The 288,358-nt window shown below is 38.2% G+C and overlaps 1 protein-coding gene, 1 long non-coding RNA gene and 1 pseudogene across 3 annotated transcripts in view; 2 read left to right on the forward strand and 1 right to left on the reverse strand.

The window, feature by feature from the left end:
• Positions 1 to 1,006: 1,006 nt before the first annotated feature.
• On the reverse strand, positions 1,007 to 206,241 carry LOC148759052 (uncharacterized). Its single transcript, XR_016021352.1, has 4 exons — positions 205,665 to 206,241; positions 200,339 to 200,402; positions 197,211 to 197,258; positions 1,007 to 1,184 (listed from the first exon to the last, which is right to left on the reverse strand). It is a non-coding gene; the product is annotated as an uncharacterized LOC148759052 (long non-coding RNA).
• On the forward strand, positions 176,341 to 176,433 carry LOC141570307 (small nucleolar RNA U13; annotated as a pseudogene).
• A 79,759-nt stretch (positions 206,242 to 286,000) lies between the features above and the next one.
• LOC141568697 (protein O-mannosyl-transferase TMTC1-like) overlaps positions 286,001 to 288,358 on the forward strand; it is an 11,608-nt gene continuing 9,250 nt past the window's right edge. Inside the window, exons 1-2 of one of the 2 annotated variants that reach the window (XM_074319315.2) lie at positions 286,001 to 286,157; positions 286,692 to 286,859. In XM_074319315.2, the coding sequence (XP_074175416.2) occupies positions 286,150 to 286,157; positions 286,692 to 286,859 (176 nt within the window). In that variant the 5' untranslated portion in view covers positions 286,001 to 286,149. The remainder of the gene's footprint in view (positions 286,158 to 286,691; positions 286,860 to 288,358) is intronic. The other variant, XR_012491924.2, reaches the window with a different exon arrangement.

The following is a 288,358-nucleotide window of genomic DNA, read 5'->3' on the forward strand; positions in this document are numbered from 1 at the left end:
CCTCATCTCCTACTTCTTTACCCCTTGTTCCTTCCACTCCAGCCACATGGCCTCCCTGCTCTTTCTTAAATAAGCTAAGTATTCTCCTGCTTAGGGCCTTTACACTGGTTGTTCACTCCACCCGGAATACTCTTTTGTCAGTTGTCTGAATAGCTTGTTTTTTCTTCAAATATGACTTAAATGTCATTTTCTTGATGGGCTTCCCTGCCTGCTCTGATTAAAATTGCAAACTGTTTACCTTCATCAGTAAACGGGATCAAATACATGGTGATGGAAGGAGAACTGACTCTAGGTGGTGAACACACAATGTGATATATAGATGATATAGTACAGAATTGTACACCCGAAATCTATGTAACTTTACTAACACTGTCACCCCAATAAACTTTAATTTAAAAAAGAAAGAAAGAAAGAAAGAAAGAAAGAAAGAAAGAAAGAAAGAAAGAAAGAAAGAAAGAAAGAAAGAAAGAAAGAAGCAACTGAGTGTATGCCATTGAGGATGTTTACTCTGTAGACACTTCTTGAAAGTCACTTCTATGACTTTCAAATATTCTACCCTTCCCTAATAAAAGCTGATAATTCTGCCCGCCCAAAAAAAATTGCAAACTGCCCCACTCAATGGCATTTACTATTCACTTTTATATGTTTTAGTGTTCTCTAAAGCACTTATTACCATGTAATATACAAATATTATATTTCTTCACATCTAAGAAACCATCAATTACAAGAAACACTATAATTTTATGTACCATTAGAAATTACTTAAATTAAAAATTGCTGCCAACAAAACTGACCCACTGCTGTCTTACTGCTTCAAAAGTATTTTACACTCACAGGAAAATATATTTTAGATTTATCTAGTTATTGCTTTTTATTATATATCACTATTGTGTAAACCCAAGAAAAAAATATTAGCAAAATAAATTGTTTAAGATATTCCTAAAATTTCATCACATTCAGAGTTCAACTGTTCTGGATCATGTGACTCAGACTCACTCACCCACAAGGTGTTCTCCACTCACCATATTTTGTGCCCTTGGGAACTTTGGTGATGCAGCATTTCTCAAGAGTGCTCTGCTGGTGTCTCTAGGATTTGGTCCCAAACTGCTGACTTTACAAGTTTTGATGCATATGAAGAGGGAATAACAGCTACATCTTGATTGACACTGGACCAACAACAGCAACTGGAAGACACAAACAAATCTCTGAGGTGTTAAAATGTGCAAAAATATTTGTCTTCAAATAAATCAGTTATGATATTTTAGTTATTTGTTCATTGCCTGTATCCTTGTACAGAGAAGGCAGGCTAGAAAAAGGCAGGATTTTTGTTTGTTTTTTTCCCTGCAGTAGCCCCAGGGCCTAGTACGATCCCTGGTACATAGTCGTCCGTTTGTTCTACTGTACTAATAACCATTAAATTAGAATAATGGATTGTGCTTTCTAAGCGCTGCATGACCTCTGTGAGATTATGTTGAGTGAATAAATCTTCCCTGTCCCGTTACTCCTTTTTAAAACTGGAAATAAGTTAGGACTCTTTCTTTAGACCTGTAGGGGGTTCTGATTCTGAATGAGACATCTTCCATTTATTCATTTTATAATTTCTAACAAGAGTTGGCAAAGTTGTAATAAAACTAATGGATGAATGGAGTGCACTCTGAAATTGTACACCTTTGATAACATTCTATCGGAAAACACACCATTGCTTAAATAAGGGGATCAAAACATTTATAAATAGAAACTGTTGTTTATCAGCTCTGGGAAAAAGGAGAATATTGCTCAGATGAATCACTGCAAATTTTTTTGTATCAGAATGAATCAAACCAAACTGACTGGGTGTGATGTCCCGATTTTATTTTATTGCCAAACTAACACCTTCTCAAATGGCACCAATCCTACGAAGAAGATAGACGATTTCTAGCCTGATTCTTTTACTTGCTGCCTTTAATACCTTGATACATTCAATCAGCATTTATTGAGAACCCACAGGTGCATGAGGCATAAGAAATTATGGAGTAGAGGAAACAGCATAGATAAAACCAGTGTGCCTGAGGGAAGATCATTCCAAATGCCTCATTTAAATGCCTATATACCAAGACCAGCCCCTTTGGCAAATGGTAGGTGGGACCTAATCTAGTGTGTAAAAAGCTTAATTCTGAATGTAAAATGCAAACATTTTCACTTTCTAGTGTAATTATGCAATAATTATGGTAACTTCATTTTATTTTTTTAAACTAAATTAAGCTTTAAAAAATTGTTTTGCCAATTGTATCATTGTTTTTAACTGATTTGCGCAGTCCACCTTTAATTTGAAACCATATTCTATTGATTTTTGTTGTATCCATGAGCAGATTTAAGAGAGTGGACTTCTAAAGGAATAGAAGCAGTTTGCTTATTTCTCTCTAAGATGCTACCCTCCACACTTCTTGTCATCTGAAATAGTTAAATTAATAATAATAAAAAAGGAACCCTGTGGCTGCTCTATCATGTTCATCATGTACAAAAGTCTTTGATACTTTTACCCTCCAGTTTCTTTTCATTTTTAAAAAGGGTGAGATGCATGAGGAATGGAAGACGAAGTCAATTACATGTTTATGCCCTTCAGGAAAATAGAAATTATCTATTTCTTGGCTGTGTTCTGTAGCTACTGAGAAAAGAAACAGAATTGAAGACTCAGAAATCAGCAAGTATGATAAATACTTAGAGGGTGTGCGCAGGGTGTGCTAAACATTGGAGCAGAGGGTGGAGTGGGGGAGAAGGAGAGTCTATCTATCTATCTATCTATCTATCTATCTATCTATCTATCTAATCTATCTATATCTTGAAGATATATACATATATATCTTTGCATATACTTCAGCACTTTACCATTAAATTCCCAGTGTCGGTACCATTTTCCAATCCCTGCATATCCAATATGATAAGTGTAAGTGATTATATAGCATAGCATTATAATCACTTATATATTATGCCTGATTTTAGAGCCAAATATACAGAACTTTGGAAACTATTTTTTTTTAGAAATTTTGACATTGTTCCTGGCCTCCTAATGGTGTGTTTATAATTTTCACCATAACATCTTTGATTCCACACTTACTTCCCTCTCTTAATTTTTTTCCTTGTTTTATATCTAAAGTGCAAATATTCAGAATGTATCAGATTATGAAACTTTCTATCTCCAAAGGTATAAGTAAGTGTTTAATGAGTTTGAGTCTGATTGTCTGTTTTTAATACAAACTAAGCTTTCAAATAGTGGAGCAGGTTGAAGAATGGAAGTACCCAAAGATACGTTAGAAGTATAAAGGGAAACAGATGATGATGGACTATGAAGTCTTACCCAAAATAGTATAAATAGTCTTCATAATGTCATGATGTCTCATAGATACATTTCTTTCTATAGACGAGAGTGAACATAATAAGAGTTAGAGACCCATCTAAAGTTTCACAGAGTAACAATAAATATGTGCCAGTAAAAACACTCTATTAAGATTCTGGGGACAAGAAAGCTGCCTTCCACTGACCTGGGTTGGTAAGGGAATCTGAAGGTGGTTGCAAGGTTGGAGGTGAGGATGGTGACTTCTCTACTCACCCACAGTGTACGCAGGGACAGGGCAGAATCTGGCAGTGGCCTAACTCACTACTCTTACTCTTAACTCACTATTCTTATTTAAATAACTTTTGTACATTCTTCCTTAATAAATGAAGCTCTGTCTGGTGATTTTTTTTTCTATTTTTACAAAATTTAAACGAGAGGAAGTTGAGCAAAAGTACATTCTTTTGCATAATGACTCCAATGTCTTTCCTCATGATTTGATGGGTTGTTTTGTTTTGTTAAGTAGGCAAATAGTTTAAAGTCCAACATTTAAAATTTGCTGGAAGAGTGTCCTGAATTAAATACTTCCTCTTGGGACCACATTCACAAGCTTAAGAAGACGCGTAGTGGGAAAATAGAGCCATTATAAAGAATTGCACTTTAGAGCATTTTTCCATTTATTCAGTAAAGCACAATCCATTATTTTAATTTAGTGGTTCTCTGCATGGCAGAAAATAATTAGTGGTGTCACCAAATAACTATCACAAAGTGACAGCTCAATAAAAGACTTGGGGAATCAAAATCCTAGTTATTATTTTAAACGAATAGTCCTGTTCTTATATTTAAATCCATAGCCTGTTTGAAAACCAGACATTTATGAAAATTAGTTCTCAAGTTGAATATAAACATGAGATGTTGCAAATAGAACCCAATGGCAGGAAGGCATGTCCAGACTTCCAAATACTCTTGAAAGATTCTGAGGAAAAGTTTTGCAGTAATGTAAGTCCTCCATGCACATTAAACTCATCTATTGAGACACTGTCTTTGCTCTACATTTGTAAACATTTGCAATTATCAAATTCATCACCTGTGGTAGTAAAGCAGACCCACTTGGTAAACAACAAACACATCTACTACTACAAATGAGAGCTAATGCATGAGCTAATGCGTGCATATGTTTCAAAAAAGAATCATCCATTGTTCCAAATAGGGCTTTAAGGCTATATAAATGTAACGTATACATTTGATCATGCCTTTTCACTTAGAAAAGGACAGTCTCTGAGATCAAATGTCTACCAGATGTAAACCTGACTCTAAGCAATTGAGTTCATGTCATAGCCATTTTTAAGCACAACAGTTTGAAAAAATGCAAGTTACACCATTCTAGGAAAAGTCAGTTCTCATTTACTCTTCATACTCAGTCTCTCACAGAATCTTAGAAACATGAGGAAACTTGAAGATGATCTATTTCTTTCTCATGTTTGATACTGACTTTTTCATCTCTCGTGCTCCTACGTGGGCAATTTTTATCCCTTTATTAATAGCTCAAGGTTGGTCCGTCTTTATGTTTCAAAGTGTAGGACAGTTTACATGACGTTAAGGACACAACTTCAAGCAATACCAGCGACCCATTCCATAGTTTTCACATAGGTGCAGTGAAAGATGAGAACACTCCTATCTCACTTATGCAAGTGAAAATCGCACTCGTCATTTATAGAATAACTTACTGGTTTTTTGTTCAGTTTCTCTAATGATCTTTGTCACACGTCCTTTTTTCCAAAGAAAATAATCTGTCCCATTATATTTCTGATATTGACACCTCTGTATTTCTGTCAGATTTCTACATTTCCACAAATTACTGACAAAAATGTTGAAACTTTCAGAATTTCACAGGATATTTTCAAACAATGCTACAGCTTGTCAACACTGAATAAGAGTCCTTAAAGAAGGTCATTTCTAAAGGAAAATAAACTGCAGTGCTAGAGGCAGAATCATACCAGGAAATCATGCAACTTGGACTTTTGCTTATTACAGACTTATATCCTAGGAAATGGGTATGGAGTCGGAGGGACGAGAAGGCTGTTTTCCAAAAATTCGGTTTTAGGAAGCAGAGTCTTACAGGTTGACTGGAGCACGAGCCCCTGATATGATTCCTGCACCTTGGGGATTTTGATATTTGCAGATCGTGAGAACCATCTCCTCAGTTCCCACCCCCACTTCTCCTTCCCCGAGATCACAGCTCAGTGGCAGGTAATACATTCACCTCGGAGCACCAGCTCCACTGTACCAGCCCAGACCTGTTCTGAACTGCACGAACCTGCTTTCCTGTATGGACACTGAGGAGCAGGGAAGGACAATCAACTCTGGCGTCTTTCCCCACCATGCACCAGTTGCATGATGTTGTGTAAGTACCGTAACTTCTCTGAGCTTCTATAAAACGGAAATAAGAACGCTTAGTTTACACAAGGGGTGTGAGAGAGCAAGCAGACAGGCCACAACATTCAACAATGTGCTTGTTTTATGGTAGGTCTTCAATAGCTTCTAGGTGCCCTTCTTCAATTAAATGGTACCAGCCTGTTCTTTAAGCTTGGCAGGTATAACAAATTGCTCACCAGAACCACAAAAAGAAGAAAATGCTCCTGCCTTGTGTCATCTCAAATTTGGGTTTAGAAACAGAGAATAGTAATTCATCTGGGGACACCCATCTAGGAGCCAAAGTAGCAGTATTTTTTTTCCCCTGCATCAGTTAGCATTGTTGATTGCAAACAAAAAAACCCAATTTTTTCTACTTTCAGTAGAAAAGGAATTTAGTAGGAAGACTCGAGATTCGCTCACAGAATTGAAAGGAAGGTGGGAAACAAGGCTTGAGAAATGTCAGGAAGTAAGAGAGCTAGGTAGCAGGAACCAGCATTGAAATTGCATCAATGCCCCTGGTGACAGACACCCTTACCCCTGCTGCCATCAAACATCATTGCCACAGAGCACTTGATGCTGCAGCGCTTCATATGGCCTGCTCTAGATTCTGCTGCTGCCATGAATAATTTCTAATAAGTCTTGAATTTTTCATACATCCCTTGCTATTCAGATTTCTTGGTTGTCAAAATGGCAAATATCAACTACATCCCCTCAGTGGCTTTCACAGCAAAAATTAGCCCGGTTTTGAAATACCGGTTTTAAGGAGGTCTCTGGATAAAGAGAAAACTGCAGTCACTGCTGTTTGCTTTAGAGAGGCAAGTCACCTATTTAAATAATCAGCTCTATTAGATTTCTCCAAGTAGAACAACCACTTCTCTCCCCCTGCCTGATCCCAAGTTCAGACAGGCTGGACTTGGAAAGAATCACCCTTTTTAAATGAGTAGTGCTTCTCAAGTTTGGGTAGGTGGCAGAGAACCTGAAAGTCAAATCCCTGAATAGATAAAATACTGTAGGGTTAGGCACAATATATGTTTAGTTCAAAACAGTAGCTCCAGCGTCTACATAGTGCTGAGCAAAGAGCACAGACTCAAAGAATATTTGTTGAAGAATATACAAAACTTGAAACATAACAGAATATTTTGCATGAGATACTATTGTGTTGTCATGTACCACGCAGGCATTTTGGCCAATGAGAGGCAGCATATAAGATGGTGGTTCCATAACGGAATTGAAAAATTTCTTCTGCTTAGTGACTTCACAGTGCGATGCATTACTCACGTGTTTGTGGGGATGCTGGTGTAAACAAACCTACTGCCCTCCCAGTCATATAAAACTAAAGTAATACAATTATGTATGGTACATAGTGGATAATGATAATAAATGACTATGTTACTGCTTTATTTACTATACTAGTTTATTTACTACTACGGTGTTCATTATATTCTACTTTTTATCATTATTTTAGAGTGTACTCTACTTATAAAAGTTTGGTGTAACACAGTATGCCATGACATGTCAGCAGCAGCCTCATACATCTTGTGTTTACTGTGTCTCTTGATTGCACCATTGTCTCTTGTGCCTGATCTAATCTCATGTTGATTTGTACAGTAACATGCCGTACAAGCTTGTAGTGTGGGAGCAATAGCCTAGGTGTGTAGTAGGCTATAGCATCTAGGTTTGTGTAAGTGCACTTTATGATGTTTGTACAAGGAAATTGCCTAAAGACACATTGCTCAGAATGTAGCCCCTTCATTAAGCAGCACATGACTGTATACGGTTGTAAAAGGTACATTAAGCAAGTACAACTCATGGTAGATATTAAAAATGCAATTTTATCTTCCAATGTCTCTTTAACATGTTTATCCCTTTCCATTGGATAAAATCTCTGGCAGTCTCACTGACTATCCTGGTCATTCTTAAGTAATCGTAAATCACTTTAAACTCTAAGTTGCAAAACATGGACTTGACTCAGAAATGAGAACATCTGGTCCAATATACTACTTGGTACTTCAGACTTTATTTAAAGGCAAGACATCCCATCTCAGCAAGGCCTGTAATGCAGCAGCCAAGGAAAGGATTCCCACTGGTGAGGAGAAATATGTGGGTGGAATCATGAAAGAGCAGTAGGAAAAGAGGGCCACCTTCAGTTAGGGCTGGTTTAGGATATCTCCTAATCTGTGTAGAAAACTTAGATAGAAAAAGGAGGCTCGTACCCTTTTCAAGTGTGGGCATACTTGAAAATGTGTGAGTACTCTATTTAATGGTTTCTGCTTTCAGACAGGATGCACTGCTTCTTAATGATGACTGGTTTTAAGGTCAACTACAGCCCAACGAAAAGGCTGGACAACGGGGGAGTGGCCTGGGGAACCCAACCAATAAGAAGTCTAACATTTGGGCTTTTTTCCCTCACTTTGAAAATATGTTGCTAGTGAACTCTGTTTTTCAAAAATAACTTCTTATTTAACTAGTGAAATAAAAGGCCCTGCTCCTACCAAAGTAGACAATGCCCTCAAGTAGGAATGAACACGTCTTGCTACCATACGTCAGTGCTGAATATGGAAAAAAATCGACTGAATATGAGCAAATGGAAAACAATTTCCTAAGATGGTTTCCACTAGCTTTCTGGTCTCTATTACAGAAAGAGTCTCGAATTTCTCATGATTCTAGGAGGGTTAGTACAGAAACCGCAGAAATACCTATGGGAATAACAAAGGAAACTTTGTATTGAATCAGGTGCTTATTCCATCACGTTTTCTTCAAATATATTTTTACAAATATGAAACATTTCCCATTGAACTATTAATTGTGATCATTGATAATTCCTATAAAAAAGGATGTGTCCGATTCAAAGACTAATAGTCAAGAATAAGAATCATTACCACATAAAATCCAAAGAGAAATGGAGGGTATTACCTCCAGTAATACAAGTTCCTTGAAAGAGCCTTGTGGGGACAGAGTCCCAGAGAGCAGTTTCCAGGCTCTCAGCCTCACATGGAAAGGTGCTGGCTCCATTACTAGATGGCCATCAGCTGTAATCAGATGGTCATCCGCTGTGGCTGGGTGGCCATTAGCTGTAACCAGTTAGCCATTGGCCACTGATATAAATGCTGTGGTTATGCTAGGGGATGGTTGGTTGGTTGGTTGGTTGGTTGGTTGGTTGGTTGGTTGGTTGGCAGAGAAGCCGACAGCAGATTGTGGATCGTGTGGCTCTTGCTCCCTGTGTCTCCAACCCAGCTGCCAGTGAGACTATAGTGGTAAGACTCCCCTATCTATGGCTCCATTAGTGTTCCTTTTTGGCCTCACCATATCCTGCATTCTGGTGCGAGAAGCAGGACCAGAGTCCCCGCATGACAACCCTTAAGGAAAAATATTCAACAATACTCTCTTGATCATAAGGTCACCTTACTTCAAAATGGAAACCTGCTACAATCTGTCCTCAGATTACTTTCCAAACCAATTCCATTTTATTCTTTTATAAGAACCCATCCTTGACTGACGTAAGTAGCACCTGAGGTATATTTTTTAAAATATACATTTTCAGGCCACACCCAAGACCTAAAAGTTTCCTAGGTGATTCCAATGTTTACAGTCTACCATTTTGTAATATGCATTCCTTAATCCCACGTCCATATTTAAACTTGCTCTTTTCCCCATGTTCTAGAATATTCTTCCTTTTGCTCTCTGCCTTTAATGTGTGTCTAACAAGACCAGAGTAAGCCTGGTTTGTTTCCTAATCTTGTCCCAATCAACCAAACCATAAAAATCTCTCTCAGTTTTTGACTCTTATAATACATACTTTAGTACTCGTTTGACCTTTATGTACAATACTATACTAAGCTTTCTCTTTTTTTAAACTCTTTTTTTTCTTAGTCTTTCTCCTCCACCTCCTCCCCTCCTTTAATTTCTCCACCCCCTCCTCCTTTTTAATAAACAAAATATATGATACAATGAGGATTCCTGTGTAACCACTTTGTTTATGTTTTACATGTATCTTTTCTTCAGTTTTGAGTTACTGCTTTAGATTAGGGGTTAGATTCTCTCTTATCTCTCATATCTTCCATGGTCTACTACACAGAGTGAGTCCTCAATAAATATGTGTTGAAAACATTTCATAGTGAGAACTTTTTGTGAGATACAATTGAGACAGCAGAAAAGAAAGCCTCTAACATGAATGACACAGCCCAAAAGAAACAAACAGAAGGATCATGGAAGAAATAGTTCAGGGACACAAAAGGCTTTAAAACATCTCTCATGTTCTTAGCAAGATAGGAATAGATATTACATCCATGAAATAAGAGGAGAGACTATAAACAGATCATCTAACAACAAAGAAAACTTTGGATTTTAAAAATATACTAGCAAAAATTGAAAATTCAATCTAATAAGTAAAATATAAATTTAAGGAAAATCTCCCAGAAATGACTACAACAACAACATGAAAATAGACACTTGAAATACATATATTAAAATATAAAACATACTGGTGAATGTAAGTACAGTCAAATTCAGAATTTGACTTCAATACTGCACTATGGTGGTGTGCTAATCACTTAATTCTAGTATAAAGGTAAAAGGATGGAATTATTAAAAATAACTATAGCTACAACCATTGGTGAATGTATATCCCATATAAAAAGATGTAAATTAAGCAATCAAGCAAGCAAAAAGAAATAAAAGGCATTCAAATTGTAAAGAAAGAATTAAAATTGTGTTTGTTTGCAGATGATATGATTTTATATGTAGAAAACCCTAAAGACTCGACTAAACAAACTGTTAGAACTAATAAACAAAGCATGTAAAGTATCAAGATACAAAATTAACGCCAAAAAAAAATCATTTGTATTTCTATATACTGGCAATGAACTACCAGAAAAAGAAATAGAGAAAACAACCCAGCATACAATGGCATCAAAAACTTAGGAATAAAATACTTAGGAATAAATTTGACCAACAAGATATATATATTGAAAAGTATAGTATATGTTAAAAGAAATTGAAGAAAACACAAATAAATAGAAAGACAGCCATGTTTATGGATTAGAAGAGTTAATATTGTTAAAATGTCCATACTACCCAAAACCATCTATAGGTTCAATGCAATACCTATCAAAATTCCAATGGCATTTTTCACACAAATAGAAAACACAGTCTTAAAATGTGTATGAAAACATAAACGACCCTGAATGGTGAAAGCAATCTTAAGAAAGAACAAAGCCAGAGGTATCACACATCCTGATTTTAAACTATTTTATACAGCTATAGTAATCAAATCAGCATAGTAGTGGCATTGAAAACAGATACATAAAGCAATGAAACAGAATCAAGAACGCAGACATAAACCCACACACATATGATAAACTAATACTTGACAAGGGAGCCAAGAATACTCAAAGGGGAAATGATATTTTCTTCAATCAGTGGTCTTAGGAAAACTGGATATACACATGCAACGGTATGAAACCGGACCCCTACTTTATACCACTCACAAAATTTAATTTGCAATGAACTAAGGCCTTAAATGTAAGACCTGAAGCTGTAAAACCTGTAGAAGAAAACACAGGGAAAAAGCTCCTTGACATTGGTGTTCAAATTGTTCCATAATTGGCCAGTAACAGCCCCTTCAGAGTGGACCCTTTATACTTAGGACATCTCCCATCGATTTATTGAATATATATATATTTTATTTTCGTGTATAACAAAATGTTCCAGTCCTATCTTATACCTACGCTTCTCCAGTCTGGAATCAACCACTTTTACAAGGTGCCCTGAGAATAAATGGTGTTAAGAAATTAAGATCAGAGAAAACCATTGTTGAATTTGGTGATGATGAAAACTTCCAAGGAAACATTTCTAATAATGAGTTGGAATGAGAGTAAAATTTTATAGGAATAAAAAATGAGCAGGTGATTTTCCCCAAGTGACTGGTAAAGGCAATAAGAGCTATTAGTTCCAAAGAGAAAATTATATTGGGAAGGAATTTTCCAACAAGGCTTATGGAGAAGGAATTTAAGCTACACCTACAGAACTGGAAGAATTTTAGATCAGTGCCTCTTAGGCAGTATAGGTTATTATCGGGTGTCACTGTTCCCAGCCCTCATGGGGTTCATTCTAGTCTCCCCCATTCTCATATTTGTAACTCTCTTCCCCAACAGTGAAGAAGGTATACTCTCTGTTGTCGAGGTGTAGTGTTTGATATAAATCCAAAAGATTTTTCCTATTAAGTTTTTTAGATGTTTTATATCTTATTTTTTTTATCTACCTGACAAATGATTTTTTCAAGTGTCTTATTATTAGTGCATATATTCTGTATCTTTTCCTGTATCTCCAGTCAACATCTGCAATACTACTATAATTTAGCCCAGCAGTGGATGGTATTACATACCGCTTAACCAACTTTACATGAAGCATTTGTCTCACGTATTCTTAACTAAAGGAATCATAGCTTTGCATGCTTTGCAAGTTTACCTCACCAACCAAAAGTAAGATCAAAATGAACAAAGTCCATTTATTCTCTCTATCCACTCTAAATGCATATTAATGAACAACAATAATTTACTTCTCTGTCTTTTGGAACAATGAAGTAGACAATATTAACTAATTGTCAAAATAACTAATATTTCTCCCTGAAGACAAAAATTCTCCACATATTTTTTAAATTATTCACGTAAGGTATATAACAAAAAATGATATAAAATCTAGTTAACCTCCTATTCATACAGTAAGACAATCACTTAATTTTTCTGATTCTTTTAAATTTTTATCCATATGTAATTTTTTAAAAAAAAGATAAATGTAATATTCTTTACTTTTCAATTAAAAACATTTCCCCACTTTACCATATGGGCATTTAAGGTCATAATTTTGTAGTAGGCAAACAACAAATAGTCTAGACAATTTCCTTATTGTTAGGTCTTTTCACTGCTGTGAACAATTTGCAATGAGCATCTTCAAATATAAAACTCAGAAAAATAATTATCATATAATACTAAAGTTCCCAGAAGAAACTAATATAGGTATTATAGTTTAACTGTACTAGAAATTAAGAAAGAATACAGTTATTGAGCAAAAAATCCAACTCATGAAGTTATAAGAACAATATAATTAACTCAAAGAAATGAAAAATGAAGATGAGAACAGAAATTCATAAAGTAGAAAAAGTTATACAATAGGATCAAACTAAAAGTTAGTTTTTTGAATCAAGATTAATGAAGACTAATGTCCTCTGCCTAAATAATTTAAAAAATGCTCAGAAAGCCCAAAGAAACAATATCAGGAATGAAATCAGAGATATAACTCTAGGCATAGCTTACAGTATAATATTTTTGTTGTAGAATTATATTATTTTTTCCTCCAAAATAACCATATATTTAAGGAGAAACATTTATGGTTTTAAAAACACTTTTGAAACCTTAGAGGAGAAACAATATTCAAGTAATATTTGTAATACACCTAAAATGAGTTTAAACATTTCCATAAAGAATTAGTAGTACCAAGCTGTTTGATATTTCCTTAGGGACAAAGACATCCATTTATGACTTTGGAGTTTCCTATTGGTATATAGGGATAATGGAAAAGCTTGTATTACGGTGGAATTTAGTTTACTTCTTAATAGGGCTCTAATAACATACTCCTGGCTCAATCGATATTATCCCTTTTCCCCACATCATCCTGAGGGTTCTACAGAGATTGTAGCTACTCTGCTTCTAGTTCTGGAGAACTGCACGCACCTCCTCTTGATAGCATTCTCCAAATGACTTACCCTTGGAGGATTTGCCATTTTTGAAATATCTTACTCCATAAAGAGCAGAGGCTCTGCCACCATAACCCTCTAAGCTTTTGCATTTTTTGACATAAATAACTGAGAAATGGAATTACATCTCCCATTTGCAAGTACAGAGCAATGTGGGATGGTAACCCTGAAGCATAAATCAGGCTGAAAGATTTCCCCGCTCCCTCCTTTATCTTTTCTTGCATTTTATATATTCTGCCATAGAAATGTAAACATCTCAGCACCGGGGCTATGGGCACATGTTCCAAAATATACCACCCTGAACTAAGAATGAGAAGAAATCCTCACTGGTTTGCCCCTGCTGATCTCAGAAATAGTTTTCCCATCACTTTGTTCTGTCCCAGAGGCACCAGCTGTGTCTCCTGGGATTACATACGAGCGCTGCTATGTCGGACCCCTTTCTTGAATTTCCTGTAATTGGGTGTTTTTTTTCCCCCTAGGTTTTCCAGTTGGGCAAGATTTTCCTTTAGTAATTTGCTATCTGAAACCGGTGGTAAGATTTTCTCATAACGATCCCTTACAGACACCCAGTCCCCTTGTGGGAGAAAAGGAAGAGAACAGTTATATTCTGATTCATCAGACTGCTGTCATGATGGAATGGGGAAAACTAAGAAAACACTGCCTGCATGAGTTATGTTATCCTTGCCAGTTCATGCCTTGAAGAATTCGCTGTTAGCGTTAAGTACCTGACCAGCTGGAGAATGTGAAGGAAAAGAGTTATTCCACAAGGTTAAACAGCAGAAGAACAGATTTTTCAATTCTGCCTACGAAAGGTACGAGGACATCAGTTGAACCTTCTGGAAGTAACAGCTGGGCTATCATTTTATAGTGTTCTCCTTAACTAGAGGCTTGGCTAAAGATTCATATGATTGGAAGGAGAGGGGAAGAGACAGAAGGAGAAGGAAGAGGGTGCAAAGGAGGAGCAAGGGAGGAAAGGAAGAAGGAGAAAAAAATAGTTTTTGAAATTGCAAGAGTGATTGTGAGAGTCTAAGTGTATTATACCTACTGAGTGGAATTATACTAATCTATAACTTAAAATATGTACATATAAATAACTTTACAAAGTATAGTTTACGTTAAAATGTCAGATTTTTTAAATGAAAATAATGGACAGCAATAATCGTATCAGATTTGCCCAGGCCCTAAGATGGGTGGCAGCACGCGCCTACTGGACATTTAATGTGGGAGGGAAGATATAATGCTCTAGCCCCACCTGGCCACCTCCTGACCTGCTAAGCACATTGTCGCCACCCTCTATTGGCCCCACTTGTTTTGTTTAATACCCTCTAACTAGCATCCTCAGATCTGCTAGTTAGGCCCAATCTAGGATCAAGCCTGATCCTAGGTCATTTTCAATCAGTTCCTAATTTTCTCCAGGCCTTTTCCTGCTATATATCCATTTTCTCCCTTATCTGGTTCTCCCTCTTCTCAGATCCATTTCCTGCAAAGCCTCAAAGCTACCGTGTTTCCCCACAAATAAGACCTAGCCGGACCATCAGCACTAATGCTTCTTTTGGAGCAAAAATTAAAATTAATATAAGACCCGGTATTATATTATATTATATTATATTATATTATATTATATTATATTATATTATACCCAGTCTTATAGTAAAATAAGACTGGGTCTTATATTAATTTTTGCTCCAAAAGATGCATTAGAGCTGATGGCCCGGCTAGGTCTTATTTTCAGGGAAACATGGTAACATCTTTTAGTTTTATGCCAAAGGCTGTGAGTTCTCTCCATTCTAGTCTCTGTTTAAAGCTCACATACAGATGAGAAAAGTTTGCTCCCTATATTTCAATTAAGATAGACTCTCTTAGAGTGAAAGCACTTTGTGCAACTCAGGTTTGTTGTGTCCAGAGGAGGGACTACATGTAAAGGGCCAAAACAGAGCCTGCCTCACAGTGAGCACTCAGTTTTCTGCCGCCACGATTGGTGCCGCTATTACCACCCAGGCTTTGTGTAAAAGTGTCTGTTCTTTATAGCATCACTTGTCAAGAAGGCAAAAAGCAGAGTGGGAATGAAGGAACAAAAGAACAAAGAACTGCCCCTCATGCTTGAGTGCAACGCCCAGGCTTTCCACATGCCTAAGCAAATTTAAAAATCGTTTTCATTATTAATATTGACTCTGACGTGGAGGATGAACAAAATCCTGAATAAGTGAGAACTTGGGACTGCGACATTTTGTTATGTTTTTTTCCAACCCAAACACTGGTCTTACAAGTACCTCTGATATTTATTAAGGTTCACACACACAGGCAATCAACTGAGAGTTTTCAAAACGTGTTTCTAATAACAACTGATCATCAAATTGTGTTTCCAAGAAGTTTCCCTGAATTAAAGGGTCCAGTCTGGGGCCTTGGAAAATCCTTCTCTGGTCACCCCAGGATTTTCTCTTCTAACTTTGCACTCGAAACCCACGCCCAAAGGGACAATACTTAGTTCCCCAAATTTCCCTTTCATTTCCCCGCCTCTCGCCCCAATGCCCTAACAGAAATCATTAAAAATAGGTTCAGAACCTTTGATCTAGTATCATTATTCCCTATATTCTAAGGAATTAAATTGCACTTTCTAGGTAATATTGTTCCTGTGATAGGATAGTTTTGTAAAGAAAACAGTTGATGGTATGGCCAGGTTGATGTTACCATTCATTCATGGAGAGTGTTCCTTTTTTGATCCAGCTTTAACCCCATTCCCAACTGTAAAAACACTTCCTTTTATTACCAAATATTTTGAACCAGAGACATTTATGCTCCCTATTCCCCTCACCTCACCTCCCAGAGAGGCATTCCATCTTGCACCCTTACCCTTTTCCAGTTTCCGGGAAGCAGCGAGCCTCAGGACTAGGGCAAGACAGCCTGTGGCACCAGGTACCCAGCAGTGGACCTTTAGGTCAAGTAAGAATAAGTCCCATCCAGTAATGGCATCAAAAGGGCCACATAAGAGGCAATGTACCTGGCCTGCAGGTTTACTATCATTAAGACCTGGGTTTAAGTCATCATGTCTGATGAAGGTTCTGCTCATGAGGCCCGTTGAGTTATGTTCTCTATTTGATCAGGGTCTGCCAGTTACAGGGCGACACACACATCACCCTCTTACCCCCAGCCCCATAGGTCACCTTTCTGGTCTGGGTATTTTATTGTGTGGTGTTGTACTGGAGACCCTGCTCGCTGCACCATGTGTCATGCGGGGCGGCCTGCAGGGTCTCTGCTCCCGCTCCCCATACAAGAACGCAGGATATGGTGAGGCCAAAAAGGAACACCCACGGAGCCATAGATGGGGGAGTCATACCACTATGTTCTCTCTGGCGGCACTATACTCTCACTGGAGGCTGGATCCACACTGTCCGCAAACCGCCATCCACACTTGCCAGCCCAGCCGCCATCTTCTCGCTAGCCCCCATTCTTCCTCCTCTCTCTAGCGTAGCCACAGCAGTTATATTAGTGGCCAATGGCTCACTGGTTACAGCTGACGGCCAACTAGCCACAGCTGATGGCCATGCAATCACAGTTGATGGCCATTTACTACCTGAGCCAGCACCTGTCTATGTGAGGCCGAGAGCCTGGAAACTACTTTCTGGGGCTCTGCCCCCACATGTGGTATTCTTTAGAGTGGTCCAGTTTCCACACAATAATAAGCCCTGTTAGCCAGGGAGTCCCAGGTTTATCACAGCTACGAAAGGAGGCGGGCATTCTAATCTCTGCCCTGCCATTTAATCTGTTTACATTTTCTGGGTAAGAACGGAAGAGCACAGAGGCCGATAGGGATGAAGTCTGAGAATAGCTCAGCTGAACCAGAGTGGTCCTGCTCAAAGTTTTCCAAAGGTCTCCAACTCATCTGGTTTAAAAGCCACAGATCCTACAGTTGCCTTCAGGACCCTACATGATCTGTCCCCTATGATCTCTGACTTACTTCCTACCACTTCCTCTGCCTTAGCCATGTAGCCCTTTGCTGAAAGGCAGGGCCTTGGCACTGGCTGTTACTTTCGTCTGGAAAGCTCTTCTCCTAGAGTGCCTCATGGCTTGCTCCCTCACGGCCTTTGGGTCTTGACTCAAATGTACTTTTCACTCAGGCCCTCCCTGACCACCCTAATTTATCACTGCAACCTCTACCGCCAGCACTGCCCCTCCCCCTTCTTTGTGTCTCTCTGCAGCATTTATTTACGCATCTCTGTATGTCTGTCTGTGTGTAATTATATATGGATGGATGGGTCCTCCTCTATTGAATAAAAGCCCCCTGAGGTCAAGATTTTGTTCACTGCTGTATTCTCAGTATCTTGAAGAGTACCTGACACTTAGGATACCTTTCAGAAATATCAGTTGGATAAATAGATGAATAAATGAATTATGGTGAATCTTGGCTTTTATTAGGTATAAGCAATATGGTTCCCCTATTTTTAGTTCTCTTGGACACTGGAATTCATCAAAGGTAGCTTTTACTATTGAACAAAACAAGCCTGTTTACCTGGAAGAACAAGTGTTCTCTACATAAGAAATAGGAAATTAATATTTGAAGTAACACTTTGGTCAACACTTAATTCAGGCTGTGAAGAAAAAGCTACACTAAGCTCTAACATATGGGCCATACCAATATTTGTGGGCTGGATGAATCTTGGCTGTCCTGTGTGATGTAGGATGTATAGCAGCACCTCTGACCTCTACACACTAGCCTCTAGTAGCATTCCCAGATTGTGACAACCAAAAATGTATCCAAACACTGCAAAATGTTCTTGGGGGACAAAATTCCCTTAGTTGAGAACCATTGCTATAAAAGAACTTTACTTCAATAAAACAGATCTTAACTGATGTTAAATAATACCTCCCATAAGTACATATAATTCCCTTTAGGAGCAGTAAAATCACAGTACTCAATTTACACAGACACATTAAAAACAAAACAAGACAAGGGAGTCATGATAGTCAGTATCTAGTTAACAAATGGCAAAACACAAGCTGCACTAAACTCACTTTTTCGAAATCTCTTTTTTGTTTTAAAGTAATTCAAGAAGATAATAACCTATTGCTCTCAATTATTTGAGAGAAAAAAGATGTGAGGAAAAGAAGCTGGAAAACTCACTTGATGTACAAATTATTTGTTTCTTATACCCTGATGTGTTGGAGTCCACCTATGTTAATCCAGGTCTGTGCTTGCTCTTGATTTATGCATATTTCCATGACTTCTTCATAGCTCTAAATAAATTTTTAAAAACCTAAATATCTTCATGTCACAAAACTAGATCCTTACAGGATTGTGGAACGCACTCTCTTTACACACAAGAATTTAAATGATGGATGCAATAATCATCATCATGGAACCAGTCCCTACTAGTTCACAAAATAACCCATTTTCTTCCTATTATTTTCTGAAGTCCCATGCACAGTGTAAGGTACTGGTTTCAAAGTGGAGGAAACTGAAATGTGTAATTTCCCTGCAGAGTTAACCTTGTAGATGAAAAGAGGTTGAAGATGCCTACAGGGAATCCAGATGATTTCTATTATAGTGCATCATTTCCCACTGGATTTGACCTGTATGAAAACTGTGGTTTTCAGCTGTTTTCATTATAAACAGAGTTTGTAATAAAAATTTCTTATTACCATAGAATCTTAGAGCAGTTGCCTAACCCTGCTCAGCATTCACGGCAGTCATGGCTTTTGCAATATCACTGACATAGTTATCCAGTCTATGGCACAAATATCTCCATGTCTGGATGCTCATTGCTCCTTAGGAATCCTATCTCACTGGCAGAGTTTTAATTTCTAGGACATCTTTATGTTAAGCCAAAATTTGCGCTTAGTCAAGAGCAACACATGATGAAATTTTCCTGCCATGTGAAAGGTCTTCAATTGTTTGAAATTCCTTATCATTTCCTCTTAAATTTGTTATGTTTCTCTAAAGAACAAATATTGTATTGAATGCACTATCTGTAAGGATTTTATTTAAACATTTTGTTTGAGTTACAGTAAAGAAATTCTCCCTGGCAATTTTCATTTTTTAAAATAGTCTCAGGTGTACAAAACAATGTAATAGTTAGACATTTACACCCCTCACAAAGTGATAATCCCCCGCAATCTACTACCCCTCTGACATCATATACGATTGTTACAATTCCACTGACTCTATTCCCTATGCTGTACTCCACATCCCGTGTGTGTGTGTGTGTGTGTGTGTGTGTGTGTGTGTGTGTGTGTGTGTGTGTATATAGTTGACATTCAGTATTATTCAACTTCAGTTTCAGGTGTACAGTGCAATGATCAGGCATCTACACAATCTATGAAAAGATCCTCCTAATAAGTCTAGTGCCCATCTGGCCCCCTATATAATCTTTACAACATTATTGATTATATTCCCCAAATTTTATTTCATATTCCTGTGGCTATATTATGACTACTAATTTGCGTTTTCTAATCCCTTTATCTTCTCCCCTATCCCCACTCCTCTCCCATCTAGGAACCATCAGTTTGCAATTTTCAGTTTTAATTGCATGATCAACCATAAATATGCAAACTCAGATTAAAGTCAAAGACTAATAATTGCTGTCAATTGACTTATAAATTTTAAAATTAGTAAACACTTTAATATCCTTTATTATTTTAATTATCAAAATGCAACTGAACAGATGCATTAAATTAACAAAATTAAGTATCCTCTTGTTTTAGTTTCATATAAAACACTCAAATGAGAAAATAGTTACTCTTAAAAGTAACTATTAAAATAGATCGTGGAGTGTGTTTCTTTGGACTAATATTGAACAGGGGTAGAAGTAGAGCATAGTAAGTAAATTCCTGGATTGAAATCTTGGCTATGCCAGTTACTGTGTGACCTTGAACAAGTTACTTATCTATTAATTGATTCATCTCTAAGATGGGGGTAACAGTAGTACCTATCTCATAAGACTGTTGTGAAGATTTAATTAATCATGTAAAAGTCTTAGAATAATGCTCAATACACTTTATTATTATTAGTCTAATGTTCTAATCTTTATATATCTGTCCTTTATATAATGATCATTAATTGTTTCAAAGCAATGTATTATGCAGTTAGCAATGTGTGTGTGTGTGTGTGTGTGTGTGTGTGTGTGTGTGTGTGTGTGTTCGTGTATAAAATTATGCTGTTAGAGAAGATAACATGAGCGGGCAGGTGTTAAAAAAATTTTTCAGGTAAGAAATATTCAGATAATTTCTGTTTCAAGTCTGTCATGGTTTTCTGTGTTAAGGATTCAGTTCAAATTCATTTCTCCAAATGTCTGTGTACTTGCTTTTTAATCATATTTTTAAAGTAACTCAGTACTTAATTTTATGTACAATTTTGTGATTTGGAATTTTACCTTGCCTATAATATAATTAATTGTGTGTTCTTGTGCCTTCAGTAAATCCACTAGTTGCTTTACCAGAAAAAGGGAAAAGGTATGGTGTTTTATAATATCTGTATTTATTTGCAAATGTCATATTAATGTGCAAACTGTATATAAATTTTATTTCAATGTTGTATATGTTGAATGCCAAGCTACAAGATGTAAGACACAATGATGTAAACATAGAAAGAGGCTGGCCCTCTCCTCAAGGAACTTTCAGCTCTGTTTAAGGATTGATTATTCATATTATATTAGGTTATTATATTGCACACACACACACACACACACACACACACACGGAGAGACAGAGACAAAGACCAGTCCTGTTTAGAATACACACACACACACACACACACACACACACACACAGATATTATATACCTATAATTTATATTTAAACGTATAATTTATAATTGTTCTATTTTATTAATGTTGTTGTTAATCCCTTACTGTGTCTAATTTATAAATTAATTTTATGAATGTATAGGAAAAAACAGTATATATAGGGCTCAGTACCATTTCAAGCATCCACTGGGGAAGTCTTAGATATATACCCTGCGGATAAAGGGAGACCACTGTAACTCATGCTTTTTAATTAAAAATTGGCTAAGCGTGTCAAGTCATGACCCAGAACCACAGTGCTGAATGATTTCACATGCTTTAAGAAGAGCACACTTGAAAGAAAAAAAAAAAATCATTGTGTATTTAATGAGAAAAAAGGCATGGAACTGAGATAAAAAAGCAGTTTTGGTGTCTATGATTTTGGTGAATGGATCTAATACCGGTGTTAAATCAATATTTATAAAATAGGTATACTATTGATATTTCAGTCCCAGGTTTGAGGCTCAATATTGCTCATTGTACTCATTTTCCCAGCTTTATTCTCTGCAGTCTTCTACTCACCAGTGCCAAAATTCCCTGTGTGCTGCAACTTTCCAGGTAAATCTGCAAAGCTTCCTCATACTGCAGTGCTACAATACAGCCACAGCAAAGAAGATACCATCATTTTACATACCATCTGCACCACACTAAATTTTAAGAATCAATGCTTTTCTTTCAAAACGTACATTTCTAAATGCTGTCAGAAATAGGGAAGAATTTCCTTAGACTGACACAGTGCTTTAACACGATGTTTGAGTTCATGTCAATAAAAGAGGAAAAGTGAAATGGTTATGTCACTGTCCTCTGGACATAAGAATGCCTCCCTCTACTGAGTGACTAATATGGAACCAGGAGCCATTACTGTTAACAGGGATACACCTGTCTGCTAATGCACAGCGTTTGGTCTACTCCATTTTAAAAATGGCTAGTTTTTGTTAGGCGTGTAAAAAACAATGGGTTTATACAAAATATAGAAAACCGGATTCCAGTTTGAGCTTCACTGACACCATGCTGTCATCAGCGAGCTAGTCAGTCATCCATTAGGACAGTATTTATAGGGTTTTATTATTCTTTGTGAGGAAGAGAGACAATGAATGCCACCTAAAATTTTGAACTTTGTTAATACTTAAAGAGCCGGTCTCTTTCATCTAGCTAAGCTGTTAATGGACAATGGTAATCTCTTCAGGCATACTGTTTCAGAATGCAAGTTTGACTGGCAGGTGACAAGAAACAAATCTAAGTACAGATATACAAGCAGCAGGTGAAGGATGTGGGAACTTCACAAATATACAAACACAAAGACAAAGAGAAAGAACATTGTTCGCAAGACAAATAGAGCAGTTAGGGGGCTGCTTTGGGGGTTTGTTGTGTGTTTATTAGTGAAGTAGAAGAAGGCTAAGCCAGTCACCCTCTTGAATTCTCTTCTGGATTTTGCTAGTTTTGTTAATTTTTTAATGTGTGTAACTCTTATTATGTTGCTAACAGGTCAGTCAACAGGAATATAAACAATTTTAAATGCAAAGTAAACAGGCTGGTGAATATTAAATAAGTCCAAAGTATAAATTTATATTCTTGAAAACAAGACAGTTTCAAATTTACCAGAAAATAAAAACCCCTTGTGTGCATTTAAGGTTGGAGAGATAATTAAAATAGAATTTTACTGCAGGGCAGACAGTCTACTGGGCAATGAGAATGATGTGATGTTTTTGCATTAAACCTAAATTTTTTTCCATTTCATTATTTATAAGTATTCATTATATATCAAGAGTATATGTGGTTCTACTTATATTATAAAAATGATAGGGTCCTTTCCCAAATAGTGTTGCTTTTAATTAACTGCAGTAAGAGAATTTGATAGAGTGCCTACTATATAGCAGTCTATCAAATATAATGTATAGGTAATGTGGTTATAGAATGTATGTTATATTAAATAAGGAAAGAAACAATACTGGTGGCTTCTATCTTCTTTAGAAAGCTAATGTGTACCCTTAGCCTATGTCTAGATTTAGATAAAGTTTCTGCATAGATGCAGAGGAATACTTCCTCATGGTAGACTTAGAAAACCTTATATAAATGACACAAGAAGAAGTCTACCATTCAATAAATCATCAATACTACTTTCTGCAGCCTAGGGAGTTTTTCTTAGAGACACGCATATAAGAACTGGGCAGATTTTACCGAGCTGAATTTGGAGAGCTGGAGAAATCACAGTCCCAAGGTACAATATGGATGTCGACATTTTGAACTCCCTGCCAAGCTCAGGGAATTTTATTCCTGGTGCATTATTGGACTGCCATTTGTTTGATAGAGAGATGTGATCAGCATTATCTAATCTCAACAGAGTAGCTATCTCAACAGAATAGCTTCTCTTTAAACTCCCGAGCCAGTGTCAACTAAGAAACTCCTTAGTTTTGTGAATCAGAGCTCTCCAGACAACTCTTTATTCCAGCCTAATTCATTTCTTCATCTTCCTTAAATTACTTCTTTAAAAAGAATAACAAAGAAATTCATGAGAGATTTTAAAAAATTAACACTAATCTTCACTGAGGGAGAGGTAGAGATGGAGGGTAAAATGGGAAAATAACTAATATTTACTAAATATCTCCCTATACACCAGGCACCATAACTCACTCTTTTAAATATCTGGATGCATTGATGTCACTATTACACATGCAAAATACCTACAATTCATATCCATGTTTATTTACTTCAAATTTAGTTAGTAAAACCCTTGGGTGACTTCTGGTTTAAGCCAGAAGGTGTAGAAAGCTGGAAAGAACATCACTCCTTACAATGGGAAAAAGCTGGACAAACTGCAAATAAATTATTTGAGCCTGTCAAATAACCGGTTGCAGGGCAAACAACCAAGCTTAGAGATGGATGCTTGCAAGGAGAAACAAGACCTGAGCGTTTGATTTTCTGGGGCAGACACTATCAAATGCCATGTAAATGAGCAAAATGATTAAACCAAAGATGTTAACAAACTACTAAAGGCCAACTGCGGGCTAGCTGGGAGAATGTAAAGTCCCTGAGAATGACACACAAGGAGGGGAGTTGTCCTGTGTCTTTGCTGGATTTCTTGCTCTAGGGTGACCAAATGTCCTGTTCCAGGAGGGGACCCTGGGATGTAGGATTTTCAGTTTTATAACCAGGACAAGGTGGTGACCTCACTAGGATTTCACAAGAAAGATGGAGAAACCTGAGAAAGCTTCTGTATGCTGCTGCCCAGGGAGGTGAAAAGCAGCCATTGCCCATATGTGCCCTGACCAACTGGGAGAAGGGAAAGAAGGAACCTTCCAACTCCTCCTTCTTCAAGACGCATCTCCCCTTTCTCCCACACACTAATCCCAGCATTGTGCAAAGAATAAATATGTGCTTTATAAAAAAACTCCATGGACACTTTAGATCTCATAAACACCCTTATAAATAAACTCAGAGGAAGTGTTTTTCCTGAAAGGATTAAAATCAATTTTCTCACAAAGTAACTTCCTAAAACGGAAAATAATAGTAAACAATAATGCAATTACTCTCTGACCCGAATTAATTTTACTTCCCTGACTTTTTTGCAGTTCTCAAGTAGTCAAAGAGCTGTTTTTCATCTAAAACTTCTTCTTCCTAAACTAAGTTACTCAACTAGGTTTCAACCAGAAATGCAAATTCTGAAGTCCAAAATTTTCACAAAGGAATTTAAATTAGCACACATATCCCAATCAAACAATGACACGTTTAGCAGTCTTAGGACTCTGATTCCCTGGCAAATGTCCTGGGTATTTGTCTTTCTTTTCACTCATGACTTTGAATTTCAAGGAATTAAGATTCTACTTTTAAAAATATGAAGAGAAATCACTGTAGGAGGAAAATACATGACATGTAATATATTTAAAATCAATTTATTATTTTTATTGTATTGTTCACTGTAGAGGCAGTGCATTTCCCCTAAAGAATAGTGTTGTCAGTGTATTGAAGCTTAATTTCTGACAGCTCCTCTTCCATTTAATTTACCAACTTAGAAGTTCCTTAACTCATCCTGGCCATTCTTGGTTTCTACAGACATTGTGAGTACAGGAGGAAAAGAAGATAAAATATTTACAAGTCACCTTTAATTAAAAATGCATGTGACATGGAGAATGGTTCTGACAGTAATACTGTCTGTCTACTGAACTGGTGTCCTGTATCCAATGAGGCACATCTCTTTCAACTTTGTCTTCAGTGACATCACACTGGCAGCATGAAAATAGCCACAGTGGGAGTTGTTACACCCTGGAAATTGGCAAATGCTACACCCAGAAATATTAACATGTAAACATTGTTTAATGGGTAATCTCTAATAACATATGCTTCCTACCTAGAAGGGTAGGGGTGGTATTTCAAAGTCATGAAGGAGCTATAGAGAGGGTGATGGACTTGGGGTGCCACTACTGGAAGGTTGTTCTAGTGATGAACCACTTTCTGGAAGTATTTTTCACCCTCACTAAAGATGAGTCATGAATGATCTCCTATAAACCTTTTCTTTTTCTAAAACATTATACCTCTGCTAAATTAAGGACTGTAGTGGGTTCATTGTGGCTCTTCGAAAGATGTATGCACATCCAAATCCCTGGAATCTTTGAATGTGTCTTTATAGGAAAAGGGGTCTTTGTAGATGTAATTGGTTAAGGAATTTGGGATGAGATCATCCTGGATGACCTGGGTAAACCCTAAATCCAATGACAAGTATCCTTATAAGAAACAGAAGAAAAGAAAACACAGAGAAGTTCATGTGAAGTTGGAGGCAGAGATTGGAGCCATGTGGCCAAAAGCCAAGAAAGGCATCGAGCCAGCAGAAGCTAGAAGAGGCAAGGAAGGATTCTCTCCCAGAGTCTCCAGTGGAAGTATGATCCAGCCGACACTTCATTTCTGACTCTGAACTCCAGAACTATGTGAGAATAAATTTCAGTTGTTCTAAGCCACCTGTTTGTAGTAATTTGTTGTGGCAGCCACAGGAAATGAGGACAAAGACCCACATGAATTAAGATTTATTCTGATCATTTCTTTAAGACACATACTATCAAGACCCACTAATTCAAAAGATACAACAGACATACATCTTCTTTCATCCTCTACTTTGCACATATTTCCTCTACAAAATAGCTCTGACACTCATCTGTCGTCAATATGGGCATTTCATCAGCAACTCACTTTCAGTTATCTGCTCTCTAGTTCATCTTTTACATACGGTTGAAATCAATGAATCATTTCCATTCTCCACCCCACTCCCAACCCTACCCCTAGCAAGTGTTGGTTCTTTTCTAATCTGAGGTTTTCTCAGCAGCTAACAGGGTGTGATCAATATCAAAGTGTGACAATTGAAGCAAGAGACAAATAACACTTTAAAGAGGAAATGCCAAGCATTATTAAATAAAAGCTAATGAAAAAGTGTGATATGAGTCAGCAGCCACAGGATAGCAGTAATGTCAGGAGACTATGAAAAGGGAATACAACAAAAATCAATTTCTATATTTTGCGTACAGTTGCAGCTTCCTGCTTCTCCAGACTTATCTCATGGCATTTCCACCCTCATTCTTTCTACTTCTAGGCTCAGTAAGTGTTTGTACTCCTGAGTACCTTCAGCTAAAAACAAATTTACATTGACTTGGTGAGTCACATAATGCTATGAGTGGCTATGAAATACCTCTTCCCTTTTGACCCGGGAATCTGTCTTAAGATGATTATCCCAAATCCATTTTTAAGAAGTCATATGCATGAACATATTCACTTTCTCACATACACACACAATAGAAAGGAATCTAAACAATCAACAACAGGGCAATTATTAAATAATCTCTAATATATGAATTTGATAACTACTAAGCACCCACAATGGTATTTACGAAGATTATGTAGTATCATAAAAGACACATGCATTATTTTATATAATGACAAGTGACTAGAACAAAATATACATTTGTGAAAAAATTAATATGTACATATGCATATATATAGAGAGAATATTAGTTTCATATTGCACTGAGACTAACACAAATTTGACAGTTTAAAACAGCACTCAGCTATTATCTCATAGTTCTATATTATTATCTATAGGTCACAAGTCTGGGGCTCAACTGGGTTTTCTGGGGTCTCATGAGGTCAAAGTCAATATGTTGTCTGTGTAGGTTCTTATTTGAGGATATGTGGAGAAATTTGCTTACAAGCTCATTCAGGTTGTTGCCAGAATTCAGTTCCTTGCATTTCTAGGATGGATGTGCCCATTGCCTTGCTCTCTGCACACCATCCACATTCCTTCTCATGTGGCCCTTCCATCTCCAAACCAGCGATAATGCATGGGGAATCCTCATGTTTCAAATCTCTAACTTACCTTCTGCCTTCCTGTTCTGCCTTTTGAAGGTTTCGTGTGATTAGATAAGGCTCAACCAGATAATTTCTGTATTTTATGGTCAACTGACTTGGGACTTTCATTAAATCTGCAAAATCCCTTCACATTAGCATCATCTAGATTTGTGTTTGACTGAATAACCAGGTGATGGGAATCTTAACAGGGCCATTTTAAGATTTTCTCTTTCTTTCTCTTTCTTTCTCTTTCCTTCTTTCCTTCTTTCCTTCTTTCCTTCTTTCTTTCTTTCTTTCTTCTCTCCCTCTCCATCTCCCTCCCGCCCTTTCTATCTATCTGTCTGTCTGTCTGTCTGTCTATCTATCATCAAACTATCTCATCTCTCTGTGATGGTTAATTTTGTGTCAACTTGACTGGCCTAGGGATGTCTAGATAGCTGGTTAAACATTATTTCTTGATGTGTCTGTGAGGGTGTTTCTGGAAGAGATTAGCATTTGACTTAGTGGACTGAGTAAAAGCAGATGGCCCTCCCCAATGTGGGTTAGTATCATCCAGTCCATTGAGGGTCTGTAGGGAACAAAGAGGTGGAGGAAGGTTGGATTTGTTCTCTCTATCCTTGACTACTTGAGACAAGTCATCTATCTCCCCCTGACCCCAGTGCTCCTGGTTCTCAGGTCTTCAGAACTAGACTGGAATTTACACCATTGGCTCTCTAGCCTTCAGGACTTCCAATTATACCACTAACTTCCTTGAGTCTCCAGGTTGCATAAGGCACATTGTGGGAGTCTCAGCTTCCATAATATTGTGAACCAATACTTTATAATAAATCTATCTGTGTATGTAGATAGATAGATAGATAGATAGATAGATAGATAGATAGATAGATAGATAGATGTAACCCCCATATAACATGGCACTTCTATAACATGGTTTCACTCTAACACGGTTCGAGAATTGGAGAAAACCCTTGTATAACATGGCATCCTAGAACACGGTTTCACTCTAACATGATTTGAGAATTAGAGAAATACCCGAACAACACGAAGCATAATAAGAGCTTTTAAGAGCAAAAAATATTTCATTTGTAATTAGGGAAATCCCCAAACAACACAGAACGTAATAAAAGCTTAGTCGTGATGACGAAGGAAACATTATTTAATACATATTAATATGTTATACTTTTGGTAAAAATTGCTTTAATAAAGATATTTCTCTTAATTATAAAAATATGATAGTATGTTTTTTTTAATTTTTGGAACCTAACCCCCTTTTTCGTACTAGTTCTTTGTTTCTTATAACATGGATTCGCATAACACAGCAGTTTTTAGGAACCTAACAACCATGTTATACAGGGGTTACCTGTATATAGATAGATAGATAGATCTACCTATATCTCTCTCTCTATTATATATATACACACACAGATATATATACATATCTGTGTGTATGTATATATATATATATATATATATATATATATATATATATATATTACATATATAATATAAATATATATAAATATATATCCTATTGGTTTTGTTTCTCTGGATAACTTTTATCTATCTATTTACTTATCTATCTATCTATCTATCTATCTATCTATCTATCTATCATCTATCTATTTTTCTATCATCTCCCTACAAAGGAAAGAAGGACTCCCCATGCAAAATTTGATTCACATAGGATTAATGATGCTATACATGCATATATTCTATAGGAAAGACACTAAAATAATAAATTTTATATATGTATATTTTGGTTGGTAGGAGGGTTATTTATTCATTTTCTATCTTTTTTTTTTCCAAATATTTCATTACATTTTCATGTTACTTCAGTAAATGAAAACTTGATCTGATTTTATCTCATCCTTTCTTAAAACCTTGCCTCTTCCCAGTGTCGCCATCAAAGACATCAGTGTCTGTGCATCTTCTCAGTCTTCTAGGTGTTTTGTACTAGGGTCCTTAGTTTTCTATTTCTCTTATTCCTCTTTTTTCTCACATTCAAGCTGTCCCCAGTGCAGCCAGATCTTCTTTTATGATGGATTCAATCCATCTCAACACTCTGCCCAACTCTAAGCTTTCAGCGACTTTCATCAGAATGTATTTAACAGACACCACATACTCTCAATATTTCCACAGGAGTATTCTTTCTCACATGTTACTTCAAAATTCCCTCCTCAAAACATATCTTTGCTTTTTATTTTTTACTAATTCAAATTTGGACTTCACTGTGTCTTACTACCCCCCTTTATAGAATCATTCTTCAACATCTTATCTTACTTTAAAAATATCCCCATTTCAAATTATCTTCTGTGGCCAAGCAAGCTTTGCTGGGTTCACCTACATGCTCTGTACCCATCCATCTGTCTGACTTCTCCTTCTTGGTCAAAGCTATCAATTTAATGACACTTTACTACAGATCTTCTTGGTACTTAGTTCCATGGCATTTCTAAATATATTAGCAAGGGTCAATGGGAGAAAGTATATCAGTATGTAGCTATTTTGTAAGATATTTTATAAGATAGCATGATCATTAAAAATATTATGGTTGATAGAAACGGTCCCAAAATGCCTAAAACTAATGTTTTTCCAATTTTTAAAGAACTGGAAGGTTGTGTTCTAGAAACAACAGATTAGTAAACATAATATCAGTCATTGGCAAAATACTAGAAGGGATTATGACACTCATGGGTTATTTTTCTGTCACTAAAGATAGGAAATATGATCAGTAGAAAAAAGAATGTCATTCTAAACTAATCATATTTTTTCAGCTTTATTAAGGTATAATTGAAAGAATTAACCATAACTTTGACAGATTTCATTAGCCTTGATCAGGGGAATGCTTTCAGCAAGATACCCGACCAAGAATATCATATTGTTGTAGATGAGACTGAGAACTGTGAGCTGGATAATAATAAAGTAGGTAAATTGATAGCTTGTAGAAGAACTGCATTCAAACCTTGATTAAGGTAGAGGTCAACTTGAAGAGAAGGTCCTACAGACAAGCCACAAGTTTTAACATCAGTTCTGCTCTCGCTAACACATTTATCAGTGATTTAAATTCATTTATATTCAGAAGGCCTTTTTACCAAATTTGTCCATTAAAATAACTGGAAACATTTTTTTAAAACAACGAGTAGCAGAAAAAAAATCAAGAAGTTCCAGGAAACCAAAATTACAGGCTGATATGAAGAAGATAAAACTAAATAGAGACAAATACGGATCCTTTCACTGATTTATTTCACCATGGGTAAGACATAACTAATGTTCACATTAAAAAGCAACAATAAGAACAGAGGTTTATGTTGATTACATTTCCAATCTGAGCCATAAAGTCATGTGAATATAAAAAATATGTATTACTTCGGGGTGCATTATAGATATATGGGATCAGCCCTGTGCCAGGCAAGTAAATATTCTCTCCTTACCCTGAACTTACTGAACTACAGTTCCAAAAGCCATTTCAGATTCTGGATGCCATGTTTTAATGGGGGAAATAGATCATCGGAAGACTAAGCAAAACAATGTTAACGGAAGATAACTGTATGAAAAACCTAGCAATTGAGGGGCATGTTGAAAACAATGGAGGGTTTGGCTTAGAAAAGACATTATTAGACAAGGAATGTGGGAGCCATGGTAGTATACTTAACAGGATCTCAGGTCAGGGCCCATCAATCAGGTGCAAATTACAAAGAGTTTGATTTCAGCTCAGTGTAGGAAGACTTTTCTAAACATTTGATTATTCCCCAAATAAAAAGTGTCTTCTTGTGTAAGAGTAAGATGCCTCTTCCTGGAAGTTTTCTGGCAAATGCAGGATAATTCCCTTTGCAGTGTGTATTGTATATAGGGATCCCTGCATCGGATTGAGAAAAGGGAGGTAACAGCTAGTGTGTGCTGTTGCTTAGAATCCTTTTTCCTCCTCATAATTGGACATACACATCCACAATAAGTGTGGGCCGTGCATGTGGAAAAGACATTGTCTCTGAAAAATGACAGGTTCTTTGACAGAGGGTTTCACAAGTTGTGACGAACTGAAGGTTTGCAGACAATGATTTCATACAGTGGGTGCCTGAAAGACGGGGATGATAAACAAAGGGAATTTGTTCACTGTTAAAGAATGTTAAGTCAAGTGGGTTTTTTGTTATCTGATTCTCTGTATTTTGCATGCTGTTGTTATTACAGAATTTAAAACAGATGATGAGATTGTGAAGGACAGAGAGGGGTGGACCATCCTGAGTAATGCCCACCAGTACCCTGCCTTTTGGATGCCAAAATCAACTGCACTAAAAGCTGAAGAAAGAACCTTTCAAACTTTCAATTTATTTCTCAGGTCGCATAGCATTTTAGAATTACATTTAATGTAAGAAAGATTGGCAAAGGATGTGACCTTTGGATATAGGACAAGATCATGGTTTTACTGATATTTCACTGTTCGTTAAAATGGTCCACAACCTCAAATACGTGAAATGCAATCACTTCACACCAATTTACCGTTGAGGTTCATTCAGATTATATCTATCATATTATTGATTCAAAAATATAGTATCAGTCATTTCTTAAACATAACTGAAGAAAAAATATTTGTTATCTTTTTTAAACCTCCATCTTCTATAAAAATTGTCAAAAATAAGGATGAATGTGAAGACCAGCAGAAAGAGACTCAAATCAACTTTGAGGTCATTAAACAACTAACTCCAACACTTAAAAATAGCAAATTTTCATGAATGTGGAGTTGATCAATTTAGAACCTGCAATCATTTCAAGGCTGAGTGTTCAATTAGGACTTCAGAGTGTTATTAAAATATAAATGCTAATATTTGCGTTGGGTTAACAGTACCAATTACAATGGAGACTTACATTATTCATTATAATATTGGTTAGTAGTTTGTTGATATTGAAGGCAATAGTGCTAGACACGCATAAAATTTTGGAACTAGAAAGTAAAGATCATTTAGAATATTTCTTAGCCTTTAGATTTGGATACTGAGACCCAGAGAGGTTCAGACTCTGCCAAAGCCCATGTAGCGGGTTACTTTCTGGGGAGTTCCGGAACCCAGAATTCCCAGTTCATGTCAAATGGCATTTATATCTCACAGCAGGTTAAATGAAACCCAAAATTAATTAACTCAAGAGATACTGTAATGAGTACCTTATTTATACAGTGAACTACAGTAAGCTCTTGCGGGAGAAGGGGTACGCCAAAAAGTTAGCACTTTTCTTAAAGAAATCGACAGTCTCAGTTCAAGAGACAAGCCTGAAGACCTGAAAATCAACACAGAGCTTAAATCATGGTTCAAGACAGCAATATAGAAAATAAAAGTACACGACTAGTGTGTTTCTTGATGTGTGTACAATACATGTTACAGAAATACTAAAGGTGGGGAGGTGTAAGCATGGTCTTGGGAGGAAGTGGAAGTTGAACTGGATCTTGGGGAATGAATGGGATTTAAAGAGAGAAAACAGGGAAGATGATAGGAGGATGGAACTGATGAGTAAATATAAATTACATTCATATCTGTAAAGTACTCCATCCAAAACAATGACTGTGTTATCATTTGTATTAAGTGAGATATTATCCCTAAGAGTGATTTTGATTTACCAAGAGTAAGTACGTGTTTAATATCTATCCTGATTGAGTTCAGAGGGAACAAATCAGCCAAGTAGGAACTATTAATTCAGTGCTTTATTTTTTACCCTTATGTCCTTTCTTTTCACAATGTAATTGAAGCAGCATGTAAAAATATATACAAAAATCCCTGATACCAAAACCTGGTAAGGACAACACAAAAAAAGAAAACTACAGACCAATATCTCTGATGAATACAGATGCAAAAATCCTAAACAAAATTCTAAAATATCGAATGCAACAATACATTAAAAAGATTATTCATCACGACCAAGTGGGGTTCATCCCAGGGGCACAAGGATAGCTCAACATATGCAAATCCATCAATGTGATACATCATATAAACAAAATACAGGACAAAAAAATCATATGATTATATCAATTGATGCAGAAAAAGCGTTTGACAAGCTATAACATCTATTTATGATTAAAACACTTAATAAAATCGGTATAGAAGGAAAACACCTTAACATAATAAAGGCCATATATGACAAACCCTCAGCTAATATCATAATTAATGGTGAAAAACTGATGCCCTTTGCTCTACGTTCAGGAACACGACAGGGATGTCCCCTATCACCTCTGCTTTTCAACATAGTATTAGAAGTCCTTGCCAGAGCAATCAGGCAAGAGAAAGAAAGAAAAGGCATCCAAATTGGGAATGAAGAAGTTAAACTGTCACTCTTTGCAGATGACATGATGCTATATATAGAAAACCCTAAAGACCCCACCAAAAAGTTATTAGAAACAATAAACGAACACAGTAAAGTTGCTGGCTACAAAATCAACGTACAAAAGTCCATTGCATTCCTATATACTAACAATGAAATCTCAGAAAAAGAAATTGAAAAAAAAAATTCCTTTTGCAATTGCAACAAAAAGAATAAAATACCTAGGAATAAACTTAACCAAGGATGTGAAAGACCTATATGCTGAAAACTATAAGACATTTTTAAAAGAAATTGGAGAAGACACAAAGAAATGGAAAGACATTCCGTGCTCATGGATTGGAAGAATCAACATAGTTAAATTGGCCATATTACCCAAAGCAATATACAGATTTAATGCAATCCTCATCAAAATCCCTATGGCATTTTTTAAAGAAATAGAACAAAACATCATCAGATTTGTTTGGAACCACAAAAGACCCCGAATAGCCAAAGCAATCTTAAGAAATAGAACAATGCTGGAGGTATCACACTCCCTGACTTTAGCTTGTACTACAGGGCCACAATAATCAAAATAGCATGGTATTGGCAGAAAAACAGAGACATAGACCAATGGAATAGAATTGAGAACCCAGAAATAAACCCACATAAATACGGACAGATAATTTTTGACAAAGAAGCAAAAAACATACAATGGAGAAAAGACAGCCTCTTCAATAAATGGTGCTGGGAGAACTGGAAAGCCATGTGCAAAAGAATGAAACCAGACTGCTATCTGTCACCATGTACCAAAATTATTTCAAAATGGATCAAAGACTTAAGCATAAGACCTAAAACAATAAACTGCATAGAAGAAAACATAGGTACTAAACATATGGACCTTGGGTTCAAAGAGCATTTTATGAGTTTGACTCCAAAGGCAATGGAAGTAAAAGCAAAATAAACGAATGGGACTATATGAAACTTAAAAGCTTCTGCACAGCAAAAGAAACCATCGACAAGATAAAGAGGCCACCAACTGAATGGGAGAAGATTTTTGCAAATAGTGCCTCCGATAAGGGGCTAATATCCAGAATATACAAGGAACTCAAGCAACTCAACAACAAAAAAACAAACAACCCAATTGAAAAATGGGCAGAGGACTTGAAGAGACATTTCTCCAAAGAGGATATACAAATGGCAAATAGACATATGAAAAAATACTCAACATCACTAATCATCAGAGAAATGCAAATAAAAACCACAATGAGATATCACCTCACCCCAGTTAGAATGGCTATCATCAACAAGACAAATAGTAACAAGTGTTGGAGAGGCTGTGGAGAAAAAAAGAACCCTCATACACTATTAGTGGGAATGCAGATTGGTGCAGCCGCTATAGAAGGCAGTGTGGAGGTTCCTCAAAAAATTACAAATAGAATTACCATATGACCCATCAATCCCTCTCCCAAAAAATCTGAAAACGTTTATCCATAAAGACAATTGCACTCCAATGTTCATTGCAGCTTTGTTTACAGTGGCCAAGACATGGAAACAACCAAAATGTCCTTCGATAGATGAATGGATAAAGAAGTTGTGGTATATATACACAATGGAATACTATCCGGCAGTAACAAAAAACGAAATAGGACCATTTGTGACAACATGGATGGATCTTGAGATTATAATGCTAAGGGAAATAAGTCAGACAGAAAAAGTAGAAAACTATATGATTTCACTGATATGTGGTATATAAACCGAAAACAACAAAAGAACAAGATAAACAACTGGAAGAACAAAAACTCATAGACATAGACAGTAGTTTAGAGGTTACCAGAGGGTAAGGGAAGAGGAGGGAGCGGGGCTCTAGAAGAGGATAAATGGGGCCTAATATACGGTGATGGAAAGAAAACTGACTCTGGGTGGTGAACACACAATGTGAGATATAGATAATGTATTACAGAATTGTACTCCTGAAATCTATGTAACTTTACTAACAATTGTCACCCCAATAAACTTTAATTTAAAGAAAAAATATATATACACAAAAATCATATAAAATAAATTCCTGAGGGAAAATAATTAACCCAGGAGTAAAGAGGAAGACTAGCCAACAGAGAAGCAATGTATACAAGACTGAATGACTGTTCAGCAGAGGCACAGATCTGACTAGCAAAGATATGCATCCATTAGTTAAAAGCAAATCTGTAATTCCAAAAAGGAATGTGGCTCATGTTTGTATAAAGAAGTTACCTGATTATGTACAGGGGGTGGTCTTGACTCTATCTCCAAATCCATAGTTATAAAGAATAATTTTGTATGGCTGTTCTTATAATGTCCCTTAGTGTAGGACAAGTACTTTATGCTCACACATAATCTGCTAAAAGCCAGTCTGTGAGGGGCCTCAAATGGTGTGCCCAGCATGCCCCAGCTCTCTGATGATCTGAACATATTTGTACCAGAGTAAAATTTCAAATACATACAAGAATAGATGGACTACATATGCTTCAGTTTAGACTCATTAAAGCATTCTACAGATTTTATTGAGCACTTATTATGTGACAGTCACTGGGCCGTTAGCGGTGAATACTATGCTACTGAGGGAATACAAATAATAATAAATACATGAACAAATTAGATTTGTGCCATGTCATGAATGCTGTGGAAAAATCTAAACGAGGGGGAAGTGGCAGAGAATATGAGGGGTGGGCATTGCTATAGTAGAAAGAGTCCACATGAAGTGCCTTTCTAATATAATAGACATGACTGAGATGAGAAAGGAAGCTATAGAGATATCTGGGAGAAAAGCAGGCATAAGAAACATGGCAAAAACCCTAAAATAGCAGAAAGACCAAAGGTGACCTCTTCATAAACTTTGTATCTCAGAACGGCGCTTTGATGAGAACTTGGGAGAAGACAGTTCCAAGGTTATAGTCTCTGATGAGAACTTGCAACGAAAATATGCTCAATTCCAAGTTCAAGAATATTCCATATTCTTGATAGTTAGCTAGTGGAGGGCAGAGTGTGGGTCTTCTTTTTGACAAAGACAGAGGGAGGGTTAGGTGTCCCTAGAACACTGATCGATGGAGCCAGTACCTTCTTAAGTAAGAAGTCTGTGTCCACTTGAAAACATGGACAAATGTGCTGGGGGGAGCGCCCGATAACATATACTATAGAGCAGGGCCAACAGGATTTTAGTTAAAATATGAAAAAATAAAAAACCCTAATGCTTTAGAATCACAGAGTCCAAGACAAATCTCCTAAAATATCCAAAGACTGTCTCAGTTTCGCTTCCTGCTGAATCTTCCAGAATTAACTGACCACAAATTGCAGCCCTAGGTTACTGATCTGCAGGATAGAATAATTTACTGGATATGAGTTGGTTGAATGTTGTAGGCCTCTGTCAACAAAACTGTTGAGTTTTATTTTAAAGATATTCTAGCAAAAAAATAAAATAAAATAAATAATAGAGGACCTGTTGTCTGTTTTGGACACTTCTAGGTATTAATAAACTCTGTAATTATATCACAGAAGATGAATTCATATTTTTTATTTCAATAACAAGGGGCACATATCCAGGACATTACAAAACAGTATTAAATCATTTAGATATTAATAAAAAAGAAAGAGGATGGGCAAATTACCAGGTATGACAATTAAGTTCGCAAACTCATCCTAGAAAAAGTGCTACATACCTCATTGCTGAATATCACTATGGTCATCTTCAAAGTGGGAAGCTGTGCACTGACACCAGTGCCTAGTCCACCCTTAAAAGCAATTTTGGAACTCTTTTTCTGGAATGGCCATCAGAGCTGTCGTCATATTAACCTTGGTGTCCTGAATGTCATCAAAATACCTTCCTTTCAATATTTCCTTTATCTTCTGGTAAATAAATAAGTCAATGGGGGCCAGATCAGGTAAGTAGGGAGGGTGTTCCAATACAGTTATTTGTTTACTGGCTAAAAATTCCCTCACAGACAGTGCCGTGTGAGCTGGTGTATTGTCGTGATACAAGAGCCATGAATTGTTGGCGAAAAGTTCAGGTTGTCTAACTTTTACATGCAGCCTTTTTAGCACTTCCAAATAGTAAATTTGGTGAACTGTTTGTCTGGTTGGTACAAATTCATAATGAATAATCCCTTTGATATCAAAAAAGGTCAGCAACATCGTTGCAACAAGTTCGCAAACTTAATTGTCAGACCTTATATATCTTTGTTTTATACCATTAAAAATATTCTTTCTGAACAAGCCATCTTCACAACTTGTCCTTGATCATCCAAAAGGTATTAAGATGCAGATTCTGTAAGATTATCAGTAATTGGATACATTTGAGTTGTGACATAACCAATTTCTACACAAAGCCTGAAGAAACATTAATAAAATTTGCAAACAACCTTGTACTGTTCATGAAATAATTTTTCCTCAAGGTGACAGAGAATATATCAATTTAATGGATTATCTTGGCCTAAACCCTACCTATCCTGGAGTAGTGAATTTGTATGTATTAAAAAAAAATAGTCATGGAGATTAGATGTCAATTATGAGCTTACAAGTGAAAATCATTCTATGAAACTTTGTACAATCTTAACTTATATATTTGACAATGAGTAAAAAAATATTTGTGTAAAATTAAACAGAAACAATTGCTTGCTCAGCCAAAAAGGAAGCAAAGCTTGAATACTCATCTTCCAATTCTGGACCATATTTAAAAGAGCCTTTCAATAAGATGATAGTATCTTCTTTGTTCTCCTGAGATAACAGCACGGAAAGAAAGAATGTCTTTAAAAAAACAGTCTAAATACTTTGATTCGATTTCAATATCTAATTTCTTCTAGCAAAGATTAAGAGATTTACTCTGGATTTTTACTGAAAGTTGATTAAACCAGGCTTTCACAAGGTGCCAATAGATTCTATGTCTCTGAACCCTCACCAGAAGTGCTATACAGATTTAAGTGGAGCTGCAGGTAATTCTCCGGGTTTTCTATATGCATTCCAGCTATGCTGCTTGGGAGTTTTGCTCAGTACTTTAAAAGTTGTTCACAAGACCTTCCTTTGACCTTCAGCAGAACATCGTTGAGGGCAATACTGGTGGCTAGGAGCCAGAGTCACAGTGATCTAGATGGTGACTTGGGCTTTCCAGGGACTGACCACACCCCTGCAGGTTGAACCATCTGCCTGGGACAGGCCTGGCCATATAGCAAAAGTAGGTGATTTTATACACAATTTATGTTGAAGGATATCAAAGATCAGCGATCCTAACGCTGCATTTTCACTGGAAGGAGCTGGTTCCATCTCCCACTGCCGGCTTAGAGGAGCCTGGAAGTTACCCGAGGCCTCAAAGTTACCCCCCAGTAAAGAGTCTTTCTTGTTGGCGCCACAGGAGCCATTGTCCAGCTATGAATGTCGTTCCAGGCATCGATCGCTCTACTACTAACTGAACAGAGCAAACCCTACCTGAGCACCTGCTCAGTGCCAGGCACTGTCTGTGGCACCAGCGGGGATGGGAAGTGGAGCCCTCTGAACTACAAAGAGCAGGTAACCTGTGCTGCCATTCAGAGTCCGCAAGCATTTCCTGAGCAATGGCTATGTATGGCACACGGTCCTTCATTTTTATAGTGACTTCTTCACTAATTCTCACAAAGATCCCATGAAGTGGGTATTATTGTCCTATTATCATTAGAGCCGTTTTCCTCATGAGACAGTTTGGATTCAGAGAAGCTAAGTGATTCATCTGTGGTCACATAACCAGCCTTCAGACTCCAGGTTCAGTGCCTTCCATCACCCCATATCTGCTTATTCTGCACCTCTGCTGAGAAAGCCCCCTCTTCCTCTAATGACTTTGATGCCCCAAGTGTGACCCATGGCCCTGATCTCAGCATCACCTGGGAGCTTGTTAGAAATACAGAGTCTCAGACCGACTGAATCAGACCCTGCATTTTAACAAGCCTCCCCACCCTGACAGTCTGTCTGCACCCTGAGATTTCAGCAGAACTGCTGCCCAAATCATCAAAGGCAGCTGACAGCAGCTCCTGCTACAGGACCCTCTGGCTCCAGTCTGCAGGATGAAGTTCTGTGGAGGGAAAACTAATTTTGAGTCTGTAAGTTTTAGCTCTTAGGTGCCAGAAACAGCTTATCACAAGGCGGTTTCACCTAGAAGGCAGTTTCCTAGCACAGACATTGCAAAATATATAGTTACCACAGAGACCTTACATTCAATGATTCAGTTTAGCAAACATTTATCATTGTCTGTTATTTGCCAGGCAGTGAGGGAGGTGCAGAGCTGAGTGATTTCCCACGGGAGGTGGCTGTCCACGCTGCTCCTGGCTCACTGTGATTCAGCCAACTCCTAGTTTTAAAATTGCATGTTTATAACAAAATTACATCTGCAGCTTTCTTAATGCTGCTTTCTTATTGATTCATTCAGTCAACAAACACTTAAAGAGGATGTGCAATGCATTGTAGAAGTAAGTCCATTATGTTTACACATACTCAGCTTTAACACTAAAATATCCCCTGAAGTAACTCTTCAGTGAGCACAGATTTTTTAAATCAATTTTTGTTGCTATTTTTAAATCATTGGTAAATTTATCACGGATTTTATGGCTAATAAAGTTTTTCCAGTTTAAGGAGTTTAAAACATTTTGCCAATTTTTTTTCCTTGGAAATCTGTCCCAAGGAGGAGTAGACTTAGGAAACAAAGGCTGAAAATTCCTAGGCTTTATTGTCTCCATAATAATATAACTTGTATGCTTTTCAAAATCAACAGGAAAAAAAAGATAGCAATTTAATAATAAAGATTTAATAACATTTAATTTATTTGATTTTATCCCAAGACTGATCTTTTATATAATGATTCTATTAGAGTACATGGCACTAAACACAATTAATTTTAATATTTCAGGTTCCCCTTTCACATTCACTTGCCAAGTTTATAAGAGGTAATTATTTTTTAAATCAAATGTATTGAGGTAATTGAAATACAGTTAAGGAAAACTCAGTGCACAGTTCAAACAGTTCTGATAAATATGTATGTTACCCATGTAACTACCTCAATCATTTGCATCTCTCCAGAAAGTTCCCTATTTATTGACCATATTCTTTCTGTTTCATGGAATGTTTTGAAGTAGGTACTATTACTCACACTCTAAATAAAATAGGAAGTGTTTTGGTGGCCATAGCATTTGCCTCAAAAAATAGTCACCCAGCTATTTTTTGAGTAAGAATGCTGGGATTTGAAACTAGGCATGCCTGACTCCAATTCCTTAGCCACATTTGGGCACTAACTCCCCAAATATTTCACAGTTTTCATTTGCAACATCACCTCTGGCCAGTTCCACAGGCAAGCCACACTCAGCATTCCTCTTCCTCCATTTACTCTCTTATGTAGTTAGGCACTGACTGACTGGTCTGTGGTCCTTGCTAGGTTATAAGCTCTGACAAGGGTGAGATCCATATCATATTAATTTCTTCTACCTCCTTGACCCCAGTGGCTACTCCAGTGATCTCAGTGGCAATTCAATAAATACAGTGTTATAATTTTGTATATTTCTAGTTTGTTTGTTTTTTGTAAATTCTCCCTATGTAAGTTTTCCTGTTTCTAAATAATATTGAGAAACATTTTAATTGCTCTTATCAAGTGTCTGGATTGGTGCAGCATTGCAAATCATAGAGACGTGTTCCTAAAGAAAACAGAATAATCCCAAGGTTCACGTGGAATAATAAGAAAATAACAATTAGAATCTCCAGTTATTGAGCGTTTACTACCTAACAGGTTCTGCTAAGTAATTTATTTGTCTATCCCTACTTAATGTCAGAAGCACAGTCTCTAAAATCAGACACCTTGGGTTCAAATCCTGCCTCTACTTCTTATTAGCTATGTTTCTTGGGAAAATTATTTTATATCCATGTGTTTCAGTGTCTTCATCTTTTCAATGGGATAATAACAGTGCCTATACAATTCATGAGAATTAAAAAATTGAAAATGTTTAGAAAAGTACCTGGGACACACAGGCAAATTTTTTTTCTTATTATTCTAATTAATGTTTTTAAATAACAAATTAAAACCTAGACCTCCCTTTTCTTACTTAATTATAAAATCCAGGAGAATATTGTGGTTCATACCCCACAGAAAATTTAAGTAAGACTTCAGAATATTTTTTTCCCTGAACACTCTTGACAGAATCACAATATCACATCCATGTATAAAATACCCTCCTGAATCATAGAACAGCACTCAATGTAAAATAATTCCATGAACAGAGTCATAAACTTGAGTCAAAATGCTCATGGAAGCATTATTTATAATGTTTCCAAAGGTAGAAACAACCCAAATATCTGGTATACTCATACACTGGAATAAAATTTGGTAATAAAAAGAAATGAAGTATCAGTATACAAACTACAGTATGGATGAACACTGAAAAATAATACTAAGTGAATGAAAATTGACACAAAATGCCACATATTGTGAGATTATATTAATGTGAAATGTCCAGAATGGGCAAATCTATAGAAAGACAAAGTGCATGAGTGGTTGCCTAGGGCTAGGAAGGCCGGGGATTGATGGAGGGTGATAGCTAAAGGGTATGGAGTTTCATCCTGGGGTAATGAAAGTATTCTAACATAGATTGTGGTTATAGTTGCACACCTTGGTGAACATACTAAAATTACTGACTTTCATACCTTAAATGGATGAAGTGTATGGCATGTAAATCATATTTCAAAATTGTTATAAAACCTCCCAGAAATACAAGAAAATAAAAAGTTTGAAAGTAAAGGAATAGAAAAGTATACATCTTATTAGCATGAACCAAAAGAAAGGTGACATAGCTATACAATATCAAATGAGACAAAGTAGATTTTAAAGGAAGATGTGTTGCTAGAGATAAAGAGGGACATTTAAGTATGATAAAGGTTATCAATCTACCTGACGATGTCACAATTTTAATCTGTATACAACCAGTAATACAGCTTCAAAATAGAAAAAGCTAATAAAGTGAAAGGAGAAATAGATACTCCATAACAAAATGAGACTTTTATATACTTCTCTTAATAGTTGGTAGAACAAGCTTACACAAAAACAATCAGGAAGAATATAAATAGAATAACACAAACAAATTTGTCAAACTGACATTATAGAATATTGTTTCCAAACATAGTGGAAAATACTATTTTCAAGTATACAATAGAACATTTACCAAAACTATCCATATGACAGGCTACAATGCAAGCATCAACAATTTTTTTAAATTGACATATTTAGAGTATTTTTTCTGATCACAATAGAGTTAAGATAGATATCATTAGCAGAATGAAAACTGGAAATCTCCAACTGATTGAAGAGTAAGTATACACATCTGAATTTCACTAATGGCTCAAATAAGAATCATATCAGGAATTAGCAAAATTTTGAAGTAACTGAAAATGAAGATATGACATATTAAAAATGTTAAGGCTATGTTAAAGAAGTGTTTAGAGGGAATTTTAGCTTTAAACCCATATATTAGAAGACTGAAAATGGAAGACTTTAATTTTCATCTCAAGAGAATGAAAAAGGTACAGCAAATCAAACCCAAAGAAAGAAGGAAATAATAAAAATTCCCGAATCCTAGAAACATCATGTGTATTAAAAAAAGAATAAATGTAAAATGTTTGGCTCAGCGTCTGAAACATAGTTAAGATGTAATAAGCATTAGTTAGTTATTTTTATTATTAGCACAGGGACAAGGAAAACAGGCAGATCCATCCCATTTCTCTTAAGGGGCAACATTTGCATTTGACAGTATCTGTCTTCATTGTAATAGAATCCTCCTTTTTGGTGGATACCAGTGAGTGAAATTTCTGCCAGAAATTACAGATAGGTATGGGGCTGGAGAGTGGGGAAGGAAGCAGTGGAGCTAATATTTACTGCATCATCTCATGTGCCACACAGCCAGACACTCTACTAAGCACACTGCCTGTGTCCACTTATTCCACCCTTATAGGAATCTGGACAAGTAGAGATTATTGCACACATTTCACAGATCCAGCCACTGAGGCTCATGGAGCTGCAGCATCTAACCCAAATCTACAGCTGGTGAAGGCAGAACTGGGATTTTGACAGCACTCAGTTTGAGCCTAAAACCAGGGACATGCATTCAACTGCATCACCAAAGTGGTCCTTTATCTATGGGTTAAATCAATCCTGGCTAAATCAGGCTAATCTCAGCTGCCTTCTCCTCCAGATCCCAACCTGGGACCACTGTTTCCATGCTTTCCCATCAAATCACAGAAGGGCTTAGCATAAATGTTTGCATGTGCTTTGAAGTGATGCTGGTTGAGTACACTCCTGTCTCCCAGCCCACCTTCATACTCTTGTGGTGCAGAACTGATTCCTTACATGCAAGAGCAAGGCCATTGTGGGGCAAGCATCCTGCTGGCAGTGTTCAGGACAGAGATCTCACTGAGCTGATGATAAAGACATCAAGAGCCATTCAAAGGAGTGAAGGCAGAGGAGACTCAGAAAGAACATTTCCGCAGAACCTACTCTGTGCCAGCCCCTACATGAGGTCTTTATGTGAACTGTGTCTCCATCCCTGCTGCTCTGTGATTAGACAGTCTCAGAACTTTCCATTATTCACTTCCTCAGTTTTCAGCTGGGGAGAGAGGTGTTCATGACAACCAAAGCTTGGAAGCCACTGTTCCTTTGTTGAAGGTTCCCTCTCCCTGTGTGAAGACACAGGCAGATGCCATATCTGGGTCTCTATCAAACTGGCTATCACCTTTTGTCTGCCCCACCCTAGTGAGTCCCTGAGACCCTGCCCCACCCAACTTTCCAGCACACCCAAGCCACTTCCAGTGGCTTTTCCATACAAGCATCCTGTCTTGGCTCATGCTGTGGAATTTCATAAAATCTCTCAATAGTTCACAAAACCCAAACAAGGAGCATCTGGCTTTAGCATGTCCTGTACCTATGACTGAGTAGCGCTCAGCCCATCACTAGTAACAGCTGGCCTTGGTGCACAGATTGGCCTCTTGAGGTGCCTCCAAGCCCAGGGGGTGGTGGCCCTCTGTGGGTTGCTTTGTGGCTCATATTCAGTGGTGCTGGGCAGGACACAGGTGAGGGTTAAACTTGGCCTGCAATGGGGCCTCTTCCAAGAAGCTTCAGGGCTGGCACCCCCAGTGGCCAGCCTTGCACCATGCCAGAACATCACCCAGCTGCCTCCAAGGATGATACACCAAAAGGGTAGACTGGGCAGGCAGCAGAGCCCTGATAAAGTGAACCCTGATCTGAAGGGTCAGCCTTGCACCACAGTTCCTCCACTAAAGTCACAGCCAGTCCTCACAACCCATCAGCCTGAGGATCAATTCCTCCTATTGACATGCATACAGCAATCAAGTCTCAACTACTATAGGATGGCAGACACAACCCACACAATGGACACACCTGGAGGACCTGGCTTTGGTGACCAGGGAGACTGTGCCACTGTGCCACAGTACACCTACTACATAAGACCATTCTACAAAGACCAGGAGGAATAGCAGCCCTACCTAATACATAGAAACAAACACAAGGAGGCAGCCAAAATGGGGAGACAAAGAAACATGTCCCAAATAAAAGACAGAACAAAGCTCCAGAAAAAGAACTAAACAAAATGGAGACAAGCAATCTATCAGATGCAGAGTTCCAACCACTGGTTATAAGAATGCTCAATGATCTCAGGGAGAATTTCAACAAAGAGATAGGAAACATAAAAATGTATATATATATATATATATATATATATATATATATATATATATATATATATTTAAGTCAGAAATAAAGAATATAATAACAGAAATGAAGAATACATTAAAGGGAATCAACAGTAGATTAGATGAAGCAAAGGATCAAATTAGCAATTTAGAAGATAAGGTAGCAGAAAACACCCAATCATAACAGCAAAATGAGAAAAGAATCCAAAAAAATTGAGGAGAGTTTAAGGGGCCTCTAAGACAACAAGAAGCATAATAACATTTGCATTATAAGGGTACCAGAAGAAGAGAGAAAGCAAGGAATTGAAAACCTATTTGAAGACATAATGACTGAAAACTTACCTAACCTGGTGAAGGAAATAGATATACAAGCCGAGGAAGCACAGAGAGTCCCAAACAAGATGAATCCAAAGAGGCCGACACCAAGATACATCATAATTAAAACACCAAAGGTTAAAGACACAGAAATAATTTAAAAGCAGAAAGAGAAAAGCAATTAGTTACCTACAAGGAAGCCCCTAAAGACTGTCTGCTGATTTCTCAATAGAAACCATGCAGGGCAGAAGGGATTGGCAGGAAATATTTAAAGTGATGAAAAGCAAGGACCTACAACCAAGATTACTCCACCCAGCAAAGATATTTAGAATCAAAGGACAGAGATAAAGAGCTTCCCAGACAAGAAAAAGCTAAAGGAGTTCATCACCACCAAACCAGTATTACAAGGAATGTTAGAAGGACTTCTTTAAGTCAGAAAAAACATATATGAATAATAAAATGTCAATAACTACATATCTAGCAACAATTATTTTAAATGTAAATGGATTAAATGCTCCAATCAAAAGACTGGAGGAAGGCTGAATGGATAAGAAAACGAAACCTTTGCATATGTTGCCTACAAGAGACTCACTTCAGATGGAAAGAGAGATAAAGACTGAAAGTAGAGAGATGGGAAAAAAAAGGATATTTTATGAAAACGGAAACAAACAAAAGTAGCTGTTAGCAATACTTATACCAGACAAAATAAACTTTAAAACAATGGTTATAAGAAGAGACAAAGAAGGACCCAGTAATGCCACTTCTGGGTATTTATCCGAAGAAACCCAAAACACTATTTTGAGGGGATATGTACACCCATATATTCATTGCAGCATTGTTTACAATAGTCAGGATGTGGAGGCACCCTGGGTGTCTGTCAATAAATAAATGGATAAAGAGGATGTGACACACACACACACACACACATATATATGGAATACAATGGAATGTTGCTCGGCATGGAAGGGAATGGGTTCTCACCCTCTGCGGTGGCATGGATGGGCCTGGAGGGTACTGTGCTGAGCGGAGTATGTCAGAGAAAGACAGATGCAATGGGATTTCACTTGTATGTGGAATCTAAAGAACAAAATAAACAAACAAACAAAACAGAAACAAACTCATAGATACAAAAAACATTTTGATGGTTGCCAGATAGGAGGAGGCTTGGGGGTGAGTAAAAAATGTGAAAGGATTCAGAAGTACAAATTGGTTGCTACAAAGTAGTTGTGGGATGTAGCATAAGGAATATAGTCAACAATATTGCGATAACTATGTATGGTGTCAGATGAGTACTAGACTTATCAGGGTAATAGATGGGAGCGGGGTTGGGAGCAAGGTGAAAAAGGTGAAGGGATTAAGAAGTACAAATTGGTAGTTACAAAATAGTCAAGGGGATATAAAGTAAAGCATTGAGAATATAATCAATAATACGGTAATAACTATGTACAGTGCCAGATGGGTACTAGACTAGTCAGGTGGATCACTTCTCAAATTATATAAATGTCTAACCACTATGCTGTACACCTGAAAATATAAAATAACACTGAATGTAAATAAAGGGTAAAAAAATAAAGACAAGCAAAGCTTGACCACTCACACCACACCACATGGGCACCCCAGCTGCCTCCCATTTTTGCCGCAGTGACCTGAATCTGATGTTGCAAACCCACTGTGGAGGGAGGGCAGGTGGTCTACTCTCTTAATGCAAACTGTAGTGAGTGTGGTTTTGGGGTTGAAGAATACATTCATTTTTCACCACCACATAATATGAATCTGTCCTCCAGATGGCTTCTGTAAAAAGTCAAGCAGAAAAACTAGGGTGTATGCCAGTAAACCAGATGCTATATTTCCATCACATTGCCCAGACAAGCACTCAGTGAGCATGAACCTGAAGGTCTGGCCCCGGGTGGATGGAACTGCCTCCAGTAGCTTGTTCAATAGGATTGCAGTGGGACAAGGGTCCACTTCACGGTCCATAGTTGGGTACTCAGACAGCGGGCCTCTTACTCCCTATGCAACAGCCGTATCTCCCACCAGGTCCCCAGGAAAGATCCTGCTGGGTCATTGGTTAGATCCCTGAATGAGCAGGGCTGGCCCTGGACCATGGCGGAAAGGTGCTGGAAACGAGGCCCACAGCTATTTCAAGGCCCACAGCCAAGATTGAACGGATCTCTTTGCTCTGAGACATGAATGGATGTGTCTCTCACCCTGTCCCTGGGCAGGCTGGACTGCTCCCTTACAGTGGCTTGAGGAACTCAAGACAAGTATAGGGTCATTTTAGGGTCTGCTGAGGCACAAACAAGAGCATTTCTCGCCAGGTCCCTGTGCTGGTAGGACTGTGACTGGGAGCAGTTCCAGCTGAATTAAGGGCCCTTTCAGGATTTCCAGAGGCACAAACAGGATTTTTACAGTCTTCAGCTGGAAAGGGCTAAGATGATTATAGGAACCTTTCAGAATCACTGGGGGCATAGGCAAGGTTGTCTCCTGCTGGGTCCCTGGACGGGTAAGGCTGTTTGCAGATTGCAACTGGGAGGGGTCTGGTGCCAAGTCTGGGGCCCTTTCAGGATCTCCAAGGGTGCAGACATAAGTAAGTCCTGCTGGGTCCCTGCGTCAACAGGCCCGCCCCCTTCAGGGTGTGTATGGGTGCAGCTGGGAGTGTGTTCTGCGGAGTCCCTGTGCCAGCAGGACTGCAGCATGGACTGCACTGGGAGGGGCTGGAGCCCAGTTACAGGGCCCTTTCAGCATCTACAGTCAGATCTAGTTTGGTGGGCTTACCTCCAGGGGCTCCCAGACCACAGCCAAGACGGGCTGGAGCTGAATCACAGGCCGCTTAAGGACCCCAAGCCAGGACTGAGATCTGTGCGCCTATTGCCTGAGGTATGTGTGAGTGTGACTCCTGCTGGGTCCCTTGGTGTGTGGTGTTGCTGACAGGACCAAGCCAAACAGGGCTGCAGCCAAGTCCTCAGGGACACAGAGGTGTCTATTTCTGTAGCTGGGATCACAGTTGGCAACTCAGCCACCTGGATGTGGTCCTGCTTTTTCAAAGCTGCTCCCCTTTGTCTTGGGCTCCATCAGGGTTTCACAGTCCCTGTCTGGGTTCCAGAGCTCCCAAAAGGCACTTTTGTCCATGGATGGATGCCAAATGGTTGTTGCCAAAGAGGGATACAAGTGCAGGATCTCAGAGCAAAGAGATCTAGGTTTAATTCCCAGGTCTTCTTCCTGGGACCTCAGTGCATAGTTTCCTCATTTATAAAACAGAGTCAGGACAGTGTCTGCCTTGTAGAGGCACCCAAATCTAATCCAAGTTGCTCACATCAAAAGAGCTAACTCTGGTTCTTGAACATTAAATTTCAAATTTTAGAAAAAAGGACACTAATTTTAAAGACAATAATTTAATTTTAATTTTAATAAGGAAAAAAAATAATATACCATTGTAAGACGAAGAGACAAAACAAATCAAGTCAAAATCAAATTTAAAGTACTGTTTTCTGCTCCCAGTCTTTGACTCACTGCTACTGAGAAGTATCACTATCTCAAGGAAAGTGGAAATAGAGCACGGAGTTATCAAAATGTGGATTCATCTGCTATTTTCTGGGTCCCCACTCTGTACTCAGAAATACTGGATCAGGGGAATGGAGACTAAATTTAATATCTCCTTCAGACAGACAAAGTTAGCAGAGTGCTTTTCTCCAATGAGGAAAACAAAAATCATGACATTTGAACATAAACCATTTTTAGATTCAAGCTCTATACGGGCAGTATGGATAATGGAAAGTGAACAGAATAGGAGTCCAAGGGCAATCATTCAATCCTGGGACTGCCACAGCCTAGGCCAAGGTCGCATGAGATCTTTGAAACTTGGTTTCCCCATCTGTAAAATGGGAATGGTGATGATAAAAATATTTATGGCTAAGTTACCTAAGTTACGGTAAAAATTAAATGAGAAAAAGCACATGAAATAACTGTCAAGTTGAAAGTATTATACAGATGTTAGCTATTATAATTTTTCTAAACTACTGGATTGAATTATCTGCACTGAAATATAGCCATACTGCTTGTAAACAACAGACTGTAAGCCAGGTGACACTGCAGGTCCTGTCATCAGGTAGTTGTGTGACCTATAAGTAGCTTCACCTCTCAGGGCCTCAGTCTCTCTTCATTGTGATCTACTTTGCACACTCATTATGAGGTTGTCATGAAATAAAGAAGAGACAACATTTTGAACACTACAGAGCACTATACAAATGCAAGACACAGTCATTAGCTGAGATATTCAGCAATAGCTGACTTTACTGAAATGGGATGAGAGAAAAGAATTCCCATGTTAGTTTTTCTTGAACATTTTTTTATTGTGAAAAGGAACCATTTCCATCCTTCAAAATATTTTTTTTTTCTTAAATTGAACTCATATGTACTCATTCAAGAAAACAGTACTGGCAATTTATGTGAATCAGAAAGGGAAGATTATAGTATTGATCTCTTGCTTAGGTCTTGGGAAAATGAAATTTAAAACAATCTCTGCCATCATTCTTGTGCGGAGCCACATTTAACACAATGTTATAATATAACTGCAGGGTATCTTTCATAAAAATGAAATGTTGTGTTGTAGTCAGACCATTAAAGCTGGCTTTCTTGAAAAGAATTAGGCAAGAAAAAAATACACATCTACATGATACTTGGGAGCAATTTTTCATTGTATTATATGATCCCAGAACCCAAAAAAGTATAAGAAGATATGTTTTCAGCCTTTCTGTTACTTGGGCTTTAAGTGGAACAATACTGAGAAACAGCAATAACTTTAAAAAATGAGTCCTTAGAACTACACATGAAGAAACAAGTGGCCATAAAATCTAACCGTAGTAGAATAAAATAATAAGCATCATATAATCCTGTATTCTAAATAAACAGTCTAATAACTGCATTCATTTGTCTTTCATCTTTTGATTTCCCTTTATTTTCTTAAAGAGCTTCTTGGTACTGCAATGGCAGTTCTGCCTCAGTATGTACATTTTCAATCATCCTCAGTGTTCATCCTTCTCAATTAAATAGCACCTGGCATTCAAATTAAATGTTAAAAAATTGTTTACTGATTTATATTTTTTAAACCTTCTTTAATAGTCCAATAACAGCATTCATTTTTTGTGTTGTGTATCCCCTTCATTTTATTCCATCAGGAGATCTAAGGCCATTTTTGAACATACAATTTACTTCACACCCATGATGAAAGTTACCACCATACACCATATTAACATCATTCCATAAACAATCAGCAGCAATTCTTCCACTTAATGGGAATAAAGAAAAACACAAATTCATCCCCCCCTTGTCTCTCTCTCTCTCTCACACACACACACACATGCACACATACATACATACACATACACAGGCATAAAAGCACGACTATCTCTGTGAATATCACCCCAAGGTTCAGGGTGTAAACCGACAGGAGCATTATACTGCAGTTACCCAGGCAATTATGTCAGTTCTGTTATGGAAAGGCTAAAGAACACAGAAACCCATTATCTTTAAGGGCCATCTGGAGAGACCACTTGAGAAAGCATTAATGAAAGACAGAACTGAAGGCAACCATGTCAATCACCGTATGTCCAGCTGTGAAACCATGACTTTACAAAAAGGAATGAGGTAAGATTATGTCTGCTTAGAATAACCAGATTTTTAGAATAATTATTCATTCTGATGGTACAAAAACATTTATAAACAAAAAATAAAAACTTGTCTTATTGCTTCATTAAAATTAGTTTAGTAAACTTCCTTCAAATTTTAAAAGAAAACCCTGCAAAATATTTTTATTTTTATTTCTGAAGATTTAAACTCAAAATATTTTTAGAGAAAAATTTATAGTTAATTTTAGAAACAGGACATTCCAATAGCATGATGTATGATGACTGAATTTCTGATGAGTTATTTTAATTCAGTTAAAAACATCATCAAAACAAATACAAAATACAAGGGGCCAGGGCAAATACTGTAAGATGTACAAACATGAATAAGCCTAGTGTTTGCCCTACAGAAGTTTAAATACAGAAACTTTTACTTTATTATTATTTTATTATTTCATCTCATTATTTGTGTAAATTCCCAACTTCTCAAAAGATATATACAAACATATCATTACTTTTATTCAAATATATATATATATATATATATATATGTATATATATATATTTTTTTTTTTATTTAATATTTCTATTTTTTGTTGTTTTCATTCTGACTACTTTGGAAATGAAACAGCATACTGCCACTAGCATCACTAATAACATCACCCATATGGCTAAGGTTTATATTAATAAATACCACAAGTTTCACCCAATTCTAATCCAGTCTTCAGTGACCTAATTGCATTACCAACTCATAACATGGCAGTAAGTAAGAACCAAAGACGATCTATAAGAGCAAAGGAATTCCATGTATAATTTATAACTGTTCTACTTTATTACTAGTTATTGTTGTTAATCCCTTACTGTGCCTAGTTTATAAACTAAATTTTATGAGCGTATAGGAAAAAACAGTATATATAGGGCTCAGTACTACCTAAGGTTTCAAGCATCCACTGGGCGGGGAGGGGGGTTAGATATATACCCTGCAGATAAAGGGAGACCACTGTAACGCATGCTTTTTAATTAAAAATTAGCTAAGTGTATCAAATCATGACCCAGAACCACAGTGCTGAATGATTTCACATGCTTTAAGAAGAGCACACTTGAAAGAAAAAAAAAAATCATTGCATATTAAATGAGAAGAAAGGGCATGGAACTGAGATACAAAAGCAATTTAGGTTGTCTATGATTTTGGTGAATGGATCTAATACTGGTGTTACATCAATAAAGAAATCAATGTATTTTTGCTTAACCCATCATTTCCTAAGTTTATTTGTCCAGGGAACTCCCTGCTCCCACTTCATCCATTTAAGAACAGCAGTGGACATCCCTTAAAACTAGTATTTTCAGGAAGACACATGAAAAAATGCTTTGCTGACTGACAAGGGAAAGACTTAATTTGGGTGGATATTACATCCTGCCAAAGCTTTAAAACTCTAATTATTCTGCCCTAGGTAGAAACTGTGTGGCGTGATAACTAAAACAGTGTTTAAATTACAATGTCCTTGACCTTCCCCTTCTTAAAGATATTTCCAAGATTTGAAATGGCCCAGTTATGCTGTGGGTCTAACTGGAGACCCTCTGGTAATACATCTTTTTCTCTACTGTCCCTATGGTTGTTCAGGGCACTTGCATGGGGATATAACCTGAACAAGCGAAAACATTAAGCCATTTGATTGTACAAAAAGTTCTAAATTAGCCATAGTTTGCTTGGGGTTTTTTTGTCCTCAGATAGTCCACTATCAAAATCAAACTCTGGTAAAATTTCCCTCAGTAAGAAAACCATTGATGCAGAGTATTAAAATAAATAGCCACCTAATAATGCATGATTTGGAGCTACTAGGGAAAAGCTACCATCATTAAATAAATTTAGCTCACTTGGGGTTAAAATTACTTTCAAGTTCTTGCATAAAAATCCCCCTCACCTCAGGCGCTGAGTTTCTGGCCCAGTGGGGCCGCTGTCCACCTGCTCTTACAGTGCTCTCTATTTGCACAAGATATTGGAAATTCCCTGGGTAAAGGATTTACATTACAGAGAAAGAAAAATGTACAAAATTTCCGCCCAAAGGGTTCTTTCTCTTGTTTTCCTTTTGTGTTTTATTTCATTTCCCTCTTTTTCTGCCATTAGACTATGCCTGGCATGATATATTTTTTAGCATCAAAATACTGGCAAAATACTATTAAAACTATTTAAGCAATGCACAATTATCTGGAAACAAAACAAACACAACACAGAAACCAGTCTAATATTCACAATGTTTAGAAGCAAATGCAAAGGAAGACTGGCTGTATGGACACCAGTAAGCCAGCTTTGCACCCGCTAAGGAAGCGAGAGTCAGCTTACTTACTTAACTCAAAACTATAAAGAAGCCAGTCAGTACCTGTATGTGACTTAGCTATTTTTGCAATATTTAAAGTAGACATATTTGGCATTTAATAGTTTCTCTCCATCTTTATCGCCCAAGGTACTAGAAATAAGCCTATGGGGCTGGCTTTTAATGTAGAAAAGCCAAGATAATGCCCAAGTAATAAAAACAGGATCAGGGCTTGTCCAGTCTCTGGACAAGTAAATACCAAGCTTGCTCCCCTGTATTGCCCCATCTAAGGAGATCAATTATATGGGGCTGAGGTAGCTTCTATTGAAAGGCCAGTGAGACAACTTGCATTAGTTTAAAAGGCCCACACAAGAGCTTAGGAAGCTGCTGTGAGAGACATATGAGAGGCAGCTGGACAACAAAACCACACTGAGCCTCGGAATACCCCACTGCTTCTCTCTGGGCATCTTTAATTGGCAGACAGTTCAAGGGCCTTCTTATTCCCCCAACCACACTGTAGGCAGTAACCTGGGGATACCAAATTCCAGGTGCTATCTCTGAGAGGCACCTAGCATATATCATTGCTATGGCTACAGCATAAAATAGTCTTGTGCTAACCCACTCAGGCCTTGCCCTAGAACAGGGGTGTCCAAACTTTTTTCAACGGTTTTCACCGAGGGCAATATGCAGTAAAATACACAAACAGCCAGGCCATTCACTCGAGGTGAAGTACGATTGCCTCACCTGGTTTATTTAAGTAAACTAAATATATTTTTGGAATTTGCTGTGGGCCAATTAACAATGGATTGCGGGCCGCAGTTTGGACACCCCTGCCCTAGAAACTGTCCTGGACAGCTGTGTCTAAGAATTATTTTGCTGCATCTTGGAAGTGATGATAAGAGCACATCACAGCCAGGACTGTAATTTTAAAGTTTCTTTGATCTATCTATCTACCTATGTATCTATCTATCCATCCATCTAAGCTAAATTCTCTGCCCACTGACAGATTTAAGGAATGTCCATGACACGGTCAGAGCAATTCCCACGCTGGTTGTTTCCTTGATGACTTGCCGCAATAGAAAGAACGCCTGAGACCTTTTCCTCCCTCCATCACAGAAGAAGTAATTTTGCGAAGCCTGATCCTATCCTTAGGAGAAAAGAACTAATAAAAACTGTGAGCAGAGAAGTCCTTTCACATATCCTCTTCACAAAGACTGTTTGCAGTGCAGAATCACGATGTTGATAAGGAGAGGAATTCAGGATGGCCAAAATCAAAGCACAGACTTTGCTTTAATAGGCCCAAACTGTCAGAGTGTAGAATTGCTAGTATTTATAGCAACTTACTAATTCTATTACCAAGCATAACCCTCCAAGTAAATAATGTGCAGAGATTTTTTTTCTGTTCCTGGTAATGGTAAATGTCTGAAAGCAACAGCCTCTCTTACCAGGTAACTAATTAGGTAAAAATTCCTTGGGGTTCACCTAATTACATGCAAATACTGCACTAGTGATGAAACAAAGCTCATTTTCATTAAAGCATTCTTCAATAACCACATTAGGAAAACTATCACATTTTATTTTGATTTTCTAAATCAAATACTCTCTTAAAACATATAGATAGATAGATAGATAGATAGATAGATAGATAGATAGATAGATAGATAGATATGGAGATATATATATATATATATATATATCGTGTTTCCCCAGAAATAAGGCCAGGTCTTGTATTAATTTTTGCTCCAAAAGACACATTAGGGCTTATGATCAAGGGATGTCATCCTGAAAAATTATGCTAGGGCTTATTTTCCAATTAGGTCTTATTTTCAGGGAAACACGGTATATAAATATATACACAAATATACATATACATACATATATATATATATGTATGTATATATATATATACCTTTTTTTTTTTTTAACCGCAGAAACAGTACACACTTAGTGTATGTCCCGTTTAAACTAATTTGGGGCTTGAGGTCCCCAATCGGTCAAGTAGGAGTATTTTCTTTTGGGAAGATGGATAATTCAAAAACTGTCTGTCTGAATAAATGTAAGCACATTAATTTTGACTTCTACAGGTGTGTTATACAAAAATCCTGTGGATGATTATTCCCCACCTATCTCACAAAACACAGTCCCATTGATATAACTTGACAAAACTTGACTGAACTAGAGAAGAATGGTGGTTTTCAGGTCCTCTATGGAAGACCAGCAGGAATAGAACCTGGATGTGCCGTCTCACAGTCTTACTCAGCATTTGTATTGGTTATGAGGACTCTTACTATTGCTTTTTAATTTCTTTTTTCTGTGAATTGAATTTTTAAAAATCAGTGTTTCAAGTAGTTCCGAGATGGGAAAAAAAGATTTTTCTTTTAAAAGACAAAAATAAATACAGAAATATAGCTTGATGTGCTGAAGGGAAAAGAAAGAAATTAGTTGTCACGGAAATAATCTCTACTACACTAAAAATTATAATTAAAATATTAGAAAACAAATATTTAATAAATATAACAACTATCTAATCATTTAAGGGGTTCTTAGTTTCTATGTACCGCATTTCCCAGAAAATAAGACCTAGCCAGACAATCAGCTTTAATGCGTCTTTTGGAGCAAAAATTAATATAAGAATCAGTATTATATTATAATATAATATTTATTATATTATGTTTATTATATTATATTTATTATATTATATTGTATTGTTATGTTATGTTATGTTATGTTATACCCAGTCTTACAATATAGTAAAATAAGACCGGGTCTTATATTAATTTTTGCTCCAAAAGACGCATTAGAACTGATTGTCCGGCTAGGTCTTATTTTCGGGGAAACACGGTAACAGCATTTCCTTAAATGCAACTATTAAAATGGGTAGGCATGAACATCATTGCCCCTTTTTCCTTAAGCCAGTATATCTGTGACATGTGAATAGGACGGTGTTTGGGAAGGAGGATGTGCCTAAGGGGAAAATGGAAGGCAGGAACAAAACAAGACAAAACAAAAAAAGTAGGTCCAATTAACTAGGTTAGTAAAACTGATACTTGATATTTGCATTACATTTTGTAGTTTTTAAAGTATTTTCCATCAATTAGATTATGTAATCTTTACAATTCTTTAGAGTAAAATTATTATTGTGCCTACTTTACAATTCAGGAAGCCACAGCTGGAAGAAATTAAGTAAACAATGGATTATTAAATATATATATAAATAATTGTTACTTCATTTGCATTATTAGGAACTGATGTGCTTAAAAGAAAATGCAAGTCTACAGCATAAAATAGCCTTGTGCTAACCCACTCAGGCCTTGCTCTAGAAACTCTCCTGGACAGCTGTGTCTAAGAATTATTTCTTAGTGTCTCCTGTCAATCTATGAGTTTTCAAAACAGACAATTCAGTTAAACTTAGGACAGCCCACTAAGGAAATGGCAAATATGTAGTTACTAATTAAATATTCCATTGGGATAATTACTTCATTTTGTTTCATTGGCCAATTTAGTCAGCTTTCAGGGACCAGTTTTCAAAGACAGAATTCAAATAAACTCGATTTTCAGGAAACTGAGCTACTGAGATTTCTTTTTTTAAATAAAAAGTTTGTTTCCTATTATACAAAATGAATGTTACATTTTGAAAAGTATGGTATTATAGAAAGCTGATTTAAAACAGATGACACTCAGAAAGTATGTAAAACTTACCTTCCTAAGTTTTATAGAACAACATCAATTAAAATATAACATGCATTCGGCTCTACTATTCTTAACTTCAACCAAAGGTCCACAGGCTGAAGTCTAGAAAGCAATAAAATGGGACTATGATCCAGATGTAAAACAAAGATTATTGATGATATTTATATGACTAAATTTTTTTTTAAGATTTTTATTGGGGAAGGGGAACAGGACTTTATTGGGGAACAGTGTGTACTTCCAGGACTTTTTATCCAAGTCAAGTTGTTGTCCTTCCAGTCTTAGTTGTGGAGGGCGCAGCTCAGCTCCAGGTCCAGTTGCCATTGCTAGTTGCAGGGGGCACAGACCACCATCCCTTGTGGGAGTTGAACCGGCAACCTTGTGGTTGACAGGACTTGCTCCAACCAACTGAGCCATCCGTGAGCTAAGCAGCAGCTCAGCTCAAGGTGCCGTGTTCAATTTTAGTTGCAGGGGGCACTGCCCACCATCCCTTGCGGGAGTCCCTTGTGGTTTAGAGCCCACTGGCCCATGTGGGAATCGAACCGGCAGCCTTCAGAGTTAGGAGCATGGAACTCTAACTGCCTGAGCCATCGGGCCGGCCCTATATGATTAAATTTTAATTGTATAGTTAATTTCAGTCATTCCTTTTAGATTTCTTAATACTCTGTTCAAAATTCAATGATTTTGGCCAATTTTTATTGTTTCAGTCATTTTCTTACTGTGGCATGTATATTTATTTGCAATTCCTTTCTGAATGTATATATTATTATTGTCTAATTGTCATTTTCACACATTAATTTATTGAAGTTAACTATGCTTAAAGTAAAATAGGTATTTTCTATTTCATGTTTTAAAATAATCAAAAGGAAAATATAACTGGAAATTAATAAACCTGACTTTCATAGAACTAAAAAATACCCAAAGAAAATATCTCACCTATGTTAGTCTCTGCCACTCATTAAGTGCCTAGATCTTTCCTCATTCTTGGGAAGCATTTGGTCTGTGGTCTTGACCTGAACTTAGTTCCTGTCATAACATTTGAATTATCGTGTCAATAAACTGCCATTGATGAAAGTAGCTCATCCTACGGGCCTGCTTGGAATTGTTGTAAACAATTGTTGTAAACAATTTGGAATTGTTGTAAACAATTCAGATAGTCACTTTTCTACTCTGATTGTATTGCTTCTGGTCCATAATGGATAGACCTGAAAAAACTACAAGGTGATTTAGGAAAATGTGACATACAGGGTATGATAAAAAAAAATACAGTGAATGTTTAAACAAAAAAATGTGTTACAGTAAAAGACACATTGCCATTAATCTGCCTCAAACTATTCCCCCTTGCTTTGAACACACTTATCCCATCATTCTTGCCACTTCGGAAGCAGTTCTGTAAGTCCTCTTTACTGAATGTCTTTAGGTGCGCTGTCATGGCTGCCTCAATAATCTGAATCGATTAAAAATGTCTACCTTTCACGGTCATTTTAACTTTGGGGAAGAGCCAGAAGTCACACAGATCCAGATCCAGTGAATAAGATGGATGAGGACACATTGTAATGTTTTATTTGACAGAAATTGCCATACCAGAAGTGATGTGTGACCCGGAGCATTGTTATGATGGAGGATGAAGTAAAGACACTCACGAAAGACGACTTCCAGAACTGCTTCAGAAAGTGGCGAGAATGATGGATAACTGTGTTCAAAGCAAGTGGGTGTGGGGTGGCCAGATGGCTCCGTTGGTTAGAGCATGAGCTCTGAACAACAGGGTTGCCGGTTCGATTCCCACATGAGCCAGTGAGCTGCTCCCTCTGCAACTAGAGTGAACACAATGAGCTGCTGCTGAGCTTCCGGTGGGCGGCCAGATGGCTCAGTTGGTTAGAGCACGAGCTCTCAACAACAAATTTGCCAGTTTAATTCCCCCCATGAGATGGTGGGCTGTACCGCCTGCAACTAAGATTGAAAATAGCGACTGGACTTGGAACTGAGCTGCGTCCTCCACAACAAGATTGAAGGACAATGACTTGTAGCTGATAGGCCCTGGAGAAACACATTATTCCCCAATAGTCCCCAATAAAAAAATTAAAAAATTAAAAAAAAAAAGTGAGGGGGAGTATTTTGAGCGGGATTACTGGCAATGTGTCTTTTACTGTAATAAATGTTTTTAATTTAAACATTCACTGTATATTTTGATCACACCTTATATTTTTAAATGAGTGGTCTATTATATAACCTGACCTCACACAAAAAGGACAGATAACTTCTAAGAATGATCTAGAAAGACTCTGCCCTGTTTATTTTCCAAGATAATTTGCAGTAAGACCATTGCTGCCTATTTCCTTGGGAAATGAGTCTTGGTAAATAACTGAATTGGCTGATAGCAGAGAGGTTCATCCTGTAAGTACTAGTAAGTAGAGATTTTATTGAATGAAATTCATTCTAAACTGCACTGTTACACTCCTCTGCTCTTTTAAAAAGATGATGGTAACCATAATTTAACCTTTTCTTGGTGGCTTGGTGTGAGCATAATGAGCCTCAGTTTTTGTGACAGGATGATGGAAAACTACTTTGATGAAATGGAAGGAGAACTGGTTTTGGATTCAGAAGGCTTAAGCGACTTTTCTGACTACGACACTTTCTAGCTATATGATTTTGGATTTATGTCTGTGTTTTAGTCTCTTTGCCTGAAAAATAAGGCCAACAACCATCTCCTTGGGCTGCTATGTAAACAAATAAAATGATTTGTGTAAAACCACCCACTACTACACATTTACAATATGTGGTTATATTTAAACATTTAAAGGTGATTGTCTCCATTCTGACCTTATCCTGTGGGGGGAAAGACCCTTGGCTTTGTTACCTAGAGATTCAGCAGAGCCTGTGCAGTGGTGTCACCTAGAGAGGCAGTGGACCCCTGGACAATGGTGCCCAGCCGGTGCCACAGCCAAACAAACCCATGCCAGGCTGAAGCACCCGGCTCTGCTTCTCTCCTGTCCTTTTTTCATCTTCTCCCAAACCATTTTCTTCCCTGTTGCCAACAGCCTTCTACTTGCTCCCATCAGTCAAGATATCATCCATTATTTCCCCAGTGACACTTGAGACAACTTTCTCTTACACAGAGTGCTTTTATGTGTGAAGGATGCGTGACTACCTCTCTCTATTTCAAGACTGTGAGAAAGTGTGTGTGAAGAGCTCACTCCAAAGTCTGTCAGTCTTTCAGAGCAGATGATCTTACAGATGTCTGAGCAGTTTTTCCTGAAGCCCCTCTGAAGTGCCAATATCAAGTGGAATTCCAGGCATGCTCCATTTAAAAGTCTACATCTAAAGTAATAATAATAGTCAAAGTTCTGGGAGGTGCCTGTGTGACAGATCAACATGCTCATGGAATCCCTGTTGCTAGAATATTTCATAGTATGAATAGCATTCCAGTTGGTGGACAGCCTCAGGGAAGAGACTGCAATGGCAGGAAAAGCGTGTACTGAGTCAATTACTGTCCTTTCAGGAGAATGGGGAAGGGGTACATATTCTGCATTCCCTCTCCAGGAATTTGGACAGGACACAGCTTTCATTTAAAGAGCCACATTACGCCTGCTGTGAGTGTAACCATATATGAACTTCATTTCTCTAGCATGCATTCTGCTTTAATCCAAGCAAGCTTTGTTTACCCTGATAGAACTGCAACCCACTTGCATTCTTCCCTGAGATGCTCCTACCTGTGCTTATACTGTATGCCCACTCCTTTTAATCATTAAACCCTTAGGATATTAGGTTTTGATAAACACCAAATTCATTTAAGGATAAAGCTTCAGATCTATCAATCATAATTAAGAAACAATAACCAGACCTCAAACTAGAATAAGGTTTTAATCAAAGGTAACACCTTGGCCTCAGTTATGATTCAGCTCTAGACACAAGAAAGCAGAACGGCCCCACCAACCGCATCCCCTGGGAACCAGAAAGAACAACACTATGACTGCCACCAGGATCTGAAGCCAGGATCAACTGCTTCCTGCCTTAGCCCTAACCAATCAGGAGAGCCCAGGACCCCAGCTCCCATAGTAACCATGATTAATGATTTTTCCCTTATATAATCTAGACACTAGAGGCCATCAGGGAGCCAGGTTTTAGAGAGCATTAGCTCACCTGTGTCTCTGGGCTGGGTGCCAACTCCTTAAATAAACTCTTACTTTCTTTGCTACAAACGCCTGCTCGTGTTTTCTTTTGGTTTGATGCATGCAGGCAAGCAGACTTTGAGTCTGCAGTAACATGAGGAACTCCAAATAGTCGGGTTAGGGTATAGCCACTTATAGTCCTCACTGAAACCTTGAGTTCTGGAAATTTCTTTCATAGAAAAGAGAGAGAGACAGAGAGACAGAGAGAATCAGCCAAAAAGTCTCTGTGCATCCATATACCTTTATTAGGGACATGAAAATTATAATATCTTGGAATATTCTAGGATTATGACATTTTCAATCACCAAATGTTACCCTGTATGAGAAACTAGAGTGTTAGAACATAGAAGAACATGCAGTTTCTCCTTATTTTTCTTACTCTTTAGAGAACTTGATTCACTGTCAGACACATATTGGCAAAAACTATACCAAAGTAGGCTAGTTCTATTAAGTGTTAGAATCTGTTAAAACAATAAATTCTCTGGAAAACTGACAGATTTTATTTTTTTTGCAGTCACATTCACTTTCTTCAATGCTCTGTGTGAATTCGAAATATCAAAACCACCCTTCCCGAAGTTAATGTGCCCAAATTAACCATATAAATCTTTGTCGTCTCAAGAAACACACCAAAAATCAGGATCTCTTGAGATCCACTCACAGAGAACATGGTCTGGGTCAACACTTCTCAAAAGAGAGTGTTTAAGAATCTCTTAGAAAGTTTGTTGAAATGTCCAGGGAGCCCATTCTCAGAGCTTGTCAAGCGGTGGATCTTGGGTGGCACCTAAGGACCTGAATTCTTAAAAAGAGGTGATTTCACTATTCTGTGAGCTCTGATTTTGATTCAGTGTCTTGGGCTGTATCAAACTCCAATGACCAAAATTAGCAAATACAATCACAGATGACTTTCCAGAGGCTGGGCATTATTAAGGTAATATATGCTAATAATTAACTTATTCAGCAACAATTTAATGCCTTCATTGGTTTCTGGTGAAGATCCACAATTTTTTTTCTTAAAGTACCAGCCTTCTGATTTTCAATAAAGTAGTTGGGATCTACACAACTGGATAGTTTTAATGAGGGACCTAGTTATCTTTGATTCCCCAAGTTTTCCCATTATAGAGACCACTGCCCACCCAGAGTACCAACGTTAGCCCAAAGATTCCCAACCCAAGGCAATCTGTCTCCATTAGAAGCATCTAGAATTGGGGGAGGGCATTTCTGGTTGTTACAGTAATTGGGGGCACCCCTGGAATAGAGTGGGCAGGAGAGAGAAGTGCTAAACATCCTGCAATGCACAGGACAGTCCCACCAAATAAAGGTGTTCCACCCAAAATGCCAACAAGTCTGCCACTGAGAAACTCTGCTTATCATTACAGAGTTGTCCTCTACCATAAAGACCTTGTTCTCCTTATGCATTCATGTGTATTCAGTCTTTCTTTCGACAAAGAATTATTAAGCACCTACAAAGTGGCAGTAGACATTGCAGACCAGTGAGCAGAGTGTGCAGATAGATGTGAGGGCTTTGACTTTCAATCTGGACACGGTGGGGCCAGTCCTAGGCTCTGAGCAGAAGAGATTCATGAACCAAGGATTCATGAATCCTGAGGCTTCCCAGGTGAGAATTGATGGGGCAGAGACGAAAGTGCAGGCAGGGAGATCAACAGAAGTTATGCAGGGATCCAGGCTAGAGATAATGGTGGCATTGATAGGAACGGGGTGAGAGAGCAGTTGAGTACAGAGATGTGGTTGAATTCAGGTTATAGTTAATAGCTAACACTATACAAAGTATACCAGTGCCAGCAACTTTCCTGAGACATGAACTAACCCATTCTCATAATAACTCTGAGATAGGTACCACTGCTAACCCCATTAAAAAAAAAAATTTAAAGAATACTCTTCCCCAACTATCATATTGACTCATATAATAAAATATCAGTTAAACTATTTTTGAAGTGCAAGAGCAGTCTAAGACCAAAAGAAAAATAAAACCCTTTTTGAATAAAAAATAGTGTGCTTTGATTTTGAAATTTAGTTTATAACTCTAACCACTACAAACTAAAACTCTAATACATTTTTTAAATTAAGAATTTAATTTCTTTAATTTAATGGACATCCATTTGTTATTTTGCCAGACTTAATTAACACAACACATATAATGAATATATAATTTTATTAACAAGAAGGGACAAATTATTTCAAGTTTCCAACTGTGATATAAAAAAGATATTTGGGGGGCTCTATAAGAAAGTCTTCAAATAGTATAACACCCCAGCAGAGAAACCTCTCTGCTTATTAAACCAGGGTAACAAATGGGACTGGTATTTTAATTCTTCCAGAAATACACAGCAGCTGGTATCCAAGGCCACCTGTAGCCATGAGAGAGCTATTTTAAACATTCTTTCAAGTAAAAAATGTAAAGAAGCATGGGAGTGTTTTTGTACTATTCAATTAATTCTAATTTTATTTTATTTTTAATTTTATTGACTACACTTTTCATTTGGAATTCTAATAAAATAACCTTATTAAATTATATCAGAAGATATCACTGAACAGTAGGTTAATTTATAACTGAGATTAGATTTTTCAGGATTTCATTACAATACAAACAATAGGGTGTCTCTTCAATATCCATTCATTTGTGATTCTGTTTACTCAACCTACATTTATCAGAGTCAAACAGAATTTTGATACAGGAGAAATGACACAGTAATATATTAGTGGACACCATTCTCATGACGAGTCTACGTTATGTATTATGTGAATTTTAATCGGAGCCATTTGACTCCTTTACTTGCCCATGTGCTAGCAAATTAAAAATTGAGTGAAGATTCCTTTTCTATAGGAGCATGAAAAGCATATTCTTTCCTTTTCGTTTACCAATAGAAAGTGAAGGATTTCAAACTCTTTGAGCAGTTTTCTTTCGGTTCGTATTTTCTATTCAAAAAACCAGTAACAGATACAACAGTAACTGACCAGACATTTCCAAAAGTCCTATAACTGTGTACGTACATTTGAGTTTCCTTCAAGACATGGCAATCTATCTGGTGGTTGTCCAAAACAGCAGGAAGAAAATAAATCTTATTGGATTTATACATTTTTTTACTGAAAACAATACTTTTGCAGAAGAAAATGGCCTCCACTGAGGAGCACAGCCTTTTGATCATGTTGGAATCCTGCACACAACTGAGAACCAAGCCCTGGGCACATCAGCCAACCTTAGACCACTGGGTACATCAGGGCATTATGGAAGTGGAGTTTGCAAAAGGGCATGTAGGTAAACAGTGTTCACTGGAACAGAGGTAATTTTCTGGTAACAGCCCTGAGAACTTCCAAATCACCAGGCAAAAGAGAATTTTAGTTTATATTCCTAGATGCAGGGTTTTGATGACCAGCCCATGTTAATTAGCCAATAATTGAGTCATGTAGGGAATTTGAGTAATAGTGAAATTCACAGTTGGTACTAGTTTACTTAAGATAGGTATGTTTCAGCCATAGTAGAAACTCTTTAAAACAATGTCTACTTTATCATGTCACCAGATTAACAGACAGTCCCCTATTTCCTCTGTAAAACGTATCAGGGGATACCTACAACCTAATAAATATTCTCTAGTAAGCCTGTGCCCTTGTGCTTCCAATATACTGAATTGCACAACTGCTAAGGGTCAGCTGAGTTTATTCCCAAATTTATCCTGGTTCTACTTTTTAATCAAACTTGCATAAAGTACCTATAAATGATTTAAAAAACCAAATGCAAAAAGGACTAATTATTATTTTTATGGAAACTATGTAAGTGATGTGGAAAGATAATGTCTTGATGAGGAAACTGCTCAAATAATTGTTAGTGAATAAGGTACAGGTGAGATAATGTAAGAAACTGGAAGAAAATATAAAAACCTCAGATTCTCTTAACATTTTGACATGCAACTGTGTTTCTGTTTTCATTCCACGTCAAAGCTATCAACATGGATAATCATTGGTTATCACTGTTGCTGGGTTTATACAAGAAAGATGAAGTGCAGTTTCAGTCAGTGGACTCTTACTCAAACAAAAGCCCTTGGTCTGATGTTAAAATATTGGTGAATGAATGCACATTTGCTCATTTCATGGTAAAATAAAATGTGTACGATTATAATTTGTTTTATTATTCCCCATTTTTAACTGACTTTTCAAATTAATCTGCCGTCTATTAGCCATGTACCCATTCACTGAGAGGAATTCTGTTCTTTATTCATGCAGGTTCAGTGTGTTTCTTCTGTGGTTTTACTGGACAAGTATTTGAAATTCTTGTGCAGGAATTGTTAACTGATATTGGATGGTGACTGAAGGGGGAGAATACATATAACTTATTATTTGCATCCATTGTAATGGAACAATAGAAACTTTCCCTAGGATAACTGGGATTATTGTTACAAAATGGGTCCAAATGAGTCACTCCTCCCTGATTTCATACCCTTGGTTACTACCCTTCTCAATTTCTCGGATTGACAGAATATGGCAAAAGTGATGCTGTGCAATTACTAGGCTTTGGCCTGAAGAAGTCTCAGATCTTTTGCTTTTGCTCTCTTGCAACCATGAGATGCCAGGCAAGGAAGCCCAAGCCAGCCTCCTCACGGATTACAAGTCATGTAAAGAGAGACCCTGGAAGGTGGAAGACTACTTTGAAGTAAGAGAAGCCAAACCAGCACCCGTTTGTTCCAACCCTTGTAGATGAGGTACAGAATACATGAATAAGTCCATTTTGGATGCTCCAGAACCAGTCACCACACCAGCTGACTGCAAACACATGAGTTTACCCAACTGATACCACATGGAGCTGAGACAAGCTGCCTAGCTTGAGCCCAGTTTGTTTGCAGAATTTCGAGCAAATAAATGTTATTTTTGGCCACTAATTATGGGGGCTAGTTTGTTACCCAATGATAAGCACCTGTCACAAAACTGAGTAGTCACAAAGCTTTAGAAAACTATGGCAGATGCTCCAGTGATTCTCTGATGTCTAAAAATATATCATCATGTGCTTTAATGCACCAGTGATAGTAAAAATAAGAAAATTGCCTCACACAAGAAAAGTTATAACTCATGTTTGATGAAGTTTTAAGAAAAGGCTTCTGACATTTTTCTTTGATTCAGGTTTTAAATTAAATTCATAACCTTAGAAGCAGCATTTTCCAGGGGCAATTTTGTTCATGCTGCAGAAATAAAATATGCTATGCTCAAAAGGAGAAAGGACAGTGGTAATTCTACAAAATTTTAAAAATTAAATAAAAGGTTGAAGGGGCTGAACAGTCATATAGTCTACAAATACCAATTTAATATTGTGCTAACCTGAAAAATATAAGCCAGACAAAACAGATTGGTTGTTATAGAAAAACATAAACTTGGTGACAAATGTAACTATTGTCTTTGGATCAATGTGTTCTAACAGACCATTGTTACAATCGAAGTCTGATACTATCACCTTATCCACGCATTTTTCCCAATTATTCTCCTCCCTACTGTGTCTGCATGGAGACCAGCAGAAACACTGCACTTAGAGTGGGAATGGGACAAATAGGAGAGAAGGAATCCCTGCCTCAGGGACTTCTACAAAATTAAAGCAAAACCAATCTTTCAAGCATTTGTGTAAATAATCATTAAAATGATGAACTGTCCTTGTCTTTTCTCCTTTTTCTCTAGTGCACATTAAAAAGTGACAATTTATTTCGAAAATGACCAACACCATTTGAATATTTACAACAGGGAGCTCCACACAAATATGGTAATATTTTTAAAGCAAAAAGTGTTTTCAGCCTGGCATGAGAAGATAAAATATTTCAGAAATCACTATGCAGTGTATTTGTAGCTTTTTTTTTATTTCTCAAGAGATATGTTTCTTCCAGAAGCACACACAGCTGATAAAACATAATTCATTTTTACAATTTCACCAGAGAGAAGCTGAAAGTACCCAACCAGGTTCAATAATCCTATAAAATTAACTGCCAGTGATTTTTGCTCATTTTATATCCTTGCTCTGAGCTTTGCTTTAAGGACTGCCTTATATTATTATTATTATTATTATTATTATTATTATTATTATTATTATTATTTTGGTTGAACCTGACAAAAAATTAGACTTTAAATAAAAAGAAATGACTAAAACATTTCTTCCTATTCTATAGTTTTCAGATAAACTTAGTGTTCTTTTTCTTCACTCTAGAATACCATCTAAAATGTCAGCATTACCAAATTTGTGTCCTTTCACTTTAAAATGACATTTTCTAATAGCTAAAATAGTGAGACATTCATTCATTAGAGGCATTGATTTATGAGCAGGTGAGTCACCAGAAGACGTTAAATAGATGAGTGAGACCAGTTGTATAGCATTTTAGGAAGACAGCTCTAACAGCAGATGGAAATGGATTTGGAGGAAGCAAGACTGGAAGTCGTATCAGGGCTTGTTTTAGTAACCTAGGAAAGAGAACGCACACAATCACAACACTGCTGCTAGAAAATATTACCGCAACCTTCGTGGCTTAAACCAACACAAATTTATTATCTTACAATTCTGGGGGTCTGAAATTCAAAATGGGTTTCACTGGGCTATCAAGGAGTCAGCATGGCTTCGTGCCTTTCTGGGGGCTGAAGGGAAAAATCTGTTCCCTGGCCTTTTCCAGCCTCTAGAGGTTAATGCATTCCTTGTCTCATGGCACTCTTCCCCCATCTGGAAAGCCAGCGATGGCTGGTCAACTCTTTCTCATAATGTCATCTCTCTGGTTCTGAATCTCCTGTCTCCCTCTTCCCCATTTAAGAACCACTGCAATTACATTGGCCCACATGGGTAATCAAGGAGAATCTCTTTATTTTCAGGCCAGCTAATCAGCAATCTTAACGTCTTTAGCCTTAATTGTCCCTTGCCGTATAACGTGACATATTCACAAATTGGGAATTAGGGGGTTGGCATCTTTGTGGGTCATGATCCTGCCTTTCACAGTGGGTACTGAAAGAAGTGGAAGGATTCAGGAGGTATCCAGAAGCAGAAGCAGCCACACTTGATAATTAACAATTCTTTAGTGAACAACCCTGCATGCTCAGTACTTTCAGTTTGTTCCTCTCTTATTTCCTTCAATCACTGATAGCCTTGCATTGTTTGGAGAAAAAAAAAAAAATCTATGTGGCTGAGAAAAAAACCAAATCATTTACAATAGAGGTCAGATCAAAAGTGGCTCAAGGGAAAAACCTGAGTAAATGGCCAAGATTTTCTTCTAGAAATAGTTCCGAGATCTCCAACACACCAACCAAGGAGTGATTTCTCTGCTTTACACACAGCCCTGATGATTTTGCTCCGGAAAATTTTCAGGGAAGCATTATCACTTACCTTGAACAGCTCTTTAGAAAAAACCTCAGTAATTACCCATAAAACATCTAGTTTTAAACAATACAACTTCCTGGTGATAGTGCCAAGATAAATTACCGCATTTCCTCAACTCTAAAAATGCACATTTCCCCACATTATGTTCTGAAATCAGGATGGATATAGACATTTAATGTAGGTTTATTGGGTTTCTTTTTTTCTTTTCAAAAGCCATTACTGCTGATGAAATCTTACAATTAACGGTATATGGTAATTGTGTAATGTCCTTCTAAAAAACTAACGAGTAGTTCTACTATACTGGGTTATTAGTTATATAACGGTTTCTACCAACACTGAATATAATTATTTTAGAGTACAGTAGTCCCCCCTCACTTGCGGGACCTATGTTACAAGACCCCCGTGGATGTCTGAAACCATGGAGAGTACCAAACCCTACATATATTACGTTTTTTCCTATACATACATATCTATGATAATGTTTAATTTACAAATTAGGCCCAGCAAGAGATTAACAATAACTAATAATAAAATAGAACAATCATAAAAGTATACTGTAATAAAAGTTATGGGAATGGCTTTGGGGCCATTACTAAGTAAAATCAGGGTGACTTGAACACAAGCACTGGGATACCGTGACAGTCTACCTGGTAACCGAGGCAGCTACTAAGTGACTGACAGGCAGGAAGTGTACGCAGTGTAGATGTGCTGCATGAAGGGGTGATTCATGATCTGGGCGGGACTAAGTGGGACAGCGAGATATTTCATCACACTACTCACAACTGCACACCATTTAAAACTTAGGAATTGCTTATCATGGGATTTTCCATCTAATATTTTTGGACCGCAGTTGACTGCAGGTAACTGAAACCCTGGAAAACAAAACCATTGAAAAATGGGGACTACTATAATTGATCTATAGATTACAATAGTCTGCATAATGGCCCACAAAAATATCAGGTCCCATCCATAGAACCTGTGAATATTATTTTATGTGGCAAAAGTCTTTGCAGATGTGATTAAGTGAAAGGTTTTGAGACAGGAAGATTATTCTGGATAATCAGGGTGGGCACCAAATGCAATCCCATGTACGCTTAGAAGAGGGAGGTTTGACATACACAGAGGAGAAGGTGATGTGAAGACAGAGAAGAGAGGGATTTGAAGGTACGAACCTTGATGATCAGAGTGATATAGCCCTTAGCCAAGGAAGGCCAGCAGCCACCAGGGATTGAAAGAGGCAAGAAACATGTTCTCTCCTGGAGCCAGTGCGGTCCTGCTGACACTTTGATTCAGCCCATTAATACTGATTTCAAACTTCTAGTCTACAGAACTATGAGAGAATAAATTTCTGTTGTTTCAAGCCACCAAGTTTTGGGGTAATTTGTTACAGCAGCCACAGGAAACTAACACAACAGTTTTTCTGGCAGTAACTATGCAGCAAGACCAGTGGTTTATTCAGGACCATCCTATCCCTATCTTATGACAATAAAACAATTCCATGGCAGGCCTAGGAGAATGATTTTCTGTTCAATCTTAATAAAGCAAACTAGTCCTTTTTCTTGAATGCGTTAGAGATTACAGTGAACTTTAAGGTTGTCTCTCTGGCACATATCCCACTGTTCCCCATGATGGAATAGGCATATAATTTGGCAGGAAAATGGACCCCCATCCCCAACTCTAGGGTAGGCTCTGCTTTATGTAGCCATGTTAAAAACCCATTTCTCTAATCACAGTGATTGTCTTACTAAGACAGACAACGTTGATAAGCAAATGGCATTCCCTTTGCCACAGACAGTAGAATAGACCTAAATCAGACCAATGAACTGTGAGGAGGTGTTTGAGAAAGATGGTTCCTCACCTTTCTGGGAAAGAAATGAGAAGGCAAGTCTTTTCCCACTGAATATAAACAAGGAAGAAGCTAACAACGTGGTAGGCAGAGTAGAATGATGCAAAGATAGAGATTCTGGATGACAACATTGATATACCAAATTCTTTATTGAGCATGAATTATGTTCAAGATGTTTTGTGCACTTTATATGATTAATTTATTTAATCCTTCTAATAATCCTCTGAGGCATATTACCAGTCTTGAATCCTGTTACATAAGGCAACAAACTTTTTCTATTATTTGAATCAGTTTGAGCTTTTCGTCACCGACAATTACATACATTCACACTCATATAGCTAGACACCTTTATCTAGGTAGATATAGAGAGGTACCTATTGCCACGTAAAACCACCAAACACTAAAATCACACCTGGCAGCAGTAGTAGGAAAACTGCCTGACTTCCTGCAACCACCAGCCTGACCAGTACCCAGCTGTGAATCAGCCCAGCTTCCTACTTTCTCCTGGGTTGTCAAACACTGTTGGTAAAAACTATGTAATTGAATAATAAGAAATTCCATACCCCATGGTGTCCAATTTCATTTTGGACATCAGTGCTGCTCAAATATTCCTTCGCTTGCTACTTATCAACTATCTTTTGACACAATAATTCCTAATGCGTATTGCTTACTTCTTGAGTCCAAACCCACTTCATTTTCCAGCTCTCAGCAGAAGACCTTGTTTATCCTGTCATTGAGATGGGGGACATCACCTGTGAATGATCTCAACTACTCCACCGTGGGTTACAGCTGGATTCAGCTGCACCAAGTCCTCCAGCTTGAGATTAATTCCCATGGTTGTTTATTGGTCCAACCTCCAGGCATCCTGCTGGGACTTGGGCACTTAACAAAGGAAAACTGAGCTCGTTAATACCCACTTGCCCTCATCAAATCTTACTTTTCTCCCTGTATTCCATATTATTGTCCTAACTGGAACATGAAGAAAATGAAAGTGGGGGTGGATGGGTGTAGGAGGCAAAGCATTGATACAGCTGAATCAGAATTGTCTTGCAGAACTCAGAAAGACAAGGGGATTGTTCTGATATCTTCAACTGGTTAGGACAGTGGGGTTAAATGCAGGCAAGGACACTCACAGAGCCAGGTCAACTCCCTCACTGAAATCGCACATAATAGGAAACATTATGGGTGGATTTAGAGGTCTATAATCTTGTACATGCATAGAAACACTTCTGAGCACAATATAGGAAACTGCTTTAGAGCTGTTCTGAGATAAATAAATAAATAATAACAGATGATTCTGAGAGTGTCAAGAAACAACAAGAAGGCAGGCATCACATATTTTTTTACAGTCCACTAACTTGGCAATCTCCTTTATATTCTTCCCTCCCCCTGAGCCCCAAGCACTGGTCACCTTCCCCCAGAATCATCACCCAACCAGTGGTCCTCCTCTGAATCTACTGGAGATGTAGTTCCAATAGCCCTGTGGTAGATGGTAGTACCTTCCCTCATCTTCATCGGATGAAATCCTACTCATCTTTCAAAGCCCAATCCAAACATTATTTCCTCTGTGAATACTCACTGACCTCTCTTCTCTGCTTGTCCTAGCAGAGATGATTGATTAGCCTGGTCTCTGGAGTGTTCATCCTCCCAGTATATCTTTGCATAAATAGTCATGTATTGGCCGGTGACCCTTTTTCAACTTTGTGCTCTATGGGATGGGAGAACAGAGACATGATACCTTCTTCAGCTTTATAGTCTCTTTTCTCAACAGTGCTGTTGATGCTACAAAGGTGTCACACATGCCTGTCTAAAGAAACTGCACAAGTGCTGCAAATCCTTATTGTGATCCCTTCAGGTCAGTCCTGAAATGACCTGGGAGAAGAGCGTGAGACAGTGTCGTAAATTGGCTCATCTCTACTGTAGACCAGGAGTGCACTGACTGGCTGAGACACACATGAAAAGGACATAGAGATGATTACTTTTCAAAGGGATATAAAACACCTGGATGGTGTAATATCTGAATATTTCAGTACCAGTAAATTCCTCACTGCATTAGAGTTTGTCATCCATACAGAAATTGATGGTTCTGAACTTATCACCCTCTTGTTGCCAAACTAGCAAATATAAAACTGGCTCTGCACTTTTATCCAAAGCTTGTCTGGATAAAGCTTTGCATGCCATAGCACAGATTGCATTGTTTGTATACTGTTGATAAGTTTTACTTGAAAGGTTCAATATTGCTTCCTTTTATTATCACTCTCATGTGCCAGGCACTGTGCTCAGCGCTTGTATGAGGCAGGCATCATTATCTCTTGAGTTGCAGGTAAGGAAAGAGAGAGGCTTAATGACTTATTCAAGGTCACCATCTAGCAAAGGAGAGACCAGAATTTGAACCTCCATATGATGGACTTCAAAAGCCCATGCACTTAACTACTAAGTAGAACATAATGCCCTCTAATCAGGTGCAGGAAGCACAGCCACCCAAATGCCACCAGAGATTTCTGCTAACAGAAGGGGAATATGAAGCCTTTCTCAAGTGAAGGAACCCGTCTTCTCCACGCCTTTCTCAAGTCATGCAGAACCAAGTGTTCCATTGTTGTCTTATTTCCTCGAAAATTTTTCATCAAGAAAGATACCAAGATGTGGGGACAAAAGTAGAAGGCTAACGATTTTTCTCTCTGCTTCTCCATACTGAAGTCATCTACCTAGGGACGCTTTGAAGGAAAAACAGGGGGGAGTGTTGGTCATTTACAGCTGCTTCAGCCTGTCAGCCTTTTCCTGGGGATTAGCCTTAGAACTGTACTTCCCAGGATATCCTTCCCCACATCCTTTGCATTGTCTTCAGGGCTCTAGTGTCACCTCCATGAAGCTCTTCCCTTCAGTTCCATAGCTTCCTGTCCTTATTGCAGTTAGAGTTCCTACACACTGTACCCAAATCTCTGGGTTGTCTCCCTCAATAATAAACTGGGAACTCTGTCTTCTTCCCTCTTCTATTTCTGGCATCATCAAAGTGCCTGGCACTTTAATAGGTGCTCAACAAATAATCTTTGCTCAATAAACAAATGATTCTTCAGTTTCAGCTATCAGTTTTACACATAACTATCATCAGTTCTGAGAAACTAAGCATCAGAACTCGTAGGTCTAATTTTATGTGATGGGGAGGATGGTGATGAGGGAAGATGCAGGACACAAACTGCTATTAAGGTAAGGATCAGGGAGGGGCATCAGGTGGGATTTGGGTAGAGATGGGGCTGGGTTGGTGCAGGGAATGAAGTGTTCTGATCATCACTTGCCGTGATGAGAAGGAGGCAGCAGGGAAAGGGGCAGAGTAACAGAAAGGGAGAAGAAAATGCTAGAAACAAATTGATAAATTCTCAGTGTTGCCTTAGGCCAATCTTGGAGCCCTTCCTCGGGTTTTATAAACTGATGAGAAAAGGAAAGAGTTTTTTGTGGGGTTTTTTTGTTTTGTGTGTTTTTTTTTTTAATCAGGGACTCCCATTTGGCCTAGTTATGTTGTTTGGGAACTTTGCACTTTTCAAGGATTTTATTAAATTGAATAATTAATAAAGGTACCAGTAATATGTTAACAACATTTCACAGGAGAATTCAGTGAACACACACACAGAAACATAAACATGCATACATATACAATCAGAAATGATGAAATATATTTGCTAATAGATGCAAAGTGATTGGTACCATATAGTGCAGGAAAACATGTTTGAGGATATATTTTCCATAGGGTGGAAATCAATTGTATCTCCATTAAGATAAAAATCCCTTTGCATTTTTTATGTCAAAGATCATGTGCATTACCATCAGTTTTCTACAACTTCTGTGCATGCAAAGTTATAAAATAGTCTAATCAATGCAAGGACTATCAATGCTCTCCACAGCTATAGAATCAGATAATCCTGGAGGATCCACTGGACAAGATATTGACCTGCCACTGAAAGGATAGCCAGCAAATTTTTTGGCCCACATACAAGTCTTGGATAATTTTCCTGACAAAATGAGTTTAAAATGAAAAGGATTATAAAAAACTAGTCAGCTTATGAGACTATAGTTTTTAGGCTTTTTATAATAAGCTGAAGACAGTAGCACGTCACACGTGCAATGTATTATTCTAAGTACTTTTTATGGATTGCTTATCTTCCTGAATCGCCATAACTCTCTGAACCATATATAATCATTTCAAAATTACAGATTGAAGACTGAGCACAAAGAGGCTGAGTTATCTGACTGAGGCCACCCTGCTGCTAAGTGGCAGAGCTGGAGTTCCAACCTGAGGAGTTTGGTTCTACAGTCTCTTCCCAGGCCTGGACTGAGGTAGTGACAGTGGGTAAACATAAAAGCAGATGATTTTGAGAGCTACTGAGGAGGAAACAGCTTGGAACTGCTGTTGATTAGAAGGGGGGTGGGGTGCAGGGAAGAGGAGATAAAGTGAAGAGGGCAGCCAGGGGGGAAGAATAGGCGATAAAATAGAGGAAAGAATTGAGGATGTTTTATTTCATGTTTATCTGATATTCTGAAGATTGGAAGAAAAGTTTATCAAATGATATTGTTATGGTGTTATTTTACTCCAAACCGGGGAAAGGTAGTATAAACTATAACTGTCCCTTGCTGGAGATGGCAGTCATCACTGTTTCCAGGAGATAACACTGTTCCTGTTCATGGAAATTAGACTATCATTACAAATATCTTGTATTTACATTGGGACTAGATTAGGTTGGAAAATGTCTCCCTCTCCCAAATTAAAAGTGGTGAGGTTCAACATCTTTTAGCTTTTGAATCAGATGTGGATTCAAACCTTAGTTTCTCCTTCTACTTGCTTTGTTAATTTGGACATATCAGCTTCCTTCATTGATTAAACACTATGAATAAGTTATTGAATACAATGCTGTCATGCAGTAAGCAGCCCCATAAATGGCCTCTATCATTAGCATTACCCAAGTTGATGAAATGCCAGTGCTGTGTTCTTGTGGTCGTCAGAGTGCTTGCTAGTGGGGACACATCACTCAAAAGGCTGAGGGGAGCTGGTATCTGTCTCCTGAAAAGCCTCAGATAGTAGGTTCTCTTTTGTGCAAAGAAGCTCATTGGAAAAGATTGGAACTTGACCAAAATTTGGATTTTCTCCAACACAAAGGCCTACGCTAAGGTATCCTGCAAGAGTGCTTCTAGTACAGAACCATCTGAGAAGCAAAATCAGTGAGCTATCTTTGGGCTATTGGCATTGGCATCATCTGTGGAGGGTTTGAGCACCAACCCTTACTTCATGAAATAAACTGCTATTTGCCAAAGATTCGGTCCCTCAGGCTTGAGCTGGTAACTTTATTCAGGTAAGAACATACCATGGACAGAACCATCTTAAAGTTTCTTATGAAAGCACCAAGAGTTAAAGGATGAAAAGAGAAATTAAGAAGAGGCTAAGAGGAAGTTGAATATCAGTGCACCTGTGTTTACCAAATGTGACCTTGGTACTGGATAGTCTGAAGGACCGAAGCCACAAGAGTCTGTGAGAACAGCGCCAGAGGGGGTCCTACAGGATAATGGAGACTGACCTGAACCCACAGCAAAGGGCTGGCTCAGCCATCTTGGAGGATCTGCTCATTTCAGCCCATATCCCACTGCTTCCCCCACTGCCTTCCTACAGACTCCATCTATAAACTCTCGACAGTTATTTCCTGCCTCTTATAACAAATAAAGCTGGCATCTGACAAGGCAGGCGTGACGGAAGGAGCTGGGTTCCCACCCATTTCAGAGAAATGGCTGCATGCCACACATGGCAGAAGACAATGATGACGACAATCACACCAATAATGGTGGCTAGTTGTTTGAGTTCTCAGTACTAGGTTTCCGCCGCTGCCTTAACACAGTCTCACCCCCACATGTGTGGGGTCCAGGGCAGGAATACAAATAGAGGCATATTCCCTTTGTTTACATATTTAGAAATTATGAATCAAGCTAAACACAAACAAAATTCATCTGTTCTTCTATTTGACAAATGTTCCTTCCTAACAACCCGGGAGCCATGAATTTGAGAAGTTAGCACTCTCAGACTCCCTGAGTAGGGATGTGGAAACCCAGGAAAAGGCAGCCTCACCTCCCCCCCTTCTCTTCCCACTAACTGTGTGACTCTGCAAAGGGCCACAGGTATGCATGTGTGAACATCCCAGACCACAAATCCAAGCTCCCCCCACAACCCAGCTAATGGCCTCTCCCCACCCCAGCCTCAGGAAGGGAGATGTTCACACCAACAGGGGTCAGCTTCGGGTGGAAAGATGTAGAAAAGAAGCCTGCAAAGGTCCTGCAACTGGACTCGGGGACCTTTAAGGAGGAATCTGGAGTTCCTGAACCCAGAGCGTGTTCTAGAAGGGATAGCACAAGCTAAGAGAACAGAAGAGGAGGTGGGAGGGGCTGGTGAACACTTACTTCCGTGCCACCCCTCCATTCTTCCAATTCCTTGCTTTGTTGGAAAGAAGCCTGCTATAGGAGGGCGAGCGTGGAGTCCTCTGAAGTTCAGTGCCCAGGATGGGAATCTCATGCCTGGGTCTGAGGTATACTGGGTTTAAATACATCACCTAATTCAACATTTTAACTGTTCCCCAAATCTCATGAAGTCGTTGCTATCACACTGCTCGTTACAGATGCGGAAACTGGAACTTACAGGCCTCAGTTACTTGCCCACTTGTAATGGAATGCAGTCAAGGCAGTCCTGCCTCTAGAGCCTGCCCCTCATGAGGCCATAACCCAAGATATCTGTAGAAAATACATCTAAGGTAATTATTTCCAAAGCAATGAAATGAGATATGGTTTAAAGAAATCATAATTCATCTAAAATAATCTCTACTCAGGTTTGAAAATGTCTTGACAAGTGTCACATCGCTTAAAATCCTAACACAAATATTACAGAGATTAAGATGCTTCTCCAATACAGACGATCTTTCAATGTCTGGTTTAATGCAGACCTCATCAATCTAAGGCATAGAGAGAAGCCCTCTCTCTCCATCTCTAAGAGTGGGGCAAGGTCTCGTTTTGAAAATGAAAATTCAAGTGAATAAGACACTGTTTTTCTGGCCTCCAGGAAGATGAAATCAGAGTTCAGCTGGTCCTGGTTGTGAGGAAAACTCTGGGCTCAGACCAAAGATCTTTACACAGATCACAGAGGAGTCAGTACCAACCACGGACACACAAAGACCAAAAGACAAACACTGGTTGCCAAATGTTTGCTTTTGCTACATACTAAGATAGGTTTAAAGATGCATTTTCAAAGCATGTGCAAGAAACCCCCCTTCAGCCTCCGGGAATGGAGCTTCTCCCTGGCATGGAAAGGTGATCATTCACTGGCAGGTTAGCGGGATATCTAATATCGAACATGATTTTATTAACAGACTGTTCAGAATTCCGCACTTAAGCAAAGATACTGTGCTTCTCTCACTTATACCTTTATAGTGCATGTCCGAAGGAGATTCATCAACACAGGCATATTAGCACTATTGGACTGTTCAAGTTAGAATAAAACAAGTTTTCTAGCTAAGCTTTAAAACGTGCCATTTTAGAATTCTGTGAACTTTTAATTTTTGTGTGAATTATACAAATGGACTTTCATTAATCATCCCCAGGACGATGAAAGAAAAATATTTCCATTCTAAATTTACATAAACAACTTTCTGATTTGGGGTCTAGCGTTTTATGGGTTTTATAGTTTTGCTGTGGCTTCACTTTTTGATTTAATTACATGCTGCTAGAAGATCCTCTTTCCTAGTACAGAGAAATTCTACCTTTTTGCATGTTAATAAGTTTACAATCTGCTGAGAGTCACTAAAAATAGCACAAGGTTTTAAGACAGATACAGTTTTACCATTTTATTATTTTTTAAAAAATCACATTATGAACTGTTACAGATTAAAGGAGACTAAAGAAATTCTACAAATGCATGCAATATTTGATGCTATACCAGATCCTGCACTATGCTATAAAGGACATTATTGGGTCAACTCACAAAACTGGAGTGCAGCTCGCATGTTAATTTATCATGTGTGTGTGTGTGTGTGTAGAGATAAGAGATAGAGAGAGAGAGAGAGAGAGAGAGAGAGAGAGAGATGATAGATGGATGGATAGATAGATAGATAGATAGATAGATAGATAGATAGATAGATAGATAGATAGATAGGACAAATGATAAAGAAAATAAAGTGCTAAGTGTTAGCAAGGGGTGAATCTGGGTAAGGGGCGTATGAGTTTTCTTTCTACTATTCTGATTTTAGCAACTTTTTTATAAGTTGGGAGATCATTACCTAATAAAAGGTTTTTTCAAATGGTATGTTACATATATCCAGTGAAAATATCCTTTAGGAATCAAGGGGAAATCAAGACATTCTCAGATGAGGAAAAACTAAGAGAATTTCTTACTAGCAGACCTAACCTAAAGAATTACTAAAAGAAGTTCCCTAAACAGAAAGGAAATGATAGAAGGAAACTTGGAACATCAAGAAGATAGAAAGAACCCAGTAAGCAAAAATATGGGTAAATAAATAATGGACTTTCCTTTTTCTCTTGAGTTTTCTAAATTGTTTGACAGTTGAAGCAAAAATTATAACACTGTCTGATCTGATTCCAAATATATGTAACCTTAAGACTATGGCTTATCACCATCCATGCAGGAGAAAGCAGAGGGAAGCAGTGAGGATTCTGACAAACTTGAAAACAGAAATAAAATAAAAAAATAATTTCGGATATGTAGACTAAATTAAAAGGAATGTATAGCAAATGGATTCAGGACCAGGAAATAATGACTAGAAGTCTTTTATAATTAGCCACACACAGGCATACACAGATACAGAGGGTGCTGTAGTGAACCTCAGAACTATGAAAAATGCATTTTGAGTTATTTACCGGTGTTCTTAGTAAAACATTTTTTTGGCAAGCCCAGGTTCCTTTTCCTGTCCCTTTAATGAACAGCACTGCGAGATGTCAATCAAAGCATCAAGCTAAAGGCATCTACTTGATTCCTGGGCTCTCCTGTTCTTGTGACCTGGCCCCTTTTAAAATCCGGAACAACCTGAATCAAATTGGCATATTCAATCTTCTCCAGTCCCCACCAACTGTGCCTTATACAGAGAGACTTCAGCTGTCTACCTCAACACTCTGGTCAACCTTGCAAGCAGTGCTCTCACCTCGAACCTCTGCTTAGATATTAGGGTTCAGCTACATTCCCAAGTCCCACCTCAAGGCTTCATATGGCTAGGCAAACATCTCACGTTCTCATGGGCCACAACCTTGCTTGGTAAGCCACCTACACTATGGCCCTTTGAGGAGCAGAGTCTGGCATTACTGTTGTCACCTCCCCTCAGTGCCCGGGGCCCCGTCTCCTGCTGACACACCTTCCTTGTGTTGTTGTTGGCCCGTGAACTTCTAAGCATCACCTGTGCCTGCCGCTCATGCGGACACCCCTGTCCTCACAGTGGAGACCGCACACCAATGTTTCCTGACCATTTCCTAGGGGTCGCTGCCAGGACCTTCAGAGAGCCTGTCTTCATGGCACATGCTCTCTTTTCTCCCTTTTCTGCCTCACCCCAGGAAGCAACCGATTCTACATCCATCCTTTCCCTTCAGGGTCCATTCTGCTGAGTCTAACCAAACATAGGCAGACATGCTCCAATAAATGGGGAAAAAAGAAACATATCAAAGTTTAAGGGGATCCCCCTACTACACACACACACACACACACACACACACACACACACCACACACACACACACACACACACACACACACATTCTGCAGTAGTACTTTGGATCACAAACACACACACATCGAACATTGGAGATGGAAGAGGCCTTAGAAATTATGCAGAATAGCAGTTCTCAGAATCTCTGATTTTTCCAAGTGACTAGAATACAGAAGAAAAGGGGGATGAAGAGGGAAAATTTGGTTTGCCTTAAAAGAGACATCTGCTTTCACAATTATTTAATAAGAGAAAGAGCATGTTAATAATAATATAGGATAAACAAACACAGAGTTTAAAAATGACATAGATTAGCTTTATAAAAAATATTATATTATCTTTTTCTTCTTTGTGTGTGTATGTGTGTGTTTTGTTTTGTTTTACTTGGTCTCATAGTGATCGCAACTCTTTTGAAGGCCTACAGTGTTACTCTAACCAGTATTTGGTTATTGTACTGTTCAGTAGTGGCCCAGTCACAGAGAAGGGCCACGTCTCTGGTTTTAGAGATGAGAAAATGATTCATTTACCCAATTACTAAGACTCAATGGCAGACTGTGGCATGCTGATTTCCAGTTCAATGTTCTTTTTACTGTATTTGCTAAACTAAGTTTCTGATCATGTTAAATGATTTCTCTGTGGCTGCTAATATTGGCAACAACTATGTTTAACCTCAATTAACCATCTCTTTCCTCCAGAGACTCTGAACAATCTGAGGTTCACATTCATAGATGTCTCACCAGAAAGGGTCTCATATATCAGATAACAATAGTAATGTGACCTCAATGGTAACATACTTTTGTGTTTCAAGAAATAAACACTGCAACATTGTTTTAGTAGAGAGTATTATCTGGCAAAATTTTGTTTTTAAAATTGATTGTCATGATTTGAAAATTTTACTGAAAATTGAAAATAACAGAGTACACTCTGCAAATTTTTCCATGTCTCACATGTGCACAAGCTTAGGGACGGAGCAGTCAAACAGCATCTCTGTGTAATCTTAGAGCTATTTTTAATTTTCCTCTTTTTCCCTAACATTATCCGATTTCTACTGCCATATTCTGTGTTATTTTTTATTGCATCTATCCCAAGATATTAATTCAGTTTTTCTCATTCCAGTCTATTTTTCCATATGCTTCTCATTCATGTGTTCCTGAAGTGAAAAAATCACCCTTAATCTGGCATGTGAGTGAATATCTGATCACATTCCACAACTCTATTTTGAGAGCTCTCAACTATTTCTGCTTCATTAATCCTAAGAAATTTTAGACATTTGATCCATTATAATGTGGGAATTATAAAAGACCAAAAAAAATAATAAATGTATATAAGTTTCTCTTAGGAAAAGAATAGGAGATCAAACGTTTTAGAAAGAATAATTCAAGCCACAAAGACTCTTGCTTGTTCTAAAGGGCACCGATAATCCCTGCTATTTCTTCTGCCTTTTTTCTTCACAAACTATTTTCCCAGTTCCAGAAACTCTAGATGAAAAAACTTAGTTTGTTCACTTGCAAATCTTTGCCACACAAAACCAATTTCAGATTTTGATCACAAATATCAAATTTTGTGATCAAATATTTTGGAAATATCAAATTCTTGGAAATATCAAATTTTGATCACTTAACAGAATTGAAAGAACTGAAATATTTTAGTAAGTTCTATCACTTTAACTATTAGGCAGAATTATAGTTTAGAAGTTATGAACTTTGGCATTAAGCAACAATTAGCATTGCAATTCTGCTAAAGAGCTTTGTGACTGGGCAAGTTACTTTCCCATTCAAAGCCACACTTTTCTATATTACCTACCTGCTAGAGCTGATAGTGACAATAATAATTACAAATACTTAACATGTATTGAACATTTACTCTTTCAGACATTGCATTAAGTATTTTACATGGTTATCTCATTTAATCCTCAAAGGTCAATGCAGTGACACTTGAGGTCATCATAACTATTGGGAAATTGGAATTCGAATCCAGAACCTGCGACTGCAGGTGCCATGCTGAAAAGACCCCTTAAAATGAGTATGCATGAGGCAATGAATATGACGTGCATAGCATTATATCTGATGTTATAAGAGCTCAATAAAAGTTTATTAATTTTGTTAATATCAAATGAATGTTTTAATTAATATAAAACATAATAGATATAATAAACTTTTAAGGGATTTTATAGCTCATTGAGTGTTTCAGGTAAGCACCGACATTCTGATAGCCAACAGATTTCTTGAAGACAGGCACTGGGTGCCATATGCTTTTGTTGCTGAGATTCCAGTACTAAGCATCCACTTCGGAGTAGGTGGTCTGTAAATACCAGTTGCATTAAAAGGTGTTCAGAATGGTCATGAATATTGAATCTATCACAATAATCAAACTCCCAAAGAATAAAGACCTTGGCAGTAGCAACTGGCCTAGAATAAAGGTTCCTGCTTTCTTTTGCCTGTCTGAAACATGGGTATGGATCTCATTATTGGCAAGGCTTCATAAGACTGTTATTTCAGACCTATTCAAAATGCAAAAAACTTTGTCCTATTTTTGCCCTGATCAAATAGTATTTATTAAGTAACCATATGCTTCTCAAAGTGTAACAAAGTCATATTACACAAACTGAGGTCTGACTGCTGCCTTAATCAAGTCCAAACAAGACACTGAAATGTCTCGAGAGAGCTTAAATAATTGGCTGATAGGAAATAAAAGGTTTTGAAGTACATATCAAAGTAATTTATATGTTTTGATCACTTCTAATTACTAGTTCAACATCAGAATAAAAAATTATTATTTACTCATATTATTTTGTTTTATTATACTCCCTTCCAGTAAATGTCATTCTTATACATCATTCAAAAAGTAAGTAATCATAGAGATTGTTTAGTCATATGCCTCTATTCTATCAATGAAGTACACACAAGTCTTGCTTCTGGTCGTACAACTAATTAGTGGCAGAACCAAGACTTTATCTCCTGAGTCAGGGATTTCCCAGGCATCTGAAAAGAAACCCGGCCTCAGGATGGTGCTGGTTGAATAGGACAAAAGACAAGCTTCAGAACAGTTCAAACGTCCAAAAACTAAGTGGCATATGGAATCACAAATATCTCAATACTGTTAAAATTTTAAAACCTTATATTTCTCAAGGCCAAATTCTTATGAGATTTGCCTTATCTTTAGTTTTTTTTAAAGGAATAGATTAATTAAAACTAAGCCAATTACTCAAACACAATTAATTAACGGTGTTTTGCAAATCAACACATTTCTAGCAACTACAGTTGATCCCTGAACAACATGGGCTTGAACTGTGTGGGTCCACTTACATACGGATTATATTCAACAAATATGTACAGTACTATAAATGTATTTTCTCTTCCTATGAGTTTCTTACTAACATTTTCTTTTCTCTAGCTTACTTAATTGTAAGAATACAGTATATATGACTGATAACATACAAAGTACCTGTTAATCCCCTGTTTATGCAATCAGTAAGGCTTCTGGTCAACAGTAGGCTATTAGTAGTTAGGTTTGGGGGAGTCAAAAATTTATACATGGATATTCAACTGCATTGGGGGTAGGTCCCCTAACCATCACATTGTTCAAGGGTCAACTGTACTTTACACTCCAGGAATCATAGGTATTTGGTCAAAGACTTTGTGCTAGCTAAACTGTTGCTGCTAAGAACCTATGTGTATTAATTCAACATTTCTAATTTCCTGTAAATCTTTCAACTGTATACATTAAACTGTTAAAAACTAACATGGATAGTCCTGAATTCAACCTTGTACAACAGTTTGTGGAGTTATTTTTAAATAAAAACCACATTGGATCTAATTGTTATACACACAAAAGTTTTTCTCGCTGGACAAATAGATGCTGGTGATGAAAGCCAGGCCTCATTTAAAAAGAAACCAAATACAATAATTACTTAGGCATGTAAAGGACTCTCTCCGTCACCACAAAACCCACCCTGAAGAAGAGTTTGCTGGCTGGAATGAACAGGAAAACCAGGAATAACAAGTTAATTAAAATTTCTTTATGCTCCAGCGTAGCGGATTGAATTTTCTAAAAATGGCCACAGCAATATTTCTGGTCCACATGTTCCTTCTTGAATTTGAGCAGGGCTTTGTGGCTGTGGGAATGAATGGAATGTGACAGAAGTGAGTCTGCATAATTTCTTAGACTAGGCCATAGAGGAGATAGGGATTTCTCTGGACTCCCGTTCTCAGGATGCTTACCTTGGATCCCAGCCATAGGTTGGGAGGACACACTGGCCACAGGAAGAAGTCACCCATGGGTAATTGGTTGACAACTCCAGCTAGGTTCTCAACTGACAGCCATCGTTTTCTGCCTGACATATGAGTGAAGGAGTCTTCACATAATTCAATCCTTGCCTTTGAGCTGCCCTAGCTGACACCAAATGGAGCAGAGATGAGCTAGCCCCACTGAGCCCAGTCCAAATTGCAGATTCTTGAGCAAAATAAATGTCATTGTAAGCCTCTGCTTTTGTGGTCTGCTACTCCACAATCGATAACCAGAACATCCAGTTTTGGAAAGGCACAATCATGCAGTACAAACGAATTTTCATTCACTTCTTTTCTATTGGTTTTTAACCGTCTCTCTCATTTTCAAATTCTCATGGAAGTAATGTATCGATTAGAACAGAGCAAACATTTTGAACAGTGTGCTGAATTTAACAGAGAAACCCCAGAAGCGAGAACTTGGTACATCAACACATTCACAAGCTGTACCTCTGACACACAATTGTCATCCAGAAACATCTGGTATTTGATGGGCTGGGCCCAAGCAAAACCCTAATCAGCGGAGACTGCCTTCTTGGCTTCCTGCCCCTTTCAGTATCCCTGCTGCTCAGGCACCCAGCCCTCTCCAGCAGGAAAGCAGCTGGAAAACTCGGTCACACTAAGGTACCAACGCAAGTTTAAGTTGTGGTCTCGGAAACGAGATGAATGATGGGAGGACAGGGACCAAGAGAAGCAAAGCTGGGTATAAAGGGAATTAATGGTGGTGTTTTAGGTGCCCAGGTGAGAGATTAGTTGAGCTACAGAGTTTTCTTGGCACCTTTCAAATTACACCCATAGCTAGGAGCATTCTAGGCAGAAGATACAGGAAGTACAAGGACAGGAAGATGTAAAATGCCACAGTGTATGTACAAGCCATTTCATATTTCTTGGGTGTAAAGTGGCAAGGGAGGAATGGCAGGAAATCAATCGAGACATGTAGGCAGGAGACAGACAGTGACGATCTCGTATGTCCTGCGGTGAAGTGCACCGTCACCTAGTAGCCAGTGGGAAGCTACCAAAGAGTCCCACGTCCACGTGAGGAAAAGGCCCGGATCAGGCATCAGCAGACTTGGAATCAAGTTGTGGCTCTTCCTGTGTTAGGCACCTGACAAGGCTCAGGGCTCAGTGGGGCCATGAAAGCAAAGATTTTCCAGCTCTGAAAGTCGGAGTTATGTGACCCCAAGACACGAGGCCATCACAAGGTGAGAAAGATGGAGATCCCGCAGGTTGAGCTGTGAGCTGGGGAGGCACCCTCTCTCCTTCCGGGGCACTGGCCTGAAGAGGCAAGGAGTAGGTCTCTGCTTTTCTTTATTTGTAATATATTCAATTAAAGAACATGACAAAACACCCACACTTCATGGGGTTAATTTTGAAACAATACTATTTCCCAATGCATCTTTAACTTCAAATTAAACTGTTTATAACATTATTACCCCCTCCCCTGCAATCAGCTAAGTTGGATTTAAAATATTTAAGATGATATTTCTTTAAATTTCAGATGCATCTGCCAAGCAGAAAGTTGGAAAATTAGGCAAAAATATGTCACTGAGCTATGTCTGAATTTCCAAAGACAAGAAAGACTGGGAGATGAGCCCAGTTTTGAAACTGGAGATCAAAAATTGGCTAAACATTTTTATAGTTTATTTGACAAAACTGTCTAAAAAAATTATAGCTTATTTTAGCCAAATAAATTCAGATGAAACTCAAACACAATGTGAGGAACTAGAAAGAAGGCATTTGTGGTATTTTCCAAAGGAAATATGGTGCGTTCATTTCTGGGAAAAGAGGCCAATGGAAAGGTACATATTTCTAATTACAAAAGGAACGGAAGAGACATGAGAATTAAAATAGCTAATGATACAGCTACCAATGACACACAGTATTTCTGGCTCGGATTAACTATGTGACTTAAGAATTTTCTATACTTAGATCTGTCGCATATGTGTAAAAAAAAAATGTGACAATTGCAGACCTATCCTACCTCATGACAAACCTGTGGGGAAAAAATTGGTGGAATATTAATAAATTTCTTGCAACAGATATTACTGAGCATAAATTTCATTTTCTGGTTTGGGCAGGTCTTCCTGAGCTGCAAAGAGGTAAATATCTTTTCTCAACACTCCAGTTCGAGTCTCCAAGGTGACTGAGTATCAGCCCAGAGTGCTGCATTAAGTGCCATAGGCACAGCCGCACATCTGGTGAAGCAGCTAACGAAGAACAGTCACCTTTCTCAGTGCTATCAATTATCACAGAACAACTCCAGCCTGGGGTTTAAGTGTAACTTGGAAGCAGAGCAGGGGAAGCACACACACACACCCATATGTTTACACATACTCCTATACACGTACACAGAGACACACACACAGAGATATATTCACACAATCCTACACACACACGCGCAGACAAGACAGACAGACAGACACACACACACACACACAACCCACCCACACATGTATATGAGGAGAGATACATACATACATGCACACGCCCACACATATACACTAAGATACACACAGATACATACACACATGCTCCCCCACATTCATAGACAAGACAGACACACAGTCAGACATACACATACATGTATACACACACACACACACAGGGATACACACACAGATGCACACACCCCACATACAGTTACGAAAGGAGACAGACACGCACAAATCCACATATTCACCCACACTCCACACTCTCTCCAGACACACATTGTGGGCAGCAGTGTGGGGGTGAGTGTGTGTGAGAGAAAGGAGCTCCCCTGCACACACAATGCAGACTCCACCCACTGCAAGTTGTGGCCTTCCCATGGAGACAGAACAGGCCTCATGATATTAATTATTATTATCATTTCTAATATAATGTGTTCTAACTCTAAACAGGATCCTGATGTGTTTGGGGTGTGTGGGTGTTTCTCAGAGTTCTACATATAGCAGTTATATTTCAATCCTAAATATACATTTGGCAACCCTAAGCCCTAGCTGTCTGCATTCAATTTTTCAATCTTCAGGGAAGCTGATGACAGTTCAGCTTCCCCCCTTCAGCCCTGGATTAAGACACTTGCCAATCTGACAACTGACACAGCTGCATCTCTGCTTATTCAGACTCCCTGCTGCATTCGCATCGAATGCCACATATCCTGAAAATTCATAATGTTTCCCACCAACAATTATTAGACACAGCCATCTAGAAAAGGCGGCCCAACAGGTATAAGGCTGCCTCAGGAAACAGCCAAGTCTGCAATTAGGGGTCCCAGCTTCTCCCTGGGGTTTCCTGTCCTTCCTGCCTGTCTTTCTAAAGATACTGCTTCTTTCCTCTGTGTTTTCAGTTACAATCCAGAAAGTTTAACGGGAGATAAAGATCTAAATGTACAGTCATTTTCTATCAGAGGGTTTGTGTTTTTATGCCCTTCGTAAGACAGCTGGTGGCTTTGAGTAAACAGATCACGGGCATTTCAGATTTCCCAGTCATCCTCTAAGATTTGATGTCTCTTCTCCCAGAAACTTTCCTTGACTACCGCACACACATTTCTCTCCCTATTATCCAGGTTAGATGCCCCTCTCCTGAGTACTTCCAACACCCTGTACAAATTTCTATCATTGCTCTCAATTGTTTTGTATGTGCTTATGTGGCTATTTCTCCATTACACTGCAGATTCCTTACAGGTACACACAATATATTCAAATTTGTCATCTCAGCACATACAAAATAGGTACTCAATAAAAATGAGGTGTTAGGGAAAATTTGCAATTAGGGTTGCACCTTCATCACTGGGCTTTTCAGGTACTCTTGTGGCTTTATGTGAATTAGCACTAAGGTCATCTGTCTCTGATAACCCACTGACGTGCAGTAGATGTCACAAAGTTGAGGTGGCAGTTCTCAGGTCTTGAGCCCACAAGAGTGTCTCATTATGGTGGGATAAAATTGACACAAACAGGAGTTATTTTGGTTAGAATTCAATGTTTGTGTTCATTAGGATACAATGTTTGAACTTTTAAAATTGTATTCATTGCTCCTGGTATTATTTGTCTGATGACCATAATCATAATAGTTTTATTGCTTGGGGGAATCAACATGTTTCAGAAACATTTATGTTTTCATTATTAAAGAAGAATTTTTAAATATAGAATGTTAAGTATTTTTAACCAACTGAAATCCACCAGATATCCTCTGATTGCGCAATTCTTCTTTGACTTTTCTGAGAAATATGTTCAGAATCCCAGTTACATTATATGGGGGGCTGCCGTCAGATAGGGTATTTGCTAGTTAAATGCTTCCCGTGTATGAATCTTGCAGCATGGTAACCTAAATTTTGCCAGGTATAAACAAATGCTCCTTTCCTCCTCATAGCAATGTGATGGAGGAATTATGATCCCCACTCAAAATGGGTCTGTATCTTAGACCTTTGGGTTTCTCACAAATAATTTTATTAGGTTGGTGCCAAAGTAATTGCAGTTTAAAAGGTTAAAAATAATAGCAAAAACTGCAATTACTTTGGCGCCAACCTAATCATCACAAATGTTACGCCAGAAAAGATGAAGACTCTGCAGGTCTGACAACAACAAAATTCAGGAGCTGTCATACGCTTTAAGAAATTTTGATAGCCCAATGCCTTTGCTGTTGACTACAGAACATGAAACGGGGAGTTTCTGATACAGTAAATCAGAGGGCCTGGTTTATGTGACATATCATAGAACTTGGAATCGAAGAAAATCCTTGTACATGTTACTACTACCAGTGGTGAAGCTAATTACGACGACAATTAGCCTGTTTTTTTTTGTTTTTTGTTTTTTTTGTTTTACAGATTTAACAAATTACCAATTTTACAATTTGGCCTTTTCAAAGGCCAAATTTCTTTGGCAAGAGGGACTACCACATACAATAATTATCAGGGAGCTGAAGGCAGAGGAAAATGCAGACTGTTCATACACTGATACTTTACATTCCTGGTTTTTGAGTTCTGAACGTGATCTGTGGTTTTGTTTTGGTTCTCATCGGTAGTCTTAAATTTCTCACATACTAGGTTATGAGTTTCAAACTCCTTATTTCCTCATAAAATTTAGGATCAATGCATTTTATTGTGTGTAAATTATATTTCAACTAAAACAGAATTCCTTTTCTCTCAAGAACAAAAAATTACTTTTCTAAGTTAAGTGGTGGGATACTGCAGCTCTAAGATTTTTTTTTACTATAAACACAAATGAACAAGTTCAAAGCTCTATTTGGAAATGTGAGATACATTCTGCTTATATGTTTTCAAATGTTCGAAGGGAAACCTGTCAAAGCCCTTTTAAAAATCACTTCTCTAGAAGGCACAAGAGGGGAAAAGGACAGGCCCTATCTAGCAGGGGAGCTCCATTTAGGGTTTGAGTTCAGCAATTGCTAGAGAGGAGGTGGATTTTAGTGAATTACAAACATTAATAAATATTTTTACAATTGGAAAGAAATCATTACATGGTTTTATGGAGATCTGGGGCGTATCCAATAGCATAAACTTTCTTTATCATCTATGGTTATGACCAGAAATGGGAAAGTAGAAAACTGTGTGTGTGTGTGTGTGTGTGTGTGTATTACAAGTAAAGTAGAAGAAGGAGATGGAGGGAAGGGGTTGGCCTAGATGACCCATAAGATCCCTTCTAAATCACAAATTCTATGTGTACTACGAGAGGTAGACATGTCAAAGGAAAAAAATAAAAACAAAACACCTAATAAGTTGCAAGTGGTGGAGACTAGGAGAAAAATGATCATCTCTCCAGTCTTTACTATGTGCCAGATGAGCCCTCATAGTTACTCTACCCAGCAAATACAATTATTCATATGTTAAAGATGAATAAATTACAGCTCAAAGAGATTTAATAACTTAGCTAAGTTCATTCAAACAGCGAGAGGCAAGGAATATAACATTTGCTTATAGGACTCTGTCTTGGCTCAAATGAAGTGGTACATAAGGCCAGGTTTCAATCTGACATTTGGCTGACTCCAAAGCTTGTTCTCTTTCCACAGCTCATCTGGCTTCGGACCCCAAAGCCTTTCTCAAGTATGGGGAGCAATTCCCACCTGTCTACCGCTTGGCTGTTACGCAGCCAAAATACACTCTGCTAGCAGATGAGGGACAGCGATATGAGGCTTCCCGGTAAGACTGCCACGGCGTTTGAGGACTATTTCTACCCTGTGGGTCTCTAACATGGGGCATCACTGCTTCATTTCGCCTGCTGAATGCAGACACAGATCTATAACCTAGGGAGACGCAACTCTATAATATGAGATCCTTTCCAATTCGTAGGTTCCATTATTTTATATGGACCACCTGCTTATGGCTAGAACCCAGCATCTGGAAGAATAGACACATGATGTTAACTAGCCACAATATTTCACCTTACGAATAAAAAATTATATGCTAATATCCTTCTCTCCCTGTTTATTTTCACATACATATTCAAATGTTCTGTTGAAATTGCCCTTCTCAGTAAGAAAAGCCAGAGAAGGCTGGAGAACATCTACATTCCTAGACAGAGGGCCCATGAACAAATAGCACAGCTGGAAATCAGCCGGATGGGACAGGGATCTTCTTAAAGCCCTGTCCAGTCATCCTCTCCTTGTCATCACAACCACAATGTTTCTCTTTAACACACATTTCTTTACTTCATAAAATTTTCTATTAATTTTCCAGTAATGTAATCTTATCATGACTTCTCAACCTTGTAACGTATTTGCTACAGGAAATTACTTTTTTCACTCAAGTAATATAACATTTGCTATAGGACTCTGTCTTTGCTCAAATGAAGTGGTACATAAACTCACAAGCCTTGTGTTAATTATTCTAGCATATAGAACATTCATTCATTTAATTAGTCACTCAACAAATATTTTCCAAACATCTGGTCTGTTCCAGTCCCTGTCCTGGCACCTGGGTTAGAGCAGTGAATAAAGTCAAGTCCATGAACTTGAGATGCTAGTGGAGAGCTAGACAACAAGCAAATCAGTACACACAAACTAAAATGTTAGGTAGTTGGAAGTGCTATAGAGAAATATTCAAGGTAAGGCTTTGCAGGGTGAAGGGGGGTATTATTTTAGACAGTAGTTGGGAATGACTTCTTTGAGAAGGGCATTTGAGTATATACCCAAATTGAAATGTGGAAACAATCTACACAACTCTCTGAAGGAAGAGCATTCCAGGTAGAGGGAACAACAACTGCAAAGGCCTGAAGCCTTTAGGAGGATGGCTTTCTGGCCGACTCTCTCCTGTGACTATAGAAAATAAAATTGTCTATTTGAGCACTGACCCAAAGTCAACATGAAGCCTCATTTTTCCCACAGTAGACATATGGATTTTCAGCCCCACTATCAGGACATTCAGTGCCGGATATTCATTCAGGTGGGCAGAATTGGAAAACCTAAGCAGTGGAATTGCTCTAAGAGAGATGTGTTCATATGGCAGAACCAAAGCCAGCTGAGTAAACTAAGGGCCAAGCAAGAGATTGGGTGAAGTACTAGGACCCTCATCAGACCCAACTGGCTTCAGGGAAGGCTAGGACTTGGGGATGAGCACTAGACAGGACATCCTGTGAGAACTAAGGTAGAAAGATCAAAAGTAAGTAAAACGCCATTCCCATGCTCAGAGCCAATCCAGAGCTGAGAGGGAAGAAGAAGGCATGTAACAATTCAAGGGCTGCTCGGAGGCCCGGGCCTGGCACCTAGTTCACCACACTTGGATCCTGGTTGGAGATCAGTGTGGCTCAGGTAAGGTGTGGGCCATGGAATCCTAGGTCCAGAACACAGACACTTGCAAATGGAGTCATCAGTGAAGTCAGCTTTGATGAAATTGGAGAAAACAGGTAGAGAAAATGAGAAGGTAGTTACCATACATCTGTGTAAATTAGATGCATGCATTAATAGTTTTGTTCCTATGGAAACGCATGTCATATATGCCTGGACAAGGAGCCTTCTATCGTTGCTCAGTATAGCTTTAGGAAAATATTCATCCTCCCAAATCTTCTGAGTCATCCTCACTCAAGGAATACTTTTCATGCGTCTGTCATTAAATTGTGACACATAGAAAACGGTGCCTTCATTCTATAATCTTATAAAAATAAGCAGAAAGAAAGAGCCAACAATTTCAGTTTCACTTATTTAGCAAAGATCCAAATACTTTAGAGCAACATCCTAAAGGCAGATGAGAATTCACCAGGCTTTATCAAACAAACTTGCAGAGAAATTCTTGGCTTATTTCGAGACCACGTTATATGAAAGGAATGGTGAATCTAATAAGCATCTATCTTAGCAGCTAAAAAAGATGTGAGAGATTTATTTGTATAACAGAGCTTTGGGGGGAGCAACTATTAATAGTGTCATTGATTCCTGTTATCAATCAATGTATTCATCCAAAAGCAAAATATCTTCTAAAATGAAATATAGTGCATCCTCTTTGGACAAGAGCCACTTTCCTACGTCCAAGTTCATGGTGATAAAGCATGATGGATTATTTAGCTTTTTAAGAAGCGGTTAAAAAGCTATTTTTAGAGAAAACTCACGTAATTGAATCATCCCCTTTCTCCATTTTTATGTGTACATTCAAGCACCTACATTCCATAACTTAAAAGGGAAATGTTAATGGGCTAATAAAACGTAGTAAGAGTCCTGTGTGTTAAAATTGTTCAAATATCTGTATTTTTCTGAATTCAAACACTCATACACTTATATTCAATGTTTCATGGTATGGAAAATGCATTCTTAAAAGGACTGTTTTTCATCAACTGGCATCAACCTACATCTCTTAAGTGTATATAAAGGAGAGAAAGCTTTGCGTGGTTCATATGAAGCTTAAAATTACATTAAACATAAGTGAAAAATCAACACATTAATTACTAATTAAGAGTTATTTCTTTCCTGCAAAATCCCTGTTAGTACTTTAAGAGTTTTAGATGGCGGCAAAAAGGTGAAGCTGTTTTTCCAACAATTCTTGGCATTCAGTTATTCCTACATGAAGACATTATCATAGTGAGGACCTAAATCTGTGGGAGGCACAAGACTAGAGTTGCTGACCAAAGTCACTCAAATCAAAACAGATTGTAGCCAACTGGAATGGAGAAAAAATCCCAGTATTCCTCCCAGTGGATTGCTTTTTAATATTGAATTCCAAAGTCCTCCTGTTGTGAACTAAGCATGGCCATCTCAAAACAATCAAAGCCTTTGTAAAAGCCTCCAGCAATAAGAACCAGATGGGTTGTGATGATGAAAGCAAGTCTTAGACAAAATTCTACTGGAATGCAAACATTTATGAGCAAGAAGATACAAAGACTCTACACCACCTGCTCTTGGAAACTCAGAAAGTCCCCCCTCTGTCTTCCAGCTCTTATGATAACCTTGCAAGACAAATTCACTCTGAGGAGGTTGACCAGTACTCTGAGGCAGGACCGTCTTACCTTCTATCTAGGAGAGCAAATAGTCTGTTTTGCAGGGGCACATAACCAAACAGAGCTCAGGTCTAGCTCCAGAAAGCTTTGGGCTTGCCAGAGTTGGACCGTTTTCTCGTAAGAAAAATAGTGCCTGTACAATCTTTCTGGTCAGCCACTTGGTTTTACCACTACTTATTTCAACAATATAAGATTATTTTTTTAACAACTCTCATGCTGAACAACATACCCCTGGTATGGATTTTGACAACAATATTGGAAGTGCTTGTGTAAACTCTGTGATGGTTAGTTTTATGTGTCAATTTGGCTAGGCAATGGTGTCCAGTTGTTTGATTAAACACCAGTCTAGATATTGCTATCAAGTTATTTTTTTAGATATAGTTAATATTTACAATCAGTAGACTTCAAGTAAAGGAGCTAACCCTCCATAATGTGGATGAGCCTCTTTATTTCTTGGAGGCCTTAACCAAGAAAACTAAGGTTTCCTGAGGACAAAGTAATTCTTCCTCAAGACTCCAACATAGAAAGCCTGCCTATTTGAGTTTCCAGTCTGCCTTACAAATTTCAAACTTTCCAGCCCCCATGATCACATGAGCCAATTCCTAAAAACGTAAATCTCTCTCATAAGAGAGGGTAACAACAAAAATGTATACATATTTTAAGAAAGGAAAAAACTACGAAAATTGTAATACTCAATATATACTGATAACAAAAGATGAATACAAGTCAAGTTTGACTTGTGCAATTTCAAGAGGTGCTCAAAGTGGTTACCATCAGCATCCAGACACTTCTGATTACGGCGAACTACTGCTTGAGCGACGTTGACCAAAGTGTCCACTTGTATACATTTTTTGGCAACCCCAGTATATATCTACAGGTACAAGAAAATGCTGACTAACATCAATTCCTAACAGCACAGACTCCTGATTTGGGTATTTCACACACTAACTAACCATTTTTAGAGAGTACATTAAAGTTCACTTAATCTCACACACATTCAACACAATGTTAAATTACCATCCAGACAATGTATCAGCTCATTCTATGGATCCCTTACTTCATTGTCCCTTCTATTTATTTATTTTTTGCCTCATTTCAAATTAACAGCTAAGCAGATGTAGAAATAACCTCCTCCTCTACCTATTTCCATTTATGTTTATGTAGCTTCCGAAAGATTCACTCAAGAACTTGAGAACTTACTACTGTAAAAATAAGTATGCGAAGAGTTATGTAAGGTGATACTTTTGCTCTCCATGGGTAAACTGTTGTGTAATGTAGTGGTGAGTAAGCTATTCTATGTAAAATTATCGTCCCCAAATTATACTAATCTCATGAATGGCCCTTGTACTTACCTCTAATCTGATTAGGAGCCTTCAGAATTTCACTCATCAGTGCAGCAAAAACTAACATGCACATTTATAATTATAGCCTCTGCCACTACTGTTAGTACCAAAAACATGTTTGGAAACCAGAATGAGGATTAAATTTCTATGAATCTGTTTCTGGTTCTGAGCACTCACTGTTGTCACTCCACTGTGGCTCACTGGAAAATGTCTAAAATTATAAAATAAATGATTCCAAGGAATCTATATTTAGGTGGTTTTTAAAAAGAGATATCTCTTTTGAGATCTTTGTTGTTGTTTTTAAAAGTAGCAATGTGACAAGTGAGAAATTTTTTCAACATTGCACGAAAGTCCACTTAATTTATCTACCACTTTCAAATATCTGGGTCAATATACTCATATCTCCAAAAAAGTCACACAGACTACTAATCCTTACAAATGCCTCTAAAAATGAGCTATATTGTCAAATAAAGTTTATAAATACACTGTACTTTACAAGCCCCTACCTTGACCATAAAGCAAAGGTCCACAGAGCCCTTTCAGTGAAGAAGTCCCTTTAACTTTATGAAACCTAGTATGTCTGAAATGCATTCGATAACAGAATCTTTATTTTGAGTAACTTCCCTTAACAGTCTATAAAATGCTAGAACATACTTTTAAAATGTTGACATAAACTATTCCAGACAGAATGAGGTTAAAAAGAAGTTTCCACATTAGGACATTCTACACCATCCCTCAAGAATTCATCTCAGTGTCTGGCAAAAAGAAAATCTTTCTGTACCTGAGATAAACCCTTCATGCTACATTCTAAACATGTCCTACTGTTGTGTACTCAGTGGAGAAGAACAACTGGTTACCATTTCCCATGTAAGAAATCATCATTTCTTTAGAGACCTTTATTAGGATATCTATCTACCTTCTATTCCACAACAAGAATAAGTACGATGATTAAATTCTTTCTTAGATATTCCTTTTCCATTAAGTTTTAACTATCTTTGTGGTTTTACTTGAAATCATCCCCTTTTCCCATTACCTTTTTAAGTTAGAAAGGCCATAAATTTAGCTATTCTAGGTTGTGAAGGACGCTAGATGCTCTGTTAAGGAATATAAACTTAATGGAGAACAGAGACCATGGCAATTTCTTGGCAGGGGAGTGATATGTTTAGATCATATTCATAGTAGAGTGAGTGGAATGGAAGTAAGGCAAGCCAGTCTTCTCAAGGCAGCTATTAGGTCTTTATCTATCTTTATTTGTCACACTCAGCATATCTACTATGCCACTCACTCCCATAAAAGCTATTCTGTTTCACTTGAATACTTTGCCAGATTTATAGTAACTGTTCATTTCCATCAAGGATTCCAAGTGAGGACCTCATATAGTTCAGTACATACAACTACCATGTTTCCCCAAAAATAAGACCTAGCCAGACCATCAGCTCTAATGCATTTTTTGGAGCAAAAATTAATATAAGACCCGGTATTGTATTATATTATATTGTATTATATTATATTATATTATAAAGACCAAGTCTTATATTATAGTAAAATAAGACCAGGTCTCATATTAATTTTTGCTCCAAAAGACGCATTAGAGCTGATGGTCCAGCTAGGTCTTATTTTCAGGGAAACACGGTATATGCATAGCTGCTAACTGTGACTAATCATGCTACTCAGACACCTGATCTCTGCCTGTGAGAGACACAGAGAGCACAAAAGGCAGATGGATGATGACGGGAAATAGTGGACAAAACCCTTCCACTTGACTTCTTTTATGTGAGTCCTCTTGAAAACTTTCTCATGCTCATCAATTGTCCTAGGAATAAAGGGCCAATGATCATTCATTCTTCCAAACAATATGCATCCCATACCAAAGAAATGCCAGTTTCTATTCCAGATTTTTCTGGGATACAGAAATGGGCAAAACATAGAAAAATTCCATGCCAACAGTCTAGTTCGGAAAACAGGTTGTCAGAGATACAGGTAATAAGCAATAAGTTAATGAGTAAATTATGTATCATGTTAGAAGGTGATAAGTTAGAAGGCTATAAAAATAAAGATGGGATAAATAGAGATTATCTGGAGTGTGTCGTGGGCAAGGATGAGTTGCAAATAAACATGATGGTCAACCTGCTCAACATCATAAATTATAATGGCAATTAAAGTTAAAATCACAATGAGATACCACTTCATCCCTGCTAGATTGTCTAAAATAAAAATGACCGAGAAGAGCATATATTGGTTAGGAAACTAGAACTCTCATATATTACGGTGGAAATGTAAAAGGGATCAACCATTTAAAAAAACTCTCAGGCATGTGTGTGTTTTCATGCATGTATGTGATGAGAGAGATGTTTGTCTGGTAATCTCTGTGTGTCTTTCAGGTGTCTGATCTCTTTGGTGAGGAAATTATTGGAAGGATGTGTTATGGATGATCATAGAGGCTAATCAAGAGTAAGGCTAAAAACAGATATGAAGGCAGATCCCTGAGATAAATGCAGACACCTACCTCGAGTATATGCATTAGCCCCACCCCCCTCCCACATATCCATTTCTCCCGTTATCACTAGTGATAACCTTCATTGATCAGGCTGCAGGTTTATCCCAATATAGACCTGAAACTTTGTCCTGTTTCCAGGTCTATGTTTCCAGAGCTATTACTTATGATTTGTGCTGGTTATAAGGGGAATGATATGAGAGAATATGGATGGATGGATGGATGGATGGATGGATGGATGGATGGATGGATTAGGACAGCTGGCCACCTATACTGGAAGAAAAAAAGCCTTCAAATCATCCTTCCAAAGGGGGCTCCACTGCCTTATACTGTAAGCAAAGGACATATCATTGTTTTGGTCCTTATTTAGGCAAGTCACATTTTTTCTCATACCCCCAACACCACCCAAATTTCTCCACTTACCAGTAGGCCACATGATTATAAAATACATAATAAAAACCCCAAACCTCAAGACCCCCTGTGAGAATGTACTGAGAAACCAATACCAAATAAATTACTCATATATAAAATTCAGTGATGTTTCTTCTTGTTATGCAGGGAAACCTCATTAAAAGACCTGGAAATAGAAAACTACAAAAAAATAGATCCAATGACATTAATTCTGCCAGTCAAAATTAGACCAGCTATTTTCCTGATTTATGTCACTATTTATTGCAAACCAACATGCTTAGCTCAGCTTAAATCTGCAAGAGTCATAAAGGCAAACCTACTGCATTTTCAGACTATGGTCCTCCTGAGGTATGGCATTAACTATTCAAAGAAGAAAATGGAATTATCCACCTTCATAGTTTTAATTCTCTTTATCTTTACTGTAGGAACATTCCAATGGGGTGATTGTTCTAATCATAATGGTCAACAACAAATTAGTTTATTTTAAAATATACTGCTAACAGAGAACTCAATCCAATACTAAATTCTCTAATCATTGTTTGCATGATATATATATATATATATATATATATATATATATATATATATATATATATGTTCAAATTCAATCTTAGTGCTTATAGAATGGATACGAGGGAAAGGCACAGAATGAGCCAAGTTCTAAATGTATATTTTCATTGTGATTCCCTTTAAGGGGCACAATTCTAAGAGATGTAACCTGAGCTCTTTGGCAATAAATAAGAAGCAACCTTAAGATCTTAAATTTCTAATGCTATGAAAAAAACAAGTTTGAAACAAACCCTATATTCAATCTGCAATTATTCTAGAGAAAAGCTAACATATCTTAGCTCTTCTACCTGATTCCAGAGAGTGTCTTATAAAATTTAAATATCTACTCTTTGGGTCACCTATCTATGCTAACCCTCTAACTAGTTTATGGGAAGTTTAAAAAAAAAAAAAAGAGAAGACTTGATCTGCATCTTTCTGTATACTCCTGTATCTCTCTGACATCATTTAGTACCAACCACTCCTGACCCACTCTACTGCAGCCCGTTGCCTCCCTGTTGCTCCTGAGTATGTCAGCCATGCTCCCCTTTCCTTAGGGCACTGGCTCCTACTTTCCCTCTGCCTGAAAAGCTATTCCCTTAAATGTCTAAGTGGCTCACTCCCACACTTTCTGCTGAACTTCTGCCATGTGTCATCCGACTGAGAACTCTGCCTTGAAGTCCACACAACATTTACCAACACTTAATTCTGATACACACATACAATTTTGTTTATTAATTATTCCCCTCAACTATCATCTAAGTCCACAAGGCCAGGACCTTTGTTCTGTTCACTGCTCTAATCCCAGCAACTAGACAAGTACCTAGCCTGTACTAGGCACTCGAGAAATATTAAGTGAATGGAGAAACACTAGAAAGAGTAGTTGCCCTCCCTTTACTGTTCAAGGTGGATTTGGTATTTTGAGAATGAAAGAAATATTTTGCCTGTTCATCTAGATTCTGTGTATGTCCTTTCTCATCCAATAAAAGATGTTCTTTCTGGTAATAGACTTCCCACTGTCCCAAAATTTAAGAACATAGAAATTATAAGATATATTTGACCCATCATTACTAAATACAGTGAGCATGTTACTGAAAATATTTCTAGTTCAACATAGTTACGCTTATTTTGCTGACATTTTGCATGCATCTCATTTACTGTTCTTTTTTAAAATAGAAGAATGTCCAGAGAAGCATGACCTCTGTTTTCTGTAAGTTCACCCCCTACTGGGTGATAAACAGAGCCAGCGTTCTTAAGATCGTTGTCTTAGTAACTAATCACTGCACATAAAACATAGAATTAACAATTTAGGCAGGAAACAACCTGCCTCAAGAGGTTATTAAATAGCAGGAAAATCTGACTTTTAGGCCTGATTTCCATCTCCCTTCCAGTGCATAAACAGACAAAAAGGAGAGGGGTCAGGCCACAGAAACATGCGATGAAAGCCCCATCTCTCTTTCCATCCTCTCAAAGAACAAAATGTACAGAGTATAAATTGACCCCAAAGATTGCCTGAGGCATCAATTAATGTTTGCAAAGTATTTTCAGGATGAAATCCACCTTAGAAGGGTTACATTTTACTATCTCAATAACTGGAATGCTATTTTTTTCATGCTGCGTTAGAAATTCCTTATAAAAGATTCTACCAAAAGAAAAGACTTGACAGCCTTCCAAAGGGGGAATTTCCATTCATTCATCATGTTAACAAACATGTCCCAGGGAAAGCTAGCACTAGCTTTGTGTGGGGCTACTGCCATCGTGAAGGTCCATATTTAATACACTTGAACTGAGATGACACTTGTGGGGACTCAGCCCTCTCCTTAGCTCGTTGGGAGGGAGTCAAGAACACAGACAAAATAATACTGAAGTTAATACGGTCATGATCGTTTAACCCCTGATAAAGCCTTTTAAAATATGGGTCACATACCAGTAAGAATTTAAAAAGAAACAGAAGTTTTATAGTTAGGAAAATAGATTCAGTTTAGACCCAGATTCCTAGGGAATATGTTACTGAGTTGCTATGGACTGAGTTGTGTCCCCTCATATGTTGAAGCCCTAACTCTCAATGTCAGTGTATTTGAATTAAGATTAAATCAGGTCAGAAGGGTGGGGCCCTAATCCGATAGGATTGGTATCCTTACAAGAAGAGGAAGGGAAACCAGAGCGCTCTCTCCACGTGCACAGAGGAACGGCCATGAGAGGACACAGTGAGAAGCGAGCTGTCTACAAGTCAGAGAAAGATGTCTCACCAGACACCAACTTTCACAGCACCTTGATCTTGGACTTCCAGACTCCAGAAAATAAATTTCTGTTGCTTAAGTCACCCAGTCTGTGGTATTCTGTCATGGGAGCCCAAGCAGACTAATACACGAGTATAGACATTATCTTTTAAACAGAGAGTTTATTTGCATTTTGAAAAAAACCTCTCTGAAGGTTGCTAAGCAATGAAAACTCCCAAAGCCATCACCAGAAGAAAGGTGACTGAATTCCACGCGTCCTTCATGGTCTCTCTCAGAGGAATACTGACCGCCTGTCTACAGTATCACAGGAGGGTGGTGGGTGTGAAAAGGAGCACAGTGGAAGGCCAGGAGTTAAAAATACGATAAAGTGTAACTGAAGCACAACTTACAATCACCTCATTTGTATTAAATATTTAATAAGGTAAAGGAGGATAGAATTCACTAAATTGATTCATTAAGTTAATCATAAAATTCATCATATTTTAATACATCACTGATTCTTTGCCGCTGCATTTGTATGGACTAGTTGCTAAGTTAGGTGCTGACGATTCAATGGTGTGCAAAAAGAAGACGCAGGGCTTTTTTAAATGTGTTAAATAATATACATACAAACAAAGATGTTACAAAGATAATTGTCATGAAGACAAAAGTGCTATAAGAGCATACCCTGGGTTCCTGCCTTGATCATATCAGGCTTTCCTAAGAAAGAGATGTTTGAGTTGAGCAATCGAAGACCATTCTAAGTAGAAGTGAGTGAATTCTGGGGTGAATTCTGGGGTGGGTGGAATACAGAAAGCCCTGTGTGAGATGAGACTGAAGAGTCAGACAGGAGCAGATCATGCAATGACCAGATAATTCAAGAAATACAAGAACTAGACCAAGATGGTGAATAAAAAAAATTGGGAATACAATCAGCAAAATCCAGACTGTTGGACAATCTACACGAATAAATGACCAGTTTCTCCAACAAATATAATGCAAGAAAAAAATAGGGAAGGGAAACCTACAATTAAAAGGGATTTAAGTCTCATATTGACCAATTACAATATGTGGTTCTTGTTTAGATCCTGATTTATAAAATATACTATATATGTACTATAAAATATACAATACGAAATATTCTATAAAAAAAAACTGTAGAGACAGAACAGAGGCTTTGAGTTGGATATTTGATGAAGGAAATGCATAGTCTCAGTTTTTTTAGGTGCAGTAATGATATTCAAGTTATTTCTTAAAAGGAATCATAATTCAGAGATCATGCTAAAATATTTACATGTGAAATGATTTGAATCTCTGGAATTTGCTTCACAATAATTCGGTGTAGGGGAAAGGAGAAAGTAGGCAGGAACAGAGATGAAACAAGACTTGCCATGAGTTGATGACTCCTAAAATTGAGTATTGGATACTCAGAGGTTTACTATGCTGCTCTCTCTTCCTGGCACACATTTGAAACTACCCATAGGAAAGAGAAAAATAAAAAATTTACAGGAAAAGCACTGCAAGTGCACTGGGAATAATCAGGACTATGTATTTATCCAAACCGAGGTTTTATTTCCATCTATGTATATTGTGCTCAGAAAATTTCAGACACCACCTACATTCAGTGCATTTGGAGTCAGGTCAATGCTGCTAATAAACTTTTTCAATACTATCTGAAATATTGACACAGCATTGGGAAATTTTGCAAATTTAAGCAGAAAAAATCCATTTGGAAACACTCCAAAAGTGAATTACATTTTAGGGGTCTATTGGAGTTAGCTATAATCAGTAACTCAAGTATTTTATTTTTTTAACTCATTGACTATGAATTACATTTCAAACTAACCATCTTATTTACTTCTGCTAAAATTTCAGAAACTAAGTGATCAGCTTACAAATTTCTGCTCTGTTCAGTCTCTTTTTTTAAAGCAAAAGCAATTTTCTACCATAAATGTTGCTAATGGGAGGGCAGCCATTAAAATACCTTGCCAACACAATAGAATATACAGCAAAAATAAGCCAGGAATTAAGCTTTAACAATTTAGTCATGCATTTCAGTTGGTTAATCAGGAGAGAGTAAAGGAACTCATAACGAAAATACATGAACAGAAAAGGGAAGATGAGACTGGCACAATTGGAATCCATCAACTGGCACTTAATTAAATTGTGTGGCCTTTTATATTCAAATTGTCATTTTAATCAAGAAAATGTTTTTAAATTTCCAGAATGCATTAAGTCAAAACGATAATCAGAGCTTTGTTCTTTGGTCTTTGAGAAACATTTTCAGGGAAGAAATAACAGGAGCCCAAAATATTTCCTCAGCATGGAAATATGTCTGTGATAGGTACGTATAAAAATTTAAAAAATGAAACACAAGCAGCAATTGTTTGTCCTATGTCAGAATGTTATTAAAGCCAAAGGATCTCTGATTCTTTAAGTTAAAAAACCCTTTTTTTTCTATAAAGACACATTAGATTTGTCTGTTTCATAGATCTTGCCTCCTTCTTAGGGAATAACATTGTTTGACTTTGTCAAGGACACCAGGCTTAATATCAGACATCTTTACAACTACCGGGTGGTACCTCACCCTGCCCTGCTCCTTCTGCTCTACTCACCAGGTGTTGGAGATCTGACCTGCCTGGCAAGGCTATCCCCTATATTTGCCCTCAACATTCTCAAGTTAGCACTGATGCTTCAAAGGGCCTCTAGGTCTTATCTAGCACCAGCTGCAATAGGTCTATGCAAGCAGCCTCTGTCTCTATTCTTGAACATCTTTGTTCTTGAACATTACTATCTCCAGAACCAACCAAAGACAGTCACTATTAGCACTTCTCTTTGCAAGTAGAACCACAGCTCCCACTGAAATTTGATAGATGGACAGAACCTGCGCTTCATCTGCTCATGCTTGTGCCCCAGTGGTAATAACCACACGTACATATACGCTCACATTACATGGTTAAATGGTTTTTGCGTCACCCACACCAAGTGTCAATGAAGTTCAAAACATGAGAGCATCATGGAGGAAAATTGGAAGCTTGTCCATTTTCTAGGCAGAATTTAGATAGCTGAAATGGTGGAAAAGCGCTGGTTGGGTCCAGAAGGAAACACTGAATAAAAAAGGCTTCATAGCGACGTGATTAAGAAGTACAGATTGGTAGTTACAAAATAGTCGTGGGGATGTAAAATACAGCTTAGGGAATATAGTCAATAAGATTGTAATAATTATGTATGGTGACAGATGGGTATAAGATTTATTGGGGGAATCACTTCATAAACTATATAAATGTCTAACCACTATGCTGTACACCTGAAACTAATATAATATTGAATGTCAACTGTAATTGAATTTTTTTTAATTTAAGAAATAAATTATAAAGGCTTCATATTATTAACAAATGTGATTCTTTCTGAGAATAGTAAAAATACAGTTCAAACTGTGTGGTATATAGTAACAATAATTATGAAATCAGGTTGCAGAGAGTGCCATTTGTGGCGAGCTGTGGAGAGCCTTAATTTCCAGGTGGTACAATAAAACTCATTTTTGCAGTTTTCTCTGGAGAAGACTTTGAACAGAAGAGAAGAAACCTGACAAAACCAATTAGATAGAAAAGTCGATCTGGTGTGAAACTCATTCATAGAGCACAAAATAATGACAGTCTGAACAGGGGGAGACAGTAGTAACAAAAAAGAAAGGAAGAGGAGAAAAGCTGCTTCAAAGAAACAAAACCAAACCAGGATTCTGATACTGACCTACAAGAAAGGGAAGGGAATAGTCGAGCTGGCTCCTGTTTCTGGCTCAGGTCGCTGGACACTGGTCGTGCACAGTCAGAGCAGAGTGCATGGCAAGGGAATTCAAGCTGTGGGGGGAGACAAGAAGTGTGTTTCCTGGCAACCGGAGCTCAGGATTATGGAAAGGAGGCAGCTGCATTCCCCCAGGATGTTGCAGGGGGAATATTTGCTTGAGACAGTTGGGCCTAGGCTAGATGAGGGTCCGCCCGAACTCTTGTATTTCCAGCCAAGTAGATGGTGTGTTCAGAGTTAGAGAAGTTGTTTTTCCTGATTATCTCAGGAGTTTGAGTCCCTTCAAGAGCCAGAGACATGGGTTCTCCTGCTGACTAATTATTACCTTCAGGCTCTAAAATCTGTCAAATGTGGATAATCAAATCACAATTTCAGATGAGTAAGGATTCCCCCTTCTTGCAAACAATGAGATTTAATTTCAATCCTGTCTCACTGTGAGTTTCCCATTAGCTTCACTGTGGTTTTCTTCATGCCGGCTGGCATCCCCTACACCCATCCAACCCCATTCACCGACATCATTACATATTGCTCAGTGATCAACACTGTTATGTTCAATTCTACTTTGAGAAGGAAAAACCAAAGTAGCACTTTATGTATTTGGAAATTTTTATTCTGATAACGTCGATCCAAAAGTTAAACTGGGAAAATCTTGGTACTCAAATTTAATCTCCTGGTTACTTTATAAGGGTCATACGGCAATATTGTTATTGCAACAGTGTCACCTGGAGAGGGGCTGACCATCATAGCTCAAGTTTAAGTGGAGTCATGGCAGATTCCAGTAACTACTAAGCGAGCATCAAGATCAAGGGCACAGACCATGGTGCACAGACCACTGCTGGAAGCAAATGATGAAAGTGTGTAATAAAGGAGGCTCATTTAAGGAAAGTGGTATAAAACAGTTTGTACTGATTTGGAACAAGGCTGAAACCCCTGGTCACTGTCTAGCAGGAGGAAATCAGAGACAAATCCACAGTCAGTTGGATTTAACTTGTTCCCCCAGGGGGGCAGGCACAAAAGAGTCTCTGGAACCCATGGGAGCAAAGTAGGAGGTCCAGACAAGAAGTTTGGCTCTCCCATGAGGGTATTGCAGGGTTTCAACTCACCAGGAGCCCGGAAGCATGTTGCTTTAGTTACTGGGAATAGAGAAGGCAAGACTATTTCAACTGAGACACCAGTAGACTTTCTGATGGGCCTCCCATTGAGTTCAAGATCTTCTGGCTCATAGAGCACAAAGATCCATTCAAACTAGTCCATGTAAAGATGAGGTAGCTGTAAGCATAGAGGAATCTCACAGAAGCCAAGAACAGGAAATAATAGCAACTCCAGGCATCTTGGAAATCAGACTGGGCAGCACCCTATCTCTGCACCACGGGCCTCCTTCACAGCCACTCTGCTTTGTGCTCTTGATTCTCCTCCTCTCTGCTCATGGGCTTCTCATGCTTGTTCTAAATGGAGGCTAGAAAGTGGTCATCTGCGCTTCCCCCAGCCTCTCCTTTTCTCTTGTCTTCATGCATCTGTCACTACAGTCTTCACAGCTCACCCTCAGGTTTCAAACAACTGAAAGTAGCACTTAATCAGCTCACCACTTCTTCTGGAATCAAGACTCACAGGTTGCTGAACTCTAATTGCTCCTGGTCCTTCAAAGCCCAGCATGGGTGTCACTGCCTCTGACAAACATTCCCTGTCACAGTCCCCTCAACAAGGCCAGGCAGGAGGCAGGTGTCCCTCCTATGAGCTCCGACAGCTCCAGGGTTTACACACTGCCCTGTAACTGTCCGTCAATGTCTGTCTTCCCACTAAAACAGAAGCAGAAGCTCCTAGGGGACAGAGACAATTTCTTGTGTATAGTTATTTCCCTGGCACCCAGCTTTTTAAATAAATGCACATGAACTCAATGGGTTTTAATAAATCAATCCTCTATTTAAAAAACGCCGACAAATATGGAAATACTTTAATTCTGTCCTTTTTGCTCTTGCTGGGGACACCTTATAAACTACATCTCCATAAAAGCAACTGCTGTCCTTCCAGTTGTTGCGACATCTAGCTTAGGACATACGCTGAAGAAGGGCTTCTTTTGCATAGCCCCTTAGGACCAAATGGAATCAACCAGTGAGACATGAATGAGAATGCAGTCCCCTTTCCAGGATACAGAAATGTCAATAAATAAAGTTATGCAAGATTCTTATTTCTTTTGCATTGAACAATAACGCAGTTTACATGCGGAGTTTTCTTACCCTGGATAAGTCTAAAATGGACTCAAAATGCCATTAAGACTTTGAATTTTCTAATATGTCATTAATATAGTTATCATATTAACAGAGACAGATTCATAGGGGTTTATTTTAAAAAGTAAGTTTCTACGCCTAAGACTGCCAGCAACAAATTCTAAACCAGATACCTGCAAAAAAGCAAGTGAGCCTTTCTGCAAAATATATACCGTGTTTCCCCGAACATAAGACCGGGTCTTATATGAAGGTTTGCTCCAAAAGACGCATTAGGGCTTATGTTCAGGATATGTCATCCTGAAAAATCATGCTGGGGCTTATTTTCTAGTTAGATCTTATTTTTGGGGAAACACGGTACTTGGTTCATTTCTTAACCTATAGTCTAGTTCTGCTCTTTAAAGCATTCAATATACAGATGGTGCCAAAAAAATTATACACATTTTAAGAAAGGAAAAAACTATATTAAAATTGTAATACTCAATATATACCGATAACAAAAGATGAATACGAGTCATATATATACATTTTTTTGGCACCCCGGTATTTATTTTAAACCAATATATTTTCTTTCTCTCATTTTTTTCTCAGTTCACTAAACAAACATGTACAGATTGCATACTCTGCACCAGGTGCCTGTTTCCAGACCTCCAGACAAGAATTTTGTTTATCTATTAATGAGCACATTAGCACTCACATTAACAAAACCACATGTGGGTACAATGCTTTCTGGTTTGTGAAGCACTTTATATCACCCACAAAACCCCTTCCATCTTACAGGGGAGGAAACAGCCTAAAGAGGTTATTGTGACTCTCCCAAGGTCAGTCCAAGTATACAGCAGAGTCTCACATGACATTATTTTTTCTGGCTCCTAATCCAATTTACTGCATCACATGGCCTCTCCTTCCCTCTTCTTTACTAATGTGGAGAATGGACAGGGGGATATGTTGTGTCAAATATTGCTTCTGTGGAAGCACCTGCCTGACACCCAGACTGTTTGTTCAGCAGTGCAGCCCAGGTGAACTTGAACTTCCACGTGACTAAATCAGGGATGACATGAGCTTACAATGAGAGTATAATCTCCTCTAACAGCACAGCCAATAGATGATTACGAGGTGTGATCAAGAAACATGATGAATATTTAAATTTAAAAATATTTGTTATAGGGCCGGCCCGGTGGCTCAGGCGGTTAGAGCTCCATGCTCCTAACTCCAAAGGCTGCCGGTTCGATTCCCACATGGGCCAGTGGGCTCTCAACCACAAGGTTGCCAGTTCAACTCCTCGAGTCCCGCAAGGGATGGTGGGTTCTGCCCCCTGCAACTAAGGTTGAACACGGCACCTTGAGCTGAGCTGCCGCTGAGCTCCAGATGGCTCAGTTGGTTGGAGTGTGTCCTCTCAACCACAAGGTTGCCGGTTCGACTCCCGCAAGGGATGGTGGACTGTGCCCCCTGCAACTAGCAACGGCAACTGGACCTGGAGCTGAGCTGCGCCCTCCACAACTAACACTGAAAGGACAACAACTTGAAGCTAAACGGCACCCTCCACAACTAAGATTGAAAGGACAACAACTTGACTTGGAAAAAAGAAGTCCTGGAAGTACACACTGTTCCCCAATAAAGTCCTGTTCCCCTTCCCCAATAAAATCTTTTTTAAAAAAAAATTGTTACAGTAAAAGACATGTTGCCATTAATTCCCCTCAAAATACTCCCCCTCGCTTCAAACACACTCATCCCATCGTTCTTGCCACTTTCTGAAGCAGTTCTGGAAGGCCTCTTCTGGGAGGGTCTTTAGTTGCGCTATTGTAGCTGCCTCGATGTCCTGAATCGATTCAAAACGTTTACCTTTCATGGTCATTTTGACTTTGGGGAAGAGCCAGAAGTCACATGGTGCCAGATCCAGTGAATGAGCTGGATGAGGACACACTGTAATGTTTCGTTTTGGTTTTTTATTAGTTTCAGGTGTACAAAACAATGTACTAGTCAACTATAATTTAATATATATATATGGTCACAGGATGTAGAGTACAGCATAGGGAATAGAGTCAATCGAATTGTAATGTAATGTTTTTATTTGACAGAAATTGCCGTATACCAGAAGCGATGTGTGACATGGAGCGTTGTCATGATGGAGGATGAAGTAAAGACACTCACGAAAGTGGACTTCCAGAACTGCTTCAGAAAGTGGCAAGAACAGTGGGACAGGTCTGTTCAAAGCAAGGGGGAGTGTTTTGAGGGGAATTGATGGCAATGTGTCTTTTACTGTAATCATTTTTTTTATTTAAACATTCAGTGTACTGTTTGATCACACCTCGTACACTGCTGGAAACTTTTGTTAGAGCATCACACAGCTAGAGATGAAATTGTAAATTAAAAGCTTTACACAGTGTTCATTAGCACCTGACATTTTTGTTATATAGTCCTTCTAAAAAAAAGAGAGAGAGATTATTTCCTTAACTTTTATCAATTTCTCAGCAACTGAAGATTTTAATGGAAATAGAATATGAAGGATTATGTAGTTTCCTACACGAAGTAAAAAAACCAATTGTTAGACTGGAACAGTGTTTCCAGTTGCTGAGCCTTTATCCAGAGGCAAATTGTGTCACCTCTCACAACTCCCTCCTCAGACACCATCCCCAGAGTCAACAGAAGTTACTCTGCTCTCCTCTTCACCCAGCCTCATGCTATTTCCTTTCATTCCTAGGGTTCAAGATTTTAAAAAAAGGCAATTAAATAATTCAGTCAACCATTGTGTTATTTGAGTTTTGAAAACCAAACCAGTAAACTAGATGATCTCTTTTAAACCCACCCATCTGTTATTCTAGGAAAATATCACTAACTATGTGAATAGAGAACAGCACTTATACCTCAGAGCATGTGGTTGCACATGAGGATCCCAAAAGGGGTGACCCTCAAAAATCCCAGAAACACTTGGATGCCTTGGTAAATATACTGATTCCCAGGCCCAAGCCCTGGCACTCTGAATTAGAATTTTGGGCAGGGAAGCCTAGAAATCTGTATTTTTAAATGCCTTCTTGGCTAATTCTGACATTCACTCTGGTTTGGGAAGAATTACATAAACCAGTGGTTCTCAGAGTGTGGTCTCTGGATCAGCAGCATCTCCTAGGAACAGTTTAGAAATAAAAATTCTCAGATACTGCCCCAGAGCTACTGCATCAGAGACTCTGAGGGTGGGGCCCCAGAAATCTGTGTTTCATCGTCTCCTGGGTGGTTTTGATGCTCAGTGAAGTGTGAGAACCAATGACTTAAACAAAGGAATCGTTACATGTTAATCCAAAAAAATAATAATAATACTATGACCCTCCTGTGTTAAGTCTCTGGGCTGCTTCAGGAAAAAGAATCAGTTCATTTTACACTATATTATTTTTAAAATCTATGTGATTTCAAACATGTATTGAGAATTCACTACGTGTTAAGCACTCTTTTGGAGGCTTCTGAGGATAAAGGTATTAGATAGAATTCCTAGACTCAAGGAGCTTACAGTCTTTTTCTATAAAGAGCTAGAGAGTAAGTGCTATAGGCATTGTGGTCCACACAGCCTCTCTGACCAGTCAGTTCTGCCATTGTAAAAGCATCCAGAGACTACATACAAATGAATGAGCTTGGCTACATTCCAACAAAACTTCATTTATAGACACTGACATTTGGATTTCACATAGTTTTCACTTGCCATGAAATATTACCCATCCCTAGAGTTTTTTCCCATTATTTAAAAAATGTAAAAACAATTTGAGGGACCTCACAAAACAGGTGGGAGCCAGATTTGTCCTGCAGGGAGTGGTACACTCTAAAATAAAACCAGTAAAGCAGTAACAAACAAAATCTGAGGATTTTGAGTCTCTCTGATGTTATCAATAGAAATTGAAAAGTCAGGAGAAAGAACTTTTCTGGAAAGAAAAATGTTGAATCCTGTCTTAAGTAAAGAGCCTTTTCTGTCATGTCCTATCCTTTTGTTTTTTATAAGTAGCACATGTCTTTTCTTGCATTTCTGTATAGCAGAAACAAATCTATCCACTTAAGTAAATCTATCTCATCTTCTCTTGTATACCACATCTCATGAAAATAACATGATGCTGACAGGGCCTGTCTTTATGTTCTTTCCCTATGGGCTCAATTTTATCCATTCATGTAGATATGAAAGCCAAGATTTTTTATTATAAAGGCATACCATCTTCAATCAAGTATACACAGTTTTGCTTCTTTCCTGCAAGTAGTAGGAGGTAGAGACTGGAGAGAGTTTGGACATTTAGTCTGCCTTGCACACTGCCAGCTTGTATTGTTTACTGCAGGTTCCAATCCTTTGGAGAATCATAATTAATTCATGCTTTTTGGTTTGTTTGAATCTCAGATTTCCACAATTAAGTGCTAAGTATCCAGTTTCTAAAGATTAATGTTCACAGACATATAAATGACACTGTTCTGACAGAACAAGTTACATATGATTCTATGATACCAGTTCCCAAATTCAAGTCCACTGAGTGTACTAAATCCAGAATGTCTCGGCACAGCACCCAGAGTTGAAATTTTTATCTTGCTCCCCTAGCATCCTTGATGCCCAGCCAGGTTTGCGAACCACTCCCTCCACTACAGCTGCTAGAAAATGACCCAGACAGCCCTACGTGGCTCTGACCAGAGCATGCTACTCGATGGGCATCCTCAGGAAGTAGCATAGCATCTGGTGCTGGGTCATGGAGGAAATATTTTCAGATGGAACACAAATTCTAAGTTATTCATCACAACAAAAGTAGAAATGAAACCTAAACCTCCCACCACTCAGAATGAGCTGAGCAAAACACAAGTTGGCATATTAGAGAACATCAAAATCAGAGGGAGACAGAGGCTGCACAGTGCACTGTGTCTGTCTAACTGGCCTTTACAGCTGGCTGACCCACCCACTTCCCAAGCTCCTTCCAGCTCAGAAAGTCAACCCAAGAACCCTGAAACTTATTCTAGACAATCATCCCATCCCTCAACCCTATCTTCCACCTTTGTCCATTCTCATACATCTTTGTTCTCGTCTTTCTAGTTCAGGATTTCTGATTCCATACTCACCCTCCATAACTGGCTGCACCTTCTTCCACTCTCAAGAGTCCCCAAATCAACATCCATCCTGGGTTTTTGTCCCTCAGTCTCACTGCATTGTGTTTGCCTCTACTCATTTCCTTTCTCCTCCTCCTCCTCTTCCTCCTCTTCTTCCTCCTTCTTTGTGTGTGTGTGTGTGTGTGTGTGTGTGTGAGAGAGAGAGAGAGAGAGAGAGAGACAGAGAGAGAGACAGAGAGAGAGAGACAGAGAGAGAGACAGAGAGAGAGAGAGAGAAAGAGAGAGAGAGAGAGAGAAAACTTCTGTTTTAGGACCTGCCCCTACAGAAATTCCTGCTGGGATACGAGGTGTACAGGACTTTGGACAGAGGAGAGCTAAATTTTCTTAATTAGGAAAAACAGTGACTCACTAGCTAATTATTGAAGAACTACATGCAAGGTATAGAGAAATCTCTGGGAGTAATAAAAATATGTTGTTACGGGAAAGCAGCTTCAGCTCTCAGAGTTTCCAGGTGGGAGAACTCTGTAGGACACATTGGTCAGCATTCATTTTACAAGACCGGCATCATCCTGATACCAAAATCTGCTATGGATACTACAAGAAAAGGAAACTAGAAGCCAATATCACATGAATATAGATGAAACAAATCTTCAACAAAATACCAGCTAAGTGAATTCAACAGCATATCGAAAGGACCACATGCCATGATCAAATGGGATTTATCTCTAGGAGGCAAGGATGATTCAACATACATAGATTAGGAAGAGTGATACACCACATTAACAGAATGAAGGAAAATATTCAAATGACCATCTTACTAGATACAGGAAAAAAAAACATTTGACAAAATTCAGCATATTTTCATGATAAAGAAAAGCTCTCAACAAATTAGACGTAGAAGGAATGTACCTCAACATAATAAAGACCATATATGACACGCCCACAGCTAACATCATTCAACAATCCACTTCTGGATATTTATCTGAAGGAAATGAAATCGGCATCTTAAAGATATATCTGCCCTCCCATGTTCATTGTAAGATTATTCACAATAACCAAGACATGGTAACAACCTAAGTGTCCATCAAGGGATAAATGGATTTTAAAAGGTGCATACACAAATATAGCTATATATACAATGGAATAGCACTCAGCCATAAAATAGTAGGAAATCACGCCATGTACAATAACGAATAATCCTGAAGGACACTATGCTAAGAGAAATAAACCAGACAAAGTCAAATACTGTATAATCTAACTTACATGTGGAATCTAAAAAAAAAGTCAGATTCATAGAAACAGAGACTAGAATGGGGATTACCAGGGGCGAGGCAGTGGGTGAAATGAGATGTTGGTCAAAGGATACAAACTTCCAGTTTTAAGATGAGTAAATTCCGGAATCTAATGTACAGCATGGTGACTGTAATTAATATTGTATTGTATACTTGAAATTTGCTAAGAAAGATTTTAAGTGTTTGTAACACACACACACACACAGACACACACACACACACAATCATAACTATGTGAGGTGATGAATGTGTTAATTAGCTTGACTGTGGTAATCATGTCACAATGTATATGTATATCAAATCATCACACTGTACACTTTAAGTAGAGACAATTTTATTTATCAATTATACCTTAATATAGCTGTGGGGAAAAAGCATTTTCTGTAGGCCTCGTCTGGGTTCAACACTGTACCATCTGCTGGAAATACAAAGGAAGGCACGGTCCCAGTCCTCAAGCATCTCACAACAAAGTGGAGAAGAGCCATTAGCAAATAAACAATAATATTGTCTAGTGTAAAAAGATTAAAAGTATAGGGTGTTGGGGCATCAGACATAACAAACACTGGGGATAAAAAAGTTCAGGCAAGACATCCTAGAAGCAATGTAGAAGCAGCAGGAACCAAAGATAAAGGAAAGAGAATTCCAGGAAAAGAAGGAAACTTGTGAAAGTGATTTGAGCCACATGGAACTTGGTATATTCGGGGAACTGAGAGTAATTTAGGATGGACAGTGCCTAATGTTAAAGAGAAAAGGCAAAGGGAGATGTCAAGAGATGAGGCCAAAAAGATCAGCAAGGGCCAGATCACAATCATACGCCATGCCAAGTCTTCAAGCTAAAGTTTACAGGAAACCACACTGTTTTTAGGTAATTATAAAGATCAAGGGCCAGCCGTGTGGAGAACGGATCAGAAGACATGCAAAACGGAGGCAGGGAGACCAGTTAGGAGGCTACTTGCAGGTCGAGATACAACGAGAGCCTTAACCAAGGTGGTGGCAGGAGGCACGGAGATAAAAGGTCAAATTCTGGAGAAACTAAATGAGCAAAACAATAGGTCCCGGTGACTGCTTGACTGTGAAAGGTGAAGGAGAAGCAGTAGACAAAATGATTGCCAGGTGTTTGGGCCTGAACAAGTAGTAAGATGATTGAACCCTGGGGAACCTCTAGGGGCAGGAGTATGTTGTTTGGAGCCTGCACTCACTCTTTATGGGTTGCTAAGGCATAAGCTGCCTTTCACTTTCCTTCCAATCAAAACACAATGACTCTTTTATCCTCTGACTTTTCATTACAGTTTTCTACACAATGTAAAAGTAGACACCTTGACAATTCAACGTTACACCATTCAGTGGATCGGCACACTTTATTCAATACAAGTTGAAAATGTTATTGATCAAACGCAGAGAAGTGCCAATGGCCTGCAAGGGGTCACTTGAGATTAAATAGAAATGTGAAAGATTAAAGGGTTCTTTTCACTAGCATATCTTGATTAACGATCCCTAATTGGTAATGGTCCCCTGTGTGATTTGACAGAACAGCTGATCAAAATTAAGAAGTCAAGTTCCAAAAGACATCCAAACTTTTGGGAACATAAACTATTCCTCAGTCATGATGTTAGCTCTTTGTAGGTAGGGCTTATCCTGGTTATCTTCAGAGTATCCCACTCATAAGCAATTTGGTAAATTACCAGCTCAGCATGACTTCAGGGGGTCAGAAAGACCCTGCTGGTTTAACATTATCTCTTACTAGACTAAGAATATTTTCTTGTTAGTTGAAAGTCCTAGCATTAATTTAGAAATTAGTGGAATTCAAGCTTTACAGTCAGAATACATAAATTCAAGGGCTAGCCATCCTGGGTGACTAAGAGGAAGTCACTGAACCTCTCTGAGACCAAGTTTATTCCTTGGTAAATTTAGAAACCATTTGCCCATCCTACTTATCAGCCAAGGGTTTTGTAAGGTTGCAAACAGGTAATGGTTGGAAAACCACTCTGTAATTGTATAGTATTTCATTGTTGACAAGTTTTTATAAGTAGTATTGCCATTATGTTTATTTCAATCCTTTCACCCTTTCAGTTAAATTATATGGTGGAAGGGATTATTCTAGAAGCTACTATATAAATGCATCTGAGATGAATATGAAGGAAAGATTAATAGCGGCGGCATTCTCTGCCTTCTTACATTAACATACTGCAATGTGTTTTTCCCCTGTTCAGTTAAAGCAAAAGAAAGAATCTTCTCATAAAGACTGACAAACAAATGACAGGGTACTTCCTCCTATCTAGATTCAGAAAAAGAGATAACCCCCAAGCGAAGAAAACTCAGAGAGAAACTCACAAGAAATGTTTGAAACAGAAAAACTCAGTAGTGATAGTAAACCTAAAGAAGCTACACATAGAACAAAAATAAGATTTTGAAAAGTCGGGTTTTAGTAATAGGGCAACTACTGAAAGGACAGGAAGCTAGAAAAAGCATCCATCACCTGTAAACTGCTTTATGTGATTGTAGAGCAATTTATTCTCAGTACTTTGAAAGAAGAGAGAATCATTACCAAAACAAGGTAAAAGATACCATTAAAAGTTGTGCGAAATTTATAAATCCTGTAAAAGAAGTCAAGCATCAGAGGAGACCATTAGGAGCAGAACTGACATCCAGAATGAAGAACTTATGATAATAAAAACAGACTAATAGAAAAAGTAGAAGCAGAGCTAAGTTACACAGACAATGACAAAGAGAAATCTACAGAACCAGGGAATCAACCACGGATATTCAATATGAGAATAATCAGTATGCCAAAGGACATAAAATGCAAGCAAAGCAGAAACCTTACCTAGGGAATAAATTAAAGATAATTTTATGGGCTGTCAAGATATCAAATTCTAATACAGGTATCTTGAGGAATATGAAAAGCCAGTTGGGAACAATCTTCACTGAAATATACCTGGTACATACTTGTCACATTTTAAAAGTTTGAAACACATGAACAAAAGAATATGAAGTCTTGAGAAGAAAAAAGTGAAAAAGGATGAAGATGTGATTAATGGGATATTTTGATTTCACTCTGTGAGTTGTATAGTCTGAATTCAACCACTTGCATAGACTCACATGAGAAGCTGTGGCTCAAATTTCCATCAGAGCCCTCTGCTAAGAAATATTATTACTTTTGTAATGTGTATATGTCTGTATTCTTGGGAGTTGAACACAAGCCTGGTATATTAATTTTGCCATGAGATCCAACAAAGAAAGGGGAAATATTTTTTTTCCAGGCCACCACATGGGAAGAAGCCACAACACAACTCCTTTGACAGCTAACATGGTACAGAATGGAGAGCCCTGAGTCGGGATCAAAGGAGCACAGGGCAAGCACTTCCTTGATGACAAAACATATGATAGAAATACTTGTTTGGTTAGTTGAGAACAGCTGGTGTGGCAGATTACAATTGTTTTCATCCATCTGTCTTTTTTGACTATGCATCTTAGTTTTATGGAGACTCAAGGAACAGGATCCACGTTACCATAGAGACGCCCTGATGCTCAGATTTGAGGCACAAGGCAGGCTCCAAGGGAAATCAACCCAAAGCTAGGGGGAAAGGAAGCATTATAAAAGAACAAAATCTAGCAGATAATTTTTCTCTTTGAAGACAAAAGATAGCTTCTTCTTTTTTTTTTTTTTTTTTTTTTTTGGTGCCAATTTTAAATAGATTTCTAAGACATTGCATTTTTCACTTTACAATACAGTGCTTATAAAGTGCATCATTATTTCCTTTCCCTGTGCACATAGTCCATATTCCAGTATTAAGAACGTCCAGTTATTTACGATATAGCAGCTCAACTTGAAAACGGCCATAAAATTTGCTACAAATTTGTGTCCTTCCATATTTTGTGTGGAACAATGCTAAATCTATGCTCAAGGTTGACTTAATCAACCTCTTTGATGGTGGACTCAGAAAAGGCACCACCAGAAGGAAGAGCCCCACCACTGGGGAAGCCCCCAGGCATCCTTCCTGGCATGCATCCTGCACTCTGGTACAGCTTGGTAATGATGGGGTTGCAGACTTTTCCCACCTTTTCCTGCTGATATTCAAATTCTTCCTTCTCTCAGTCAGGTTCTTAATAAGCAAGTTGAGGATTTCATTGCACTTGTCAAGAATCTTCTGTTTGTCCTCATCATTGATCTTGCCTTGAAAATTTTTTATCTTCAATAGTGGCTTTCATGTTGAATGCATAGAATTCAAGTGGATTCTTGGAAGACACCTTGTCACACTGCTTCTCATTTTCAGATTTGTACTTCACATCTTCCTGGACCATGCGCTCAATGTCTTCCTTGCACTTCCTTGTCTTAAGTGATGGTGGTCTTGTTCTCTTTTCCTGTACTCTTACCCACATCAGAGACACGGAGGATGCCATCTGGCATCAATATCAAAAGTGGATTCAATCTGAGGAACACGACAAGGGGAGGGAGGTGTGCCTGTGGGCAGACTTGCCTAGCTGGTTGTCATCCTGGGTCATGGCCCACTCACCTTCATAAACCTGAATAAGCGACCAGGCTGGTGGTCAAAGTAGGTCATGAACATCTGTGTCTCCTTGGTAGGGATGGTAGTATTGCTCTTGATGAAGACAATCATGACTCCACCAGCAGTTTCAATGCCAAGGGAAATAGGAGGGACACCCAACAACGGCAAATCTTGAAACTTTTCAGATTTGTCTCCAGATAGGATGGCTGACAGGACAGCTGCACCATAAGCAACAGCCTCTTCAGGGTTGATGCCTTTATTCAACTCTTTTCCTTTGAAGAAGTCCTGTAAGAGTTTCTGAATCTTAAGGGTATAACCACGCACAAGGACAATATCATGGACATGGGACTTGTTGAGCTTGGCATCCCAAAGGGCTTTGTCAATAGGGTCAAGGGTGCCACAGAAAAGATCACCATTCAATTCTTCAAAATGGGTGATAGAGGTACAGGAGACGATTCCTTTATAGAGCCAGTCAATCTCAATATTGGCCTGGTGCTGGGAAAAAAAAAGAGTATGTTTAGCATGTTCACAAGCAGTATGGAGGAGACGGACAGCTTTCTTGTTCTCACTGATGTCCTTGTTATGCTTGCTCTTGAACTCTGCAAGAAAATGGTGGACCACACTGTTGCCAAAGTCTTCTCTACCTACCTTATTTTCCTGAAAATATGACCCAGCTGGTCAATCAGCTCTAATGCATCTTTTGGAGCAAAAATTAATATAAGACCCAGTATTATATTATATAATATTATAATTATAAAGACCAGTCTTATAGTAAAATAAGACCGGGTCTTATATTAATTTTTGCTCCAAAATACGTACTAGAGCTGATGGTCCAGCTAGGTCTTATTTTCAGGGAAACACAGTAGGTAGATGTACCCAGCTGTAGATTTAACCTCAAAGATTCCATCTTCAATTGTGAGAACTGACACATCAAAAGTGCCACCTCCCAAATCAGAGCTCAGCACATTTCTTTCCGCTCCAACCTTTTTGTCTAAGTCATAAACAACAGCCGCAGCAGTTGTTTCATTGATGATTCTAAGCACATGGAGACCAGCAATAGTTCCAGCACCTTTGGGAATCTGAGAGTCATTGCAGTAAGTAGGTACTGTGACAACAGCACTGGTTAACAGTCTTCCCAAGGTAGGCTTCAGCCATTTCCTTCATCTTTGTCAAAACCATAGATGATACTTCCTCTGAATAGAAATTTTTGTCTCTCTCTTGTATTCTACTTGGACCTTGGGCCTGCCAGCATCATTCATCACCATGAAGGGCCAATGCCTCATATTGGATTGAACAACAGCATCATCAAATCTACACCCAATCAGATGTTTGGCATCAAAAACTGTGCTGGTGGGATTCATCACAACTTGATTCTTTGTGGCATCACTGATCAATCGTTTGGTATCAGTAAAGGTGACATAACTTGGGGTGGTTCTGTTTCCCTCATCATTGGAAATTATTTCCACTTTTTTGTGCTGGAAGACACCCACACGAGACTAGGTGGTGCCAAGAAGAATGCCAACTGCAGGTCCCTTAGACATGGTCGCTTGAGTGTAGGCACAGCTTGCAAAGAAGAGAGATCCTGGTAGCTGCCCCCATGTTCAATGGGAGAAAAGATGGCTTTTTAAAGTGACAAAAAAAAAAAGTCTCAAAAAATTATCTGTGAAAATTATTATCAGTGAAGTTGCACAGCTAAAAATACTCCAACAAGGAGAAATGAAGATTTAAAAACAATGAAAGATAACTATTAAGGACTGGTAAATTGCAAGATTAATGAAAGTAATGGTGACAAATACTATGTAAAAGAATTAGACCACATTTTGAGAAGCAGAAAATAGAAATATTTTGTAAAGTGTGCCAGACTATGCTAAATAGGAAAGACAGCTCAGACATTGGATTTCATATCACCCTTAAAGGGTATTTAATATTAACTTATTTAATTGAAATGTATATTAAAAGTAATAAAAACAACTGGATCAAAAAGTGTTGTTCAAAATTGGTAGATAATCTTGTCAATGGGAGATAAAAGTCTAAAATCAGCTACAGAAATGGCATAATAAAATGGAATAAAAGGAGGCAACAATAAAGAAAAGCTTACAGGACAAAGGAAGTGGTAGAAAGTTATCAACTAAAATATATAAGGAAAAAGAACTAAACTCCAAAATAAAGCATAGGACACTGACTGGCATAAAGTCAAAATCCAACAATATGATACCTGTAAGAGACAGACTTAAAACTAAAATACAAGTGAGCACAAACTAAGGGATAATTTAAAGTCTGTCATGTCTGTGCAATTGAAAAAGAAAAAAAAATGGAGGTTTCTACTATGACAAAAATTAGGATGGATTAACAAGGTTATTATTATATTAAACAAATTTACAGGTAAAGTTGTATTAAACAAGAAAATGTCTCATAATATTGCAAGTATATGTTCTAAACAAAATAGTAACAATAATATTCTGAACAAAAATGGATTTTAAATGGCAAATGCAATTTTACCTGAAAGCCTTATCAGTTTACAATGTCAGGTTTAGTTGATAGGAAATTAAGAATAAAAATACAGTTTTAAAAACTGTATCAAATAATAAATGGCATAAAATAACTCTGTAATAGTAAAATCTGATGACAAGACAGAATAACTATTTTATGTTAAGTCCATATAGATTATTTTTAGAATTGCTTAAATAAGAGGAACATAATTAATAAATATTAGAAATGTAGAAAACTTATATATCCTATACTTTTACCTTGTAATGTGACAAATAACAAAAGCAGACTAAAACTGCTCAACTATGTGAAGATTTTTAAATTATCCCTTAATGCCTATGTCATGGAGAAAATTCATATTATAATAACATATTATTTAAAGGATATATGTATACATTTAATTTTTTAAATTATTTATATAGAGAATAATAAACATTGCTTACTATGAAATATAATATTATCATAGTATAGTAAATGCTGAGGAGATATAAAGAGTTTAATACTCATTAAGTTCTTATTTTTTTCCTATAGAGCTTCTTCCATTTATCAAAAATCACAGAGAATACAGCGCTTTAAATCAAATTCCAGATAAGGCAAATTTCTTTCCTGGGAGTGTGAGTGTGAGAGTGTGTGTGTGTGTGTGTGTGTGTGTGTGTATGTTTCATAAGGAGGAGATTTATCAAGGCCTTAGAGACCAAAAATATCATAAATATAGTAATAAGTAACAGTAAAAAAAATCTCCTATATGAAACACTCTAGACTAGTTACAGTGCTCAGCTCTTTTCATTTTTCATCTCATTAACCTCCAACTCTCCATCATCTATACTGCTTTTTACTCTCAGCTTCCACCAAGTCACAGGTGATACAAATTGGCCTATCAAATAGAGTAAGAGCTGGCATAACACTGCTGGGAGCTTTTGTTAAAGATCTAATTTATAAACAAATTTTGATGACAAAATAGAAAACATTTCAATCATTCTAAAGCAGCTAAGGCAGAAATTAAAAAAAACTATTACCACTGGCTGGTTTTAAGATAAAAGGGAAACAATTTGAAGTATGAACATTTTATTAAACATGACATCATATTATTTATATTAGACACCACATTTTTATAAATGGTTTCAGTGGCATATAAATTAAGAAGATGTTGATATTCATTAATATTTCACTTTCTCAACTCTGCTCTAGTCTCACTTTCAAATAACTGCCTCTTGCTCTCCATATGCTGTTTAGAATTGATTTTAGAGATTTTGAAAGAACATAAAAGAGAGTTTATTGAATGCCTCCAAATACATTTTTCATGAGTATTGATACATGGTGACAATCAATAAATATCCTCCAAAAACCTCCCTCATAAATAAAACTATTGAGTTCCTATTTTTAAAATGTAGACCTCAAAGTGAGGTTAAATGTAAGAGAAAGCACCCTAAAATAAATTAATCTAGCGTTATTTATACAGCTTCCCATATAAATACCATATGGCATTATACCATATAATAGAATGTTTAAATAGCCCCTTAACCAAATCAATAATGCCATCAATTTCTGTGAAAGCCTATCATTGAATCAGACTCATTGATCAACATTACCCCTTGTCATAATACTTCTAGAGCTATTGTGGACTAATGATGACATAATGAAATTAGACATTTCCAGGCATTTCTATACTAAGTTGTAACACTGAGGTGTCTCATTTATCCATGATAATTTTTCCTAAACAAGTTGATGAAAACAAAAATAAATTGACAAAAATGAAAAAAATCGCTTTGTGAAAACAGCTATTCATTTCTACTTGCTACTCTAACTTCTCCATGCCTTATGACTGTTCTTGCCTCAAAGCACAAAACCAAAATATAACACTGTAGAATTACTACAACCTATCCAACAAACACCTAGATGAGGTTTCAAAACCATTATTTCTGCTGACCTTGCAAAAATGTAAGGCAAGAATGAAACTGGATTATCCTGCTCTGAAGAGTGGCATGAACCTTTCTGTTATCCACAGGCAGAAATACCACAGCAAACACAGTCACTCCAGGGAAGAAAGAGAAGGAGAAGGAGAAAGAGGAGGAGGGGGAGGGGGAGGGGGGAGGGGGGAGGAGAGGGGGAGGGGGAGGGGGAGGGGGAGGAGAGGGGGAGGGGAGGGGGAGGGGGAGGGGAGGGGGAAGGGGAAGGGGAAGGGGAAGGGGAAGGGGAAGGGGAAGGGGAAGGGGAAGGGGAAGGGGAATGGGAGGAGACGGAGAAGAAGAAGAAAGGTGAGTAAATAACCACTTAGTAGAGTGATACTCCTTTCTGGACATCTCAAGACACTTTACAAACACTTGTGATGGTGAGCGTTTCATCCTAATGATAAACTGAGTAGGAAGCGTGGGAGCAGCTGGGTGAAAGAAGAGTAAGTAATGAAGGGGGTGAGGCAAGGGCAAAGCTGAGTTACTGCACCCTTCCTGTCATTGAGCTACATGCTTTACAGTGTATTTTATCCTCATAACACTCTAGGACAGAGTTATCATTGCCAACACGCCCACCCCCCTCCCCACCAATCCCTTTTTACAGGCAGGCTGACGCTTAGAGAAGTTAAGTAATCTGTCCAGGGTCACACAGCTAGTAAATTACAAGAGCAAGTCTTTAAAATCCAAAGCTCAAGGTCTGAAACATTCTGCTCACGCAGCCTTCTGCGAGTTATTTTTAATGTGATTCATAATATTGTTGTTTCTTGCATGAAAACAGTTGGAACAATGCCAATTCTGGAATGTCCTGAGACAAAATACTAGCGAAGGTTTATTTCAACAGACCCCAAGGAAAAAGTTTTCTTTTTGTCATGTCATTGACCCGTGGGACCCTGTGGCTACCTTGAACAAGAGGAGTGCAGAGGCTCAGATGACACTGCCACCGTGATACACTTTGTTCACAGGCAAGACTGGGCATTCTTCTCATCTCAGTCAGGACCAACTGCATTGTCCCTGGTGAACTCACTGCACATTTTTCATTTGAGTGAAAGATAAAGAACTAGATTTTGAAGGAGTCTTGACTGGATCTTTAAAGTAACCATTACGGATTTATTTGTGTAAGTGGCCCACATCAAAAAAAACCATATAGCATTAGTCTAATGTATCTCATCTGTGTAATAGTAAATATGCAATAATTTAACATCATTTCAATTTCACACTTACACCAGGTCCTCTATTAGGGTGGATCAAGGTAATTTGCAAATTTTCAGACTAAATTTAAATTCTTAAAGACATTTCAGTGGTAGTACCAACTGCAAAACTGGTATGAAATGTACCCTTCAAAGAATATGATTTCACTGAAGATAGTAAAGAGAGAAACCTGATAATGTAAACAAAAATAATGAATTGAAAGAAAATAGTTAATTGGGCTTTTGAGAAGTGAATTATTCAAAGAACAGATGGATTGAAATTTGACAACTTTCAGCATAGTCACACACACGCACAATTCCCAAGTCACACACACACACACACACACACACACACACAACACACAAACAAAGACCTCTTTTAGGGCAGGCAGTGGCATCTTAATTCTATGCAAGATGTTGTATTCTCTAAACACATGTTCCTGCCTCTTTTTAAAAAGCTGATATCCATTTCATCCCAATTTTAGGATAATCCTCTTCTCCCACAAATATGTTTTAATGTTGGGTAAATAATCACATTATATTAGTCGCTAACATTACAAATAAGCATGACAAAAAGCAACATCACACAAGGCTGACCTCCTAAACTGGCTGATTAGGAGACTTCAACAAGACAAAAGAATGTCTAGGTTTGTGGGACTGTTTATTGATTCAGCAACTTGAATTGCTGAATTCAAGTTCAGCAATATGGGCAAATATCCATTGCTATTAGATCATCTTATTAGACCATGTTGTTAGATTCCAATGCAGATTTATTAAATACCCAGGTCATGTGTCTGAGTCAAACTAAAGTAAACACAGTCCTTATCAGACAGTCGAAAAGTGTACATGTTCTTACATAACTATTATCAAAACAGTGGGTTAAAAAAAAACATGGTCTCATGGGAACAGAAATGTCTATTGCTGCTTTTAGCCATATACCTGAAACAAGAAGGAAAAAATTTCCCTCAAAACAATACTAAGAAACTGCTGCGTATGTAACATTCTTCTTTCAAAATAATATGATCTAGTCTTGAAAAATGTTTCATTCAACCACATTCATTGCAAATAAAGGTAAAGGACTGTGGGTTAACCCTCGAGCTGGATCCCAGCCGTGGAAGGCTCCTCACTCCCTCCCGTCCTTGGAATGTACACTCTGCCCACCGTCCCCACAGTGGGAGCTGTTCCAAGGACGTAGCCATGAGAGAGTAAGGTGTGAAGAGCATCTGCACTGAATGTGCAACCAAACCCGCGTAAAGCCTCTATACAATCTTTTAAGATTCTTGCAGGCAGGTGAGGAGATCTAATCATCTTGCAAGCAAGCCTCATATGTAAGTTATCTTGCTTATTAAACCTGCCATCTACCAATCTGGAGTGGCCTGCATCTTTCGTTGATCTCTCCCTGCTCTTTGTGTACCAGGTCATTTTGTAAACCAACAAGGACCAAAGCTAAGAACATGGCCTCTGGAGCCAGACCACCTTTATTTCAATCCCCCAGCTCTGCTGCTTACTATCTGGGAGATGCTGGGCAGATTCCTTAACCTCTAAATCTCTGTATTTTTCTCAGTTATAAAATGGGAACAATAATATTATCTATTACATAGTTGTATTCTGAAGAATGTTATTTTATGTTATTGAATACTTACCAAACAGACCTATTTTTTGTACTAAAAAACAACAACGGATACCACAGTTAGGTGAAGTGATGTGATCTCCCCCAAAGTCCCAAAGTTAATAAGCATCAAAGGTGAACTCAGTGGCCACCTGTTTTATATCACGTGTCATTTTCTCTATGATTTCTCAGGACATTTTTAAATTATGTGATTGTTTACTTTCTTTTCAGTGTCAAATTATGCATAAATTCACTTGCTATATGTAGAGGTAATCACCACTACTTGGTTACCAGAATATAATCTTCCAGAGGGGCAGAAAGTGTATATGGACCCTGAGTTAGCCACAGTGCACTTGCTCATAAAGAGGGGGAGCTCGGTTCATTTTCAATACGTGTGCTGGCTGGCTGAACTGGCAGGAGGCTGAGCTTCACAGTTTTAAGTTGTGATTGTTTACTTTCTATTCAATGTCAAATTTTGCATAAATTCTTTGGTTATATCCAGAGGTATTTACTTTGTGCAAACCATATGCAAATTAACTACATGTTAAAGGGCTGAGAGGACACAAAACGGGTTGCAACCATTTCCCTCAACCATACTCTCCACACACTTTTACTTTTGCCCTGCCTGTTTACTCTTTTTTTTTTAACTCTTTACTCTTTTTATCCAATTTTTCCTCAGATGATTTCTCCCCAACTTTCTCAAAATTTTGCACTGGAATATGAGCTCTCTGGGAAAATCTATAAGGCCTGACTACATTATAGAGTAAATAAGTAGCTCCAAAAGAAACTTCGCTTTTGATACTTAGAAAAGATATATGGCCTTATACAGAGGATACCAAAAAAAAATGTACACACATTTTAAGAACAGAAAAAACTGTATTAAAATTGTAATACTCAATATATACCGATAACATGTCATGTGTATACATTTTTTTGGCACTCCTGGTATATTTTATAACAGTTAAATGTACCCAAGTGGCACAAAGAGGAAATGACCAGCTCACTCAGATCATGTCTTCTTTCCCCATGCTTCCTCCCTTTCTCTCCTGTTACCAAGTCTCCTGTTACCTACAATATCTACCATACCACCATATCTAGTAGAAGTGGCACATGACTAGAAAACTGACTGTCCAAGTATTTAGGGAATAGAGAAAATGAGAAGAACCTGGAAAACACTAAACTGAGTCCCTTTCAGCAAGCCCAGAATTCACACCCAAGCACCATATTTATTATTTATCTCCCTCCTTCTCTGTCAGCTCCTACCAGTGGGCTTGACAAGGAGAAAGCCCAGAGATACTGTCAGCTGTCCCAAAACTGGGGCAGTTCCTGTCCTAAGATGGGCTTACAAAAGTCCACCACCCTTGAAACTATAAGTAACATTTTGCACATATTTACATTAATGCATTTTTCTGAGGTAAAAAAAATCTTTGATTTTCAATCTCAGCATGATCTGTGATCCCAAATTGCTAAAGCCGTGAAACGCATCCTTCTCTTCTTAGCCCTAGCTCCCTAACTGGTATTGTTTTCAGCTTAATCATACCAAGACCAAATTCTGGATGCTTCCACAACTTGTTTACGGGATCAAAATAAACAGTGGTGGGAAGAGAAAGAGAACAACAGTGTGGTGGGGATAGGTGTTCGGGAGGGCTGGAGGGGAATGGAAAAGTGCTCCTCAAGGCTCATTTTCTCAGCTTCTTCTTTTCTTTATCTTAACATAGTGGATGAAATTAGAAGTGGTTCCCCTTTTCTGAAACAACAAACTTCAAGTTTTGGGATTTCTTTTAAAAGGTGATATTAAGGTAAATGTCTCACATTCTTGTTCCCTGAAAGTGTGCTAGGGTTGTTATTTTGACAAGTTTTATTTATGATGATTTACGGTGCTCTCCCTTGTTTGGTGATTCTTCCTCTATGAAAAATTCCTTGTCCGCAAGTGAATCTAAAGGGGTGAAGTAATTTATTCTTAATTAAAAGTTAGTGTCCCATAGCAATGAAGGACTAGGATAATCAGTGACTGAAGAAATGACCTCTGTGTCAAGGCTTCTATTTCTTTTTGTCAACCCATAATAAAAGAGAAAATAAGGGAACAATGATCTGCCCTTTTCCCCATTCTAGATCAGAGGCTGAATTCATAAATTCATACAGAGAACACTCCAAGTGTTGAGCTCCCTAAATCTCTTCCCTCTACCCCTCACTGATAGAAAATTGGCCTGTGGGATTTTCCTCGTCAGTCCATTATATATGGTCTGCAGTAAGTTAATACAACTTAACAACAAAACCAAAAACAATAATGGAAAATGATTTGTATGTATTAGACACTGTTATAAGTGATTTAAATATATTAACTCATGTAATATAAGTATAGGGGGCAAATCCCCACTTAATATATGAGAAGAACAAAGGACTAGAAATAATACTTAATTATATTAAATGTTCTCAGCCACTTAATTCAATCATGAGATAAAGAATCAGAATGTGCCGTGTAAACATGAGACACTATTCAAATGTCATTACTTTTCCATTTCAATCAAATTTTCCAAGGTTAGCTGCGACAAAGACAGCCAACAATGAAAACACTTCAAATTTTCTGAGCATTCACACCCACCTTTTCAGTTGATCAGGTCCAAAACCTCAGAGCGATAAGCTGCTGTTTCTCTAACTTCACCCTTCGTAGTTAACCAGTCTCCCTATCCTGTTGATTCTACCTTCACTAAGACTCTTCAGTCTGCACTCCCTTTTCTATTTGCTCTGGAAATCCCTTTTAGGTCCCTGTTATCTCTCCAGTTGATTACCTCAAAGGTACCCCCAATGGTCACCCCATCTTCCATCTTTTCCCTCAATGCCATTCACTCCAAGGAGAGTTCCCTTCTTAGAAAACAGATCTAACCTTAGGCCCTGTACTCAATACCTTCAGTAGCGCTCACTGCAATCAGAGGTAGCATCTTGGGCAAGTCTTTTGTCTACGTCAAAGTATTTGAGAACCTGTTCTAATTCCACTACTTACTAATTCTGTGGTTTTGAACATATTCTTTAATCTCTTTGAAACTAAACTTCAAAGAGACATTTACCATATAATGAGATAATAGGCTATTTGCCTGACCTAACTAATAGACTATAAAGATTTTTTTTTAATGTGTGAGAAGGCTCCTTAAAAACTATGAAATTCATTTCAAATATGGAGCTCCTACTAAAGTCCAAATTTCTTGACCTGGCATTCAAAGCCTCCAAAATCTGACCATGATCTGCATATCCAGACAATCTTCCACTAGAGACACACTCAAATCCCCCTGAATGCTCTCTGGGTCCTCCTTCTCTGTATTTTGCAACCTCTATCAGAGATCTGTTCATTCTTTAAGACCAAAATAAAGCCTCACCTTCTCAAGAGAATGCCCACTAGGACTCCCTTCCCTAGACGTTCAGATCACCATTTTGTGAATTCTTGCTATGTGTCTGACATTGTGCCAATGAACGTAGGTATCTATGAATATAATCCTCCATGCCTATATCCTCACAGTGGCCCTTAGAGGTCGACGTTAGTATCTCCATTCATAAATGAAGAAACTGAGTCTGTAGAACATTCAATACCTTGGCCAAGGTTACACAAAATGTAAATAGCAGAGCTTGGCTTGGCCAGGTCTGTCTTCTTTGGGAGCTTCTGCACTCAACTCTGTATACACTCATCCTTGGTTTCTATATAATAGCCCTTAACAGAATCAGCCTGGTAGTGGTCAAAAATGCATCTCTCTATCCCTCTTACAAGTTTGTGAGCTCCTGGGTAAAGACTTATTCTTTCTTATTCATTTGTACCACCAAATGGCCACCATATCCCTTTCATATAGCAAGATGATCAACAAATATTTACTGAGCTAAAATGAACTTACATAATCTCTATTGCTCCTCCAATTAGAACTTTCTCTCCCCATCTTTGCTCTCTCTCTCAGTCTTTCTCACTCTCTTGTTCTTTTTTCCTTTTCTTACCATTCAGTGCTAAACCAGGGTGAAAAGTAAGATGCTCACAGTTTGGGATATGGACAGAAAGATGGAAGAGAAGAACCACTTAGAAAGTGTTTCTCCATCTTAACTTCTGGTGCTTTAAATGAAAATATTCTATTAGAGTCTCAAGCCCTTCACAGAACTTATAAACACTTAATAATTTTTGCCTAAATACTGGCTCTGGTGACCAGCATCTCATTGCAAAAACTTGTTACTATTTTATATTTGAAAAGAGTTTTATATAAAATTTCTTCTAAAACATTCATCATACTAATATTCCTTGTTCTTTTAGGCAGTAAAGGAGAAGAAAAACTCATATCTTCAAGAAAGAATTTTAATTCAAAGTTGTTAGAATAGAAATTCAAAAATCTTAATGTTTTTTAAACAAAGATTTCTCAGCTGACCAAAGTAACAATGACACAGCTTGCATTAGGAACAATTACAGTTCAACAAAAATAACAGAGAATTGAAGTGTCTATGGGTTCTCTCTGGAATGCTCTCCCTTGAACAAATGACGTGCTTCATCTAAACCTTAATAACCAATGGCATTCTACAGAGGAGCAGAACAACCTTTGATGTCTCCTTTGATATTCAAAGGCAGATTCTGAAGGAAAGAAGCTGTCCACCCAGTCAAAGGATGCACTCATAAATGTTTCCACTGCACCAAAGCTCAAATTAACCTTCAATATCCGGTTCCACGGCTACAATAAATTTTTCCTCCTAAAACATTAAACTCTTATCCCAGCATAATACTTACAAAGAAATATTGTGTGCAAGAAAAGTGTTTCCTGTTATCATTCTAGGAAATGTAGAATAGGACATATAAGAGGCATGCAGGAATATAATTTCAGTTCTTTAAACCAATTTGAAAATCGCTGAAGAGATGAGAGTCAAAACTCTAGTATGCAAAGTTCTAGTAGAATTCGAAGGGACCATATGAGTTCTGTAGTTTTACAGATAAGAAAAATGAAGTCAGAGATATCAATTGACCTACATGAAGTCATACAGTCATTGTCAAAGTGTCAAAGGTAAACTGGGGTTCAGGTTCTTTATGCTTATTTCAGTGTTATTCTCAATATACTATACAATTAATTTAATCAAAGATCCCAGAGTAATCATTTCTATTTCCTCTACAGTTAATAGCTTTAATCACTTTTGGTGCTTTCAACCACTACTGTCATTAACAGTCTCAGGGAAATTTCAATCCAATAACAAAATCTGAAATTTCGTGTATTTGATATGGTCCCTGCACAAAGCTCATTACATGCTTTATCTTATCTACTCCTACAACAGACATCTGAGTCTGAACTCTTCCCTGTCTTACAGATGAGGCTGAGAGAGGTTCGTATCCAGGAGCCTAGAGCTAGTAAGTGGTAGAGGTAAGACCCAAGCCCAAATCCAAAGCCATTAACTTATCTATACCCTGTAAGGGTAAAATAAAAGTTCATTTACCCAGCATGTAAAACAATAATGTCTTTTTATTCACTGGTATAATAAGGGTAAAATAAAAGTTCATTTACCCAGCATGTAAAACAATAATGTCTTTTTATTCACTGGTATGTTTCCGTGTCTATAATAAAACGCTTATTCGTTTTTATTTAAAAAAAAAAACACAATCTCACTCATGTATCTTCGATGTCTCCTTAAGTTAGAATGGTCCCTGGCACATAGTCAGTACAAAATAAATTTGCCAAAAATGAATGAACTTAGGCAGTGTGCAGTCCTGCAGGGACTTCTACAAAATATTTAAAAAGATAAATGTACACATTGGATACTGTGAGGTAAAACAGAACCCTGCATAGCACACGCTGATTCAGAAATGTTAAGTGGGAAACAACTGAGAGAGCGTACACACAGCTGAGAGTACAAACCCTAGACCAGCCAGCTGCCCTGGAGTTTCTGAGATGGACAGTAGACCAGCCCCATGGATTCAAATCTGTGTTCCACGCTGATGCTAACACATGAAGGATGATGAAGAATGCATGAGGTAACTGAAGAGAACTTAGAGGGGAAGCATATACAAAAACTTAGGGTTGAAAGAAAGTAAGGCATGTGGGGAGGAACTCAAGCAAATTCAATATGGTGGGAATATCAATTACTAGCATAGCAGTGAGAGGCGAGGCTGGAGACAGAGGGAAGGCTCAGAAGAAACTGGTCTTTTGAGGCCTATTAAGGAGGTTGACCTCTTTCTGAGGGCAGTGGATAGCCAGGAAAGGGCTTTAAGTAGAGAGATGACATAATCAGATTTTGAGCATAGCAGCATCTGCAGCATATAACATTGGTACACTACCACTCAGGCGTCCATGGCAGAAAGAATCGGCATGGGTAAAGGTGGTGAGGTGAAGCTCAAGGAGCAGAGGGCAACATCAGTGATGGAAGCAAGAATAAGAGGTGGAAACAGTACTTTGGGAAAACATCTGAGATATAATCAGAGAAACTTCTAGAAATATTGGGGAGGCTCTAGCGATAGGAAGTAGAGCCTCCCTTTATTGTGGAAAAAAACATGTTAGATGTACAAAGCAATAGGATTTAGGTGCTAAGTATTTTCTCAATGCATTTTAATTTTCTGCTAATTGGTCATTAATTTGTTATGTATGAGAATTCTCTATTACCTGAACAATTAGTTTGCCAGAATATTAACCACTCACATAAACATACACATTACATATTTATACATCATTTCATAGATTACATAGGGCTTTTGCATCTGTTCTTATTTAATCCTTGAACAATCCTTATGAAGTTGGCAGGACAGCAAGCATCTATATTACAGGTGAGGCAAAGTGGCCAGAGTCAGTGAAAAATGAACCAAAATTTGAGCCTTTGAAGTTCAATGTTCTTTTAGTTGCATGATTATAACTGTAGCAATTTAGTGTGTTTTTTCTTCTGTCTCCATCTGTCCAAACTTGTTGCACACAAACTCCAAGGAAGCCATGCAAATAAAATCACTGCTACTTACATCACATATTCATGCAGGTACGTTAATAAACTTAGCACGAAGAAGATTAAAATCATCCAGTTCTGCTGTAATCATATTTTCTGAACCTCTAATTGGAATACCGGGGCCAGTAAATTTTAGAACAGTTAAGCTAAAGAAACAGAATATTAGACATTTGGACTATCTTGGAAAATTGGGGCTATACTATCTTACAATAAAAATAATTATAATAAATAACATTTATTGAATGCATATATTGTATGAGAGACTTCTCCAAGTGATTTACTTGCATTCATACATTAATCCTCAGTGTAACTCAATGATGTGAGTACTATTATTACCTATATTTTACAGAGGGGAAACTGAGGCTCTGAGTAGTCAATAACCTGCCCAAGGTCCCATAGTTACTAAGTGACTAAGTAGAGTCAGCTTTAAGCAGAGGTCATGCTGAACCAGAACCTGTGTTTTTAACTACTGATGCTCTGCTACGTCTCACATTGGCATCAGCAAAATCTGTTTTCACATTCCCAGGAGATTACTTGAACTTCAAATATTATTCCCAGAAATACAAATACATCCATGGTATATGTTAGAAAGAATGATAACTCAAGATAACAGGATATTGCTGCTCAGTTTGGGAAACCAACAGAAAACCAACTATAAATTCATCACTATGAAAACGATGAACAATTTGGACATCAATATTCTATTTGAAAAGCGAATTTTGGGCTGTTATTATCTGCCCAGCCCTATGGTGGACCTAGCAGTAATGCAAAAGATAGAAAACATGTCTGTACATCTCTGACCACAAGGAACATCCAGACAAGCCTGAAAGAAATGCACACATTGAATATTTGGATAACAATAGCTAAAATTTACTGAATGCACACTGGGGCCAGGCACTGTTCTAAATATGCATAGTAACTCTTTAAATCCTCACAAAAATCCTAGGAATTATTATCATTATCCCCATTTTAGAGAAGAGAAAATTGAGGCACAAAGAGAGGAACTAACTCACCCAGGGTCACCTGTTCAGTAACTAGCAGAAGTGAGATGAACCTGTGCAGACTGGTTCCTGAGCCCACCCTCTCAATGCTAGCTCTCTTTATCTCAATTTTGTGCTTGCAGTTGGGTGAATTATTTAGGCGGGGCCAGATCTACAATCCCAGATTGCTCAGCTTTCTGACAGAAGGAAGATGCAGCCTCACTTAAGCCTTAAACCCAAACTCAACTTCACCAGTGCAGCTCTGAAGAGAGGGTTCTGAACAAGAGACATTCAATTGCATTCTGCTGTCCAGCCTGCTATTATTCTTTGTGTTTACCTTCAGTTGCCAAGAATTCTACCAGGAGGAAGAGTAAGCAGAAGGGCAAAGAAGGGTCCACCTTCCTATGGTTCCTCCTCTGGATACCTCAACCCCAGAAACAATCCAAACGTTCATCAGGAGGTGGACACATAAACAAATTGTACAGTATTTCCAAACTCAACAATAAAAGAAAAGAACGAGTAATACAACATGGATGAACCTCCAAGTAATTATTCTGAACACAAAAAGCCAGACATGAGGAGTATACGCCATTTGATTCCTCCTATTTGAAATACTTGAAAAGACAAATCTCATCTATACAGAAAGCAGGTCAGTGGTTGCCAGGCTGCAAGTGGAAGGGGGATTGACGAGGAAGGGACACAACGAACTTTGTGGGGTGATGGAAATGCAAGGAATTCTTTTGGAATTGATAAAAATGTTCTATATATTAATTTTGGTAGTGATTACATGGTGTATATAAATTTGTCAACACTCATGGGAAGGTACACTTAAGATGAGTGCATTTTTACGTGGGATTCTGGACAGGCTCTCAGACCAGAAAAAGGATATTAGTGAGAGCAGTTGCAAGTTTTGAATGAGATCTGTAGATTGGTTAATAACACGCATCAATGCTAATTTCCTAGTTAGCATGATTTTTTTCAATGTTTCCATAAGTCGAAAATAATTTGAAAATGAAGAGTTAAAAAAAAAAGTAAAGACCACGAGTTTCTTGAGCTGAGTTCACACAGCGGCCAAGGAAGGCATTTTGCAGCCTCAGCTACCCGCAGACTACAGACCCTCCTCAATAGATCACCTCACAGTTGTGGCCAAAGCCTTTCAGCAGAGTAGGTGGTACTAATAAAACACAGCACAATCAAAGGGTGTAAATAACATTGATATAAGAGAAAAGAAATCTTTTCTTAGTCCAGACAAAACTCATCCAAAGAACAGGTCACGTCCCCTACTTCCACTTTCAGTGTGGCTTTATAATTAAGGTACGGAGATTTGACTATCATTGCAGATGGGGCTAGAAAATGGGGATTAAGTCATTTTCTGCAGAGTCTTGCCAAACACCTTTAAAATTTATTTTTCCTACAAAAAGTAAAAACACCACAAAACATCAGGCAGTGAAGGCCAGTGACCCCTGAGAGATGGAAACAATTGCCCATTTACTGGCCTGGAGAGAGTTTCCAGGCCACAGTGCAGAGAGGGAAGCATGATGGAGCCCTGAGGTCTCCCAGACTGGACTTGAGCTGGGAGTCTCAGCAGGTCACGGTGGCCAGAGATCAAAGAGCATGGAGAGGAGAGAGCTGCCTGAACAAAGAGCTCTGAAGATCTTCAGTTGGAACTCCGATTATTTTTACCTTGAGGACAAAGGTCTGTGTTATGTTAAAAACAGCCTGTAGGTTTTTTAAAGGGCTTCACTTCTAGAATATTTGATGTGTATGTGATTTGATTTTTTATTTTGAACTTTCACTCACATGGAAAGCTAACTCCCTAGGGGAAAGCCGTAAATAAGATTTTGAGTAGAAATAAGAACCACATTGTCCGTAGCACTGAGTATTCAAGACATATATACAAACGTTATTCATGTCAGGATTTTAAAATTTGATTAACATGTCTTTCAGTATTGTAGAAGAAATGTATACATCATAATCATGGTTTATATAAAAATGAATTAAATGCATCTTTTTGCGATGTAATTTTTGAACCTCCTATTTTCTCCACAGACCTGGGAATCTCTATTTAAGACACAGAAAGGAAGTTCAAGTCGGAAAGTTGCTAAAGACACTAGAAATTCCAGTTTGTCCTATTATACACTATGTTTACATACATGCTTTTAATTTAATATTTTTAATCAAATCAACCAAAGTATACAATATTTCCAATGTAAAAATCAGAAATCAATCAAAAATAGTCCAGTTGCAATGATCCATATTTGTCACACATCCTTAGTCTGACTGCAGAGCCCCAGCCACCTTCCGGGCTCCTTCGGTGGGTTGGGTGTGGGAGTGAATAGCAGTGCCATGGCCACACAGCCAGAGGGGAGACACTAAAATACAACCACATAGACAAAAATAAACAAAGAAACACGAAATGTATCACCAAAACTCCTTTCTGTTCTTATCAAAAATAGGTTTCTGTTTGTTCTTTTCTCTTATTCAGACATTGTCTTTAGGTTCCTGTATTACTGAGGCTGCAAATAATAGTAGTGATTATATACTGACGACCCCATGTAATCTTCACTCTCACCAGACAGAAACTGTAAGGGTAAAATTTGGTAAGTCAATAATGTAATTAGCTAGTTTGCAGTTTGACTCACCACCTAGCTCTCTATCTAGCCACTTGTAGTTAGACTTAGTTTGCAGTTAGATCTACCTTGATATTCAGCTATTTCTTCTTTGTTTCTCCCCTCAATGATTAACTAAAGAACTCGGTTTTATTCCCTTTCTCCAGGCTACCAATACCTCGTTAATACATTTAATCAACAAAATCCTAACCTGAGAAGAGCAACTTCTTAATCTTCAGGAGCCCAGACACTGGAATACATGTAAAGCCCCAAGGTTCGCTGTCTAGTCTGAATCCAGAGTCCAGACACAACATTATCTTAAAACAGACCAGACCCCAGGAAGCCATGTCAACACTGGGACCCGCCTGACCGACTCCCCTTTCCTTTGTTCTTCTTGCGCACCTATAAAACCTTCTTCTGACCCGTCTAGGGACAGGGAGGTAGTCTCAGGACAGGAGTCCACCTTCCTCCCAGAGTGCCAGCATTCTGAACAAACCTGCTTTTCTTTCCACCAACCATGTCTCTTGATTTTTAACTTTTTCAAGTGGCAGGCAGACGGACCTTAGCATGGTATCAAAACGACTGTATTATCATCTTCATTTTCCAAAACGGAGAATGGAGGCAGTCACAGCCCAAAGTCACACAGCAAGCAAATGGCAGACCTGGCATGTTCCTTGGGCCCAGTTGACCCCGCAAGCCCAAGCCTTTATCCATGGCACAGATCTACCTCCGTCAGGCCCCTAACTAGTAACTGCAAACTGGTCCAGCCTACTCACTGACTGAGCTTCCTGATGGCAGTTATTGTTCTGAGTCTTTTTTTTTTTTAATTAAAGTTTATTGGCGTGACAATTGTTAGTAAAGTTACATAGGTTTCAGGTGCACAATTCTGTATTACATCATCTATAAATCCCATTGTGTGTTCACCACCCAGAGTCAGTTCTCCTTCCATCACCATATATTTGATACCCCTTACCCTCATCTCCCACCCCCACCCTGCCCCTTACCCTCTGGTAACCACTAAACTATTGTCTGTGTCTATGAGATTTTGTTTCTCATTTGTTTGTCTAGTTCTTTTGTTGTTTTTGGTTCATATACCACATACCAGTGAAATCATACGATTCTCTTTTTCTGTCTGACTTATTTCGCTTAGCATTATATTCTCAAGATCCATCCATGTTGTCGCAAATGGTCCTATTTCATCTTTTCTTACCGCCGAATAGTATTCCATTGTGTATATATACCACAACTTCTTTATCCATTCATCTATCGAAGGACATTTTGGTTGTTTCCATGTCTCAGCCACCATAAATAAAGGTGCAATGAACATTGGAGCACAATTGTCTTTATGGATAAACATTTTCAGATATTTTGGGTAGATACCCAGGAGAGGGATTGCTGGGTCATATGGCAATTCTATTCGTATTTTTTTGAGGAACCTCCACACTGCCTTCCATAACGGCTGCACCAGTCTGCATTCCCACCAACAGTGTCTGAGGGTTCCTTTTTCTCCACAGCCTCTCCAACACTTGTTACTATTTGTCTTGTTGATGACAGCCATTCTGACTGGCGTGAGGTGATATCTCATTGTGGTTTTTATTTGCATTTCTCTGATGATTAGTGATGTTGAGCATTTTTTCATAAGTCTATTTGCCATTTGTATGTCCTCTTTGGAGAAATGTCTCTTCAGGTCCTCTGCCCATTTTTCAATTGGGCTGTTTGTTTTTCTGTTGTTGAGTTGCATGAGTTCCTTGTATATTTTGGATATTAGCCCCTTATCGGAGGCACTGTTTGCATATTGTTCTAATTCTTAAAAGGCTTTCATCAGGACTCATTTTAGCTCTGTGACTCCGAGGAAGCTCCTGAACCTTCTGGGAAACATTCTGGGCCTCCGTTACCTGAGTGATCTCTAATGCTTTCTCTCATTCTAAACTCAAAACAAACAAACAAAAAAAGTCTGTTAATCTCCTCTTTCCTGGAAGGAAAGGGACAATTGTCCTAAAAATTAAAATGTTAATTTGACTTTCAACACTCTCCTTGTTAAGTCAGCTTTGATACTGAGATCAGAACACTACAGCACAGTAGGGTGAGGGTGCCCAGCTGAGGGGACAAATAGGGGCAGAAACACAACACATGCGCTAGAGCAGGAGATTGCATCTGTCCTGGGAGAGGGGAGCCTTTGTACTGAGGCTGCAAAGGCGCCCTGCACACCCCAAATCGTGGGCTCTGTGCCCACACATAGTTCAAACGTACACACAGGGGGCCTGACTCTGCTATTATTTAACACTTAGCTACTAGACAGCTTCATATTACTAATGACCTTCACAGGCACTTGTTTAATTTAATGTTTCCATTTTATTTGCGGCCAATTTTATTTTCTCACTGATGTACTACCATGCTACTGCTGTATTTCCAATCACCAAACCATGTGTAAATTAATGTTCAAATAAAGAAGGCCCTTTACTTATTGTAGGTATATAGAACAGTGAGTGCCTTATTCATCTGTATTTCCCCTGCTGTGCCAACACAGGGCTTGCACGATGAGCAGTGAAATCATCTGACTGAATTTATGAAATAAACATTCCTTTCATATCCTATCTTTTAAAAATCTAGTATCATGGTCATGTTTAAAGTTGTTATTTTTAAAGATATACTTTTTGGCTTGAACCTGAACTTGTGTCCAAATCAAATGTCTCTGAAATTTTCCACCATAAAGTTGTAGCTTCTAGAGGTTTACACGAGTCTAAATTGCCACCATGCAGCAAGTGGGTACAATGCAAAAGAATAATGCAAGAAAGACTACTGAAAAAAGCAAATAAACAAAATGAAAAAAACACACTTCCTTCATTTTGCCCTGAACAAGTCTATGGGATCCAAAACCCATCAATATCTAAGAAAATGTATCAAAAGCAAATGTTTCTCTAGTGAAAAATAAATATTAACTGGTTTCAGATCATTCATTCTGAGAACAAGAGAACTAGAATTTTCTCAACCACACTTTATAGCCAATATAACATATTTTTGTACTTTGATTTTATTAAAATAACAAGAAGAAAAGGAAATAAAATAATAAGAAGAGATGGGAGGAACGTGAGTTTAATGACTTCTAAGACTATTTGGAATAAACTAGAATGTATAACTTAATGGGTTTTAAAGATTTTATTCAGTGAACCAAAAAGCTGCTTGGTTACTTACAGTGGAAATTCATATTTTAAGAGCTAAACTAAAATGTAACATATACCATGGACTAAAAGTATTCTGCCATTAATCTTTAATTACACCATGTTTTCCTATGTTGGGCACTGTGCTATCTTTCATATTAATCCTATTTCAATAGACAAAATTGAAATCATAAAATTTGCATATATATCATGCTTTTCTACTATTTGAATCACTTTACTGAATATAATTTACATGAAATTAAATGCATACATTTTAGGCATACACTTAGATACATTTTGACAGGTGTACATTTTTGTGTCTCTTGAAAGTTTCCTTGTGCTCCTATGCAGCAATTCCCATCACCCCTTCCATGAAGCAACCACAGCTCTGCTTTTTGTCACTATAGGTTAGGTTTGACTGTTCTAGAAATTCATATAGCATATGCTCTTTTGGTGACTGGCTTCTTTCACTCAGCCTTTTGTTTCTAAGATGAATCCATGTTGTTGCATGTATCCGTAATTCATAGCTTTGTATTCCTGAGTATTCTATGGTGGGATATGCCACAGTTTATCTATACATTGAATGTTGATGGACACTTGGGTTGTCTCCACTTTAAGTATAATGAATAAATCTTCCATAAATGTTCATACACAAGTCTTTTAGTGGACATATGTTTTAATTTCTCTTGGTGTAAATACCCAAGGAGTGGCATTGCTGGATCTTATGCTAAGTGTGTTTAACTTCATTCACAACTACCAACTATTTTTCAAATAGTTGTACTATTTTACACTTTGCCAGAAATGTATGATGGTTACAGTTGCCTCACATACTCATACATGGTATTTTGAGTCTTTAATTTTGACCATTCTGACGGGCGAATTGTACTCTCATTGTGGTTAAGAGTGCTTCCAGAATCGCTTCTTCATATCCCCACATTTCAGTGAAAAGCCAAAATGTAGATAGAAGTAATTAAATCATCAAATTCAAATAAACATGTCACAATCTTGCCAGAGTATGAACAGATCGTCATTGTCATGGATATATGCGTATCTCTATTACAGATCCTTGGAGCATAACTTCTATTTGTAAAGTCAAGAGGGAAATGGGGAAGGAGAGGGTTAAAATCTCATTGATGGAACCAACCCTACACCCTCCAGCTGTGAACAATTAAGCTTGTCAGTATTATCTTCAGGAAAATCCTGCTGCTTTATTAGAACTCATAGGCAACAGAATTTTGACTTTTTGATAGCTGGAGTTATAAATCTACCATCAAGACTGGAGAAGACAAGCTAAGTTTATGTCCACAAATAGAATCTTTAACTATGGGCCCCACAAGATGTTCAACCTAGGAATGTCCTGTTTGTTCAAAGGTAGGAATGGGAGGAGACGGAGGAACTGGATCTGAACTCAGAGATTCTTTTCTTTTAACCAAATTTTACAGTAAGGCAGGTAAAAGATCTGTGTATTTCTCTGGTGTGTCAACCAAAGAATCTGTGTTCATGTGAAACTCTTCTATTTACATGTCTAGACAAAATTTTATTGCTTTCATTGAACTTTATAAATTGTGTTTTTACACATTCTTTTATAGGAAAATGAGTACTTCAATTCTTGGAACAGAACACAGTGAAGATGAAAGAAACAAATTGAATTTCAGTGTGTCTTATTAATAAAATAAAATCCTATGTAAGAAAGCAAAAAATGTTCTATTAAACCATGAAATATTTTCAACTTTCTTTGAATGCCACTTTTTTAAAGTTTAAATAAATATAGCTTCTCATTACATATAAGTCTAACAAAACTGCATATAATTAAAACCAAACTTTCGTTTTCAAAATTAATTCCTTTTCAAAAGTTACAAAGTCCCTAGTTGTATTAATTAATCTTTGGTGTGCAAGACCAAAAATCTTTTAAACTGGTATAACATTCAACCGGAAATATTTAAAGCTCCGCAGTTGGTAGTCAAGATACCATTCTTACAAAGTTCTGTTTGGAGAGATTATCTTGAATATCTGATGGTCTTTTTCTGGTCTCCCTATATCCAAACTTGCTCTGCCACATTTCTAGTCTGCTATTATCTCTCATAATACTGTCAGAAAGATCTTTCTAAAACATAAATCATATTCATGGCTTCCTTCCTTAATATCATCAGCATTTCCCATAGAATTCAGAATAAAATTCAAATGCCGTACTATGGCATACACGATCCTTAATGATTTGGTTCTAACCTCAGACGTCTCCCTACATATAAAGATGCAGGCTCTCCATGAGGGCACAAACTCCATCCATGCCATTTTTTATTTCTATGTCCCAACACCTAACAAATGTTTCTAAATAGGTACATGGATAAGTGAATAGATGAATGAATGATTTTACGTCTTTCAGACCTTCATTCATTTTGGTGCTCTCATGAGAAAGAGTTCATACGACATTTATGAAGATGATTACATACTTATGCATGGGTTCATGGGAAGTCTGGTGTATTTGCATGTTTTGATAATATTTTGGATAAGAGCAATGGCTTCAGGTTAATTGTTTGATTTCTCACAGGGCTCAATACACAATAAGTCCTGAAAAAATGTTGAACACAATTGAATGTTGCTCATGTGCTCTACATATCCTCTTCCTATGCTTTCTAGAAATAAAATCAATTTACTGAGGCTGCTTTCATGTGGCATTGCCACAGAGCAAGGGAGAATTATGGCATGAAACACATAACTGAGTTTTTGGTGCCCAAACACTGCCACCGGCTTTCAGAGAAAGGTACATCTGGTGATCAGGAAGAGCTTCATGGAGAGGCTGAAACCTGATCTGACACCTGCAGGAAGGAGAAGGTTTAAATGGGGAGGGAGGTGTGCATTTCCCAAAGGGCAAGAGCTCAAGCAGCCAGGCACATAAAAGGCAGAGACAAGAGCAAAAGTAATACACTCCCATACTATCCCCGCCACTATTCCCTTTATGTTGAGACATTAGTATAATAGGATTACATATTCCTTCTGCCCAACAGTTCCACTTTAATTTTATCACCATTTTGAACTCATTAAAAATATACTCTGGCTCCTCACTGAGCCACAAAGCTAATGAGGAAGCACCATTTGCATCAGAATTTAGTCTGAAGTAATTACTTTTAGCTACATTTGGCTTCTTCACTGAAATGTGGGGACGTGAAGAAGCGATTCTGGAAGTACTTTAACAGGGTTTAGAACAGATGCTTTCATCTGGAACATTGACTCCAGGAATCATCAACCACTTGGGAATGGTCACCCAGAAAAACAATTATTTCTGCTCAGAATGAATGACTAGAATCAGATTCCTAGTTCCCAGGATTTTATTGTTGACACTGCTGATGACACTCTCTAAGGGTATATTTGGTAAATTTTAGTTTCTGTGCTATGGTTTCTCACTCTACAAAGCTCCCCTACTCCCTCTTCTTTTTTAATTAGATGGAGGATTTTCTGTTGTTATTCTTGTTGTTTTGTTTCTAAATTGTGTGTGTGTGTGTGAAAGAGAGAGAGAGAGAGAGAGAGAGAGAGAGAGAGAGAGAGAGAGAGAGAGAGAGAGAGAAATGAAGCCTATAGATCAGGCTTTATTTATGATGTGTGATGTGGGGAAAGGATCAATGATGAGAGAAAATAAACTGCTAACAGAAAATGGAACTTTCTTATTTGTGGGAGTTGTGCAGGAAGGTGTCAGAATTCCTGTCCTTGAGGAGATGAAACAGTTATATCTGGGGGTTGTCTTGGGTCTCATGAAGCAGACATGCTGCGGAGTTTGGGAGAAAACAATTACTGGGTAAAAGGCTGAATGACCCCAAATAGACACAAGTGAATGGCTGGGGTTATGCTGCTATATCTTGGTTTTAGAGCTACACATATGCAGGCCACCCAACCCAAAGGCTCCTCTCCCATGATGGACATAGTAGTGATGCTACTTCCTTGGCTTGGATTCTGCCCCAGCCAGCCTCATTGTCAACCTCAAGAGGTTCACGAGACACAAAGATGATGCTTGGCTCATGGCTATTCTGTCTCCTTCTAGAACAGGGCTTGTTTAGCTGCTAGTATGCATTCCTTTCAGTATCTCACACTGTGCTCCCACACAAGTCTAATCTCTTCTGCTCTCCACCCTGAGGCACCCTGCGCTCCAACTGAATCATTCAGAGCCTTGCTTCTGCTCTCAGTGCTGCCCTGTCTCCTTTTTGAACATCCTTTCCCCAATCACAAATTTTCAGTAGTCCCCTAGAATTTTTCTCACCATACTTTTACATATATGACATAATGTACAGTCGGGGTATATTAGAACTTTTCCATCAGAGCTACCGCGTACCCAAAATAGCAGGTGCTCTGAAAAACGTTGATATGTTAAATAAATCCCAAAGAAAAGATGCTTTCCCTAAAAATAAAAACCTATAAGAATCCAAACACAAATTTAGAATATGTGTTCGTAAACCTTGATTTTGGGGAAATGCAAAAAAAGGAGAAGTGGCCTGTAAATAAGACAGAGCCAAGATGTTTGGAACATTTGCAAATCAAACCAATATCTCAAAGAGGAACAAAGGCAAAACAAAATATTATCTTAATTTTCTTTTGAGTAAAATGAACTATTTTATTTATCTTATAAACATGAGAATAAAAGAAAGTGCTATTTCTGTACCTGCTTCCAGACTACTTTTTTCTAGTAGGATAAAAATCAGCAAGAAAGGATATAGAACAAGCATAGAATAGCAAAATGAAGAAGAGAAGAAATCATTGTTTTTGTTTCTTTTTACAATATAACAAAAAGTCTAAGTTTCAAATTCAGAGAACTATCTCAGCGTTTAGGAATGCTACTGAAAAGCATTCATTTTACAGAGTGATTTTAAAATCAGGCTATGGAGCCAAACTGCTTGATACAAATGAATCTCAATCCCTTTGGAAGTGAGTGCCCTTGGTCTATGCATTTAACCTTTCAGAGACTGTCTCTTCTGCTGTAACATGGGGGAGATAATAATAATAAACACAATAGCAATAATGATGGCCTCATAGGGCTGTGTAAATATATAATCCACGTAAAATGTTTACAACAATTCTTGGCACATTTTAAAAATGCAGGAAAGAAAGTAGAAAAGACAGGCAAAACAGGGAGAAGAAATCAGAGAAACCCACCACCACCACCGCCACCATCACCACCCTGGCTGAGCTTGTTTATTCATTTGCTGCTGTTCTTTCAGAATCAATGCCCAGGTGGTAGTGGAGCCAATCATGACCAAATAACATTTTTTCCAGAATTATGTCTGCTTTAAGAATGTTGCTTTAAAACCAAAATATACCTTTATGTCTCCATTTTTAAAACAATTATTTTGATAGCTTAACTCAGTTTATTGACTCTGACCTTAAGACAGGTTTATGTCATACATAAACGTACATAAAAAAAATCCTCCTGCCTCACCATCATATGAAAATATGTGAAGAAAATTATGCACAGAAAGGCACTCACAGCATGAGGCAAAGTATCTTGAATAAGCATTAAATGGTTAATTTGCTAAGAGACGGCCCAACATTAGGATAGAATCAGCCCAAAGGAGATTTTTCTGACAACTTTGTACTAAATGAAACAGGCCCCTCACGGGTCTGCTGTGCACAAACATACTTTTTCCCTCCTCAGAGAAGCACGCAGAGTTTATAGTTGATTGCTGTTCCCACCGATGCTACTGAACAGCATTCTTTAATCAAGCAGCTGTCACACTGCTAACCGGCTTCCTGTCTGAGCTACTCCAAACGCAGCCACACCATCTTGCCAGGGTCTGCAAAAAGTCATTGGGCCTGTTAGGACACAGCAGATCCCTTCTAAATCATTTGGTTAGTCTGCGGGCTGCTCTTTCTCTGCAGCCATTGGAACCACATGTTGAGAAACAAAATGGTGCTGATGTCCAATGTAGGCCATCAATCTGGACTTCACATGTCCTTGGCAGAACCTACCTGAATGCTTAGAAGACCATTTTCAAAGTAGGAAGTACAAAAATTAAATATTTTACAGGGTAAGAAGGGAAAGTACTTACAGAGGAACTAGTTTTTTGGGGGGAGAATAAAAGAGCTTTCAAAGTAAACAGATTTCCATCTGTTTTTTAGTTCAAAAGGTTGCTTTTCTATGCCCTCAAATGTATTGAAATGTTTTTGCGTTATTCTGCAACTTCTAATACCAAAAAACTAAATGCATTGGCTAGGTTTTTTTATTTGGTTTTTTTTTTGTTGTTTTTCTTTTTGCTTTTTACTCAAACTTTAAATGACACATGACAGTATATTTCCAGCATGGCTATTATGAGGGAGGTTAATAGAGTAGTGAGAGCATACATGGGAAATACTCAGGGGTGTGGGTCCAGAGTCAGGGGATGAAAGAAAAATAGCTTTCTCAACTTGCAAGCACTTGGAAAAATGCTCCCAAAGCCACTTTATAAAGCTGTTCTGTATCTGCTTGCTCATTTCAGACCCTTTTCGTAAGGCTCCACCACTCTCAAAGGTATTAAAGCTTTCCCTGAAAAAAAAACAAGAAAAAAAAAAAAACACTACATGGAAGAGAACCCTAAAAATGAATGCCATTTTCAGACCATTCATTTTTACAACAGCGAGAAAACACACTAAGAGTATCACCATACTGTGCAGAAAGACAAATACTGTATGATCTCACTTACATGTGGAAACTGAAAATGTTGCTCTTATAGAAACAGAGTAGAATGGGCTGTGGGGGGGAGGGGAACGAGGGGGAGAGAAGTTGGTCAAAGGGTACAAACTTCCAGCTACAAGATGAACAAGTTCTGGAATCTAAAATACAGCATGATAACTACAGTTAGGAATACTATGTTATATACTTGAAATCTGCTAAGAGTAGATCTTAAGTGTTATCACCACAAAAAAGAAAAATGGTAGTTATGTGAGGTGATGGATGTGTTAATTAGCTTGATTGCAGTAACCATTTCACAATGGATATGTGTATCAAATCATCATGTTGTACATATCTTAAATATATAGAGTTTTAGTTGTCAATTATACCTCAATAAAGCTGGGGGGAAAAGCATTAGAAGGTGGGTGAAAGTTATGTGGGAACATTCTCTAATATCATTGCAACTTTACTGTAAATCTACATTATTCAAAAAAATTTTTTTTAATTTAAGACCATGAAACAGAAATACACTATATGAACATAACTTTAACAGAAAAATAAGAATCTTCCTTTTAAGGCAATAATGCTAACTTTTTACTATATTTTACATTTTTCTGTAACGTGATATTGTTTCTATCAGTAAATTTAAAAAGCCCAAATATGCACACACAAGAGAGTATTGTTTTGTGAAAGAAACCACTTTTTATGTAAAATATCTGAAGAAGTTAACCAACCCCTAAAGACAAAACTCAGCCCACCGTATGTGCTCAGCCATAGTAATAATCATTTTCTTCCCAAATTCATTTTCTCCTGTCTTCTAACATGCCACTCTGAATACCCATATCCAACAGGGACAAGAACGGAGAACTTGAGTTGGCGGATGATGGGCAACCGACAGAAAAGCGGACCCAAGAGCTGGCTCTTTAAACGGAGGTGCTGGTCCCCAAGCCACAGTCTTTCCACAGGTTTTGTTTCCTTCGATTTGCCTGCGAAGGCCAGCAGCTCACGTGCTACACTGCTGTCTTTCCCAATAGCTCTTTCTACCACTTTATAGAGGGAAGGCAAACCTCTCCCGCTCCCAGAATATCACAAAGGTACATGGTCCTGGATGGTAAAAAACCTGCTGAGGCACCAAACAGAGGTGTAATCTGAAAATTGGTGGTGTGGTTACAAAGGAAAGTGACTTTGGAAAGACAGAGAGGAAAAAGCTTTTCAAGTCAGGTGGTCTCCAAATCCCTGTTTTCAGTAAAAATCAAACCAAGTCATCCAGTAAAGGATCATTGAAAAATATATGATGAAAAAAAGGGTGATTTTTTTGGCATGTAACTCGAATTGAGTAATTTTGTTATACATTAAGAAAAAAGGCCCTTTAATTCCCATCAATTCATTTATGTAAAAAAAAAAGTTTCTCTCTGTAATGTTAACAGTGAAAAATAAGGATAACACTGATGCTTAATAATATATTTCTCATACATTTCAATAAAATTTTACTTTCTGTGTGTAAGCATCAATATAAAAATAGTAACAAATGCATATATGGTACTTACTATGGAACCTAAGGTGCTATAGAGTTTTAACTCATTAAACTCCGTTAAGATCCCTGTGAGCTAGGTATTATTTTTACCCCATTTTACAGTTGAGGCAATGGAAACACCAAGAGGTTAAGACACTTTCCAAGGCTATACAGCCAGGCAGAGCTGGGTTTTGAATCTAGGCAGTCTGACTCCAGAGCCAGAGTTCTTAACCATATTCTGTGTTGTCTCAATGCATTTAAAATAAATATATTTAGGTTGTTTGCATCATAACCAAATCCAGAAACATTTTAAATATTTAGAGCCTTATAAACATAATTTAAAATTTGAAAATGTATATATAAATTTTTATTGCAGAGAAACATGACTGAGTAGTTAATGAAAGTCATTCAATTTTAAAAGTATTATGTTAGGATAAAATATTGTAACAGAAGTGCAATCAAAATACAAATTCAAGGAGGAAAAAGGGAAACATAATTTGAATTTTTAAAGGAAAAGAGTCTTTGTATATATTTTTAAAGAATTTTATAGTGAATATCCATAAACTCACCACATAGACTCTCCATTCACATTTTATTATACTAGTTTTATCACAAATACATCCATCTATTCACCATACATTCACCCAATTTTTTAAACCTTTTTTAGTTATAATTCACATACCATAAAATTTGCCCACCTAAATGGACAATATGAGGTCTGACAATTAAGTTTGCGAACTCATCCTAGAAAAAGTGCTACATACCTCATTGCTGAATATCACTACGGTCACGTTTGAAGCACTCCCCTTGGGAAGCTATGCACCAACACCAGCGCCTAGTCCACCCTTCAAAGCAATTTTGGAACTCTTTTTCTGGAATGGCCATCAGAGCTGTCATTGTATTACTCTTGATGTCCTGAATGTCATCAAAATGTCTTCCTTTCAATACTTTATCTTTGGGTAAAGAAAGAAGTCATTGGGGGACAGATCAGGTGAATACAGAGGGTGTTCCAATATACTCACTTCCTGGCTATAAACTCCGACACAGACAGTGCCGTGTGAGCTGGTGAATTGTTGTGATGCAAGAGCTCCTTCGGGACCATTTTTGCACACACCTTTCTCATGCCAAGATTTTCAGTTAAGATTTTCCTAACTGTTTCTCTATTGATGTTTGATTGGTCTGCTATGCTTCTCACAGTCAGCCAACAATCTTGATGCACAATTCCACGAATTTTTACAATGTTTTCGTCAGCTCTGCTCCCTACCAGCCACCCTGACCTCTCTTCATCTGTGACATGGTCTCTCTCCTCAGAAAAACATTTAATCCATTTGTACATTGCCATTTTCTTCATGGCATTATCCCCATAAACTTGGACTAACATGTCCCTGATTTTACTTCCACTGTTGCCAAGTTTAACAATAAATTTAATGTTTGTTCGTTGCTGTAATTCAAGTTCAGACATTCTTGCAATGGCACACAAAAACATGCAACAATAATGAACACCACTCAGCAAGACACTGTCACACATCAACATGAGCACAACTGTGAGACACTGATATACCAAGGTTATGAAATCTTACCAAGCCATTTGTACAGTGCCGCCAGTGTAAGCGAATGGTAGCAAGTTCGCAAACTTAATTGTCAGATCTTATATGAGGAGTTTTATTAAATTTTATAATTCTGAAACTATTTTCACAATCCAGTTTTATAATACTTCATCACTTCTAAAAGTTTCCATATGCAGTCTGCAATCAATCCTCAGTTTCACCTCCAGTCCCTGGCCACCATTGACCCGCTTTCTATCTCTATAGTTTTTCCTTTCCTAGAAATTTCACATAAATTTGAACCATCTATTATGTGTCTTTCGTGGCTGGTTTCTTTCACTTTGCATATTGTTTTGAGTCTCATCGTGTTGTTGCATGCCCAGTAGTTCATTCATTTTCATTGCTGAGTAGTACTCCATGGTGTAGATATCCCATACTCTGTGTATCCATTCACTAGCTGATGGAATTTGGTTTGTTTCCAGTTTTTGACTGGGAACAATGGATAATGTTGCTATAAACACTTATGTGCAAGTCTTATGTAGACATATGGTTCCATTTCTCTTCAGTAGATACCTAGAAGTTGAATTGCTGGGTACAATGAGAAGTGTGTATTTGTCTTAAGAAAGTGTATGCCTATTTTCCAAAGTGACTATAGCAATTCACTTTCCTACAAGCAAAGCAGGCGAGTTTCTCCACATCCTCTTCAACATTTGATATTGACAGACTTTTTAATTTTAGCCACTCTAATGTGTAGTAAGTATCTCATTATGGTTCTAATTTGCACTTCCCTAATGACTAATAATGCTAAGCATCTTTTCATGTGCTTATTAGCCAATCATATTCTTTCCTTGGTCGAATATAATCTTTGGCTCATTTTTAATGGACTTTTCTGGGCTCTTCTTAGAGAGTTTTAAGAGTTCTCTACATATTTTGAAGTCCTTTCCCAGATAAATATTTGCAAAAATTTTCTGCCAGTCTTTGGCTTGTCTTCAATTTTCTTAACCATTAATGGTTTCATTTTCTTAAACTGAAAAAGGTTTTTAATTCCAATAAAGTCCAATTTATCAAATTTTCTTTCATGTGTCATGCTTTTGATATTATATCTAAGAAATCTTTGCCTATTCAAGGTCACAAAGATTTTCTCTTATGTTCCTTGTACAAGATTTATAGTTTGAGCTGTTATATTTTGGATCATGATCCACTGTGAGTTAATTTTATATATGGGGTAAGACACAGAAGTATCTCAATTCTTTTGGAAGGAGGGGTAGAGATATGATTATCCAATTGTCTCACAACATTTGTTGAAAAAGCTTTCCTTCCCTAATTGAAATCACTTGGCACCTTTGTCACAAATCAATTCACAATAAATGTGTAGTGTTTTTTTATTTGTTTGTTGTTTTTTCTGGACTCTCTAGTCTGTTCCTTGATCTCTACATCTGTCAGTATACCAGTAATACACTGTCTTAATTACTACAATGTTTAAATCAGGTATGCTTTAAACAGTTTTCCTATATGCATCTGGGTGTGGATCTCTGTTCTGTTTTGTGTTTTCTTAATTTGGGGCTCATTGGATCTGTAGATTAATGCTTTTCATGAAATTTGAGAAGCATTCGACCATTTTTTTCCCCTTTCTTCTCTCTCCTCTCCTTCTGGAATTCCCATAAAACATATATTAACAGACAGGATAGTTTTTAATAGGTCCATGAGGTTCCATTCATTTCCTTCAATCTTTTTTTCTCATCATGTTTGAACAATTACTATTGATCTGTCTTCAAGTTCACTGATTCTTTCCTTTTTCCATCTCAAATCTGTTACTGACACTATCTAGGGAGTATATCACTTTAGGGATTTGTTTGTTTGTTTTTTAACTCCAGAACTTCCTTTTGGCTCCTTTTACAGCTTCTTTTTCCCTGATACTATTACCTATTTGTTGAGTTGTTGTTTATTTTAATTCTTAGAACATAGTTTTCTTGAATTCTTAGAACATATTTATAAGTGCTACTTTGAAGTTTTTGTTTGATAAATCCGTCATTTGAGCCCTCTCACTGTTATATTCTTTCTCTTCCTGAACATGAGTGACACTTAACTTTTTTTTTTGGCATGTCTCCTAAATCTTTGTTGAAAATTGAACATTTTAGGTAATACATTGTAGAAATTAGGAGCTCGATTTTATTTTTCTGAGAGTTTTGTTGTTGTAACTTGACTGGGTTTAAACTGCCTCCCCTAAAGTATGTAGCCTGTGATGTCTCTGTTCAATTTTTCATTCTTATCTTCATTTTTTGGCTTGATTTCCTGGGGGTTTCTCCTGGGTCTGCATATCTTAGAAATTAGCTAATGATTTGGGCAGACATCACCCAACCACCATGAGCTATACACCTTCCATCTTCCCTGAGTCAATCTGTGTGTGGTTTGGGAAGCACATTCAAAATTATTCTCAGTTAGAGCCAGTTCTTAGGTCTGTCTTGACTTTTACTGTTTGCCTGTGTGTGGTTTTCCAGATTAAACTGGTAAGCATGCAGAGCTTATCTCAACCTTTCTGACACCCTCATTTGCAGAATCTCACTGCTGTATTTCTGGATGATCCATAGCTCACCTCAAACAAGCACGTGACATTGGACTATCAAAGTTTCCACTGAGTTTATAAGTGTTAGTTGATAAAACAGTGATTTTACTTCCCACCCCAAATTGCTTGTCCTCTCTAACAGCAAAGCTGTTTGCTTGCTTGTTTTGCATCCATCTCTACTCTGGTAAGCTAGCAAAACTATAGCTGGGAGGTGGTTGGGAGCAGTCTGAGGCAAGAAGGCTACAGATATCCTGATGTTATTACCTGAATCTCTCGAAGTATTTCAGTAATAAATGCTTCTCAATTTTTCAGTCTTTCTTTATTCAGTTTGCACAGACTTGAAGTAGTTGTTTTTCACAAATTTGTGCAGTTTTATACTTGGTGTTTATAGAGAGGGCTCTTCAAATTCTTTACCTTGCCATAACTGGAAATCCCTCTTGTTCATGTATTTTTAAGATGGATGTTGATGGATAATAATTAACTCCAGTATTTATATTCTATTGGGTATATTTAAAAGTAAGATAAAACAGTTTTGTTTTAAATCATCAACATTTACAGTATATAGGAAACGACATACTTGGTAAATGCTTAACATGATTAAAAATTTAAGATACCAACTTAAAAATGTGTTAGGGCATGTGTAGTTTGTAAAAATTTAGTAGATTCATAAACCAGAAGTTTAAAAGTTTAAACTCCCAGTCCTATAGGACAAGAATACTTCAAGATCCAACTTCTAGGCCTAGAGACTTGCCCTATAATAATTTGAAATATACCACTTCTGAATTGAATCAAGGGTGCTGACACTGCCTCAAATGGCTCAGTTTTTGTAAAAATGACTCTGTTCTATATCCCATTACATCCTGCTTAAGTTTAACCACATGCAAGTACTAAGTATATTTAACAATTTTAAGGGTTAAAATTAGGCTAGCAATTGCATCCTTTAGTTTTGATGCTTTGTATTAGGTATAAAACTGTTTTTATATGTATCATGCAATGCCCACTTAGAAAGTAGCAAAAACAGTCATTTAGCAATTATTCTGAAATTCTCAAAATTTTATGACGTTAGCTCCTCCAAATATGCATTTTATTATAATCTAACAGACCAATAATTGCACTGCAGTTAGGTTAGTTGCCTCTTCAGCTTTCAAGAGATTTATGATAAAATAATGACAGGCACTTACCAAAAATAAATACTCTACAAAACACTGCAGGTCACTGGTAATGAATTAAACCTCTCAAAATAAACGTTATTGTACTAGTTACTGTGTACGAGATACGTAAAAACTATTAAAACAAGTAGAGGGCAATAATTTAAAAGCAAACAAAAACAATAAGCAGCTAAGAAGGGCAAATATATCTCACAAAGGAATGAATTTCTCCTTTCTACATCCCAGTATAAGTCATGACACGGTCTCCGTAGTTTCCTCTATGGAAGGAAATGGTAGTTGAAGGACGGGGGACAAGACAAGGACTCATTCTTCCCTTATGACTTTTTCAGACATTTAGAAGTTGCTCCTAATTCTACGTGCATGTATTATCTATTCCAAAAAATAAACTAATTAAACCATAAACAGTGGAAAATATCTTCTACCTATTACGTAAGGCATGTTTCTTGTTAACTCCGCTATTACATTGCTAATGAAATTACCCAGTTGTTCTTCAAATACACATCAGGAAATCAAGTATAAGGCAAATACGAGATAACTAATTGGAGTCAGCAAAACCAAAGACAATTAAGGATGGTGAGAAAAAAAGGGATAAGCTTTAGGGTAGAGACAGTAAGTACAGTATGAATTAAAGAACGGAGAATGTGGAATTCAGGAGGAAATCTGGGTGTTTATTAACTGTTTAGTTTCTGTTTTTAGCATATATGGAGGACTGACTAGAAAAATTTGGTGGTTCATAGCTAAAAAAATGCAACTTAATTCTCTGTGGTACCATTTTTCCCCAAATGATGATCTTGCAAGAGAAGCAGGTATAGAGGTTAAGAACACTGGCTCTGAAGTTCAAATTAAGGTCTCTGACGCTTATTATTAAGTGACCTGGACTACAGTATTTAACTCTCCTCACCTCCATTTTCCATATCAGGAAAATAGGCTAATGACCAAAACTACCTAACATGGTGTTTGCAAGAATCAGTAAGGTAGCACACATCAAATGCAAAACAGCCTTGGCACACAATAAGCAGTCAATAGATGTCAGCTGTCATTGTTAAGTGTCGACAACAGTACAGTGTTAATATGAATCCCATGGCTTAATAACCAGTGATACAATTTGTCACCGTGCAAAAATGCTTCTGCTGCTCTATTATTATTTTTATGTATTGGATTAGACTTGACAAATATGAGTTAATTGATAGGATTAAAAGTTGATAACTTTTAGAATGTTTATGACATGCTGCTCAGGGAAGAGGCAACCATGCTGCCATGGTGACTATGTACATCTTCAGATGCTCAAATCAGAAAGACAGAAAACAAACATGCATGGTGTCTTAATGAAAAAAAATTTACAGTTCAAGATGATTGAAAACTCAATGGGAAAGCCACCTCATTCCAAAAAATGAAAAGTTTCACTGTGAAAAAGTCACTTACTCTGCAATGCATAGACATCCTGACATCACAATGACGCTTTCACTGAGTGGTGAACAATGAGTTCAGAAATACAGAATGCTTTAAAAAGAGGCAGCACAGAGGGAATCCTGAAATACCTTGTGAACAGCCAGAGCATACAAGTGGGATTGATTTCCAGACACTCAGCTTGCTGAGTCACTAAAATGGAACTGTTGCTTAAGACATGTATGCCTGGTTCAAGAGCCATTGACTTCTGCCACTTCAAAACAGTACAAGCTGCAGCCTATATTGGCTCTGCAGTTGTAGAAAAATGAATATCTTCATGAAATGAAGCCTCCTAAAATTGATCAATAAATTCAATATGATTAATCTAAAATCTTATCAATTTGGAACAGTTACTATCCAAGAATAGCTAAGAAGCCATAGGAAAAAAAAATAACAATAGTTGACAGTAGCTATTGTATCAAACACCAAGAATTATTATAAGGCTATAAAAATACTAGACATGGCTGTTTACTTGGAAATGAACAATCAAAAACTCTCTACGTAATCTATATATAACAACTATACCTCTGTCAAGTTCTAAGCATTGTCATTTCTCACTTTAAGTCATAAGATCACCACGTAATAAAAGCAGAATTGAAAGACAATTAGTGAATAATCTTGTTTGTAAAACACTGCATCCAGATAAATGCCAGTAAAATTATTAATTGAATGCTCTATGAAGATAAGATGTTACAGTATTAAATTTTCGTCGTTTTTAAAAAGATATTTATTTGATCTCTTTCACAATAGCTTATTATGTGAAAATATATTCCATTTTCCATGTATAACATTTCAAAGTCATCGGAACTACACTAAAATTGATTTGGGCAGGGCTTCTAAAACATACATGGGTCCGAATTTTTTAAACGAAATATTCAAATTCAAAATGCAAGCACGTATATACACATGCAAGTAGTATTTCAAGGAAGGTAATCTGAATCTAAATAACAGGTTATCTGGCCTCTTCCTTTTTTGTAAGACTCAAGCCTTCGTACTCGTATACACAAGGCCACTACCTAGATCCAGGATTTCATGGTCTGACTGACTTACAAGTATGGGCCATAAAAGAAGAGAAAAAATGATCAACTGTATTCTCTTTCACCTAACACTGCTCCAGAAAACAGTGCAGTCTCTGGGGACACCATCTTACCCCACAAGCCTGGGGGCGCTGCTGCCTGCACTATGGGGTTACGAGGCTGAAAATATAGGCTATAGAATATGGGAGAGGAGATCTGGGAGGGAGAAGCAGCCTGTCTTGTGAAATCACCCACAGATTTCTGCCCTAATCTCTGCCTGTTCAATAGATGTTTTGGGTATTTTTATTATTATTTGAAAGCAATTAACATGAAAGCTGCTTTCCGAGACATGAGGGATATTTAAATATATTATTTACTCTGTTAGTAACAAGGACTCCACCATTTTTCTAATCTTAAGAAAAATCCCAAAGAAGTGCTTCCAAGAGTTTTATAGCTCTCTTAGATCTATTACAACTCAAGTGGGAATGGAGCGTTTAGCTAAGACAGACATATACAGACAAACTGTTATTCTTCAAGGGTTTTTGGAACCATCACCCCTCTCTTACCACACCTATCACAAGATTTATACCAATTTCTGATACTCTATACCTTTTACCCTATAACAATCCTAAAAATCCCATCCCTGGTTAAGTACTGGGGAAAATCATTGACTATCAATGGCACATAATAAAAACATCCCTAACCGTAGGTCAGGAATAATTAGGAAGCCAACTCATTCAATTCTTCCCATATAGAAATAATTCTAAAGATCGAAAGATTTGTTTCCACTTGGAAATTAAATATATGCTTAAAAGATTACCCCGTCCAAACACCTCCATGACTTGTAATTAGCCCTGGATGTAGTTAAGAGACAGCGGATTACATACACAGAGCAGGACAGCAAACACCCCTCTCCACAACATCCAGGAGGCAATGCTGAGCACAGCAGGGGAATAACACTGCTGCTCTGGCCTGGCTGGGCTGAGAGCATCATCAGATGCAATTAAATTTCACACAATGTCAAAATGCAGCATGAAAACCATAACACATAAGGTTACTACAGAACCTCTGCATCTGGAGAAGTTCTTTGCATAATTTATGGAGCGTGTGCTCTAGCACCGCATGATCAAAGCAAAAGGAAGGAAAAGAAGAAAGGCTCACTGTTGTGGTCCCAGACCGATCATCTGAAACACAAACCCGTGATTGGTATAGTGAATGTAGAACTGGGGATTACAGTAAAACGGGGCCCCAAATCACAGGTATAATGCTTGGAGACTTAGGGAACCGTAACAATGACACTGTCTTTGAAGCTTAAGTTATAAGAGGATTTACCATTTTCTATTCATAGGTCCTCACACTATCACAAAAGCAAAAGAAGCTTGAAAATAATGTTTTAAGCACAGCACTGGCTGGCCACAATGAGAGTTAAATATCTTCTGCGTATCTAATAGTAGGAAACCTTTTAAAAGAAAAAAGAGCCTTATTAAGATGCTTGAGGCTTCATTACAGGAATATTACACTTTGGGGGTGAAGTTACAGGGCACAATATAAATGACACAATGTGGTACCTTGAATATCAGGCTCCATTTTTGAGATCCAGCTCCTAATTAGCTGTGACAGAGAATGAGACTCCATGAGGCAAAAAGGAGCAGCGCCAGATGCTGGGAGACTTCTCAGATTTGGAAGGAGACAGCTGATGACAGAGCAGCCCGTCCTTCCAGAAACTCAAACGTTGTCATTTGAACTCAACCTCTGGGGATAAGGAGGACGCTGCTCTCTAGAGCCTCTGAGACAGTCCTGAGCCGGAGAACTGCACCAATGACAGCTGGAAGGAGCCTCCCACATCTGAAATCAGGGGGTACAAGGTTTCCCACGCTTGGCTGGGCCTTAAAGATCACCTGACCTGTTCATTTCACACATCAGGAAAGGGGAGAGTAAAGAGACTAATTGACTGAGCTCCCAGAGTCTTGGCCTCCACTTTTCTAACTCCAGGTCCTCGATCCCTCTCTACAGAAAGCAGAGCATCAGCATTTGGTAGGAATGCAGACTTTCAGGCCCCATCTCAAGCCAACTGAACCAGGATCTATTTTTAAACAAGAACCCCAGAAGATTCCCACCCACATTAAAGTTTGCAAAGCCTGGCTCTACACCACCCTGTTGAACTCTTCCAGCCAGCAAAGCAGATCTAGAGACAAACTTCCTGGGTTCCAATCTCCACTCCTTCACTTACAAGACAAGCAAATTCCCTAAATTCTTTGTCTCAATTTCTTCTGCAAAATCATCACAATACTTACCTCATAGGATTCTTGTGAGGAGTAAAAAATGAGTATATGGAAAGTGCTCAGCATGACGCCTGGCATGAAAGTAAATTCTAGATAAGTCTGAGAAATTATTATTTTAATATGATTCTTATTTATGATGATTTGACAAGGAAAACATCAGAAAAGTTAGGAACTATCAACTTCAAGCAGATGCCTCTGCTTAAAAATATTTTGCAAGGCTTTTAAGGCTTAATGCTATGACTCCCTGGTGTCTTCAAAGAACAAAGCAACTTCCAGGCTCAGTATAAAAGGACTACTTAGTGTCTTGTCTCTGCTTCCTACGCCAGTCTCATTTTTTGTCACAATGCTCAGAGTTCTGAATAACCAACTAAACAGGCCAACTAAGCATGCTTAGGATACCCACAAAGCAAGGCACATGCCCACCCTACCCCACAAAACATCAGAAAGCTACAGCTCTATGAAACTATTGCAATTTTGCTATCAGAAAACATAGAGGGGTGGCCGGTTGGCTAAGTTGGTTAGAGCATGGTACTCTTAACAACAAAGTTGCCGGTTCGATCCCCACGTGGGTCACATGAGCTGCGCCCTCCACAACTAGACTGAAATAACTACTTGACTTGGAACTGATGGATCCTGAAAAACACACTGAAAGAAAAGAAAACGAAAACAGAGAAAGAAGCTATCTTAATTTTAGCATAGAGGTAAATTTTGGGTTATTTCAAAATGTAGAATCTTTCTCTGATTTGTATGCATGTTATTTCCTTTCCTTGCCTGATTATACAAGCTAAGAAAGAGTAAAATTTAGTTTTGATTACAGACACAGGAGCACATTTATAGCCCCTAGTAGACTTAGATAACTTTAACCATTGTGAACTACTTATAACTTTTCCAATGCATCAGTCTCTCCATTCTATGCATTTTTACATGCTGCACTATTAGCCTCAAATGTCCTTTCTCAACTTTAACCAGTGTTAATAGCCTCCAGCTAAAAACCACCAGAAACACACCTGTGGTGGAACATGTTGAGTTTACTACTCATTGAAGAGAAGGATAGACATAGACCTTGGGGCATTACGGGGTGTCAGTCAGACAGTTTAGAAAGAACCTACTATAGGATTAGGGCTAGCGTTAAGTGGATATGAACAGGAAGGAAGACCTTTGCTCAGCATTGGGTGCTATGATTGAGTTTCCCAATAAATCTCATCAAGAAGGTAGAAGAAATGGAGCAAAGCTAAATCTATAATTTGTAAAGAAGGAGCAAGCACTCATATTATCCAGGATGAAGGAATATTTGGCCATTTTTGTGATTGGACAATGTTCACTCTTTCGTCTATGTTCAGACATGGTTTCAGAATGCTTCTGTTTTGACTTGATCCATCTGAGCACAGACCCATCAACATTTTCTGATGTTGACATTCTATGACATTGTTTATGTTCAACAGAATACCTCGGCCTGCCTGTGAGTGCCAGGCCAAGTCCTAGCTGTCAGCAGCTAGTTTTCTTACCAGGAAAACTCTTCACCATTCAAAATCCGGGAATGTCTCCTGCAAACCCCCCCCCAACCTCTCTCCCTCTAAGTTAGGTATCTGCCCTCAGTGCTCAAGCTGCAAACAGTATGTACCATTTCTGGAGCAAGTGTCACGCCAGGCTGTCTATGATGTTTATTCCTCATTCTCCCTACCAGATTGGGAGCTCTTGCTAGCAGGATATTCTGTCTGTATTTGCTGAATGTCTCCTGTGTCCCCTGAGATCTTTTTTCCACCTTTCTCTAAAAGCTGCCCTGGCACTCACTGGGATGAAAGGATATATTTATACTTTGTAGGAAACCTTTCCATTTTTCTATAATACGAGTGCTTTCAATAACACCTATCCTTCTCAAACTATTCCAAAAAATTCAACAGGAGGGAAGGCTGTCATGCTTATTTTATGAGGTTACCATTACTTTGATTCCAAAACCAGAAAAAGACTTTACAAAAAAAGAAAATTGTAGGCCAATATCTCTGATGAACATAGATGCAAAAATCCTCAACAAAATATTAGCAAACCGAGTTCAGGAATACATTAAAAAGATCATACACCATGACCAATTGAGATTTATTACTGAGATACAAGTTTGTTTCAAAACCACAAGTCAATTAATGTGATACACCACATAAACAAAATGAAGAATTAAAATCATATGATTATATCAATAGATGCAGAAAAAGTGTTTGACAAAATCTAGCATCCATTCAGGATAAAAACTCACAGCAAAGTGGGAATAGAGGAATAAAACATCAACATAAAAAAGGCCATATATTACAAACCCACAGCTAGCATCATGCTCAATGATGAAAAGCTAAAAGCACTTTTCTTAAGATCAGGAATAAGACAAGGATGTCCACTTTTATCACTTTTATTCAGTATAGTAATGGAAGTCCTAGCAATCATATAAGAAAAGGAAATAAAATCAGTCTAAATTAGAAAGAAAGAAGTAAAACTATTATTATTTGAGGACAAGACACCGTATAGAGAGAACCCTAAAGATTTCACACAAAAAACTATTAAAACTGATAAATGAATTCAGTAAAGTAGCAAGATACAAAATTAATATTCAGAAATCAGTTGCATTCTTATACAACAAACTATCAAAAACAGAAATTAAGAAAACAATCCCATTTATAATTACATCAAAAGATAAAATAAAATGCCTAGGAATAAATTTAACCAAGGAGGGAAAAGACCAGGACTCAGAAGATACTGAAGAAGATACAAATAAATGGAAGCATAAACCATGCTCATGGATAGGAGGAATTAACATCATTAAAATGTCCATACTACCCAAAGCAATCTACAGATTCAAGGCACTCTCTATCAAAATACCAATGGCATTTTTCACAGAACTAGAACAAATAATCTTAAATGTTATATGGAGCCACAAAAGACCCAGAATAACCACAGCAATCCTAAGAAAAAAGAACAGAGTTGGAGGTATCACAATACCTGATATAAAACTATACTACATGGCTATGGTAATCAAAACAGCATGGCACTGGCTAAAAACAGACACATAGATCAATGGAACAGAATAGAGAGTCCAGAGATAAACCCATGCCATATGGTCAATCAATCTATGATAAAGGAGGCAAGAAGATACATGGGGCAAAGACAATCTCTTCAATAAATGGTGTTAGGGAAACTAAACAGATACATGCAAAAAAATGAAACTAGATCACCTTCTTACACCATATACAAGAATAAATTCAAAATGGACTAAAGATTTAAATGTAAGAGCCCAAGCCATAAAAGTCTTAGAAGAAATGGTAGGCAGTAAACTCTCTGACACTGCTTTAGTAATATTTTTTCTGTTATATCCCCTCAGGCAAAAGAAACAAAAGAAAAAAAATAAACAAATGGGACTACATCAAACTAACAACGTTTCGCACAGAAAGGAAAACTCAATTTATTGAATGGGAGAGGATATTCACCAATGATATATCCATTAAGGGATTAATATCCAAAATTTAAAAAGAACTTATACAACTTAACACCAAAAAAAAACAAAAAAAACAAACAATCTATTTTAAAAATGGGCAGAGGACCTGAATAAACATTTCTCCAAAAAGGACATACAGATGACCATTAGACATACGAAAAGATGCTCCATGTCACTAATCATCAGAGACATGCAAATTAACAACAATGAGATGCCACCTCACACCTGTCAGGGTGTCTGTCATTAATAAATCAAAAAACAACAAGTGTTGATGAGGATGTGGAAAAAAGGGAACCTTCGTGCACTGTTGATGGGATTGCACATTGGTGCAGCCCCTATGCAAAACATCATGGAGATTCCACAAAAAATAAAAATAGAACTACTTTATGAGCCAACAATTCCATTTCTGGGTATTTATCTGAAGAAATCCAAAATACCAATTCAAAAAGATATGTGTACCCCATGTTCATTGCAGCATTATTTACAATAGCCAAATATGAAAGCAAACTAAATGCCCATCAATAGATGATTGGATAAATAAGATGTGATACATATATGCAATAAAATATTACTTATTCTTATCTAATAAATTAAAAGGCACTGAAAGCATTTAATCTGAGTGAGATTTTTTAAATAAACACTGAAAGGAGGTTTTAGGAGCTTGCCTATCAGATCCAATGATCACATGTAATTCAACCCACCATCTTCTCAAGAATTATCCCACACCCAAAGTGCTAAGGTGGCTGTTTCAAAATGCATTTTGTAGACAACATCTACATTTATTCATGTAAGAGGCAGATGGATTACACTAAACATATTATTAGTAACATATACCACTTACAATTCTGTGCTTGAATGCCTTGCAAAACCATCTTCCACATCTGTCTACAATTTCAACAAAATAATAATACCTATACCTAGAGACGAGGACATGCTATCATCTCATATCTTCCACTTAACCTTTAAAATAAAGTCAGATTTACTGCAAGCAAGCTGAGAATCTACATTTAGAGCCATCTCTGAGAAAGATCATTGGAGGGTGACAGCATTGCCATCTGCAACAGAGGATGGCGGGTATTAGCACAGGGGTGATTTAATTATTACTAGATGCCAACAGAGGTTTTACCTGGTTGTTCTCCAGCTGTTCCATATTAAAATAAATTGCATACATTTAAAAGAGCCGGTAAACAGGTTAATAATGACTTGTATGCTCTCGTATGTTAATAGACAACTTTGTAAGAATTATTTGGGGTGTAAATAAGGGAGGAACCACACTGAGAAATTCTACTTAATATTGATCCAAAAAGGGGAAATAGTATCTTTGAGAATGCTATTTTTTAATTCCTTATTTTATGCAAGATAATGTAACAATAATACAAAATATTCTACATTCTGTCCTCTAAAAATATCTGAAAACAATATGAGAAGATGTCTTAAAAACAAGAAAGTCATTGTATATTAGATCTCAGATTCTCTTACAAATATTATCTGTTAATATATATTAAATAGGAATAGATTCTACATATTCCTAGGGAAGGTTTGAAGAAAGAAGTGAGGAGTGAAGTAAAACTAATCACAAAAATCTGTTTTGTGCAATATTCTGTCAGTGAACTATAGTTTCAACTAAAATATTTAATTCAGCAAGTACAGAAATGGGTTGAATAGCAGACTTAATGTCTAGCAAAACAGATATATATATATATATATATATATAAATATAAAACACATACACATACACAACGTAAAACATGATAAAATATCAGAGAATAAAATTAAGTTCTTAAAAGATTTTAAACTAGAAACTATTTAAACCTACATGACTACAGAAATTGCTTGCTCCTTCTGTATTCAAATACTATAAGATTACACAACAAAAAATTCTAAATTGAATACCAGTTTTACTTCTAAATCATCTTTCATTTATGTGAATGAAATCAGGTAGTTAAATAATATGAGGTGTAAGAAGTTCTGTTTAGTCTGAAGGCTACAAAAAAGACACATAAGAGAAATGAAATGCTGCTTCATAGCTATTTATTTTAGGTATAGATTTTTTTTTTTTTCCTGTCACACTGAGCTGCTGTATTTTGTTACACATTCAAGGATTTGGGGCACACGGTTGACTAGTCTTCTAATCTGGTGGGTAAACACCAACACAACCCATCCAACATGACCCAACATGTTCCATCCATTTTTTTCCCTTTTTGTTATAGTTTTCCCTTGGCTATAACATTTTACATTCATTCACTTTCTTTTCATTGGAATAATCAAGATGATGAAGGCTCTTTATTCTAAAATCCATACACTATGACATGTGCTATAATTTTATAATAGATTTGTTTTCTTTCATGTTTTAAAATTATCTCTCTTAATGAGTATATTATTTTCCTGAAATTACTGCACTTGATCTTAGCCAAAAGGCCGAGAAGCGATGAAATTACTGAATTAATTGATATTTATTAAGTTAGACAATGTGCAAAGTAAGGATTTCTGGGAGTTAAGAAAAAGGAGGCATGGACCCCACTGCCTTGGTAACCTATTTGAAAAGAAAAGGCACGATGCACAAAAGGCTAAGAGTATAAACTAGCAAATGATAAGTTCTGAATAAGTAAATCTATAATAAGTGCTATGGGCCTTCAGAAAAGTTGCAACTGAACTCAGCAGGGCTTTTAAGAAAAAAGATCAAATGGATTGCTTCATGCCTAAATAAATTATGGGGGAGACTGCATGGAGATGGATGACCATACTGGAAAACCATGGCAGTCAGAAAACACAAGGTAAATTCATAGCAGTGAGGAGACAGATTTCCTGAGAGCAATGTACTTCCAAAGGGCAGTGGCTGGTGAGGCAGCAATGTGGGCACACAGCCAGTCAGCTACAGCTGCAGTACAGGGGTATTAAGTCAGAGACTCCGAGACCAGGCTGATATCCTCTCCTGTTCTGGTCCTGCCACCTACCTACCCCATTTCCTCATTTGCAAAACGGAGATGAGAATAGTAACTACCTTAGAGAATTCCTGTTAGTGTTAAAAGGGAAATCTCTTTTCACAGTGTCGAGCAGATATCAAAGGATCAAAGAAGTATGAGTTCCTATTATCAGCCACACTGTGGGGTTTGGGTCTTGTGTCATCATTATAAGGGTGTTGGTGTAGAGTGACATGATAAAGCATTCTATTACAACCAAGGGTCTTCAGAACCAAGCCTCTTGCCTCTGTACTCAGTTTTCAGTCCCCAAGAACACTCCACATCTGCTCTTTCACATGCCAAGCATCACAGTACAATTAACATGGACTTGGATCAAGAAAGACCTAGATTCAAATAGAGACTGTGTGTTAGTCTTAACAAGTTACTTTCTCTGAGCTCAGTTTTCTCACACACAAAAAAAGGTAAATACTAAAAGCAATTTGCAGACGTTGTTATAAGTCTTAAGTGAGATAATTACAGCAAATCACCATACCAAAAGACCCCTGGACACACAGTGACACACTATGAGGGTGACAATACAAGCGAACATTTTCAAAGCCCCACTTCCTGCCCAGCACTGGGCATGATCTAGTTTAATCATCCTAACAACACTATGAGAGAGATGTTGTTATTAGTCTCATTTTACATATTAGGAGGTTTAGAAAGGTTAAATAACTTGCCAAGTCACAGATGGAGTGGGTGGCAGAGCTGTGTCTGAACTAGGTAGTCTGACCTCAGAGACACATCACCCTCCCTTTCCCACCTTCTCAGAACCCTAAGAGAGTAATTATAGTCAATGGCAGCTCCCCCAGGCTCCCAGGGCCTCCCTGCCCTCATTGACTCATCTGTGAGAATGCCTTCAGTTGTGTTCTCTAAGAAGTCGTTACTTATTACCCTGTGTTTTATCCTTAAACGTCAGATGCTCACAGCCATTGCTAGTGCATAGAGAAATCGCAAGGGTCAGCTAAGGTCTCATGGTTTCACCCATCACGTCTTTTCCTTCCAGAGGACCACATTTTGGTCAAAATTACCATCTTCTGAATACAGTGAGCCTTCTCCCTCTCCTAGCTGCAACCTGCCAAATGTACAACCAGGCTGGCCTTGTGCCTCAGCGTAGGCCGGGACGGCTCCTGGGCCACTCACTGCTCTACTCAAGTCTTCAGTCCTTGTCAGCCTTCCCCTCGGTTTCTCTGCCAGCAGTGATTTTTCTGAACTCAATGACACCTGCTTTTCTTCACCTGCTTCAAATTGCCCTGCTCCCTGGATCGTTTATCTTGAGGAGCTTCCCATTTCTTTACTTTAACAACACAAGGCCTTGTTTTAATGTCATTTTCTACAGAACATTAATGTAGCTGAAACTGTTGGTTTACATTTCTTTAAAGACCTACATCCAGCACTTTACTAGGGAAAATAAATATAACTTACTACTAAGACTAGGGCTCCAGTCTTTGTAACTTTTTATAGTACAATGATCAACCAGTCTCTTAAGTATATGATGCATCTTAAAATATATGTTGAAACATCTGGTGCCTTACCAAGCAGCCAATGGTATCTCCTTAAACTATGATTCACTCCTTTCTGTATGTGTTGACATGCTGTCTCTTCACTCTTTCACCTGCCTCATGTACTGTGGGAGAGAGCAGTGTGAAACCCATACGGATGGTGTATTTCTTCACAAACACCCACTGGAGTCGGCCAAAATCTAATACGACCACATGCCTTTGCTGACCTAAGGAAGGGGTGGCCTGATCTGACTTTGGATATGGTTGCAGGAAACACAGCGTATTTTTCGTATGAATGAACCCCTAACTTCTATCTAGGACGTCAATGTTGCTTAAATTCCCCTTCCAGTTTAAGTCCTTTTTCAGGGCTGCCTCAGTAAGCATATGGGTGACCTACATCCATACACGGCAAGATCACAAGTTATTTTGAGAGTTCTACGAACCAAACAGAATAAAAACCTAATTATTTTGAATTGAACGATGGAAATAGCTGAAGCATCCATCTTTTGGAATGTGCCACATTCCCCATGCTATTCATGCTGGACTGCCATTATCCATTTTTTGGGAAATTCAATTTTATTTAACTTTATTTTACTCCAATTTCAGCAGTTGGTAATCTGCATTTCTATTTTGACCTGTTTTGCTTTTTACAACTGACACAGTTGTAAGAACTATTTCCAGCATTCACAGATCCTCTTGCCTCAAGGCAATTAGTGGTTAACAACCACCTTAAGCCAGACTGTGATTATGGAGATTGCCTGGGACCTCTGGGGTTATTTTGGTTCTGTGTAAACATTGTCAGAACATAATTCGATGGATGTCTTTGTGAGAACTTTGCTTCTCGACAGTATTTGGCTTCTGTTGTCAGCATTAGCCTATTCCAGGCTGGCTAAAAATACATAAACAGTTAAAATAACCAACTGTATCACAACTGTGTTCTCATCAAATGCAGAATCGGGCTGAGCCTGAGCTAGGTGGGCAGTGTGGTAAAGCTCATGACAGAAGAGAGAGCTACCCCTACTCAGCAGGATGGACCCTCCACCCCCACACCCAAATAGCCCTCAGTGTCAGCCAAGGCTTTAACATAAAAATCCTCCCCACTTGTGAAGTTATTATATAAGACTTCCTGCCATAGCTAATGTTCTTGTTACATATGGTAAGTGAGTGAATTGGTTAAAAGTGGGACTAGAGAGCCAGGCTGCGAGGTCTGATTTCCAGCTTCACCGCACACCTGCTGCGTGATCCTGGGCAAGAGCAAGTTGCTTCTGCTTACTTATGCCTCCACTTTTTCACCTGTAAAATTCAGATAATAATAGTACCAACCGCATAGGATTGTTGTGAGGTTTAAATCAGTATGAAAGCATTGAGAACAGTGCCTGCACATAGCAAAGACTCAGTAAATGTTAGTGTGATGGTTGTTTTATGTGCCAACTTGGCTTATCAAGTTTAAACAATGAAATCACCAAAAAGAACAAAAATACGAAAAATGTGTCGCTAAAGAGACTGTGAAAGAGACTCTCTTGTACAGTATGAGAGCTGAAACAAGAAGGCAGGGCATGGCCTTGTTCAGCCTCAGCTGGGAAAATGCACAGCAGACAATTCCAATTGTTTGCTGCTCTGTGCATGTTCATGAATGACCACAAAAGCACCACAAATACTGACTAGGGGGTCACGAAAATTTTAGCAAGTAGGTGAATTAACAAATATGGAATCCAAAAATGAGGATCAATTATACGTATACGTATATGTATACACATATCCTAAATTAGATAGATGATATAGGTAGATACAGATACAGATGTAGATATAGATAATGATAACCTACTGGTTTTGTTTCTCGGGTAGAACCCTGACTATCAGAGCCAGTATATTAATTATTCTGGATATGTCTAAAATATCTGAGGTATTTTTTATGGAATTCAGAATTGTATCTGATTAGTAGGCATTAAATATAAATAAATGTTTGTACAATTGAACTGATAGAAAAGACTGCATTTGATAAAAATATTCTGGCACAAAATGTGAGAAGAATGAAGGAAAGTTAACCCATTCACAACTTGGGTGCCCGCTTCCTAAGGCAAGGTGTGTCACTAGGAGCCACCACCATTGGCTTGAGTGGGTTTCCAGGCCAACATGAGCAGGAGAACAGTATGCACCCACCCAGACTGCATGTCCGCTGTGAAGCACGTACTGTCTCAGTTAATACAAGAAAAGCAAACCATCTAAAAGGGAGCCAGTATCGTAGAACATCACAAATCAACATAACTGAAAAGTAAAGCAATGCACATTAAATGACAAAGTAGAAGGAAATACATCACACTTTAGAAGGGGAAAGATTTTGAGGTAAGTGGAGTTAAGGGAGGGGTCTCATAAAGGTCTGAATCTCAGGATCATTTAAAGGAAAAGCACAGTGACTTGCAATAAAGGAATGACCATTCTAAAGAGAACAACAACAACAACAAAAGAACAGACTATGGTAGTTTGTCAGGAAAAAAAACATTTAAATGGTTTCTCTACAATATAGATCCAGGTTTAACAACAAATCTGGCAATAAAAAATTGAGATCCAGAGCTGTAGAGAATAACTCTGCAAATGAAAAAACCTTAGCAAACAGCATAAAGTACATGCGTTTTTGTTAACACAAGATGCCTTAAACCTGTAGTCTCCCCACAAAGGCATAATTATCTAGAGCTGAAATTGTAACATTTTTAAAATGTGGGCAAATTTGCCTAAATACCAAGAGCAATAAAGAGAATTCTTACGACAGAACACATAAAATGGACAGATGTTTGATGTGAAGAAGCCAATATCTGTCTTACAGAGGAAAAGATGTCTTTGGGGTTGTTTTCTCTGGATTAGAATACACCAAAGAATTGTCCTCAAATGTAATAGTCCCCAGATAATTTTTTTCCCTTATGATAACATAAATAGTCCAAGGGTAATTCAATCTAAGTGATACCAAGAAGGGTACCTTCGTGAGCGACCAGTTAACAACTCTTCATTTTGTCATTCAGCAAACATTTTTTTAAGCCTTTTAATATGAGCCAGGCACCATTCCAAGAACTGGGAATACAGTAGTGAACAGGAAACTTGAGTCCTCTACATTTATGGAGCTTACATTCTACTGAGGAGTACAAACACCAAAGAAATCAAGCAGCAAGAAACAGCAGGTGGTGTTAAGTGTTGTGCAGAATAGAAAACAGGGTGATGAGCCAGGCAATGAGCTGGAGCTGCTGTATAAAGGATGATCAGAAGCGGCCTCGCTGAGGTGGCTGGACGCTAAGCTGAGACTGAATGACAAGAAAGAACCGAGCCGACCAAGACCCAGGGGAAGAGCATTTCAAAGCAAACGCCTGCACCAAAGGCCCTGCGTTGGGATGTGCTTGGCGTGCTCCAAGATCATAAGGCAAGCAAGTATGGATGGAATGTTATAAGCGAGAAGCAGTGGTAGCACATGGGGTTGGAAAGGTGTGTGGATGGCGTTCACAGACAGCCTTTGAGGCAGAGTGAGGAAGAAGGATTTCATCTTAAGTGGAATGGAAATGGGTAGAGGAATTGAAGTGTGGTTAAGACATAATATTCGTCTTAAAGATCACGCTGATTGATGAGGGAATAATGGATTACAGAAATGGAAAGGCCAATGAGGTGTTTTTGATTTAGGTGAGATGAGAAATTATGATAGCTTGGATTAGGAGAGTGGCAACAGAGGTGGAGCAAAGTAAATAAATCGGGGATATGGTTTGAAGGTATTGTGAAGAATTCCATCAGGAAAAGGGAAAATTCACGGTTATTCTCAGGTTTCTGGTTTGAGTGACTGGAGAGATGCTGATGCCATTTACTGAGATGAGGAAGCTTGGAAAATACTTGAGAAAAAAGTTTGAGACACCTATGAGATATCTCACTGAAAATGTCAAGCAGGCATTTGAATGTATGGATCTAGCGTTTAGGGGTAGAGATAAACTTGAGTGTTAACAGCTTCTATATGATATATAAAACCATTAGACTAGATGAGAATAGTAAGGGAAAGAGGATAGATACAGAAGCAAATAAGCCTCTCTTCGGAGACCAGGGGAATGCCAATATTAGCAGTCAGGTTGATGTGCTGTGGTAACCAGCCCCTCATGACCCTCGTCTCCTGGTATCCATGCCCTTGAGTAGTATCTCTACCTCCACCCCACAGTGAATTAGGGCTAGCATGTGTCACCAGTAGAATACTGTAGAAGTAATGGTGTATGGCTTCCAACCCTTGGTCATACAAGGAATTGCAGCCTCTGCCCAGCTCTCTTGGTCTGCTCACTCAAAGGGAAGCCAGTAGCCACGCTGTGAAGACAGTCAAGCAGCACCACGAAGAAGCCATATGAGTGAGCCAACCCACATTAAGCCTTTAGATGACTGCAGACTCGGCTGCATCTGACTGTAACCCTGTGAGACCCCAAGCCACTCCCCAATTCCTGACCCACAGAAATTGAGAAAAATAATTTTAAAATATAGTTGTTTTATGCTAATAAATTTTGAGGTGATTTGTTAATAGCAAAATTATTACAGGTATGGATAATGGAACAAGGAAAGGAGATCATGGGAGAAAAGCCAACGTATTAGGAAGATAGCCAGGAAAACTGAGGCAGTAGAGGAAGAGCATATAGGTTTGAAGAGACAAAAGATGTGAAACAGTCATTTTGAAGTATAGGAAAGAGTACAGACTAGAAAGCTCAGTAGGATTGAGGAGTAGCACTGAGACTCCATTTGAAATTTACAAATCTGTAAGTTATGTTTTTCTTCTCCATGAATATTTCGCTGCTTGGATTCTAGCAGAATAGGTAGAAAATACGGGTTGAGTTGTGGTTTTTCCAAGTGACTATGAAGAAGGGAGAGAGAAAGAGGGGACTTAGTGTTGCATGACAGGGACTATGAAGATGGACCATAAACTTTAACATGCGTAAGAAAGATAATGATGACGTGGAGGGTAACTAAGAATGAAAGAAAGTAGGATCTGAAGCTTGGAGACCTTGGTGGGATGGAAGAAATGCTAGAGAAGCATCAGAGGAAGTGAGCTGGAAAGGAACGAGGCAACAGTTAGACATTAGTTTGCTTGACAAAGAGATTTTAGCTACACTACAGTTGTTGATGGAGCTAAGCATAAGGAAATGATAATTACTTTAAAAAATAATATCTCACATTTATTAAGCATGTATTATGTGTCAGACATCATTTTAAGAACCTTTCATTTATTATCGTTTCTCCTCCTAACAATCTTTGTTTTACAGACCAGGACACTGAAGCACAGAAATTACAGGGCATGGCCAAAGTCATGCAGCTACCAAGTAGTAAGTAACACTGGAAGTCAAAGCCACGCAGTCTGACTCCACAGCGCACTTTCTTAACCGTTTGCCACATGACTAAATGAGTGGGCACCCAACGACTGCAACAGAAACAGCTATTGTGGGGTGCTTCCCTTTTTTGAAGGATGACGGAGGACAGGCAATAAGATGCAAGTATGGGATGCCTGGTCCTTATATACTCTCTGAGGTGTGTTACTGGAGAGAATAAAATATGGCTTCTACTCAACAGGACTGCAGTGTCCTCAGGGGAAATTTCTATTTCACTCAGTCAAAGTAGGGGGAGAGAATGCAGATATAGAGGAGCTAAAGAGTTCTTGGGTGCACATTGGAAGCATTTGGGAAGGTGTGAAGAGGTCAGATTAGGGTACATTCAGAATCAGAATCAGAATATGAGTGTTGACACATAACCTGGGAGGTTTGGGCTCCTGGTAGCAATGAAGGCAAAAGGGAATGAAATGCGTGAAATGAATGGGTCCTGTCATTCTATTCAAACCCAAGGGCCTGGGGCCACTGGGCAATTCTTCTCACTTGCAATTCCTAGTGGCAGGGTGGCCCAGGGATGAGCGAAGGCCATCTAGGGATCAGATGTTGGGGGCCATGACAAAATAATATCTAGGAATTTCTACTTTGCATGAAGATGCTGAGAGGGGTTAGAAGTTTAGGGACAAGCTTAAGACTTCTGAGACTCTTATAACCTCAGTGTCACCTGGGAAACAACTTCCTACTCTGAGCCAATTATTAAAAGTTCAGGGCTGCACCAGCATACATCTCTTTGGCTAATCTGAGATCCAAAGAAACTTGGTCACATAGTACCTTAAATATTTAGGAGACCAAGAAAGGGTAAAACCTGGGGAATACTGAAGTGTATTTTGTTTCACTTCCAATCCATCGTCTACGAGCGAACTGATTGTATGGTCTGATTAACCACAGGTTGCCGTAGTTTCCTGGATAATTTAGAAAAGATAGGCAAGGTCTCAGAAGAGCTGCCTGTGACTGGAAGTCTATATACCAAACTCACCATAGTTGTGGCCCTGAGAAGACAAAAAAGAATAGAATTTTTTTCAATGTAGTTAAGGGAGATATCAGATATAACTACAAAGCTTCATTTCCTGGAGGGTCTGGAAGAATTCCAAATGTTTACAATTTTCTTTCTGGGGCAGTAAGAATACAGGTGCTTGTGTTACTTTTTTCTATATACTTTTTTCTAATTTTTTTAACTTTCCAGAAAAAAAGCAAACAGGAAAAACAGCCTATGAAGGAATTACTCGAAAATATACTTGAATAAGAAATAGTATGGTCTAGATAAGGAATTGAAATGTATAAACATAAAAATTAAAATTACAGGAAATTTCATTTCAAACAGGAGACATATTAGACCACTTTTTTTTCCAAGAAACTAATGAGTTGCTAGTGCATGACCGTGACCAATTACAGTGAAACATTGCTTTAGCATGCCTTCAGTGAACGCCTGCACAGACATGCATTCACTTTGAAAACTTTTGGCCAAAAGCCCATAAAAGTAATTATGACCTTGCCATATATATATATATATATCTCCATCCCCCAGAAATATTACGCATAAAGTTATTTCACTGAGGAACAGAACAATGCAACAAAAGAACCCATCAGTTATAATAATCAGGGCCTACGTTTCATTCTATCAGCAAGCTGGCTGTCACTTTAAAGCCCTTCAAAAATATATTAAAGAGCTGCTTAGAGATGGAGTGTGACACATTCCATATTTTACTTCAAGGTGAATAAGGTCTTTCTGAGAAATGCAGAGCCCAATGTCCTACACAGTGAAATCCCACTTATCTCCAGCATGATGATGCTATAGATAAGCATAGAATAAATTATCAGTGCCCAACATGTGTAAAGCCATTTGGGACCCACAAGATGAACAGGAAAATGATTAGAACAATGCCCTCCATGTCTATGAATGTTTCCAGCTGTCTAAGAAGACACTGTGGGGACTCACCCTGTAGAACTTGGGGCAGCTCACAGAGTGGAAGCAGACAGACTTGGGTTCAAATTCTGGATCATCACTTTCCAGTTATGCGACACTGTGCAAATAGTATAACCTCTTTGAGCCTTGCCTTTCCTATGTATAAGTGGGGCAAAAACTACTTCACAGGGATACGGGGACAGCTAAATGTATTGATTTCCTGGTTTGTAGTAGGCACTCCGTATTTCCCTTTTTCTTTCCTAGTGGCAGAGAGGTAATAAAAAATTAATCTAAAACTCCCAAGAAAAAGAAAAATAGTTTCAGAGATGCATTAAACAGGAAAAGTCTCCGATCTACTCTAACCTCCCATTCCCAACTTCAGAAAAACTGGTCATTTCTATGAGGATTATAATATAAGAACAACAACATTGATGATTGTCTACTGAATGCTTTAAGTTGTGGCAAATCTTACACTAAACTATTTCTATACTGAATCCTGTTTAAATCTTACGACTACCTCATGAGGTTGTATTACCATTATTCCCATTTTTGGAGTGAGAAAATAACCTAAATTAATACTATTACTAGTCAATAAAGCTGAGACTTGATCCCAGAACTTCTGATTCCAGAGGCTAGCTATGTACCTAAGCACTAGGCTATGTTACTCCATCATTGTTAAAGATAAAGAACATTCTAGAACCATTTTTCAGGGGGGAAAAAAAAAAAGAAACCAGTACAGCCCTTCATTATGCATTTTCCTGATGTGAAACGAAACTGTTTCTTATAGTCAAGCCCTATTTCTGAGAGCCTTGATACTACATACACTGTCATACGATCTCGATCAAAGTGAATTCTTGACAATAGCTGCAGTCTGATACTGAGCTGAATCACTACATCACTTAAGAAAACACAGTCAACATTAAGTTACAAAGCTTCCTAATGAACAAGCCAGAAAAATGTATTTATCTTACATTGATTTGTTTTCTTTGCCAAGTAAATAAGCGATCACCTGCTCTAGTGGAAAGTTTACCAGCTGCCTAAATGCAACAAGCTCGAGTGAAATTCCAATCCAAACAACATAATTAGTTGAACTTTATATATCAACAAGGTATACAAGAATAATCCAGATGAAAGTGTTTATTTAATAAATGGCCTAATTTTCACTGGCAGATCCCTAATAAAATACATTCTCTGTTCTTTTAGCTTATTCGTCAAGGGAATTCAGATGGACCTTTATCAACATAAACTAGCTGTCATTTTATTATGATAATAACATTAACAAAATTGGACAGAAAAACTTTGAAAATGAGGCTATAAATGTTTAATGTGTTTGTAATAACAGCAAAAAAAGACATTACTCTCAGTGTATTCATTTTAATTCCAATTATCAATTTTGTGGGGACATATTTCTCCTCTTCCAACCAAGGTCTCGAATCTCCCTGGCCAGTAGCTAGCTCTCAGTTTACCCAACTATATTGAATTGTAAGTGTTCAGAAATTATGAAATTAATTAGAAGCTAGAAATTAAATTATAAACTTAGCATATTGGATAAATAATAAGAAAGTTCCCATTAGGTTTTATGTTCTTTAGAGAAAAATCTAATTTTTTAGAAGGTCAAATCAATTAAGAGGTATGAATAAATGGCAAAGTTTCTCCATCCTGTGGGATAAGATCACATCCCAAAAGCTCCTAATACCATTTTTTAAATATTAAAATTCATTCAAGCTACATAAAGACACAAAGAAAATTTTATTTAAGAGATAATCAATGTCGAGCTTTCACAGATATGCAGGATTCAATTATGGCAAAAATCAGAACTACTGCTTTGTCATTCTCAACAATTGTCATTGCTAGTTAATTGTTAAAAAATAACAACAGCAGGTGGCTTGAATAGTTTTAACCTTCACATTTAAATATGTTCCTTCTGGCTTTTCATCATTTTGTGCCACACAGGAATCTAAATCAAAGATGGCCATGCCACCACATTTGTTGCCAGAGACAAGAGTACCCTTGGTATCTGCCTCAGCTCCCTCCATGACAGGGTTCCTGCCTACCTCCTCAGCCCTCCACTGTAGGTCCTGAACTGTTTCCTGTTTCTTTCTCTCTCTCTCTCTCTCTCTCTCTCTCTCTCTCTCTCTCTCTCTCTCTCTCTCTCTCTCTCTCTGTCACACACACACACACACACACACACACACACACTTGCAGCTGCATACCTCTAACATCGCTCTTGCTTCACTTTCTGCCTAGAAGACTTTCCTGCCTTTCCTCAGATCATTGTCTAGTAGGAGTTAGCTCCAGCTAAACGTCCCAAGTTAGGTAAGATGTTCCAGCCTGTGGTCCTGTAGCACCTTGTGCATACATCTATCATTGCACTTTTTATTTACATGACTTTCCCACTAGAGTATAACCAGACATCTAACTCAGGCTGGGTCAATCAGTCTCTTTTATGAGAACCTGGAATCAGGACACAATAATTCTAGTTCATCTTTTTTCAAGACAAGTAGAGACCATGAAAAGCTGAGATGGAGGCAACTCTGCACTGAGCAACCTAGGGAAAGTCACTCTTTGAAGAGAGGGGGCAAAGGAAGACGACATAGACAAAAAAACAAAAGGGAATCCACAAACCCTGAAGAGGTGGAAAATAAATCAGTTTGACTTCCATTTCTTGTGACCAGAAACCTGGATCACATATGCAATCTTGGACTTTGTGAGATTCTCATATATCCTTCCAATAGAGTCTCCATTTTTGCTTAATCAATTTTGAAAGTGTTACTGTTTCTACCACCCACATGATCCCTAAGACACTTATATACAATAAATGATGAATATATGTCTGTTATCTAAATGAACCTTTTAATGTATTAGGTCAGAACAAGTATACCCTCCTAGCCCCAAACATGAAACAGAACCTCCAATTTTGCATCCACCATTGAAGGAATAGCAATTTTTAAAAGATGAAAAATGGCAGTACAGTTTTGTAAGATGTTAAGAGATAGAAGGACCTTAGAAGTTATTAAAAAAAAACAAAAAAAAAACTTTAACCTCCTCCAACTGCCACCATTTTGAAGATGAGAACATAAAGACCTGGAGAGGTGAAATAACTGGCCAAAGGTCATGTAAGAAGTGAGACTCACACTACAGCCCCAGTTTCCTATCAGACAAGCCATTTCTCCTCTCCTACCCAACATACTTTCTTATACCTTTGACTCAAGCACAACCAGGGAAACATCAATGCTGTGACATGAGCTTTCAGAAGAGCAAAATCAAACAGTGGCTTTATATCCTGCAGATTTTTTGGAAGTAGCAATGAGGATTAATGACAAGAGTTCAGGTCTTTAAGACGTTCTGTTCTTAGTCTTCAACATGATAACACCTTAAAGAAGGACCAGCAAGACTCTCCATCGCACCTGTAAATTAGGTGATTTGATGAAGAATCATCGGAGATGTAAAAGACAATCTCTCATTTTCTTTTCATAAAAATCAAGATTACAGTTATCAAATTACATAAGCAACCATTTTAACCATTAATATATGTTTCTTATATTTGAAGTACATATCATAATAATAATAATTCCTTCCAGTTGGTCACAAATGAAAATTACTTACAGCTAAATGAAAAGTATAAGAGAAAAATCTATGAAAAGGACAATTATCAATTACATAAAGCTCTATCAATCAATAATTAAAATTCATTGATTATTCACGAGGTTCAGAGGGATGCCAGCCCTTAACTTCAACATAAGCATTATCTTTTCACCCACCCAATCTGGATGGTTGAATTGTTTTATTTCCTTTTCAAATTGTGATAAATTAGTTGCCTCTCCATCTATTAGAAATCCAGATTTATGATCCTTTTGTAGTTCATAAGTGTGATAATTGAGTGTTCATGCTTTTGCTTGAGATGTGCCTTGTTACGACATCGGCACATTACCTGTGTGACGTAAAAAAAAAAAAAGAAATCCAGATTTATGTTCTTTAGATACTTCATCAATAATTGGAGGTTAAATCTTTAAAGGCAAATCTATAATGTTAGTCTCCTCAAAGAGACTGCTGCTTAAAATTATTTCAAATTGATATGCATTTTCTAGTTTATATGTAAATAATGATGACCATGAATTTCATAATACAAACAATATTAATAATTGTAAAGTCTACATACAAAAATATAGCTTCTTATGTGAAAATAAAGTTTATCTATCTAAAAATTAGTAAACTATGTCTTTATTTCTTGCATTTCAACATAATGATTTGTTTATTTAACTAATGCTATTTTATTTTCATGTTCTAAAAATGTCCAAAGGTTATTTTTTTAACTGTTAGTCACAGAAAAACAAAGAATAAGCATAAGCAGTTCTTTTCAATCAATTTATAATGAGGATGGCATTCATCAATTAAATAAATACACCCTTCTGTTAGGAATGAGTGTTAACCCAGGCATTCTATGAGCCTTCTAAACACTGATGACTGTACATTATCCCATAATACTTTTTCTTTTCTATTTCTTTATACTCTGTTTTTGTTTCCTTTCAAATGCTATACGCTCACAGAAAGAAACCAAATAACATATCATTAACATGTCAAATCCAGACATTTTCCTTAACGAACCTGATAGAGAATGAGGGAACATTGCAGCAAAACTGTGGTTCTCAACAATATTTCCTCAATGTTGATTTAGCATAACATAAACATATGGAAATCCTAGCACCACTACTTATTAGCTGCCTCTGTGTGTTGGATTGTTTTAAGTCTTTTCATGTGTTGTCTCATTTATTCCTCATAACAACCTATGGGTACTAGTATTTTTGTCATTGTACATATGAGGAACCTGAAGCACAAAGAGTTGAAGAAATTCGCCCAAGATCATGTACCTGACAAACAGTGGAGCAGAATAAGTACCCAGGCATTCTTGAATCCATGCTCTTAACCACTCGGTATACTGCACACTTCATATCCTTTTGTAATAGTAATTTTTTAACATATGTAAAACAATTAGCATAGTTCCTACCCTTTAGTAAATACTCAGTTGAGGGTAATGACAGTGGTCCCTATAATGGTTATTGGGCTGATAATCATGATCATGGATCACAATGCTTGTTACCAAATTTTTAAATATTTATTATGTTCTTAGTTATTTTTATATCTACAACCGCAAGTTTTTCCTGCTGAAAAAATAATCCTCTAAACTTCATGGTTTCTTTTTTTATTGTTACTAATGTTTCAATTGTGCATTTCTAGCATTCTGTCACAAGCCTTCTACAAAACATTGGTGTTCAAAACATGTGACATATAATTGTCAGGGAAACACACACACACACACACACACACACACACACATACACATTAGATTTTTTAACCAAGTAATTTGGGATCACAAGGATTTGCTGCCTGATCTAAAATTATGTTCTCATGAAAAATCTATAGCTACATCATCTGACTTTTTACAATATAAACTGAGATTGTTTTTATTATGATCATAACCTTTCAGCAGGCTAGGAAAAGGAAGGAGGGGAGTGTGAAGAAAGACAGGGAGAGAAAGAAAAGAGCTAATTTGTATTTTCCAAAAAACTGGAGAGATATTTTGATGATCTTGAAATCACAGCTCTAAACCAAAGATAGAGAATTTCACATGGTGACTGCCTGATGAGAAAGCTTGAGACCTGGGATATTCTACAAAGAAGTGACAGTGACTTAATTACCTATTGACCAGGAAATGCCTATATTCTGATAGCATCTCTTTCCATATATGATCCTGGGCATTTATGAGAAAGTAGATGCATAAATTTGATTAGTTTCGACTGAAAAAGGAAAGAATTTATCTTCCATTGACAGAAACTGACATGCTGATCAAAAATTGCCAAGCACCAAAAGAACAAGACAAACAAATGAGAAACAGAAACTCATAGACACAGACAATAGTTTAGTGGTTACCAGAGGGTAAGGGGGGTGGGGGATGGGAGATGAGGGTAAGGGGGATCAAATATATGGTGATGGAAGGAGAACTGACTCTGGGTGGTGAATACACAATGGGATTTATAGATGATGTAATACAGAATTGTACACCTGAAATCTATGTAATTTTACTAACAATTGTCACCCAAAAAAATTTAAAAAGTAAGTTAAAAAAAATAATAGAAAAAAATTAAAAAAATAATAAATAAAAAATTGCCAAGCACCAGTACCCAATTAACATTAAGCAAAATGAACCAAGACAAAAGTAACTAGAAGCTCTACCAAATGCTACCTATAAATTAAAGAAATTTTGCCTCCTTAGCACATGATTTATTTGGAAGAAGCTTTTAGTGCTAATTTCTGAATGAAGCCAAGAAGCATTTTATTGAAATGAACCATTTTAGTGTTGTCAGTTTAAGTACCAACAAAGTTTCCAATAAGCTCTCAAATGAACACATTAATGTAGTTCTTGTTATATTCCATATTTTGAGGACTCGGTTAGAAGATATATATATATATATATATATATATATATATATATATATATATATATATATATATATATATATATAAATATGATATGATATAATACATTATAATATTTATAATATATTTAATATATACAATCCATTATGATATAAAGGAATTTGAGAGTCTAGCTTAGGTAAATAAACCAACCCAAAGAACAAGAGGCAGAATTCTAGAAAACCTTCTTCCCTAATGACAATCCCCAAAGGAAGGTGGCTCATAATTCAGAAAACTAGCAATATCATTTTAATAAAGTTTCTTTAATAAATTTCCCAATGGCGCCCACCATTTCTGTTTCTCTTATGATAAAATGAGGTTATCTGGGCATGTCCCCAGTACGTATTTCCTTCCCTGCCTAAGGACATTTGCCTGGTCATCATTATCATCCAACTACCTCTCCAATGCCTTACCATGAACTAAGACTGTCTTTACCTCAGGGTCCTCTGTATTGACAAAATCTAAGGATAGTTATTTTAAAAATAAAAATATTTTGTAAATATAAAATCTTTTTATGCAATTGGATAAAGACTGAAAAATGTCATAGAGGTATCTGAATTATTAAATTCAAATCATAGGATACATCATGAAGTTTTTTAAGTCTAAATTATTTTAAAGCAAGCGGGTTACACAGAACTCTAAATGCTAACAAGCTCCTCTGAGAAGAAATGGCACAAACTTCCATTTTTGACATAGTATAAGAGCTCACCGATTATAAAAGTAAGAAAAAAATTGGCGAAATTTTAACAAATTCTTAAATGGTAAGCAGAAACTAGCCTGTCAGTTTAGATGTCTGGAAGGCCCAGATTTAAGGTGAGTATGTGCTCATTAACCAGTTTTTATCCAGGGGCCTCTATTGGGTGCTCACAAGATAAGAAAGAGATGGTACCTGGCATAACCCCCCTCAGTGGAACACAGGCACTAAACCCCATCTCATGTGAAGCAAAATCCAGAAAATATGGGGAGTACGGTAGGACACCTTTTGCCCCTGCTCTTAGATAAAGGTACACTGCAGGGGAACCAAAGGCAATCTGCAGCTGAGGGAGGGATAGGACAGCTGCCTAAGCCCAGGCCACTAAAGGCGATACAAACCAGAGGCCTACTATCACTGGAGAGGACAGATCACATGTCCCCACTCATTCTTCAAAACCCCTCCCAGATACATATAAGGCAAAATCTGGCTGTGATATGATGGGGGAGGGGAAGGAAACAGGGAGGGGGGCGTTGTAGTGAGGACAGAGATCTGAAACACTAAGAAAGCTCCACTCCCAAAATGTAGGTGAATGAGGCCCTCCTAAAACTGAGGCTAGATCAGGAGAACCAAGGAAGCCCACCAGCCTTCACCACGACCCTTTACCAAATAGCAGCAACCTGCAGCTTGAGAAGAACAAGAACATGGGGAAATATCCATTTGCAGGTCACGTATGCAGGACCAGCTGATAGCTGAGAGTAGAACAAGAACCCTAAAAAAAAGCCCTACTGTAATGCAGGCCTCATGATAAGCACAAAGTGTCAGCAGCCCTCCATTCAGAGGAATTTGAAGACAGGTGCACTGAAGGTAACTATAGCAACAACAAATCCAGTCCACAACTGATAACTACTCAGGGCCTGACAGAAGAAGCAGTGCACCAATTTCAGGTGTAAATAGTATTTACCTCCATCTCTTCTGCTTCTCTTAAAAAAATCCAGTATTCAATGAAAAATTATGACATATAAAAAAGGAAAATAACAAAAGATACATTATTAAGTAATAAAGCAGTCAACAAAACCAAACCCAGAAATGACTCAGATGTTAGAACTGTCAGATAGACAGGTACATTGAAATAATTATGATTAATGTGTTAAAGGATTTAGTGAGAAAACTGGACAACATGCATTAACAAATGGGAAATTCCAGCAGAGAGATGGAAACTATAAAAAAGAATCAAGTACATATTCTATAATATATAAATGCATATATATGTATGTATATGATGGAGAACTCTTTCCACTGGTTCTTCAACATAGTAGACACAGCAGAGCAAAGAATCAATGAATTTGGAAATAGGCCAATAGATATTATCCAAACTTAATCATAAAGAGAGAGTGAGGAAAATAAAGACCAGATCATCCAAGAGACGTAGGACAATATCTCATAGTCTGATACACATGTACTTGGAGTACCAGAAGGATAAAAGAGAACAGGAGAGAAAAAGTATTAGAAGAAATAATTTTCAAATTAGCAAAAGACAACAAACAACAAATACGAAAAGTTCAGAGAGCGCAAATAGTATAAATACTAAGAAAACCCCACTTGGCACAACTGCTGACATCCAGAGATAAAGGAAAAATCTTGACAGTAGCCAGAGAAAAAGAAACATTCTTACAGAGGCACAGAGATAGAAAGCAAAACAGATTTCTCATCAGAAATTAGGCAAGCAGAAGACAATGGAGTCACAACTTTAAAGAAGTGGGGGAAAAAAATTGGTCATCAGAATTCTGTATCCAGTGAAAATACCTTTCAAAAATGAGGGTGAAATGAAGATTTTTCCAGACGAACAAAAGCTGAGAGAATTAATCACCAACAGACTTGCACATCAAGATATGTTAAAGGAAGTTCTTCAGGCAGAAGAAATCTGATATCAGATAAAAATAAAGAAATAAAAATCATAGGAAAAGGAAAAATGTGGGTAAATATGACAGACATTTTTCTTAATTTTAATCTCTTTAAAAGACAATTTCTGAAGTAAAAATACTTAAAAGGCATTGTACGTTTCGTAAAATAGGTTGAAGGAAAATATATGAGAACAGTAGCTTGAAGGACAAGACAGAGGAAATGAAAGTATACTATGGTAAAATTCTTGCACAATACAGGAAGTACTGTAATATTACTTGAAAGTGCACTGTCATAAGTTAAAGATGTGTATTGAAAACCATAGAACAACCAAAGTAATTAAAGATTCATAATTAATAAACTAATAGGAGACATAAAACAGAATCATCAAAGCAGTCAAAAAGATGATGATAAAAGAGAGACAAAGGAACCAAGAACAAATGAGACACAGAAAAGAACTCAAACTAGATAGAAATTGCAGATTTAAATATAAACATATCTGTAATTACATTAATGGTATGAACGCTTCAAATAAAGGCAAAGATTATTCAACTATATGAAGAAAAGCAAAACCTGATTATATACTTTTTAAAGGAAACTGACTTTAAATATAAAAACATTGATAAAAAGGATGGAGAAAATATACCATGCAAATATTAATAAAGAAAAGCTGGTATGACTATATTAAAACAGACTGCTTGGATGTCTGAACAAGGAATAATTACTGTTGATTAAAAGGGGCATTCCATAATGATAAAGGGGTTTACTCATTAAGAAGACATAAAATCCTACATGTATATGGAGTTAATTACAGAGTTCAAATATACAAATGAAAAATGATATAACAGATTTATTAGTTGGTTTGGTTTGTACCAGTAACAAATGCTGCAGCAACGTTACTGTTCCCTTAGTGCACATCACCACCTTCCTGCTTCACCAAATTAACTGATAATGGTCTTGATGTAGCCATCATAAGGTCTATAACTAAAGACTAGAATATTTTTCTCTCCCAAGAAAATAAAAACTTACATAGCAACATAGGTCCTAACATATCTTTAAATAAAGAAATTTCATATGAAAATGAATGGATGTAGGAAGTAGGAAGAAACCGGTAGTGACACATTAAGAAGTTGCGAGGGAAAAAATCTTTTTTAAAAATCTGCAATTAGATCCCTTTTCATGTCATTTCTTGTGCTCTGAATTAAGAACATTTACTTATTAATTAGACTTAAACTTTTATCGAGACACTTTAAAGTAGAGATTAAGCAAACATGACTCCACACACATCACTTCAACTGGTGGCAATATGTTGTATACACTCATTATTTAACTTCACACCTTGTTCATTCCATTATTTTGTTTTTGACAGGGAGCAGCTGAATAAAGTCAAGAACTTCTCATCTGAATTCAGTCAACAAGGAAAGGTGTTTAAAATGCAGAAAGGGGGAATAACAGGTGAACAACAGTCTTGCAGAAGAAAATGTTACTATTTATTAACAATACACGATGTAGTCACAGATTTCTTTTTTCTGTCACTTACAAATCTTACTACCCTAGCCACCAAGTTGTCTCTCAAACCAGTATAATGCTGCTAATAATGATCTGAAATGTATACAGCCTCTCAGAGCATCATATATATGGAATAAAACTAACACTTCACCGAAGGAGATTAAATAATACGAGCATAATTTATACAGTGTTTTCTACTTTGGGGGAAAAGAACAAAGCACAAGGTCTATAAAAACAAAATATTGAAATGATCGTTAAAAGTCTGGTTACTGCCCTGAATGGACTGAATGTTTGTGTCCCCCCACCAAAAAAAAAAAAAAAAATTGACATGTTGAAGCCTAAATCCCCAATGTGATGGCATTTGGAGGTGGGGACTTTCAGAGGTAGTTAGGTTATGAGAGTGGATCCCTAATGAATGGGATCAGTGCCCTTAGAGAGGGCTAAAGAGATGAGAATTTCCCCTTCCTGCCATGTGAGGACACAGCGAGAAGATGGCCACCTATGAACCTGGAAGTGGGCCCACTCTAGACATCAAATCTGCCAACACGTTGATCTTGGACTTCCAGCCTCCAGAACTGTAAGAAATAAATTCCTGTTGTTTATAAGCCACCCACTTTATGGTATTTTGTTATAGCAGCCTGAACAGACCGAGATAGTTACTCATTCCAACAGTACCAGTCGAAATATTTATATGCCTTCCTATAGCCCCTAATTTGATATACTTTATAATTTCACTTTAGTGCCAAATGTAAAACTGAATCCAATCCTGTCTCAGTAACTTGATTTACATGCTTTTGTGCAAGGTAATTAAAATAAAGAGTTTAAGATTCACTGAGCAGAAATCTAACCAACGTTTCATCCACAAAAGGTAGAAAATAAGCCAATTTTAAGTAAACCATCATGGTCATCAACCAGCTAAGTTCCACAAGGGCAGGATTTTGTTTCATTGACCACCACAACCCCCTAAAAACCTGGAATGATGCCTGACATGTAACAGACACTCAATAAATATTGTTAAATTAATTAGGGAATATGAAAGACCCTGCAGCACAGGCTACTGGAGAGAAGAAAATAAATACCCATGAGTTCACTGAACCAAGAAATGTCTTAATGCTTATTGTGTGGTTGTAATCAAAATATGAAACACACACTCACACATGTATCGGGAATAAGAAAAAGAAAAATAAGACTTCCTATAAAAATCCCTGAGCTTTCTAATGTTCAGGGGGAAAGTTGTGTGCATTAATTTCACATATTGTTCGGGTGGGGAAAGAGTATTTAAATACAAAGCATTTCTCATTTTACAAGTAGCAATTCAGGAAGAAGATAGTAGTAAATGAACTTCTTTTTATCCAGAGCTGTGTATACCCACAGTCCAGAATTTCCAATACAATAAATTCTACTCTCAAGCCAATCACCACAAAGAAAATAAAATTAGGGAACTAAGTAAATAAAATGAGATGGTGACATCTGTTTATTTACCAGATAGAGTATTAGTCAGATTTGTGTCAGCCTCAGAATAAGCAGCTCAATATAATTTCACCCTAGGGTTTTACTCAGAAACAGCGCTCACAAATAAGCTAAACAACCACAGCAACAAAAACAAAAAAACAAAAACAAAACAAAACAAAAAAAAACTTATACAACCTCATTTCTTCATTCCAAAAAAGTATCTCAAAATCTTAGATCCACCATTTCTCATAACCCATTCATGCTTTCCTCTGCACTGAATTGTGTCCCCTCAAAATCATATGTTGATGCCCTAACCCCTATTGTGACAGTATTTGATGGTGGGACCATTGGGAGGTAATTAGACTTAGATGAATGATGAGCATGGAGCCCTCATGATGGGATTAGTGCCAGAAAGATTATTCTCGTGCACATGCTCTCTCTCTCTGCCATGTAAAGACACAGTGAGAAGGTGGCTGTCTGCAAGCCAGGCACACAGCCCTCACTGGGGAACTGACTCAGCTGGCACCTTGATGTTGGGCTTCCCAGCCTCCAGAACTGTGAGAAATAAATTCCTATGTGTAAAGCCCTTAGTCTGTGGTATTCTGTTACAGCAGCCCAGGATGAGGAAGACATGTTTACAGGGAAATGATAGGATGATACTAAACGCAGATAACAGTGTATTAGTTTAGATATGCATTGTCTCAGTTAATCCCCCCAACCTCTCCTGAGGAAGGTATGATTGTCACTGTCATTTTACACATGAGGAAAGTGAGGCTCACAGAGATTTAACCAATTGCCAGGAAGCACTGGAATCATGATCTAAATCAGGAAAAATAAAAATTCCAAAAATAACTTTAATACTTTGACAGTATACACAAAGCTATGACCACTTTCTCTTCAAAACAAGAAAGTTGCCCTCCATACTCACAAACGTGACAACTTGTAAATGTCTACCCCAGTTTCAACAGTGCTGTGTAAAGCAGTCCAGTTATCTCAGTCTCCAAAACTGTTGGTTTGTGATTAAACATGAAAATAACCTCAAAAGCCTACCACCTGACTCCTCCCTATGCTAACTCCTTGCCAGAACTCCAAACGCCAACCTGCCTACAGCATGGCCTAACAGTAAAAGTGCAGGTTCTGGACACAAACCCATGCTACCACTTACTCTCTTTGGAACCTCAGGGATTTCACCTCTCTGACCCTCAGTCACCTCACATGTCAGTAGAGAATTATAATATCTATCCCAAATGGGTATTGTGATGGTTACATGAGAAAATACACCTAAGAGCCTAGCACACACTTGGCACTTGGGAGACTGTCTCACATGTTTCTTCCCCTCCTCTTTTTCATCCTCTTCCCCCAGACCCTGCTCATCCTGCCCATCCCCTCCTCTAGGACCTCATTCCCTCCTGGTCCAGCATTTTTCACCAGTCCTCCCTAGGGTTTTATTTTGTTTTTTTCCCCTGCGACTATAACCATCCTCAGGAATCCCTTATCCATTAAATTTAAAACAAATATAAAACCTGACACGGCTCCAGCTAAAATCCTTTCTCCCCATATCTTCATTGGGAAATGTACTGAAAGTATTCTACACTCAGTTCCAACACTGCCTCACCACTCGCTCATTCATTTCACAACTATTTGAGCCGCTACCATTTGCCAGGCACTGGGATACAACTGTGAGCAAAAAAGATATACATGGTCCCGGCTAACACCGTGCTCACCAACGTTTGTTCCTTGTTAATGATTAGTGCCTGTGCTCCTCTACTGGAAGGGAAGCTTCACAGGGCTAAAGACTTTGTCGTCATTAGTCCTCAGGACATCCCTGCTCCCTGGAATAGCCCAGGCACATGGGAGATGCTTCATAAGTATTTGTTGAATGAATAGCTGATGGGATAAAAGAATGAATGGATAGAAACAAAGGAGAGAATAACTAAGAACAAAGACCCTAAAAAGAGGGGGTTTTCTGGGATTGCACAGAAGACATACTTGAAGTGATAAAGTATTAACACTATAAATAGAACTTGCATATTTACTAAAATTCTTACTTATCCATTAGAAGCAGCCTCACTTAGCGAGCACCTGTGCTCCTAAATCTATGCCAATCTTCGTAGCTGGATCAAAGAAGAAAACAATAAAATTACAAAGGCTTTGGAAAGTCACATGCTCTAAATACATTTTTTGTTGTTGTTCTTTTTTTTTTACCTCTTCACAAACTTTTCTTAGTAGAGTCTCCTGGGCTTCTTCCCACACTTGTGCTGTAATAAATATTTTTCTAACACAAAGACCAAGGAGAGACAGGGCAGGAGGATGGTAGAGAGCTCTCGTCCCCCGGGAAGCCGAGGGCACCTGTTTTCTGATGCCCAGAGCGCTTCCACCAGGAAAGCAACAAAATGTTTGCTCTTCTTAAATGAGGTTTCACAGACCCACACCTCACCTCCCCGTTTCTAAATGAGAATAGACAGCTGGGCTTCTGCCGGCTCCTCTTTCCCCTCTTCTACTACTCCTTTCTAATCTAATGTAGGAGAGGGAGGGAGGGCGGGAGGACTGCCAAGGCACTTCCCTTCTTTGGTCGTCACATTCTGTACTAGGTGATGCTGAACATCAAAACTCACACATACCTCATCATGGCCACCACAGTTCAAGGATGCATGGGAAATCCACTGCTCTTGGGTTCTTGGCAGCCACCCCAAGCTCCTATATGAGGGAACCACTGCTGCAGTTTCCTGGAGGGGGTACCCTGGCAGAAAGGGAGGATGGGGGCTCCCATCCTGCTGTGGGCTGCACTGATGCATGACTCTGAGCCCATGATTGCTCATGGAATTGAGAGGAAACAAAATCAAACAGAATGACAAGGCTTGCAACAAGAAACAGCAGTGCCCTGGGTCTGGCCACCCACCCCTTGCTTGAGTCCTGCTTCCTAAAAGCAAACGTTTTCACATCTTTTCATTCCTCTACCTTGTTTTCCAATATTTACCTTCATGTTTTGAAATTGCACAAGTACACTACTAGTGCCTTATTTTTCCATTATCAGCATTATCACATTGACTTCTTACTATGGAAACTAGGATTTTGCCAGCTTACATCATCTTGACTAACCTTCACTCATGCACACATGTACACACATACAAACACACACTTCCCTTCCCCTTTATCCTCCAAAGACTGCTCTCTCACAATACTCGGTTAAATCCGTTTACACATTTCATTATTATGGCCATGTAAATACTGTTCATTGTGGAATCCCAGTTTACTACAATTACATTTTCTTTCTTGAGCCACACTGGGATACAATTTTGTGCCTATCAGATTATCAAATTAAATATCTGACATCACCAAGTAGTGGTGAGAAGGTAGCACAAAGGGAATTGTCACACAATGTTGCTGTAAGTATGAATAGCTATATTCAAGCTGTGTGACCCTCAGGAGGGTACCTTCTGTGCCTTTGCTTTCTCCTGTGCGAAACGAGGATAACAGGCTAATTGTGAGCATTCGATGACTTCATACCTGTAATGGTACAGCACAGCCTGGTACATGGCCAGCGTTCGAGAAATATTAACCGTTTTGGGCCAGGTCTCCCTGTTATAGGATCTCATTCTGCACAGTTCCTTTATAGAAATTATCACAAACATAATCAAGTATTCATGTAATACTTATGTGATGTCTGTCCCTTCACCAGATTAAAAGCTCTTCAAGGACAAGAACCATAATTATTAGGTTGGTGCAAAAGTAATTGCGGTTTTTGTTATTACTTTTAACCTTTTAAACCGCAATTACCTTTTGCATCAACCTAATATTTTGTTCTGAGCTATACCTTTAACGCGAGCAGAGTGCTGTGCACAAATACATGTTGAGCGAATAATAGGTGAAGGGAGAATGAGTGAGTGAATACCCCCACTAATACAGAGATGCTGCGTGTAAGGGTTAAAAGTTTCTTTTAAAGTACAGAACTGGGAACTCTGAGCTATGAGGCCCCTAAGCTGTACGTCAGCTGTGTAATTCCTTCCACAGACTTGGTAGAGTGTTATGGAGGTAAAGGGTGGTTCATGGAATGGAAGGATGAATTGTCCCCTTTGAAAAAAGAAGCCTGGCTCTATAGACATGGGATGAAAAAGAGTAAGAAGTGCAGGTGACAGTTGGCTGGGGAGTTGCAAGACCCAAAGAGACACTAATTCACAGATAAAATTAAGACAGCTCTGGACGAGAGGGTATTTGCAGTTAGTTGTCATATCCATTTGCTGTCTGAAGCAAAAGAGAAGGAAGTTAGAAAGCTTTTGAGTGCTTTGAGTTTGAGAAGAGAGGAAAGCAAAGGAGATCCTTTGCTTGGTCTCTGATAAGTAAAGCTGGCCTGCCCATTTCCACATGACATTACATTACAATTATTCTATCGGTTAAGGGAACAAAAACAAAAAACAAAGAGAAAAAAGAAAACCTAATATGAGCCCTAGGGAGGTCCTCAGGCTCATGGCATTTGGGTACTGGGGCATTTGGCACAAAATCCATGCTGGAGATGAGCATGAGTTACAGTGAAAATTTGGCTCTTTGCCGTTTGCAAGCGGCTGGGATTTACAGAGAGCCAACAGAGCAGCAGGCTCCATTAAATGATCTCCAATTATCAACTTCACAGGCAGGAAGGTGATTAAAATTTAATGACATATCCCAGCTTGTTGACATTCAATGGAGCTGCTGTCATCTACCTTTCAAGGAGAATAAAGAAGTGGGAAATGTTGGGGAAAAAAAAAAAGGAATATTTTTAAAGTAAAATTCTTCATCTGACAAAGTCGGAGAATAAGTCAACCATGAAAAAATATATATACCCAAAGTGATTTTGCCTTGTAATTACTGATTTAGAGTCAGCCTTTCTAATGGTTGCTATTTTTGGGTTTAATAGGGAAAGAAATTTTCAATATATATTCAACTTCTAATATGCTTAGTCAAGACATTCTTATCAATACTCTACTCATTAAAACACCTTTAAACACTTTTTTTTAGTTAAATGGGCTACTAAATAAAGTTGTGCCATAGTTTGAATATGATATACGACAATGAAGTTAATAAACTGAGCCTCTGCAGTATTGTAATAGGCAACACCCAAAAGTATTTGGGGCCGTTTTCTCCAGCCGCGTCACTGAAGGAGGCAAACAGGCTCCAAGGTCAGCATCCCTTATTGGACATCACCTATTTAGATGCATTAGTCACAGCTGAAGTACCTGCCAAGGGGCTCCACAGTGGGAAGGTGTAAGGGGTTTTACGAAAGCCCTAACAACAATACATGTCAGACTCTAGAGAAGAACAAGGACATGTGGCATAAAGAGCTAGAAGCAGAGGATGTGTATGTAGCAAAATTTCGTTGGTGATCCTAAGCTATAAATTACATCAACATGATTATGACATGTGACCAAAACAGGAGCTTTCCCTATGTGATCAAAACACGCAGGCTACAAGAGAGATCTTTGAAAGTGTTGATTACTCTTACTCTTCATGCCAAGTTATCATAGCGACAGATCTCAGGGCAGTATCTACCTCCTGGGAGCCAGCACCCATCAGTCTGCATAGTCCTGGGACACGCGTCCTGGCCTGGCCCCTGTGGTCCCAGATTGCTGCCCCAGTCAATGGGATATCTCTGTTTTTCTCTTTCCCATCCTCAGTCTCTCTCTTCCTCCCTACGTCTGCCAAAGGATATGCAAAGAATCCCATTGATTAGCTATAACTGCTGTCTGGGCACTTCAGACTCCTTGTGCCAAGGGACCAGCAGACAAGAAGAAGAGTCACCATTCTAAGCAGGAGTAATTGCCCTTGATCATAAAGAAGAGGTAGGGCTGCTGCTGCACAATAGAAACAGAGCGGAATACATTTGGAGTCCAGGTAACCCACCAGAGTGCTTTTGGAGCTCCCTTGCCCAATGTTTCATTGTAATTGGACAAGCGTAGCTTAGAACCACATTGTGATCAGGGCTCAGATTCCTGGGTAATAGGGGTCTGAGTCCTGCAACCACGTCAACCACTAAGACGGGCAGAGATGCCAGCTGAATGTAAGAGGAATCTAGAATGGGTACTGAGGAGGGACAGGAGTGGCAACTGCGGCCCTGAGACCAGCTCCAACAGTGAGGCTATACTTTCATCTCATTCATCTTCCAAGTTTCCCTCAGAAAGAGGTCCACTGGAATCCTGAAATAGTCAATCCCAGAATTCACAGGAAAAATTGGATTCAAGGATCATGAGGAGTGGACGACCCAAATCTCCCTCCAGGAAAGAACTCACCTAATGCTCATAAGAGTGCTGCTGGCAAACTGTTCAGTGATTGCCTTAGAGACAGAGTGCTGCCTTGCCCAAGGTCGTGTCCCCTCCCAGAGTGATCCGCATCCAATGACTGATTAATGGCCTGGCCATCGCAACCTAATACAGGACAACTCTTAAAGGGCCATTCTAGCTAGAGAGCTCTCCATGGGGTCATGGGGCCTGTGTCACATGCCAATAATTCCTTCTGCCCAATCCTGCTTCCTCCTACTCCCTATATTAATATTAAGGACACTCCTTATAATCATCCTGCACACTAAATTCTATCCCAGAGTTTGTGTCCCAGAAACCAACCAGCAGCAATCATCTCACCTCATTGTCTTCAGCTCTAAAACGGGGGAAACGCCTGCCCTGTTCAGTTCATAGGGAAAAAAGTCAAATGACATCATCTATATTTTTAAAACCATAAAGAATCATACAATTACAATGCTCTAATTACTATTGTTATTATCTAAATAAGCATGTCCCCAATTCTTCCATTCCCTATCTTTTTTCTAGTATGATCCAGTTTTAGATAATGCTAAAATTTGAAAGCTAAAATATTAGCTGGTTCTAGCTCAAGGGTGGATTTGCTACACTGAAAGGCAAAAAGGGGTTTGGGTATAAACGCAAATCTTTCTCCTTCACAAATTAAACAGCTACCTAGTACCAGCACTTATTTTTCTTTTTTGCAATTATGGACTTCTATATGTCGCCTATGCATTGCTAGGGCAGCAGAAAGAAAATATCCTTTATCTACCTTCACTGATTTTAAAAGTAAATAAAACAAAATATTAACCAAAACAAAACCATTGGCTTCGAGCAAACTGCTCTTTGCCGTCAATGTGCTCAGTCAATGAAGCAGGAGTGGTTACCACCTGTTCTCTCCCTGGGGCTGAGCAAACAGTCCAGCTCGGCCCTATTAATTAACTTATGGGCAGGAAACCAGCGTCAAACAGGCTAGCATCTTCCCACTGTGGTCTAGTGGTCTAAAAACGTAGTTTACTGGTTTGCAAATGGGTCCAGCTGCCTAAATCCCTTGCGGTTGTTCTGGATAGAGGAGGCAGGAAACTTCCAAGCTAGCTACTCACAAAATACCCAGTGACCTCGTCGATCACGTACAAAGATGAATCAACCTACTCTTCCCATTTGATTTGGCTCTCATTTGTTTCACTCCCAAGATCACAGACATTCCCCAAATTTAAGCAGTTTAAAATAAGCTGAGAATAGAGACTTAAACACAATTTAGCTATCTGTGGGGCCACTTGATATTAAAACTACCCCCAAAAACTTGCTCATCAATATTTTCCATCCCTGCATCACAGACAAACCAAAGGCATCTGTGATGACAAACTCTAGACATTACCCTCTCTCAGCTGCACATTACGGGTTTAGCAGCCTACAGTGAAGAACAGCAGCCAGTGGGAAGATGTTACTGAAACAGTTCACCAGTACCCAGAACAGAGCTTAGATCACAGTAAGGGTGCATTTAAGAATTTTCCACTCAAGATGAACGGTCCAGACTCCATCCACTGAGGCTCAGACGTTCTCTAAAATCCTGGACACTTAGTGACATGAAATTTTTGGTCGGTACTTCATTAACTAGTCTTGAAAAAGTTAGAATCGGGTACAAATAACTTTTGGGTAAGTAATGTTAACATTTGAGGTCACAAGTTTTTAAACTGTGTTCTGTAGAAACTTTACAGTCTTCAAGTGTGCTCCAGATATTCCACACATTTTTAAGAAAGTATTTTCAATTTAAAAAACGGTGATAAGAAAACAACAAAGGTACGCAAATGTATCATAAACCAAAGGAGACCGTCAACACTTACAAACTTATGTGTTGCCAGGTCGGCAGAATTCTCCATGCCTCCTCTGAGTAAATCCAAACTTTTGCACATGTGTCATTAATTTAGTGGCTATATTTTGCCTAAATCTTTTTAAGATTCAGACCTGCCAATATAAGCTCATGGAAAACTGTACAAGCAAGTGCAAACAACACACAGGAGTTCAGCTCAAATACATACGACACAAGGCTTAGTGATACCTTCCACTGTTATAAGTAACTGTCATTATAATAAGTTTTAAGTGCTTTTTAGCTGAAAACCCATGGATGCAATTTTATTTCAAGCTCTCTGAGCTCATGGATCAGTGAGCTTTTACTGAATATTAAATCACCCCAACATTTAGTGGCTTAAAAAATTTGATTTACCACAGAATTGTGTTGGTCAGCAATTTGGTTATACTTCAGCTGGGTGTCACTTCTGATTCTTTGGGCTCACTCATGAATCTGCACTCCACTGTTTGTTGATACCGATTTGGGCTGGCCTCTCTCCCATGTCTGAGGCCTCAGATAGGACAGTTCATCTTTGTTCCCTGTGGTCTCTCCTCTTCTCATCCTCTAGCAGGTGACACGGGCTTGTTCACATGGTAGTAACAAAGTTCAAAGAGCGAGAACAGGTATGCACAAAACCTCCTGTGGTCCAAGCCCAGAACGTCCCCCATTGTCAGTTGCATTGCATTCTATTGGACAAAGCAGAGAAGGATGCCAGGCTAAAGAAAAAGAATCTCCCTTTCCATGGTAAGGAAAGGATCTGTGGTCATTTTCGCAATCACCTCCTTATTGTTCTTATCTTTACATATTAAGACACCTCATATAATTGTTGTATTATGGGATAACGTACAAAAATCACAGGGTACATTGGACGTGCTCAATAAATATCAGTGTCTTTCCTCCATTCTCTTTCAGATTAAGAAGGTGGGGCCACCATATATAACAAACACATAGCTAATATCATACTCAATGGTGAAAAGCTAAAAGCATTTTTCTTAAGATCAGGAAAAAGACAAGGATGTCTTTTTTATTCTCAGTTTTATTTCCCAGTCACCAGTTTTATTCCCATTGTACTGGAAATCCTCGCCACAGCAATCAGACAAGAAATAAAAGGCATCCAAATAGGAAAGGAAGAAGTAAAATTGTTATTATTTGCAGATGACAGAATACAATATATAAGAGAACCGTAAAAATCCAACCAAAAAATTGTTAGAACTGATAAATGAATTTAGTAAAGTAGCAGGATACAAAATTAATATTCAGAAATCAGTTGCATTTTTATATACCAATAACCAACTATCAGAATGAGGAATTAAGAAAACAATCCCATTTACCACTGTATCAAAAAATAAATAATAAAATACCAAGAAATAAATTTAACCAAGGAGGTAGAAGACTTATACTCAGAAAATTATAAAGCACTGAAGGAAGAAATTGAAGAAGATATAAATGGAAGCATATACCATGCTCATGGATAGAAAGAATTAAACTCACTGAAATGTCCATACTACCCAAAGCAATCTACAGATTCAATGCAATCCCTATCAAAACACCAATGGCATTTTTCACAGAACTTGAACAAATAATCCTAAAATTTATATGGAGCCACAGAAGATCCCAAACAGCCACAGCAATCGTAAGAAAGAACAATTTGGAGGTATCACAATACCTGATGTCAAACTATACTACCAGGCCATAGTAATCAAAACAGCATGGTACTGGCATAAAAACAGAAACATAGATCAATGGAACAGAATAGAGAGTCCAGAAATAAACTCATGCCTATATGGTCAATTAATCTACAACAGAGGCAAGAATATATAATGGGGTAAAGATAATCTCTTTAATAAATGGTGTTGGGAAAACTGGACAGATACATGCAAAAAAATGAAACTAGACTACCTTCTTACACAGTATACAAGAATAAACTCAAAATGGATTAAAGACTTAAATGTAAAACCCGAAACCATAAAACTCCTAGAAAAAAAAATTGTAGTAAACTCTTTGACATTGCTGTTAGTAATATTTTTTCTGATATATTTCCTTGGGCAAGGGAAACAAAAGAAAAAATAAACAATTGGGACTGCATCAGACTAACAAGATTTTGCACAGAAAAGGAAACCATCAACAAAACAAAAAGACAACTTACTGAATGGGAGAAGATATTCACCAACGATACATCCGATAGGAGTTAATATCCAAAACTTATAAAGAACTCATACAACTTAGTGCCAAAAAACAAACAATCCAATTTAAAAATGGGCCGAAGACCTGAATAAATACTTCTCAAAAGAGGACACACAGATGGCCAACAGGCTCAAAGTTACTAATCATCAGAGAAACTCAAATTCAAACCACAATCAGAGATCACCTCACATCTGTCAGAATGACTATCATAAATAAATCAACAAACAACAAGTGTTGGTAACAATGTGGAAAAAAGGGAATCCTTGTACACTATTGGTGGGATTGCAAATGGGTGCAGCCACTATAGAAAACAGTATGGAGGTGCCTCAAAAAAATTAAAGTAGAATTACCTTATGACCCATCAATTCCACTTCTGGGTATTTATTTGAAGAAATTCAAAACACTAATGTGAAAAGACATGTGCAGCCCTATGTTCACTGGAACATTATTTACAATAGCCAAGATATGGAACCAACTTTAGTGCCCATCAATAGATAATTGGGTAAAGAAGAAGTGGTACATACAAATATACACAATGGATTATTACATAAAAAAGAATGAAATCTTACCATTTGTGACAACATGGATAAACATAGAGGGTATTATGTTAAGTGAAATAAATCAGACAGAGAAAGACAAATACCATATAATCTCACTTATATGTGCAATCTAAAGAACAAAATTAACAAAAAACAAAACAGGAACAGACTCAGAGATACAGAAAACAAACTGATGGTAGTCAGATGGGAGGGGTATTGAGGGGCTGGGTGATAAAGGTGAAGAGATTAGGAGCACAAATTGGCAGTTACAAAATAGTCACTGGGATATAAAGCACAGCGTCGGGAATACAGTCAATGACTATGCGTGGTTCCAAGGGGAGACTAGACATAAGGGGGGACCACTTCGTGAGGTATATAAATGTCTAAACACTAAGCTATACACCTGAAACTAAAATAATATTGAATGTCAACTGTAATTGAAAAACAAAAAAGTTTTCAAAGGTGGGGCCACAAACCAATGAGTTAACTTTCCTTAGGTAACTTGTGGATGTCATCAATATTAAGGTTTAAATGGATGCTATTTTTTGCTCCCTTTATTAGATTAATAAACTTATTCATTATAAATCTATATGAAATTAAGTTAATTATATATACACATGTGTACTGATACCCAGGCATACATGCAGAGAAACTCTATACCAACCTATAATAATGTGAAAGCTTATCTCCATAGAGATCCCAGTAAACCAGCTCCTCCCAGTATTCAACCCCTGAACTTGAGCTGGCCCTGTGACTCGCTTATGACTGAGTTTACAAGCCCAGACCATAATAAACTGGCAGCTTCCATTTCCTATGTCTTGGCAACTAACTCTTAAAGTCCTGGACCTTCATGTAAGAAATCCAACTAGGCCCCATTGGCTCCAGTTGTCCCCACCCTCAGCTATTGGAAGCAGCATAGCTGAGGCCCCCAAAAACACAGGCAAATATGAATCATCCTTCCTGTGCCCTGAATTCCAGATCCAACAGAATCACAGATACAGAATAAAATATTTTTAATCTACTAAGTGTTATGTAGCTTATAATCTGGCAAAAGAAAATTGGAACAATCAGGAAAACTCTGTACATAGCTGAATATTTTCATTGGGAGCGGAGCGCTGAAAGCTATTCCCATAGTGCGGCTGCTAGAACACACACATCCCACTGATCCATGAAGCTGAGAGGAAGTAGGACATCAGGAAGGCTGGCATGATTCAAGCAGATGGGCAAGGGGAGTATGGTGTCACCACGGTGTCACGACCCACCCGATTCACAGTCTGGAAGGCCATGATCGTGAGCAGAGAACCTGAGAGGCCCAGGTCGGCTGCGTGTACACACGGGCTCCTGGGCACTGAGCTCAGCGTCACCTGCAAGGCCTCCTGAAGGTCACACAGAGGACCAGGCTCACCAGCAATGAGGTCCTGGAGCAAAGCCAGCTGCCTGGTCTGGATGAACACTCCTCATTGCACACGGGGCGGAACAAACACAGAGAACACCACGACCTGCAAGAGCTCCCGGGTGTAGCAAACTGGAACGAGGCCATCACAAACTGGGCAAGCATGGCTCCTTCTCTCATGACACCCTGAAGCACTGCCTGTCACCCCACAGTCCAGTTAGGAGCTACAGGGAAGCCTCAGCAGCAGCAGAAGGTGCCAGCTGAATGTTTTCTGCTACAGAGATTGTAATGTCTCATGGCACAGAGACTCAGAGAGGAAAACAGTGTGAGAGCTGCTAGCACTGATGCCGGATCTAAAACCAATTGATGTGAGTGAACGCACTGAGATGGAGCTGTTCATCTGGCCCCTTCAGCCAGCTCTGTACATTCAGTATAAGCACCAAGCATTTATTGAACACTTACCTTGTGTCCTACTTTTTCCGGGTCCTCTAGGAGGAGGCAGTCAGATTTCTGAAAAACAAGGTGCCAGCAATCAACCACGACGGTATGTCTACACCAGGCACACACTGTGATTCGATTAGTGAACTTCATCAGTTCAACAAATGAGTGTTATAATGTTTAGTGAACAATTTTTTTAAGTACCACCTATTTGTCAGGTACTGTGCAAGGAGTTTAAGATCCAAGGGGGAGTCACGACACCTGGAAACTGCACACATCATAAAGGGAACTAAACGCCAAGGGAAAATACAGAAGGAAGAGATTCATTTAGACTGGGAGATCTGGGAGGGCTTCAAGGAAGAGCTGGCCTGTGAACTGAGACTTAGGACAGATGAGGAGTATTTCAAAAAGCAGATGTGAAGGAAACATACGTTCAAGACCAGAAAGAAAAAGGTACATTCCAGGCAAAGTAAGCAAGAGGAACAAAGGAACAGGGGCCTACAATAATATGGGGTGTTTGTGGAAGGGGAAGCATAAAGTGGCAAGAGAATTAAGTGAATGAAAGAACTGAAGGAGGACTATAGAAAGCAAAGCTGGAAGGGAAATTGGGGCCACACGATGAAAAGTCTTCAATGTCATGTTTCGATAGGTGAAATTAATTGTATTATAAGAAGTGCTAAGTTGTGAGGTACTAGGAATTACAACAAGACCAATGGGAAAAAAGTACAAACTTCTAGTTATAAGATAAATAAATCCTGGGTATATAATGTATAGCTTGGTGACTATAGTTAACTATATTACACTGCATATTTGAAAGTTGCTAAAAGAGTAGATCTTAAAAGTTCTCATCACAATGAAAAAATTGTAACTACACCAGGCTAACTAAACTTATTGCAATAATTTCACAATATATACATATATCAAATTATATTATACCTTAAACTTATACAATGTTGTATGTCAATATATATCAATAAAACATGAAAAAGACATAGATAGATAGATAGATAGATAGATAGATAGATAGATAGATAGATAGATAGACCATCATTTCTGGTATCATTTATGGTCAGCTTTTGTTCAGCACTTAACCATAAAGAGTTATTTCCCATTACTCCCTTTCTCTCTATAATCTTTTTGTGTGTGTACATATACCAGGGGTGCCAAAAAATGTATACACATGACTTGTATTCATCTTTTGTTATCAGTGTATATTGAGTATTACAACTTTAATACAGTTTTTTCCTTTCTTAAAATGTGTATACATTTTTTTTGGCACCCTCTGTATATTTTTCCATCCCTTTATCATCCACAAAAATGTATCTTTTTTCCTATTTCATGTTCTCCTCAGAAACCTGAAATAGGGTTTACTTAAATGAGTTTTCTGTTTTTCATTTCCTAGTGTAACTTGATTCCTCAAATTTTCTCACCTCCTTCCTACCCCGCTCCCATCTTCCATGAATAGCCATCTCTAACATCTTTCCCAAAATAAATGTCCAACTCTCCAACTACTTTGCTCTTCTATCTTGTCTTCATAGATTCTTTTCAATTACTGCCAGAGTGTGTTAAAACCTATTTAAAACGTCATTTTACTAATAGGATATTTGCCTTTCTTAGTCTCCAATCTAAATTCTATCAGCTTGTGATCATATTGCCCAACCTCCTAAGGTTTAATGCACTCCCCTCTGCAAGCTTGGACCTGGGAGCGTGACCTGCCCTATTCATGTTCTTTCTTCCAATAATGTCCCCATACTACCACTAGCACAGATTTTTAACTGGACTAAAAACAAATGAGTTACCAGAGGTATAATATAGTCTATGGCCTATACTTTAAAAAAAGGAAGACACTGCCTACAGAGAATGTCATAGGACATCCTGTAGAACTTAAAGGAGTGGTCTTTCGTCTGTTCTCCTCATGTATTTCCTAAAATAATTTTTTCAATTATGTATTCAATTTCACCTTTTTAAATCAATACCTAAGTTTTGTCATCATAATTTTAATTGGTTGAAAGGATGTTATTTCCAGTGTATCCTAAATGCTGGCATTATAAAATAAAAGTGACATCACCACTTTATACTGGTATGTACACCATGGCATCTAACTACAATAACAATTAAAGCCCATTATCTTCTATTTCCATAAATGTGAACAACCTCATTTTATATCCTTTTTTCCTCGGGAAACTTATATTTCCACTCCATTTATCCTCTCAGCATTTTTTCTTACTGTGACATATTTTCATGCTTGAAATTCTTTTGTTGATTGTCCTACTTCTCTGCATCAAAATATGCACATAAATTTAATTTTTTTCTTTTAACCATATGGCTTTAAAATGTTAAGAATTATTTTGGATGAAGTTGTCATTATGATTATTATTAATACACAATCAACATAACATAAATATATCACAATCTTTATAAATAAATATTAAATATAAAATATGCATGTCTTAATAAGATGAGTGTGGCTATTTTGAGTGTTTTGGGTTTGGTTTTGTTTTACTTTTTGTGTCTGAGTTCACTTACTCATTGCTTGGAGAGAGCATGCACTATCAACTCTACCTCTGGTTTTTCCCTCTAGATTGTTCACATGAGCTAGTGAACGTGGAAAGAGGAGTTGTGTTATAGCAATGACTCAATTTTTTGAACACCTCCTATGTTATATGCAAAAATTATATAATGATCTATTTTCTAACATACATTTGTTAAAGTATCAGCTAACAGCTCAACAGAACCTCATCTCATTTTACTGAAAGCAAGTAATTGGAACCCACCATACTTGCAAAATGACTTGCTGCCCTGTTCTTAGAGTCATTCCCCTTTTCAGTTTTGAGGAAGTATATAAAAAAGCTTTTGCCAAGACTTAACAAAATATTATTGTTTACACCCCTTACTCTTTTACTTAAAAGTACCTTATTTAACCAACATATTCAGAGAGCGAGGAATGTTTTTAAATCACTCCTGAGGCTTGCACTATCTCTAGCTTCCAAGGCTGCTTGCTACTAAAACATTTCCCTTCCTGAGAAGGCTCAGATTCTTCTAGAACATAAGCTATTCATGAAAAATTGTCTCCCAAACACGTGCTTTGGGTATACTTTCATCAAACCCTTGGAGTTGTGGATTAGTTTATTCAATTTGCGGAAAATACTCACCATACAGTTTAACACGCAAAGTCATTCTTCGTTATCAACTCAATCGGCCAAATAAGGCTTCTTCCTGTTAAGAAAAAGAAAAAAGCTGACTTCATCTTTTTAATTCAAATGAACATTTTCAGCAATCCCTATAACACCCAGTTCCCTTCTAAATTCCATTCATGCCAATACTGACATGGGTCAAAACACAGGCGCACTTCATATTATTGCATTTTGTTTTATTGCACTTCACAGATGTTCCATTTCTTACACATTGAAGACAAGACCCTCCACCAGCAAAAAGATAACAGTTTGCTTTATTGTGGTCTGGAACCAAACCCGCCATGTCTCTGAGGTCTGCCTGGGTCCTGTTTCCAATACCACACTTTATCTTTACAGACACAAGAATATAGCAGGAGAAACACAAAGCTCTTGTTGGGTTGTTGGTGCTTAATAAAAGAAGGGTTTGCTGACACCAGTATTTCAAGTTATGAGCTTGTCTGGGGTGATGGCATTTTGTATACTTGTAGCACAAAAGCACTCTAGGTAGAGGCATGTCTTATATTTGTAAACTGAGGGAAAGGCAACTGTAGAAGAGAGGAGAGAAAGGAGAACTAGTCTCATGTCACAATAGCAGGTCCATGTTCAGGCAATTTTAGGAAAACTTGTTCTTTCACAACTGTGTCCCATGTTTCCCTTATATAGTCTTTGGTTCTCTCAGCAATGCATGTGACTCAGCTGGCATAGTGTAAGTTACCTGTGGGTACTGTGAGGAAAAAAAGAGTGGCCTCCTAATGCCATCTTGGTGCATGATCAAAGGAAGGTCATTGAGGTAGAACAGCTACACTTTCTAGACAACTAGGGCACACAATTCTGTTTTTCTAATTTAAAGAATGTTATCTTTACTTCCTCTGGTGATTAGAGAGCATTTATAGTTCTGCATTAAAATACTGTAAATATAAAGGAAGAGTGAGGGAAATGCATAAATTTAAGAACAAGAATAACTCAGCATGATAGACAACTCAAAAGATGCTTGCTGCTTAAAACATCTAGGATTTTAAAGTTTCTGCAATAAAAACTGTGGCCCTGCTTCTTACTTATAATGATAATGGTTGTTAATTAGAAAAGCAGTTGCTGCTGGGAGGACAACAAAGGCCATTTTGAACACTAATAAAGGGAAGCTATCAAGTATATCCAGCTTATGATTTACAAATATAAAAAACTAGGGTGGAGGATTTTTGTTGTTGTTTTTTTTCCCTGCTTATCACATATTATTTCAAGTCAAGTGGAACATTTGATTTTGAGAGGAAAAAAAGATCAATTTAGCTTTTACTTTATTTTTGTTCTATTATCCCATATTCTAATTATACTTACCACTTCAGTATGAACAGAGCAATAGCAATAAGCAACACTATAACAAAAGTTCATGATTCCTGCAGACAATTTTGTCACAAGTGTACATCAACACAAGAGCCACTAGGCAGTGTAAAGTGCTATTTGTTGTACAAAAATACGAAAGCTAAAAACAGAATATGTGATTCTCGCATTCAAAGAATTCCAAACAATACCATGAGGAAAGTAGAGGGAATCTGTTATTTATAAAGATACAGCTGATCAATCAGTAAGTTAAAAAATTACTCCCAACATGTTATTCTGTATATTTGAGTACATATCATTTTTTGTCCTAAACCAAATTGTAGGACATAAATGCAAATGCAGTACGATACTATTTCAAGAAACTCTGGTTTCACACAAACAGTAATTGGCAGTTGCTGACCCAGTTCCTCCCCTCACCCCACACGTAATGCACTCCCAGCCCTCCTACTCCTGATCTCACACCGTCAGGCTCTCCCGAAACTGCTGAATTTTCAAAGACAAGTCCTGCAGTGCTTGTGGGTCAGTCACAGCAACCAGAGATGAGGCAAAAATCACAGAGCTTGTCCTTCTGTGATATACCTATAACTGGGACAAACCAAGCATGAACGTGTCCTCTCACCCTGAGTGCCACCAGGAACCAACTTTCCATATTATGCATCTGTACATGTCACCTAATTACCACCTACCAAGGGAATCCTTAGGCCATCAAAATTTTTATCAGTAGCTGCAGCTGAGATTTAGAGGGATAGGCAAAACCATAACTATTTAGAATTTTGATTAAAAGCCTACTAAAATAAATTCCCACTCACCTAAGTAGCTGAATTTTAAGATTACAAATATACTAAAGAAAAAGAGAAGCCTATTGTTCAGACTCTTCAAAAAAATTTTTTTCCTGAGATAGAAATGTTGAACAGAGAAACTTCTAAAGGTTGTCTTAGATTTTTTTTTAACAGAATATAAATCCCCAACTGGGAAATGCCCTGTCTCCCCAAAAATAAGACCTAGCTGGACCATTAGCTCTAATGCATCTTTTGGAGAAAATATTCATATAAGAGCCAGTATTATATTATATTACATTACATTATATTATATTATATTATTAATTATTATATTATATTATATTATATTATATTATATTATATTATATTATATTATATTATTAGACCTGGTCTTACATTATAGTAAAATAAGGCTGGGTCTTATATTAATTTTTGCTCCAAAAGATGCATTAGAGCTGATTGTCTGCTAGGTCTTATTTTCGGGGAAACACGGTGTACATGTAGATGATGGGGGTAGGAGGTGGAGAGAAGAGTATATACACGCTCACTAAAGTTGCCTATACTGTCTACACTCTAAAGGATTTTACCAAAACAATAGTCAAGTCTTTATTCTCATGCCCTTGACATGTTCTCTTATGCAAACACCTCCTCTGTGCCAAATGATTTGAGAATGTGCAAGTCTAGGGTTTACATATGGCACATGCTTATGCTAAATACCTGACGTGCATAACTTGCAAAGTACAGAAGTTTGAACATTCCAAGATATTGTTTAGCAAGTCAATTTAATGGGAATAGAAGAGACCTTTGTTGTCATTTCCATTCTCACTGGAATCAATTAAAGTAATTGTGTGTCCACCAAAGGCCAGAAAAAGTAAATATTGGATAGGTACTAGCACCAGAGCTCAGCAGTGAGATTTGAGTCAATTGTATGTTGGCATAGTCTCTGCGTAACTCAGTTTTCTTAAGAGCTGCGTACAAGAGGGAGCAATGTGAACTAGATGAAAGCCCAGTAAGGTCGTCTAGTAGGATTTGCAAAGAGTAGTGATTGATGAGTCCATGTCATCTTGAATGGAAGCCTCCAATGTGTGAGTGGAGGGGTTCAGAACAGGCCTCCCAAGACGTGCCACTTTGGCATGTGGATTACTTTAAGCTGAAGGCAATAGAGAACCTGCAGGCTCACAAGAAACATTTACCTGTCTCTAAAAGAATTTAATTTGGGACTTTGCCCATAATAAGAGTTGTCACCAGAAATAATTTTTTATGACATATCTCTAGGGCAGTGCAAACTTCTAATTATTAAACATCTGCTCTTCTTACGGGCCTGAAAATGACCTTTCTCCCTTCTGAAGCCCCACGGCATCTTACCTCATCCTTAGTTCAGAATGTCATATATACCTCATTTTAACTATCTCTCACTCTTTTATATACGTGAGGTTCCTATATACACGTATGTAATCAAATTTGGTTATTTTATCTTGTTAATCTCTCATGTTGATTTAATTAGACCAGCTGGTAGAACCTAAAGGGGTAGAGAAAAATTTCTTCCTCCCCCTACATGAATATGTGCTTATATGTGTGAGTGTATGGATATGGGGGTGGGGTATGTGTGAGTGGATGGGTGAGCGGGCTTAATGGAGAACTAATACATACATGATGCACACACATACATGCATTGTTGCAAATTTTCCTCCTCTCTCTTCCTTACCCCACACATTAATGCTTCATCAAGTCCTTTTAACTTCTCCAAAGCATTTACCCAACTTGTTTACTTCTCACCATCTCTATTACTATCATCTGATTGAAGCCATCACCACGTCTCACCTGGACCACAGCAAACACCTCCTAGCCAATTGTCTCTTTTGATTCTCACTCCCTGCAATCCGTTTTCCAAACAAAGCCAGAATGAGCTTTCAAAACTTAAAATAGATTATTCTACAATCAAACTAAAACTCCCTACCCTGCTTGACAAAGCTTCCCGTCTAGCTCCCACTTTAATGCCTTTGAACTAGCTGTGCCTTTTGCCTTAATGCCTAACACACACACACACACACACACACACACACACACACACACATTTTCATCCTTTAATTTAAACATCATCTCAGCAGAGTCCTTCTCTGATCGTTCAGTTTTAAGTAGCCATCCCTCACATCATCCTATTTTAATTCTCTGCACTCCTTCAATAGAGACCCAGGCGACAGACATAGCCCCACTAAGTATTTTAAGAGAGCATGTCCTATGCTAACTAGGTACCTAGTTGTTAACTAGGTAATTGGAAAGACAAAAAGAGAACGCTAAGGTACGACTACTGGAAGTAGGTTTCAACGCTAGGGCTGGAGAAACAAATGAAAGGGTTGGAATTATTCAAAAGAAGCCAGCTTGGAATACGGACCTGGCAGAGCTGAAATTATGACCTCAGAGGAAAAGGCTACAGGGAGGCACTGCTGCTGCTGCTGCCTGAAAAAGCCTGATGGAAGTGAGATTTACAGGAACTACCAGCAGATAGGAGGCACAGGATGCAGATAGAAAGGAACAAGTCCCTTCACCCCACCCCTGCCCTGCCTTGCAGGCTCTCTCTCTTCTCTCTCCATTGGTAGATCTAAATAGGGATCCAGCTGACAAAGCAAAAATGTGATTTGCAGTCCCATCTTCAGCAACACAAAGTGAGTGGAGAAAGGTAGAGTAGATAAGGGTTTGGAGGCCAAAGAGCTTGATAACCGGCACAAGCACTTGTCACTTTTATTTTTCTTATCTATTCATGTATGCATTTGTTTGTTGTTAGCCTCTCCCTGCTATTAAATAGAGCCATATGAAAACACCATTTCTGAAATTCAAAAAACTCGTAAATATTAGCAATTTCACTAACCAGTGGTTCCACCTAATAGATTATTAAGTTCCTGTGGGCAGGAACTTCATCTGTCTTCTTCAATAGTTTATGCCCAATACCAAGATCAGTATCTAAACATTTGTAAATAAATTATTGAATTCCTGATGAAGTTTTTAACATTAAAACATAAAGAATATAATTTCATCTTTCTCTGATAATTTAAAACATACTTCAAAATCTTGCCTCATTATTACTATATCATGGTACAGTGTGAAAGTTAAAAGATGTGTAGAAGTGATGATAAACAGAATGTCAAATAATACAAAGTTGACAGTATAAGATTCACAATTTAAAGGATACTAACCTGGAAAGGCACATATAAAATGCTTCCTTGAGGTCCAGTCTGTTGGCCTTAGAGTTGAACTACTTTTGCACACAGGCAATCTCAACCTAATTTTTGGAAAAGCAATCAAAACCCTTACAAAAGCTCCGCCCTGTCTCAACTGCAGGTGCCACTCATCAAAATTAAAGTTCTCTCAGCCTTTTACTGTCAAAATAAATAATCAATCCAAGGTTTTCCATTCAAAGTTGGTTTCACTTGTCAACTCATGGTCATTGGTGTTGATTCAACACTAACAAGAATCCCCAATTTGGGGTGTAGTAAAGAAAGAAACTTTATTCAGTGCCAACAGCTCAGCTGTGACATAGCACAGCTGTAAGAAAAGCGCAACAGTGTTACAGCTGAGTTATGAGACCGTATGGGGGCTGTGAAACAGCATGGCTGAGAGGAGGCCCTAGATCTCTCCAGCTAGACAACTCTTCTCTGCAACACGCCAGTCTGTTGTGGTCTGCCCTGCCCTGCTCTACTTGCTCTTCTCCACTCTGGTCTGCGGAGATGTCTTTAGTGTTTCATCTTCAGTGTTTCAGCTCCAACCAGGGAAACGCAGTCTTCAGTGGAAAGAGAATGCGCTCCCGGAGCCAGAGGAGAGCTGACTTAAATAGACAGAAGTCCCCGCCCCTGACCCCTGATTGGTCTGTTCTCATGCAAATGAAGACTCCAAATCTTCCCAGTTTGGTCCAAAAATCACTGTTCTGATTGCTCAGAATGGAGCCTCTCTGATTGGTTAGTGAAGATGCTGATGGGGATATAGATGTGCAGCTCCAATAAAAGGGGAAAGTCTCAATCCTATTGGTTGAAATACTATTTCAGGAACTCCTTTATAAGGGCTGACTCAAATGGCAGAAACACACTGCAGTTCAATGTGAGAGACAGGCAGCTTAGTACAGGCTTCTCCCTGAAGTGCAGTTGGCGTGAGAGGCCCCTGTTTAGAAATGGCTGCTAGGCTCTGCTTTTAAATTTCAGCCCAGTTAGCTACCTGAAGCCCTTCTCAGTAGGTATCTCCTTTCTCAGGGTCCACACACTACATGCTCTCATACATTTCACACACAGACATAAAGGGCTTTGAATCACTCATTAGCCCCTGTTTAAAAACAAAAAGAAAAGATGAATTCACCTTTGATAAAGGGGAATGCAAACCATTTCCCCTACTGTTCCATCCCATAAGGCCAATAGGATTTCAAAGTTAACTATCTTCACGAATGCCACCTGGGTTGGTAGTTAAGCGCATGGAATAAGGAGCCAGACTGCCAGGTGAAAGGCAATCCTGACTCTGAACTTTCTTAGTTGTTTCATTTGGGTACAACTTAACCTCTCTGTGCCTCAGTTTCCTTATGTATTTACTTTAAATAATAATAGAACAATTCATAGGGTAGCTATGATTAAAGTGAGTTAATATAAGTAAAATACTTAAAATCATTAAGTGCTATGTATACCCTATGGTTCTTAATTCTAAATATCTAAGAATCCCCTGGAGTGCATCCTACAACTACAGATTCTCTAAACCCAGCTCCACAAATTTTAGTTCACTGCATCTGGAGGAGGTCCCAGAGATCTGCCTATTTACTAAGCAGCTCAGGTAAATAAAGGCAGGCAGTTCCAAGACAATAAGAAACACAGGTCTACAAACTTAAAGGCAAGGTACAGAGGACCAAATGCCACCCTTTCCAGCCAAACCCAGCTCTCTCTGATAGCTCAGCATACATTCACTACCAACTGGGCACACCAATTTTAGCTTTAAAATTCCAAGAAGAAAAAAAAAGTATACATACACACACACTCTTTTATTACATGTTTCTGGGGTCTGAAATGATGGGTTCTACAACACTTTCTGGGTGAGTTTCCACAGCCCAACACTAAATAAACAGCACATTCTCCTGTCTTCCACTAAAGCAGCTGGTCTTTCTTCTTCCCCATCTCTTGCCATCATCACAGCTCTCAAATGCTTATAAGTGGTTTCCACAGTCTCCTTAAATCATTCAACCGATGCGTAACAACATCTGGTTCTCCTTGTTTTCCCTCTAAGGCAAGTCTCTCTGGCCCTTAATCATTTTTATTGCTCTTCTTCTGCATTCCCTCCAGGAATTTGTACCAGGAACAAATCAGCAAATCATCATCACTTCATGTATCTGAAGTACCAAAGGATGTAACTCGCAGGCACCAATAAAAACACACAGTGCACTTGGAGGTGAAAACAAAGTTCCTAGTTGTCATTCAAATTTTATGCATGACAGCATCACAGGGCTTTAAAGAAAATGGGAGGGGAGCTGGTTGAGAGGAGCCAATGCCCATGGCCGAGTTCAGGGGTAGTTATTGTCACTACTGTCACATTAGTATTCAGAGTAACAACTGCAACAAACAAAAGGTATGGAAACCAAGGACACAGAAGATCATTAACTCCATGTAGAAAATGGCAAGTCCCAGAAGAAAACCCTCAGAAAAGGAAGTCAGCAAATAATACAAATTAGATGAGAAAAACATCAAGTATCCTCTTTAAACATGATTCCAGGGTTGACAGTTTTTAGCAAAGGTTTTTCTCTTAAAGATCTTCAATTGGTGGAGTGCTGACGGGAGCAGGGATTCATGTTCATTGCTTTGAGGAGAAGCTATTTTCAAGTCCTTGTACTCAGTTTAAACCAAGAGGGGGAAAAAATTCCATGGCTTCCTGCTTATTGACTGAGAGAAAGAAGGGGGGGAGGGAAGATGCTCTTCAAGAAAGCAGGTACCAAGATGGCAGGGATTTAGTTGTGACTGGGTGGGCAGGCAGAGAACTCACTGTAGTTCTGGGTTTTCCCTTGGGGTATTTGCAGACTTGAACTGTAAAGCAGGAAACACCAACAGCCATGCTTTAATATGCCATCCAGGAGGAAGGATTAAGGATCTTCAGCCACCACACAGTCCCAGCCAGGGCAGGTTCCAGCTGAGAGCCAGGAGAAATCCCTTGGGAATTAGAGCTCCTCCTTAACTCCCCAGAAACCAGGACCTCTGGTGTGTCCAGGGACATCCTAGTTAGGAAATAGGACCAAGGGCATTTTATACCTGATTTAAAAAACAAAAAAGGTAGAGGCCACCTTAGTAATTATCTAGAAAAGTTCCTAAACATTCACTAATCATTCACTCATTAACATTTATTGAGCATCGAATAAATGTGTGCAATTAACAGTTCTGGTGGCTAAGGATACACCTCATAGAGCTTACACTGTATTAGGGACAAAGCTGGAGAATATCTGGGGGAAGAGAAAGCAGGAAGTGCAGAACCCTGAAGGGACATTGTGCTTGACTGTACTTGCAATGTACAAAGAACGAGGGGACTAGAATACAACGGAAGTGTGGAGTGAGGGAGCTGGAGATGCATAGAAGATGTCCCAGAGGTCACCAGGGGTCAGATCAAACAGCCTGTTGAACAGAAAGTATGAAAGTAGGACAATTAAGTTCGCGAACTTGTTGCAAAGATGTTGCTAACCTTTTTTGATATCAGAGGAATTATTCATTATGAATTTGTACCAACTGGACAGTTAACCAAGTTCACTATTTGGAAGTGCTGTAAAGGCTGTGTGAAAAAGTTAGACAACCTGAACTTTTCACCAACAATTCATGGCTCTTGCATCATGACAATGCACCAGCTCACAAGGCACTGTCTGTGAGGGAGTTTTTAGCCAGTAAACAAGTGACTGTATTGGTACACCCTCCCTACTCACCTGATATGGCCCCCAATAACTTCTTTCTTTACCCAAAGATAAAGGAAATATTGCAAGGAAGACATTTTGATGACATTCAAGACATCGAGGGTAATACAATGACAGCTCTGATGGCCATTCCAGAAAAAGAGTTCCAAAATTGCTTTGAAGGGTGGGTTAGGCGCTGGCGTCAGTGCATAGCTTCCCAAGCAGAGTACTTCCAAAGTGACTGTAGTGATATTCAGCAATGAGGTAGCAGTATTTCTTCTAGGATGAGTTCATGAACTTAATTGTCAGAACTAGTATGTATTATATGATGTGTGTGTATTGGGACGTGGGAAGGATGTCATTCCTTTGGCATAATCAAGCAATTTTGTTTTCTTTAAAGGGGATAACTGAGTACTCAAGGTAGTAAAAGTATAAATACTGCTCCGAAGGAAGTCAGAAAATAATTTAGTTGATAAAAAATAGAGTGTTTCAGAAGATGCCTTCATCCAGGGATTCACCAGATGCTACAGAGAAGTTCAGCTTTTCTTCTTTACTGCAAAGCCGGAATCTAAGGCATACCCTTTCAGTGTCCAGTCATTAACTTATCTTCTCGGGATATCTCAGGTCATATTAATTTTTCTCTGTAAAATTTCTATTGCCTTTGGTTATATTTTCCCTCCTTATCCCTGATAGCTGAACAGTAACTGCACATACAGTTATAAGTATGATAAACACATGAAGGTTATAAATATTTGTTGAACGAATGAACAGTGTATCTGGCCACGTGTAACACGGAGATGTGGTTCCCTGAGCCCAGTAAGATTTCTCTAAGAACTGAGGACAGTCTATATGTATTGAAGGCAAACAACCTAACTATCACCTACACCCTCCATAATTCTTTCTTGCAGCGGAAGACTTCCACTTGCTCCTTGGTACATATAATGGCACTGCTAACAATCCAGCAAGGACTTGTCCCCAAGCTGATGGGGGGAAAGCTAGACACTTTTTAAACCATTGAAGCCCTTTTCGGAAGAGGGGAAACGGGTGTCCTGGTTCCTCTTGTAGATTATTCACACCAGAAATGCTGGACCATGACAACAGAAACGCTGAAACAAATAAACAAAAAATATCTCCATTGGGAGGCCAGGAATGAGACGATTGCACGCCTGTGTGTCTTTACTTTGCATCTTTTCAAGTCTTGATGGCGAATTTTTCTGTCCGATCGGTGAGGCCCTGTGAACACGGACGGGTCAGGATCTTCTCTTTTCTTCCAAGAGCCTCTTGCTCATCTGCAAAGTTGTCCTCCACGAACCTTTAAAAGATTCCTAAACTTGGAAGCTGCGTCCCCAACCCCCGCACCTGAGTCCACTCAGGTCCTCCTTTGCCTGGGTGGATCAGGCCTGGCGGGTGAGGTGGGCATGCGTCCCAGCCCCGCACCTAGGGAAAAGCCACGGAGAGCGCAAAATCTAGAGAAAGCTCCATTCTAACTCACCAGCCGGCACCTCAGGAACCGCTCCAGGTAAGGCGCTACATTCAACAAATAAAAATACAGGGCGCCTGTGTTTTACCTTGCAAACCTAGCATCGGAAAGCTAGAGAAGCCGGCAGAGGAGTGTGGGCATGGCATCAGGGCGTGGAGGGAAGGTTGGGGGGGGGGGAGGGGAGGGGAGGGGAGGGCCAGTTCCCCGGACCCAGGGGCCCGACTGCGACCGCGAGGTGTGGGACTCACTTGAAGGTGCGGACGCAGAGCGGCCGGTAGGACTTGTGGCTGGTGTTCTCGGCCATGCCCTTGCCCCAGAAGTCGTCGGTGAAGATGCCCCAACCGAGCGGGGCGCGGGGTCGCACGACGGGGTTGTTCACGATCGCCCACACGTCGTCGTGCACGAACTCGCCCTGCAGGGAGCGGCCGTAGCACAGGAAGCTCGCACCGGCCAGCAGCGCTGCGTTCCGGACCCGCGACACCTCCTCCGCCCCACTGCTCAAGCCCGGATCGCATGCCCCGACCCCCTCCTCTAAACACACACACCCCCAAAATCCCGGAACCCACTCAGTTCCTCCCAAATTCGCAGCTTGGTTCAGCCCGCAGGACCTGCGTCCTCCAGCCACGAGGATTCGCGCGCAGGTGGAGGAGGGTTCGCGGCGCGGGGTTGTCGGGAGAGGCGGGAAGGGGCACCCGAGGTCCCGCCTGCTGTCCGGCGATGCTCACCTCCCCTTCCCATCCACTACCCCGGGAACGGGACTGGGGTGGCCCTCACCCGGCGGGCACCTCCGGGCCGTGGTCAGGGCAGGCTTAGCAAAGGCGCGTCTGAAACGCCGGCACCCCTCCTTCTGAGAAAAAAAGTGGCTGCTGCCTCCGAGGAAGTGCCCGGCTTTTCAGCACCCCGGACAACAGCAGCGGCGGCGACCTGGGACACTCTCTCCAGCCCGACACCCGCGCTCACGTCGGTTCGCCCTCTCCGCATCCTCTTCCCGGCGCTGCGTCCCGCGATTGCAGCCTTGGGTGAAGGAGACCGCGGAGAAATGCAGCTTTCCGAGCCCCTTTCCGAAAACCACGAGAATGGGTTTCCCTGGCGGAGGGCTTCCTGCCGGTTCTGCCCAGTTTGTTCAGAGGCCCTCTGGCTTTTTTGCCTTGCCTCCCACTGCTCTGATCACACTGTAAAAAGTCTCAGGTTCGAGTTTTGGTTTGGGTCTGGACGATGAATTGATTTCTGAAACATTTCTCCTCGTTTTATTTATTTATTTTTTTTACTGAAACTCTTGAGCTAATACGGGAGATGCAGAGCAAATACCTCTTCCTTCTCCAGGTGGACCACTTGGGGCTGATTATTATTTTCTGGGCTTTGCACGCGTTGGAACTGTTCCTGCTACCCGTACGCAAAGAGCTGTGTGAACGTCCTTATCTTCAATGGTCGTTTTCTTTTTAAAATACTAGTTATAATCTATCAATAATTAGCTATCCCAGTGTGCTGCTCACTAGATATGTCTCTATTTGAAAGTCTGTTAACTCTTTCAGGTCCCCTATAAATGACCGTTGTTGCTTGTGAATAGTTTTGGGCCTCTGGTGAGCCTTCCAGATCCTCCTTCAGAACGGAAGGACTTATTCCCCAAGTTCCTGGGTGTTCTGCAGGTAGGAAACCCTCAGGTGTCAGTTCTCTTCAGAATCGCCATAGCTGAAAAGAGTCATCTCAACTAAGGTCACCTCCCCCTTCCAGGAGTAGCATGTATCCAATCCATGACCGATGGATTGTGGGTTATGAAGGCCAGCTTGACTCTCTTGCCCTAACCAAGGACAACTCTGATGGGCTATACCAGCTTCAGGTCTCCCCAAGGGGCCTTCATTGATGCCACATCATGGCCCAGCTTCTCCCTGGGCCTAATCCCAATTTCTATCCCAAGACAATTTGTGCAAGACAATGTATACCCCTCAGGATTTGCTCCCACATTACCTCTGGTCACTAAGGCTGAAGCCCTTGGTAAGACACGTGTCCTCCTGAGGGTGGGAGAAAAATCCAACAAAGATTCAGAGATCTGTCATGTCACTGAAATATTTAGGCACCAAATAGCTAGGACAGCCCCTCCAACATAAAACACAAATTGCCTCATCTGACACCTCCTACCCCCCCAAAAAGGAAACATAATGCTTGGTAGACTTCTACTGGTTGTAAAGGCAGCATATGCCACACCTGGGAATACTAGTCCAGCTCAAACACTGGGATCCAAAAGCCTGCCAGCTTAGAGGGGCCCAAAGCAGGAAAGGACAGTGCAGCAGGTCCAGGCTGTAGCAAGCGCCCTCACTCTTAGGCCATGAATCTGGATAGACCCTATGTTAGAGATATCAGTGGTGGGAAAAGACACAGTGTGCAGTGTTTGGCAAGGCCCTGGGGGAGAATCACAGTGCAGACCTTTCGGGTTCTGGAATAAGACCATACCGTCTGCAATAGTTATTTACACTTAACAACAGCTTCTGGTGTGCTACGGGGCCCTGGTAGAGATAGAGTGCTGAACCAAGGGGTACCAAGTGACATGGATTATGGTGATCTGTGTTCTGCTAGAAGACTGGACAAACATACGAGCATTCTGACGTATGATGGAAGTGATGCATCTGGTATCAAGGAGAAATAGGGCCAGAGGTAGCAGAGCTGGCTTGTACTGGCTTGTAATTAAATTTCCAGGAATTTTGCAAGCCAGTTATTAAACACAACCATTATTAAAAATTAAATTATATAAAACAGTCAATAAATTGTATTTAAAACAAAGGCAAGAAATACTCAAACTTTATTGATTCCTAATTATTTTACTATATTATACTATTACCAGTGCTTTGGGGATTATTTGTGTCTTTTGTGTGGTAGAAATACTTTTATATGGTAGAAATACTCTTCAATAATGTGCTACAGGACCTCTTTTCACAACTCCACATTTAGGGGCATCATGTTGATATTTGAAATCAGCCACTTTGGAAGTATTTATACCATGTAAATTGTCAAGTGCTGCAAATGAGAGCTTAATTTACTGTTTTATTGATTGTTTGCACAGAATGTAATAGGAAAAATCTTAATGTAGATTAAATATAAAAGGGTGTCATTTCTATAGCCATTACACTGTGAATAGCACACAAAAAATTGAGGAAGTATTATTTCAGTGTTAGAAAATTGGTGTCCCATCTCGCCAATAAGTCACATCATTAGCAAAAGAGTCAAGGTCTAACATACATCTTTGCTGTTTCACTTTTGTCACACTCATTCAAGTAAATACAAATCCGAATTATATTCATTTGTCAATAGGTTGGTTATAGATTCATATTTCTTTTACATTGTTTGGTACAGGATAGTTAATAATTAACATTTACGGTACATGGAGATGGTATTCAGGGAACAAGTTAACAGTGAGGGCTTCTGTGGCCTCGTGCTCTGGTGGTTTGCGCTCTGGTGCCTGTAGTTGTGCCTTCAAAGGGTGCAGAAAAGAAAATTACACTGCCATTTCAAAGGTATGTTACCCGACATGCATAAAAACAATAGACAGGGCTCACTTAACGTAAAGGTTGACCTTTTCTAAGGAAGCTCTATAAGGCCTAGGATATGACCACCTGCCCTGGCCGGCCCAGTTAAGGATTTATAATCAAACCATCTTGTGTGGTTACTTTTGGTCACAGAGCTTGTAAGGCCTGCCACGTGGGGTGCCCACTGAGTTTGTCAGGTTTAGTATATGGCCCCTTTTTTGTTCTCAAAACTCAGCCAGACTGGAATTCCTTTGAGGCTTCTTTTGGTCCTTTCATATTCCATACCTTAAATTGCTTCATTCCAAGAATGTTCAATCAGACCCCCAAATTACAATTAATGAATATGTGTAGCCCCTCTTACCCTTATTTTTAAATTTTCTTCAAGCCTTTGTTTGGATTTGGGCTTTCTCCCTGCCTCCTTTTGGCAGCTTCTGGAAAATAAACTCTTTCCTTGTTGCATACTCCATGCTTTAGTGACTGGTCTTACTGCACATTGGGCATACGAATTTGTGAGTTGGAGTACACTGATACTCTCTACCTAGAGACAGCATCAAATCCCACAGGATGAGGGCTCAGTCCCACAAGACTGCCTCCAACTGCAAATTCAGGTGACCACCTGTGCTTCTGACTTACTGGCTATAAATGGGAGGTTTCCACAACCCCCTCCTCAGGTTCAATAATTTGCTGGAATGGCTCACAGAATTCAGAAAAACAGTTTATTTACTAGATTATCAGTTTGTGATAAAAGGATACAATTCAGGAATAGCCAGATAGAAGAGATGTATAGGACAAAGCATGGGGAGAGCGGTGTGAAGCTTCCATGCCCTCTCCAGGCATGCCAGGCTCCCTGAACCTCCATGTGTTCACCAATCAAAAGCTCTCTGAATTTCAACTAGAGATTTTTTTATGGAAGCTTCATTGCATAGATATGATTGATTAAGTTATTGGCTATTGATGGTTAACCTCCAACCCCACTCCAGTCCCTGGAGGTCAAGAGGGTGGAACTGAAAATTCCCACACTCTAATCATGTGGTTGGTCCCCTGGCAACCAGCCCCCCTCCACCTCATCTTCTGGGGCTTTCCAAAACCCTTCTCTTTAAAATAAACTAAGGTGTGGTTGAAAGGGTCTTGTTTTGAATAACAAAAGACATCCTTTTACCTTAATAGCTCTTTTCACTTGGGAAATTCCAAGAGTGTTGGAAAGTCCAAGAGTTTTGGGAGCTCCATTTGGAGGAAGATCAAATATATGTTTCTTATTATAAATCACAATATTACACAGGTAAACCACCAAGGCCTGTAGAAGTGAGAGATGAAGACGAGAAGAATTTAGAATGGACAATGGAGGAGTTAAGACAATGAGAACCAATTGCAGCACTAAGAACAACTGTGAAAATGAAAGCTGTTTTTTATCCTACTGACCTTCCTCTGCCTCTCTCTTATAAAAATACACACGATTGCGTTTAGAGCTTTCCGGGATAATCCAGAATTATTTCCCCATCCCAAGACCCTTAACTTAATCACATCTGCAAAACCCCTTTTTCCAAATGAGGTAACATTTACAGGTTCCAGGGATATCTTTGGGGGGCCATAATTCAACTTACTCCAGGGGCCAAGGCTCTAGGCAGGCTCTTAACTACAAGGATATCCAGATGGCTGTCAAACTCTCCCATCACTTCCAATTCTAAAATGCTATCATTCCATGAAAATCGGTATTCTTAGAGTTATACACCGTAAGAACAATATGGCAGTCTTGCCCTTATAGTTATTATCGTTTGGGGAATAACTTGGGAAGTTTTAACAACAAAGTTTATTGTTAAAAACTGAGGTGGGAAAAAGAAATAAGAGAAGATTGAAATAAAAACATAGACATTGAGAATAAGAAAGATAATTTGGAACCAAGGGAGTAAGAAAAAGGAGACACAGGAAGTATGAAAAATTGTTTATACAATGAGCTGAGGACTAAAGTTTCCTAAGATGGCAACTGTGAATAAATTTCTTTCCCTGTGGAAAGTCTTTAAATCATCACCTCATTGAACACTAAGTAGCTGGGCAAATTTAATCTCTCTGCATTATGCAATGGGAGCTTAAATATTCTACTGATCCCGATTAGGTCACTTACAAGGAATGTTCAGGTTTATATAATCACTAGAAACAAATAACAATCATGTAGCATTTTTTCTTAATACAGAAATCTAGAGGAATAAATCTCTCCCTGTCTGTCTCTCTCTCTCTCTCTATCTGTCTGTCTATCTAGCTAGCTAGCTAGCTAGCTCTCAATCTCTCCTTGTTTCACCACAGACATAATGAAGGAATCTGAGCAGTTAAACCCTATGCAAGAGAATGTATAGGCATCTCTCTGCCTATGCAATGGAAAACTGCATCTGTGTTTTCTACTTGCTGGTCCTCATTTCACAGGGGCTGTGAGGACTAAAGAGATGGTGAACAGGATTCTCCCTCAGGGCCTAGTAAACTAGAAGAGCAAATTTACAAGTGCTCACCTGAATAGATTAAGGTATCCTAACCATATTGTCACAGCCCCTGAAGTGCCTCACTTCCTCCCAGAGAGTAGTTCAAGCATTAGATCATTAGGGAATTTAGAAAATGTGCCTGGCAATATAGTTAATAAATAAAATATTACTGATTAGGTTGCTTTAATCTCTCCCATTATGTGGCGAGTAGGAACTGAAAATGATTTAGGCCATAAATCCACTTAATCTAATTTGTAACAGAAAGCGTCAGATTTCATTTCCACAGTACGCATTTCTGTGCAAAGCTTCTAGCTGAGCACTGGACCAATCAACAGAGGAAGGGCCACTCCCTCTAGTTGCTTAAATAAAAAAACACAGTAATGTACAGAAAAAGGTCTGTGGTCCAGAGCAAAAAGCCATTGACCTTGGAGATGGGGAACCCAGGCTCTGTTTCTGGAACTGTCACTGAGGAACTCTCACCTCCCCCACCCTTGTGCCTACATTTCTAAATGTGTAAATGAGAAACAATGATGGGACAGTTTCTAAGATCTCTTCCCACTCTAAAATTAAATGGTTCTGTTCTATATGTAAACCAAATGCTGTAGATTAATCAGGAAAGATGTAGCAGCAATACCAGTAGCTAATTTTATTGAGTTTTTACTATGTGCCAGGCATTGAGCTAAAATCTTTACAAGCTGTGAACCATTTAAGCCTTAAAACAACGATTTCGGGCAGCTGCTATTATTATATTTCTTTTAGAAATGGGGGGGGGGAATTGAAAAAAGAACTTTACAAGATTACATAGCTAGAGTGGTGGGTGGGTCACATAGCTGAAAGAAGTGGCCATTCAAGTGGGATTTGAAGGTAAAAAAGACCGGTAGCAAATACAGGAACATTGTGTTTCTGGTATGTGTGAGGGATATACACTTCATAAATCGGTTGCAAAATCATTTATTTGACTCCATCTCCACTGCCAAGACCCTGCTTCAAACCATAGCCATCTCCCATCACGACTCCTGCACAGCCCCAACAGACTACCCTGTAGCTTCTCTTGGCATACCCATCCTCCGATCCAGAGTGATCTTTCCAAAACACCAATCTAAGGTTGCCTTTTCCTCTATAAATATTACTGAATACATCCTGAAACTTGTAGATCATTCATGTTAAAACATGAGAAGAACTGATTGTGGGTGAAAAGAAAAAGATAAGGATGGTCTCAAAGGCAGGTAGAAGAATTTAAATATATGTAGGGAAACAAAGGGAACCTCTGTAGGTTCTTGACCCAGGAGAAGGCATGATAAAAAACCATTTGAGGAAATTAGTTCTACCAGTGGGTTTAGAACAGACTGACCAAAGGAGAAAAACCAGCCAAGGTGTTGTGGAACTGTCGCTATGACAACATAACCCCAATTTTTTTCAAGCTCTTCTACATTTCTAATGTTTCTATCAACTCAAATGTATAACTAGAAATCCTTTCTAGCAACAAAAAGAAACTTTAAAGAAAAACTTTTTATCAAACAGCTCCTTGGTGATGAGCATCTTTAAATAATTCACTTCTCTAATGTTCTATTATTTCAATAAAAGGTCACATTTTATTTTTATATTACACATAATCATGGAGTAAACATTCGTTGGAATTAAGTCAAAGACCCAATTCTCAGACTCCACCTATATTTTACCTCCATAATATTATAGTAATGCCAATGTGAATGATAACTTTGTCTTATTTTTTAAATAATTTCAACATATAAAACACATTCCCTTTATTCCTAACCTGTTCGTTCCAAGAAGAAACTTATGTTTTCTTCATCATTGCTCTCTATTCTAGGTCAGGGTAGTGCTCAGAAACACAAACATTACTTAAATCTTATATTGGACCAGACAATCTGTACACATTCCAATATGTGTTATTTTGGTTCAGTGAGCTTTCATTTCAATTATTTTTCTGCTGCATCTAGTTTCACTATATGATTAATGACCAAACTTGTCTTGCTCTCCCAACAATTGCCTTGAGAACTTGCAACACTAGATTTATTCACTTACTATAAATGCAAAACAGAGGCAATTTCCAATGTAAATGTTGCTCTTAAAATACACAAATATTTATCAATGACTGTTTTTTAATCAATTTCTTAAATTTTGCACACAGAAGTGTTCTATGTTAACTTTTAAAAATAAAATATTGTCTGCGAAGAGTATGAGATGAACACCATATGCAAATTAAATGTTTTAGCTTAAGACTCCATAGAAACCAGTTCTCACACTTCACGTGTCCTCTGAATTCTACCTCAGAAAGACCAAGAATTATTTTCTCTGGGGGAAGAAATATGAACTAGGATTTCAATAATACAGTAATTTATAAAGAGAATGTCATGAATAAATTGACACCGTGTTATTCCAATGATCAACACAAGAAAGAAATCACAGCACTTTTTCCCCCTTGAATTCTCTTACCAAAAATCCACTGGAATCCAGTTCTCGGAATCTTTATACATAGGACTAAAGAGATGGTAAACAGGATTGTCTTTCTTCCTAACCTGATGTGGAACATCACTGCTGTTCCAAAGTGAGCAATATTCAGACCGCATTCCAGACTGCAGGGCCCCACAGCAGTTCTGGTCCCAGCTCAGGCTCAGCTTGGCTGAGCTGGCCTTCCTCTACCTCCAACTCCAGGTTCCAAATACACAAAAGCTTTCATCAAGTCCTTCTACCAGCCTGGGCCTTTCTCACCTCTAAGCCTGCAGACACGTTGTTCGTGTTGGAACACTCTTAGTCCCTTTTCTGGCTTGGCTAACTCTACTTGTCCTTCAACTCTTTGCTGAAAGGTCACTGCTTCAGCAAGGTCTTAGTTGCCCCTGAGATTAGATTAGGTCCCCCTGCTGTATGTTCTCATAGTTCCCAGTCTTAGCATAGCAATGATCAGACGTTCGTTAATGTCTGCTTCTCTTTTAGACTGCAAGCTCTGTAAGAGCTGATTAGGTGCTCAATAAGATTTGATTGGCCCAACTATTTTAAGGATTAAATGAGATAAGGCATAGCGTACTTAGCCACACAGAACAAGGGTGTAATAAATAGACCCTATTTTTATTATAGCAGTTTACATGTTTGGTGCCAAAATGTTAATATGATGGCCATTGTATCAAGCCACTGGAACCAAACAAAGGTCACCGCAAAGTATCCCAGCTTAGGAAGACTGGGGTGGTTATAACCCTAGAAAAATCATCAAAGCCAATCTCAGTTGCCATGGTGTCTCACTGTCCCAACCTTTACAGCCCCAGTTGCCCTTTAAGAAAACTTTAAAAGCCTAATTTATGGTTCATTTCCACCTTTTAGTTAGAAAATAGTAAGTAACATGATCAAACAAGGTTAATGATGTACAAGATAATTCTGAAATAATTTGTGTGCTTCACAGGATAAAACAAATGTGTTAAACACATTGATGAAAATGGGAAAGATGATTTTCAGCATGGGAAGACAAAAATTGTTTATAGTAATAAAGTGGAACCAACAACTAACGAACATAAGGGTATGGATGAATCTCAAAAACATTACGCAAAGTGAAAGAGGATAGACACAGAGTACATGATACATAATTCTGTATGAATTTCTAGATGAGACAAAACAAATCTATGGTGACAAAGCTGACTAGTGGCTATGTAGGACAAGGAGAGTAGGATAGAACGTAACAAGCATGAGGGAACATTTCCGGGTGATGTGAATGTTCCATATCTTCATTGGGGTGGAGTTTACATGCGATTATACATTTGTCAAAACTTACTGAACTTTACACTTAAAGAGGAACATTTTATCGTATGTAAATTATGCAACAAAAAGTTAAAAATTATATTTACAAAAGAGACTCTAGGGTACTGAAAGAATTAGAAAAATACTATCTCTTTTTTTTCTTTCTTTCTTTTTTAGAAACATGGATGTATCCTTTAAATGTTTAAATTAATCGTTGGAGAAAGTTTCACATGTGTACATGCTTTTAGGTATATGTGCATGGGTGTATGTGTTTCAGTTTGCTATTATTCCTGAACTGGAATTCGTGAACACTGCACCTTGTTAGTAATTAAAACTGAATTATCTCAACTAGGATGACATGACTCTGAAGCCACACTCTTAGTCACTACTTTGTACTACCTTAGCTTTTCTTGACTGAATGCCTAAAAACCCCATATTACATAAATATTAGTAGCTCAGTAACATAATATGTTAGTGGAAGTTGCTCTCCTGTGTGGTCCAGGTCCTACCTTGTATGCGCATGTGTGAACCACAGAAATGTACAGGAACTAGAATCCTATAGGCATAGGTGACTTTCCATCGGTCTTTCCCATATACCACATTTTGGCAGCATAAAAAAAGTAGATCCAGTATACGTGAAAAACATAGTAATACCTCCAAAAAAGATGGGAAATGTTTCAAAGCTTGTCAGGCCAAAGCCTGAGGCAAACCTTTCTTTGACGTCACACAACGACAGATGTCCCGACATGTCAGCTCAACAAGGGTGGTATGGATCATGGCAAATTAAACACTAGATTCCAAATGGCATTGGTCTTCCTCATCATTCACCCCTCAAGTGCAGATGCAGCAGTCATTTAAAAAATAGTAAGTGTCCTAATCCTATTAAAAGAACAATTAGAAGACAAAAATTCTCCTTAGTTCAATATGGTAAAAATCAGATGTGTTGTTTTTCTATTTATATAAATAAAGTTTCCACCAAAATTCATGACTGAAAGAAATCAGAACAGGTAACAGTTACACGGAAGTTTGACTTTGTTGAAACTGAGATATGTCGAGAGGGATGTTACCCATCCAGGGCTTATTCTAAGCCTGCTCCAGAGGTTCCTGGTACAAACCGGAAGACAAAAAAATTATTATTGTTATCTTAATTCCAGTCACTGGAAGAGGTACAGACCTTCAGAGTGCTCTTACATATATCTGCTTTGCTTAGAAAATCTAAAGCTATTTGAATCTCACTAACCTTTCCCCGTCCTTTTTTTCTAACACTAGAAAACTTGATCTGAATGAGAAAAAAGAACTCATTTGAAGCTTAGTTGAAATGTAGCTGCAAGAAAATTGTTTAACATAAGAGTAAAAGCCTCTAAAATAAGCTTTCTTATTGTTTCTTAGCGTTGAATTATAAGATGTATTTCATTGTTTTCATGGGACCTATAGTCATCATAATTTGAGTCAAACAGGTATATTTTCAAGGTCTTAGATTCTTAAAACTTCAAAAACAATTTGATCAAGAGAATTTTAGCAGGAATTCTACAGCTGCTGGCATATGGCTCCATAAATTTGGGCCAGTCACTTGGTCTCTCCCAATTTAAGTGAGCTTGTGATTAAGAAATTGTCCTGACACATCCAGGCACATGATACATGGCTTAAACACCTGAAATCTATGTAATTTTACTAACAATTGTCACCCCAATAAATTAAAAAAAACAAACAAACAAAAAACAGCAAACAAAAATATGAGTATACATACATCATCTCTCTTAATCCTTAAACCATAAAACTATGAGGTAATGCTTATTAAATCCATTTTTACATGTGAGGAAACTGAGGCCAAGAAAGGTTAAGTGACTTTCCTGTGGCCACATAGCTACTGAGCGGAAGGGCAGAGTTTCTATGAAACACAGGCCTGTTTGTTTCCAAAGCCCTTACTCCTCCCACTCTCTCCGCTGCCTCTCTTCTCCTCATTTTAATAAGAACAATGAGACCAACATACAGCATTTTCATTTTTCAAAATAATCTCACATCCGTGGTCTCATCTGGTGATTGCAACCCCTCTGTACCATATGGAAGGGCAATAATCTTTTCTAGTACAGGTATGCGAACAGCATCTTAGAAACTTTCCCAAAGTCACAACTCCAGGAAATGTCAAATTAGGCATCGAATTCAGTCTGCTAACCTCATTTCAATGTGCTTTTCATTGCACCATATTTTTAAAAATTAAATTGATCCTAAATTTATAACACCTGCATTTCCCCTTTCTTCCCATAGTCTGTGCGTTCTGGAGCCCCATGTGTTCCTTTGGAGATGGTTTTCTTTTCATGGGGGCACAGAGATTCTTACAAGTAAGGGTACAGACATCTCTGCCAGGCACTTCTACGTCTGAAACATCAGAGCCAGCCAGGGGCAAGGTCATTAGGAATAGTCCAGTCAGGAAGAAATTTGTGGCAAATTTATTCACATACACTTTAGCGTCTTGAACATTTGATTCCCACAGGTTTTTTCCACTGGGCTTTCATTTTGATTCAGGTTTCCCGCATCCTGTACTTTCACTATTCTGAGGAGCAAGTCTTTTAGCACATTTTGGAAGGGAAAACACACAAAATAAAATACATCATTTGTTTAGGGTATTGGCTTTGCTTTTCCCAAGATACAGAGGACGGCAACTGCTTATCATTTATGAGTCATTCTAAAAACCCTTCTCTCCTGTGTTTATCAGTAGTGCCAAGATTTAACAGATCCATATCTTTCCAGGGTCATCTCCTATCTCTGTGAAATATAGCCAGTGATGGGGAGGTTCACTTAGGACACTAGCCTTAAGAAGTAAATATGAAATACCCAACCACTCTTGAGTCATGTCCTAGCCAGACCTTATTAGATGCTTTTAGCAAGGCACTTTTCCTATAGCTAACACTTTCATCAATAACCCCACTGTCAGTGAGATAGATGAAATGAGAGAGTTTATTAAGGGCTTATGAACTGTCAGTGCTTACTCCTCATATACATTACATTCCTGGTCGTCACAACAACTTTATCCTCACAATGCATGGTAAGTACTTTTAATCCTCCTTTTTTTCAGATGATGAAATTGGGGCTCAGAGACATTAAGTAATATGCTCACAATCATACACCTAATATATGGTAGAACCACAATTTGAAAATTAAGCCTGCGATTCCAAAGTCATTGTTCTAACTACTATGCTATATAGATACTATGCAGCTCTGGACTGCACTGGATACTCTAGAATATTCCACTCTATACTGCTCCACTCTACACCATATTGTATTATATCACATTATGGTATACTACAGCATATTATACTGCACTAAAATATAACATACAATACAATATACTATACCACAATATATTATCTATACAGATGCTACCTGGATATATATATGAGTATACATCCATATAAACTATATGAATATTATATTACATTATGCTATACTATTTTACCATAAGCTAATTTAACAATTTAATTTAAATAAGCATCATTGTGACTGGAACATGCATACAAAGTCATCATGGAAGAGATGGCTATTCTGGAACAGTTTGTTAACCACATGGAATAGTCCACATGACATCAGAATAAAATGATAATGCTGTAGCATCAGAGATTCTACTACCTGGGAAATGTTTATTGGTTTTGCTCAGGAAATGCCACAGCACTTGGCTAATGGGAGATCCATTTTCACTTTGGGCTCCAAACTGAAAAACTTGGGAAGAAAATCTCTCCCCAAAGAGATTGTAAACACCCCTAATTTTCACAGTTTGGGAAGAACATATCTTAACCTGGAATATATAAGAGTATACTGCATAAATAACTCATTTTACAATGTTAAATAAATGATTCTATAATAAAGAATAATTTACCCAGAGTAATACAATGTGGGAAAGTCAAGTTTTTCTTTCAGCTTATGTCCAAATGAATATTTTTACATATAGTGATGATAGCACAGATATAATTTTATATTCATTTTTCATTGTACCAAGCTTTATGTTTTTTTTTATTCTAATAGAAGGAAGAAAGTTACTTCCATTTGTCATATCAAAGATTAAAAAAGCAGGTGATGAGGTATGTCTGGAACTTTAATACTTTCTGTACCTAGCAACCTAGAAATACAAAGAAAAGAAAATCAACCTCATCTAATGGCTATTTCCTTTGATTTAAGCCACACATTTGGAACCATACTTACACTGCGAGTGAATGAAAATAGGCAAAGCCTAAAAATTAATTCCTGTTCTTCTGGCCATGAAACATTGGCTTGTCCAAAGTTAAATCTCAGCCACCTGTGTAAGATCCGCAGCCATCCAGTAACCTGCTAATAACGACAAAATATCCTGAGAACTAGCCAAGAAGTTATACTGAAATCAGAAGCTCTGTCAAGTAGAAAAGGCACATCAATAGACAAGTGTGAGTGCTGTAACAGCATAAAAAGCAACGAGGGTTACAGCAGAAGGGTGAAATCCTTCTGTTCTTTAGACAATAAATGAGCCTGTACTATGCAGTTAGTGGAGGCTAGAATTTCATTGTCATGTATGTTGTGCTGTATATCATGTGGCCATCTGTGCCCCACATAGGAGCTTCTTGAGTAAACATTACTATCTATGTCCCAAAAAATGCTTCAAACTGTGTTAACAAAGTGTGTTGAAACCAGCTTGGGACAATGAAGACACATGTATGAGAGTGATGAATGTCTCCCCCGGGAGCTCTCAGGGAAGCCAGCATTGGGCTGTGGGAACTGGTATCAGGTCAGGTCAGAATCTGACATCTTCACTAACAATCTGGAAAAAGGAGTGAATAGCTCGTTAATAAAATGCACAGCTGAAGTGGAATGATTGATTGGATGCAAGAAAGCAGAGAAATTGGTGATGTTGGTAAAATAAGATGCAACTTAGGAAAATGCTCACTCATCTATTTAGACAGACATCACCATTTGAATGGGACCAGTCTGTCCAGGAAGCAGCGCTGCCAGTTAGAGGCCTGGCAATGATGCTGGGAAGAAGGTTAGACAAGAGATAGGCGACTGAGCCAGGATGATCTGAGCTTCTCTCTGGAAAGATCTCATGACAGCTGGCCAGTGTTCATGTGCTTCTCACAGTTCTTGACACCCAGCCAGAGCCTCTGACATCCACTCTGCTCTGCCTGGTGGCCAGCCTGTCCTCTGACTTCTAGCTCTGGCTGGGAAAGATGGCTCCAGATGGGCTTTCCATTATTGCTCTGCACAATGAGAAGTTGACAGTGTTCAACACTTTACCGCTTTGAGGCCAGTATCTAGGCCAAGGGCAGAGGTAAGGGTCCAGACCCAGGATTGAAGGTTAGGAGTATTCCTGGGTAGACCTTGGAATTGTGCCTTCATCTCTGGCTTATCACAAGTTTTCTAACGTAAAGTTGGAAATCACGAAGACTCAAACCACTATTCATTCCAGCATTTGTACAAAGTAGATCACGGACTACCTACTGCTTACTACTGGGTATCACATCCATCAGCTTCTAGGCAAACCCTAATTGCTCTGAATAAAATTTGCATTTGGACTTACAGTTGCCTGATAGCTTTATGCTGACCTTGCTTCCCTTAGTTCCCTTATTAGTGGTCACTCCTGCTCAGCTCCTGCAGCAATTGCAGCTCATTAGTTAAGAAATAGCCATTTTAGCTGTGGGGTGAAGAAGTGGGGAACAAATCACAAGCTCATTAATATGTATAAATTCTCTCCTCAATACAGGGGTGTAACAATCATTGCACTTCACTTTTCCAAATCAACTTAAATCTGCATGCACTGGGAAAATATTTAATATCTTAATTGGCTTGAGGGAGGTATTCAACCAAGAAAAGCTGAAGGGGAGCCTCTGGTCTTGCATCCATCAGAATTGCTACCTACAGGATCACCTGACGTACACGCTCATGTCCTGCCTCAAAGGCAGGCGTCATTTCTGTTCACAGTCCTGCTATGGACGCATGGTGCCATGGCCTCGTTGACCACCTGGGTTGGCCATTGAGCCTACTGAGACCTTTAAGGCTGAAGCACTGTGGGTTCACTCCCCAGGCATCAAAGTCCTGCACTTCCTGGGATTGGGGCAGATAAGGCTCTACCAGTCATAATTTAGGATTAGAAAACAAAGGAAAATAACTGGTTTGTCCTCTCTCCGTCACCTTCTTGAGCCTGAGTTTTAAAAAGGCTCCTCATCTCCCTCAAGATCCATCCATGTTGTCACAAATGTTCCTATATCATCTTTTCTTACTGCCGAATAGTATTCCATGGAGATGAGGGTAAGGGGGATCGAATATATGGTGATGGAAGGAGAACTGACTCTGGGTGGTGAACACACAATGGGATTTATAGATGATGTAATACAGAATTGTACACCTGAAATCTATGTAATTTTACTAACAATTGTCACCCCAATAAATTTAATAAATAAAAAATAAAAAATAAAAAAAAAGGCTCCTAACCCTATCCTGAGATAAAGGAACTTCATGTCTGTAGATCAACAGCCTGCTCACCCTCATGAGTGGGGAAAGGAAAAAGTTCTTCCTCTCTCATTGTTTAGTAAATGCCTTCATCATGCTATCTTGCCATAGGGAATTTCTTATGTTATCCTGCTACATGGCCACATATGCTGATGCTGAGTTTATAGTTGATGATTTTTAAACCCTAAAAAATGTAGGTTGTTTCAGGGTAAGATCTGGTCCATTATTTAACCAAAATCCCGTTGAAGAAAATTATTTTAGCCTGTTTTCTTAAGTCATCCAGATAGCTTATTTTAAGTTTATGGTTATTTAACGTTTGGAAGATGTAATAATTACCACTAGGTGAACATGAATATAAAGTACTACATGCCAAAGTTTAGTTTACCGAAGAAGAAATGGCAATGGTAGGCAGAATTGACATAGTTCCATGCATTTTAAATCAGAAAGTATCCAACAAGCTGTAGATGTGGATGGGGCGCTTCAGCGTTAAGAGTAATTGGTGCTGCTACAAAACTGACTTGGGGAACCAAGACCCCATGGGTAGCCTCTCTCACGTTACTTTAGTCCAGACCACCTTACTCTGAATCTCTCTTTAGGGCACTGAGTCCAGGTCATACATTCCTTTCCATCTTCTAACATAAAAAGACCCAGTTTCAAGGCACAGGCCTCTGAGAATGCAGTGTATGGAGAACGCCCAGGATGAGCTTTAGACAGTCTGGCCCAGCTCTGATGGACTGAGCTGGAGAGGGGCTTCTCTTGGTTCACAGCCGCTACTGAAGCCAGACCATTGCTTGTCAAATCATGACTAGATGCCTCTGTCCAAGCTTTCAAGAGAAAAGACCTGACATTTCCTAACCCCTGCAGCCTTGGCTTCTGTTGTTCACGACAGAAGCCTCCACTCTGGCCAGCCCGGAGCCCAGCTCTTCTGAGTCCTGCTCCAGTGGCCTTTCCCTTGGAGCCGTTACAGCCACTGCCGCTGAGATTACATTGGATGTCAGCCTCCATTAACCTGACAGGATACAGTCCCTCCCAAACCCTTCTCAGGACCGAGAGCCAAGAAGAGGCTTAGGGTGAGAAACTGAAAAAGCTTTTATGTTCCTGGCTTTTCCTGCAGGTACACCTCTCAGAAAAATTGCTGCTTTATTGTTTCTAGGCACTTGGCTCATATTATACCAACACAAGTCTAGAAGGCTCTGTCAGCCATCCATCAGCTTTCACAGGATAAGGACCTCTGGGAATCATGGAAACCACTCAACAAATTGGAAATGCTAATAACGTGGTCCAAGTAAACACCAAATCTTGGACACTTCCTTCCTGTATCTTTCCCCTGCTAAAATGATATGGAACATGATTGTAAAGGAAGCTTTTTCAAAAGCACGTGTGTATGTGTGTGCCTATGCATGTGTTTATGTGCTCAAAGGGGCGAACCAAGCCAAAGCCATAGGAAATTTCTAGAGGAAATGAAACTTTCTCAGAGAACCATTGCTTTTTCTCTGGAATTTGGACTACATCTAACCCAGAATTATTACAATCTTCACTGAGGTAATGAGTTGTCAGATACTTCCTCCTGTATAAATAAGTCTTATTATTTAAGCACTTACTAGTTTTTCTCCACATATATGAATAACATGAGTTGTCCAAAAACCAATGTTGAAAATATAGCTGAAATATAAACTCTCTCCTAATTTTAGAATATGTTGAGCATTGTTACAAATATTTATCATTTACAGTTATTTCTCTGACTAATATTAACCATCCCAAAGCAGTGAAACCGACTTCACTTAAAGTGCTTCTGGTGTTGTCGCACATCAGTTGCCATAAAATGCTCTGGCTTGCCATGTAAAAATTAAACTGCTCCTTGACAAGGAATTCAGTTCCTTAGATTTCATTGAGGAACATGGCAGGGAAAAATTGAAAAAGATTGAATGGTGACTATCTTTTCATTGTTTTTCCATACTGTCATATTCACTTTTGCTGCTTTTATTCCAATAAACACAAATGTTATCCTAATTCTGTATTGATGCACCTGAACCTGTTTTGCTCCTGTCCACAACAGGCACAATAAAGTCCTCATTGCTCCAATGCAGCCTCAATGAGCACACAGTGAGAAAAATGTCCGAAACAAGAATTTCATGCAAACATTTGGAATCGACTCCAGCTGTTGTCATTGTGACTAAACACTAGTTGCTTTTTTAAAATAAGCTGTCTAAATTAAGTAAGTGACATTATTGTTTTGTACATTGTTAAAAATGGTAACTTGAGTTTGATTTTGAAGTATACTTTCACACTGATCTTGGGAAGTTTTCAGCAGATTGTCTGTTGCCATAAAGGAATTCGTATGTTTTATTTCCACTCAGTAAGAAAGAAAAACATATTTTTATTTGTAAAATTATTATTAAAATCTCTTTCTAAGAAGTTTCTGAGAATATTTTACTTAGAATTTGTGTAACATATGTAGTAGGAATAAAGAACTACTAGGTGATAAAAATCTAAAAGCTACAGTGAAAATGGTATTCAAAGATTTTCTTTTCCATTTTTAATTACCCATCACCTAATTTTTAAGGGATGAGGCTACTGTAGAGGAACAAATATATCTTATATCTGTAGTTTAAAAATGTCCTTCCCAATAAGATACAAATTTTACTGAAAGATATTGGTAAAGAACCCCTTTCAAAAATGAATTAATGTGATTATAGGTAATATCTTCATTTGTTTATTATAAGGTTAAACCTTATGAAACTGATATTTTCAAAGGTCAAAACTGATCAAATATAGGAGAGTCCCAAACATTAGTTATAAGGATGCTCAATGATCTCAGAGAGAACTTCTACAAAGAGATAGGAAACATAAAAATGTAGATAAAAACATTTTTTAAAGTCAGAAATAAAGAATACAATAATGGATATGAAGAATACATTACAGGAATCAACAGTAGATGAAGCAGATGATAGAATCAGTGATTTAGAAGCTAAGGTAGCAGAAAACACCTAATCAGAACAGCAAAAAGAAAAGAATTATCCAAAAAAATGAGCAGAGTTTAACAGGCCTCTGGGACAATATCAAGCATAATGAACATTCATATAATGGGGGTACCAGAAGATGAAAAGAGAGAGCAAGGGATTGAAAACCTATTTGAAGAAATAATGAGAGAAAACTTCCCTAATATGGTGAAGGAAACAGATATACAAGCCCAGGAAGCACAGAGTCCCAAACAAAATGAATCCAAAGAGACCCACACCAAGACACATAATTAAAATGCCAAAGGTTAAAAACAAAGAGAGAATTCTAAAAGAGGCAAGAGAAAGGCAACAGGTAACTTATAAGGGAGCCCTCATAAGATTGTCAGATGATTTCTCAACAGAAACTTTGCAGTCCAGAAGGGGTTAGCACAAAATATTCAATGTTAGTGGTTACCAGAGGGTAAGGGGGGGGGGGGAAGATGAGGGTAAGGGGGATCAAACATATGGTGATGGAAGGAGAACTGACTCTGGGTGGTGAACACACAATGGGATTTATAGATGATGTAATACAGAATTGTACACCTGAAATCTATGTAATTTTACTAACAATTGTCACCCCAATAAATTTTTTTAAAAACTTAAAAATTAAAAAAAAAAATAATTCAATATGATGAAAAGCAAGGACCTACAACCAAGATTACTCTACCCAGCAAAGGTATCGTTTAGAATCAAAGAAGAGATAAAGAGCTTCCCAGACAAGGAAAAGCTAAGGGAGTTCATCATCACCAAACCAGATTACAAGGAATCTTAGAAGGAATTCTTTAAGATTAAAAAAAAAATCAAAAATATGAATAATATAATGGCAATAACTACATATCTCTCAATAATTACTTTCAATGTAAATGGATTAAACGCTCCAATCAAAAGATAGGGTGGCTGAATCAATAAGAAAACAAGACCCTTACATATGCTGCCTACAAGATTCAATTCAGATTGAAAAACACACAGAGACTGAAAGTAAAGAAATGGGGGAAAATATTTCATGAAAATGGAAACAAAAGTAAAGAAATGGGGGAAAATATTTCATGAAAATGGAAACAAAAAAAAAACAAACAAAAATCTGGGGTATCTATACTTATACCAGACAAAATACACTTTAAAACAAAGACTATAAAAAGAGATAAAGAAGGACCTAGTAATCCCACTTCTGGGTATTTAGCCAGAGAAACCCAAAGTGCTACTTTAAGGAGACATGCTCATCCATATGTTCATTGCAGCATTATTTACAATAGCCAACATATGAAAGCAACCTGGGTGCCCCTGAAGGGATGAATGGATAAAGAAGAGGTGGTACATACCGTGTTTCCCCAAAAATAAGACCGGGTATTATACCATATTTCCCCAAACATAAGACGAGGTCTTATATTAATTTTTGTTCCAAAAGATGCATTGCAGCATATTTTCAGGGGATGTCTTATTTTTTTTCATGTACAACAATCTACATTTATGCAAATACAGTCATGTCATCTTCTTCTGGAACATTGTCATAACATACTAAATGCATCCGTCTAGCTGACGATCTTTAAAACTGGGGCTTATTTTCCAGGTAGGTCTTATTTTCAGGGAAACATGGTGTATACAATAGAACATTACTCAACCATAAAGAAGAATGAAATCTTGCCATTTGCAACAACATGAATAAACCTAGAGGGTATTGTGCTTAGTGTAGTAAGTTAGACAGGGAAAAACAAATGCCATGTGGTTTCACTTATAAGTGGAATCTAAAGAACAAAATAAACAAACAAACAAAACAGAAACAAACTTATATATACAGAGAACATTTTGATGGTTGCCAGATGGGAGGAAAGTTGGGGGTGAGTGAAAAAGGGGAAGGGATTAAGAAGTACAAATTGGTTGTTACACAGTAATGATGGGGATGTAGGATATAGCATAAGGAATATAGTCAATAATATCATAATAACTATGTATGGTGTCAGATGGGTAACTAGATCTAGTAGGGTGATAGATGGGAGGGGGGTTTGGGGGCAGGGTGAAAAAGGTGAAGGGATTAAGAAATACAAATTGGGGACGGCCCGGTGGCTCAGGTGGTTAGAGCTCCATGCTCCTAACTCCGAAGACTGCCGGTTCAATTCCCACATGGGCCAGTGGGCTCTTAACCACAAGGTTGCCGGTTCAATTCCTTGAGTCCCGCAAGGGATGCTGGACTCCGCCCCCTGCAACTAAGATTGAACACGGCACCTTAAGCTGAGCTGCCTCCCGGATGGCTCAGTTGGTTGGAGCGCGTCCTCTCAACCACAAGGTTGCCAGTTCGACTCTCACAAGGGATGGTGGGCTGTGCCCCCTGCAACTAGAAAATGGCAACTGGACCTGGAGCTGAGCTGTGCTTTCCACAACTAAGACTGAAAGGACAACAACTTGAAGCTGAACGGCACCCTCCACACTAAGATTGAAAGGACAACAACTTGACTTGGAAAAAAGTCCTGGAAGTACACACTGTTCCCAATAAAGTCCTGTACCCCTTCCCCAATAAAAAAAAAAAAAAATCTTTAAAAAAAAAAGAAATACAAATTGGCAGTTATAAAATAGTCATGGGAATGTAAAGTAGAGCTTAGAGAATACAATCAATAATATGGTAATAACTATGTATGGTGCCAGGTGGGTACTAGTCAGGGGGATCACTTCGTAAACTATATAAATGTCTACCCCTATGCTGTATACCTGAAGTTAATATGAAATAATACTGACTGTCAACTGTAATTGAAAAGTTAAAAGTGGGGGAGAAAGATGAAAAGGGATAAGAGGTTCAAAGTTCCAGGTATAAAACAAATAAGTCTTGGGGATGTAATGTACAGCATAGGGAACATAGTCAATAATATAGTGATAGCATAGTACAGTGTCAGATGGTTGCTGGACTTATCACGGCGATCACTTCTTTAGCACAGGGAATAAAATCAATAACATGGCAATAACTATGTATAGTGCCAAGTGGGTACTGTTGAAAACTATGATGTACACCTGAAACTAATATAATATTGTATGTAAACTATATTTTAATAAAAGTCTTTAAAAAAATTTTTTTTAAATAAAAGTGAGTTAGATGCAGTGTTCCTGAAGCATGTTGTTTATTCTGGGTAGGATTCCTGGGGTAAGCTGAACTGATGTTATGTGGAACTCCCTCCTCACTAGGAGAAATTTCCTGGAGAGTCTTGATAAGGGTGGGGGAAGAGGTGAGGAGGGAGGGATGAAGGAAGGCCTCCTTGGCCGCTGGGGGTTGGGTACTATCCCTAAAGCATAGGGGTGGGGCTTTTACAAACGGTCCAAGGCCTGGAATTAAAATGTAGGGACTGTTACCCTTAGGAACATTAGATGATGTGGAAGTTAAGAGACATTTGGAGTATTTCTAACAGGGCTTCTCAACTTGGGCTTTGAGGTTTGGCCTGGGAGAGAGGCAGTTTTCTAATTCCTTGAAAATATGGGCAAAATGTTTATGTGAGCACATGTGGATTTTTAGCCTTCACACACAAAGGAGTCTGTAAGAAACTTGCTGTTCTGTCATTCCCTCCAGAATAGTTGTTTTTATGTTCCCTGGTATAGCTCTCTCTTCCAGGGTTATAGTTTTTTGTTTGTTTGTTTTTGTTTTTATAACCTGAGCTGTTTTTCAAAGAGGATTAGAAGAGAAAGGTGTACTTTATCTAAAGTTCCACGCTTCTGAGAAGACAATAATACATGTCTCTTCTCCCCTTTCCCTTTATACTCTGTTCCTTCACTTCCCTTGCTTTCCAGATTGTGTGCCCCTGAGACCTTCCGCAGAGAATGGCGCTCTCTCCCAGGCAGGGTGCCCTCTGGCATCAGTGATCTCATTACTGCCCCCTCCTTCGGGGCTCTTTTCTTAGGAGGCAAAGGGCATTTTACATGGAGCAAATGTTAGTTGCATTCCTATTTGCCACAATCTGCAAAGCTCTCAGTCTGTAAGAGATTGCTATCAAGATTATTTCAGGGGGAAAAATTGTTTTCTTTTCCTCCTACCTGGTCTACTTTTAAACAAAAAATGAAGACTAAACCATATAGAGTTAGAGACTCAGAATTAAGCAACAATCATTTCCAACTCAACACAATAATTATTCACCATTCAATAAACTTTCATTGAGAACTTACTCTGTGCTGAGTATACAGGATACAATGATAAACAGGACAAAGTATGAAAACTTTATGCGTGATCTATTAAAAAAGACAGTTAAAGAGTTTTTAAAAATCGGTTAGGTACTGCAATGAAGCATACCTTCATTGCAGTACCTAACCGATTTTTTAAAATGGAAAGTATTTTTTAAATGGAAAGTATTTTTTAAAAAGGAAAGTATGAGGGTGAGATACTTTCCTTTTTGAATGGTATTTCAGGTGGGCTGTCATCAAGCTTTTGCCTGGACGTTTTTGGTTATCCAAGCACCTACTTCAGTTTTTAAATATCAATTCTTACTTTGTCTTAGCTGAAATTGTCTTTTGGTTACCAGTATATTTGAGTATAAATACCCAAAGGGTCAGGCTGGTATACTAATTGAGTGAAGTGAGTTGAGTGTTGGGTTATATACTTTTGATTCAGGGATACTTGGCATATTGAACACATGAAAATATCTTCCTTTCGCAGGGAAATATGCTTCCTTCCATTTTTCTTCTTGAGACAAGCAGTCATTTTGACCTGCCTTTTGATTTATCATGTTTAATAGTAATATAGACCACCCCCAAAAAATATTTCACTCTTCTCTTTACTGCAAGAAGAACAATAATGCAGGTATAACAATAAATGACAGCTTCTAGTTGGGAACAGAAAAGGATTTACAGGGACTATCATATGCAAATCATGAACACTTGCCCAATACCTAATCTAAATGAGTACTCAAATAATCTATGCAGGCTAGCCCAGCCCAGTGTTACCAGTTCTGTGATATTTCAAAAGAAGCCAGAAATAAGATTTTTTTTTTAATGTAAAATCCGATTTTTAGGTGTTGACATCTTAAACGCATAATAGCTAATCAAAATAAGTTCACACACTAGACCTGGCCCTAAGGCAGCCTATTTGCCACATCTGAATGGACAATGGTCTTAGTAACTCCAAAGAGAAACTTCCCCTTTGGGAAAAATAATTATCTTCCTTCCTTCTTTCCTTCATTTCATTCATTCTTCCACCCATGTACTCATGCAGTATTTATTGAATGTATACCATAAGCCAAGCTCTGTGCTAGGCACTAGGAATATAGATGAAAACATGATAAAGACCCTGTCCTCCAGGAATTTGCTCTTAGTTCCATTTTTCATCTTCTTAATGCTGAGCTTTTTACCACAGACTTGAGCCTTTGAGAGTCCCTATTTCTGCTTATCATCACCTGATTTAAAGTGAATGGCTTGGAAAATTTAGCCTGAAGAAGTGTAAAACAGTGTCAGTTTGGCCACCCCATATGAACTGAGCCTAAATTTTCTTCTCAGAGGACAGGGGCCTTAGTCATATTCTCTGCAGGGTCTTCTGATTTTTGAAGCCATCCTACCACACATGGACCCTCTGATAGGGGAGATGGAGGTTTCAGTTGCTCCTACCAGTAGTCCATCCAGTTCACTGTCCTTTCCTTATTTCCTTTGGGTAGACCAGAGAGCAAGTGGGTTATTTCATAGCATGGCCAAGTCTGGGTCAAGTCTCACTTCAGAGCAGATCCCACCCAACATTTCATCTTTCTAGACTTTGGTGGGAACATCATTGTTTCAACTTATTCCAGTGGGCGTGAAAATGGAGTCGACAACAAGCTCTCTTTCCTTAATTAGATTAATTTGTCATATTATACTCTGGGATATTGAAAATCTTTAGATTATAAATTGTACATTATCAGGTATTTAGAATGAGTATATATCATCACTAAATTGCAAATCCACCACATTTCTGAATATCCCAGTGGGAACAAAAATGGAATGGTCAAAAAAGCCTCTTTTCTGTAATGGCTCTGTGTGATGTCAGAGGGATAGTGGATGGGGGCAGGGGGGTTCACACAGTGTGAGGGATATAAATGATAAACGTCTAAGTATTGCTTTGTCTTGTGCACCTGAAACTAATAAAATTATATATTTTATTTTAAAAGCCTCTTTTCTGTTCCATTTAGACAGATCTGTCAGACTGTAGTTCAGGGTGTTTAAAATTCTGCAGGTTGTAGGTTATGTAAGTCATCAGGTATCCGAAATTCTGTGACATCTAAACCAAAATGGCAGCCACTAAGCACATGGGACTATTAAGCATTTGAAATGTGGCTAGTCCAAATTGAGATATACAATAAGTATAAAATATGTACTGAATATTGGAGACTTTAAACAAAAATAAAAGAATATAAAATATCTCAATTATTTTTATATTGATTATGGGTTGAAATGGTATTTTGGACATAGTAACTTAATTAAAATATCTTATTAAAATTAATTTTACTTGTCTCTTTTTCCTTTCTCTTACCTGGCTACTAAACAATTTAAAATTACACATGTAGCATGTATTATATTTCTGTTGGACAGTCCTAGTCTCGACCTTCACTTTCATAGTTGTTTTACAAAAAAGGAGGTATTTGCATAACAGTAGTCAGTAAATATAACTGGATACTGCTTCATGGCTCTTAAGCTGATATATACCTATGACAAAGCTGTCTTCAAGAGTCATGAACTTTTTTTTTTTCAGATGTACAAAGCAGCGTACTAGTTAGACATTTACACCCCTCACAAAGTGATAACCCCTCCCAACCTACTACCCCTCTGACATTGTAGGTAGCTGTTATAGTACCACTGACTATATTCCCGATGCTGTACTTCACATCCCATGGAGGAATAAAAAAGAGCCATGAACTTACTTTTGTTATGTATTGCTTTTTGCTATGGACTCTATTCACACCGAGGAACACAATGAACTACAAATCTAAATTGATATTTTTTCTCTCTAACTGATAAACAGGAATTAAAAAGCCACTAAAACATTTTCTTTATCTTTATAAATAATATACCATGTATCTGTTTGCAACTTCCCTTTGTGATCACAATTGCCCTAACTGAACATCCAAGATGAACAGGTTTTTTAAAATTATTAAACATCGTTATCATTAGAAATATGAATAAAGGCCCACAGTCTTTTATTGCAGAAAATTGATACCCCACGGTGTTTTAAGCAGCAAGCATCATTTGAGGTGCCTATTATCAGGCTGACTCATTATTCCTATTCTAAATCTTATTTTACCTTTGCCTCATCCTACCTTTTTATTCATAGTATTTATAATACAGGACTGTGAATACTCTGAGAAGACCATAGACACGTAATCATAGCATTCTTCAAGTTAGAATGACAGACTATGTGGCCTAGATATTACTTTCCAAGTTATTTCATAAGAAGTCCTGTTGTTCTGTGGGAACAGAAATAAAGTTATCAATTTCTAAGGAAGAAAGATTCTATCTGTACCCCCTCTGTTCATGATGCATTGAGTTGGAATTGTCTGGCTCTCATGGACACGTGGGCACAGTAACCATAGGCAGTCCACCTAACCAGCTGGAACAGGCACCTATACATCTCAGGCAGGACAAAGACTTCCCCAGGGAAACATGGACATGCCATTTTTTAGGGAATCAGTTCCCAGAGCCTTAACTTCCATGTGTGCACTTTCTACAATGGACCTGCCTGAGAATGTACCCATGGTGAGGGCATTGTGATGAGTCTCTTTTCCCCTTCCTGGACCATAGAGAGCTTTTCTCCCTTAAAAATATAAGTTATCATTCTCATAACCTGAGACACAAATGAAAGGACAATTTGAAGTAAGTGGGTCAACAAAACCTCCCTTAATCGAGGCCCCACAAAATCAAAGTACACCTCATGTCGTTCTCCCTGTGTCCTTCTCCAAAGAAGAAAGCACTGCATAAAAAATAGGGCATTTTGATCTATGTTGGGATGTTCTGAATTCAGAGGGGGACAGTTCTCATGAAAATTGGTATCACGGTTTATTAGAACTAAAATCACAAAACCAGACTTAGTGACAGAAAAGAAATCTGATTTGCAATTGGTTTGATAATGAAGACTGGCTTTGTCAATTAAGCTGGTCGATAACTTTCATAAACTGAATGAGTTAAATCTTCACATTTGATGAAAATATTTAAAATATAATACTTGTATTATACACAAAATATAAAAAAATATATTTTAAAGTTTTATTTAAAATATTTTATATATTTTTAAAGTATTTTTCTTTGGCAAAGGTATAGTAAAATAACAGTATTTCCATTTTACTGGATTAAGCAAGCCATCTCTAAATGAACAATAGCAGATATAAGTAAAAATTCCTTCAATAAACGTAAAGCCTTATGGACTGTTTCCCAGAAACTGGGCAAATGAATGACCCTAATGACAGAGTTTCAAATCATTTTGCATCAGGTGGATTCCAGTTCTTTGCTTTCAGCAAAGGAATTGATTTGTCAGCTGCGCAACTTTAAAAACAGTTTTTGATGACAAATCACTATGTGAATTTTAGCATTCTGAAAAGAGTTCAAAGAACTGAATCATTGCTAGAACCCAATTCCTCCCATTCTTATATACATGAACAATCTGTAAAGAAGAAATTGGGAATATTGTTGATGCTGCCCACTGTTAAGTTCCAGCAATAGGTAATATCCACCCAACATACACTGGGCAGCAGCCCCCAAAGTGCATGTTTACATTTATTATTTAATCATCAAAATTTGTTGTGTGCCTGTGTGTATGTATGTGGTTTGATCAAATATGTATCAATAACAAAGGTAATGACAATTTAATTCAAATTAAAGTTTTTTAACACTCAAAACCTTACAGGAAATTTAAAAACTTAAATTTATATACGTATGTATAATGAGAGACGAAGCAATTAATAAGACATTTTCCAGCATAAATATGTATTAAAGCAAGCTAAAACGCTGGTGGAGTCATGGAACAGAAATGTTTCTTTCAGGAGAAAAGGAAGGATGTAAAACATCCCAGCTATGAAGGAAGAACTTCTTCACATTTGTATAAATGAGAGATGATGGAGTTCCACACTTGGTGGCATTTAGATTCCACTGTACATTTAATGCAGTGATATTAAGGTTTTATTTTTAAATGTCAAATACACAATGAACTGAAAATCCTTTTCCTTTAAAATTATGAGGTAAATTGAAATATGAGCCTAAAACATGAGAGAGGATATAAAGTTTTAAAAAATCCCTTTATGAAGCAAAAAGTAAGTGCTTCTGGTGTAAACTCTATAGCGTTTCTGACAGTGGGTCGCTGCAACCTGTGACATTGCTTAAATGCCAGCATTATTCCTCGGACAAGTAACTTTTTTCAGTCCAGTTGAAAACTGTGCTTAGAGTACATGGGAGACAATGCTTAGGAGAAGAAACAAATGAATAGGGCAAGCAACCATCTAGCACAACACTTGCAGAGAGGGAATGCATGAAACTGCAGGTACTCTCAGGCTGAGTGATCCTAAGTTGATGGAGTGTAGGTTGGATTTGAAGGAAAAAGGAAAATCCTATTAGTAAAATAACCTTTACAAAAGAGTTTCAAAGGCTTTGGTACTAACTGAGAAGAATCCATGGACACAATATAAAAGGGGCAAAGGAGACTGGGAGCAGGTATTCATTTAGGGAAGGATGTTGGAGGAGGCCATTTGCATTCACAAGATGGGAGGAGGGTAGGAAGAAGTCAAGGCAATTATTTGGTGAGACCAATTACATTGGGCAATGAAAAACAAAAGATTCATGTTTTAAAGTAGACTTCAGTTCAGGTTTTTAAGGAGGAAGATGGAAAAAAAGGAAAAGAGAGGCACTTTGTAAAAAACATAAGGATAAATTATATTTTGAAATTTTAAATCAGGCAGGAACCAAGGGGTAATAAGAAATAATTCCCCTTTGTTGAATTAGGGACAAAAAATTAGGACCATAGTTGATAAAAGGAAGGATGGGAAAATTTTAAAACAAAACATCTTTTTTCGGAAGGTATTCATGTGACTTCACTAGAGTCTTTCAACTGCCATGCTAATTAGACACTCAACAACTCTTCCTAAATGCCCACTGGATGCAAGGTAAGGTACTGGACAGACACGGACTGGTCCCTGCCCACAATTTGTTTAGATTCTTACAGGAAAGCAAAAGAACATAAAAGTAACTGCAAGAACCAGCAGTTTGTGATATCAAGAACCTCAGCAGGGAGAGAAATTGATTCCAAGTTGGGTAGGTGGGGAAAAATTTATTCACTTACTCATTCTTTCCATAAATATTCATGCGCACGTTTCATGCCAGCCTGGATTGCTTGGTGCAGCAGGGACTCTGTCCCCATCCGCACATCAGGCCTGGTGATACACAGAGGAGTTTCCTGAAAGTGCTGATAGCAGGTGAAATTGGTCTAGCTCAATTCACCTCCCTGAGCATGGCAGCCTGAAGTCTGAAGCAGAAATGCGTGCCCATTTGCATGCACTTTTCTTTGACCATGAGTTGACTAATTCCTTTTCCTTTTTGCATTCCTTAGTATCCCATAGGTTAGCATTTCATTATAGAAGAATGAAGTCCACCTGTCTCAGCGTGACATTAGAAGCTTTTCGTATTCTAGCCCAAATTTCTCTTCCAGCTTTGCCTCCCATCAGCCTCCCTCTACGCCCACACTTTCATTTATTTCATTCCCTTGACACTTAGTGACTCCCCTTCTGGAAACACCCCATATTGATTTAGACCCTTTTTCCTTAGCTCCTCTTGTTTTCTCTGCCTGGAATGCACCGTTTTCTTTCTGGCCTTGAATACATGCTTCCTGAAATCCTTCTCATCTGTCCTTAAGTCTCAGTTCACAGGCCAGGTCTTCCATAAAGCCTTCCCAGATCCTCCAGTCCAAATTACTCTCATTCTTCTGTCTTCCTGTGGCAGTTAGTTCTTCTCTTAATGGCATGGTGGTTTCCTGGTATCATATTTAATCCAGTCTTTCGACCTTCCTCCAGAGCTCAAACTCCTTGAGACAGGTTATTTCTCCCCCACCAGCAAAGTATGGAACAAATAGGAGGAACTTGGAAAAAGTTTGTTGACTGAAATAAAGCCCACAATTACTGAACATGGTGATGCTCACTACGTAATGTGGGCCTGATGTAGACTTACATTAATTAGTTACAAGCACCTTCATTGTCAGAGCTCTGATTTCCCCATAATTCCCAGCACAGGCTGGGACATACGGTGGATGTTCAATAAATGCTTGGTGCTCATACTGAATGTACAGAGGTGGCTGAAGGGGCCAGATGAACAGCTCCATCTCTGTGCGTTCACTCACATCAATTGGTTTTAGATCCGGCATCAGTGCTAGCAGCTCTCACACTGTTTTCCTCTCTGAGTCTCTGCTCCATGAGACATTACAGTCTCTGTAGCAGAAAACATTCAACTGGCACCTTCTGCCACTGCTGAGGCTTCCCTGTAGCTCCTAACTGGACTGTGGGGTGACAGGCAGTGCTTCAGGGTGTCATGAGACAAGGAGCCATGCTTGCCCAGTTTGTGATGGCCTCGTTCCAGTTTGCTACACTTGGCAGCTCTTGCAGGTCGTGGTGTTCTCTGTGTTTGTTCAGCCCCGTGTGCAATGAGGAGTGTTCATCCAGACCAGGCCCCTGGCTTTGCTCCAGGACCTCATTGCTGGTGAGCCTGGTCCTCTGTGTGACCTTCAGGAGGCCTTGCAGGTGACGCTGAGCTCAGTGCCCAGGAGCCCGGGTATACATGCAGCCAACCTGGGCCTCTCAGGTTCTCTGCTCACGATCATGGCCTTCCAGACTGTGAGTCGGGTGGGTCGTGACACCGTGGTGACACCACACTCCCCTTGCCCATCTGCTTGAATCATGTCAGCCTTTCTGATGCCCTGCTTCCTCTCAGCTTCATGGATCAGTGGGATGTGTGTGTTCTAGCAGCCGCACTATGGGAATAGCTTTCAGCGCTCCGCTCCCAATGAAAACAATTTGTCTGTGTTCAGGGTATTTTTGCTGTAAGTCAGTAGAGAATTTCTTTTTATATGTGACTTGGTGTCAGTCTATATGTATGCATATAATTAAATTCCTTCTTACTTTGATTTGTAATAGATTTATTGCACAATGTAATAAACTTAGTTTATAGCAATGTCCACGTGAACTTTATATTCATAAAAGAATTTCCCCAAACACTCAATGAAGCAGGTCCAATATTTTGTGTCCCCACCTCTTTCTATGAAATGGAAAGGAGAAGAGAAAGATCCATCAAAATTGACGGAGCATCTATTTTGTATATGTTCTCTCATTAAATACAACAATCACATGAAGAGGAAAATGGGAGGTGTTCTGCTCATTTTAAATGACAAACTGAGGTTGAGAAAGCTTAGAAAGCAACTGTGCGTTCAAACCTTGGGTGATCAAGCTCAACACCCACGCTCATTAAACTGCCTCTCATTTATAACTGCAAAGGACGTTTATTTTATGAGGATTATTATCAATGTATTTCCCAGGAAATTGTCTGCTAACTTACAACTGATTCCCCATTCCTGCTCTTTTCTCTGCTTTAAATGTCACCCTTGCCTCCTCCCTTAGTAAACTCTGATTCACCCCTTAACAGCTCAAAATGTGACTTCATCTTTGAAGCACTCCCTGAACCATAGCCCACCTTCACTTTGACAGAATTATTTTGTTCTTCTACTATGCAGTTCTTCGTAAATGCGCCTTAATTTCAGCAGTGCATTGTGGTTAGTCATTTGTGTCTCCCATTTCTCAAGCACTTATTTTAATCACCCTGATATCCCAAAGTCCAGCACGGTGACAGCACTCAGCATTTGCTCAAAAACTACTTCTGAAAAAAATAATTGAATGAATGAATTGTGATGCTGTAAATTGAGTGTCCATCAAAGAAAGTTGAAAATTAAATTAAGTATTAAAATTATGCACCATCGTCCCTCAACTATAGAAAGTCGTTGTTAAATCTCTGTGACCCTAAGCATCTACCCAAGAGAGGGAGAGCATCTCTTCAGGGAAAAGCACAGGGGGCTTCCTGGGACCAGGGACAGGATGTGGGAACAAATGGTCCTAATGTGCTTCCTGGAGGGATGCCTGATTTCAGTTCAGTGAATTGTGATCTTCTGCCCACGTACTTGACCTGCATCTGTATAATATATTCTCACACACAATCCAGTGTCTTTGTTTGAGAAACACTATTCTAAATCAGTTTAGACCTTGTGATATCCTATTATGATTCTGATTATATGAAGTGGTGCTGTGGAAATCTTCAATCAAAATAAGCCTCCAGTCCCTGATTACAAAAGACAATCAATCCCCGCTCTTGGCTTTAATCTTGTTCCTTCAGACTTTCCCAGTGGGTGGTTGTTACATGCTAGGGGTGCTATGAGGCCTGCGGTGTGGAGTATATATGCCTGAACAATTTTACATGTACTGACATGCACAGGCCTGAGTTACAAAAAGAAAGAGCCAGAATTCTGCCTCCTCATCAGGACACATTTTCATTTGTAGTTTACAAGAGGACATGGAGGTTTGTTGAATTTAAGAAATGAACCAGATAGAGGCCAAGTAGGACTGGATCGCTATCATTCTAGTTTGAGTCCTGAATTCATTATAACTCCTTAAGGCTCCTCTGTGTTGATCCTGCTGCTTGTTTATTGGTCATTTGTGGCAGCCCTCTGTCTGAGCACCCCTAAAATTGCTAGTTCCAGAGTGAGCAGCCTCCTGAGTGGGGTTGCCAGTGAGCCCCATCTGGGTGCACAGGTGTTACTAACAGCTGGGTTGCACAAGCCATAAGTAGAAAAGAGAAAAGAAAGAGCTGGTAGAAGAGAGGAATTCTGAGCCAGTCCCACTGATGGGATCACACAGATGGGCAAGGATGACACCCCAGGACTACCCAGAGAGGTGATGCTGGCACTAACAGGTAGGTACTGGTCCTAAGTCCTGTTTTGTGGTAATTCAGCATGAGGAATGTGTGTAGCCATGTCTTTCAAAGATCCATCTTGTATCCTGTATGATTTGGCTTTAGGTAAGTGACCACAGAAAGAAAGCTCTTGTGTTTGTCACATGCCATAACAGCATGGATACATTTTGTAGCTGAAGATATACCAATGCAAGAAAAGAAACCACACATCCTTTGCCCTAAGCTCTTTTTCCTCATTCCCAGACCCTTGCACCCTCTCTATATACGCCATCTTACAGCTTCGTCTTTGATCCTTGCAGTACAGAGTCCCTGGGCAAGTACTTGTGTTGTGACTAGAAGGCAATGAGACACATTGTTGTTAATATCCAAGACACCCATCATTAAACCTATTAGAACTAATGACACCAGTAATTACACTTATTGGAATTCCATAAACCACGGAGAAAGACCAGTTGATACTTCTTAGTCACATGTTATATTCAAATAAGAACTTCGTTTAGTAGCCTATTTTCAAAAAAGCATACGTATTTTTACCTGTAGGTTATTGATGACAAGAGTGGCTAAGGCACAGTAAAAGTTGAAGCACATACTGTGATTTTCTTCCTCTGTTAAATCCATAAATAGCAGCCATTTAATATGTAGACTTTTTTTAAAAAATAGCATTAATTATAAGGCTTTATCTCTTTCAAACTTTATTTTTTGGGGAGTTGATTTATTCTCCTGCCTTGTCAGATGAAGAATTTTTATCTGAATTATTTGATCTTTTAAACTTCTTTTGTCTTTACTCTCCTTGACATAAAGATGACAGAAGTGCGTCGGAGTAACAATAAGCTGTGGAAAGTTGTTACATTCTCATCATCTTCCTAACTGGGCATGTGATCCTTGGAGACTGTTTAACAGCCTGGCGCTCTGTAAATGTTATGGCATGAAACAGAGGCAAGGAGCCTTGTTATCACTTTGACCCAAGCTCATGCCAAGCATGAATTTTACTGCAAAGACCCCATGGTATCCTGAAAGCTCTGAGCCAGAGGACCTTCCCTCGGCCTCTATGAGAATGCCTTTCCTCTCAACCAATGGGAGTAATTGCAGTGCCTGCCTTACTTTTTAGAGACTGACCTACAAACCCCTCTTCCCACGTTTTCCTGAATCCCCCTGTCTCAGCCTCCTAACCTCTTTCTGCTTTTCCTCACTGACCGCAAAAGAATATGATAGCTGACTGCAGATGTGCTCTCTCATTTGGTCCAGTCTAGAGCTATTTTAATGGCCCCATTGAAGTCTTGTCTTTTCTGGTGTCAGGGCTTTCCAGCCCACTGTTCCCTATATTCCTTTCTCTCCTTTTATCCTGTCACTTTTGAGACAGGTCTTTCTCAAAGGGGAAAAGTATCTGTTTTGTTCTCTGAGTAATCCTTCTTGACCTTCGTCATAATAAACTAGCAAAAGTTCTGTGGAAGGAATAATACTGCTGACATGTAGCTTAGAAGGCCCATTACTTATAATTTCTGATTCTGTGCTTTTCAAAACATTTAACAATTACATCCAGCAACTCTGCATACATGGAAGTATTCGTTCATTCAATGTGTACCCTATGTGTCTGGCATTCTCCTGAGCATTAGGAATAAAGCCAAACACAAGACACATGATTCCTGCCTTCAAAGAGTGTATAGTCTGATGGCGAATGCAGACATCACATAGTAGTTACAGTAAAATTGATTATAATTGTGATAAGTGTGACAAAAGGGAAGTTCAGAGTGCCATGAAAATGCAAGACTGGGAGACTGGCCAATAGCAGCTAATGTTTCTTGAATCCTGACCGTCTACCACCCAAGCCTCATACAACCCTACAAGATAACGGCTGTTACTCTTCATTTTACAAAGAAGGAAACCGAGACTTAAAAGAATAGCCAGCCCAAAGTGAAACAGCTAATGAGGGATGTAGCCAGGGTTTGGACCTCAGTTTGTGTGACTCTAAAGACTATGTCACTAATCTGTGTGCATCCCTGCCTCCCATGGAAGGAACACAGGACACGCGTCAGGAGACCTCCTAGCACATCTGCTATCAAGGCCCAGGCTCACATTTGTACCATAAAGCAATTGTACCAGAGCAAGTGTTCTTAGTGTTTGGGGGGTCATGGGCCCTGTGGCAGATAAAACATAGCCATAAACTCTTAAATAACCCTATCATAGAGAGGTGTCTTGGAATGCTTATTCTGAGAGAAGCCAACCATCAGGTAAAAGGTCCAGCCACCCTGACATACTGTGAGGAAGTTCAAACTATCTGTACACAAGTGCTGTGTTGAGAGAGAGAGAGAGAGAGAGAGAGAGAGAGAGAGACCCAGCCTGCCTTAGAGGTTACAGCCACCTGGCAGCTGGATGGAAATGCACTCTCAAGACTCTCAGGCTCCACTGTGCCATGGGGAAGGTTAAAGTCAAGTCTCCTGCAAGGGCTTAGCTCAGCGAGTCTGCATGTTTCCCACTCATATGTGGGACTGGTCTCTTGTTAAACTCTCAAGGGTGGGGAGCTTCTTAGGATCACATTTGTGTCCACTAAAAGCTCCATTTACTAAACAATTCTTTATAGCCTTCTAGTTGGGACATTATTGCTAACACATTGAGATTAATGACAAACATTAATAGGTTATTCCTTCTTTTTAATCTCCAAGCACTGGGCTAATTTGGAGACTGAGCCTGACTGGACAGTATGCCTGACTGGGCCGCCTGCTGAAGGGGACTAGATGCTTACCAAGTTGTCATGTTTGAGCGAGGAGGACTGCTTGTCCTCTTCTGAAAAGGAAGCCAGCAATTTCTTTTATGTAGAAATGTACTTAGCATTAAAATTATTTGGGGGACCTATGCTCGTACTTTCAGGGTAGGATATGGGTTAGATAAGCTTAATAAGGTGAGATCACTTCTAAGGTGTCTGACTTAAGAACTCTGACTCTGCAGTCAGACGAACTGGAGTTTGAATCTTGGCCTTGCCATATATTTGGTATTGAGCAAGATATTTAACCTTTCTTAGCCTCTTGTTTCTTCTTGTTCTCAAAAAATGGGAGTGACGGAGGGAGGGGTGTTATCACTATGTGAGGGATATAAATGATAAATGTTTAACTATTACATTGCTTTGTATACCTGGAACTAATTATATATATATATATATCTTAAAAACACTAGAAGAAGAAAAAAAATGGGAGTGATGATGACCATAATAACAACACCTTCTCTACAGAGTAGGTGTGAGAACCAAATGTGATAGTACATGTAATCAACACTTAACGCACCAGAAACTATCATCACCAGCAGCAGAAGCAGCAGCATGATCACTGAGATTGCTTCTGTCTGTAAATTATGGCGGATCCACATTTTATAAGCTGGGAAGGAGATGAGGTGGGAATTTCATAGTTGTTTAACTTTGAGAGCTGTTTGTGACCAATAACTTCACATGAATTTGCACTGGGGGCATTGATACAAGGCTGAACAAATACGCCAACAAATCTGAAACAAATCATCAAACCTAAGAAAAAAAATATTTTCCTACTAAATACCATTTCTTTAGTTGCCTGGATTTATATGCCACTTAGGTATTATCTTAAAGGAGAAAACTCTTTATACATTACGGAAACATTGGACTGAGGATATACACATCCGTCCTGCAATCAGGTAAAATTTAAGTTGATTTTGTCTTTTCACTGAATCACTCCACGTTATACATTCCTTTCTCATCCTACCTCAAACATTAAATTCATGCCCCTAGTTTTTCCGTTTCACATTAGAAAGCTCAGAATTCTATAAGAAATTGTATCTTCATTTTGTACATATATGTATTTACTTATTTATATATAATGAATATAATATAGTCATATATAATATATGTAATTATAACAAGATTTATATTACATTATATATTCATTACATTATATTACATTATATAGTCATATATTCTGAATACACTTCCAATTTCATCATGGCCTTTTCTGATTTTCAATTCCATATGCATTCAAACAGTAGATTATCTACTGAACATAACATAATATAGTATATATAACATTCATAATATAACATGCATATTATATTACGCATTATATAACATGCATATAATATAATGTGCATGTTATATAATATAATATGCATGTAATATATACTATATTATATGCTATGTTTAGTAGATAATCTCCTATTTGAATTCACTTTCAATTAATAGTGACTGAAATATGCAGTGAGGACAGTTTTTGACTGGAAATTTGTGAATATTTTTTCTCTTCTTATTTCGGCAGTAGCCCAGCCTGCACAGTCTGTCATGTTCAATTATTTATTCAACAAATATTTATCAAGCACCTACTACATGCGAAGTACTATTCAAGATGGTGGGCGTTACAGCAGACCACAAAACAAAACCCTGCCTTCATGGAACTTAGCTGATTATAACGTTTTTGCTCAAAGTTGTCTACCTTTTGTAAGGCTTGGCTTAGGTTTTCAGTGGATCTTAAAAGTCTTTTGTGTAATTGCCTTTACATCAGCAAGTAAATCAAGAAATTAAGACAGGTTTGGCAGTACAGAAAAGTTTCATGTTGGGCACTAAATTAAAACCACAAGGCATTGAAAATTCAGGGGACTTACGAAGGCATATAAATATTACGACCTTCACTGTTAGAATGGTTAACCCATCTTTTAAGTGTCATTTTAATGTTTCATATTCACAGACCCTGCACTGCATTCTCCGCTCACAAACTAAGAATCACTGCAAACATTTCCCAGTCTTCCTGAGTCCTAAGATGGACTTCGGAGCTTTGTGCTGCACACACGTAGCACTGTTAGTAGACCAAGCCATCGTAACCAACAACAAATTAGTTTTGAGAGAAACTCGCTGAGTTTTTATACACCTTCCTTGTCGGTTGATCTCAGGCCATTCCCAATCTAATTTCACGGCTGCCTTTGCTGAAGTGACTAAATGAACCAGGTGTGGAGAAAGTGGACCCATCAGTAACAAGTGAAGTTTGTGGATTCATGTGTGTCTAACAGATAGCCCCATGTTGTCATATATTGCTAAGTAACAAGCAATCGCAGAACTTAGTGCAACCACCATTTTATGATGCTCATGGGTTCCATGGGTTAGGAATTCACAAAGGGCACAGTGGGGAAGGCTCCTCCTCTCTGCTCCTCTGTCTGTGGGAGCCTCAGTTACAGCGCCTTGTATGGCTAGAGGCGACCCGAGAGACTGGGGCTGAAGGATTGCTTCCAAGATGGCTCCTTCACTCTCATGCTCGGCACTGGGCCCACGATGCTAAAGGACAGGCTCAGCTGGACTGTGACGCTGAACGCTAACATGTGGTCTCTCTGGCACTGCATTATAGGACAGCCAGACTTCTCTCATGGTGGCTCAAGAATCCAAGAGCAAATGTTCCCCATGAACAAAGCGGAGGCGGCCGCCTCAGAAGTCGCATAGCATCATCTCAGCTGCGCTGCATGGGCGGACACTAATGACCACATCATCTGAATACACTTCCAATTTCGTCATGCCCTTTTCTTAGTTTCAATTCCATATGCATCCAAATCTTCTACATCTTTACAGAATATATGTTCTCTACGCGTAGGGTGAAATGAAAATAGCTTCTGCTGACACTTAGTACTCTTTGGTGTTACTGGAGTGCAGGCACATCGGTGCATGTTAAGGCACTGCAGAGGGAGGTGAGTTCAAGAGATATTTTGCTGGGAAGAGTGGCCAGATGGCCTTATTTTGTGATAGAAGAGACAGAAATGGTGGGGACTGTTGTAAAACTTTTTTTAAAAACTGTGTTTATTAGTCTGGTGCTGTTAGTTTCCTTAATTATGGTCTCTGTTCCTTGGGGGAGTGCCATGAGGGAACAGGGTTTTGTCCTACAAAGCTCTCCTGATTTTAATGTTAGGTTAAATGATTTATCTTCTCAATTTCCTTTGTAGTGGCTTCATAGAAATACAGAGATTACCAGAAAATTATCCCTTTTGGGTCTAAAGAGCAGGAGAGAAGTTTGGATATTTTATTTTTTAAATCATTATTATAATAGTATTTCCTAACCATTAGTGGAGAATGTTATCCTTTCTGAGCCAGACCCCAGAGTATGTGATAAAAGAGAAATTACCCTGATGCGTTCATCTGAAGACTTACTGAAAACTGCTTTGGTGCTTGAACTGAGCTCAACACTGCAAGGAATCACTACTGTAAAACGCTTCTTGGCGTCTTTCAGAACTTAGCACTTAAAGCTTCTTCCAAATAAATTACATGCCAAGGAAGCAAAATTTTAATTTTGATTTTAACTTATGGATAGCAGTTGGTCGAGTTCCCAGCCTGATGTGCCTAGATCATTTTGCTTACTGGTGATTGGGAGCTGGTACTCGGTGATCTTTACTTCCCCCATGTGAATATCAGTTAGTGCATAAGTTCTTTCCTTTCTCAAAAAGTACTAGCAGTTCTCAAAGTGTGCTCCATCAGACCCCTGGAGGTCCCCATGCTCCTTTCAGTGGGTCCACAGTATCTCATGGTGATACTAAGATGTTATCTGCCTTTCTCACAACATTGACATTTGCACTGGTTTTGCAAAGACAATGGTGGTTAAAACTGCTGGCACCTTAGCTGAAATCAAGGCAGTGGCACCAAGCTGACTTAGTCATTTCCTTTACTGCCATGTATGTCCTCGCAGTCCCTAATGAAGCAGTAAAAATTACTGATTTTATTAAATATTTATTAAAATTTAAAAAAATTTTAAAGAGTTTATTAAATCTTTACCCTATGAGTAAACTTCCCCTTAACATTTTATGTGATGAAATGGGATGTAGACATAAAGCATTTCTGCTGCATACCAAAGTAAGATGTTTGTCTTAAAGAAAAGCACTGTGTGATCACTTGGGTTACAAGCTGCACTATCTGCTTTTTAAGAGAATGCCCTTTTTACTTGAAAGAATGACTGAGAAATAAACTATGTTTATTTAGATTTGAGTATTTGGGAGACATTTCTTGACAATGAATGAAGTAAGCCATCGCTTCAAGGAAAATAACTGATAACATATGTTGCCAAAGATAAAAATTGCACTTCCAAGTAAAAAATTAGAATTTTGGAAAACTTATACTTGTACCATGAGCTTTCTAATACAGTCTTTTCTGATGATATAAGATTGGCTATTAGTGAATATGATTTTTGATACCATATAATGAAATGGATCATCATTTAGGAATATCTATATAACTCAGTGAACTAATAACTTACAAATGACCAATGCATAACATAAGGAAATCATACATTGGTTAAAGAGCCATTGAAAGTGGAAGATAGACCAGTTATTTTAATGTAACAGGACACTAAGAATTCATCTGATAAGGTTTCAGAGTCCAAATTGCAACTAACCTTTCAGAAACAACCACTTATCCAGTCTTGGTGTAGTATCAAAGAAGAATATCCACAATTAACTAAAAGAGCCAATATAATACTTCTCCTTTTTCCAACTACATTATGAGGCTGAATGTTCTTCATATACTTCAACCAAAACAACATATCACAATAGATTAAACGCAGAAACAGATATGAGAATTCAGTTGTCTTCTAGTGAGCCAGATATTAAAGAGATTTGTGAAATAATGCCACTTGCTCACTAAATTTTCTGTTTTATTTTGGAAAACATATATTTTAAATAAAATATTTACATTAATATGATGGTTTTATTATTGTTATTTAAAACAAATTAATAAGTATTTTTATTAAAGTATGTAACCATTATGTCAGTGTCATAGCTTTTTATTTTCTGTGCTCTGCATTTGACTTCCTTAGGTAATTTTTCCTCATGACTGACCGTGAAACTAATTATAAACTATAAACTAAAATTATGATGGATAAATATTTTTGATTGATAAAAGTTGTTTATTTGATTTAATAATAGTAATTTTGATTTTCAGTAAATTCAATGAGATATTACATATTTTTCCTCAAAGAAGATTGTTTCTATCCAATAATACTTCATTAAATCAAGTTGTGTACAGTTCTAGAAGACAGGCAAACACTTCAGAAAGCTGAGTCAGTAAATTCAATGAGATATTACATATTTTTCCCCAAAGAAGATTGTTTCTATCCAATGATACTTCATTAAATCAAGTCATGTACAGTTCTAGAAGACAGGCAAACACTTCAGAAAGCTGAGTCCCTAGTTAAGCAAAAGATACAGGTGTTATCACAGTTGATGACTAAAAGAATAGACTGTCTTGAAATTAAAGCATGCACCAATGTTTCTCATTTCTGTTTCTGAAAAATATGAACATTGTCAAACCACTAATTTGTTTTGTTCTTTTGAAAGCTAGTGACATACACAATAGATATTTCTAAGTTGTTCTTTTTGAAAGCTAGTGACACACACAACAGACGTTTCTAAGTTGCACTAGAGGCAAAGAAACAGAAGTAACAAAAGGTGAAGAAAAAAGCAGTGGCCTTTCCTGACCGGAAACCTGTGTTCTACTCCTTTTCACCCAGATCTCAGCTTCCTGTGTAACTTTAGGCCAGTTATTATACATTCTCAATCTCCATTTTTCTCACCTATAACATCGGGGCGGGTTAAAATTGTTGGATACTTTCCAAAAGTCTGTTCTATCCACTAAATTCCTTAACACTGAACTGCCATTTTTCTTCTTTTTCACATACTCTGGTTTCAATGGCGTGTGCATAGGTGATAGTTGTATCGAGAGGTGAGAGCTGAGAAGGTCTCTTTTCTCGGATCTGACACATTACTGGAGCTCTTCGATTGAATATAGGAAGGAGTTATTTCTACATTGATATTCAATTCAACTACATTAGACACCATAATGAAAGAGATAGTGGTTAAACAAACTGTGGAGAGTGTTTTGCAAATGAGCTTTTTGTCATTTTTTTATTCTTCCTCTACAATTTGAATTCCAGTCTATATATATATGTCTTTGAAACTTAAGTCAAATGTATTTAACTGAAAATCTTGAAATAAAGTAAAAGCAGATTAAATTCTGCACTTGGCATAATTTACCTTCATCTGTCATAGATATAACAAAGTCTGAGCATTTGTTGAATGAGAATTTGCTGACTCTTAAAAAGCAGCTTACAAATTCATTTACATATATTGATCACTTACCCCAGAAATCAGGAGTGATTTCACCAGACAGGCTCCTTCTCCCTCCCAGGCCTCCCCTCCTATATTCTACCCACTCCCAGCCTGGCAGCCCCAGAGTACAGGTAGCAGCTCTCCCAGGCGTGTAGGATTGGGTGTTGTCCTTGACACTGCACTGTTTTCTAGAGTAATGTTAGATGAAACAGAACACAGTGTATGCATTTTCTCTTCCTTTGGGGCCCATACTTGGTAACTCAGTCAGGCCATGAAATCCTGGGTCTAGGCAGGTCAGCTTATGAAGACTTCTTCAGTCTTGAAAAAAGGTAGAGATCAGAACAGAATTCATCTCTCTCCAAAGGCAACCTGTTACTCTGATTCAGATGTACTTCCTCCAGACACCACTTGCATGTTTATACACATGCATGAACTGAGGATACATTAGTATTAAGAGGGAGAGGAATAACATTTTGAGTTTCAATGTTAGGTTTTGTTTAAGTGGGACATTATAAAGTATGGAGTCTGAGTAATAATGATGTGTCAATGTAGGTTCATCAACTGTAACCAGTGTATGACTCTGGTGGTTGGTATTAGTAATGAAGAAAGCTCCGCATGTGAGGGGGCACAGGTATATGGGGAATCTCTAAACTTTCCATTCAATTTTACTGTAGAATTAAAACTGCTCTTTAAAAAAAATAGTCTATAAAAAAGGGCAGGACCTTATATGCTGTTTCTACACCATCACCCCGGATTCTGAAAGTCATTTCCTGTGTACTTCTTATAAACTTTGAAATGTTATACAAAGGTGAATTGAAGTCTGCTTGCACATAATCAGCTGTTGTGAAATAGCAGACCAAATGAACATCTTTATAGAAATGACAAAAACCTTTATGCTAGAGCATCTTGCCTCCACAGGGCATTCAATTAATTATGAGCTGGGAATAAATAATACTTTTTATAGTACCTTGACATTTATCTGGCTGCATTGTTTTATAAACAACATTATTCACTCACAGCCTTTCAGTTCTGCCTTTTTTACATGGTGGTCTTATATTCTAAATGAGAAATTTCCACATTACAAACTTGGTGGGTTTATAATCGAGTTTTATGAAGATTTTTAGGTTGTCATTTGATAATAAAAAAAGGTATTTTTAATTTTATCTCGTGTTCTTTGGTTTATCCTTCTCTATTCATTTTTGTTCACTTTTTTTTTTACTAAGTTTTATGTTAAATATAAAGTGGACAAGAAAGAATTTTAGTAGAATGTATGGGAAGTTAGGAGGGTGGTAGATGAGAGTAAAAGGAATCAAATATATGGTGATGGAAGGAGAACTGACTCTGGGTGGTGAACACACAATGTGATATATAGATGATGTATTATAGAATTGTACACCTGAAACCCATGTGACTTTACTAAGCATTGTAACCCCAATAAACTTTAATTTAAAAAAATTAAAAATGAATAATAAGAAAAATTAATTACTTAATTAAAAAAAGAAGAATGTACAGGAAGTTTAAAGAATGACAGTAAAATGAACACCTTTGTATATTGTCTCTTCCCTAACCCTATTCCCTTCTCAAACACCATAGTTTAGAAATGAGCTTATTATTCTTTCTTTTTTTGTTGTTTTACCATGTGTTAGTATCTTTAAACAACATATCATTTACTTTTGTATGTTTTTGAAATACATATAAACTGAATTATACTGTAGGTATTTTTGGAGATTTACATTTCTCATTCAACATTATACACCTGTGATTCATCTACGTTATGCATGTAGCTGAAATTCATTAAATTCCTCTTCCATATAAACGTATTCAAAAAATGTATGACTATACCACTATTTATCTGTAATCCTATAATTAAACATTCAGGTTTCCACTTTTTTTTTTTTTTTTTTTTTTTTTTTTTGCTATCACAGACAGTGCTGTCATAAATAAGATTTATAAGTCTCTGATGTGCAAGATTTTTTCAGAAATATTCCTAGGGCACAAGGAATGCATTTCTTCAAAATTACTAGATAAGCCACAATGTTCCTTTTCCCAAAATGGTTGTACCAATATAGATGGCATCTGAAGAGATGTGATCAAATGGTGTTAAGTACTGTCAAATTTTAAAATATCACCAATTTGGTCAGTACAAAGAGGTACATCACTAAAGTTTTATTTTTTTCCTGAATTCTAATGACAATAATCATGCTTTCATATATTTACTATTGGCCATTTGATTGGGGTTTTTTAAATTTGTTTTTAAACATAGGGGGGCCTATTTTTCTATTGAATTATTAAAAATTTTAACAAGAATTTTTCTTGCATTAAATACACAATTTGTACAGTTTGATCCATTTTTACAATGTATACACCCATGTAACTATACCACTATCAATATAAAGAATATTTTATCACTCTAAAAGTTCCCTGTCTTCTTTACCAGTTGATCTATCCATCTCAGAAGCAACAACTGATCTGATTTCTATCATCATAAATCAATTTTACCTGTTTGAAAATTTCAAATAAGTGTAATTATCCATCATATGAGTATGATATATACATTTTTATGTTTGTCTTTTTTCACTCAGAAAATAATGTTTTTGTGATTCATTAATGTTGTTGTATCTCTTACAAAATCACTCTTTTTTATTAGTATGTAATCTGTTTATCCATAATCTGATTAGTGGACATCTGGGCTGCTTCCAGTTTTAGCTATTATGAATAAAGTTGTTAGGAACATTCTTGTACAAGCTTTTGATGGATAATAAGTGTTTTAATATCCTCCTCTGCTGATTCTAACATATGGGTCAGTCCTGAGTTGGTTTCCATTGATTGAATAGTCTTTTCATTATAGGTTGTGTTTTCCTGCCTCTTTGTGTACCTGGTAATCTTGATTGGATGTCAGACATTATAAATGTTACCTCATTGGAGGATGGAAATTTTTGTATTCCTAGGTATTGCTTTCTTGAGCTTTATTCTGCTCTGCAGTTACTTGAAACTGTCTTCTCCTTTTACGTCTTACTTTTATGATTTGTTAGGCAGTTCTAGGCTAATTATTCCTCTCTACCAAGGCACAATATTCCTGAGTACCCAAGACTCCATGAATTATGAGTTTTAGAATCTAAAGAACAAAATAAACAAGCAAACAAATCAAAAACAGACTCAGAGATACAGAGCAAAAACTCATGGTTGCTAGATGGGAGGGGGGTTGAGGGATGGGGAGAAGGTAAAGGGATTAGAAAGTACAAATTGGTACATTAGTCACAAAATAGTCACAGGGATGTGAAATACAGTATGGGGAATATAATCAAAAATGTTGTATAGATTATGTAGGGTGCCAGATGGGTACTGGATTTATTAGGGGATCATTTCATAGATTGTGTAGATGCCTGACCACTGCATTATACACCTAAAGCTGAAGTAGAATAATGTTGTATGTCAACTATAATTAAATATATATATACATATAAATATATATACATATATAATACATATATATATATATATATATATATATATATATATATATATGTATAATTTTCCCCCAGGAGGTAAAGTATAGCACAGGGAATATAGTCAGTGGTATAGTAACAGTTATGTACAATGTCAGAGGGGTAGTAGGCCTGATGGGGTTATCACTTTGTGAGGGGTATAAATGCCTAATCGTTATGTTGTTCTATATACCTGAAACTAATTTTTAAAAAAAACCTAAAAGATTAAATTTTTAAAAATTGTGAGTTTTACCTGTCTGGCTGGTAGGACTGGGCATTGCTCCCAGTCCTACATGAGGACCAGTCACTGTTCCCTCTAATCCTTTTGATGGTCCTTTCCCAAATCTCCTGAATCTTGGGTAGTTTCCTCACACACTTGCTGAATACTTGAGGGGGATGCTATGCAGATTGCCAGGGATGTCTCTCTATGAGGCTCTTTTCTCTCTGGTACTCTCCCCTATAAACTCTAGCAGCCTCGGTCTCCCTGGACTCTCAGTTCCATCTCCTCAGCTCAGGGAGTCTGCCTCAGTTTCCCCTCCCTGCACCACAGCCTAGCAATTCTTGTTTGCTTCCCGTCTCTCAGAGATCACTGCCTTTCGACACCTGATGCCCAGTGTCTGGAAACTCTTGTTTCATGTATTTTGTATTTGGGTGGGGAAGGTTGTTTCAGGTGGAAGATAAATCTGGTCCCTGTTACTCCACTTTGACCAGACAGCAGCAATATTATGTATGTTTATCTGGCACTCTGGGAGGATTTTATCCTCCAGGGTAGGAGATCATTGTTATAAATTCAGGATACATGAGAAGTATGCCTTTCTTTACAAAGTAGAAGTAGATAAGTCGGGGAAGGGCTAGAAAGAGAACCAGAATGACACCCGATGCACCATTCCTCAGGCTAGGCAAGGGTGAGGAACATTTCCAGGGGTTCTCTGTTCTCTCGGCCTGAATCAGGGAAACATCCTGCTCAGCATCTGCCAGCATGAGTTATTGTTCTGGCCCTCATCGAGGCTTAGGGGCTTGGCGAGGCGCCATCAGTTAACATGAGGAAATGTAGTTGGAATGAGGGTAATTTTCAAGCTGAGCACCTGCTGGGAGTTAAACTTCTTCTTGAGATATTAATCTGTTTGAATGCCTGTATGTTTACTGAGTCTACATAAAAGTGGCACACACATCCCACAAGAGTGTTGGCGGTGGTCCACCTGGTGTAAGACGAATGGTTGAAGTGAGCAGGCTGGTGAATTGGGGGGTTCTCTTCCAGGTAGGATTTGTGTGAGAGGAAATCTCTGTTTGTTGGAGAGTTGTAAACGTATCCAAATTACCTCCCTTTGGCTCATCATAGCCTACTATTGACCTTCCTGCAGCAGCTTACTATTCACATCTATACAAGAGGACTTGCCCTCATGCTGTGGGTTATTTATCTTTCTTCACATCATTTCTTTATATACATCAGGATGGTGAAGCATTTTATATTTCAAATATATCTTATGCTGATGTACATTATGTTATTAGGCTATCACAGCAATCATAAGAAACCTATCTTACAGATAGGTATACAGTGAAAAATTAAAGTTCAATTATTAAAAATGTTTCATAATAACAATTAAAATTTTTATTATAAAAAAGTGCAAAAGAGTTTTCAAATTTTAAACACATTTTGGAAAGCAGAAAAAGAGTTATAAAAGTGTTATCCACTTGTGATTGGCTCCTTTACCCTGTCATTGTAATTCCTCTAAAAGAAAAAGGATAAAGAAAAGATAAATAGCATCAGGCAAGTGAGGAATTTCTCTGCTTTCTTTTCTAGGTTTTCTTCTTTTCTCTCTTTTGGAAGTCTGTGAAATCTTCCCTCAAAACTTTTTGTCCCTATGTACTTTATTTTACTTGTATATGGAAACGTATTCTTTCTCATCTGCTTCTAATGAGTAAATATTTTCTTCTTCCTTTGCATTTTCTTACCCAGTTCTCTCTTAATGTGCCAGATACAGTGCTAAGCACTTTATGTGGATTTTTGTATTTAATCTACGCACCACCCTATCAAGTAGGTATTATTATCCCAATTTTACAGAAAACAAAACTGAAGTTCCAAGAACTCCAGTGCCAAATGCACAGGGTCACACTGAGTGAAATCATCATTTGAAACTCAGGAGTCTGACTCCAAAGTTCATATTGTTAAAATGATATACTAAAATCTGAAACTTTTCTACAAATGTTGAAACTTGTTTTCTTCCTTCATACCTGCAATTTCTATTTGTTATAAAAGGTATAAAAATTTGTATTCTGTTATGCAGTGAAAAAAGAAATACTAATTTTAACATCGTTTCCTCTTGTGTTTCAACACTTGTTCTGTGTGCTTTCCAATTAATTTTTCTCTCCGTTGCAGAACTAGACTGAAAGAATGTGATTTGGCAGGAATGCTACCATAGGCAGAAAGAAAACAGCCGGCCCACGGGGGGAGAGAAGGGGGGAAAAAGGGAAAGAAGAGGAGAGAGAGATAAAGGAAGGAGCTGATAAGGTCACCCTTAAGAAAAGTGCAGCTACCAGACCAACCAGAACTAGATTTTGGTGGCCGAGAGCAGACCCAAGATGCCATCTTGTCTCTTTAGGTGAACTTTAGTTATTTATAATGGGTTATAATATTACTAGCATGGCAGCCAAGAAAAATTTCCATCCCCTGTGTCACCATGACAGTTCTGACAAGGGCCAAATAAGGACAAGAAATCCCTCTTCCTGACGGGAAGGAGGGATCAGCAAGGACCCACCTAGGAATGTCTATAACGCCACCCCTATATATAGAATATTTCACGCCCTCACTTTAAGGGTAATCGATTCCTAAGCCTCTTTATTTTTTGGGACAGATGCTTTTCTCTGAGCCCACCTGCTCTCCCTTCTTGAGAGTGTGCTATCCTTCGCTAATAAGTCTGCTGATCGCTTGGCTTATTCAGCGTGTCGTTGAATTCTTTCCTGCAGAGTACACCATAAACCCATTTTCAGGCAACAGAAACAGACATTTTTGTCTTATTCTCGTATTTCTGTTTACAACAAAAGTAATCTTAGCTCATTCACTCAGGGGAAAACCCAAGAAAAAGTTTTGTTGGGAGGTTACTACTGATTTATAATGATGATGTGATTTGCAAATATACAAACATCTTGCATCTGTCTGGCTTTAGAGACAATTTCTTCTATGATCCGTCTCCTGGAAAACATACTAGTCTAAGGCTCAAGAGAGTATATTCTGAATTTTGTTTGACTTTTGAAATCTTTTCACATCGAACGTGTCCTGTCTTTGGAATTTATTGAACACAACTAAGTATTGCAAAGAACTGCCATATTTGGTAAGCTGGAGCTCTGTTTGGAAAATTCCATTGCAGTTCTAATTCTAAGCACATTATAGATAAATGCCTTTAGGTTAGGGGTCATTGACTTGGGTTTCATGGCCTTTTGCAGGTCCCATTTCAATTACAACATTTGTTTATCAGAATTCCAGAAGGTTCCTACAAGATTTTTAGCCACTGCTTGGATGACTTTTAAAGTCACTTCTAACAAAATTATTTCCTTCTATAAGTTTCATCCCTTACTAATTTTCTCTGTACATTTCATATGCATCTGTTTAGTTTAAAAAGTGCATTAAATTTGTGGGAGCCTTTTTGTGGTTTAAGCCCTCATTTTCACTCAGTTATTTAAGAATCCCTACTGTGCTAGGCACTGTACCAAACCAAAGACTGTGTCCTCTCATATTAAACCAGGCCACTTCATCGAACATCACTGTGGCATCCCATAATTTTCCACTATAGTATGCCTCACTCTCTGCAATTAGGAACAAGCAAATACCATAGATTTGATATCTCAGCTTATATCTAGGTGTCATGCAGGTAGAAAGAGAAAGACAACATGATCTTCACCCTCGGTGTAGGAAAAGGGAGGATCATGGTTGAAACGACTCACTTAAGTGCTGTGAGAGATGAAGAGAAGGGGAAGGGAGGGTGGGCAGCAGGAATGGAAGGCTTCTCAGTGGAGTCTGGACTTGGGGAAATATTTGTGGGGAGAGAGAATTGGGGTGACTGTGTCAAGGTCAACTGAAGAGCAGGATCAGCAAGACAGACAAGGAAGAGCACATGATTCAGAGACCAATCTACATATAACATAAAAGGCTGTGGAAATTTCCTGGTTGTAGTCCAGTTTTCCCCTGCCTGTCTCTTAGAGAATCAAAAACAAGTGCTTTGCCTAATGTCAGGGATTGAGTGGAAGAAAGGCTGGAGCTGGGGCCAGGACTAGAGGGATGTTGGATGTGTCTTGGCCCTAAAACAAGGCAGATCCACAGAGCCAAGATTTATGATGAATAAGGGGCTTTTGAAAGGAGAAAGAGCAGCTCTGGACTCCATAACAGCCCCCTGAACCATGGCCTTGAGCACAAGAAACCTAAGGTTGAAGAGCACAGGAGGGCCAGACTTGTGTGATGCCCAAGGGCAAGATGCTGAAAGGAATTGCATGGCAATTGTTAAGCAAACCCTCTGCTAGATGGAGACACAAAATATCTGTCAAACTGTACCTATACAGGACCTTATGAGAGCCAAAATGAGGACGATCCAGTGCAGAAGCAGGACCAAGCAAGAAGAACCAGATGAGGGGTACTACAAAATGGGTCTAAAACCAAGATGAGACCCAGCATAGTCTTAAGTACTCATTTAACATCTACATAAGAAGAGCAACACCTGTGAGGACAGGGCCAGCTTAACAGCTGGCTATCTTGTATTAGCTGAAGGTGTACGACATAATGATTTTGTATATATTGCAAAATGATTACCATAATCAGTTTAGTTAACATCCATCACTGCCCAGTTACAATATTTTTTCTTGTGATACAAACTTCTAAGATCTGTTCTCTTAGCAACTTTCAAATAAACAAAAAGGTATTGTTAGCTATACTCATCACATTATGCATTATATCCTTAGAACTTACTCATTTTAAAACTGGAAGTTTGTACGTTTTGACCACCTTCACCCAATTCCCACCCGCTCCCCATCTGTGGCAACCACCAACCTGACCCTCTTTGTAGGAGTTTGTATTTTTCAGATTCCACATATAAATGGGATCATACAGTGTTTGCCTTTCTCTATCTGACTTATTTCACTTAGCATAATGCCTTCAAGGTCCACCCATATTGTTGCAAGTTGCAGGACTTCCTTCTTTTTATGACTAATATTTCAGTGTATATATACCACATTTTCTTCATCTATTCTCCTGTGGACACTTAGTCTGTTTCCATGTCTTGGCTACTGTGAATAATGCTGCAATGAACATGGGAGGTGCAGATATCTTTTCAAGATGGTGATTCCATTTCCTGGGGATATAAACCAGAAATGGAATTGCTGGGTCATACGATAATTCTGTTTTTAATTTTTTGAGGAACTTCCATACCATTTTCCGTGGCATCTGCACCAATTTACATTCCCACCAAAAATTCACAGGGGTTCCCTTTCCTCCACATCCTCACCAACACTCATTATTTCTTGTTTTTTTCTATAATAGTTGTTCTAACAGATGATATCTCATCGTGGTTTTGATTTGCATTTCCCTGATGATTAGTGATGTTGAGCATATTTTCATGTTTCTGTTGACCATCTATATGTCTTCTTCCGAAAAAGACTATTCAGTTCCCCTGCCCATGTTTTAATCAGATATTTTTTATTGAGTTGTATGCATTTTTTAATATATTTTGAATATTAACCTCTTTTCAGTTTAATGCTCTATTTTTTAAATGTTTTTTTTAAACTCTAATTTATTTTAAGTGTGTTTTTCCAGGACCCATCAGCTCCAAGTCAAGTAGTTGTTTCAATCTAGTTGTGGAGGGCACAGCTCAGCTCCAAGTCAAGCCGTTGTTTTCAATCTATTTGGGAAGGGTGCAATTCACACTGTCCCAGGTGGGGATCGAACTAGCAACCTTGTTGTCAAGAGCACCGCGCTCTAACCAACTGAGCCGACCAGCAGCCCCTAATGCGCCATTATTGACAGTGGAATTAGTTTAAGGTAGTGCAAACCTCTATTTGATGTAACAATCTCCTCCCCAATAAGGGTGCAAGTTATGGAGCAGTCCGAACCTACCACAGCTACACAGAAGGAAAAGGTTTTGTAAGTGAAAGAAGCATAAAGATCCTTGGGCTCTGAGCAGTAACATTCTCATATAAAACAAGCAATTGCTGCTAATGTTTCTGTTTGCAGAGCATTAGTTTTCATATGAACTATCACAGGCATATTTCTAGAACAAGAAAATATTTTCACTTTCTGGTATTTCTTAGGTGAAATGCAGAGCTATCAGTATCATTTTGCACATAAAGCATTCTGAATTATTTTAATTCTCTTCATAAAAGCGAGGGCTAGAATTTATAGAACTACACAGTTTCATTAAGTGCCAGTCAGTGGTTGCCAATTCTTCTGTGGTCTCATCTTCCCCCTTCTTTTTCTGTTAGGAAGTCTCCTCATTCTTGCTAGGCTAAACAATGAAAATCAATGACTACACTGTTTAAGTTGAATTTTTGGTTTTCAGCTCTACCTATTCCATTTTGTTAGCAAGACATTTCTTCCCATTAATAGAATTCATAGGAGGAAATTGGTGAATAATTTATTTTGGTTTTGTTGTAGCTTTTAAAAAGAGAGATCTGGCAGGGCATATTTTCAACAGATTACTAAGCTCCTGAAATTTTAGCAGAATTAAACAAAATGATTATCTTAAAAGTAATACACAGGTCAATGAGTTAAAAAAAAATTTTAGTTTCTGATGAAAGCTGACTGTACTAGCACCCACCTCCTAAATGTAATTAATTTTTGAGTGATTCAAAATGGCTTCCTTTCTGCTTAAAAAGAAAAAAAAATACAATGCAATGCCAGCTTTTTAAGTACTATCTAAACAGTTTATTAGCAATGTTGATTTAAATTTAAATGAATGATAAGGTAAATGGTGTCTATTAGTTTCAATTTAGAATTGATATATTTTAACAACGGACACAATTTTGGGTAATCAAGACTGTAATTTTAAGGAAGTCCCTGTTAGTTCGATTTTTATTTTCTTTCTTTTAAAATCCTATTTGTGTTGCAGAAAGAGCTATTTAAAAACTCACAATATATTTTATTTAAGTATTTCCATTGAGATTGTAGCTTTTTTTATTATTAAATTTGAGATTGTAGCTTTTAAAAAAATTATTCTATTTGCTTTTTTTCAATAAGACAATGCAAATTTAAAATGCAAAAAGAGACTGAGGACAACACACATGGCAAGACCAAAAGAGCTTAAAATCAAAATGAATAATGTTGTACACCTGTAAATATTCCATGGTTCGAGCTGAAGTTAGATATAAAATAAGAAAATGTTTCTGTTGTAATTGTTTTGCATTTCTCTTAATTTTTAAAAAAAAGTGTTTATTGTGGGAAACATCCAATCTGTACAGAGATAGAGAGAACAACATAATGAACCCCACATACCCAGTACCCAGTTTCAACAATCAATATTTGTACAACCTTTTCATCTATATTCCACCATCTCACCTCAGGCCCACAGGACTATTTTGAAGCAAATCCCAGACATCAAATCATTTTATAAGTACTATACATATTAGTATGTATTTCTAAAAGATGAGAACTCTTTTTAAAAAGTATATCCTTAATACAATTATTACATAATCATTAAAAATATTAACAATTCCTTAATATCATCATATACCCACTCAGTGTTTAAATTGTTCTGAAAATTATCTTGTAAATGTTTTTTAAAAGTTTTTTTGTTCAGATCAGGATCTACACCAAATCAACACATTTAATTTGCTTGAGAAGTCTTTTAAGTCATCTTAAACCTATAGTTCTCTTACTTCTTTTTGTTTTTCCTTGCAATGTGTTTGCTGGAAAAGCTGGGTCATTTGTTCTGTAGTTTCCCACATTCTGGATCAGTTGACTTGTACTTTTGTTTCCCTCATTTGCTATAAACTGGGAGCTAGACCTAGAGGCTTCATTAGCTCAAACTCTGATTGATTTTTTGGCATGAATACAACATAGATTTTTTTTTTTTTTTTTTGTACTTCCATCAAGAGAATGTCTGGTTTTCTGCTGTGTGGCACTAAATTTTATTAGTCGATTCTGGTCTTGTCAGCCTGATCCATCCTCATCAGCTTTCAATCTAGTATTTTTAGCAGGCACTGCTGATCATTGCCTTAGATCCAGTATTTCAAGAGGAAGAAGTTGTAACTTTTTTTTTTAATTTTATTAAATGTATTGGGGTGACAATTGTTAGTAAATTACATAGATTTCAGGTGTACAATTCTGTATTACATCATCTATAAATCCCATTGTGTGTTCATCACCCAGAGTCAGTTCTCCTTCCATCACCATATATTCGATCCCCCTTACCCTCATCTCCCACCCCCCACCCCCCTTACCCTCTGGTAACTTTTTAAAATCTGTTTTTAAGAGTCAGGGGGAGGGTGTGATGAGTGACAAAGCTGTGCCATCTTCCTATAAAGTTTGATCATCACAAGAGGCATTGCTAAGTTGGTAGGCATGTAGCATCAGCCTGGACATAGTAAGCCAGCTTTACTACTGGAGGATGCAAGGATAACTAAGGCCCAAGCCCAAAAGAGAAAAGGCAACAGTCAGGTCTTCAGCATATGCTGCTCTATTTGTACTATACCATTCTACACACAACATTTGTAGAGAAAAGAATAGAGAAACACCACTGAAATATGCCCATCCTCACTTTCCCTTATTTAAGCCCATTTATCCATTGAGGCTTGAGAGTGGGAGGAATGAATAATCCCTTTCATTCACCCTCAACCTGATCATTATTGATAATTTTCTACTTCCAACTAATAAAAGGAAAGGGGCAGAGATCAAGTGGAAGAGGCTAGAAAGGGTGTTTCAGACCAACAGCTACTAGTACATTTCCTTTAGTTGCATTTTAGTTGCCAAGATGTTTTTTAAGCAAACTATATACAACCTATAAAAGAACCAAACTCAATAGCATCATGAAATGTTGGGGGTGAAAATGAATTATTAGAATCTGGCCTTAGATCATGGTGTAGTATGACTGCTATAATTGGTCTGTGGGAGCAAATGTAATGGAGCACTGGATTGTTATATCAGTAGGGTTTTCCTTGACTCACTTTCAACTAATTAAAGGGAGTGCTGTGTCCCTACAGGTTGTCATCTCGGGTAAGGTACGTTAAATATGAAATTTCATGATGGCAGTACACCCCACAGACAGGCAAGCCTTGTCTCTTCCCAGAGTGTTTTTGATTAAGTGATGATTGAGTGCAAACTTCCTCCTTGGAAGGTCATTAGCCATTTTTTTGGCATGTGGAAATTGTTTCAAAGACTCTTTAAGGCAGCATGGAAAAATCAAGAAAGCATTCCAGCTGGATTAATAGAAAGATTTAGCCCTTCTGTGGTAGCTTTCATTTTGAAAATTCTTTGCAAACATTACCAATCCATCTGGCAATCCTTGGAGGCCAGTTACACTCTCTATATTTTGTCCTTTTGGAGTCTAGAGAAAGAGAGTTGGCTTCTATCTCATATTTTTATGCCCTGTCCTCTCTCTTTTCCTGGTCTGTTTATACCCTGGAATTTTTAGAAGTCAGATTCCCCTGCTAATTGCTAACCTCTCAAGGCAGAGACAACTATTTTTACTCTGTGGTGATTAGTCACCAAGGGCATGATCTTGAAGGCTCTGACTCTAGGACAATAAACAGTGAAAGTAAACATTTATGAAAATAGGAGCCCTTCTTTATGAGAATTTTTTTCTGTAATAAAAATCAACAATGGATGAGATGCATATAAAAATGTCAATACAATAATTACAACTCTGTTGACCTAGAATGTTTTTCAGATGACATATGGACTATATTGGTAAGAGTTTTCTTGAAGTGATTTTATAACCCAGCTATTTTGAAAGAGTATATAAGTAGAGTTGGTTACTAGAAAATTTAAAAAAAAGAAATCTTTTATAGATGAGCAAGCATATACGCAGAGATATACAGAGTTTGAAGGACAATGAAAAATATTTATTTTCTCCTTCAGTTGACTCCCAATTGTGCCTAATCCACCTGAATTGATAAAGAGGGAGTCTCTCCTCTCTAGTCTCACTCTTCCTTTATACTTCAGTCCCTCAGTATGGATTGAGTGCTTAAAATGGGCTACACATTTTGTAGTTGATGAGACTAGAGTGATAAACAAGAGAAAGCGCCTGCTCTTATTGAGCTTACAGTGAATATGAAAAATGACTATAAGTACACACACACACACACACACACACACACACAGTGTGCCAAAAAAATATATACACATTTTAAGAAAGGAAAACTGTACTAAAATTGTAATACTCAGTATATACCATTAACAAACGATGAATACAAGTCATGTTTGACTTCTGCAATTACAAGAGGCATTCCATCAGCGTCCAGACACTTCTGATTACGGTGAACTACTGCTTGAGCAACATTGACTGAAGTGTCGACTTGTATACATTTTTTTGGCACCCTTGGTATATTTATAAATGTTAAGTACATGTATAACATATGCATTTATTTATGTACATATTAATTATTTATTTACATATATTTACATGTTGTGTGAATGTGTGTCAGGTGTTGATAAGTTCTGTGAAGAAGTCAGGGAAGGCCTCAACAATAAGGCATTTGAGCAATGACACAAAGGAAATAAAGGAGTAAGTCATGTAGCTATTTGAGGAAGAATATTCCAGACAGAGAAAAAGCAGTGCCAAGGCTCTGGGGCAGAAAAGCACAAGAGTGTTCACAGACCAACAAGGAGGCTGTCGCTTGGTTGAAACAGAAGGGCAGAGGTAGAGCCATATAAAATGCTATAAGAGAAATGTGTGTGTGTGTGTGTGTGCACACACATGTGCGCACACAGAATCAAGCCTCCATCTTTTTAAGCCTCACTTACTCTTCCCCCTCCTGCCATGCTTCTTCCACCTGGTCTCTGACTATGTTGACAATCAGATGGTTGTGTCTGGTTTTCTTCTTGATGGACCCAGGCCATGGGGGATAGGGAGGAAGACTAAGGAGACAGAATTCAGGTTCTTTAGATGATTTTGTGTGTGTTTGTAGGAAATGAGGGTGGGGATTAATGGAAACAAATAGCCCTGTGATCAATAAAGAGCCTAGAAGACATATAAATTTTTCTTTTGACCACCTCTTAAAGCCTAGTTTTGGTGCATTTTTATGCTTGCAATCTTTGTTTCTTCACCTTACCAAACACCTTCTTCTGCCATCCTACCTTAATATGAGTCAGAGAGGTGAGGGGTATCTGCCATCCTACCTTAATATGAGTCAGAGAGGTGGTAGAATATCCTTCTACAATTATCTTTAATATTTTATTTATTCACTTACTGAAACTACATTTTTAAAAGCTACAGAATAAGATACTTGAGAAATAAAACACCAATTAAAATAAAATACCAGGTGCATTATCTTCCCCTTCCATAAACCCTACCCTCCAGGGGGCAGTATAAAACATTTGCTCTTGTACATGTTTACTCTTACTGAAAACAAACATAAACTCTATATGTTTGAGAGTAAATTGAATTAGACACCACTCCATGATGCAGAGTATTTCAGGTCACTTCAACATCAAGTTGTAAGATTCACATAGGTAGATGATACAGAGCATAGATTTTTGAATTTGCCAAAGTTTTATCCAGAATTGAGGAGAAGAGTCAAGATTCAGAATCAAGGTTTTATTATTCTGTGGAAATAATTACAAGGTGATATTAGAGATTGATCCTAGATTTCCATTTTTTCATAACCTAAGAAATTTTGTCTGGAATAATAGTTTATTATTTGCCAGAAAAAGGCATCTCAGTTTGTACTTGGAGGAATGTGGCCCTTACTACTGTGAGAATACAAATACTATAGAATTTGGTCCCTCCTATGCCTTTCCATCATTTCCTCCTACAACTCACACCCCACATGCACTGGGGCTGGATTTAATTCTTCATGATGTAGAGATTAATTTAGAAATTCAGTATTGAACTAAGTCCTTTGTCAATAATGATTTTTAAATGATTTTTAAATGAACTAATTTGCTCTCGACATTGTGATTAGAATAATCATTCCTTTGGAATGTAAGTACAGCACAGATAAAGGGCATTTAAGCAATGAAGGCTGATTATTTCATTCTCTTCTATGAATAGTTAATGTCTGTACCCCAGGAGGACCATAGACTAAAAATGCACTTGGGTTTCCCTTTATGACTCTTGCAGATTCAAGCTGGACTAAGCCTGTTGGTTTGCAATAAATGGAGACATAAATCAGGAAAATCACCAGGCTGATTTTGATTATTTAAGAGAATTAATGCCATTGGATCTATTTTTGTAGTTCTCTCTATCCAATATCTTCTAATGTGGTTTCCCTGCACAACAAGAAACATCACTGAATTTTATATATGAGTAATTTATTTGGTAATGATTTTTCATTATGTTCTCACAGGGTGTCTTGAGATTTGAGGTTATTTTTATAATTATTTTACAATCTTGTGGCCTACTTGTAAATGGAGAACCTTGGCTGGGTTTGAGGGTGGGAGAGCCCAACTTGCCTAATGACAACAAAGAGACATCCTTTGTGCGTGACTATGAAGCAATGGAGTCCTCCTCAGCGGAGTGACTTAAAGACTTTCTTTTCCTAGTAGAGGAATTCCTTCAGTTCCTAGTAGAGGAAAAGAAAGTCCCAATCTATCCATTTATCCATCCATCTTTACCTACATTAATCCCCTATAACTAACACAAATTATAGGCTACAGCTCTAAACCCTGGAAAACAAGCCAAATTCTCAGGTCCACGTGGGGATCTATCTGCAGCCTGACCAATGGAAGTGATCACTAGTGACAAGATGGTAAAAATGGAGGGGTGTGGTGCGATGGGACTAATACATCTCCTCATCTTGGGAGGTGGCGCCATTAATCTGAGGAATGAGGTGCCTGTTCTCAGCCAAGCTCTCAATTAGTGTCAATGCTCACGCATATCCCAGCCCCTCACCAGCCTACTCACCAAAAGAGCACACAGACATCTGACAGAAAAACAGATTTTCAAACAAACCTCTCTCTTTCTCTCTCAAAACACTCATCCAACAAGAAAGGAAAAATAGAATGTAAGCCACTATTCATTATCTATTGCTGTATAACAAATTTCCACAAACTTAGCAAGGTAAAACCAACCATATTTATTATCTCACAGTTTCTGTGAGTTAGCAGTTCAGGCATGGACCACCTGGGTCCTCTACAAAGCTACCTTCAAGGTGTTGGCCAGGGCTAGGTTCTCATCTGAAGGCTTGATTGGGAATGGATTCACTTTGAAATTCCTTCAGTTCTTGGCAGAGTTCATCTTGTAGCTGTGAGACTGAGGTCCCTGGCTTCTTGTTAGCTATTGACTGGAAGTCATTCTCAGCTACTAGAGGAACTACAGCCCACAGTTTGGTGCTGCATCACCCTCTCCATAGGCTTTCTCACAACATGCAGCTTACTTCCTCAAAGCCTGCAAGGGAAAAAATCTCTAGCATCAGTCTGCTAGCAAGACAGAAACTTGTAAAACATATTGTAATCACAGGAATGATTATATCACCTTTTCCCTAAGCAAGTTCAGCTCAAGGGGAGGGCTTGCACAAAGACATGAATAATTGGAAGTGGGGCCACCTTAGAGTCTAGCTATCACACTACTGTTAAATGAAATAATTATTTGTTCATTATATCTCATCTCATTCCAAAAAAGATGTGAAGTAGATTATGGATATGTGGTACAATATGGCAAGCCATTGCACTGACATAGATATATACAGTATACTGAACAATAAACTGGACTAGAGAAACAACATAGGCATGAAACTGAAAGCATGTGCAACGTGTTTGGACAAAAATTAGGAAGCCAGGGCCAGCCCGGTGGCTCAGGTGGTTAGAGCTTCATGCTCCTAACTCCGAAGGTTGCTGGTTCGATTCCCACAAGGGCCAGTGGGCTCTCAACCACAAGCTTGCCAGTTCAATTCCTTGAGTCCCACAAGAGATGGTGGGCTGCACCCCCTGCAACTCTCAACAGCAACTGGACCTGGAGCTGAGCTGCGCCCTCCACAACTAAGACTGAAAGGACAACAACTTGAAGCTGAATGGCACCCTCCACAACTAAGATTGAAAGGACAACAACTTGACTTGGAAAAAAGTCCTGGAAGTACACACTGTTCCCCAATAAAGTCCTGTTCCCCTTCACCAATAAAAAAATCTTTAAAAAAAAATTAGGAAGCCAGTTTACTTGAAGGTTTCATATATGGAAGTGAGAGATTGTGGAATCATAAAGATGGGGACCATGAATAAAAGGTGAGGAGAAAGAGATTCCTTCATGCTTCCATTGCATTTTGCAATCATTTTAAGCTCTGCACTTCTCATCTATCCCATTAGAATTGATAAGAATTGAGGATCACATACATATGTAAACTTAAGTAATATCTGACTCCTCTACAAGAATGCAAATTTCCCTAACCAGGAACCATGCCTTCCTTGTCTGTAGTTTGGTTGGTTGGTTGGTTGGTTGGTTGGTTGGTTGGTTGGTTGGTTTGCACCCCTGCCTGGCATAGTGACAACACTTAGTAGATGTTCAGTATATGATAGTTGAATAAATGGATGAATGAATGAATGGAATGGATGAATGAATGAATGAATTACTTTCAATAAGTGTTGCAACTGAAAATCTTTTGCTGGCAGAATATCTCTTTTATTTAAAATACAATAGGGAAAAAAGCAATAACAAAATTGAGATAATTTTCAAATCAGCAGTAATAAGACTCACAGGCTATCTTAGCAAGTAAGTGTAGAACAGTTCTTTGAGAATTCATCCTCAGCTTAGTCCAGGATGTCTCAGTAATTTGCAATACATGTTCCCCTTATGTTTGCATGAGCCATAATGAAATTTGCCTCAAAGTCTTTGGAATTTTTATTGGAAATGATGGCTGTATTGGTAATGGCCCAGATGTTTCACTGCAGGCTCAGAGCCTTGTCCATAATAGATGCTCAGTAAGAGTCAGTTAAATGAAATGAGTGAGAAAAGAAATCAGTGAGTCCCTGGGCTTTGCCTGCCTGTGTCTCAGCCTTCCTTACATTTTAGCAGAGCTCCCTGTGCAGGAGAGTCTGTGGTGATTGAAACAATCCAATTGTTTCTGATCTGGGTGGTGACTGTGACTTCTGCTTCGGCTCCTTTAGAAGTGAGGGGAGGATGGAATCTAGGCAGAAGAAAACTGGGCTGGGAAATTGCCCAAAGACCACAAAAGGACATTTTTTGGATGAACGTGAGGAGTCAGCTGAGAAGGTGAGCAGGACAGAAAGCCAACCTGAGTGTCTGTAGGCCAGGGGACAGACGAGGCCACCCCTTATGCTGGGCTGAGTGAAGCTCAGATGCAGAGCTTGGGAAAGTGTCAGTTAACATTTCTGCAAGTGCTCTTTAGTCATCTGAAGGCTTCTGGATACATTCATCATCATCTTCCCTCCCTCCGATGGCCCATTACAGTTCTCTACAGAGTGATTCATTGCCAGGGTGAAAATCCTAGGAAATTGCCTTCACACAAAAAATATGCTCCCTGGCTCTAAATAGTCAATAACTCTGTCCCAGGAGACACATTTTTTTTCTCCTATTCTCAGTCTTTTTTTTTTTTTAATTTGTCTGATCATATGCTATATATGTTATCTCAGGGTCTCCGCTGAAGTCTTCAACTTAGGGGCTGTTGAGCAGTTTCTCCTTCAACCTTCCTGTGAACAAAACTTGTAAGTCAATCTCATTCTCTTTCTAAACACTACATTTGAATACTTAGTGGAATTTAACTTAGTAGGATTTTATTTATTTATTTATTTATTTATTTATTTATTTATTTATTTTTGGAGGAGTGAATATTCCTGAGAAAGTTCTAGAAATTTCCCCTCTATCCAACTCAAACATTACTTCATGCTTTCTCTTTACAGTTGGGTTTCCTCAAGGGGCTCCAATTGGCCCCGTGAGGGGTGTTCAAGTCCTGAGGTCACTCAGGGTGGTAGGGTCAGAGGAGAGGAGTGAGCATGACGGTCAGGAGGTAGGGGCAGAGTTGGTGGTGTCCAGGAAGAAGATGGTGGGGAAGGAAGAGGTGGGAATTCTGGGCTTGGATGTGTCAGGAAATGGGAGTGGGGTAAACAAACCCTGGTTGCTACTAAAGGGAGGAGAACTTGTATGAATCACAAAGAGTTGCAGTCTGATTTGAATCCAGAAAGTATTCTTAAAAATAAATTTGTTTAAAAACAGGACATTTTAAAGAATCTATAAACTCATGAGAGATTTTTATTATTATTATTATTATTATTTTAAGTTAGGAAAGAAGATTTAACCAACATCCATTTACCTGGGTCCCTGGGCGCCTTTCATGCCTCTTTTTGCCTATCTATTCACCTCCCTGACTTGTTTCTTCTATTCTTCCCATCCCAATGGGATGTTTAACTTTGAGCGAGTCATTTCACTGCTGAGAGTTCCCATTTCTTCAGCTCTAAAATGAGGGGAGTGGATGATTGCTGGCTGAAATCCCTTTTAGTTCTTTAATAAACCTATTTTCTTATGACTGGTGTCCCCTGTCAGATCCCCAGAGTGATAGCTTGGACTTCACACCCACTGATTCTCTGATGAGACCTTAAAGTGCTCTTTAGTCATCTGAAGGCTTCTGGATACATTCATCATCATCCATCTGTGTTAGAGGCAGCCCAGTTGTGCACGTGGAGGAGTGCCCCCAGATCAAGAGTCCTGGGGCTGGGAGGAGGGGAGGCTGTGGAGTGGGGTGACCAGCCCTGAGCTGAGTCTGAGGCCAGGCTCTGCCTCTGACCCGCTGTGAGCTCACCCCCTTCAGCCTTGCTCCTGCTCACAGCGTAGGGTCGCTGGGAGGCTGACCAGGGCGAGCCCCATAGGACAGTCGGCACAGTGGCCAGAGTGTGGGAAGCACTGAGACCTGTCAGCTGTCTAGAGTCTTTGTTGTCATCGTCATCGTCACCATTGTCATGACATGGGCACAGCTTAAAGCCTGGAGCACAATAAGACTCCTATCTCTATTTTGTAGAAATAACCAGACTTTTTAAAAAGACTTTTAAAAAAAGAAAAACTTTGACTGCCTTTTTTGAGTCTTTATAGTTCAAGGCTGAGGCATGCTTCTATGATCAGAATCTATGTCTGATCTCCTGTTGCTTATGAAAATTAACCCTCACCCTCCCCCACCTCCCTTCATCCTCCACCTCAGGTGACAGGGAGCTTCTTTAAATTTTTATCATAGAGCTAGGGATAGTAACATACTTTCAGGTTTTTAATGCTTACGCATAGTTTGGGAAGTCAGTATTTTTAAATGCATCAGACGGGCAGACTCCGAACATAAAACTACTCCATTCGTTAAAAGGAATGTTTATTAAGGGAAGCAAAGAGTAGGAAAATTCAGCAACTGGTTTATAAATGAGCAGTGTAGTTAGCACCTGAGTGTGCAAACTACAGAAAGAAAACAGTAGAGGCATGTTTAAAGGAGTTTATAAATGTAGTAAGAATAAGCAAGAAATAAGAAATGAATGACTTTGTTTTGTTATTGTTCATAATGCCTCTTTCGACCTCTACCATTACTGAATTTCTCCACTCCTCTCTATGGTGACAGCTGGAACAAAGTAGACAACTGAAAATGCAACTATTTATTGTGGCTATCTGAAAGTCAGAGGCCCTTGAGCAAAGTCTTTCCCAAGGCATTCTATTTTGTCAATTATTCATCTGTCACCTGTGAAGTTACTCTCCTTGTTCTGTGATAAATTTTATACAAATCTCTCTGCCTGAGATAATATGTAATATAATGGCCTATTGTACCTAGAGCATTGTACATGCTTTATTTCTACCTAGGTCTAGCAGTTTTCCCACACCCTTTAATAACTTAACCTTTTTATTTGCCTTCATAAGATAAATATATTTCATGAGTCAACGTATTTCATAACAAAAATGACCTACTAGAGTTCTCTCATGTTTATTCTTATTCCTTAAAGAATCCCTAAAGTTATTGGTGGGAGAATTGAATAACTGTGTTATGGAAAGAATAGAGATCACCAACAGCTTTTTCTCTTTTTCTTGATTTAAATTTTTTTTTAGGTTCACTCTTTGTGATTCTCACCAAGATTTCATAATCTGTATTATTTCAGTACGCCAAAAATATTGCTGCTTTTTAAATGGTAAAGTCAGTTTTTAAAACCTAAGTTTCTTTTCTTAACTTAATGCTCTAAACTCTTTTAAAAACAACTCATTACCACTTAATCTTGCCATACTTCTGAATTTTTAAAAACTGCTATAAAGGTCAAAAGTCATTTTGGTAATCTGGAGCCATTCTGCCCTTCTTATTTCTGTTTGGGACACGAAATTCTATTTAAAGGAACAACAAACTCTATTTAAAGGAACACATCCTTTCCTAGCCTAAGAAAATCATGGAAGGTATAATTAGCGGGGAAAGCAGCTAAAGCAAGTTCACCACACAGAAAGCTTGTTGGAAAATTTTTAATGCATTGGAGACTGACGTGACTAATTGCCAGATCCTGAGTGTTTTGATTTAGCCCTAAATATGCTGCCTAAGTGCCTATAAAGGTGAGACAAACGTGTTGGCACAGCCTCCTGGAGGAGAAAGCGCTGCCAACAACAAGTCTCCAGAAATCACTGGTAAAATGTAGTTGCCTACTATTTAGGTGAAAAAATTGGGACTGGTGCTTTAATCTCTGAATCACTAGACAAATTATATAATTTTTGTATGTGTTACTTTTCACCCTTGGAAATTTTGATGATAGCATGATCGTCTACCTTTCTTCCTGAAATGTTATATAAGACTAGTATATATAAGGAACCTGAGGTGTTCAGAAATAAAAACGCAATGGAAATGCAACTCTATTTGAACATCAGATACATCTCAGTCGTCAAAACTGCACTCCTGGTCTTCCCTCGTAGCCTGTCTTCTGGCCACAGTCTTCTCCTTCTTGGTGATGGGGAAGCCATACTACCAGTTGCTCAGACCAAACTACTGAACGTATATCTTTCTCTCAAACATTATATCCAATCCTTCACTAAATATTGTCTGTTTCACCATATAAATATATCCAAAATCTGGTCACTTCTCACCTCCACCCTGGCCCAAGTCACCACACTCTTTACTGACTTATCTCCTTCCTTCTAATCTTGCATTCTCTCCCAGTCTATTCTTAGTAAAGCAGCCAGAATAACACATCAGATCATGTCACCCCTTTGCTCAAAACCTTCCAGCATCTTCCCATCTTACTCGGAGTAAAAACTTACAAAGGCAAAGAAGGCCTGACCTGGTCTGAGCCCAACTCCCCCATCCTATTACTTTCCTCCCACCCTGATCTCATCTCTGCTCTCTCAGCACCAGCTACACTGTCCTCGCTGCTCCTTGAATAGAGTAGGCACCATCCCACTTAGAGCCTTTGCCTGGTCCCTCTGCCAGGAACACTCTACGCCAGAGTCCCTCCTTCAAGTCTCTACTGAATTGTCCCCTTCCCAACGATATCTTCCGAGTTCCCCGTGTAGAACTGCAACCAGTCCCCACCTGCCACAAGGCCTTGCTTTCCAGGTATTCTTTGTCCTGCTTTATCTTTTTTTCCCCATAATGCTTATCCTATTTTTTAATATATTACATAATTGACTTATTTGTTTGTCATGTCTCTTGAAACCACACTCCCCATTCCAATTAAAATGTTGGCTCCATAGATGTAGGGAATTTTTCTGTTTGGCTCATTGATGTTTCCCAGGGAAACTAGAATAGTGTCTGGCAAGTGTGAGACACTGCATCCAAATTGACTGAATGGAAGAATGATGAGTGGCCCTGCATTACTAAGAGAAACAGCACCAAGGATCGCGGAAAGCACTTTTAAGGTAATTAAGCAGATTTTGTCCAATTACGACGCTTAACATAGACTTACTTGGATTATAGTTTTATTTGCTCATATCTACATCGAGTTTGAAGTCTTTGGGAGCAGAGTAACAATTGGGTTCATCTTTTTGCCTAACAGTCCCTTCACTCTTTGCATGTAGTGGGTGTTTGCTGAACGTATATTAAACTAAAACAAAAAAGTCTATAAAAATGAAACAATACAAAATTGAACAAATTGACCCTGCCTTGTACTTTATATATAGTCAAATTTAAGAGACAACTATGTATGTATTTACATGCATATATTTATACATAAATGTATAGATGTGTTTATGTATTTATCTTTTAAATTTGACTAAATCTGATATTGCCTAGTATATTTACACAAATCCATTATACTGGATCAGTAAAACTTTAAAAAAGCAACAAAAAAGAGAAAAGAGAATAACAACTTAAGTAGTGTTGGTAAATTTGTGGCTATTGCCTTTCGTAAGTGTAGTCGCAACAGCAGAAGGTGAGAGAGGTGAATTTGTCCTTCTCTCAGGCAATCTCAGGTCTGGTGAGCCTTCAGGGTAGGAGAATCTTGCTGTGGTAAATGGGATGCTAGTGTTTAAAGATATGTATTTTTCATATAACATGATGTCTTTACAAGAGTCTTATTTTATCTAGTACTCAGTAAAAAAAAAGAAAAAAAGAAAAAAAAACCCTATCCATTTGTCCCAGTTCTGGGTCCCAGAATGATTTCTCTGGGTTTGGCTTCTTGAGATATGGTATGTCATTCTCCAACATGGAGCCTTTTTGAAGGATTTTCAAGAGGAAGCTTGACTATACATGATTTTTTTTTTTTTTTTTTTTTTTTTTGCTTTTTGCTTTATAGGCTGATTTTAGAACCTACCCCCATGTGGCTACAGCAGTCTGTAAGCACTATGGCATTCTAGGCAGAGCCACAAAGATGATTATTCCTTGTTGGAGATTAAAACCTAAGCTGTATTTAATGAGTCACTGCTGTTTGAAGCAAAGGAAGTAGATAGATGTTATAATACGGTTCTCTGAACGAATAATGGTTTCTTACAATGAAAACTATGACACACTGCTCTCATCACTAAGAACAGAAGAGCATGAAATGGGTTTGAAATATTGCAAGAAGGATGTATTTCAGATACAGGAAAGATTTGCCAGATACTGAGATGCTTTCTTGGGAGTAGTTTTATGTGGAAACCTCTTATATGGAAACTTTTCTTTTTAACCTCATTCTGCCTGGGGTAGTTTATTACCAGCATTTTTCAAAGTGTGTTCTAGCATTATACAGGATACTAAGAATGTTTATTCAAAATAGGGATTCTGTCATCAACTTCATCTCAGATCATTAGGGAAGTGCTGATTGAGACAGATGAAGGTGGGTGGATAAATTGTACAGACCTATAATGGCCCCTTCAGTGCACTATTGAAAATTTGTCTCACTTGTCATATCCCTACCTTCAAGAATAGCAACAGCCGGCCGGCCCGGTGGCTCAGGTGGTTAGAGCTCCATGCTCCTAACTCTGAAGGCTGCCGGTTCGATTCCCACATGAGCCAGTGGGCTCTCAACCACAAGGTTGCCAGTTCAATTCCTCGAGTCCCGCAAGGGATGGTGGGCTCCGCCCCCTGCAACTAAAATTGAACATGGCACCTTGAGTTGAGCTGCCGCTGAGCTCCCAGATGGCTCAGTTAGTTAGAGCATGTCCTCTCAACCACAAGGTTGCAGGTTTCGACTCCCGCAAGGGATGGTGGGCTGTGCCCCCTGCAACTAGAAAAACGGCAACTGGACCTGGAGCTGAGCTGTGCCCTCCACAACTAAGACTGAAAGGACAACTTGACTTGGGAAAAAAAAAAAAAGGGCCTGGAAGTACACACTGTTCCCCAATAAAGTCCTGTTCCCCTTCCCCAATCCCCAATAAAATCTTAAAAAAAAAAAAATAGCAACAGCCAAATAAACCTTCACAGAGTTATCCTTTAACAATACCACATAAATAAGGATTCCTTTGGAACCTTTTGTTTTAATGTTATAGAGCACTTCTAACCAGTCAACAGTAACTGTAAGAAGTCTTGGGAGGAAAGTCATCTGTTCATCTGGTTGACTGCTGGTTAAAAAAGAGCCACCCACAGATGGGTAGTAGAGTTATTGGGGGAATCATTTCATAAATTATGTAAGTATCTAACCTCTATGCTGTACACCTGAAACTAACATAAAATAACATTGAATGTCAACTATGATTTTAAAACATCGTTACAGGGACATATGGTACAGCATGGGGAATATAGTCAACATTCTAATAACTATGTACAGTGACTTGTTGGGGTTATCACTTTGTGAGGTGTGTAAATGTCTGATCACTATGTTGTTCTGGACACCTGAAAATAAATAAATAAATAAGGCTCACGGGTAAATAGGGAAGGACAAAAGCACAGAATGAGGCATTATGTTGTCTGTGTTACAATTCACTTTAAAAATGCATTCGTATCATATAGAGGAAAAACTGATGGCTGCTAGATGGGAGGGGGTGGGGATGAGGGAGAAGGAGAAGGAATCAGGCAGCATAAATTGGTAACTACGATATCACCACAGGGATATGAAGGACAGTTTGGGGAATTTAATCAATAATGCTGTAAAGATTTTGTAGGGTGTCAGATGAGCACATGTCTTATTAGGGTGACCACTTCATAGACGGTATAGATGCCTGACCACTGTACTGTACACCTGAAGCTGGAGTTGAATAATATTGTATGTCAACTATAATGTAATATATATATATATATCCACGGGATATGGAGTACAGCACAGGGAATAGAGTCAATGACATTACAATAGATATATATGATGTCAGAGGGGCAATAGATTGGGGAGATAGGTTATCACTTTGTGAGGGGTGAAATGTCTGGCTATTGCATTGTTTTGTACACCTGAAACTAATAATAATAAGAAGAAAAAGAACTAAAGAAAAACAAAAAAACTTCTAAATTTCAAAAAAAAATAATGCATTCGTGTCAACGTTATGTTGCCTGTGTTGTGAGGTTAAGTTGACTTCAATGTGCATTGTAGGGGTAGTTAGTTAGTATTTAAACTACTATACTTAAGAGTCCATGCTCTTGCGGGAACTCCACATGTTCTTCCAATATTGTTGCCAAAAGTCATGCTAGATGATTGTTCTTCAGTATGAAGGTTGTTAGAAAATCATTTTATACTAGTGCAATAAGTGGTGGCGAAGATAGGTGGCTGCCTAGAAAGAGTGTACAGGCACCATCACCCTTGAATGAAAAAGGTCCAAGACTGGTAAGTCCAGCAGCCTTACAGAGCTAGAACACAGGCTCTTCTGGTCCCGCGTCCCCACACTTCACAAAGGCTCTGAGCCTCACCTGACTAGGAGGCAGGCTGCTCTGCCTCGGATTATTTTCACATTGTCCTCAGAGAGAGCTTTCTATGCAGGATGGTGTAGGAGAGCTGCAAGACAGAGTGGGGACTTCTCTGAGCTTACCAGAGCAGATGGTGTAAAGCTCTTTTTATATTTGCTTGCTAATAAATATTTGCACTTGCGGCTGCATTGTATCCAAGACTTTCTGTCATTGTTACACCCCATCTGGCTCTAAATACCAAGGACCATCCAGTGTTTACAAAGGACCTGGCCATCTTTAAGCAGCCAAATTGGCTTAGGTTAATTTCCAACATGAGGACTCTGATATTTGGTATTAAAAAGTGACCCAATGAGAGAATATTTTTAAAGTTCACCTTCCTGGAATTACTAGAAATTCGACTCATTCAAATCCATCACGATCCATTTTGACATTAGTTACGTTGGCCAGTGGATTCTAATTGTCTGTATACAGATACTGTATAGAGACAGATATAGGACCATACTCAACAAAGTCCTTTTTTGGTAACAATTTAATGCCAATGGTTGCTGGAAAACCAGTTTTATTCTTTCCTTTTAGTCATCTTGAAGGAATTTTTTAGGAAAAAAATAACTCCCAGTTAGTGATCACTAGGTTGAGTTTTCACCATGTCTTTACCACATTTTCAAGCCTTGTGTGGATTATTTACAAACTTTATAGTTTCCTCTTTCTTGGACATACTTTAAAGATTTAGGCTGATAGCATTTGATGGAAAGCAGCCCTTTATGGATGCATCTTCCATGTCTTGATATATGTGTATGTGAATGCCTGCAGAGCTCATAGAAAAATACAGGTATTTGGTACCATTTTTAAACACCAAGCTTCTTTTTCTATCCATCACTACATTTTATTAGTCAATTACAATTGCCCTTTTAAATGATGGAGGCAGGCTGTTTGAATGTACATTTAATTATGGGGGAAGTGAACTATTCTTTTAAGTGAGTTATCTATGAAAGCAGCTTTTTAAACACCTCTTAAAAAGCAAAATAATCCATCACACTTTTATCACCATATGTCTCAGAAGCAGGAAATTGGGTTCTGTCCAAAGAGGACAGAAGATATTTTGCTTTGCATAAATGTAGCACAGATAGCAGGAATCAAATCTATATTAATAGGAGCTCCTCCAGAAGCTGTTATGCAAGTGAATCTTTCTCTTCTTTTTTAGCTGCTAAAATAGAAGCTTACTTGATTTATTGTTATTTTCATATGTCATGAAGTAAGCCAGAAGTTTCTCATCATATTTGTTTGATAAAATATGATGAACATTTGACTACCTTCAGGAAATGCAGCCCTAAAATATTTGGATCTTCAATAAGCAAGTGAAACTCTGGCAGTTATATTTGGTTTCTTTTCCTTAATTGCTCTCAGATCACAGTACACAACACATGTTCTAGGTAACAATGAATAAGAAGTGGTAGAAGAATGAGATATTACGTCTTATAATTTTATAAATGCAATAATTTTAATCTGCCTTCATCTGTCTATCATTGCTGCCACTAAGGGAAGAAAGGAAAACTTGGAAAAGCAAGTTTTGAATCAGCTAGGAGAAGAATGAAACGTACAAATCGACTCCTGTCTCTCAGCTATTTCATTTCTTCATTTAAATTTTATCAGTGAATTTTAGAGTTTATGAAAGTCATGTAATGAATCACCAACTTGAGCCAAGTACAGTGTGGGCGAGCAGCCATGCTGTTGAGGTCTTGAAACAACCATTTCCTGCCCTGTTCATCATCCTGTTGCTTACAGAGGAAAGAAAAAGCTAAATATGTCATCTATTCATGTCTGCATTTGAGGTACAGATATGGCCTGTGCTCATGAGAGATCTGTCCTAAATCCCTTTGCTGCAGGGTGTTGTGGTAGTTTAATCATATATCAGAGACACAACCAAATACAAAATCATTAAGAGATATGGTAGAAGTGATCTGGCTTCTCAGAATCAGCTTTGAACTTTTCTTACCTTACTATGGCCCCCAGATTCTCTGGCCCCACATCGTGCTGTGGATCTGTCTGTGCACGTGTCTGTGTCTGCCTGCATCTGTGTGTATCTTTGTTCATCAGCTGTGCCCCAGGTGCTGGAAGCTGAATTGGAAGTAAAAGAGGAAGGGACAGCCAGGAGCTTCCAGGTGATACTTTGGCCCCAGAGCTGGAATTCATCTGTGGTAATTCATAGCTTTAACAAGATCTGCCCTTCTTCCCTTATCTGCTTGGGCAGATGTGTGACTCTGTTGTTGGCAGCTGCACGGTAATCTGGACCTACACTCAGTTACATTGGAGACTCTTACAGGGGTGTTAAGAGAAGGAATTTCTCTTTGCAGCTCAGGAGGAGACTTTCCTGTATCCTCCCGAGCCAGAAAAAGAAAATCAAGCCCAGTAATAGCTGCCACAGGAAATATATTAATATCTCACCTCTTGTTTTCACAAGTTTGTTATGAGAAAGCTCAGAAAGCAACATTGATCACTCAGCTAAAGCACAAAAAAGTAATTTTCCTGAAGTTACACAGTTGATCGTGGATAAAATATGAATGCTGTTAGTAGCTGTGTTAATAAGTATTTTAATTCTAATCTCTAATCCGTTTCCTTGCGTAATTAGGAAGAAGTCAGTTTTCAGTAGGTTCTTTTCCTAACAATTAAATTAGTTTCTTTAAAAATTACAGCATTTTCTTTGGAAAATGTCCCAAAGTCCCTCTTTCTAGTCCCTTAGACTTTCTGAGTTTCGTCTAAACCTATTAGGCTGAAATAAGCTATACATCATTTAGCAAATTTTGTCATATCTCTGATCCCCAAGATCCAAAATGGGGTTGTCCTCCTAGTTTTTCTTATCCTAGGAGATTTAGCCATGTCCTAGTGAAATAATTTTTTGTAACTCCTCAATTTTCTGCTCGGCTATTCACTAGTGTTTTAAAGACATATCTTCTTAAATATTTTAAAACTATCTGAGCTGATTGTAAGGGAAGAAGAACAAATAGTAGTATGGACAATTAAAGTTTAGGTTAGAGAATCATTGGTAAATATTATTGTTTTCCAAATTGTCTTCATGGAAACTAGATAGTTTGCTCTGGTCTTAAGTGGGATATTTTTAAAATAAAGAGAAACACGGGCCTGCTTCCTACCTTTTCAAAGCAGCACTCCCCCTAGAAATAGGGAGTGGTGGCCTCCGCGTGTCAAATCTCCACTTTCTCCTCATCAGCCCCGCAGTGGCCTCACATCCCAGAGTAACATAATTCAAGTAGCACCAACTTTCAGAGCTAGAAGAACCTTTGGAACCCAACCCCACTGGGCTGAACTCTGAGCCCTAAGCCTCACTTGTCTCATTTTATAGTTGAGGCACCTTGAAGATGGAAAGGCTAATGTCTCTGGCCAAGATGACCAAGGATGTATTAACGGCAGGGCCACAACTTAAATCTGGACATCAGCTACTGATCTGAGACTGTATTTTCTATGCATGTGAGACCTTCAGTGGTCCTGCATTGCCTCTAGATAAAAGTCAAGTCCACGGCAGATCGTAGCAGACCCTCAGAATCTCTCTTCTGCCCATAAGTCTCATCTTATTCCCTGCCTGTCTTCCCTTGCCCTTTACACTCTCAAAGTACAGAATGACTCTTAAATACACTGTGTGGCATTTGCCACCTAGCTGCTTTGTAGATTCTGTACCCTCTGCCTGGAAAGCCCCTAGCCTTGACCCCTCCTTCAATATTTTCTGCCTAGTAAGCATTCACTCATTTTTCAAACCCAGATTGTCAACTCCACCAGGAAGCCCTCTCTAACTTCTCCCCTTCCCCTACCCAGTTTTCATTCTGGCCCAGTACATTTATTCATTTATCGATTTATACAACAAATATTTCTGAACACCCACTAAGTACCAGGCCCTGAGCTAAGCACAAATCATGCACCAGTGAACACAACTGACCAGCTTACAATCTAGTGGGGAAGATAGACATTAAAGACAGTCAACACACAGATAAATGTGTCATTACAGCAGGGATGATTGCCTTGAAGGAAAGAACGACTGTGATTGGATGCTGAAGAACCTAAGAGCACCCAATGTTGTGAGCTTTCAATTTGCACATCAGGCTTCTGGAGGAGACTGACAGCGCCTTGACTCTCACCCCATCGCCATGTACCCAGCAGCTGGGAGCACCCTGGGGATTGGGAGGCAGGCAGGGAGTTGGGTGTCTGCTGTCATCTTATTCCCACCTCCTCCCAACCTCCTGGCTGCTAAGCACTTGGGTGTCTGTTGAGTACAGAACATGATCATATACCCAGGAAAGTGAAGAAGGAGGTCAGGCCAGAAGGTGTGATATTTATGGGGTAAAGAGAATGTCTCTGTCAGATCCCCAATGAGGGCTGTTCTCTGATAATCGAGAGGAGGGGCAGGGAGGCAGCTCATTGAATAAAACATGATCCAAGGATATGGATAATGGCCTGGTGGGAGTCTAGTTAATACCTGCCCTCATCTCAATTCTAAGGATTAATTAATAGGATGTCTTACATACTCTTTACAGATCTCTTTGGGAAGACACGTGAATACTTTTATAGAAAGTATTTCAGTTTTTGAAAAGAGTCAAAAGAATATTCGACTATCTCAAAAAATAAAAGTGCACCTGTAAAAAGAGAACATCAACCCCGTACTTAATAATAGGCTCAGAGTTCATGAAGAACACTCTGCGAGATATTCATTCTCTGGGATATATTTTTAATTTTAGTAGGTACTTCCTCTTGATGTCACATGATTCTTATGAAGGTGTTTATTCTTTTTTAAATTATGTAAATTTTAAGTTTTTGAACTGAAATGTATTTGTAAACTCAAAGTATAATCTAAATTACAAAGACAGCTTGCAGCTTTTAAATTAAATGACTTGCTCTTTTTTTCACCTTCCCTTTTTCAGTTTTGGTGGGTCATAGAAATATAACATCTTACTGTATCCATTTGAGATGACGCCTCATCGTACTAGCTTTTTTCCCTCTTTGTGTTTTAAACTTAAAGGCTATAGTTCGTTAGGTAAAAATGACATTACTTCCAGAACCATTAATTATTTAAGGGAAACTCCAAGTCACAGTCTTCAAATGGAATCCCTCTCAGAAATTTTATTACTCTATGCATTGTAGTCAGTAAAACATGGGTGGTTTTTAAAGAAAATCCAGGTGACAAATATCCCAAGATGTTTAACACCTTTTACTTTGTGTACACAGAGTATTTGTAGTTTCTATTAAGAAGTCTTATTTTTTAATTATTTTGTTTACTTTTTATAATTATAATAGTAATAGGCTATTTAAACTGTTTATAAGAAATACCCCAAATGAAAAGTTTTGTATAGTTAAATGTTCTTGTTAAACATTTAAAAAAAAAAAAAAAACAAGACCATCAATATATTAAATTCTACTTTAAATAGTCCTCCCTTCAAATGCATGTATACTATATACACACACGGAAATACAAACTATTTTTTAAAGTGACCATTAAAACATATTATTAGCAATAAACAGAAATGTTTTGTTACCTATAAATGATAGGAAACCTTCACAAATTAATATATACAACATCAGAGAAAGGTGTTTTCTTAGAATAATTTTTTATTTTAAAAAGTTTCATGGAAAAAATACTTGCTTCCTGGCTTAATTTGAGAGGTGCTAAGAAACTCTTCAACTCAGATAATCTCCCTCACTGGTACCAAATTTTACCATTTGCATTTCATTTCCTTTGTGCCAATCTTTGCTTCTGCTGGTGGGCTTTGGTGGAGGTGGTGATTTAAATTAATTCTATTCCTGAGAGGACAGTGATTTTCCATGATGCCTTAGTGAGCTTTGCTATCAGTTGCTTTGCTCCCTGAAAATCAGTCACTGAGGGTGACAGGGATTCTGAAAGGGGCCAGACCAGGAAGCCAGGTTGCTGTAGGGCTGGCCCAGAACAAAGAGTAATGGTCACTGATCCATGCAAATATCAGATGTTTCTGGGTGGCAAATGTGTGAATATTTTGACACACCAGAGGTTTTAGCCCAAAGGCTTTCTCTGATGAATTCAGCACCCTGATCAAAAGGTTTTCATTGGTCTAATTTATTCATTCCTTCAGTGAGAACTTGACAAGTAAAGAGATGGTTAAATGCTGACTGAAGTGGAATTAAACCCAAATTAATTTGTCCTTCACTATTGTGTGTTTCAGAGACTGGAGCACAAGGAAGTGTTAGTGGGCTTGTTGTTCCTGGTTTTCCCGTTCATCCCAGCCAGCAATCTCTTCTTCAGGGTGGGCTTTGTGGTGGCCGAGAGAGTCCTTTACATGCCGAGGTAATTTCTGCTCATGATTTCCTCTTTATGAGACCTGCCCTCTGTCACCAAACTGACAGTTCCAGAGACAGTCCTTTAGTGTATAACGATTAGATCCTTGTGCAGCTAAGGTGCTTATTACCTCAGCTTTGAAAACAGCCACAGAGAAGGTTGGATGAGCTCACGTTGGCACTCATTCACTCTAGTTTACAGTGGCTTAGCTCCAGTCCAAAGAGTGACAGTTCCATGGGAAACACTGACTGGACTATATTCAAGATTTAGCAGCAATCATTTGCCACGCATCTTTGTCCAAACATCTACAGCCTGAGCTGCTGAAATCCAGGGCACTTAGAGTGCGTGAGACAAACCTCTTAGGCTGCTCTGCAATAATGAAGAACTAGCAAACATGAGTGCAGCCCTTTAGAGGACTAACCTGTGAATATTTCTCAAGGGAAGCATGAGCTCTTTATGAAAGTTGGTTCCATGGGGCAGAATGCTCAGGGGGTCTCCATTGCACCCCCGCGGTAATCCTGCTTCTCCCACCCTGTTTTCCAGCATGGGCTACTGCATCCTGTTTGTGCACGGACTGAGCAAGCTCTGCGCTTGTCTGCATCGATGTGGGGCCACCACCCTGACGGTGTCCACTGTGCTGCTGCTGGTGCTTTTCTCGTGGAAAACCGTAAAACAGAATGAAATTTGGCTGTCGAGAGAGTCCCTGTTCAGGTATGACGAGACACATGAAAGGGAAACTCTTGCCATTTGTTTCTTTGTTTCCATATCTATTTCCAAAAAAATGAGGTAAGTATGGGTCTGGTAATATGTGTTAATCGAGAAAATTTAGTGTAGTAATGTTCTGAATGGGAGATATAATTTAACTGAGGTCTTAACTTTAGTTTTTTCAAATGATAATTATACAAAATCTAACATGGGCTTGTTCTGAAGTAAATTTAAAGAAAAGGAGGCTTCTAAGAAGGTTTTTGGTCTATGAATTCAGAGGAAAACAATATTAATGATGAGCTGGGCTGTACAATCAGCTATAAACAAAATGAAATTGATAAACCTAATTTCACTGTTAAGTCAAGCAACTGGCAAAGGTGTTAACGCAGAAAGACAAAACAGAAATGCAATACGTTTTTAAAGAATATTCTAGGACATTAAGCTGTGACCTGCAGTCTATTTGCTATGTAAGGAAATGAAAAACTTTTTTTATGGTCTGGCAGGTTTTTATGTGGTAGAAGCTGTTTCTAAATATAACAACGTTAACTCACAGCCCTATACTTATTGCAAAGTATAAACATTCTTTGGGACTGTCGCTCATCATGCTGTGTGTTCTGGGGTTTCTGCTTCACCACTTTTCCAGCCACAGGCACCTTCACCTGCATTCTACTTGTTTCTCAACACCATTTAAACTACCCCCAACTCCAACACACTGCCAGTGTATATATACCCTCTTGCAGTCATTTATTCCTACTAAATTAGCTGTCTGTGCTCATTAAGACCAAATTGGCCAATTCTATCAGCCTGGTTTGTCTTGCTTCCCTTTTCAGTTGGTGCCCAGTGGTTGGTCATTTTAGATGAGTACCCGGTATCCCATCTGCTACCTTTGACTTCCCTCTCTTGATTTTCTTTGTGCTTAATTTGCTAATTCCCAACCTTGAAAAGAATCCTCTAATCTGTATTCCTTCTATTGAAAAGCCACAAAGTTTACTGGCTAATATCTTTAAAACAGGCTGTTCCCTTCCCCCCAACAAATTTGTTCTCTTTGTTCTCAGCTGTGTTGTGACTGAAACTTGCTCATCTCTAGTTCATAGCTCATGACATGTCCCAGTCTCCCAGTGTTCATTGTAAAGCTGTTCCTCATCCCCTGTCACCTCACTCTGTGGGTGACTTTGATTCCTCCCACGGTTTGATTATGAGGATTCAATTAAATAAAGTGTGTGAGGTGCCTAAAGTCTGTAAGTAGTGTTCACAAGTACCATCTTTGCTCTGCTAAGACAACAGAGGTCATGTGGAATGACCTCTGTCATGTTCTCTAGTTCACCAGCTCCATTTTCATCTTCCTCCTTCCCTGGTGCCTCAGAGAAAGAGTTGTGTCTATTATGAAGTATGTCAAATGTCATTCAATTATTTCTGAAAAGGCAGCTTTCCTCACTTACACAGATAAATGACAAAATTAACTCACAAGTGGAAATTTTGAAGCATAAAATTCTATTGGTAATTCT

This window comes from Rhinolophus sinicus, chromosome 1 (assembly GCF_057876585.1).
Source record: "Rhinolophus sinicus isolate RSI-liver-muscle chromosome 1, RSI-T2T, whole genome shotgun sequence".
In the NCBI taxonomy this organism is placed as follows: domain Eukaryota; kingdom Metazoa; phylum Chordata; class Mammalia; order Chiroptera; family Rhinolophidae; genus Rhinolophus; species Rhinolophus sinicus.